This window comes from Carcharodon carcharias, chromosome 2 (genome assembly GCF_017639515.1).
Source record: "Carcharodon carcharias isolate sCarCar2 chromosome 2, sCarCar2.pri, whole genome shotgun sequence".
NCBI classification, from domain to species: domain Eukaryota; kingdom Metazoa; phylum Chordata; class Chondrichthyes; order Lamniformes; family Lamnidae; genus Carcharodon; species Carcharodon carcharias.
In genome coordinates, this window is record NC_054468.1 from 136,226,387 (window position 1) to 136,504,014 (window position 277,628).

Here is a 277,628-nt window from a genome sequence, read left to right on the forward strand (position 1 = left end):
GCGAATGTTACTTGCCACTTGTCAGTCCAAGCCTGGATATTGTCCAGTTCTTGCTGCATTTGGATATAGACTGCTTCAGTGTCTAAGGAATATTGAATAGTGCTGAACATTGTGCAATAATCAGTGAGTATCCCCACTTCTGACCTTATGATGGAAGGAAAGTCATTGATGAAGCAGCTGACAGTGGTTGGACCTAGTACACTAGGCTAGGTCTCCTCAATCTCTCCAAATAGGAGAGTCTGCTATCCCAGGAATCAGTCTGGTGAATCTTTGTTGCACTCGCTCTATGACAAGTATATCCTTCCTTAGGTAAGGAAACCAAAATTCTATATAGTATTCCAGGTGCAGTCTCACCAAGGCACTATACAATTGCAGCAAGACTTACTTACTCCTGTACTCAAATGCTTTTGCAATGAAGGTCATGTGCCTTCCTAATTGCTTGCTGCGCCTGTGTGCTAACTTTCAGTGATTCATGAACAAGGACACCCTTTGGAAATCAACACTTTGGAAATCAACACTTCCCAATCTCTCATTTAAAAAGTACTCTGCATTTCTGTTTTTCCTACCAAAGTGGATATCTTCACATTTATATATATTATATTCCATCTGTCATGTTGCATGTATTCCAGTGTGAGCATCTGAACAGGACAAGGTGAGTTTTGATCTAAATTTTTTTTTTTAATTTACCTTTGGAGTAATTAAGGCCCCAAAATTCCACAGATGTTCTTCCAGTCTCCAGCTGCAAATTCTGGGAGAGATTGGGTCCAGAGGATCTCAGTTTGGACCAAGGACAGTCATCCAGTGTATCAGTGATGGCCATACACCAAGGTAACTGAAGAAGGACAGACACCACAAAGGGCAATGCAGGCCTCATAACTGGGGCCCAGCCTGGCTTATGGGATAAAACCTCAGTGAGGACGATTTTTTAAAAAATTAGACCTCTCGTTCAGGGGTCAATCACAGTGAAGGCAATCTGGCCATGGCATGAGCAATACCCTCTGATGGCCACAGCTGCTCCCAAGCATATAGGTAGGCAGGCACTGAAGGAATGCCCTAAGTGGCATTTGTACCTTCCGACGTCATGCAAATGAGGTGCTCTCCCATTAACTGCAGTATTCAATAGCACTGGGGAGTAGATTTCCAACACAATCACCAGTGTCATAGTTCATTGTATTTTGGAGCCAAGATGTTAAGTTTTCAGACTTCTATAGATCTGTTTCCCCTCTCCCAAGGGTGACTTTTCATAGGATTAATCAGTTTGTTTCCTGCAGATATTCTGGCAAATTTATGGTGAACGAACAGGAAAGCCTCTTTGGAAATCCACCCCCCCCCCCCTTCAATTATTTCACAGGTTGTGGACTCCACCCATTGCCTTTGTGCAAAGCCTCAGATATCAGCTGCGGCTCAGTTAAAATAACACTCACCTCTTGAGTCAAGCAATTGTGGAAGCAAGTCTCACCCTAGGACCGGAGCACAAAAATCAAGGCTGACACCCCACTGCAGTACTGACACCTCACTGCTGCACTGTTGGAGGTGACACATCCTGGATTAAGTGTGAAATCAAGGCCTGATCTGCCTGCTCTGCTGGATGTAGAGGTCACAAGGCACAATTTTGAAGAAAAGCAGGGGAGTTACCCCCCATGTCTTGGTCAATATCTATCTCTATCAACATTCCTCAAAAACAGTTTATCTGCTTATTACCACAGTTGTTTGTGAGAGCTGGTTGTGCATAAACTGGCGGCTGCATTTCCTACATCTCAGTGGTGAATACACTTTAAAAGAAATTCATTGGCTGTAAAGTGCTTTAGGATGTCTGGTGGTGGTGAACAGTGCTGTGTAAAAGCAAGTTTTTCTTAAAAATTCTCACCCTTATGTTCAAATTCCAACCACGGCCTCTTCTCTCCTGATCTCTGTAACCACCTCCGACCCTAGAACCCTCTAAGATCTCTGCACTTCTCCAAGTCTAGCCTCTTGCACATCCCTGATTTTAATCACCCCACCATTTGTGGCTGTGCCTTCTGCTGCCCTGGCCCTAGGCTCTGGAACTCGCTCCCTAAACCTCTCTTGTCAGGAGAAAGCCTCTTCGAGTAATGGGGGCTATAGTTTGGGCTGCAGCATGACTTGGAGATGGAACACAGATGGCAGAGAGGGGAAGCTATGTGCAGATGGAGGAGGAGGAGGAGGAGGAGGGCTCTCAACAGAAGGCCCTACCCACCAAGCGTCTTTAGAAGGCACTTCTTTTACCTCCACCTCAGTCAGGAGCATTTTGTGAGGTATCTGCTTTTCATCTAGGAAGCGATTTAACTGTGCCACCTATGTAACCGGCCTGCAGCCACACAGCAGGGTCAGGATGGTGCTACCAGTGGCTGTCAGAATACCGTGGTCCGAAATTTCGACACCAGTCAATCATGCCAAGCAGAAGCAGGGGACGTTAGCAAAATTTCACAGTTCACCATTCATCGTGGCATCACAGAGGTATCAGAGGCCTGGTATAGAAGGAAAAGGGACTTCATCGCCTTCTCGTTGACCTGAGAGAATCAGGAGGACAGAGCATGTGGATTTTTCAGGCTGACAGGATTCCCAAAGTACAGGGTTTAATTCTCTGTATCCATGTGTCGGGAAGTACAGAATATAAAAGAAAGGGGGTAAAATGGAATTTTACAGGACCATAATTAGACTGTACTTGGTATTGCTATGTAGCTTTTGAGCACTCTCATATAGAAAGGATATAAAAGTAATAGAAAAGGTGCATTGTAGGCTCACCACTGAAGGACAAGGAGATAGAGTTAGGAAGAGAATCTTGAGAAGTCTGGGTTTTTTCACTAAAGCTGCAATAAATGAGGGTGTATGAGGGTGTGTGAGAGAGTGTGTGTGTGTGTGTGAGAGTGAGCATGTGTGTGAGTGAGCATGTGAGTGAGTGTATGAGTGAGTGATTGTAAGAGTGAGTGTGTGTGTGTGTGAGTGAATAAGTGTATATGAGAGTGAGTGTGTATGTCTATGTGAGAGGGTGGGAGTGAGTTAGTGTGTGTGTGTGCATGAGCAAGTGTGTGAGAGAGTGCGTGACTGTATGTGAGAATGAATGAGTGGCATATAAGTTGCCGTCTTCTGCTCAGATCCGCTGTTGGTGCGCAGACTGATCCACATCTGTGACCAGTTCGAACTGGCCTCATGAGCCAAAGTAAATCATGGGAAGAGCGAGGACATGTTCTTTGGGAACTGGGCTGACCGATCCTTTGTCCCCTTCACCGTCAGGGCTGACGGCTTGAAGGTGCTGGGGATATGGTTCAGAGGGACCGGGGCATGTGTTAGAAACTGGAAGGAGCGAGTGTCTATGGCGAAAAGAAAACTGGGCATTTGGGTGCGACGCTCCCTCTCCATTGTGGGTAAGAACCTGGTCACCAGGTGTGAGGCACTCTCGCTGTTGCTGTACATGGCGCAGGTCTGGCCCTTTCCAGACTCCTGCGCGATGGCGATCACCCGAGCCATCTTTCGCTTTATCTGGAGGTCAAAAATTGATGTACAAGCCTCTAGATAAAGAGGGAAAAAATGTGCCCATCGTCCTCATACTGATGGCCACCTTTGTGTGCAGCTGCATCGAGTTATGTGTAGACCCACAGTATGCAAACACCAAGTGTCACTACATGCTGAGGTTCTACCTGTCCCCGATGCTGCAAAGGATGGGTCTGGCCATGCTGCTGCGGAATGCTCCAAGTAGTTGGATCGTGCCATACCACCTGTCCCTCATGGAAAAATTCATGCAGAGAAACCGATTTGACCACAAGTCCATCAGGCAGTGGTCAGCACGTAACGTCTTAGAGACGCTGCGGGAAAAGGAGAGGGTGGATCCTGTGGGATGGTTCCCCAAGCAGACTGTCAAAGTTATTTGGCAGAACGCCTCATTGCCAGAATTTTCCAACAAGCACCAAGACGTAGCTTGGCTGGTGGTGAGAAAGGCCCTCCCCGTCAGATCCTTCCCACACGTCAGGAGTCTCAACCCCTCTACACATTGCCCTCGAGATGGCTGTGGTGGGGAAGAGACCGTTGTTCACCTCTTTGTAGATAGTGCCTTTGCAAAGAAGGTCTGGAGAGAGATGCAGTGGTTTCTGTCGAGGTTCATCCCGAGCAGTTCTGTGACACAGGACTCTGTGCTCTACGGGCTGTTCCCAGGGACACACACCAAGACAAACATCAACTGCAGCTGGAGGATCATCAACTCGGTGAAAGACGCTCTTTGGTCTGCCCGAAACTTGTTGGTCTTCCAGCGCAAAGAGTTGTCCCTAACCGAGTGTTGCAGACTGGCACATTCCAAAGTCCAGGTCCACGTGCTGAGGGACGCACTAAAGCTTGGGGCAGCCGCCACAAAGGCGCAATGGGGAAGGGTCGCTGCCTAAGACCTTTCTGCCACAGTGCACCAAGGGGCTGGGAACTGTTTAGAAGCCCTCAGGCTCAAAATTAATGTAAGCATTGAATACTAATTGTATTATAATTGTATTGAAACACCTCAGATTGCAACATGATGTATGTTGATAACTCCAATACCATTGTCTGATTGTCTGCATTGACCATATTGAAATGATTGTAATATTCATTGATTGTATTGATGCACCGGAATCTGATTGTACTTTTGTGATTGTGACTTTGAAATGGTTTGGAATGTTCTTCCAGATATTTTATGAATAAAGTATATTTTTCAAAAAAAAAGTGAAGATCACTGCCCTATCCTGAGACTGTGCCCCTGTGTTCTAGATTCCCCAGCCAGCAGAAACAATGTCTCAGTGTCTAAAACAAAAACAGAATTACCTGGAAAAACTCAGCAGGTCTGGCAGCATCAGCGGAGAAGAAAAGAGTTGACGTTTCGAGTCCTCATGACCCTTCAACAGAACATTTTTGTCTCAGTGTCTACTCTGTCAAGCCCCTTCCGAATCTTGTATGTTTCAATGAGATAACTTCTCATTTATCTTAAACTCCACAGAGCATAGACTCTATTACTCAGTATTTCATCACAGGGCAGCCCTCTTATTCCAGGAACCAATCTAGTGAACCTTTGCTGTTCTGCCTCCAATATGGAGACAAAACTGTGCTCAGTACTCCAGGTCTCACCAAAGCTCTATACAATTGTAGCAAGTCTTCCCCCTTCTTGTACTCCAAACCCCTTGCAGTAAAAGCCAACATGCTATTTACCTTCCTAATTGTTTGATGTATCTGCATGCTAATTTTCTGTCAAAGAAATGGGATCAGTAGCCTTACCACCTCATGGCTCCATTTGTGTGTGTCGGCCACGGGTCAGTTGGTAACACTCTTGCCCCTGAGTCTAAAGGTTGTGGATTTAGCTCCACCTCAGGACTTGAGCACAAAAATCTATCCTGAACACTCCAATGCACACTAAAAGATTGCTGCACTGTTGGAGGTGCTGTCTATTGGATGTGATGTTAAAGTGAGTCCTGGCAGTTTTTTTGTTTTTATTAAAGTGAGTCCTGTCTGCCTGCTCAGGTGGATGTAAAAGATTCCATGGCACTATTTTGAAAAAAGAGCAGGGGAATTATCCCTGGTGCCCTGACCAATATTTATCACTCAATCAACATCACAAAATGATTCTCTGATCACTACTATCACAATGCTGCTTGTGGGAGTTTACTGAGTGCAACTTGGCTGCCCTGTTTCCTGCATTACAACAGTGGCTGCACTTCAAAGCACTTCATTGATTGTAAAGCATCTCCACCAAAGCATCACGTGGATGTGAAAAACGCTGTACAGCTGAAAGTCTTTCTTTCTTTCTTCCGCTGGCTGTCTATTATGCCCACCTAACTCAGGTGATAGATCTCTTTCAAAATGAAAATCAGGGTGCTCTGTTGTAAACAGGACTCTGAGGGCCAATTTAGGCCAGAACTGGTCAGAGGCTGCACAGTTTACACTTGGACCGGTTCCAAAGAAGATGGAATTGAAGAGCCCAGGCAAAAGAGTTGAATTCTTTTTGTGGGCTGCTGCTACCTAGGGACAAACACATGCTGCAATTGCTACCTCCCCCCAACCCTCCAACAATTCACCTTACTTGCAGTTGGCCTGGACCAATCTTTGAGCTGCGGGAGGCAACCATTTGGCATCTCTGCAAAATCAAAATGAATCAGGGGCCTCAAAATAACAAGGGTTCTCGTCATGAACTGGATCAAATAGCCAGCCAGCGTAATTCCTGGTCTGTCACCAAAAAGTCAAAATAGCCCCATATTGTGCCACCTTTAGGGAAACACCTAGTAGGGAAAGTGTTGAAATTTAAAACAAAGCTTCAAAAACATTATTGCTGTTACTAGAATCACCACGATAGTACACAAAGAAAGTTTTCAGTTCCCTTGAAGCATCAACAATTTGCATTTATATAACATCCTTAAGGCAGAAAAACATTCCAAGGCGCTTCTCAGAAGTATTTTCGGACAAAAATTGACACCCAGACAAAGGAGGTGATATTAGGGCATGTGGCTAAATGCTTGGTCCAAGAAGTAGATTTGAAGCAGTGCTGTAGAGGAGGGGTGATAAGCGGAGAGGTTCAGGGAGCAAATTCTAGATCAAAGTGCCTGGAATGCATGGCTGCCAATGATGGAGTGAAGCCAGTCAGGGAAGGCGTAAGAGGTTTACATTAAAGGAACACAATTTTTTACTTTGGGGAACTGAAGTTCAGCAAGTTCAAATAGTAGCAATTGTGTCACACCCCAGTGTTTACTTCTCACTCAACAAAGGCGACTATTTATATAAAAGTATAATACTACAGAGGCTGAAGATCTGAAATAAAAACAAGTGCTGTGCTGGGGGTGGTGGTGAAGACTCAGCAGGTCAGGCAGCCACTGGAGAGAGAAACAGTTAACGTTTCGAGTCCAATATGACACTCCTTCAGCTCCGAACACTCAACTATTTGCCCAGCTCTCTCAACCGACTTGACTTTGTGGAGACAGGAGGAATGTCAGTCACATTTTCCTCCAGGTCAGAACCTGAAGCCGCCACATGTGGGCGGGCTCGGAATACTTGCAGTCCAAATATGGGAGCAGACGCCATTGACTTGCTGTCACCTTGTCCATGAAAAACAGAGTCATCACTTTACCCAAGAATAAACCGAACTTGGTGGGGTTCCTTTTGGGGGGGGGGGGGGGGCGGTCTGGTAGGCTTTTGATAATCAAATTCACCTGTGGCACTTATTAAAAGTGACTGATAGATGTATTTTTCTCTCTCTCTCTAGAACAGATTAAGAGGCGAGCCCGGGGATGATAAATGGGCGTGAGGAGTAGTCACTGGGGAGGGAGTTAAGCGGCTGAGAGTTCGAGTCCAGCCGCCATTCGGAGTGGGAGGAACAGAGCAGTGAGTCGTATTGAGAGCAGTCCAGGAGTGAGTGGCGAAGGGTTAGTGTCGGCTCAGCCATGGTAAGCAGCAGGACATAAATATATAATCTCTTCAATTTGACTGGTACCTCAGGATTTTTCCCTGTTGGGATAATTAGTCGTTCAACGAGCATCGTCTTTCTAAAAGACGTTGTTTCCCTCCCCTCCCCTCCCCTCCCTTTTTGTTTTGAAGCCGAAGCTTTTGTGTCCTTTCTAATGTTGAAGGGAAAGCTGCTTTATTGCGAATTTGTCAACAAGAGGGAGGGGGTGCTTAGCGTTTCTCGTGTTATGTTTTCGCTTAAGTCGGCAGCAACTTTCCTCATTAATTCAGCAAAGTTGTTCCAACCCAATTTAAATTCGGTTTTCTACCTTTTGCCTCTGGTCCTGATGAATTGGCTCTCCGCACCTCCTCTGGTGAATCTCCTGGACTCCTGTCTCAAACTGGGACGGCGCTTTCATTCATGGATGTCGTTTTTTTTTACCTGCGTTGAGATCCAACACCTTCACAACACTTGAACCACGTTGAAATGCATCTATTTGAAGTCTGGGAGGATGAGTTTTTATGTTTAAAAACAAAAATTACAGTTCCATTTCTAAATTGGATTAATCGACTCCCAAGCTGTTTTGACACTTGTCTTATGTGACTATCCTGGCCGACATTCCTTCCCCAAGCTAATAGGCCATTGGGCCTCATTTCATGGTTTGTTTGAATTTTTGCTTTGTTACAAAAGTAGCTTACTAACAGTGACTCCTTCAGTCTTCATTGTACTTTTGGTGCTTTTTTGCTTTTGTATGTGTGTGTTGCCGTTTTCCTCCCCTTCCCCTGGCTAGAGTTATGCGTTGGCAACAGAGTTGTTTTACCTGTCCAACCAGGTGTGGTAAGTGAGTCACTACTTGCCGCAGAATGGAGGCTCGAGATAGCCCTGTAGCTAACAGAAATCTCTATCTCCTTTTGTAGGATTATTAAATGTTGGAAACACACTCTTTTCTCTACCAGGCAGGGGCTGTTCAGGCAGTGCCTCTGCTGTGGGAAGATGAATAGTGCCAGCTATTGCATACATTACTCCCATGCCCCAAGTAAGCTGGTTGGCATTGCAGCATAACAGTTACTACTCTTCTTCCCCCGCCCCCCCCTCCATTTGATTTGCTCTGATCAATCTGAAAAGATCACACCCAGTGTAACACTTCTGAATTTATAGCTAACACTTGCAGTTTGTTTGACAGGGTGTGGACTAGCTGCAGGGCTTGTATGACATCTTGCATTTTATATAATGCCTTTTACATAGTAAAATATCCCAAAATGATCATCTTCTAGCTTCACATCTAGAGGGATATTCACAATGCCACATGTTTGTTTTCATACATTTCACTTGGCAAGTTTGTTATATGAAGATTGAATTTCATTTAGGGGGATTATAATGAATAATTTTGTTCATAATTTTGAATACATTTGACTGCTGTATTTATAAATCTTGCAGTGTTGGTTGACAAAAGTAAGAAAAGTACCCCAGCACCTATTTAACTGTGAGCACAAAATAGAATCATTGAGGAAGTTGAAAGCTGAAGTAATCTGATCTTCCCATTCATTCTGCTTAATTATTGATGTTTGCTATTAGACTGCTTTCCATTTTCAGCCTGCTTGAAGGAATCCAGCTGATCAAAATGGCAACGTCATCCTGAAGCTGATGACTTGTTATCCATAGGAATAGTATCAAAGCACTTCAGAGTGTCTTGGAGGAGGGGGGTGGTGTGGAGGAGGATGACACCGGGCAGCACTACACAAACTGGGTGAAATGGTTAAAGTTATGATTTCGGCAGGCTTTCAAATGCAGTAAATAAGTGGAAGAATTTGGGGGAAGGTTTCCAGAATGCCAGATCACACTAGCAGAACACTTGCCTGGTCTTATCTTGGAGTAGAAGATTGTCAACTGTAATAGTTCAGTGGGAATTCTTCCCCTTGTGTTAACTACCAATTTTAATTAATACTAGAGTGTCTGCTAAAGTATTTTTTTTAAGTTTCTGCCTTGACAATATAATTTAGTGATTCTGTTCAGTTTAGACTCTGAACAAGACAAAATCAATGGACAATTAATTATAGTGGATCAGGAAAGGCAAAATACAACCCGTGTCATGAATTTCCTGTTGAAGCACGTGATGATGGACTTGCAGTCTGGATTTTGTAATATGCACATCTTACCTGGAACAATAAGCAAACTGTTGGATGCCAGGAATGTGTTAATGATATAAGTAGTACCATTAGTGCTAATCTTTATTTTACTATATATATTAATACATTTATTAACTGGTTCCAGATTTTAAAAAAAGAAATTAATGGCTTATCCAGTCATATTTGCTATGATTGTTTCTTGTGTTGTACTGATTGACTAGATTATCACCAAATGCACTTTCAGCGACTTATTGAAATATTTTAATAAAGCACTTCACTTGCACCTCCTTCAATTTGGACTACTGCATTTGCTGCTCCCAGTGCAGTCTCCTCTACATCAGAGAGACCAAATGCAGACTGGATGACCACCTTGCGGAACACCTTCAGTGACAGACCTTCCTGTCGCTTACCATTTCAGCACCCCATCCTGCTCTCATGCCCACATGCCTGTCCTTGGTCTGCTGCAATATTCCAATGAAGCCCAACGCAAACTGGAGGAACAGCACTTCATCTTCTGATTCAGCACTTTACAGTCTTCCAGACTTTACATTGGAGTTCAACAACTTCAGTCCATGAACTATTTCCTCTATCTACACCCCATTTTGTTTTCAAAATTCATTTTTATTTTTTATTTACTTTTATTTTCTATTTTTATTTTCATTCATTTTATTCATTGTTTTATCCCCCTTATCCCATTTTCAATCCCTTTTTCCCCACCCCCACAAGGGCCATCTGTTACTTGTTCATGTTCTTTTCAGAGTGCTTACCCTGGTCTTGCTACTATCACATTCTGCTTTCTTACCTTAATGCCACTATCAGCACCTTATTTAGCCCTTGCAACTCCCTTTGTCCTTTTTGTTCATGACGTCTTTGTTAATGTCTCCTTTGCCCCCACCCTTTGCTGGCCTTCTATCCAGCTCCACCCTCCTTAAACAGTATAAATTTCATCACGTTTTTACTTCTCTGTAGCTCTGAAGAAGGGTCATGTGGACTCAAAACGTCAACTCTGTTGTTCTCTCCACAGATGCTGTTTGACCTTCTGAGTTTTTCCTGCAATTTTTGTTTTAATAAAGGGCTAGTTTTAAGGACAAAACCATGTTTTTAACAGTTCTGCTCCACAAGTAGCTAATTAAACATGTAATAACAAGTCCATGGTGGAATTGGAAAAACTGCTTTAAATGGAAGGGGAAGTTACTTGGATCCACTAGATTGCATGCTGTCCTGAAGCAACAGTTAACTGCTCTTGGAGCAGTTTGTTCACTTTATAGCAAGAGCATTTAATGCATCCTGGAGCATAGACATGAGACTTGGCCTGAAGTAAAATTCCACTGATTCTGAAGTGAAAACATAAATACTGAAAGTACTCAGCCGTTCAAATCCACTATAAGCCCACTGACTCCTGTAGCTTACTTAACTTGGAGTCCTTCATACTTCACTTCCTGTAAAATATTATTCTGTTTTCCCAGTTTTTCTACTGTTGTAATTGTTCTGATGATGCCACTTTCTATATCAGTGTTTCTAATATATCTTCCTTTTCTCTCCACTGATTTGACAAGGCCTGGCATCATTGATGTCCATTCCATTTCATCCACTTCCCTACTTCCTGTTTCCACCCCCCCCCCCCCCACCCCATCCATGATAGTTTCCTTTCTCCTTACCTTCCTCCATGCCTCCATTCAAATCTCCCACTTCCAGCATGAAGTCACCCCAAGCACATCACCTCCCTCTCCTTTCAGCATTTGAAAGAACTCGTCCCTCCATGAAACCCTGGTCCATTCCTTGGTCACCCCCTGACATGCCCTTCCTGTGCAAGCACAAGTGAGAATACCTGCACTCTTGTTCTCCACACACAACACCCCCCCCCCCCCCTCCACCCGCCGCCACCTAAATTTCCAGGGCCCCAAACCCCTCTCCTGGGTGAAATTGCAAATTTTTTGTGCTTTCAATTTACGTACTATGGTGTCCCCTACAGTGGAGAGACCAAATGCAGATTGGATGACTACTTTGCAGAATGTCCATCAGTCCACAAGTTTAACCCTTAGCTTCGTTCCTGTTATTTTAGTACCTTGCACCCAACATGCTTGACCGTGCTGTTCTCTGCCTCTGACACACTTTCCAGCCTTCCAGACTCGACACTAAGTTTAATACTTTATTCTTTCATGGGATGTGAGCGTTGCCGGCAAGGCCAGAATTTGTTACCCATCCCTAATTGCCCTTGGACTGAGTGGCTTGCTAGGCCATTTCAGTGGGCAGTTAAGAGTCAATGACATTGCTATGTGGACCTGGAGTCACGTGCAAGCCAGGCCAAGTAAGGATGGCAGATTTCCTTCAATTCATAACCTCTGCTCCTGTATTTTTGCTCATCAGTTATTGATAATGATTCTGCTATGATTTGTGTTTCTTGTCCCATTATCACCTAATTTTTACTTTTCACCAACATCCCTTTTGTTACTTAATCTCTCTAGGCTTGCACTATCACAGACCTGTCTCTACCTGTTTAAAATCTGTTGGGCCTCTTAATTTCTTTACAGTTCTGATGAAAGGTCATTGATCTGAAACATTAACTCGTCTGACCTACTGAATATCTCCAACATCTTGTTTTGAGACACAAAACAGACAATTCAACAGACCTTGGGTGTATCATGGCATTTGGTATAAATTTGAATTGCCTTAGTGCATTTCCACTGCCACTTTTCCATCTATATAAATGTTCAAAATCACCTTGTCACTTTGGATGTTGATGTAACTCCAACCTTGAAAAATCACATCTGCTTCCTTTTACATATGAAGCTGTGCTGTTGCCAGTCTATACTTGGGGAAAGTGTGCTAATCATTCCACTTGTATAGATTGAATGTAGCTATTGACATGAGTTAATACAGTGTTAATAAGTAACCAATTAAAGATTGATTTTTCATAGAGTAGTTTTGTCTGTGCTGATTACTATACCTATTGCATACTGGAGTTAGCTCTTAACATGAATATGAAAATTATTAGAACTGGCCAAAGAATTGACTCCTGCCCTGATCAACTCTTGAGTTTGCCTCAGTTCTGAATTAGCAGTGCAGAAACAGAACTCAAATCCCACCATGGCAAGGTGAAAATCTCAATTTGGATTAATTAAAAACCTGGTAATGGTGAAAGCGAATATGAAGCTTTTTGAGTTGTTTAAATACGTAAAAGAAGAATTGGTTCACCAGTATCCCTTGAAGGCAGCCTGTTCTCTTTACTCGGTCTGACTACAATCCCACACCAGTGTGGTTGATGCTTAAGACCCTCTTGAAGTGGCCTAGCAGGCCACTTGATTAGATCAAACTTTGGATGAGTATAAATGCAAGCCTTTCCAGTGACTTGTCTCTTGAGAATGAATTTTCATACAAATAGTACAGGCCCTACTGAGTTGCTTCATTACTGGCTTGTGCTAACATAGGCAACTTGGAAGGTAGAGCACTTCAAAAGCACAAATGAACTTGAAAGCTTCCCATAGTGTAAGTTGTGCAGAAATGGCTTCCACCTGAATTTCCTCACTCCAGTGTAGTTACAGGGTTGGATGGGAGAAGTTGAAAAATTCCCAGCTGGAGTGAACATAACCTACACGGCTACTCAGAAAAGCAGTAATTGGGACTCCTCACTGAGCTTTTACCAATATGCAATGACTTTAGGTCAATGGAGGTTTACTTGTTAAATTTACTATTACTTGATTTTTGGGTAAGCCACTAGCTAATAGGAAGTGAAGAGTTTTTTGTCTTTTTTAATAGCTTAGTAACTTCTCTTGCAGCAATCTGGTATCAAAATCCATGATTCAGTCATTGAAGCCTTCAATGAAATGAAGCTCCTGTCGCCAAAGTCAACTAAGAGAAGGAGAAAGTTTCTTCGCCTATGCATGAGTGATGATAATCAATATATTATTGTGGATGATAAATCTGACAGTGTGCAGGAAACAAATGAAGATGACTATCTGAACCTCTTAAACCACCTCCAGCCCAATGTTGCTTGTGTTTTAATTTATGATGTCTCTTATGAAACGAAGAATTCCCTCACCAAGGAAGATCTGGTGTTCATACAGTGGTATGTATCTTAAATGTGGTAAGTCTTTTGCATAGAATGCTAGTACTAACTGGAAACAAATGAAGCAACAGGATAATCTCTTACATAAATCAACTGTTTTAAGTCCCAAAATTGATCCAACCTGTTTGTGCCTCAAAACCTGCTTCCAATCTACAAAAGTAGTCCACTGCTTCTCAGCAAGGTTCCCCAATTCCCAAGTCATCTTGCTCCCCACACTCATCCTGCAAATAAAGGATGCTGGAATCAACTGTACATACAACAATAAACATCTCTCTTCACACCACTCCTTCATTAAGGCTGTGGTTTTGTTTCCATATTTTCTGTTGCTCAGTCCCTTTTGGTTCTCCCAATAGAAATTTCTGACTGACCATTTCTAATTTGCACAATGCAGGTAAATGTATTGAATGTGTTCAGTTACTTAATGAACATCTACCTCAATTCAGTAAGCAAAGAAGTTGTTATACACAGGAGAGGGGGGATTCATTTAAACAGCACTAATTTCTCCTCTTACCCATCTGTAAACGGGTTTTGATTTGTTTCCACCTTTTATAAGCAGTGGTGTGTTCCCCAGCCCCTCTATTTTGGTGCAATCCAATTTTCTATTAATAACCTCATAGCAAATTTGAAAGGATGAACTCAAAAGGGTTTGTTTATTTGTACGCCCTCAAAATGCAAAAGAGGGTTCGCAACAGCCCTTCATGTTTGGGTAGAAGAGATTTACAGTACAGAGACCACAGAGGAAAGAAATATTGTTTCACATGGGTTCCAGAATCCAATGAGGCATTCTTTCACGGAGGTCAGCAGGTTGAAAACTGATGCTGTATAATTCACTATCTCCTACCCAAAATCCACAAACAGAACTGACCTCACACAATGAGAGGCACGTGGAGATGAATCAGTCTTGTAGGTGATGGTACAGTTCCAGCAGAAGCAGTGTAGATGGGGCTAGGTGTTCAACCTGGGCAAAGCTCCTTTTCTGTGAGGCTGCCAGTCAGATGATAAACTGCAGACTGAGCTATGTAGTTCAGCAAGACAATATTTCTTGTCCCACAAGCCAGAGGCCCATGTCACAGACTTTACCCCTCCATGATGTCTTCAACAAATCATGTTTATCCAGTGTCTAGAAACTGGCTTTGTGTTCAAGGCTGAGAACAACATATCAGCCATTATGGGCTAAAAGGAATGTTTGAGAGGCTGAGCATCAACTCGCAGACACTTCCTCCTAACCTCTCCCTGGACCATGACCCCACCACTGAACATCAAGCCATTGTTTCCAGGACTGTCACTGACCTCATCTGCTCTGGGGATCTCCCTCCCACAGCTTCCAACCTGATAGTCGCCCAACCTCTGACGGCCCGCTTCTATCTCCTACCGAAAATCCACAAACAGAACTGCCCCGATAGACCGATCGTCTAAGCTTGCTCCTGCCCCACAGAACTCATTTCTCGTTATCTTGACTCCCTTCTCTCTCCCCTTGTCCAGTCCCTTCCCACCTACATTCGTGATTCCTCTGACACCTCACGTCACATCAACAATTTCCAGTTCCCTGGCCCCAACCGCTTCCTCTTCACCATGGACGTCCAATCCCTCTACACCTCCATCCCCCACCAGGATGGTCTGAGGGCCCTTAGCTTCTTCCTCGAACAGAGGCCCGAACAATCCCCATCCACCACTACTCTCCTCCGTCTGGCTGAACTTGTTCTCACGCTGATCAATTTCTCCTTCAACTCCTCTCACTTCCTCCAAATAAAAGGTGTGGCTATGGGTACCCACATGGGCCCCAGCTATGCCTGTCTCTTTATGGGGTATGTGGAACATTCCTTGTTCCAGTCCTACTCCGGCCCCCTTCCACAACTCTTTCTCCGGTACATCGATGATTACTTTGGTGCCGCTTCATGCTCTCGTCGGGACTTGGAAAAATTTATTAATTTTGCTTCCAATCTCCACCCCTCCATCATTTTCACGTGGTCCATCTCTGACACTTCCCTTCCCTTCCTTGACCTCTCTGTCTCAATCTCTGGTGATAGACTGTCCACCAATATCCATTACAAACCCACCGACTCCCACAGCTATCTCGACTACAGCTCCTCACACCCCGCTTCCTGTAAGGACTCCATCCCATTCTCTCAGTTCCTTCGCCTCCGTCGCATCTGTTCCGATGATGCTACCTTCAAAAACAGTTCCTCTGACATGTCCTCCTTCTTCCTTAACCGAGGTTTTCCACCCAGGGTCGTTGACAGGGCCCTCAACCGTGTCCGGCCCATCTCCCGCGCATCCGCCCTCACGCCTTCTCCTCCCTCCCAGAAACATGATAGGGTCCCCCTTGTCCTCACTTATCACCCCACCAGCCTCCGCATTCAAAGGATCATCCTCCGCCATTTCCGCCAACTCCAGCATGATGCCACCACCAAACACATCTTCCCTTCACCCCCCCCTATCGGCATTCCGTAGGGATCGCTCCCTCCGGGACACCCTGGTCCATTCCTCCATCACCCCCTGCAAGGCACCACCCCATGCCCACGCAAAAGATGCAACACCTGCCCCTTCACTTCCTCTCTCCTCACCGTCCAAGGATCCAAACACTCCTTTCAAGTGAAGCAGCATTTCACTTGCATTTCCCCCAACTTAGTCTACTGCATTCGTTGCTCCCAATGTGGTCTCCTCTACATTGGAGAGACCAAACGTAAACTGGGTGACCGCTTTGCAGAACACCTGCGGTCTGTCCGCAAGAATGACCCAAACCTCCCTGTCGCTTGCCATTTTAACACTCCGCCCTGCTCTCTTGCCCACATGTCTGTCCTTGGCTTGCTGCATTGTTCCAGTGAAGCACCACGCAAACTGGAGGAAAACACCTCATCTTCCGATTAGGCACTTTACAGCCTTCCGGACTGAATATTGAATTCAACAACTTTAGGTCGTGAACTCCCTCCCCCATCCCCACCCCCTTTCTGTTTCCCCCTTTTTTTTTTCCAATAAATTATAAAGATTTTCCTTTTCCCACCTATTTCCATTATTTAAAAAAAAAAACACCCCCACTAGAGCTATACCTTGAGTGCCCTACCATCCATTCTTAATTAGCACATTCGTTTAGATAATATCACCAACTTTAACTTTAACACCTATGTGTTCTTTTGTACTATTGTTGTTGACATCTTTTGATGATCTGCTTCTATCACTGCTTGTTTGTCCCTACAACCACACACCACCACCCCCCCACTCCATCTCTCTCTCTCTCTCTCTCTCCGCCCCCCACACACACACCTTAAACCAGCTTATATTTCAACTCTTTCTTGGACTCGAACTCAAATTCTGTCGAAGGGTCATGAGGACTCGAAACGTCAACTCTTTTCTTCTCCGCCAATGCTGCCAGACCTGCTGAGTTTTTCCAGGTAATTCTGTTTTTGTTTTTGTTTTGGATTTCCAGCATCCGTAGTTTTTTTGTTTTTATTTATATGTTCGAGAGGCCATTGTCCTAGTAGGTGTTCTGTCTCTGTTGCCCAGCCTGAGTTATCAGATACAAATGGGCCTTCACGTGACTCCCTTTGAAGTTGGATTGTGTGGTCTGCTGGTGATCGTCAGTAGCTACTCCGATAACAGTTGAGTTTCCCTGAAACTGCAACATGGCTTTTTTTGTTCAGGGGTCAAAGAGGGACACAGTTTCAGCCATTTTACAAGTCTTTCAGTTTTAAAAAAAATTTAGGAATAGCTGAGCATATCTATATATTTTATTAAAAAATATAGTGAAGTCTTTGTCCCCTCACACATTCAAAGATCAAAACTCTGCTTTTGGTCATGCTGACTCACCAAATACACTCATGGGTTAAAGGTCAGATGCAGACACTGAGTATTGAGATCATATGCCCAAGGATGGTATCCATTACTCTTTAATTTATTATTCTGAAATGCAATACTCCATGTCCTAATTCGCCAAATGTGGCTAATGCATTGGACAGTACTACATTTCAAGGAGAAAAACAATAAATTTGCAGTCTAGATCTCTGTCTCCCTCTTTCTCCCTCTACCCCTCACCGTGTAGAGTAGTTATATCGAGTAGAATATTAAGCTCTGGAAAATAAATTGTTCATTTTCAATTGTTTTGGAAAGCTGATGAATTACAGGTACATTGATTCCATTGCTGCTTAGCATGTCCTGGTCCAGCCTTTAGTGTTAATGTCTTTGATTTGAACAGACACCTTGAATTTAATGACCAGTAAAACTCTGCTTGGCATCAAGATCACTGGCCCACTCAGCAGTGGGCCCTTGAAGCCTCCTGTTCACATAAAATGCTTATAAGCTCCTGTGGCAGAGACCCAGTGCTACTGTTGTGCACAAAACTCATTATGGCACAATTAAGTATTCTCTGCATAATGCAGTGGGAGCACCTTAGCAAAACCTCGGGAGAGGCCTCCCTAAGTTTTAGATTGGCAGTATTGTGAGGAGTGGCTCACGGAGATGCAACATCCCTTTCATGGCTGTTGGAGACAGGATCTCCTGTCTCTATCACAACATCAGGTGTTTCTCATGGAATCATGAGAAACATTTACAAGGACCTTCATTGGCTGCTGATGCTCAATTTTCCTGGTTTCTGCCACATCACATGCCAAGTGACTGGAGAGCCGCACAAATATTAAATGGGGCTAAACTTGCATTATGTTGAGGAGCAACACTCCTGGGTGCATTGACATCATCTACCCCAGAATTCATGCTGTAAATCTTCCACATGAGAAGGAACAACAATATAAAAACAAATAGTGGTGCTGGACTAGAAAAAGCAAATTTAATAGAAATGAAGTGATCCGGCACAAATTCTCCTTGGGCATTCCCTTGGGATCAAGGATGACACTTCACTCTGGTTCATGGGGTTCTGAATTGGCAGATTATTGGCGATTGACAGATTCAGCCAATTGGTGAGCAGCTGGTGCTAGAAGGATTGATCGGAGGTTTGTGCACTCACTGCGACACCTCCGCACGTTCCTGACAAAGTCTGTTCAATGCCTTCCCGAATGAGCCTTCTCCATTTTGGTTGGTCACAAGCCAGGGTCTCCCATGAGTCAGTGGAAATGTTTGACCTCTTCATGGTTGCTTTTAGGGCATCCCTGAAGTGTTTCTGCTGACTTACTGGGGGTTGCCTGTCATGACCAAGTTCAGAGAACAGTTGCTTCAGGAGTCTGGAATGACTGATTTGTCCCTGCCAGCGGACCTTTTTTGAGTAATTAGATCCTCTAATGCTGGCTTGTTGCATAAAGCATGTTGTCTTGGGAGAGGACTCTGCTGTTAGACTGCCATTCCTGCCATAGGATTTGGAGGATCATGCTGGTGCCACTTTGAGGTTGTCCATGTCTCCCAAGCATATGAGTGAGGGGATCACTGCTGCTCAGTAAACTATGATCTTAGTCTCGGGTTTGAGTTCCTGGTCTTTAAATGCTCTTTTCCTCAGTCTTAGGGGGGGAAGGAAAAAGCTGAGTTTGCATACTGGAGGCAATGATGAATTTCATCATCTGTCTGCCTTCGTTAAGAGGTGGCTCCTGATGCATTTAACGCCCCATATTTTCCAGGATCTCTTAAATCGGTTGGGGGCAGGTGTTTTGCTTTGGGAGCTGGTTGGAAGAGGACCTTAATTTTCTGAATGCTAAAAGGCCCATTTTCACATGCTTCGGAGGAGTTGATAATGACCTGGAGCTTGATTTCTGAGTGAGTGTGCACACAAGCTTCATCTGCATACTCAAGCTCAATGACTCTGGTTGGAGTGATTTTGGTTTTGGGTTAAAGGTGCAGGTTGAACAGTTTCCCATCTGATTCTGTGGATTATCTCCATGCCTCTGGGTTATTTGCTGGAGATGAGGCGCAATATTGCGGTGAGGAAGATGGAGGAGAGTTGATGCAATGAAAAATCCATGTTTGACCCAGTTTTCACTGATATGGTCTGTGGCAGTTCTGTTGGTGAGGATCACCACTTGCATGTTACTGTGAAGTAGGTGGAGGATGGTGACAAATTTGAGGAGGATATTCTGTAAGCCTTTGCAGTTGACAGTCAGGCTTTCGTGAGGTTGAAGGCTGGTGATGTTCCTTGCACTTTTCCTGAATTTACTGTGCAGTGAAGATCATGTCTGTGGTGCCTGACTGTCAGGGCAGGAACCACATTGACTCTGGAAGGAGTTCTTCAACCACTTAGAGGAGGCAGTTGAGGAGGATCCTTGCAATCTTCCTTGTGGCAGAAAGCAGAGAGACTCCTCTGTGGTTACCACAATCTGACTTGCCTCCCTTCTTGAATATAGTCACGATCACAATATCCTTCAATACCCTGGTAATACCTTCTCATCCCGGAAGAGGTGGTACACTCCTGGCAATGGCTGCATCTCCACCATGTTTCAAAACTTTGGCAGGAATTCCAACTTCTTCAGAGGTGTTGTTTTTCAGTTGCTGAGGGGCTTTTTCAACTTCACTCCAGGGTGGGGTAGTGCTGAGACTGAGCAGGATGGGGTGTTAAGGAATGGAGTTGAGGGCGTTCGAGTCAAAGACAGTCTCTGAGGAGTTCTTGAAAGTATTCTTCAGTGACCACTGACGACTACCCTGTCTTTTTAATGAGCTTCTCTTCGTGCTTGGCTTTCAGCAGCTTGGGCCCATGAGTGCTTGGGCCATTGTCTTGACAGCGCTGAAGAAATTGTGCATGTTAGTGTCTGCAAGTTGTTGGATCTCCCATGCTCTTTCAACCCACCATTTTGTTCTTTGCAGCTTTTAAGCTCTTTAGACTCCTGTAGGATTGTTGCTTTTTTCTTGAGATGTTGTCAAAGCTTTGTTTGTGCTTGATTAGGCCCAGTATCTCTATTCGTCAAAGCAGTCACGATATTTTCTGGAAGAGAAAGACCAGGGACTTTTTCAGGTGCTTGCTATGATGAACTATAGGCTTGACCAGGCACTAAGGCACACTGTGGCTCCTGGTAGCTTGAGGTTGAAAGGTTAGCAGTGAGGCACTGCCTGAGAAGGGTAGGATCTTGAGGCTTTTGTTAATTTTCTTGTATTGCTTCTGTTGCTTTGGGGGCCAGGCTGATGGAGGTGGTAGGTCAGATAAGGCTGTGATCAGTCTAGCAGTTGTCAGCACCTGTCATGCCCAAATAAAACCAAACCCACTGTAATGGATATCAGATGAAGTTCCATCTAGTGGTTAAATGTACTGTTACAGGTGTGATGTCAGAATGGTTATCACTAAGGCTGCAATTGCAGCCAACACTGAACATGCATAAAACAGTTGTACTGTTTTACTCTGATGTCACTGGTGGAGATCAGAATTCATATCAATTATACCTGCAGTTCCTTAGATACACATGGGCCTAAGATTTTTATTTGTAATGAAAAATAAATGAATGTAAAAATAAATGAATGTAATGTGTTAAATTTAAACGATAGTGGTCATCTATCTGAAAGCAGCAAATCTCTAATCTCCTAATTTTTCTAAACATTAAAGCATCAATGTAATATGGAACCTGGGATTTTATATTCAATATGTGTTGGCTTAACTTCAACAGCCAGAGGTCGTGGTCCATATTGGTACCAATGACATGGGTAAAAAGAGGGATGAGGTCCTGAAAACAAAGTATGGAAGCTAGGAGATAAATTTAAAAACAAGACCTCCAAAGTAATAATCTTAGGATTACTCCCAGTGCCATGTGCTAGCGATCAGGAATAGGAGAATGGACTAAATGAATGCATGGCTGGAGAGATGGTTTAGGAGGGAGGATTTAGATTACTGAGGCATTGGGACCGATTCTGGGGAAGATGGAACCTGTACAAGTTGGATGGCTTGCACTGCAGCAGGACTGGAACTAGTCTTCTCACAGGTATTCGCTAGTACTGTGGGGGAGGGTTTAAACAAGTGGCAGGGGATGGAACCCGAGCTGGAAGACAGTGGAAATAAAGATAGGAATGGAAAAACAAAGGTGGCAAAAGTGGAAGGCAGAGGAAACCAAGGCTGGCAACAAATAGGGCCATAGTACAAAGGCACTGTATCTGAATGCACAGAGCATTCACAATAAGGTAGACAAATTAACAGTGCAAAGAGATGTAAATGGGTACGATATGATTGTGCGATTAGAGACATGGCTGTAGGGTGGCCAAGGCTGGGAACTGAATATCCAAGAGTATTCTATTAAGAAGGACAGGCAAAGAGAAAAGGAGGTAGGGTGATGTTGTTAAGGATGAAATCAGTGCAACAGTGAGAGGATACTGGATCAAAATCTAGATGTAGTCCATGATTTTACAGCCCCACCGCAGTGTCATTTAAATCTCCGTTCAGTTCAGTGGGATCATAAATCCTGTCGGACAGGAGAGGCTATACAATCTTGGCCATAGAATCAGTCTGGGTGGAGCACTAAGCAACAAAGGGCAGAAAGCATTAGTGGGAGTTGTCAATAGACCTCCAAACAGCAGTGGTAAGGTGGGGGATGACATTAAACAGGAAATTAGAGATGCATGTAGCAAGGGTGCTACAATAATTATGGGTGACTTTAATCTACAAAGACTGGGCAAACCAAATTAGCAATAATACTGTGGTGGATGAATTCCTGGAGTGTGTACGAGATGGTTCCTCAACGTACCGGTCTACAAAACCAGAACAGGCTATCCTAGAATTGGTATTGTGCAATGAGAAGGGATTAATTAATCTTGTTGTGCAGGGTTCTTTTAGGGAACAGTGACCATATTCTGATAGAATTCTCCATTAGGATGGAAAGTGAAGTCGTCCGATCCAAAACTAGGGTCCTCAATCCAAACAAAGGAAACTGCAAAGGCATGTGGCGTGAGTTGGCCAAGTTCAATTGAGGAACTTCATTAAAAGGTGAATGGATAATAGCTAATATTTCAGGAACAAATGTATGCATTTGCAACGGTTATACATTTCTTCTGGCACAAAAACATAACAGGAAAAGCAATCTAACCATGGCTAACAAAAGAAATTTAAGGAAAATAGATCTAGAGGGGAGTCATGTAAAGTTTGCTACTTTTTCTAGCAACAGAGTATTAGCAGTTTAGAATTCAGTAAAGGAGGACCAAGAGATCGATTTAAGAGGGGAAAAACAGAGTATGAGAGTATACTTGCAAGGAATGTAAAAGCTACTATAAATATGTAAAAAAGATTAATGAAGACAAATGTGGGTCCCTTACAAAATGAAACAGGAGAATTTATAATAGAAAACAAGGAAATGGCAGAGCATTTAAACAAGTACTTTAGTTATCTCTTCATGGAGGAAGAAATAAATAACTTCCAAGAACTGCTAGGGAAGCAAGGATCTAGTGAGAAGGAGGAATTGAAGGAAATTAGTATTTTTTTTTAAAGTGCTGGAGAAATTAATGAGACTAAAATCCCCAGGGCCTGAATCTACAATAGAGGGTACTAAAGTAGGTGGCCATGAGAATAGTGGATGCGTTGGTTGTCATCTTCTTCCCAAATTCTGGAACAGTCCCAGCAGATTGGAGGGTGGCAAATGTAACCCCCCACTATTTCTTAAAAAGGAGGGAGAAGATGGAATTAGATCAGTTAGCCTAACCTTAGTAATAGGGAAAATGCTAGAGTCTATTACAAATGATGTGATAACAAGACACTTGGAAACCATCAACGGGATTAGACAAAGTAAACATGGATTTATGAAAGGGAAATCATTTTGACAAACCGACTGGAGTTTTTGAGGTCATCACTAGCAGAGTAGATAAGGGAGACTGGAATGGGTGGACAAGGAGCAGATGGAATTCCATGCAGGAACTGTGAAGCCATTCATTTTGATGGGAAGAATTCAGAGACAAAATAAAAAGGGCACAACTCTAAAGGGGGTGCAGGAGCAGAGGGACCTGGGTTTATAATCTGTACAAGTAATTTTAAGGTGGCAGGACAGGTTGAGTGTGGTTAATAATGCATATAACTTCCTCTGTACTCTTATGACCCCAAGTCTAGGATGCTATGTTAAATCTGTATAGAATACTGGTTTGACCTTCTGGTATTGTGTCCAATTTTGTTTTTGATCATGGGATGTGGCGTTGCTGGCTAGGTTAGCATTAATTGCCCTTGAGAAGGTGGTGGTGAGCTGCCTTGAACTGCTGCAGTCCATGTGGTGTAGGTACACCCACAGTGCTGTTGGGAAAGGAGTTCCAGGATTTTGACCTAGTAACATGAAGGAACAGCGATATATTACCAAGTCCATATGGTGTATGGCTTGGAGGGGAACTTCCAGGTGGTGGACTTCCCATGTGTCTACTGCCCTTGTCCTTCTAAATGGTAGCAGTCATGGGTTTGGAAGGTGCTGTGTAAAGAGGCTTGGTGACTGCAGTACATCTTGTAGATGGCATACACTACCACCACTGAGTGTCAGTGGTGGAGGGAGTGAATGTTTGTGAGTGGTGAATGGAGTGCCAATCAAGCAGGCTGCTGGATAGTGTCAAGCTTTGAGTGTAGTTGGAGGTCTACTCATCAGGCAAGTGGAGAGTATTCCATCACACCCCTGACTTGTGCCTTGTAGATGGTGGATAGGTTTTGGGGAGTCAGGAGGTAAGTTACTCATCACAGGATTCCTAGCCTCTGACCTGCTTTTATAGCCACAGTATTTATATGGCTAGTCCAGTTCAGTTTCTGGTCAATGGTAACCCTCAGGATCTTGAGTTCTGGCTGCCACTCTTTACAAAAGATGTGAAGGCATTGGAGAGAGTGGTTCCAGGGATGAGGAACTTCAGTTACACAGACACATTGGAGAAGCTGGGACTCTTTTTTTTCTCTCTTGGAGAAGAGAAAGTTGGGAGGTTTAATAAAGGTATTCAAAATCACGAGGGATCTGGACAGGGTAGATAGTTGGGGGATGGGGAAAGCCCTTCCCATCAGTGGAAGGCTCAAGAACAAGAGGGCACAGATTAAGGTAATTGGTAAAAGAAGCAATGGTGATATGAGAAACCTTATCATGCAGCGTGTGATTTAAGATCTGGAGCGCTCTGCCTGAGTGGCAGAGGCAGGTTTCATCGAATCATTCAAGAGGGAATTGATGATGGTGAACTAAAACCAGCAAGCCTTCTGAGGCCATGCTTGTTGAGAAAGCATAGATGTTCCACAAAGCAGTCGCCTAGTCTGCGTTTGCTTTCCCCAATATAGAGGAGACTGCTTTGAGTGGTCAATGGAGTACTGCATTCAAAGACATGCAGGTAAATCACTGCTTCACCTGGAAGGAGTGTTTAGGGCTGTGGGTGATGAGGAAAGGGAAAGTAAAAGGGTGGGAGTTGCACCTCTTGCAGTTGCATGAAGGGGATGATGTTGGGGTGAATGAAGAGTGAACTAGGTGTTGCAGAGGAAACAGTCCCTTGGGTGTCTGCTTTGCAGTACCCCTCCTCAGTCTTGTCATGTGCTGGTCTGAATCTGGTTTCTGTTCATTATTCTGCCATACACATACACTCCCCAGTCAAATATATTATTTCTTTAATATAACCATTACCACACTCTTTATTTGTGTTCAATGACATCATTGCCATTTAATCTCTCCATCTGCCCTGTCCCAGACCACTTTTTTTTGTTGTTCCTTGCCCGCCAGCCCAGCCAGTTGATTTATCAACCATCACATTTCTATCCTTCCTAGCTGACTCGTTGTTAATTTGTTTCTCCACAGATGCTGCCAGACTTGTGGAGTATTTCCAGCACTCTGGTTTTTGAAACTAATAACTTTGTGATTTTAACAGTCTATAAAATACTTGGCTTTTTCCCCCACTGGAACCTGGTTAAACTTTGTAAAAGTCCCGTTTTCTCAAAGTCAATATTTTGACTTTTCTAGGTGTCCAGAAAAGGCACCACTGAAACAGAAGATGCAGTTTACAACAACAGTTAATTCACTGAAGAACAAACTCAAAGGTTAGTTAAATTATTATTTTGCGTAATATATTTCTGTAGAAACTGAACTAGGCACTCACTTGAATTCTGTAACTAGAAATCTCAATTGAATTGAAGTATTGCATTTCTATTCTGAGTATTTCAAGATGCCTTAAGCTTTTCCAAAACCTATTTCAGCTATGAAATGTGGTCACTGTTGTAATCTTGAACCATGCTGGCAAACTTTGAAAGCTACCAATGAGAAAATAGGTTGACTTTTTTTCTACTATGAAATTGAACACTGGGGTGAGGAGATTTTTTTTCGTCTCCTTGCATGACTTGGGGGTAGTCTATAGTTTATTTTTCCTCTAGATATCAGTGGATTATTTTTGGTCTTTGCAGAGGGAGTGCTGACTTAAGTATTGACTCCAGTCAGGGAGTGGTTTCTGGGTTGTGGGAGAATTCGGGAACTGCAAATCTGACCATGGAGGTCTGGGAAATAAAGCCACAAAATGGTTGACTCTACCTGCTTGCATTGCTCAGTGTCCCCTGAATCCTAGTGGCAGTCATTGAACCATGAAAATGTAGCTCAAATTATACCATTTAATTTATTTTTAGAAAAAAAGGTTGGTTTCAGCAGTATAAACTGGGATTCCGTGAATCCAGATTAGCTGAACACAAGAGTGAGAGAAGATCCTAGGCCTGTCTCTCCTAGACATGGCACATCTCCTTTTACATTGCTGATTCATTCCATAATCATGTGACCTCCTGGATGAGGCTTAGAACAGAAAAATAGGGGAGAATCTTTGGCTCAGCAAGCAGGGGTGTGGCCCACTCAGAGGCGTAAAATTGGGCGTGCATCCCCAAATTACTGCACGTCGTTTAGATTTTCAGTTCGGCCAAACTGTCAAAAGCTTATTAAGGCCATTTGACTAACAATTAAAATAATTAATAGAGCTGCCTGTTCAACCTTAAGGCTGACTTGGGGAACCCACTCCCTTCCTGCCCGCACAGGGAGTGCACAGCACTTCCGGGGAAATGGCGGCATGGACCCAATTAGGGGCACCAATTGGGTCCACCCCTGCACAATGGGGGGGAGGTGGAATTCTACCCATAGGGAAGAATACCCCCCCCCTTGTTGGGGCGGGGGGGAGCTCAGGGAAAGGCCGCCTCCGATTGGGGTCGTGCTGACATTTTGTGGGTGCGTGAAATAAGTGCTGAGGCTAAGTGCTGCCAAATTTTAAAATGGTGCAGGCGGAAAAATTATATTTCCTGACATCCTCATGTGACACTGTCTCATGAGTTGGGTCATGTCAATCACTTTAATCAAACCTTTATTAAATTTTTAAAATACCTCATCCCGCCCGTGGATGAGGTTTCATGCTTTTATTCCTGAAGCCCGCCAGGGCTCCCAGCCCAGGTCCATTAATTATTTCAATTAGTTTTTAAATGGCTCAACAGGCCATTGACAGTTCGGTGAGCGCATAGCTGATTCTGCTGAGCCTCCGCCAACCTGAAAATTGAAATGACATGGGGAGTTCTGCCCGACGTCATCCCGCATCATTTTACACATCGGGGAGTGGGCTCTGCCCCTGGCCATAAACTTTTTTTTATAAATTCAGGAGTAAAAACCCTCCATCTCCTCCTCTATCCATTGAAACTACAGGCCTTAAATCCTCCAGCTGCAACAGCCAGAAGCTTGCTCTTTAAAATTGGAAATGTCCTTTTCGGTCATTGCTGCACTCTCATTTTAAAGGATGATGGATTTACTATACTCACCAAAGTATATTCCAGAGGACAAAAACTTCTATGAAAATAAAGATTTCTTGGCATCTAGCTTGTTTGTCAGTGAATTTGGTATACATGATCTTGCTATCCATGGTTATCTCCTGTGTAGATTAAGTACAATCACTTCATCACTCTCTTGCCATGTATATCTGCTTTTCTTTCCAAATGCATAACAGGTGGGGTTGGGGGTTAATTCCCTGAATTTGCAGGGCACTTTTTTCCTACTGACTGAGCATTATGGTTCACTATGTAAAACCTTGCCTTTTTTCTCCCCCAACAGGTATCAAGGCCAACTTTCAGCTCAATTGCTTGGATGATATAAGCCGCAGTGAGCTTGCTGAAAAGCTGGGGGATGATGTCGTGAAAGTAGAAGGAGTAGCGGTGTGATGCTGTCGAGTGCCACCTATCTGAAAATGTCCTTGTTATAGTTGGACACTTTGTCCTGATTATGAACTTTAATGTAGTTAATGTATTCTAAGGCTGCTTCAATCTGTTTCCAGCTCTGTTCTCTTCCAGATGGTTCCCCCTGAAAGACCAATTGCTAATATTGAGTAAAAATGAAATTTCCTCCCTGGAAAGTGATCGTCCATTATGTATGTACCTTTTTTCAACTAGAATTTGTTTCTTTTAACATGCAACATTGCATGGTATTGGTGACTTCCTGTTTTTGGGATGTACCTGCCAACTTAGTGGCTTAATGCCTTGTTTGAGACTCTTGAGCCATTGCAAATTTAAGAACTGTTGAAACTTGAGCTTTTTTTTTTTGCTGAATGAGAACAGCTGAGCTGTATTAGAGTTCACTTGCAGTGCTTGTACAAGTGAGGGCTCATTTTTACTATTGACACTCTGTCCTCTGACTGTGTACAATCATAGTTCCACCTTTTATTAAAGGACACCTAATAGCTTTTAACACGTATATTTTACTGTTATTTCTATTGTTAATAAAGCTATAACTTAGAATAACAAGCCCTACTTTTATTTAGCTAAATTTAGCTTATTACATTGAGATTCCACTAGGCCATGACCCTGCTATCCTTTTGATAGGCGTGGAATCTGTTTAGCTTCCCAAGCCTGTGAACACATAGCAGTTAGCTTAAAAGCTTAAACATATTGAAAGATCTTTTAACATGCACATCAGTCAGACTTTGAAGTATCTCATCCTGGTCCTCTCCCATGACCCAGATGCTCTCCACTTTCCTTCATAAGAGTGTGAGCAGGCAATTCAGTCATTGGAAATATTAGCAAAGACTGGTTCTGGCCTTTCTTGGGGGTGGGGGCATAATAATTGATTAGAAATTAGGAGCAAAACTTTTAATTTTCTTTAATCCTTCTGGTAGAATTTTTAAAATGCAATCAATTGGTGTCCTAACTCTCCCCTCGGCAGAACTCCAGTCAAATCATACTACAAATCAAACTTTCTATCTTGTATAGTTAATTGAATACTGAATTTGCCAGTTGAACACTTGAGGGGAGCTTATTTATAATTGCATAAATGTACAGTCAATCCTTAAGATTTTTGATACATTGTTCTTTAATTTTATCATGACTTTCAAATATTGAGCTTTCAATAACAATTAACTGAGCTATTGTGTACTGTATACAACCATAATCTATAATCTCATTGAGCCAAGGGACTCACTGGAAAGGCAGGCCAGCACCAGGCATGCCTTGTTAGAAAGAGATGCCTTCTGCAACTGGTGGACACTGCAGGGACTGTGTATAGTGGATATTGGCAATAACATTATGATTTAAGGTTTTTTTTGGTCTTTATGATTTGGGTAATATTGTGTTCCGCTTAAAGGAGACCAGCTTGGGTCTTTTGTTTGATGCCCCAATTAAAAGAGGAGTGTGGTTAAGTTACTACATAGGGATATTTCTGTGGTTAAACACCAAAAACAGTAGGCCATAGATGGCACAAAACCATCTCAAACAACAAAAGTAAGCATTGCTCTAGCTCAATCACCATTAGCTGAAGATCCTTTATGAAGGATTCAAGATGGCTCCTTTGGGAGCTCCTAACTGTGTACCTCTATCTGCAACCTTCCTTGTCCAGCTATCTCATCCACTATTTCAAGGTTCCCTAGCTCTAATAATGGGTACATTTCACACGAAGTACAAGTTAACTGCTACCTGTTTGTTTTTTTTTAATTTTCCTTGGTGAAAACAGGATCTTTGGTCAAATTTCGACTTCCAAATTTCTGGACATGATTCTGCACTGAATTACACCATAAGACTTAGCTGCTGTGTCTCAGCTATGCTGCCCAGTTAAATTTTAAAATAACTTGTTCTGCTCACAGTCCCTACTGCCACCCAACACTCTTGTTTTTTTCCTGAGCCTCTGACTGGCCTAGTGCTTTTTCAACTTCAGCTACAGCATTGTTCCTGACCTAGATATTCATGTTCCTGGGGTGAAAGAACAATTCTCTGCTGCTTCTGGATCTTACTGTGACTTCCAACTTTGCCACCATTTTTTTTCTTCCCCGCAACATATTCTGCACAACTCCTCCTCCTCCTCCTGCTGGATCGTTTTTCCTACTGGAATACCTCCTGCACTGTCCTCTGATACTCCTACCCTTCGAAAAGCTTCTGGATGTCATTTGCCCACCACACCTCTCCAAACTTGTAAAACAGCTTATTGCTTTTTTACTCTGACTCTTATCCTACCTATGTTAACTTGATCGCACGGTGGGACCCCTGTCTTTAAACCCTGGGCTCTCTCCTATTGTCTCCTTTTTTCTATTCCCTGTTTAGTACCAAGATATTTTAATGCTTTTTCTTTTAAAAAGTCAGAAATTGCTGGAAACAGCAGGCCAAGCACCATTCTATGGGAGAGAGGAACACAGTTAATGTTTTGCATTGCTGGCTCTTTACCTAGGCCCATCATTTATCTTTCCATTTTCTTTTTACTCCTCTACCACTGCTCAATCCCTCTTCCCTTGTTGTTCTTCCCTTTATTTTCCTCCCTCTCAGCCTTCCAAATCCCCACCCCAATCCTTCAATAATCCCTGACCTGATTCAAATGAAGTCTCCTCACTTTTTGAGGTGACAGTGTGATTCTTGTCTTCAAGTCACACCTTGGACCACTGCTTGTCTGGTGCTTTCTCCTTTTGAGTATCTTGCCTTGTTCCACACTTCTCGTCTTTGCTTTAAAATCCTTCTTCTCTTCCACTCACTTAAGTACCATTCAAAAAATTGTCTGATTGCAATACCTTCACTATTTTCCTCCCTTAGCCTAGCAACTTTTCTATCTCAACTTGGCCCTCTTGTGCCCAATTATATGATGAAACCTCCAGGAATACATTTAATCACAGTTGGCAGCCCTAGTTCCAGTATAGCAATGACACAGACCTCTAGATTCTTCTTCTGTTCTCTGCCCAGAAGGAGGTCCAGCCCACAGCACCAGGAACTCCAACATAGGTAGAGCAAGGAGCAGGTCCCAAATCCATCCCAGTCAGAATGGGGATCAAACCCCATGCTTGTGACACAAATCTTATCCACGCCAGCCATCCAATCCCACCTCCAAGGAGTCCATATTGCTGTGGTAACATTCACTTTTACATGCATGTTGTAATCCAGAGTTATGCATTGTGATGGTAGAGGCTCCAATTTTCTTTCCATCACAGCTGACCAAGAATCTCTCCTGCTCTTACCACCTGCCATTGGCTTGTGTTGGAAGAGTTTAAAGGATGATGCTCGGCCTGTTTTGGCTGTGTTATGAACGCACCTTCTTTGGCCATTGAGTGGTGGAGTGAGATGTGAACCCAGAGCTTCTGCCTCAGAGGCAGGGACACTACCACTGGGCCACAAGGCCTCCACCTCTGGATTACCCAGCTATATTCCAGCCACAAAAAGGACAAAACCAGCCTGGCCAATTATTGCCCAAGTGTCAGTGAAGGTGGCAGGGGTGCAGAATGTACTGAGTGGGGCACTTCCATGTCCATCACCAAGAGTGGCTCAGTAGCAGCACTGCTGGCTGAGTTCTAAATGACACAGCTGCTAGACTGGGTCTGTGGCAGGTGATGAGGGAACCAATGAGGAGAAAAACATACCTGACCTCGTCCTCACCAACCTACATGTTGCAGATGCATCTGTCCATGATAGTATTGGTAGGAATGACCACCGTACAGTCATTGTGGAGACATAGTCCTGCCTTCACATTGAGGATACCCTTCTTCATGTGTGGCACCACCATTGTGCAAAATGGGATAGAATTGGAACAGATTTAGCAACTTAATACTGGGCATCTTTGAGGCGCTATGAGCCGGCAGCAGCAGAATTGTACTCAAACACAATCTGTAACCTCGTGGTCCAGCATATCCCCCAGTCTGCCCTTGCCAATAAGCCGGGGATCAACCCTGGTTTAATGATGAGTGCAGGAGGCCATGCCAGGAGCAGCACCAGGCATACCTAAAAATGAGGTCAACCTGGTGAAGCTATGAAAGAGGACTACTTGCGTGCCAAACAGCATAAGCAGCAGATGATAGAGCTAAGCGATCCCACAACCAACGGATCAGATCTAAGCTCTGCAGTCCTGCCACATCCAGTTGTGAATGGTGGTAGACAATTAACTTGCTGGAGGAGAAGACTCCACAAATAACTCCATCCTCAATAATGGGGTAGCCCAGCACATCAGTGCAAAAGATAAGACAGAAGTATTTGCTACAATCTTCAATCAGAAGTGCCAAGTGGATGATCCATCTCGGCCTCCTCCGGAGGTCCCCAGAATCAAAGGTCCCTCCACGTGATGTCAAGAAACGGCTGAAGGCATTGGATAGTGCAAAGTACATGAGCCCTGACAAAATTCCGTCAATATCACTGAAGACTTGTGCTCCAGGACTGGCCAAGCCCCTAGCCAAAACGTTCCAGTACAGCTACAACACTGGCATCTACCTGGCTATGTGGAAAATAACCCACGTATGTCTTGCACACAAAATGCAGGAGAAATCCAACCTGGTCATTTACTGCCCCATCAGTCTACTTTCAATCAACAGTAAAGTAATGGGAGGAGTCATCAACAGTGCTATCAAGCAGCCCTTGCTTAGCAATAATATGCTCACTGATGCTCAGTTTGGGTTCTGCCAAGGCCACTCATTACAGCCTTGATTCAAACATGAACAAAAGAGCTGAGCTTCCGAGGTGGGGTGAGAGTGACTGCCATTGACATCAAGGCAGTATTTGACCGAGTGTGGCATCAAGGAGCCCTAGCAAAACTGGGAGTCAATGGGAATCGGGGAAAACTCTCTGCTGGTTGGATTCAAAGGAAGATGGTTGTGGTTGGTTGGATGTCAGTCATCTCAGCTCCAGGACATCATTGCAAGAGTTCCTCACGGTACTGTCCCAGACCCAACCATCTTCTGCTTTTCAGCAACGATCTTCCTTCCACCATAAGGTCAGAAGTGGGGATATTCACTGATGATTACACAATGTTCCGCACCGTTCGCGACTCCTCAGACACAAGCAGTCCATGTCCAAATGCAGCAAGACCTGGACAATATCCAGACTTGGGCTGACAAGTGTCAAGTAATATTCGCACCACACAAGTGTCAGGCAATGACCATCTCCAACAAGAGAATCTAACCATCACCCTTTTATGTTTAATGGCATTACCATCACTGAATCCCCAACTATCAACATCCTAGGGGTTACCATTGACCAGAAACTGAACTGGACCAACCATACAAATACTGTGGCTACACTAGTAGGTCAGAGGCTGGGAATCCTGCGATGAGTAACCCACCTCCTGGCTCCCCAAAGCCTGTCCACTATCCAAAAGTCAGGAGTGTGATGGCATGCTGTCCACTTGCCTAGATGAGTGCAGCTCCCACAACACTCAAGAAGCTTGACACCATCCAGGACAAAGCAGCCCACTTGATTGGCACCACATCCACAAACATTCACTCCCTCCACCACCGACATACAGTAGCAGTAGTGTGTACCAACTACAAGATGCACTGCAAGTATTCACTAAGGGTCCTTAGATAGCATCTTCCCAACCCATGACCACTACTATCGAGAAGGGCAAGGGCAGCAGATAGATGGGAACACCACCACATGGAAGTTTCCCTTGAAGTCACACTCCATCCTCATTTGGAAATATATTGCCATTCCTTCACTGGCACTGGGTTAAAATCCTGGCCCCTGGAATTCCCTAACAGCATGGTGCACCAACACCACATGGACTGCAGCTCACCACCACCTTCTCAAGGGCAGTTAAGGATGGGCAATAAATGTTGGCCCAGCCAGCGAAGCCCATATCCTGTGAATGAATAGAAAAAGATAGTGGTTGCTAGGGTAACTGCTTCACTCTGAATGGTGTGGTGAAGGGGAGAAGTAACGCCCTCATAGATGTTGGTTTTGTAATTTTATTTCAGGTCTCCAACATCTGCCGTACTTTTGGTTTTAATATCGATCTGGGGAGCTCCTCTGCCCCGATTTAGGTCCTTGGTGGGCGGGGCACCCTTGTTCAAAGGCACTCAGTGCCTGATCGAGGGACCAGGCATAAGGAAAGAGGAGGCCACACCAAGAGCCACCCCCCCCCCCCCCCCCCCCCCACTGCCCCCGCCCCCCCCGGCCCTTGCTGCTGATCCCCTCCTCTGTCCCTCAAGACTCCAACCCCGCAACACCCCATCCCACCATCACTCACCTGTAGCCTGGGTTCCAGCGGTCTGATCCCAGGGAGAGGCTAGCCACTGGCTTGTCAAGTGCTTGAGTGGCATATGGTGCGGTGGGCCTTCCTGCAAAGAGGAGATGCGGGGCTTTGGCTGGTTTTCCAGCTGGCAGCCAAGGCCCCTGTCACCTCCATAAGATTCCAACCTGAGTCTAATTGCTGCCAACATAGGGAAGCAAACTCTAATTCCAGTAAAGAACGAAGGGGGAAACTACCCAGAGCGGTAAGAATAGAACTCACTACAACACGCAGTCATTGATGCAAATAGAATAGATGCATTTGAGGGGAAGCTGGATAAGCAGCTGGGGAGAAAGAAATGGAAGAGTAAGCCAATGGGGCTAGATGAAGAGGGGTGGAAGGAGGCTTGTGTGGCACATAAACACCAACATAAAGACCAGTCATGCTGAATGGCCACTTTCCATGCTGCAAATTTTCTGTAATCGTGCTATCAAGTGACACCACCTCACGAATAATCTGTCCATAGACTTTTAAGTTCAGTTTCTGCTAGAGACATTGCTCCAGATATCATAACTGACTCGCCTGTTGCCATAAGTAGAATACCAGAGAGAAATGAAAGAAGATGCCCTTGACATCAGAGTACTTTTTAATGGAGAATGGCACAAACTGAGATCAATGGAAGTCAAAGAGAAATCCCTTTGGTGGCGAGAGCACCTAGCACAAAGGAAAAGGATTGTGTTTGCCTGAGATTAGTCATCACAGTCCCAGGACCTCACTGCTTGAGTGCTTAAGGGAAATGTCTCCAGCCCAACCATCTTTAGGTGCTTCATCAATAACCTTCCCCACAAATGTTTAAGAATAAGGTTGTGCACTGATAGTCTCAGTGTTTAACTCCATTCACAGCTCCTTTGATAATGAAGCAACCATGCCAGCCTAGAGTAGGACCTGAATGACATCCAGACTTTTGATGATGAGCGGTGGGAAACATCTATGCTACACACCTAAGTGATGGGTAACAGCCATATTGAGCAAGAGATACCCCACTCATCTCAATTTGACATTCAATGTCATCATATCACTGCACCTCCCACGATCAACATAATGCGGGGGCGGGGCAGGGGGGGGGTGGTGGTGGTAGGGGGAAGAAATCATGATTAATGAGAAACTGAACTAGTTCAACTGTATCAAATGACTGACTATAAATTCAGTGCACAGGCTGTAATCAGTGGCTCATCTGCGCCCTCAAAGGCCTTCCACCAAGGCTTATTGGGTGTCAACTCAAGAACATTTCGCATAATCAGTGCCCTGTCCCTGGACGTGATATCCAACCCCTCATCAGCAGCATACTGTTGCAGTATAGAGGATCTACAGGATGCACTGTAGCAGCTGGTCAAGTTTAATTTGATGGTTCCCATTAGGAAGAGTAGGAGTAACAATGTTTTGCAAACACCATCACCTCTAAGTCACACATCATTAGATGTTTATCTCCATTCCTTCGTTGTTACTGGGTTAATATCCTGCAATTTCTTGCCATAAACTATCATGGGAGCACCACTATCACAGTGATTGCAGCACTTTAAGAAGGCCCACTGCCACTTCTCAGCCTGACCAAGGGCTAGGGAGCTGAAAATGATCAGATGGCTTCCCACTCCCAACTACTGTCCAGTGACCCTTGCTGTGAAATGTGTTATGTGCAGGCAGCAAGGTTCACAACTTTCCTGGAATAACAGGAGTTTCTCAGAATCAGGGACACCTCTTCTGGGCTGTGCCTCCAGCAGCACTGTTCCTCCTCCATGACATCACCTGACCACTGCTGCAGAGAGCACGACTGCCTGGAGCACAGTCAGCATAGGAGAATGGTGAACCCAGAGGCTTGGAAATCGTGGGTGATGCCATTCAGTGTCCCTGAACTCATAAGGTGTCCCACATCAGTGCGGGGGGTGGGGTCTGAAAAGTAGTGAGGTTCATGAAATTAAGGAGCTTGGGAGTATGGGGGGAATTCATTCTGTCTGCTCTGCCTGAAGGCAGATCCTTGACTCACAGTCTTCTCCATGTCTGTCTGTCCTGAGCCAGTCTTTTCATTTTCCAATAACTTCCTTCAATTTTCAGGCCATCTAGTATTGATGTCCTCTTCCTCTTTGTCTTGAAATCTTCTCTCCATAATGTCTGTTACTAGTCCATTTCCTCTTAAGATGTGCCCTGCTCCGTCTCTCTGCCTTTTCCTAATTACGTTCAGCAAATTTGTTCACTTTCCTCATGAAACCATGGGTTACGACTGCAATATTGTAAAAGATGGAAGAATGGAAAAAATGAAAGAATATCAATACGGAAGAAGGCAAGCAGAAAGATAGACACTTGAATAACAAGAGGAACAGAAAAGGCATGGGAACAATGGTTAAACAAGCAGTGTTTGGGGAATTAGTTCTACAAATCTCTGTAACCACTCTGTTTCCCCTCTTTATGCCCTCAGTATCCCCCCTTACCCACCTTCTGTTTCCCCTTTTCTCTCTCCTGCTCATGTGTAGTCTCCTGATTCTCAGAACTTGTCAAACCACAGCTGCTAAAATACTAAACTGCTGGGGACCCAAACTTTCTCGGATAAATGCAATGATATTTGCGGAAGCCATGTGTCAGACATCACATGGTTGGATGACATGATCAGAATATCACATGTTAAAACTTTCAGGAATGCCTCCAACCAGAGTTGGCATCCTTGCATTGCTGTGTCAGCCCTCATGGCCCTATAACCTGCTAAGTTGGTCCATCCACATACACATGAACGCTAAACAGCAAAATGGAAGAATTACTGATAACTAAAATGCTTGAAAGTATTGTGTGCCCTTTTTAATCCCACTGAACAGGCCATTGCTATAACAAGGGAGTCTTTAGAGACTCACCCAAAGCAAATTGGAGCCTCATTAATGTCCACTGAAGAAGTGGACATAGTTTACCATTGGCAATGATAGCTCAGCATCTTGCAGTTGCAACTCCATCTCCAGGTTCCAGCAATATCCAAAATTCCTCACTCTGATCAATATATTCATTTTATATATTCATTTTTACAGCTTTCAGCTGATGTTGGCTGCTCTGCTGAGCCTAGCCCCTAATACAAGCCAGAAATGTCATTGGAAAGCACCTTTTAAAGAGGCACTCACCTGTAAGTATTGAAGAGAATTGGAATCGATTTGCAATTCAACTGGAGAAAAAAAGACTTCAGGATGACCCAAGGTGTTTTGTTGCCAATAAAGTACTTCTGAAGTGTAGTCACTGTTGTTAATATAGGAAATGCAGCAGTCAATTTGGGCACAGTAAGCTCCCACAAACAGCACTATGATAAATGCCAGAGAATCGGTTTTTATGGTATTAAGTGAGGGGTAAATATTGACCAGGACATCAGGGATAATTCACTTGCTGTTCTTCAAAATAATACATAGGGGTCTTTTATATGCACCTAAGAATGCAGAACTCACTTTAACATCTCACCTGAAAGACTGCACCTCAGAAAGTGCAGCACTCCCTCAGTACTACACTGGAGTATCAGCCTAGATTTTTGAGCTCAAGTCTCAGAAGGAGGCCTTGAACCCACGCCTTCTGATTCAGAAGCAAGAGTGCTTTTGAGTCTCATGGACATACTGGATTTCTGACTGGGGAATTGTATCCTGCGTCAAAGCCTTCAAGATGTTCATGGATGAACTGCACAGTGTTTAATGTGAGGGTCATCATAGCCACAATATTGTGGTTGACGAGTTGATATAAGAGCAGCATCAAGTCCGGGAACCTCAGGGAATTGCAGCTGGGACTTTGAGGACACCAGAAAGGCGAAAATTCTCCTCACTCTGTCTATAGGGTCAAGAGAACGAGAGTCAGCTAACTCCACTTATCCAAGGAACAGTTCATCTGGAAGCTATGCTTCTCAATAGTGGCTGTCAGATTTTTCAGCCTTGCACAGCAAGATCTGTAACCAGCTGGTCATCTGCTGCCTGAGGCAATCAAAGTAACTGTGGACCACATATTTCTTCACCACATGGGCATTCCAGGCTGCAACAGAGATCTCAGTCACGTTAGTCAATGGTCATTCATTCCTGCTTCAAGCAGCTCACTGATGGCCTCTTTGGGAACATCATAAACTGTTTTTCGCAAACAATGCCAATAGTCAGCAGGAGGAGGACTTTAGGCGCTCCTGTCATAGTAAGGCTTCCCCCAGGTTTAGGCTATAATAGACCGAGCCCATATAGCCTTTAGGACATGTCCTTACCAGCCAGCACCCTTCATGAATAGAAAAGGCTTCCATTCCCTTAATGTTCAGCGGTTGGGTGCTCATTGCCAGCAAATCAGGTAGATCTCTGTGTAGTTTACTGGCAGCTGACATATTGCCAATATACTGTGCTAGCCCATCGTTCTCCCAACAGCCCCTTGCCATCAGAAGCCGAGCCCATAAGCTCTGCTATTGCCTCCCTAAACATCTCTTCCTCGTTACCACTTTCATCTCCTTTAAGACTCTGTTTAAAGCCTACCTCCTTATCAAGCTTGCATCCACCCTAATCTCCTTATGTGGCTCGGTGTCAAATCTTATTCAATAACAGCCCTGTGTTGTGCTGTAGGATGTTTAATTAAGTTAATGGCAACAATGCTGTTGTTGAGATAACTACCTCAGGCCAAACTGCATATCAAACCTGGGCTGTGCTAGTTTGTGTTACAGTATGCAGCCCCTTTGTTCTCTAAACTAGGACACACTGATAAAGGAATTTTTGAAAGAACAAGTTTATGGTCAAAGAATGGTTACAGCACACAAGGCCATTTGGCCCATCTTGTCCATGCCGACTCTGCAAGACCTCAGCTAGTCCCATGCCCTCAGCCTTTCCCCCTTGTCCTGAAATTATTTTAGATAATTATCCAATTCCCTTTTGAAAGCCACGATTGAATCTGCTTCCACCACACTCTCAGGCAGTTCATTCCAGATCCTAGCCACACGATGGATGAAAAAGCTTTTTCTTCATGTCACCTTTGATTCTTTTGCCAATCACCTTTAATCAGTGTCCTCCGGTTCCTGACCCTTCCCCTAATGGGAACACTATCCACTCTGTCCAGAGCCCTCATGATTTTGAACACCTCTATCAAATCCCATCTCAACCATCTCTTCTCCAAGGAGAATATCCTAACTTCTCCAATTTGTCCACATAACTGAAGCTCCTCATCCCTGGAACCATTCTCGTAAATCTTTTCTGCACCCTCTCTAAAGCCTTCAGATCCTTCCTAAAGCATGTTCCCAGAATTGGACACAATACTCCAGTTGAGGCTGAACCAGGATTTTGCAAATATTCACCATAGCCTCCTTGCTTTTATACTGTATGCTTCTATTTATAAAGTCAAGGATCCTGTACATCTCATTCACCACTTTCTAACATGCTCTGTCAGATTCAACTATTTGTGCACGTATACCCACTAAGTTACGTCCACTCCCAGGCATCCCTGGAGAAAGTGTATACTTGAGTCCTTGCGTGACCAGTGGGCAGGGGCTGGAGTCCATCAGTAGCCCCAGGAACAATTTTTTAATTTAAGTTTTCTTTGTAGTTTATGCTTTGTTACAGTACCCCTTTGGTGTGGGTGGGTGGGGGTTCATTAGTTAATTAGTTTATTTAATGCTCAAAAGAGCATATAGCTATGGAGTTTTGTGGTGCAGTGGGTAGCGTCCCTGTCTCTGAGCCAGAAGCTCCAGGTTCAAGTCCCACCCCAGGACCTAATGTCCAAGGAAGATGTGTTCATAATGCAGCCAAACAGCTCAACTCAGGTTGAGTATTAGCCTGCAACTCCTTCTAACATTTGCCAAGGGCAAGTGGTAAGAGCATAGAGAATCCTGGATCACATCCATGTGATGGAAAGAACTTTGGAGCCTCTGCCGTTGCAACATGCATGTAAAAGTGTATGTTGTCACAGCAGCTTGGACTCCGAGTGAACGGTAACACACCATGCTAATAAATTCCATTAACTATTCAGGAGGAACTTCTTCGAAAGATTAAAGAAGTGTCTACCCCCTAGGTGGCGCCTCAGTCCCACAATCCAGGCTGTCTCTTGGAACTCCTCGCTGTGTCATTCCACTCTGTGTGGAGGGGTTTCCTGTATAGGCTGCTGCTGCACACCTTCCATTTCCTTGCTCTCGTCAGCTGTCCAGACAAACTGTGGCATTCCACCCTGCCATCTGAAGGTGGTGGGGCTCCCACGGTTGAGGGCTTTCTATGCAGGAGTCCTCCATTTCCCCATGGGGATTTGGCATGGAGGGTGTTGCATGCAGCAATCCGATGTAATAGAAGGCTATATCGGTTCATGGGCTCCAGGCCGCCTGCAATTTTTGCAGCCTTGAGGAATCCATGTTCCATGTCTATATAGGTTTTTTCCAGGTTGCAGCCCTTTTTCGTTATTTGAAGGGGCTATTCTTCAACTTTGGGCTGCATTTCAGCTCCACATCCCTGATATTTGGCCACCTGGTACAGATGGAGGGGGGTGGGGTGGGGCAGGCAGATCAGAGGATCTCATTAACCTGCTTCTGAGCCTGGCCAAGATGGCCATTAACAGGTTCAGGCAGTGGCAGTCGAGGGGGTTGTTCGACCCGACTGCCTGCCCCTCTCTCTCGTGGTTACGTCCGTACCTGGGTGTCCTTGGAGAGGGAGCACGCAGTGTCCACCAGTATGCTCAAGGCCTTCCGCAACTGGTGGGCACCCCGGGCTGGAGTGCATCATCATTCCCCTAAAACATTTTAATTTGATAAGTTTCCGTTAAAGTTTTTGTTTTACAGTCAAATTATAGTACCTCTTCCAAGGGGTTGTTTATTAGTTGTTTGGTTTAATCTACTTCAAAACAGTATAACCCCTAGGTCCCTCAGCTCCTGCACCCCTTTTAAAATTGTATCCTTGATTTTATATTGCTTCTCTTTCTTCTTTCCACTAAAATGTATCACTTCACACCTCTCTGCATTAAATTTCAGCTGCCACATGTCCAACCATTCCCCAGCCTATGTCCTCTTGAAATCTATCAGTATCCTCACAGTTAATTTTACTTCCAAGTTTTGTGTCATCTGCAAATTTTGAAATTATGCCCTGGAAACCCAAATCTAAGTAATTAACATCAATCAAGAAAAGCAGTTATCCAAGTACCAACCCCTGGAAAACTCCACTATAAACCTTCCTTCACTCTGAAAAACAAGCATTTCACCATTATTCTGTTTCACGTTGTTCAATTTCGTATCTATGCTGCCACTGTCCCTTTTATTCCATGGGCTTTAATTTTGCTGACAAGCTTGTCATATGGCACATTACCAAACACATTTTGGAGGTCCATGTACACATCAATACCCTTTACCCTTTATTCTTCTTTTTACCCCATCAAAAATCACAATCAAGTTAGTTAAACATGATTTGCCCTTAACAAATCTGCTGGCTTGCTATAACTAATACAGATTTGTCCAAGTGACGTTTTCTTTGTCCAGGATTTTTGTTTTTAAAACTTTCCCACCACTGAGGTTAAACTGACTGGCTTCTAGTTGCTCAGTTGGGTATATCATTTGCAATTCTCCAGTTCTCTGGCGGCACCCCTGTATCTAAGGAGGATTGGATGACTATGGCCAGTGTCTCCGCAATTTCCACCTTACATCCCTCAGTATCTTTGGATGCATCTGATCCAGTCCTAGTGATTTAACAACTTTAAGAACAACCAGCCTTTCAAATACCTTCTTTTCGTTAGTTTTTAGCCTACCCAGTGTCTCAACTACCGCCTCTTCCACTATGACTTTGGCATCATCTTCTTTCTTGGTAAAGATAGATGCAAAGTATGCACTTAGGATCTCAGCTATTTGCCTGTGTGTGTTAATTCCCCTTTTTGGCCCCATCCTCTTACTATTTATGTCCCTATAAAAGACTTTCTATATATTAGTTGCCAGTCTCTTCTCATATACTCTCTTCACTTCGCTTATGTCTTTTTTCACTTTCCTTCTGAACCTTCTATATTCAGACTCAAGATCAGACTTTAACTGTGTAAAAGACTAACTCATATTGATTCAACTGCTGATTTTAATTCCTAAGTGTTCGACTTAGGGATCTTCCCTATTTACATCGATTGATAAATGCATTTTGTAACGCAGAACTGACTACAAGGGTCAGAAAGGTTGCAGGTTACATTCCTAATTTTCTAAATTAACCCAAGTGACAGTAATGTCATGACAATTGGTGTCATTAACAGTGGAATAATCCAGGGTTTCCAATTCTTCCCTATCTACTGACAGTGCACAAGTATAGATACCAGGTCATAGTTGAATTTAGATCACCCCTCTACCCCATAGCCAAATAGTCCTGACTGCATTCACACAAAGAGTTGACACTTGGGTAAGCCACTATCTCATGAGTTTGAACAGCTCACTGGTGTCCAATTCATCACTTGATATTCCCCCAGTGGAAAGATCACACAGCAAACAAGCAGTTACAACGTTTTATTTGTCATATGGACAACTTTAGAAAAACAACAGAAAATAAAGAATGTCATGAAAACTCATTCTGTTGACAACCCAATCATGTCACTGGCTAAGGTTTTCTTCACAGCTGGACAAAAATCATGGAAAGACCTAAAATTCACTTGCTCCTTTTCTCTTACTTGTTCATTTTTTCTTCGAAGAAAAAATAATAATAATTGCACAATTCAAAGTACATCCCCCACATAGTACATTTGCTTCCCTTTTCATGTAAACTGAGCTTTCAGGTCATTTTGTTTAATATACAAGGTGGACATCTGGACTTCAGCTCGCTGACACAGTCAGGGCTCGTCTGTTGGAATGTGTTGTAAAATGAGAAGGAAAATCATAAAAGCTTTTTAAAAAATTGATGACTGCAACTTTTCTCAAAATTTTGACTAGCTCACTCACAATTCATAATTAACTACGGTACAATACTGAGCGCACGGTTTAGGAATGGCATAAGAACTATTATATCTGTAAGGCATCTGGCAAGGTTGAGTAGTGTTCACTGCAACTGCAGGTTCTTCAGACGGATGTCCCCTCCTTCAAACCATCCTCTGTCACCGTCCCCTCCTCTTCCTATAAAAGAACAGAGCCCAGTAAACACACGAGCAAGAGGTAGGTCAGCTACAGCAATTCCAAGGCTGCTTGGCAACATACACATACATATATATAATGCACACAGGTATATGTGTGATGCCCTATTGCACTGATGTTGAATGGCCAGTTAGCACCCGAGTACTGACAAAATGCTCTCAAATTCTATCCTGGTGAGTCTTATTGGAGTATAGCACCAAGAGCACCAGGAGTCCATCTTAAAGGAGTACAGATTGATAGATGTTCACAGCCCAACTTGCGCTTGTTGCTTCTCAACAGTTTCCTTTTGCTTGTTAAGTTGCTCTTGGGTAGCCTTCAGCATCTGCTGTAGTTTTGTAGTCTATGGCTATTTTCTTTTCCTTGCTAAGTCTCATGGGCCCCAACTGTACAACATGTTAGGGTACAGCTCCAGGGATGATGGTAGCCAACCTTTTGGGGTACAGTTTCATGTTCCATTTATGTGGGAAGCTGACACCCAATGCGCATCATTTGCTACTAAAATGTGAGGCCCAGTCACCACCTCGTTTGGCTGTGTTACAATGTGCTCAAAAGACCCTATGCAACACAAAACCAGAACAACTCCCATGCACCTGAATCATTTATTTCCATCTGGAATACCTAAATTCTATAATGTGGTTAGGGCACCACAAGGGAGATCCAAATCAAACAAAAGCTTTTCAAGTCTGCAGGGCGGCCCTTCACATCTATATAACCTTAAAATTGGAGCTAGGTTATTTAGGAGTGATGTCGGGAAGCACCTATTTCACACAAAGGCCAATGAAAATCTGGGAATCTCTTCATCCAAAGAACTGTTGAGGACAGTTAAGTAAAATTTTCAAAACTGACATTGATAAGATTCTTTCAGCCAAAAATATTAAATGTTTGGGAATCAGGGTGGTGAGATGGAGCTAAGATACAGATTAGACATGATCTAATTGAATGATGGAGTTCCAGCTACCATCTTTGGCCTCCAACGGCCAAGCAACAAAAGGCATAATCGTGTCTCTGGCGGGATACTGACTCGTAAAGTCAGTTTAGGTTGCCCATGGACCAATGGGTCATACTTAAAATTGCAGCTGTTCTGTCTTAAAAACAAGTCAGTATCAATGATTTGTCTTAAAAAAAATGTTGAGGGTTTAGCTCAGTGGTTGTGATAATACAGTCTCGGAGTTATTCGTGGCTGCCACTCTTTCATTTCTGCATTTCTGAAAAAGAAAATGCATGCTTGAAAGAGAGAGAGAGAGAGAAAAAGAGATAATATACAGGAGTGTACATTAGAATAATGTGTTAATGGGATTGGAAGAGAGTTAGATGAAGTACGGTGGGAGGAGGCTTGTGTGGAGCACAAACACCACCATAGACCTGTTGGGTACAATGACCTTTTTAAGTGTTGCAAGTACTAATTGAGATACGTCTTACAGAAGAGACTGCATACACAGGAGAGAAACACACGGGGAGATAAATGTGAAAGAGAGAGATCCACAGTTTACAGGAGGCATGGCTTATAGAAAGAACATAGAAGAAAGGGAGGGGCAACACACAAGAGAGAATGATACACATATTGAGTGGGGGGGGGGGAGAGGGGAAACCTTTTGACAAAATGCTGTCAGTAACCAAAGTTAGATGACTGTTATCAACTTTTTGTGACTGTACCTTTTCTTTTCTCTGTGCTTGTAGCTTCTCAACAGTTTCCTTCTCCTTGTTAAGCTGCTCCTGGGTAGCTTTCAGCATCTGCTGTAGTTGTGCAGCAGCTTGGCCCAAGTCCTTGGTCATTTCCTTTTCCTTGTTGAGTCTTTCCTGTAAGTATAAACATGACAATGATGTTAATGTTATGTTACGATCCCCGTAGAGACCATTAACTTTTAAAAAGAAATTTGAACTTCCAGTTAACAACTGAAAGAATGACATGTCAATATTTCACATCTTAAAACTTCTATTGTAACAAATAACTAAAAAAAATTAGTGACTAAACGCTATTTTCTTTTTGTCGGCAACTTACACTTTATAGAAAGTGACATTCCCTTTTCGTACTTATCATGGAGCTACATGGAATTACAGTCCTTTTAGCACTCAGTCCACAGTTGCTCCCAGCTTCCAATGGGTTCCCCGAGTAATAACTTTGAGTGACTGTCTTCAGGCCCTTTCCTCAGTTTTCAGAGAGTTCCTTAAATCCACCACCCGCTGTAAAGCCTGCTCTGGTTCTTCTTCCTTAGAAAGCTGCAGGATGGGTCTCACTAACTAGAGACTCTCTCCTAAACAAAAACAGAATTACCTGGAAAAACTCAGCAGGTCTGGCAGCATCGGTGGAGAAGAAAAGAGTTGACGTTCCGAGTCCTCATGACCCTTCGACAGAACTTGAGTTCCAGTCCAAGAAAGAGTTGAAATATAAGCTGATATTTCAACTCCTTCTTGGACTCGAACTCAAGTTCTGTCGAAGGGTCATGAGGACTCGAAACGTCAACTCTTTTCTTCTCCGCCGATGCTGCCAGACCTGCTGAGTTTTTCCAGGTAATTCTGTTTTTGTTTTGGATTTCCAGCAACCGCAGTTTTTTTTTTGTTTTTATCTATTTATTATTAGAGACTCTCTCCTTCCTGCAAAGCCAAGTAACTTTTATATTGGCTGACCACACAGAAACTGCTGTCTGTCCATGATATTTGCTGGTTTGTCAGGAGGCTTGTAATCTGATCTCAAAAATTGCTTCCTCTACATGGCGGTGTAAAACACATCAGCCTTGTGTCTACGTAAAAATGCTAATTAGCCATCCTTGACTTCAACTCCCTTTCATTTTAGAAGTAGATGGGCAAGTTACAGCACAACTGTACCTTCAACACCTTTCTGGGACTTTGGGAGGCTCAGTCTACTCATTGTAAACTCGGACACTGCTGCCATCGTCTCCAAGAGTGAATATCTTGCACCTTCTTCTCAGTAAAACAATCTAAGCCTTGTTTTGATCTCTAACAATCAAACCATCTTCATTTACCCTAAATTTAAAAGTCCAGTCCCAAAATATAATAATCTTATAAACCTCATAATTGTAGCAGTTATCAGCAACAACCTACATTTTTATAGTGCCTTTAATACAGAAATAAAAATTGCCCAAAGTGCTTCAAAGGGACAGAACCAAAAAGCAGATATGGAGATGAAGGAGGGTAACAATGGCAGGTGTTAAGGAGGGTCTTAAAGGAGAGGCAGGATAGATTTATGAACAGAATTCAGAGCGTAGAGCTGAGAGAGCTGAAGGTATGACCATCAATGGTGGGATGAAGGCAGGAAGTGCATAAGAGATAAGAGAAATCAAGAATGGGTTTTAGAGTTGGAAAAGCTTACAGCGACGTGGAGAGGTGAGGAGCCATTGACAGGATTTGAAAACAAAGATGAGATTATGAACAGGTTAACATCTGTTAAATAGTGGACAAAGGAATGGACACAAATGTATTTGTTACCGATATCTAAACATGATTAAACCCTAAAGTGCTCTTTAATTATGAAGCCAATTTATAGAAACCCTTGATAGTCAGAATTTTAAACCCTGCGCCAATCTAATCCCAAGAGAAATCTATCATGTGCCATTTTCCAAATTTCCTTAAAGATAAACCATACCATTAGAAAATGCTGCAAACACATTTTTAAGTACTAATTTAAAGATAGAATATAAATCTGCACCAGTTGAAGTACTGACCAGGTCACCCATTATAAGAACCATATCAGCACATAAAAAGTGTACATATTTACGAAAATTATACCAGGATGGTCACCAAGGATGGATTAAGGAGGAAACCTAAATTAGAAAAGGTTTTGGGGGGATAAACAGTAAAAGGTACATCAGTAGCAAGGAGCTCATCAATTGAAAAAGAATCGGGGAGTTTGAAGAATTTTTTCACACAGAGAGTTATGAAAACATGGACAACCGCAATTGGTTACTGGGACAGACAACACAGTCCTGAGTTGACTTCAAAAAAGAAATGGTTCTTGCACAGTCAAGGTATATTCCGTCAAAAGGGAAAGGTAGGGCAAACAAATCCAGAGCACCCTGGATGAAAAAGGAGATAGAAATTAAGATAAAGAAGAAAAAGTGTGCCTGTGACACGTGAGAGGTAGAAAATACAACTGAGAAGCAAGCAGAATACAGGAAGTTCAGAGGAGAGGCGAAGAAGCACATAAGAGAAGCAAAGAGGGATTATAAGAAAAGACTGGCAGCCAACATAAAGGGGAATCCCAAAGTCTTCTATAGGCAAATAAATAGTAAAAGGATGGTAAAAGGAGGAGTAGGGCCAATTAGAGACCAAAAAGCGGATTTACGCATGGAGGCAGGGGCATGGCTGAGGTGTTAATTAATATTTTGGATCTGCCTTTACCAAGGAAACAGATGCTACCCAGGCCATGGTGACAGAGGAGGAAATTCTGTCACTAGAAGGGTTGAAAATTGATAAGGAGGAAGTGTTGGGTAAACTGTCGGTACTTAAAGTTGACAAGGACTGGATGAGATGTATCCACGGACATTGAAGGGAGAGTGGAAATTGCAGGGGCACTGGCCATAATCTTTCAGTCTTCCCTAGACTCAAGGGAGGTGCCAGAGGAGAATCTTTTCAATTTAGTGCTGTACTGTATATCACCTAGGCCAGGATTTTACAGCCCCTCCAGCCTAGAGAACTGAATGGAGATTTAAATGGCTCACCACATCTGTCGGGGGGAGACACATCACAGTGAGGCCATAAAATCCTGGCCCTAGTTTTCCAACAATGAAAGAGTGCAGAAATAACTAGTTATGCAGTCTCCTAGTATAGGAGTGCAAACAGGACAGATTGCCTGATGACTAACGTATGTCAGTAATGTAGTCTGACAAGTAATTCGGGCATTAGTTTTTATTTGTCAGCCCCATCAAAAGGCATGTAGTGTTTTTTCATCTATAAACCCGAAGATTTACTGATAAATGTCATGGTCTTTCAGGCTAAACCGGAAAATGAACCTTTCTCTGACATCAGCTGACACCCTCAACTAGTCACTGCACTGATAACTAGTTACTGTCAAACTTTTTATGTCTAACTAGGATCAATGCTCAATATCGTGTATGCAGTAGGAAGAGTAATTATGAAACCTTAACCTCAGAGAAACAAACAAATCTAAATTAAAAAGAATGCCTTTGTAGACTTCCTCGCAGCTGGCTCAGAGGATAACTTATTTCCTGTTGTGGTGAGCCACAGAAATCAGGAAGGTCCCATGGTTGATTAGTCTGTTCTGAATTAGCTCAAATCGTTGAGTCAGCACCTGTTCTGGGCAAGGTAGTTAGGATAGAAAAGTGAGCTAAAGTCAGGTTAAAAAAAAAATTGACCTCTGTCCAGTAACATTGGCACAAAGGTGAGTTGACATATAGATCGTGGTAGACTTCTCACTGTTCCAGAATGTCCAACTTGCAAATGATTTCATCAGCTTTTGTGGGTTCCCTCATGACTGAAGATGCAGGATCAGCACGGATGTCCACAGTTCATGTTGTCATTGCTGATGCTTGGAGGAACTTGTGCAGCTGTGACACCTCTTGCCTTCCTCTGGGCATGTCGGATGCTACGAATTTGGCGTAGACGGTCCTTGACATAAACTAATCCAATTTCGGTGCTCGCCTCCACGTGAGCCAGTCGACTGTGGTGTTTTCCCAAGAGAAGTGGTCTGCAATGCAGAAGTCTATAAGGCTCATAAGAACAAGACTCCTTTTTAGGGCATCCTTGCATTGTTTATATTTGGCCACCTTGATATTGTTTGCTCTGAGACAGTTCCCCAGAGACGATCTGCTTGGGGATTTTGTAATCATCCATGCAGGGGACATGACCTGCCCAGCTAAGTTGAATTTTCTGCAGGGCGATCTCTGTGCTGCTGCGCCCAACATAATGGAGGATCGCGCGTTGTTTGTGATTTTGACCTACCACCCAATTAGCATAATGCATCTCAGGTATCTTTAGTGGAAAATGTTAAAATCCTGCAACTATTGCATGATAGTGCGGTTGGACATGCTTGTGCCTGTGGTGAGGTGTCTGATGCCCTTGAAGTAACCAGGAGCGTAAAGCAAAAATGGCTCCCCAACTCTTCAATCTTTTCTTTGCTGCAATGCTGAGATACTGTTCGAACTAATTGAATGGTGAAAGAGGCTTGACGGGCTGAATGGCCTCCTCCTGTTTCTATGTTTCCAATGCCTGTAGATGTGTGGACATTATACAAGAACAAGAGTGAGCTTGACTATGAGCCCCCTTTAGCAGAACAGCTCTATCAACACTCACTGAAGAGTACCACTTGTCATGGGCATGACATGGGCATAAAGTGAAAGCCCCAATTCCCTATCCTGTCCGTAATCAGTGTTTTTTTTTGTACAGGTAGATACGTCTGTTTCTAAGCCCCCTTTAGTATGTGTCAATTTAAAGAATCAGCAGCAGACTTTGTAGATTTAAATAAAGATTATTTATTCAAGCATTCACCCTAAAAGTCTGATCGCTACATCACTCATGCACACTCAAGAAAGATACCATTAAAGAGAATAGTGCACTTTTATAATGGTAAATGAAAGAATAGTTCATAGTTCATATTTTTGGCTCTACTTGGAAGGTAGCAGGTGCTGCAGGCCTGGTAAAGAAAGGAGTCTTTTCCACTAAAGTTGTAGTTTAGCTGCTTTAATTTAGCTGTAATAAAATGTCAGGATTATTGCAGGATTCCTCAATGAGATGGGTTTTCTGCAAACCATGAAGTTGGTTCCTTGTGGCTGCCTTATCAGGAAGTCAAGTTCTGTACTGGTGGACTCTTGAGAGAAATAATTTGGCTGCATGGCTTTTTAGAGTTTACAGCCTCCTGTGCTTAAACGCAAAAATGGCACTGCCCTTTTCTGCAGCTGTTGTGTGTTGCTGTGCTTCCTGCAGACTGCCCAAGTCTTTTTGGGTCTTTAGATAAAAACTTATCTCAAGCCAGTTTTGGTCACATGACCAATACTGGTACTGTCCAACCAGAATGGTTTGGAAGTCCAATGCCACCATTACACAATAGGAGATAGATGGTGGTCTTTTACACTTAACTTATGGATAGCTGGTCTCATCAGCTCTCTTTTGTTACACACTGACTTGGGGACAAGGAGTCTGAAGGTCTATTGATTTTGAGTTTCGGGTGACTTGAACAATCAGCAGATGCAAACTTCACATTTAAGTGGAAATAGTCTGGGTGTGTCCAATCAAGGGGGAGGCCCTCACCAGTGGTTATTCGAGCAGGAACTTTCCAGAAGGTTTGAGGCAGAAATTGCAAAAAGTCCCCTGATCTTTAGCAGCCATTTTAGTCACAGCGTTATGGTCCATTTTCAAAAGAATAAAAAGAATAAGTTTCACAAGCTTCCCTACAAGCACAGTCCAGGTTTGAAGTTATGAATGTGACATGCCTTCCCTGGCATGATATACTGAACTAAGATACTGGAGGACTACAGGAATTCATGCAGCTGTTCCCTTGGCAGGGGCCAGTGGTGTCAGGGTAGCAGAGAAAACAATGGGAACAGAGAACACCCCGAAACGACGCTTTAATTTTAACTTCAAGGTCATGTTTTCAAATTGAGCTTCATGTCACACTGCAACTTCTGCAGTTGGTATGACCAGGTGACTGTAACTGTGGATGATGCTTCACAATCGTAGGATGGTACAGCACAGAAGAAAGCCATTTGGCCCATGGTACCTATGCTGACTCAATTGTACAGCTATACAATTAATCCCACTTCACTTGATCTTCCTCATAGCCCAATAAATGCTTCACATCAAGTACTTATCCAATTCTCTTTTGAAAATTCATTATTAAATCTGTTTTCACCACTCTAAGTCAGTGTATTCCAAATTACAACAAATCATTGTGTAAAAACTGTTTCTTCATGTCACATTTTGCCAATCAGCTTAAATTGGTGTCCTCTGGTTACTAACTCTTCTGCAGCTTTCCTTATTTATTCTATCAAGACCATTCATGATTTTAAACACCTCCTTCAAATCTCCTTTTAAGTTGCTCTGCTTTAAGAACAACCCCAGCTTCTTCAGTCTCTCTACATAACTAAAGTCCCTCAGCCCTAGTAAATTAACCATTCTAGTAAATATTTTCTGCACCATTATGAAGATATAAGGTCTTCATTTCCTCCCTTAAGTGTGACAATAAAAGGTTCAATTCAAATGGGTCTCTGTTCCATTAAGAAAACAACCTCAACCCCTCAACTCACACAGAGAGAAGAACAAACAAAACTCAAACAGCAAATAGCAATAGCTAGAATGTTTTCTTAAAATTCATTCACAGGATGTGGCGTACCACAGGGATCTGTGCTGGGTCCCCTATTATTCATCATTTATGTAAATGACATAGATGACTATGTGGGAGGTAGGATTAGTAAGCTTGCGGATGACACAAAGATTAGCTGGGTGGTTAACAGTGAGGTTGAGCATCTTGGGCTACAGGAAGATATGGACGAGATGGTCAAATGGACAGATAAGTGGCATATGGAATTTAACCCAAAAAGTGTGAGGTGATATACTTTGGAAGGAGTAATTTGACAAGGAAGTATTCAATGAACGGCATGACACTAGGAAGTTCTGAGGAACAAAGGGACCTTGGCGTGTGTGTCCATAGATCTCTGAAAGCGGAGGGGCATAGTAGTGGGGTGGTGAAAAAGGCATATGGGACATTTGCCTTTATCAATCGAGGCATAGATTACAAAAGTAGGAAAGTCATGTTGGAGTTGTATAGAACCTTGATGAGACCACAGCTGGAGTAGTGTGTGCAGTTCTGGTCGCCACATTATAGGAAGGATGTGATTGCACTGGACAAGGTGCAAAGGAGGTTCACCAGGATGTTGATTGGGATGAAACATTTAAGTTATGAAGAGAGGTTGGATAGACTTGGGTTGTTTTCGTTGGAGCAGAGAAGACTGAGAGGTGACCTGATCGAGGTGTACAAGATTATGAGGGGCATGGACAGGGTGGATAAGGAGCAGCTGTTCCCCTTAGTTGAAGGGTCAGTCACAAGGGGACACAAGTTCAAGGTGAGGGGCAGGAGGTTTGGGGGGATGGGAGGAAAAACTTTTTTTACCCACAGGGCAGTGACGATCTGGAATTCGCTGCCTGGGAGGGTGGTGGAGCTGGGTTGCCTCACATCCTTTAAAATGCACCTGGATGATCACTTGGCACGTCATAACATTCAAGGCTATGGGCCAAGTGCTGGTAAATGGGATTAGGTAGGTAGGTCAGGTGTTTCTCACGTGTCAGTGCACTCAATGGGCCGAATCTGTGTGATTCTGTGATTCTATGTGGGTGTGGCTAGGCCAGCAATTGTGGCCCATCCCTCACTGCCCTTGAGAAGGCGGTGCTGAGCCACCTTCTTCAACCATTGCAGTCTATGTGGTGTAGGTACACCCACAGTGCTGTCAGGAAGGGGGCCCAAGGATCTTCACCCAGTGACAATGAAGGAACAGCGATTTAGTTCCAAGTCAGGACGGTGTGTGACTTGGAGGGGAATATGCAGGTGGTGGTGTTCCCATGTGTTTCAGCTCTTGTCCTTCTAGGTCTTAGAGGTCAAGACTTAAAAGGTGCTGTTGAAGGACCACTGGTGAGTTAACGCAGTGCATCTTGAAGATGGTACACATTGCTGCTTTGGGAAGTCAGGAGGTGAGTTACTCACCTCACAATTCCCAGCCTCTGACCTGCTCATGTAACCACAGCATTTATATGGCTGGCCCAGTTCATTTTCTGGTCAAAGGTAACCCCCAGGATGTTGACAGTGGGGGATTCAGCAATGGTAATGTCAAGGGGAGATGGTTAGATTCTCTCTTGTTGAGTACCCAAACAATAACAGGAAAAACAGATTATTAGCCTCAAGACTAAACTGCAAGGTCATATATTTAGCAAAACCAAAGCAAAATACCACAGATGCTGAAAATCTGAAATAAAAATAATGAGCTTTCTAACTTTGTCATGACTTACAAATACACCACATTTACATGTCAGAGAGCTTTGATCAATATGTTGATAAAAAGACCCTGGCAATCTTTCACGAAGCACACTTCTACATGGTGGGTCACTGCAAAGCTATGACATAGTGGCTAATTATTTTGCTCAGTGTGCTGCTACCAGATGAGGCAGAAATTTGCAAACTTAACAAAGTTTTTATTGTATTATTCATTCTCAGAATATGGGCGACACTAACAAGGCCCACTGACTGCCCATCACTAGTTGCCCTGAGGTGGTGGTGTTGGACCTTCTGTTTGAACTGCTGCAAGTAACATTTCGAGGCATATTCAACAGGTGGCACTGGTAACTAACTCTTTTTGCAGGGATAATAAGATACATTAGAGGGTACACATGTAGAGCAGACACTAAAAGATGCATCAAGACTACCTTTAGTTGAACAATATCCTCTCCATCAAAGGTGACATTGTCCCCAGCTGCTCTCAACTTCTCCAACTCTTCCTGCAAGTTTAATGCAGATCTCTGGGCCTAAATAGAGAATGTACAGGCTCAGTTCAAAACCATTGATATAAGATCTGCAGCAAACAAATGAAGGCAACAATTTTTGAAGCAGGTTACTATTGTAGGGTGGCCAAGTTGTACTATTAATATTAGAGTTGATCTGCAGGCATTTCTTGGGGGGAAACTTTTAAGTTTATTTACAATATATTCAGCAGCAACTACATATGTGCTTTCAACTCCAACTCTATCTCTACACTGACTCCTGAGGTAGCCCGCGCTGTGTCCTATTGGTTACTACAGATCATGTGATCTTCCCTAACTAGTATTATTCTTGAAGGTACATTACGCACTAAATAAAACCATAAATTATGATAATCATCTGTCCCACATCGGGGGATTGTACAGCTCAGCAATTAGACAAATCCCTCAAAATATTAATACAAGGTTGACCCACACCTCTGTTCAGGATTAGCTGATCTCTTGACAGTGCAGCAGTTGTATGGTTACAATCGTCCTCAGTGCCCCTAGGCTAGAAGGAAGTACCTACTGACTCATGCTGCAAAGTGCTTGTGAGACATTGTTGCATAAGTACATTATTGAATTTGGCTATACTGGCCAAGTTTTTGGTCACTTTTTTTTAAATTCATTCACAGGATGTGGGCATCGCTGGCTAGGCCAGCATTTATTGCCCATCCCTAGTTGCCTTTGAGAAGGCGGTGGTGAGCCGCCTTCTTGAACCGCTGCAGTCCCTGTGGTGTAGGTACATCCACAGTGCTGTTGGGATAGGAAGTTCCAGGATTTTGACCCAACGACAGTGAATGAATGGCGATATATTTCCAACTCAGGATGGTGAGTGACTTGGAGGGGAACTAGCAGGTGGCAGTGTTCCCATGCATAGCCTACTCTTGTTCTGGGTGACAGAGGTCGTGGGATGGAAGATGCTGCTAAGAACCTTGGCAAGTTGTTGCAGGGCACCTTGTAGATGGTACTTACTGCTGCCACTGCACACCAGTGGTGGAGGGACTGAATGTTAAGGTGGTGCATGAGGTGCCAATCAAGTAAATTGCTTTTTCCTGGATGGCATTACACTTCTTGTTGGAGCCACACTAATCCAGGCAAGTGGGGATTATTCCATCACACTCCTAACTTGTGCCTTGTAGATGGTGGGCAGTGTTTGCAGAGTCAGGAGGTGAGATACTCATTACACGATTCCTAGCCTCTGTCCTGCTATTGTAGCCACAGTACTTACATGGCTGGTCCAGTTAAACTTCTGGTCAATGGTAACCCCCAGGATGTTGATAGTGGGGGATTCCAGCACGGTAATAGCATTGAACGTTAGGGGAGATGGTTTCTCTCTTGTAGGAGCTGGTCATTTCCTGTCACTTATCTGCCAAAGCTGATTTTCGCTGGGTCTTGCTGCATATGGACATGGACTGCTTCAGTATCTCTGCAGCATTGAATGACACTGATCACTGTGCAATCATCAGTGAACATCCCCATGATCTTATGATGGAGGGAAGGTCATTGAAGCAGCTAAAGATGGTTGGGCCTAGGACACTACCCTGAGGAGCTCTTGCAGAAATGATCTGGGGCTGTCCAGATTGTCTCCTAACAACTACAACCATTTTCCTTTATGCTAGGTATGACTCCAACCAATGGTGAGTTTTCCCTCCTCCCAATTCCCATTGACTTCACTTTTGCTAGGGCTCCTTGATGCAAGTCTTGGTCAAACGTTGTTGTGATATCAAATGCAGTTACTCTCACCTCACCTCTGGAATTCAGCTCTTTTGTCCATGTTTGGATCAAGGCTACACTAAGGTCTGGAGCTGTGGCCCTGGAGGAATCCAAATGGAGCCTCAGTGAGGTGATTGCTGAATAAATGCTGCTTGATAGCGCTACTGACGACACCTCCCATCACTTGGCTGATGATTGCGAGTAGGCTGATGGGGTGGTAATTGTCCAGATTGGATTTCTCCTGTTGTTTTGTGGACAGGAGGTACCAGAACAATATACCATTTTGGGTAGATGCCAGTGTTGTAGGTGCACTGGAGCAGCATGCCGGGCGCATGGCTAGTTCTGAAACACAAGTCTTCAGTACCTCAGCCAAGGTGTTGTCAAGGACTTGATATCAAGTAAGGGTTGAATGCTGTATCCAGTGCATTCAATACTTACTTAATTTCACTTTGGCTAGATGAAATTGGCTGAAGATTGGCATTTGTGATGCTGGGAACTTTAGGAGAAGGCCAAGATGGATCATCTGCTCGGCACTTTTGGCTGATGATGGTTGCCAATGCTTTAGCCTGGTATTTTGCACTGATGTGCTGGGCACCCCCATCTTTGAGGTTGGGGTTATTTGCCGAGCCTCCTCCTCTGGTTATCTGTTTAATTATCCACCACCATTCAAGACTGGAAGTTGCAAGACTGCAGAGTCTAGATCTGATCCATTGGTTATGCGATCACTTAATTCTGTCTTTAGCAAGCAAGTGGTCTTGTGATATAGCTTCACCAGGTTGACACCTCATTTTTAGGTGTGCTTGGTGCTGCTCCTGGCACATCTCTTGCAATCCTCATTAAACCAGAGCTCATCTTCCGGCTTGATGGTCGTAGTACAGTGGGTGATATGCTGAGCCATGAGGTTACAGATTGTGGTTGAATACAAGTCTGCTGTCTCTGGTGGCCCAGAGGGCCTTATGGATGACCAGACTTGGGCTACTAGATCTGTTCCGAATCTATCCCATTTAGCACAGTGGTAGTGCCACACAGCACAGCTCTCGGGTGGGGTGTGAAGATGGGATTTTGTCTCCACAAGGATGGTGCAGTGGTCATTCCTACCAAAACTGTTATCTGCGACAGGTAGATTTGAGGCTAATGTCAGGTTATTCCCTCATGCTGGCTCTCTCACACTTGAGGCAGGCCCAGTCTGATGTATCCTTCAGGGCCTGGCCAGATTGGTCAGTAGTGGTGCTACTGAGGTACTCTTGGTGATGGACATTGAACATCCCCCCGCACTGCAGTACATTCTGTGCCCTTGCTACCCCCAGTGTTTCTTCCAAGTGGTGTTCAACATGGAGGAGCACTGATTCATCAGCTGAGGGAGGGCACTAGGTTGTAATCAGCAGGAGTTTTCGTTGCCCATGTTTGATGGCATGAGACTTTATGGGGTCTGGAGTCATTGTGGAGGACTCCATGGGTCACTGCCTCTTGACTGCATAGCACTGTGCTGTCACCTCTGATGAATCTGTCCTGCCGGTGGGACAGGACATAGGACAGGAATGGTGATGAAAGTTTCTTGAGACATTGGCTGTAAGGTGTGAATCAGTAAGTATGACTGCCAGGCTGTTGCTTGACTAGTCTGTTGAGCAGCTCTCCCAATGTTGGCACAAGTTGCCAGGCATTAATGAGAAGGACTTTGCAGAGTTGACCAGGCAGGGTGTGCCTTTGTCGTATCCGGTGTTTAAGTGAATGCTGGGTGGTCCCTCTGATTTTATTCTAATTCATCATTTTTGTAGCAGTTTGGTACAACTGAGTGGTTTTCTAGGGCAGTTAAGAGTCAACTATATTACTGTAGCCCTGGATTCACATATAGGCCAGAACAAGGAAGGTTGACAGATTTTACGACAATCAGGTAGCTTTGTGATCGTAATTACGGAGACTAGCTTTTTATTCCAGATGCATTATTTAATTTAATTTAAATTCCTCCAGCTGCTGGAGCTTTAATCCGGGACTCTGGATTACTAGTCCAGTAACACTGCTGCTGTGCTACCTTTCTCCTTAATGTCCTCATGTCTCTTTCTTTGGCTCAATGTGAAATTTTGCCTGATTGAGCTCCTGTGAAGTACTTTGGAATGTTTTACTACGTTAGAGGCACAGTATAAATGCAAGCTGTTGTTGGCTTCCTCCAATGCCAACACACACAAACTAAACTCATGATTAATTGGGTAATACGTTGATACCCTCACAGACCAGCATTTTGCTGTGCCAAGGGAGGGCCTGGCTGATTCTTGAGAAACGGATTGCATTGAATAGATCTTCAAGATGATATGAGTACGACAGTACTAGCCCACAATGTGAGGGGTGAACATTAAGTTTGATCCCAGCTTTAGTGATCTCCAGTTCCAATTCTCGTCAAAAAATGACCATGGTCACCCCCCATCAATAAAGAAGGAAACAGGGGAGTCAAAAGGTCCCTAGAATCCTTCGCTGACCAGGCGGAGCAATGCTGTTGAAAGTCAGAGAGCAGGCAATCCCCCTTCACCCTGCAGCCCACCCCCCCACCCCTCCCCATCCCTGGCACAGAGATGTCTAGCCCAGGTAGGTCGCTGACAGGGAATAAGTTACCGCAGAGAAATAAACTCATAAAAAATAGCCAGCAATTTGTTAAAAAAATACTCTTCACCTTTTCAAATTCTTCAGCCAGCTTCTGTCTCTGTGCCTGCTCATTGATCACAGTTTCTTCCAACTGAGTTTTAAGCTATACAAAAATTACAGAAGAGAGTACAATTATGCACCGCACAAGTCACAGGCAGTCAACCAAGAGATGGAAAGTTGGAGGTGGAATACGTGGTTGACGTTTGGGTGGTGAAACTGGTTATTTTCAGTAAGGGAGGTGCTGTGCAAACTAACATTAGACACACAGACACAAATCAGATAAATTCATGTTTGCTGTTCACTCAACTGAGTTTTGATGGCTACAACAGAATATGGGTACACACAATACAATGAGGTTACAGAGGTGTAAGGTGTTAGTGATCATCTTTAGACACCAATGTGCTCTTTCCAGCCATGCAGGAGCAGCTCACTACCCTAACCTTGGCAGGTTCCTGCTCAACTTGATCAGTCAGTGACTCAATCAACTCTCCATCACGCATATGGGTCTCCATTTCACACAGACGCTGCCTCACCTAAAATAGGGAGATTAAAACTCACTTATAATGTACAGAAGTACACGCCTTGAATAAAGAGCACCCCACCTTCCCACCCTTAATAAAACACACCACAGAATAAGCTAAGCTTTTTTCAAGCAGGTGCAAACATAAGCAGAAGTCAAAAAAAAAAAAGGGTTGTTTTTAGGATGAAGAAAAGGCCATTAAGCCTAACCAGCCAGCCCATGGCAAAGTAATCCCAGCCACCTATCTTCTGACTATATCCCTTTGCTCTCCAGAAACACAAGGGGTGAAATCTGACTTGTGATAAAAATGCCCAGTAAGATGATGGAGCTTTTGCTCCAGCCTGAATCTGAGCCAAGTTCTGCTTTGAACAGAAGTTGGGAGCTACAGATGCCAAACAGGCATCATTAATGAACCTCACCATTCGGGACCTGACAGATTTGAAGTATGGAATAAGGCAGGCCTTGGGGATAAATGGGGCCCCGAGGTCCCCCGAAACTTTCAGATCCGGAATACACCATCTTCTGGGAGATCATCAGACTGCTGAGCAGAAGTCTCCCATTTCCCTGTTTAACTTGCGTTACTTCCCTATTACCAGGCTAAGCAAGTCAGCTCAAGTTAAGATTAGAAGTGAGAACGATTTTATTTTAGTAGAAGCATACTTTAGCTGAGTTTTGAGTGCATGTCGCTGAGTTTTAAGCGCATATTGTAAGATTGAAGATTTGAGTGAAAGAACACCAAGATCGATATTACAAAGTGAATTATCCTCACCTGTGAAAGCTCCTCACTATGTTTCTGTACCTCTTTATTGGCTGTTTCAAGCTGGCTTTGTGATTCTGTTAGGAGCTCACTCAGCTGCAAAGGAGAGAGAAAGCGCAAGTCACTACATTTAATTCATCACGATGTAATGTAATGGATCAGCTCCAGGCTTCATTTAGCACCAGAGTTATAGCACAGATTTAATGCTGATTTGTTGCCTTTTTATTACATATCACACCACTCTTTTTGCTGCAATGTGAGGTTTGGCAGGGTTAGCGGAACCATCTGATGCCAGCCACCCTCACTTGAGATAGCACCACCAGACAGCCAACAATAAAGTACACCAGAAACAATGCTTTACCAGAAAACTTACCAACTATAGTTTACTTGTTTTCCTCCTCAAAGCTTAATATTGAAAATATAAGTTCAAAATGGTCTCTTCACAAATCATAAATTTGTAAAGCTTTACAAATTTACTCTATAAATCCATCTCCAGCATCAGTGAGGCAATTTGTATTTTCTCTTTACAACACTGCAAGGCCAAATATTTGTAAAAGACAGAGGGAAAATTGGATTTGGGACACTTGGTATTATTTCCCCAAGATTTGCCCTAACACCTGGGTGGCCCTATTCACATCTTGTAGTTCAGTTATGCAATGGTGCAGAAGGGCTGGGAGAGTTTTGACATAACAGCAGTCGTACAACTTTGGAATCAGGTTCGCAATCTGACTGTCACTACACTCATGCCAAGTATGCTGTAGCTAGCCCTGCAACATGGGGGATTCACCCAAGTGCAGTTAACTCCCAACTGGTGCAAAGTCACATTTTAAAGCGCGCGTTTGGTCCGTCAAACATCCTGAGGTTTTATAACAGTATGGGGCAGTTTAGATATTAGCTCTGGCTCAATGAGTAGCACTCTCAACTTGCCCCAGGAAGTCCCATAGAAATGGAAATGTGTCAGGTAGCCATCCCAAAGCACATCCCCTCTATTTTCCTGGCCTCCTGCTTCCAACCCCATCCCCACAGCAGCAGGAAAATTCTATAATCGCAAAGTCTAGTTTGACACTCCAGTAGTCAGAAATGCCCTCTCTTGGACCAAACCAAAGCCTCAGCCGTCCTCTCAGGTGAACATGAAAGATCCCATGGCACTATCTTGAAGAAAAGCAAGGAGTTCTCCCCAGTGTCCTGCCCAATATTTATCCCTCAACCAACATCACAAAAACAGATTATCCAAGCATTAGCTCGTTGCTGTCTCTGAGAGCGTGCTGTGCACAAATTGCCAGCAGGGGTCCCCATATTAACAACAATGACTACACTTCAAAAGAGATACTTCATTGGCTGTAAAGCTCTTTGGGATGCCCTGAGGTTGTGAAAGGCACTATGTAAAGGTACGCCTTTCTTTTGACGCTAGTTTAATGTCCTCATGTCCCAGCGAACAACCCATTGCCCATTGGTGCCAACACACAATGGCTACAGCGGCAGCATATCCTGGACCTGCTGACTGAACACCACACATACATATATACATACCATATACAAACTAGTGATTAGACAGCATTTATGAACTAATCCACTCACAGCTGCCAGAATTCTGACTTCCGTACAGCTTAAAGGGACTGTACAACTCCATACTGCCTTTCCTCACCATCCCAGAAATTCTAATGGCATGACCAGGATCGCACCCCATCACTGACATCCAGGTCTGGATGATTTGTGTCCCAGACTGCTGAGGGAGGCAAGGGAGGAGATCGCAGGGGCTCTGACCCAAATTTTTAATTACTCTCTGGCCACAGGGGAGGTGCCGGAGGACTGGAGAACAGCTAATGCGGTTCTACAATTTAAGAATTGCGGTTGTAGAGATAAGCCAGAGAACTACAGGCCAGTGAGTCTCATGTCAGTGGTAGGGAAACTATTGGAGAAAATTCTGAAGGAGAGAATCTATCTCCACTTGGAGAGGCAAGGTTTGATCAGGCATAGTCAGCATGGCTTTGTCAGAGGGAGGTCATGCCTAACAAATTTGATTGCATTTTTTGAGGAAGTGACCAGGTGTGTAGATGAGGGTAGTGCAGTTGATGTAGTTTATATGGATTTCAGCAAAGCCTTTGACAAGGTCCTACATGGGAGACTTATAAAGAAGGCAAATGCACATGGGATACAGGTTAATTTGATAAGGTGGATTCAAAATTGGCTTAGTTGCAGGAGATAGAGGGTGATGACAGAAGGATGCTTTAGTGACTGGAAGCCAGTGTCTAATGGCGTACCACAGGGATCTGGGCTGGGTCCCCTATTATTTGTCATTTATATAAACAATATAGATGACTATGTGCGGGGTAGAATTAGTAAGTTTTCAGATAACACAAAGATTGGCCGGGTAGTTAACAGTGAGGTTGTGTCTTGGGCTACAGGAAGGTATAGACGGGATGGTCAAATGGGCAGATAACTGGCAGATGGCGTCTAACCCTGAAATGTGTGAGGTGATACACTTTGGATGGAGTAATTTGACAAGGAAGTATTCAATGAACGGCATGGCACTAGGAAGTTCTGAGGAACAAAGGGACCTTGGCGTGTGTGTCCATAGATCCTTGAAGGCAGAGGGGCATGTTAGTGGGGTGGTGAAAAAGGCATATAGGACACTTGCCTTTATCAATTGAGGCATAGATTTCAAAATTAGGGAGATCATGTTGGAGTTGTATAGAACCTTGGTGAGGCCACAGCTGGAGTACTGTGTGCAGTTCTGGTCACCACATTATAGGAAGGGTGTGATTGCAGTGGAGGGGGTGCAGTGGAGATTCACCAGGATGTTGCCTGGGATGAAACATTTAAGTTATGAAGAGAGGTTGGATGGACTTGGGTTGTTTTTGTTGGAGCAGAGAAGATTGAGGGGGCGACCTGATCGAGGTGTACAAGATTATGAGGGGCATGGACAGGGTGGATAGAGAGCAGCTGTTTCCCTTCTTTGAAGGGTCAGTCATGAGGGGACACAAGTTTAAGGTGAGGGGCAGGAGGTTTAGGGGGATGTGAGGAAAAACTTTTTTACTCAGAAGGCGGTGACGGTCTGGAATGCACTGTCTGGGAGGGTGGTGGAGGCGGGTTGCCTTACATCCTTTAAGAAGTACCTGGATGAGCACTTGGCACATCATAACATTCAAGGCTATAGGCCAAGTGCTGGTAAATGGGATTAGGTAGGTAGGTCAGGTGTTTCTCACATGTCTGTGCAGACTCGATGGGCCAAAGGGCCTCTTCTACACTGAGAGATTCTGTGATTAGCCAAGTCTATTAAATCTTTCAAAAATAACAAAGGCTGTGGAATTTATCAAACGCCATGTGGAATGTTCAAGGCGTTGAATTGACTTCACTGCCTGAGCTTCTCAGAACGGCCACACAAAATCTCCATCCTCAGCCATAATGGACAGTTACACATCCAATTCAAAATTAGATCAGTTTCAGTACAGGTGCACAAAGATCAAAAATGGGGTTGGGGGTATGGATAAAATTGGCCATTCATTATTGAAACCAGGAAGTACTATTTCAAACAGAGGTAGTAGGAATCTGGAAAATTCTCCTTCAAATAGATGCCAGGGTCAATTGTAGTTTTTAAGACCAGTATCATTTTTGTTGGGTTAAGGATACCAGGGGATATGGAGAAAAGGTGGGTATATGTATTTACATACAGATCATGAATGTTCTAATTAAATGGCAGAACGGGCTTGAGGGGCTGAATGCCATCCTTCTGCTCCTATATTCCTAGATTGCTAAAGTGCCTTCTCCCAATCCCACAGTTGACTAAATCAGCTGAGTGACAAACCCCAAGTCCTTCCATTCTGTGCTAAGTCAGCTGATCGCTACACGAAGACCCTCGCTAGAAATGCACATGTGTGGCAGTCAGGCCAGGAACAGGTCAAGCTTTGCTCCATTCCCCCTGGGGTGGAATCACCTGCCATTATCCACTATTCAGTTTTTTTATGAAGAGCAGCTACTTGGACAAAGTATTAACAGATGACAAGAATCTGCAAACATGTTCTCCAACAGGCCTTTCACCCTAGAGTAATAGTCAGCGTCTCAATGCCAAATATCTTCCGCTGGAGTGCTAACGCCTTCATTTTACCTTCACACTGGCTCCCTTCAACATGTGACTGTCACAAACACATTAATGGAGGGGCAATGGGCCAGGGAACAAATAACAACTTACATTTATATAGTGCCCTTAATGTAAAGCGTCTCAAGGTTATTCACAGGAATATAATCAGGCAAAAACTGATACTGAGCCAAGGAAGGAGATGTTAGGACAGGTGTCCAAATGTTTGGCTGAAGAGGTTGATTTTAAGGAGCATCTCAAAGGAGAGGGGTTGAGAGGTTTATGGAAGGAATTCTTGAGCTTAGGATCTGATCAGCTTAAGGTAGAGGTTCCAATGATGGAGTGATGAAAATTGGGCAATAAAGTTTGGGTTGAAGTATTTTTCTTTTACTAGATTTAAAATGAAAACTGCCCAGACGGTTACTTCAGGACGGAACTCGAGCCACTTACTGAAATGTGCATTTTAAACAAACAAAGATTCTTTGTGTAACACAAAAAACAAATGGTGAAATTTCGCCACAGGCCAGCAGCATCTGTGAAGAACATAAAACAAGTTGCGACTTTGAGGTGTGCAAACTGATGCCTATAGATGTTGATAAGTCTGCTGTGTGTTTCCAATAGTTCCCACTTTAGTTTGCAGATTACGGTAATTGTAGTCATTTTTTTCCCTTTCTGAAGATTATTGTAGCTGTGAGCTGTCATAAAAATCGGTGTTCTTTCCAGATTAGAGCACTGGAAGCAAGTGGCTATTGCTCCATACAATATGAGGGCCCCCAGGGTACATAAAAAGATAAGAAATAGCAGCAGGAGTAGACTATATATGGCTTCTTGAGACTTCTCTGCTATTCAATAAGATCATGGCTGATCTTCTGCCTCAGCTCCACTTTCTCACCCGCTCCCTGGAATCCTCAATTTCCCGAGATCAAAGATCTGTCTATTTCAAACTTGAATATACTCAACAATGGAGCATCCAGAACACTTTGGGGTGGACAATTCCAAAGAGTCACAAATCTGAGTGAAGAAATTTCTCCCCATCTCAGTCCAACATGATTTTATCCTTAAGGGGACAGGCTAAGGGCCTCAGGGGACAGGCTGAGTCTCCCCCAGGTACAGTTTGAGGAATCCCACACCAATAGTTTCCCCTGTGGGTTACTTCTATTGAATGTCAATGCACTGTATGTAAATAAGCTCACAAACTCATTACAATTAGAGGAAAATGTGGACATCCATGACCACACCTACCTCTTTTATTTCTACTGAGTATTTCTGACACTGTGTGTGTGCAGCTTCTAACTGGATTTGTAGCTGTGCCTCCAATTCAGCAACCAGCTCCTTCATCTGGGGAGAAAACAGAGATTCAAATAATTTCAGAATTATTCAAAGCAGTTTCTTACCCACCACTCTATTCCCAGTTGATGAACAGTGACCATGTCATGTGGACATCAGGAAAGGGTGGGGTCAGGCCATAAGGCCCTGCAATTCAATGGGTCCTTGGGTAAGGCATCTGGAGCCAACCTGTGCATATGGGACCTGTGCCTAGGCAAGGAGTCAAGGTCTTCAAGATTAGAGGAGTCATCAACTGAGTAGATATAGAGAACCTCTGATGAAGGAATCAAGTACAAAAGGAAATAAATCTTACAATATAGCTAGGCCATTCAAGAATGAGATCAGGGCCAGAATTTTACGTCCACCCGGCAAACCCGAACAGACATAAAATTGCACGAGATGACGTCAGGTGAGCATCCCAATGTCATCGTGCACTCGTGCAATATTTTGCCGACAATTAAGATGGCAATTAAACCCATTAATGGCCCATTGTCAGCGATTTTTTGTGGCCCGTCCAACTTTATGGTTGGTGGATGGGCCAATCGGCAGGCAGGCTTTACATTTTTGATGAATCCTCATCCAAGGGCGGGATGAAGTCTCCATTAGGATTTAAAATAAAAAGAAATATTTGAGGATTTTTATTTTTGAGGTATGCTTTCAGATGCTTGATGGTGCTGCATGGACATTTTTTGCAGCATTTTTGTGCTTTCTTTTATTATTTGGAGGTCTGCAGCTCCCTGAGGCAGCTGTCTGTCTTCAGGGAGCTCAGTGGACGCGCTTGCCAGCACCCATGGTGATATCAGCGCCCGTGAAATCGCAGCCGGGGGCTAATCGTGGTCGGAGGATGGTTATCCTGTCCACTTCCAGGCCCACCAATTGCGCATGCCCAACGAGCGCATAATTCAGGCCCAGGAAGCATTTTTCCAAACAAAGAGTAGTGGAAATTTGAAATTCTCTCCTCCAAAAGGCAGTGGGATAGTGGGGAACAATTGTGTGATCAAGACTGAGCTTGGTTGACTTTTGTTTGGAGAGGTTGTCAAGGGATGTGGAGCAGCGGTGGGTGGATGAGAGTTGAGGTACAGATCAGCCAAGATTCAATTGAGGCTAAGCAAGGCCGAGGGACTGAATAGCCTCTTGCTATCCTCGTGGAGTGAATGGGAAAAAAAGTACCTGTTCCGTGCTTTGGGATTCTAGCTTCATTTTCTCCAGCGTGTCCTCTAATGTTTTAACTTGTGTTTGTGCCTGTAAAAACAGAAGTGCCAATTAGCTGCCACCATGTAGTAGATCTACTCGTTCTCAAAAAGGCTGCAACCTACTATAGTCTCCACCGTTTTCAGATGGTGCATCCAAGCGAGCACAATTTGCCTACTGTACATGAGGACTAGTATAATGATGTAGCGCTATGACAGTGCTCTATTACATACTGTAAACCGTCAAAGAAATCAAACAAGACAGCAAGCAATTAGCTTCACTTAAACAAACTTCAGCCCTACACCACTTGTGGCAGATTAGAGCAGTTTAAGAAGTAAAGATGCTATTTACTTACATTTAAAAAAAAGAAAACGCTAGATGGCCTTTTGTCAAAAACATTCCAATGAAAGGCCATCAACCTGAAAGGTTAACTGTTTCCTTCTCCACTGATCCTGCCCGACCTGCAGTTCCCAACATTTTCTGCTTTTGCTGTTGATTTTCAGCATCCGCAGTATTTTGGAGTTGTTATGCAGGCAAAAGTGACAGCCAAGCAGCACATAGCAGGGTCCCACAGGTGAGACAAATGATTGATTAACTGGTTTTTGGATGTTCTGGCTGTGGGATAAACATTTGCCTGGACACTGAGACAGAGGAAAACTCAAGTTATGATATACCTACAGTTGCATAGACCAGAGACAAGCAGTCACTGTCTGGGATCCAAGAGATGACTATCTGGGTGATGCAATGTCTTTGCTGCTAACTACTGGAGTTGCTGCATTCAGGAGTGGAAGAAAACTGACCAGATATGGGGTGTTGAGAAAGGATTCTTGGGCAGCACCGAGCATATCATGAATAAGAAAATTGGAGAAATATTCTGACAGTTCAGGTCTAATAAACAGGTTTCTGGTATTCCAGACACTTTCGAGCACTCTGGATCATAGTGGGTTAGTCCATTCAAGCAGAGTGCTAGGATAAGGAAAAGCAAAGTGTTTCTTGTATTTCAAAAGACTTACACCTGTGCTTTGAATGCCCCTGCACCTCAACTCCCCTGTCCAACAGGTTTTTCCAGACATTCATCAATGTGAAGAAATTCCCTTGGGAATACTGTTCTAAGGATACTGTACTTTTCAGCATGCTCCATCAGAGTTTACAGCACAGAAAAAGGCTATTCATCCCAACTTGCCTGTGTCAGGTTTTTGCTCAACATAAGCCTCCTGCCATCTACTTCATCACATGCTAAGAACATATCCTTCTATTCCTTTCTCCCTTTAGTTTCCCCTTAAATACATCTATACTATTCACCTCAACCACCCTATGTTCCACATTCTCATCACTGAGTAAAAAGGGTTCTCTATTAGATTTATTATAACCTCTAAACTCCAGCACAAGACAAAGTATCATTTCTATGTTGACCCTATCAAATCCCATCATAATTTTGAAGGCCTCTATTAGGTCATCTCCTGGTTTTCTCTTTTCTAGAGAAAAGAGCTCTGGCCTGGTCAGTCTTTTCTAACAGTTGTAACCCCTGTTCTATAAACAATTTCATGTTTGGGATTTATACTTTTAAGCTTAGGATTCTCATCCTTATTTTCAAATCCCTCCAAGGCCTCACATCTTTCCATCTTTGTAACCTCCTTCACTCAACAATCCTCCGAGATCTTTGCGCTTTTCTAATTCTGGCCTCTTGCACAGCCCGGATTCCTGTGTTTCACCATTGGTTGCTGTGCCTTCAGCTAGGTTCTGGACTTCCATTCCTAAATCTCTTCACATCTCCACCCTGCTCCCCTCCTCTGTCAATCCTTAAAACGTAACTCTCTGATTAATATAAGAATTAAGAGCAGGAGCAGACCACATGACCTGCCAAACCTGCTCCACCAGTTAATATGATAATGGCTGATCTGCTGCCTCAATTTCACTTCCTGCCCTCTCTCCATATCCTTTGATTCCCTGAGAGATCAAAAATCTATCTATTTCAGTCTTAAATACACTCAATAATGGAGCATCCAAAACTCTCTGGGGTAGTAAATGCCAAAGATTCACAACTCTCTCAGTGAACAGATTATTCCTCATCTCCCTCTTAAGTGGTCAATCCATTATCCAGAGACTGAGTCCCCATGTTCTAGATTGCCAGCCAGGGAAACAACTTCTGTGCCTACCCTGTCAAACAAGATTCTGAAGGCATTGTTTGTCTCATTCTTCCAAACCTCAGAGTACTGGCCTAATTTACTCACCCTCATCCCAGGAACCAATCCATTGAACTTTCACTGTACCGCCTCCAATGCAAGTATAATTTTTAAAAATATTGAGACCAAAACTGCATACAGTATTCCACGTGTGGTCTCACCAAAGCTCTAAACAATTGTAGCAATACTTCCTTATTCTTGCACTCAATCCCTCTGCAATAAAGGACAGCATCCCATTTGCCTTCTTAATTGCTTGCTGTACCTGCGTACCAACTTTCAGAATTCCTTGTAAAAGTACACCCAAATCTCTCTTAACATTACTATTTGCAAGTTTCATGCTTTAAAAAAAAAAATTGCTTTTCTATTCTTTCTTAAAGCGAGTACCTTGTTGCCCACTCACTTAACCTGTCTATATCTCTGTATCCTCCTCAGCTTACATTCCCACTTAACTTTGTATAGTTAGCAAACTTGGATACATTACTCTTGGTCTCTTTATCAAAGTCATTAATATAGATTGTAATTAGTTGAGGCCCCAGAAGTCATCCTTGCAGCATCCCACTAGTCACAGCCTGCCAATGTAAATGCCCCACTAATCCCTACTCTGTTTCCTGCCTGTAAACCAATCCTCTATCCATGCTAATATACTACCCCAGCTTCATGAGCCCTATCTTATGCATACACCTTTCATGTGACACCTTATTGGATACTTTTGGGAGTCCAAGTATACTACATCTACTGGCTCCCCTTTAAATCCCTACTAGTCATATGCTCAAAAAACTCTAATAAATTTGTCAAACACAGTTTCCCATGTTGACTTTGTCTGAACATACTATGATTTTCTAAGTGCATTCTTAAACTTTCTTAATAAAATATTCCAGTGTTTTCCTGACAACTGAAACTGGCCTGCAGTTCTCTGCTATCTCTCTCCCTCCTTCCTTGAATAGTAGTATTACATTTGTTAACTTCCAATCCGCTGGGACTGTTCTAGAACCTAGGAAATTTTGGAAAATCATAACCAGTGTATCCACTGTCTTTGCAGCTACCTTTTTATGGAACCATAGGATGTAAGCCATCAGGTCCTAGGGATTTGTTGGTTTTTAGTCCAGAAAGTTGCTCCAATACTTTTTCTCTGCTCACATTAATTACCTTAAATTCATCAATCTTATTAGCCTTTTGGTTACCCTCCATTTCTGGGATGTAATTTCTGTCTTCTGTTGTAAAGATAGACAAAATATTTGTTCAACAACTCTAATTCAAGGGACTAACATTTACTTTGGCTACTCTCCCTTGTATGTACTTTCAGTCACAGTTGTAAAATCACTTTACATGGCTCAGTTGCAAATCCTGTTTGATAACTCTCCTGCAAGGTGCCTTGGGTCATTTTATAACGATAAAGGTACTATATAAAAGCAAACCATTGTTCTTGATGATACTAATTTTGAGCCTGCAATTTGCCACATAGCAAATGTCCCTCAGGTCAGCAGGGCCATCAGCAGGAATTGCAGAGACCAAAGCTGCTTAGTGTCAATGCACAACAAGGGAAGGCGTATAAATGTACATGGTGCACACAAGGAACTCCAGCTTCCTGTCCTCATTCCCGATTTGCTGGTTAAAAACGGAACACCAGCCCCGCCAGGTCACCAGCCTTCTTTCTAGGTTGAAGAATGGGTCCTGAGGCAAACATGGAGGAAAATAAAAGAAAATACTCTCCCGATGCCTTTCTCTGACCTACAAAGGTTCTAGGATAGGTCCCCATTCACTTGAAGTAAATCAATCTGTAATGTGCTAGATTTGTTCTAAAGAAAAAGACAGAAAAACTCACATTTACATGGCACCCTTCATAACCTCAAGATATTCCAAAACACTCTGCAGTCAATTAAGTGCTTTTGGAGTATAGTCACTGTTGTAATGATACTTGCATGTTGAGCTGTATCCCAACAAAGAACCAACATTTACAGGAGGGGGAAAGGGAGAACATTGCAAGGGAAAAACTGGTGAGAAAATGTAATCAGGTTAGCTGGAATGAATAGGAGTAATTTTGTCTTTTGCCTTAGTGTAAAACATAAAAGGGTGATATTGGATCAGCCACTTGTTTTTGGTTTTCCAAATTCTCATTTGGATTGGAGTCAATGGAAACAAAAAGTTGAAGAGGTTTATAACAGGCACTGAATTGATATATCACCCATTGCACACTATCACACAAAGTCCAAGCTACCCTTAATGAGCCCCCAGTTGCAAGAGAAAGGGGTAAAGAAAAAAGAGGGAGGGGGTGCGAGGTGGGGAGATAGAGGGGGGAGGGAGGGAGAGATAGAGACAGAAGGGAAGGAGGGAGGGAGAGAGGGTGGTGACTGGGGGAGAGGGAGGAAAGAGGGAGAGAGAGATGAAGCCATAAAATAAAGAGATAGCAAACTAGCTTGCAAGGTCAAGGTCTCCTTGGGCTGTTTACTGAGAATAATGTTCCAAAGGTATTTCATTTCAAACAAGCACAGAATGGGAAAACCTCACACTTCGGAAACATGGCCTCACCTTCTGAACTTGTGCCTCGGACTCTGCTAACTTTCCTTTCCATACATGCTCCTCCTCTTCCACACTTTTCTGAAGGTCTCTTAGCATTCCCTCCTGTGAAATTGAGTGGAGGGAAAAAACACAAACTGAAATATTCAGCTCCTGCACTGTGGCCAAATCTGAAATCTGTTGCTAACCTGTGAATGGAGGAAAGGAGAGTTTGAATGAACTCACTGTCTCGGCGAGAACCGTCCTGTACTGGTCACAATCTGCTTGTAAAGTGCTTTGGGCTTCTTCAGCTTCCTTTAACTTAAGTGCTAGGTCCTGAAAGAGTTTGAAGAGGAAGAAATAAACGACCATAAACACTTTTCTAGGCACCAGAAAGAATTTAACGATCTCGGAATACCCTAAGGTGTTTCACATCTAACAAAGTGCTTTTGAAAAGCAGACATGCTTGCGATTTAGGAAATTGACAGCCAATTTGCACACAGCAAGGTCCCACAAACAGCAATAAGGTAATGGCCAAATAATCATTTTTTAATGGCGCTGAATCAATATTGAACAGGACATCATGAGAAGCTCCTGAACTTCTACAAATATTGCCATGTGATCTTTTACGTCTGCCTGAGAGCAGATGGGGCTTCAGTATAATGTCTCATCCAAAAGACAGCACCTCAAACAGGGCATCCTAGGTCTTGTGCTCAGCCCCTGGCATAAGACTTTAATTCTCAATCTTCTGACATAGAGATGAGATTACAACCATTGAATCACAGCTAAGTAGCTTTTTTTTTCTATTCTTACACAGGGTTTGTGCGTCACCGGCTAGGCCAGCAATTGTTGCCCATCTCTAACTGCCACAGAGAAGGTGGTGGTGAACCGTCTTCTTGAGCCACTGCAGTCCTTGTGGTGTATATACGCCCACAGTGCTGTTAGGGAGGAAATTCCAGCATTCCAACCCAGTGACAGTGAAGGATTAGTGATATAGTTCCAAGACAGGATGGTATGGATAGTTTATCCTTTGGGCTTATCAGAAGATAAGGGAGAAGTCACTGTGGTAACTGTCATCAATAGACTGTGGTATGAGATGGAGAAGGACATTGAAGGATGGCATGTGTTCAAACATAAATAAGTTGCAGTTTACATAGATACAAGAGTTGGAACGTTAATGCATCTAGGTATTAGAAACAAACACATAGACTATCATAAGAAAAGTAGAACACAGAAGAGGTTATCTCTGAGATGGTAGATTAATTTAGTTCCTGAAAAAAATCTGAACTGTGAAATGATTCACACTGTAACTAAGCAGTGATCACAAATTCTTGTCAGTAAGCACAGGTCAATATATGGACGTACAAACATACAAATTAGGAGCAGGAGGAGCCCATTTGGCCCCTCAAGCCTGCTCTGCCATTCAATAAGATCATGGTGGATCTGATTGTGGCCTCAACGCCATCATCCTGCCTATCCCCAGTAACCTTTGACTCCCTTGTTAGTCAAGAATCTATATACCTCTGCCTTAAAAATATTCAATGACCCTGCCTCTGCCGCTCTCTGGGGAAGAGAGCTCCACAGACTCACGACCCTCAGAAAAAAATTCTCATCTTATTTTTCATAGCTATTAATAGATGTCAGTTGTCATTGACCACATAATCCAGGCTGACACTCCATTACAGTACTGAAGGAGTACTGCACGAAATAGATACTGCCTTTCAGATAAGATTTCAAACCGAGGCCCCACCTGCCCTCTCAGGTGAATTAAAGGATCACTGGCAATATTTGAAAATTAGCAAGGAAAATCTCCCCAGTGCTCTGGCCAATATTTATCCCTCAACCCAAAGCATGAGCAAGTTACCTGGTCATTTCTCTTTGGGGGACCCTGGTATGCGCAAACTAGCTGTCATGTTTCCAACATTACAGTGAGTACACTTCAAAATGTACTTCATTTGCTGTAAAGTATTTTGGGATGTTGTGAAAGTGCACTATAGAAATGCAAGTTACTTTCTTTTCAATAGGTAGTTATTAGCAAAGATGAATATAATACATGGTATACAATGATTGCAGTGCCTTTCCCTTTATATCCACAGGCCTCTTTAATGTAGGGGATCAGGTTGACTTAAATACTTGCTTTATGGTATGGAAACCCTGCACTGAGTGACACATTGGAGTATGATAAATTTTTGCTACACTTATGTAGTACAAAAATTATAGTCAACTGAAAAATCACAGAATCTCTCAGTGCAGAAGAGGCCCTTTGGCCCATCCAGTCTGCACCGACACGTGAGAAACACCTGACCTACCTACCTAATCCCATTTACCAGCATTCGGCCCATAGCCTTGAATGTTATGACATGCCATGTTTTCATCCAGGTACTTTTAAAGGATGTGAGGCAACCCGCCTCCACCACCCTCCCAGGCGGTGCATTCCAGACCGTTACCACCCTCTGGGTACAAAAGGTTTTCCTCACATCCCCCCTAAACCTCCTGCCCCTCACCTTGAACTTGTGTCCCCTGGTCGCTGACCCTTCAACTAAGGGGAACAGCTGCTCCCTATCCACCCTGTCCATGCTCCTCATAATCTTATACACCTCAATCAGGTCACCCCTCAGTCTTCTCTGCTCCAACAAAAACAACCCAAGTCTATCCAACCTCTCTTCATAATTTAAATGTTTCATCCCAGGCAACATCCTGGTGAATCTCCTCTGCATACCCTCCAGTGCAATCACATCCTTCCTATAATGTGGCAACCAAAACTGCACACAGTACTCCAGCTGTGGCCTCACCAAGCTTCTATACAACTCCAACATGACCTCCCTACTTTTGTAATCTATGCCTCGACTGATGAAGGCAAGTGTCCCATATGCCTTTTTCACCACCCCACGAACATGCCCCTCTGCCTTCAAGGATCTATGGACACACACGCCAAAGTCCGTTTGTTCCTCAGAGCTTCCTAGTGTCATGCCGTTCATTGGATACTTCCTTGTCAAATTACTCCTTCCGAAGTGTATCACCTCACACTAAATTCCATCTGCCACTTATCTGCCCATTTGACCATCCCATCTAAATGTTTTCTTTTTAACTATACAAACCAAACAATTTAAATCTGTACAAAAAGTCTATATATGATAGGTCAGGAGTGATAGAGCATAAAACATATTCTCATTCTTCTTTATGCTTCCATACTATCCTTCCTGGGGCTGGTTGGCTGTAGACTGCTTCACCTGCAGGAGCTCAAATTTGCAACCACCATTAAAAGAATTGCTGTTTCTAGGACACAGCCAGGACTGCTCTGTCAGTGACCTTCTTCACACAGTGAGCTGTGTTCCAATTGTTAATGCTCATATTTTCCTCAGGACGTTTAAACAGACAACAAGTATTTTTATAAAGAAATGATTTCCACAATTCTCAGATTCAAGTGAACAGCAAGTGATTGTAACATTGCATTGCACTTGTCTGGATGGAATTCGTCCATTTGCCAGGATTTAAAATGATCGTGGTATGAACACTGCTACCTGGTGTGTTTGAGGGAAACAGCATGGGCATCCTTAAAGGGAAGTTAAATAAAACACCCTACTTCTACTTTCTTCTTGTATGCTGATAGAGATAAATGAAGAGAAGTGCAAGGAGGCTCATATGGAGCATAAAGGCTGCATGGACCTGTTGGGCCGAAGGGCCAGTTTCTGTGCTGTGGATTATATTGTTAAGGTATATATACTGCATTCTTTCCACATAGGGCTCCTGCTTCAATCATTAACCTGGCTGGAAATGACCTGCTCCTGATCATTATCCAGCAATTCCATCTAGAAATCATCTGCTCCTGATCAATGTTCCCAAGGTGTGAAGATACATTCCAGATTGCTGCACAGTTGTGTATCACGCACTAAACTAAAACAGGTTACTCTCTACAAATAACCCGAGTGAGGGACAGGGCTGAGCATCAAACCTCACTGGCAAGAGGTCAGAGAGAGAGAGAAAAAGCGCAACTCTGATTAGAGGAGCAGCGAGCCCAGGGGGAGAGGAAAACTATGATTGGAAAATCAGCAGCCTTGAGTGAGGGGTACTGAAGGTGTGTCTGAGTGAACAGCGCACACCAAGGAGGACTGAAGGTGAAGGCCCAGACCAGGTGCCAGAGCTATGGGAAAGATGGAGCTTAAAATGGTGGGTGCCCTCGGGATGCATTGATCAAGGGTCATGGGAGCAGGGAAATGTTCCATTAGCTGGTCAGAAGGGGAGGGGTAGTGGTGCTCAGCCAGATGAAAGTCTCACCCACCCCCCCATCCACACACGCACACACCACCCCCCCACACACACCCCCGCCCCCACACCCACACACACACACCGCCCGCCCCCAGACCCACACACACACACCCCCCGCCCCCACACACCCACACACACACACACACCCCCGCCCCCACACCCACACACACACACCCCCTCGCCCCCACACACACACACACACACACACCCCCGCCTCCACACACACAGCCCCCCGCCCCCACACCCACACCCCTCCATCCCCACACCCACACACCCCGCCCCCACACACCCACACACCCCCGCCCCCACACCCACACCCCCCGCCCCCACACCCACACGCCCCCGTCCCCACACCCACACCCACACCCCCGCCCCACACCCACCCCCCGCCCCCACACACCCTCCCCACCCCCACACACACACCCTCCCCACCCCCACACACACACCCTCCCCACCCCCACACACACACCCCCCCCCCACCCCCACACACACACACCCCCCCACCCCCACACACACACACCCCCCCACCCCCACACACACACCCCCCCCACCCCCACACACACACCCCCCCCCACCCCCACACACACACCCCCCCACACCCCCCCCACCCCCACACACACACCCCCCCCACCCCCACACACACACCCCCCCCACCCACACACACACACCCCCCCCACCCCCACACACACACCCCCCCCACCCCCACACACACACCCCCCCCACCCCCACACACACACCCCCCCCACCCCCACACACACACCCCCCCCACCCCCACACACACACCCCCCCCACCCCCACACACACACCCCCCCCACCCCCACACACACACCCCCCCCACCCCCACACACACACCCCCCCCACCCCCACACACACACCCCCCCCACCCCCACACACACACCCCCCCCCACCCCCACACACACACCCCCCCCACCCCCACACACACACCCCCCCCACCCCCACACACACACCCCCCCCACCCCCACACACACACCCCCCCCACCCCCACACACACACCCCCCCCACCCCCACACACACACCCCCCCCCACCCCCACACACACCCCCCCCCACCCCCACACACACACCCCCCCCACCCCCACACACACACCCCCCCCACCCCCACACACACACCCCCCCCACCCCCACACACACAACCCCTCCCACGCACACACAACCCCTCCCACGCACACACCCCCCCAACACGCACACACCCCCCCCACACGCACATATCCCCCCCCCACACACACACGCACCCCCCCACTCACACACGCACCCCCCCCTCACACACGCACCCCCCCACTCACACATGCACCCCCCCACTCACACACGCACCCCTCCACACACACACGCACCCCCAACACACACACGCACCCCCCAACACACACACGCATCCCCCAACACACACACGCATCCCCCAACACACACACGCATCCCCCAACACACACACGCATCCCCCCACACACACACGCACCCCCCCACACACACACGCACCCCCCCACACACACACGCACCCCCCCACACACACACGCACCCCCCCACACACACACGCACACGCACACACACCCCCACACACACACACACGCACACACACACCCCCCCAAACACCAATAGATTTAATCTCAATGAGCCACTAATGATTTCTGACACACCTGTCTTTTGCATTGGCTGAATGACATATATTAGCCTGGAAATTACAGGTTAATTGAAGCTGCCTAGTTTAAAGGATAATGCATGAGCGACCAGATTATATGAGTTTTATTTCACTGTTTGGTGAGATGAAAGTGTCTTTAAGGTTGTTTATAATTGAAGCACAGTATAAAGCTGTGTGCGTTCTCACTACTCCTTTTGTATTTCATCTACTTTTGTGAACATTCATCCTCTTATGGTGGGAAAGGAGAAACTAACAGTCCTGATGTGGAATGTACAAGCCCAGGAAGAATGGAACACATGTGAGACCAGGGAAATCACCTGTTTCTGATCATTATCCAGTGATGTCTGATATGGTTGAATAGCCTGGCAGCGCTAACTGCCCATGAAGAACAACCACTCATGTGAAGGAGTGAGTTATTGCTTCTATGCCTGTAACCAGAGCGATAAGGACCAGAGAGGATAAATTTTAAATAAAAAGGCCTGCACAAAGCCATTTGTTTCTTTTTGTACTAGTACTCACCGAGGGATCTTTGCTTTGTTGGTTCAGGAATTCAAAAGCGTTCTGCTTGAATTCTTGCAACCAGTCGCTATAGAGCTGAAACATAAGATATGGTCATTAGTACAGAATTGAGTTACGCTAAACAGCAACTGCCTTACTTTAGAATCATATAATCATACAACACAGAAGGAGGCCATTCAGTCCATCTTGCCTATACCAGGCCTCTGAAAGGCCTATCCAATTAGTCCTGCTCTCCCTGCTTTTTCCTCACAGGCTTGCAAATGCTTCCTTTTCAATTATATATCCAATTCTCTTTTGAAACGACTGAAATTGTCTGCACCACTGTTTTGGGCTGTGCATTCCAGATCATAACAATTTACTAAGTAAAATTTGAAGTTTTGTCTTCGTTTTTTTTAAAAGCTTTTCCATTTTCACTGCATTCATTTAGCTGCATACATGTCACTCAACTGCGAAGGACATAAGGTAACAGTATGCGCTTCTATTTGTTACTTAAGTGAGAAAACTACAAAACTGAAATCACCACTAAGTACACTCATTTTTATATTAAAAAAAGCTTGGCTCAAATTCAACCTCTTCGTATTCACAAGAGGGAACAATCAAGGATTGAATGTTCCCTGCATTCCTGGCAATTCTCATTCCACCTATCCTTGAGGCCCTAACTGTTGCTGAGGCACGATTGCATGACCCTCACTAGGATTTCAACTGATGCACTGCTGCATGGCTACCAGCAGGCCTCTCGTTCAGCCCCTGTTCCATAATAGCTGGCAGATCTCTGACACCTCACCCACGTGGACATTCTTCTTACCGAATTTATACAGTCTGACAGCTGAGCCTGAGCTGGGCTCACTGGATGACATACACGTATGTTCCAGCAGGGGTCGCCAGACAGCAATCAGGGACCAGCGATTAGGTACGGGGAAAGAAACAAAAAACAAAAAACTGCGGATGCTGGAAATCCAAAACAAAAACAGAATTACCTGGAAAAACTCAGCAGGTCTGGCGGAGAAGAAAAGAGTTGACGTTTCGAGTCCTCATGACCCTTCGACAGAACTAGGCGAATCCCAGGAAAGGATGAAATATAAGCTGGTTTAAGATGGTGGGGTTGGGTTGGGGCAGAGAAGTGGAGGGGGGTGGTGTGGTTGTAGGCAAAAGCAGTGATAGAAGCAGATCATCAAAAGATGTCACAGACAACAGAACAAAAGAACACATAGGTGTCGAAGTTGGTGATATTATCTAAACGAATGTGCTAATTAAGAATGGATGGTAGGGCACTCAAGGTATAGCTCTAGTGGGGGTGGGGGGAGCATAAAAGATTTAAAAATATTTTAAAATAATGGAAATAGGTGGGAAAAAGAAAAATCTATATAATTTATTGGAAAAAACAAAAGGAAGGGGGAAAAACAGAAAGGGGGTGGGGATGGAGGAGGGAACTCAAGACCTAAAGTTGTTGAATTCAATATTCAGTCCGGAAGGCTGTAAAGTGCCTAGTCGGAAGATGAGGTGTTGTTCCTCCAGTTTGCGTTGGGCTTCACTGGAACAATGCAGCAAGCCAAGGACAGACATGTGGGCAAGACAGCAGGGTGGAGTGTTAAAATGGCAAGCGACAGGGAGGTTTAGGTCATTTTTGCGGACAGACTGCAGGAGAGACCAAACGTAAACTGGGTGACCGCTTTGCAGAACACCTGCGGTCTGTCCGCAAGAATGACCCAAACCTCCCTGTCACTTGCCATTTTAACACTCCACCCTGCTCTCTTGCCCACATGTCTGTCCTTGACTTGCTGCACTGTTCCAGTGAAGCCCAATGCAAACTGGAGGAACAGCACCTCATCTTCCGACTAGGCACTTTACAGCCTTCCGGACTGAATATTGAATTCAACAACTTTAGGTCTTGACCTCCCCCCTCCATCCCCACCCCCTTTATGTTTCTTCTCCCTTCCTTTTGTTTTTTTCCAATAAATTATATAGATTTTTCTTTTTCCCACCTATTTCCATTATTTTAAAATATTTTTAAATCTTTTATGCTCCCCCCACCCCCACTAGAGCTATACCTTGAGTGCCCTACCATCCATTCTTAATTAGCACATTCGTTTAGATAGTATCACCAACTTCAACACCTATGTGTTCTTTTGTTCTGCTGTCTGTGACATCTTTTGATGATCTGCTCCTATCACTGCTTTTGCCTACAACCACACCACCCCCCTCCACTTCTCTCCCCCCACCCAACCCCACCCCCACCCCCCCACACCTTAAACCAGCTTATATTTCACCCCTTCCTGGGATTCGCCTAGTTCTGTTGAAGGGTCATGAGGACTCGAAACGTCAACTCTTTTCTTCTCCGCCGATGCTGCCAGACCTGCTGAGTTTTTCCAGGTAATTCTGCTTTTGTATTAGGTACAGAGGCTTGTTTCCCCTCTTCAGCAGCCCTGATCAGCCAACTGAGCACAGACTGGATCTGCAGCCCTCAATCTGCACAGCTTGCCTTCGTGCAAGGTGATATAACGTGAGCTCACATAAATATACAGCAACATTGCTAACAATACAATCTAGAATGGCAAATTCCATCTTTTCTGTTAAAAATGCAGCATTTGCTCATCACGCTGTTTAGCTCAAATTACATATTCACTCAGGTGGCAAGTGATCATCTCCTACCTGTTGTGAGGATACGGACACCTCTGGGAAGAGACCCTGCAGCATTTCTTTGGTTTGTGTGTGGACCAATGTCAGCTGGTGCTCTGCCTCTTCCTAAAGAAAATACACAAATAGATTCACTTAAAAGGTGAGGATAAAGATCTCTGGCCTGGAAGAGGAGGTCAGGGGGCATATGACCATTTTTGTATGAATTGTAACCAAACCCAGTCCAATCAATCTATTCCTAACATGACAGCAATCTCACCAGGGAGAAGCCATTGATAAAAATTAGATTGTTGGCAGGAGTTATCAGTAAGTGATTAGTGATTATCATGGACCCATTCCTCCTTCTGTTCCATCAATTTGCTGAAGACTTTTGAACAATGAACACCCATACCATCATTAAATCAGGATTGCTGACATCAAAAAGTTATCAAGCCTGTCTCTGGGATCAAGCTAAAGGTCAAACTTGCATTAATGGCTCTCTCTGTGATGGGAGTCCATGTCCAACACAAACATAAGCATAATTAGTTTGTTTTGCATGTAGGTGGGCGACACCAAGTTCCACCTCACCAGCACCTCTCTCCACAGCTCCATTCTTGCTAAATTATCCAAAATTCAGGACTGAATGAACAGAAATTTCCAATTAAATATTGGAAAGACTGAAGCCATTGTCTTCAGTTCCCCCCTCCAAATTCCATTCCCTAGTTACTAACTCCGTCCTTCTCCCTCGCAACAGTCTTGAGAATTGACCTCAAGGTAAGTTTCTGACCTCATATTTGACATCACTATTTCACCTATTTCCACCTTCATAGCATAGCCCAACTTCACCCCTGCCTCAGCTCATTTGCTGCTCAAACCCTCTTTCATGCCTTTGTTACCTCTAAGTTAGACTCTTCCAGTGCTCACCTGGCAGGTCTCCCACATTCTACTCTCTGAGGTCATCGAAAACTCTGCTGTCCATCTTAACTCTCACCAAATCCCATTCCTATATCACCCCTGTGCTCATTGGCTCCCAGTCAAGCAACATCTTGATTTTAAAATTCTCATTCTTATTTTCAAAACCCTCCATGGCCTTGTCTCTCCCTTTCTCTGTAATCTCCTCCAGTCCCACAACCCTCACAGATATCTGCACTCCTCAAATTCTAGCCTGACGTGCACCCCCAATTTTAATCACTCAGCATTGGTGGCTGTGCCTTCAGTTGCCTAGGGCCCAAGATCTGGAATACCTTCCCTAAGCCTCTCCACCTCACTGTCCTCCTTTAAGACACTCATCAAAACCAACCCCTATGAACAAGCTTTGTTCATCTGATCTAACAGCTCCTTATGTGGTTTAGCATCATACTTTGTTTTATAAAGCTCCTGTGAAGTGTCTTGAGATGTTTCATATTGTTAAAGACACTACGTAAAAGTTGTTGCTGTGTTTATCTGGTTAAGCATGCTGAGACAGAAACAATAACTTCCACTTATATTATGTTTTAATAGTGAAAAACAACCCTAAGCTCTTCACAAATGCATAACCAAAAATGAACCTGAAACCAAAACAGGAGAATTTAGGATAAATGACCAAACATGTTTTTAATTCATTCATGGGGTGTGGTATCACTGACAAGGCCAGCATTATTTCCCATCCTTAATTATCCTTGGGGAAATGGGGGCAAGCTTCCTTCTTGAACCACTGCAGTCCTTGTGGTGCAGGTATACCTACAGTTCATTAGGGAAGGAATTCCAGGATTTTGACCCAGCAACAATGAAAGAATGGCTCTATGTCTCCAAGTCAGGGTGGTGTGTGACTTGGTGGGGAAATTGCAACTGGTGATGTTCCTGTGTGTCTGCTTCCCTTGCTCTTCTTGGTGGTAGAAGTCATTGGTTTGAAAAGTGCTGTTGAAGAGCCTCAGCGAATTGCTGCAGTGCATCTTGTAGATGGTACAAACTGGTGTCACTGTGCACCAATGGAGGAAGGAGTCAATGTCGAAGGTGGTAGATGAGGTGCTGATCAAGGGGGCTGCTTTGTCCTGGATGCTAGTGAGCTTCTAGAGTGTTAGAGCTTCCCTCGTCCAGGTGAGGAGGGAGTATTCTGCTGCACTCCTGACTTTTGCCTTGTAAATGGAGACAAGCTTTGGGGAGTCAGGAGCAGCACCAGACGTACCTAAAAATAAGATGCCAACTTGGTGAAATTACAGTAAAAGGACAACATGCATGCTGGACAGTGAAGCAGCATGCTATAGCCGAAGTTGTGCAATCCCATAACCAAAAAGTCAGACTCAAGCTCTACAGTTCTGGCACATCCAGTTGTGAATGGTGGCGGACAATTAAATTAACCAGAGGAGGAGGCTCCACAAACATTCCCATCCTCAATGATAGGGGAGCCCAACATGTCAAAGCAAAAGAAAAGGCTGAAGCAGTTGCAACCATTTTCAGCCGGAATTATCAAGTGGATGATCCTCAGCATCACAGAGGCCAGTCTTTGGCCAATTTGATTCACTTCATGTAATATTAAGAAATAGCTTAAGGCAGTGGGTTTGGCAAAAGTAATGGGCCCTGACAACATCCTAGTTGTAGTACTTGTCACTTATGCTCCAGAACTAGCTGCAGCTAGCCAAGTTGCTCCAGTACAGCTACAACAACATACACCTGATAATGTGGAAAATAACCAGTTATGTCCTGTCCACAGGAATCAGGACAAATCCAATGTGGCCAATTACCACCCACTTTACTCTCAATTATCAGAAAGTGACAGACTGTCATTGAATTCCTAGTCTCTGATCTGCTCTTGTAGGCTAAATATTTATATGCTGATCCACTTAATCTTCTGGTCAAAGGTAACCACCAGGATGCTGATAGTGGAGGATATTCAGTGATGGTAATTCCATTGAATGAAAATTGGGGAGGTGGTTAGATTTTCTCTTGTTGGAGATGGTCATTGCCTAGCACTTGTGTGGCATGTATGTAACTTGCCACTTATCAGCCCAAGCTGGAGTATTGTCCAGGTCTTGCTGCATGCAGGCATAAACTGCTTCAGTATCTGAGGTGTTTGTGAATGGTGCTGAAATACTGTGCATTTATTAGCAAACAACCCATCTTCTGACCTTATGATGGAGGGAAGGTCATTGATGAGGCTGCTGAAGATGGTTGGGCCTGGGACACTATCTTGAAGGACTCTGCAGTGATGTCCCAGAACCGAGACTACAACCACAATCATCTTCCACTGTGCTAGGTATGACTCCAACCAGTGGAGAGTTTTTCCCGATTCCCATTGATTTCAATTTTGCAAAGACTCCTTGATGCCACATTTAGTCAAATGCTGACTTGATGTTAAAGGCAGTCACTCTTACCTCACCTATTGAGTTCAACTCTTTTGTCATGTTTGGACAAAGGCTGTAGTGAAGTTTCAATCGAGTGGCTCTGGCAAAACCCAAACTGGGCATTGATGAGCAAGTTATTGCTGAGTGCCACTTGATATCACTGTTGACAACTCCTTCCATCACTTTGCTGATAGTTGGCAGGGTTGAATTTGTTCCGCTTCTCGAGGACAAGACATACCTGGACAATTTTCCCCATTGTCTGGAAGATGCCAATGTTGTAGCTGTACTGGAATTGCTTGGCTAGGGGCACAAGTGGTTGTGGAGCACAGGTCTTCAGTACTACAGCCAGGATGTTGTCAGGGCCCATAGCCTTTGCTGGATCCAATGCCTTCGGCCATTGCTTGATAGCACCTCAAATTGGCTGAAGATTGGCATCTGTGATGGTGCAGGCCTCAGTAGGAGGCCAAGATGGATCATCCACTCTGAACTTCTTGAAGATGATTGAAAATGCTTCAGCCTTGTTTTTGCACTGACGTGCTGGACTTTCCCGTCACTGAAGGTTGTTTGTAGAACCCTTTCCTCTTCACCACTAATCAGGACCAGATATGGCAGGATTGCAGAGCTTTGATCTGATCTGTTGGTTCTGGGATTGTTTAGCTGTGTCTATCGCATGCTGCTTACACTGTCTGGCATGCATGGATACCTATGTTTTAGCTTCACCAGCTTGGCATCTCATTTTTAGGTATGCTTGGTTCTGCTCCTGGCATGCCCTCCTGCACTCATCATTGAAGCAGGGTTAGTCCCCTGGTTTGATGATAATAGTAGGGTGAGGGATAAACCTGGCTACAAGGATCTAGATTATGGTGGAACACAATTCTGCCATTCCTGATAGCCCAAAGTATCTCACAGAAGCCCAGTTTTGAGCTGCTGGATCCAAGAGGTTTTAAGAAGGGACTTAATGGAGAAGAGACCAGTGGAGGGTTCCACGGGGAATTTCACAACATGGGGCCTAGATGCACAAAAGGCCAGAGGCAGAGGAATGGAGAGTTTGGTAGAGTGCAAAATGTTATAACCTTGTTTAAAAAAAGCCCAGGAATTACAGGTCAGTCAGTTTTACCTAGATGTTGGGAAAGCTTCTAGAAACTATCAGAACAAAATGAATAGTCACTTGGGCAAATGCAGGTTACATAAGGAAAGCCAGCACTGATTTAAGGGCAAATCATGTTTAACTAATGGAGATTTTTTTTGATGAGGTTAATGCTAGTGATGTGGTGTATATGGACTTCCAAAGGGCATTTGATAAAGTGCTGCAATGGCAATGTACTTGTGGGCAAAATCAGAGCTCATGGAATTAAAGGGGACAGTAGCAACATGGATACGAAATTGGCTGAATCACAAGAATCAGACAGCACTGGTTAATGGATGTTTTTCAGACTGGAAGAAGGTTTATAGTCAGGAACTGAGGGACTTGGGTGTGTATGTGCAGGATAGGCTGAGGGAGCAGTTAATGAAGCATTCAGCATCCTAGGCTTTATTATCAGGGGCACAGAACACAAAAGCAAGGAAGTTATGTTAAACTTGTTCAGCCTCAACTGGAATATTGTGTCCAGTTCTGAGCATCACACTTTAGGAAAAATGTGAAGGCATTAGAGAGAGTGCAGAAAAGATTGATGAGAATGAAATTCCTCATCCCTGGAACCAGTTATGTAGATAGACTGGAGAAGTTCAGACTGTTTTCCTTGGAGAAGAGAAGGTTGAATGGAGATTGGATAGAGGTGTTCAAAATCATGAGGGGTCTGGACAGTAGATAGGGAAGAACTGTTCCCTATGATGAAAGGACTGAGAACCAGAAGCTATTAGATTTAAGGTAAATGACAAAAGAAGCAATGGCAGCCTGAGGAAAAACTTATTCACACAGCAGATGGTTAGGATCTGGAATGCACTACCCAAGTGTGGTGGCCGCAGATTCAGTTGAGGCATTCTAGTGGGAGATGGATTATCTGAAAAGAAAGAGTGTGCAAGCCGACAGAAAGAAGATGGGGTAATGACGCTAGGTGCACTGCTCCTTCCAAGAGCCAGCACAGGCATGGTGGGCCAAATGGCCTCCTCCTGTGCTGTAACCATTCTGTGACTCTGAGATGCTGTGATGTGGGGGAGCTTCAGAGATCAGCAGCAGCAGGGAAATGGGGGCTTCAAACAGAAGGATGAGATTTTACATTTGTAACAGTGCCGGTCAGTGATCATATGGATGGTGGGCTAACAGGGCATGGTGAGAGGTAGGTCATGGGCAACATAAGATTTTTGGATGAGATGAAGAGCACAGAGGGCGGGGGATGGAAAGGCAACCAAGATAGCACTGGAATAGTAAGGTCTGAGCTGACAAATGCTTAAATGAAGGTTTCAGCAACAGATGGACTGAGCCGAGGGCAGGGACGGGCGATGTTATGGAGGTGGGTGTAGGCAGTCTTTGTGACTGAGTGGGCATAGGACAAGAAACTCACCTCAGTGTCACATAGGACAATGAGGTTGCAAATATTCTGATTCAACCCGAGACAGTTGTTGAGGAGGGGGGTGGCATTGGTGGCGAGGGTACAAACCTACAGTTCTCTCAATTTTTAGATGGAGGAAATTTCTGCTCATCCCAAACTGTAGAAGTGTCAAGACCACAATGACAGTGAAAAGGTCATGAGGGGTTGTGGTAACAGAGCTAAGCATCAACTTAATTCTGGAAGCTGAACCTGTGTCTGCAGATGATGGTGCAGGTGTGGAAAGTGAAGCCATTGCTGGGGATGCTTTGGATATGGACAGAACTGTCAATATCCAATGAACAAGAACAACTCGGTAATGACAGCACCCACAGTAAGACTCTAACACATTGAAACAACAAGGTCAAGGAAGCCCACAGCGAAAGGGCAGTTGACTAGTTCGACAAGCGAGACCATTTTGATGTGTGTGTCAATCAGCAAGCATCAGAGAAGTTTATTGGGGAGCAATCATTTTTCCTCATTATTTATCTCACACTCTTATGAAAAAGTAGCCGGTATAAGATCAAGAGCAAGGTGGCAAACCGCATGCATCATATCCCTCTTTATATCATGTAGTAGAGGTAACACTCCTTACTGAACATTCCTTTTGGCCTACCACTGCTGCTCCCCTGCCCCCAATCTACCACAAAGTCAAGGATGACAACCCACCATCTGTTGAGAGGACTAGCGGGTGAAGCCCAAATCCTAAAGATCTCCTCTAAAGAATACACAAGCGCCAGATACATGCCATTACATCACGGAGAGTACAACCTTTATTTGATTAGCAGCACTGAATTTCTCCCCGCACATTTTCTCGGCTGATGCCAAAGCCTCCATGGCCTTCCAGTTTTTCTCACGGAGGTCCTATTTGGAAACAGTTTTTAATAACATACCATGCACAGATTCACAGGCAAAGCAAAAATATAACTCTCATTTATGTAGTGTCTTTCCTGGCCTCAGGATGTCTCAAGCGCTTTACAGCCAATGTTCTACTTTGAGAAGCGTGGTCACTATTGTAATGTAAGAAATGCAGAAGTCAATTTGTACACAGCAAGGTTCCACAAACAGCAATGTGATAACAACCAGAGCAGTTTTTTTTTATGTTGGTTGGGGGATAAATATTGACCAAGACACTGGGGATAACTTCGCTTCTTCTTCAGTTCTCTGCCCAAAGGCAGGTCCAAACCACAGAGGTGCAACCTCCACAGGTAGGGCAAGGAGGCAGGTCCCAACTCAATCCCAGCTGAAACAAGGATCAAACCCTGTGCTGTTGATACCAATCTGATCCATACTGGCCGTCCAATTGAGCAAACTACTGCTACACCCCACCAGGAGTCCGCATTGCTGTGGAACATATGCTCTCACATGCAGGTTGTAGTCTGGAGCTATGGATAGTGACAGTAGATGGGAGCCATCAAGTCCTGGACTGGGACTTGAGCCTAGAGTTTCTGGTTCCAAGGCCATCACAAGACCTCATAACTTCCCTATTCTTCTTCAAATAGCGGCGGCCTGAGAGGGCAGGCAGTGCCTTGGTTTAGTATGCTATGGCACCTCTGTCATTGCGGCACTCCTTCTGTACTACAATGAACTGTCAGCCTAGATTATGTGCTCAAGTCTCTGAATTGGGACTTGGGCCCATGACCCACTCTAGAGGCAAGAGTGTTGCTACTGAGCTGCTTTCTGCACAACAACCCAACCAAGGAAGCCAAGTGACTGAAGTTAAAGGTTTGGCTGGAATTTAGCTAATTAATGTAAGTGAGTCAAGACCTCATCTCCATTTGAGCTACACAGTGATGATCGGTGATTGTGATGGCCACACAAAGCTTAGTTTTTACATCCAATTGAATATAAGCAGCTGGTGACAGAAACAATGTGCAACTCGCACTGGTTTTAGAATCATACAGCACAGATGACCACCATTTGGTCCATCATGCCAGTGCCAGCTCCATGAAAGATCTGCCCCTGCTCTTTCATCATAGCACTGCCAATCTTTTCAATTATATTTCAACTCCCTGAAAGTTTTGATTGAATCTCCTTCCACCAGCCTTTTAGGGAGTGCATTCCAAATCACAAAAACCTGTGACGTAAAAAATTCCTTCGCATCTCTCCTTTGTTTCTTTTGCTAATTATCCCAGATCTGTATCCTCTCATTACCAGCCCTTCAGTCACTAAATAGTTTCTCCATATTTACTCCATCAAAACTGCTAATCTTTTGGAACACCTCAACCAGATCTCCCCTTAACCCTCTCCTTTCTAACAACAATAACTTACATTTATTTGAAGCCTTTAACAAAATAAAACATCTCAAGGTGCTTAACAGGAATGATTTCAAATAAAATTTGACACTGAATCACACAAAGAAATATATTAGGGCAGGCTACTATAAGATGGGCTGAAGAGGTTAAGTTTTAAAGAGCGTTTTAAAGGAGGAAAGAAAGGTAGAGGAGTGAGGTTCGGGAGGGAATTCCTCTACTCAGGGTCTTGGCAGCTTAAAATACGGCCTCCAATGGTAGCGCAATTAAAATCAGGGACGAGCGAGAGGCCAGAATTGGAGCGGTGCTGTGATTCTGTAGGTAGCACACTCCCTTTGGAATCACAAAGTTCCTCGTTCATGTTCCACTCCAGTACTTGAGTACACAAAAAAATCAAGCCTGATACTCCTGTGTGGTACTGAGAGAGCAATGCACTGTCGGAGGCAATGTCTTTCAGATGAGACAATAAACCATATTGATAGCCATATAAATACTGTGGCTACAAGAGCAGGTCAGAGGCTGGGAATTTTGCAGCCAATAACTCACCTCCTGACCCCCCAATGCCTGTCCACCATCTACAAGGCACAAGTCAGGAGTGTGAAGGAATACTCTCCATTTGCCTGGATGAGTGCAGCTCCAACAACACTCAAGAAGCTTGAAACCATCCAAGACAAAGCAGCCTGTTTGATTGGCACCCATCTACCACCCTAAACATTCACTCCCTCTACCACTGACGCACAGTGGCAGCAGTGTGTGCCATCTGCAAGATGCACTGCAGCAACTCATCAAGGCTGCTTCGACAGCATCCGCCAAGCCTGCAACCTCTACCACCAAGAAGGACAAGGGCAGCAGATACATGGGAACACCAACACCTGCAAATGCCCCTTCAAGCCACTCACCATCCTGACCTGGAACTATATCGGTGCTCTTTCACTGTCAGAATTCTGGAACTCCTTCCCTAACAGCACTGTGTGTGTGTTTCTACACCACATGGACCTCAGTGGTTCACTGCCACCTTCTCAAGAGCAATTAGGGATGGGCAAGATGTGCAGCCTTGCCAGTGACATCCACATCCCGTGAAAGAATTTTTTTAAAAAATGAGGTCCCATCTGCCTGCTTGGGTGAATGCAAAGGATCTCATAGCACTATTTTGAAGAAGAGCCGGGGAGTTATCCTGGCCAATACTTATCCCTCGGTCAACATCAGAAGAAACAGATCGTCTGCTCATTACCACCTTGCTGTTTCTGCAGGTTTACTGAGCGCCAATCAGCTACTGAGTTTCCTACATTACAACAGTGCCTTAGTTTCACATTGACTGTAAAGCACCCTGAGGCGTCCCATAGTCATGAAAAATGCTATATAAATACAAGGCTTTCTTTTTACATTTCCAAATAGTGTATGTTTGTTTTGCCCACCCCTCCCACCCACTCAAAAAGATTGAACATTTGCCAATACGAGTTCCAGATCTGTCCCTATGGTAATCATTCTCTTCTGTGAGTCAAAGAGTGAGGATTGGCAGACTGTACAAACATAGTCATCTTCGTCCAATGAGCATTTTCCAGCAGGGACTAGCTGGACAGCGATGAGGGGTAGGAACAGAGCTGGTTTTAGCCCCTCCCTAGCACAGGCCAACAGTTGCAACTGCAGCTCCCCGACTGAGACTAACCAACAGACGAAGGATCAAATCTGAGCTCAACATCACACCACACCTCAGCTTGATTCACTGAGTCACAAAGAGCCTAGGCACAAAGACTGGCTGGGATGGAGGGGGAATGAGGTGGATGGGATTCTCCGCCCACCATCACCCCATCATGTTTACAAAGCCTCATCCAGGGCCTCTGTCCATGTCAAAATGGAGACGTGCAGGATTTAAAGATGGCCTGATTCAGGTATTCCTGCCCCCTGCATGAGGGATTTTGAGGGTATGGGTAAGGGTGCAGGTACCAAGCCTGCATGCAGCAATCCCACCCTTGCCTACTTCATTGCGAGAGTTGGCATTTTAGACCTCCTACTTTCATGGAGTCAGACCCATTTTGGTAGGCGACATGGTTCACAGCACTTGAGGGTAGTCACAAACCATGGGGGACCCTAGTCTGGAGTTGGGAACCTTTTGACAGCTAAGTTTAAAAGTTGTTGACAACTTCAAATTATAATTAGTTGCTGTATAAGTTAAATAAGTTTTAATGCAGTGATTGGTGATATCTTTTTCTCAGAAAAGTTATGTGACCAGAAATTTGACCAGCATTATGAAAGTGGAAAAGCCTTAAGATGCATTAGAGTACTTCATCCAGTGGATAAAGTGCTCTTCTGCATTCAACAGTATTGAGATTGAGATACTCTGTCAATTGGACTGTGTGCTTGATTTTTACATTGATTGACAGCCCAGCCAGCTGTTGAGCCCATGAAATCACCGAGCAAATGGCTGACCTATTTGATTGACAGCCTAGCCAACTACTCAGCATTTGAAGCAGCGGAACAGATGAAATGGGGGTGGGTGACAGGTGAGGGGGGGAAGTAGTGGTGAGGGAGGGTTGAGGGGTGGGTGAGGGCTAGGGTGTGGGCTAGGGTGTCTAATAGTCAGGGCTGTTGTTCCAGTGAATGGAGGTGGTCCTTTTAATCTGCCCACTGTGACATCCGCTTGACTCCATTCCTGCATCGGGCCTGCTTCCAAAGTTGGTGGCCCCAACTCCAGCCTGTCCCTGCCACCCTGCTATGAAAATAGCATGAGCAAGCCACTGCCAGTCAGGAAGTGGGATCACAACGTTGGGAATTGGCTCAACTCAAGATTCCCACCTTGAAGATGAAAGTCCGAGCTCAATCTCAAAACTGTCCACAGATCTACCTGACCTACTGAGTATAGCCAGCATTTTGTTCCTTATTTCTAATCTTGGTCTTTTCCAGAGAAAACATTACCAGCCTGTTCAATATTTTCTGGTTGCTATATTTCTCCGTTTCTTTAAAGAAAAATTTAAGGCTATCTTCTATTTTAATAGTAACTTCTAGTGAATGAGGAGCTGACACAGACAACCTAATACTACTTCACTATCCTTGTGTCATATAATTAAACATGTGGAGGTCAGATCTCACTCACTTCTATTCTAGAGATAACTTATTATCATGCCTGGTAATAATGCTTTGAACTGCATTAACAGCATTTAAGTTTAACAGTTCAATAGCAAATAAGTTAAGCTTTCAAGATATGAAGGGAAGCAGATAGGGTAGATAGAAAGAAGCTATTTCTGTTGGTTGGGAAGTCTAGTACAAGGGAGCTGTGTTGAAAAATTAAAGCCAGACCTCTCAGCTTTTGATGATAATGAAATTAGGTAAAGCTCTATACACACAGGGTGACAAAAGTTTGGAACACTCTTCTGCAAATCGCAATTGATGCTAAATCAATCATTAATTTTAAACTGGAGGTTGACAGATTTTTGTTAACCAGGGTCAAAGTTGGGTCTATGGAATTCGATCACAGATCAGCCATGATCTAATTAGCCTACTCCTGTTCTTAGGTTCCTATGTTCTTAAGTTTTCATGAACTTAAAAGTACCTTTCCTGATATTGGTTGTCAGATCCCTGATAAGGCTGGGTAATGTTTCGCTGATACCTTAGCTCTGATGGAACAGTAGTCAGAGGAATGCCACACAATAATGTGATAACATTAAGCCACTAATATTGCATATTTCTAGGCTGTACATTCTTTCTGTACTTAATCAATGCAGAAAAGAGTGAGATGATAAATTTTGGTAGGGAGTATAAGGATAGACAATGCAGGCTAAATGGTATTGTTTTAAAGTGGGTGCACAAAGAGAGAGACCTCAGGGGGTGTTTGTGCACAAATCTTTGAAGGTGGCAGGACAGGTTAACAAGGCAGTTAAAGCATACAGGATCCTGGGTTTAATAAATAGATACATATATCACAAAAGTCAGGAAGTTATACTAAACTTATATAAAATACTAGTTCCATCCCAGCAGTATTGTCATGGGAATTTGCCTTGATACTTTCATATTCTTATTTCAATAATATCGGCCTCAAAAGCTCCAACTGAACCAGCATCCACTGCCGTTTCGATTACAGGTTTCCAAAACATATTGTGTGAAGAGGAGCTGATTTCCCTGCTCAAAGGCCAGGCCCTAATTTTAAAATGATGTCCCCCCTTGCCCTTGATTTCCTCACCAGAGGAAATAGGGTAGATATAGAGAAACGCTCTCATGTCACTACCCTCCTCGGCCCTATAGTACTGCTGACTGATGGAGCAAAAAGGAAAACCTGTTTCAGGGGAAAAAAACTTGCGGGTAAACCCCTCCCTAGCTGCCTATGGTAAGCAAGCATGATCTGGGAGACCACAATGTGTCAATAGTTGAGCTTCATGAACCAAACTGCCTCCAACCACCACCACCCCCCCAGCCCGATAGGTTCTTCAGAATAGAGTTATGTACAGGATCTGAAAGGACCATTCCCTTGTATTGAGCCAAGGACATGGTTTTATCCTCAAGTACATGCTCCCCATAGGGAGCTAAACTCAAAGGATGCATGTGTCAAAAGTACCCAACAGTAGAGCTTAGCTTTCTGGGCCAAAGCTGACACATAGCTGCCTATGTCTTTTAAGTAAGGGCTGTAGTTGGTAAAGCCAGATATGCTGGCCAGAATGGAGGTGATTTGGGTAATTCTCCTGTCAATCACGCCTGGAGACTGCACTGCAGTAAATGACTGGGATTGATTTTATGCATACAATTTCTCTTCCGTAACTATCCTTCACTCACTGTATTTTTCTGGACAAATAATCCCGCTTTTATTGGGAACCTGCTGTAGTTTCAGTGATGAGTTCTGTTTGCAGCAACTCTGCTTAAATAGACCCAGTCCCGCCCCCACCTCCAACACTTTGGCTGACACAGTGATATCAAGTCTCACTTCATTAAGTAAATCATGTACAAGCAACTAACGCAAGAAGAACTGCATTTTATGGATCTGCACTCCCAGTGTGGAGTCTTGCTCAGTGGAAGTTCATATCAGGACTCTGAGCACAGACATCAGCGGATTGCATGGGATCTCCTTCTCTGAGGCTCCACGACTTCTGCGCCAGAATTCCCAATACTTGTTCCTTTGCACAAAGTTCTGCATTGAGGGAGCTGTTTCATTGAAGCTTACTTCAGGTCTGGGCCACTGCTGGCAGTAAAGGGGTAAGCTGAACACTGCTGCTGCATGGAAACAGTGCCTCTGACCTGAACCAGAGAGCTCTCTACATTGCTTGAGCAGCTGCAGTTAAAAACTTTTCACAAGAATCACGACCGAAACATGAGCCGTCAAACACTCACATTGTTTTTGTTCTTTTGCTGTTCAACTGTTTCTTTAAGCTGAAGTACCTCCTGTTCCAAAGTGGTAATCTGAACATCTTTATCCTTCAGCCTAAAGACAGAAGAATGAGTATAAGGCGACTGGTAATCACAGAACCAGCCAGTTACACAAACATTCACACATACACACACGCGTACACACTCGCACTCACATGTACACACACGTGTACACACACTCACATGTACACACACGTACACACTCGCACTCACATGTACACACACGCGTACACACACGTATACACACTCACACGTGCAAACTGGGTACTAAATTGGAGTGAAAGTGAGTGCAGGGATTGCAATGCACAATTAACTCGTACCTGTCCAATGTAATACAGGCAGCGTGTCAAATTCATTTGAAGGATTCCTACTTTCAGCCAGCACTATATGACACTGCTGTTCATTTGCTGCAGGCAGGGGGCCCAAAATCATATTTTGCTAGCACCAGTTAAAGCTAGCCTGCATCCCTTAAAGGGAAGCCTCTGTGGCTGGAATAGGTGCTGGCAGTTGTGCAGGAAATGAACATGACCTGGGAAACAGTGATGCCAAACACAACTATGGGAAAGAATGTGCTCCAAATTTTTCAGACGCTGGATTGCAGACGCTGGATTGGAGGCCTTAGTGGAGGAAGTGAGAAGTAGGAAAGAGATCCTGTATCCCCTCCCCTAGACACACACTAAAAGGGCAGTGGGAGCAGACAGTCAATTCCAGGAATCAAGCCCCAAAGACCTGGATGCTGTGCCGCAAGAAGTACAATGACCCCACACGAATGGTCAAGGTCAGTGAACATATTTTCAAAAATCTTATTATACCAACTGTACCACTAGCCTCAGACACTGTTCAAATCACCACACCCCTATCACACATCTATTAACAATTTTGATCAATCAGGATTCATACCCAACATTCACATGCTTCATCTCACCCTCACACACTCAGCACTGCTGCAAACCTCACACCTGCAAACCTCACACCCACTTCTCTCAACCTACACACACAGTCAGCTCTTCAACATTGGCAGCTACATCACCCAGGAAGCACCACTTTCACTGACACACTTCCTTCTCTCTTTCAGGACACAGTGGCACACTGCTAGAGGCAACATGAACTAAATCGGGGTTGTGGGTGGGAGAGGGAGGTGGGGGGACAGCCACATCTAATCCCCCTGAAGGGATGGTGCTGGCCAGTATTAGGATGCCCACTGCTATGGCCTTGGCCAGTGGCAGGGTGGAAACCAAAGATGACGGTATCCTCATACCTAATGCTCCTTCTCACATGCCAACTCCCCTCCTCTCACACACCCTTATGATTTGCAAGCTGAAGATAGTGTAAGCTTGCACATCTTACTTTTCCCATCCCTTCACCACAACCTTAACCTCTTGCCTTTTTCTTTTCAGATACCTAAGAAATGCAACCAGGCCAGGCAGTGGAGGAACACCAAGAGAGTGATGATGAAGACACTACGCCATCAATCGATTTCACACTCACAATCACCAGTTCAGAGGCTGACACTCTGTGTATCTAAGAGGAAAGCATAGAGGCAGAATCTGTGCCTGGTGAGGCGGTGGACATGAACGGACCGCAGCCAGGGCAGGGGTCAAGGACAGCAGAGGTGCCAGCTCACTGGAGGGTTAGGTTACATATGGATTCCATTGAAGAGGACTCTGATCAGGACTTCGATGGAGCAGCCTGCAGAAGAACAATGATGGATATACAAAAAAAAAGGTTGGTGCTTTGGCAAATCTACCAGAAAGCCTGCTGTCAATGTTAAGGAGAAAGGAGGAGTCCAGCACCAACTTTGCACACAAGTTTACACAGAGCTTGGAGCCAATCTTTTCCAGCATGAACATAATGGCCAAATCTGTTCATACACGAGTGGACCCAACCATGGTGCTAATGTCGCAGCTCCCATTACAGCTGGGGAGTCAGATTTTCCCCATGTGGGATTAGACTGCTGCCATCATGGCTCGAAGGAAAAGTATTGAAAAGAGCTTGCAAGGTGTAACAAGAGTCCAGCAGTCTGTCCTCCAGCAGGTTACTGGGATTGCTGAGGCGCCACCCCAGGGGTGTGCCAATTTCTCCATGGATCATGGCGACAGCATTCGTCCTCCCAAAACTGTCACTCCACAAGTGCCCATGCTGTTGCCTATCCACCAGCCAGTCCAGACTGTTTCCTCCATGCAGAGATGGTGCAGCCTGAAGCTGGGCCAGAGGTAGCTGAGGTCATTCTGAAAGGACATCTACAGGAAACTCCACTGATAGGCAGCAGCCTTCCACCAGCCATGCTGCCCTCAGACAGGCAAGAGCACACAAACTTGGGCACCAAGGGAGTGCATAAGGGCAATTAGTTGATATTTGTATACAATAGGAAATAATTTGATTGATAAATTTGGTTTGGAAATTTATAATTCGATGGCTTTTATTTTTGCATCTCGGCCATGCAGACAGTTACAATGGAAGGTAAGGTGTGACACTGTTGGTGAACAGGGAATTGGGGTTTCAGTTAGTGGTATTGCACTCAGACGAATTGCTCATGGAGACCCCAGATAGAAAGTAGCTGTTTAGGTTCCCTCCTCCCTTCCTCCTCTTCATGTTCCTGCTCTTCAGCTTCTGGATGTGTTGCTGGTGGCAAGGGTTGGCCCCTCATGATGCTGAGATAGTGCAGCATGAAGCAGACCACCACGACTCTTTACACTCTCTTTGCTGAATACTGCAGGGCTTCTGTGGGTGTATCTAGGCAGTGGAAGCTTTGTTTCAGCACGCCTGCTCACCCAGCTGCTTGTTTCTGACGAGTGAGAATGAAATGTAGTTAACTCTCTTTGAATAGAGAGCCTCAGTGATGTCTCTTATGCAACTGTGGATGGCAAACTAAGGCTTTGCAAATATATCCCGCTCCTGACTGCAAGGATCCAGACGTAAAAAAAAGTTCATCACCAGAGTCACCTTCACAGCCACTGGTTATGTGGTCCTTGCCTCTTGAATGGCAGTTGTGGTTGCAACAGTTGGCAGACAGCTGGGGACATCCTTATTAAAGCACTATTGTCTCATGCATTGTTCCTTGTTGATGTTCATGTAGGAGGTAAAAACAAAAAACTGCGGATACTGGAAATCCAAAACAAAAACAGAATTACCTGGAAAAATTCAGCAGGTCTGGCAGCAGTTTATATTTCACCCCTTCCTTGGATTCACCTAGTTCTGTTGAAGGGTCATGAGGACTCGAAACGTCAACTCTTTTCTTCTCCGCCGATGCTGCCAGACCTGCTGAGTTTTTCCAGGTAATTCTGTTTTTGTTTTTTCATGTAGGAGAGTTGGTCCTGAACATACTGGTTGGATTTGGACTCCTGTCGACAGCCCTTCTTTCCCCTCTCCTCTCATAGCTTGCCTGCTCTGCTTGGCACCTCATCTTCTCCAAATCATCCTGCGTTCCATGGGGAATGCCTACTACAGCACCGATGTCTGGGGGCAACTGTCTTGTGTAGAATCCTTGAAGTCAACCAGAAGTCTTTCAGCACCTCGCACATCACTCCCTGTAAACTTTTCCAACTTGAAACAATGATAAAAAGCACCAAACACTTGTACAGAATCATAGCCACAGCCAGAAGAAATCAAACAGTGCGAATATGTAAATAGTTCTTTAAATAGCCCTTTTGGGAGGGTTCTGCTGCTAAACATGTGTTCAGTTGTATGAAATTAAGACAGGGTGTTGGCTGAATTGCTGAGCTCCAAAATGGCTTCGCTGGTGTCAAATCAGCTGATTGGATCTACCTGCTCAACAGATTTCCAGCATGTGGTAATACTATCACCAAAGAGGCTTCCGGCACGACTTGCCCCATAAGTGTGGACACCATTTTGGAGCTCTAACGGCATTCATAGTCCCCGAAAACCAGGCGTTAATGGGCCAATTTCTTGTACACATTCTCAGACACAGGCATATACGCACGGACACACCGACACACACGCAGCCCCCGACACACACGCAGCCCCCGACACACACGCAGCCCCCGACACACACGCAGCCCCCGACACACACGCAGCCCCCGACACACACGCAGCCCCCGACACACACGCAGCCCCCGACACACACGCAGCCCCCGACACACACGCAGCCCCCGACACACACGCAGCCCCCGACACACACGCAGCCCCCGACACACACGCAGCCCCCGACACACACGCAGCCCCCGACACACACGCAGCCCCCGACACACACGCAGCCCCCGACACACACGCAGCCCCCGACACACACGCAGCCCCCGACACACACGCAGCCCCCGACACACACGCAGCCCCCGACACACACGCAGCCCCCGACACACACGCAGCCCCCGACACACACGCAGCCCCCGACACACACGCAGCCCCCGACACACACGCAGCCCCCGACACACACGCAGCCCCCAACACACACGCAGCCCCCGACACACACGCAGCCCCCGACACACACGCAGCCCCCGACACACACGCAGCCCCCGACACACACATGCTTTTGAAACAGTACCTTACCTGTTCTCCAGCTGTTCTAGTTCTACCTGTGTGACCTGAAATGTTAAAATAAATTAAAACAGGTTTAAGTACAATAACTTTTGCAGAACAGATCCTTTCACAAACCTCCATATCAGCCAAGAGATGCCCCAAATATTAACGTGTAAACTGATAGGGTATTGAAGTGATTTTTCAGAACAGATTGAGTTTTGTTCCCAGTCCAAACAATTCTCATTATTTTAATACAACCCCCAACCTCTCCTCTCACACCTCCATTCCATCCCTTCTGCATTTTTGACATGAATGATGTCTGCACTTTGGCTTAATCTGGGCCAACAGGCATGATAAGAAAATAAATTGCCCACAAAATGGACTTTAATGTTTTTTGTAAAAATGAACAATTAAGATCAAAAAGAAGCCATATTGGGTGGATTAAAAAACAAGAGAGAGTCGACTATTGAACAAGTTAGCTGGAGTACTTTGTGCCGTTCTGGTCACCACACTATAGGAAGGATGTGATTGCACTGGAGAGAGTGCAGAGGAGATTCACCAGGATGTTGCCTGGGCTGGAGCATTTCAGCTATGAAGAGACTGGATAGGCTAGGGTTGTTTTCCCTAGGGCAGAGAAGGCTGAGGGGGGCTTGATTGAGGTATACAAAATTATGAGGGGCATAGGTAGGGTAGATAGGAAGAAACTTTTCCCCTTAGTGGAGCTGTCAATAACCAGGCGACATAGATTTAAGGTAAGGGGCAGGAGACTTAGAGGGGATTTGAAGAAAGATTTTTTCACTCAGAGGGTGGTTGGAATCTTGAACACACTGCATGTGAGGGTGGTAGAGGCAGGACTCCTCACATTTATGAAGTATCTAGATGAGCACTTGAAACTCCATATCATACAGGGCTATGGGCCAAGTGCTGGAAAATGGGATTAGGGTAGATAGGTGCTTGATAGCTGGCATGGACACGACGGGCCGAAGGGCCTGTTTCTGTGCTGTATAACTCTATGCCCCTAAGTGGAGCGACCAACGTTGGGAGTACCGAGATGAGGTGATTAGAGGAGCTATGAAAGCTCCAGGAATATATCCAACCTGACTGACAACTCTTTGGGAAAGGCCTAGCTCCCAAAGGGAAATTCAAACTGTTCTGTAGCTGCATATGGATAGGGCTTAACTCATTCTTAGTTGTGTGTGTCAGAGCGGTGATGTCTCAATATGCTTTATTTCCGCGAAGTCTTTTGTCAGTGGGATATCAGTAGCCCTGTCCACTAGGGCAGCAAGAGCACACAGAACCACCAAAATGGCTTTGCTTGTCTCTAACCAAAGGGATATGGTTAACTTTTTAAATCTCATTGTTAAATAAACACCACTGACTTTGCACCGAAGCAAGCACCCAATTGACTCCATCATGGCATCCCAAAAACCAAACTCTGGCCGGGAATTTTCATGCCCGCTGGCGTCGGGTGTGAGCGGACATTATGGCGCAATCAGTTTCATAACGGCATGAAACCAGTTTGCAATCGTCCGCTTGGCTCGCCTTCCCACCATCGGACATCAGGAACCTCATTGTAATACATCAGAATATCATTATAAGGCCAGCCCGTCAGAATTGTCCCCCCCTCCCCCTCCAACCCCTGCTGGATCATCCGCCCACTTCAGCAGGAAAACATGACGGCATGTTTCACAAGATCACATAAGCTACACTGTGGGCTGCACTTCACTCAGGACTTCAAGGTTTGTTTGCCCACCTTGCTTCGGGCAGCACTCGCAATTCATCAGTGCCAGGCTTCACAGGCAGCACCACATCACTTTTAGGGGGACTCACCGGTAGATCTCTACCCACCAGATCAGTCATATGTGTGGGGCTTTACAATGGCTGCAGGGCCAGGGCTTGCTTGGGGAAGGGGAAGAAGGGGCACCAGGCAAGGGGAGAGGCTGCAGGACGAGAGCTCTACTGGGGAAGGAGGGTATCCCAGAGTGTGTGTGGGGTCACATGTTAATCTGTGCAAGTGGCCTCAAGATAGTGAGGGCTGAGGAGGCAGTCTCCAGAGGAGATGAGGCCAGATGGAGATGTGAGGGTGTGTGTGTGAGAATGGGTGGTGATGTCCCTTGAGCTGGCAGTGAGTGAGATGCCAGTGAATGCGTGATGGGCTTGAGTGTGTGAGTTTAAAGTGATGAGATGGCTGCCTTACTCTGGCTGTATGGATGGGATCATTCATCCTCTATCTGCGTTGAATGGCCAATCTCTTCTGTGGAGCACTGGCACTGACCCCCGCTGCCACCACCTGCCATGCTGGATTGGTGATGCCGCTGCCCATCCTGCAGCCAGAACAGGGGAAGAGAATATCGCAGCAGGCCCCCACAGTGCACAAATGGCATTCCAGTGATGCGTCATTAAACCTGGGAGTTGCAGTCTCTTTCCCCTTTGTGGGTCCTGCAGCAGTCATGGGCTGAGAGCACTGAGATGTTTGCACACTGCTGGACTTTAAATATGGTGGCTGGCATGATGCAGCAGCAAGGTGATGGCATGGTGGGTGAATGAGAGCCTGCCCACTATGGAAATAGCGTGTTTCCCGGGGATGCATAACTAATGTAGTGGGTTTGGGATGATACTGTGTGAAAACCCGCCATTGTGGCCAGCAGGTTAAACGTTGTTTTACCCGCCCACTACCACACTTTGTGCAAATCTGGGACGATTCCCCCCTCTATGTCATTACAAAGTACAGCTTGCACATCAATAGTGTAATCCTAAACCTGTCTAACTGCAGCTACTTTTAAGTTGTGCCTGCTAGAAAACTGAGGAGAGTCAAGGAGAAATAAAATGGAAGTATGTCCATAATAAGGTGATTAAATGGACTGCAGTGTCACCGATTGGCTGAGGGTCATGGAATTTGAGCTTTATGATTTATCTTAAGGGGGAGGGGCAGAAGTGGAGCAAAGAACAAAGGAACACAACAGTTTCACCATGAGATGACCTGTTCGCCAAGGGATTGGGGTAAAATCTATCTTTTGTACTTTACTTGTACTTAATTGTTTTGAAATCATTGATGCCAGTACATAGGTTGTCTTGTTGAGCCGCAAGCTGCAAATTCAGACCACTTTACATCAAAAGGAATTGAGTAGCACTTCATCAGAAAACTAACTCAGGGATCTGGTACATAAAGCAGAACTAACCTCATTAAATCATCCAAACCTGGCGATTTGCCAGCGATGTCAGGCATTTACAGTCTCTTCAGTTTGAAGATATTTGAAGGGAAAATGTTTGCAGGACTATAGAGAAGAGCAAGGGGATGGAACTAACTGAATAACTCTTTCAATGAGTCAGCAGAGGTGGATAGACCCTTGATAAGCAAGGGGGTGATATGTTATCGGCAGTAGGAGGGATGCAGATTCCAGGTTACTATCAGATCAGCCATGATCTTATTAAATGGTGGAGCAGGCTCGAAGGGCTGAATGACCTACTCCTTGATGTTGTATGAGTCTATAAAAACCACAATGAATGCAACCAGAATAATCTAATTGGAACTAACCTCTATGTACGCTCCCTTTAACGTAAAGGATGTATACCTCAACCTCTTAGCCCTACTGCTATCTGCCTCATTTGTCTCAAACAGATATTATCGCTACTCCTCTTCAACTTTCCTTTCTGCTCACCTTAAGCACTAAAAACCACTATCTTCTTCCTCATGGCATTGAAATCAAAAGTCACTGCATTCTCCCTTGCTCTTAACATTTTCTTTCCCACAGGCTTCCAATCTGCACCAGTTTCCCCTTTCTTGCAACTTACAGGTAGCAGCCATGGCTCAGTGGGTAGCACCCTGGCGCCGGAGTTGAAAATCGAGAGTTAATGTCCCACTAGAGAGATCTGAGTACAAAGTCTAGGCTGACACTCCCACTGCACTATTGAGGAAGTGCTGCACAAAGATGCCATTTTTCAAATGAGACTTTGAACCAAGACCCTGTCTGCCCTCTCAGGTAGATTCCAAGAAGAGCAGCAGGGGAGTGTTCTCCCTGGTGTCCAACATTTTCCCTCGCCTACCATCACCAAAACAGATTATCAGGTCAATATCTCACTGCTGTTTGTGGGAGCCTGCCGTGTGGAAATTGGCTGCCACATTTCCAAGATTGCAACACTTAAAAAAAAAAAGCACTTCATTAAAAGAAGAAAAAAGACAGACTTGGGGCAAAATTTTACGCTGATCAGGCAGGCGCGTGCCCGACCTGATTGGACGTGGGATCATGCGGGATGATGTTATCCTGCACTTGTGCGATATTTCGGTCAGCAGGCATGCGCAAAAGTCAGAAGCATGCCCGCCAACAATTATGAAGGCAATTAAACCCATTAACGGAGCAACTGACTCCAATTTTTTGTGGTCCATCCAATCTTATGGTTGGTTGACAGGCAAATCGGCCAGGTGGCCTTTACATTTTTCATGTAACCTCACCCAAGGGCAGGATGAGGTTTCTGTTACGAAATAAAATAAAAATAAAAATCTGTGGGCTGCATTTTTACCATCTCTCTTTTCAGGTGCCTGATTCTGATGCTCGGACATCTTTTTTCCAGCTTTTTGAAACTTTATTTGACGGGTTTCGGGCCTGCAGCTCCCTGCCTTCAGGGAACTTTCTTCTCAGCGCTCACCTGCGCCTTCATAGACATCATCTCCCACCCTCTTCCCACCCCCACACAGGCAGCGCTGAGCTGTTCAGTGCCTGTTTCACAGTGGCTGGCTGTTAATTGGTCAGCCATCGTGAAATCGCGGCCAGGTGCCGATCGCAGTCGGCGGTCCGTTTTCCGGGCGATCCTGGGCCCACCGAACTGAAAATTCAGGCCCTGCATTTATATCATGCTTTTTATAACCATCGAAAGTTTCAAAGTACTTTACAGTCAATAAAGTACTTTTGAAGTGTAGTCACTGTTGTAATGCAGGAAAAGTGGCATTGGTTGTAAAGCACTTTGCAGTGTCCTGACATTGTGAAAGGCACCGTATTTTTCTTTCATTTTCAAAATAATTCGTTCCAACACGAGATCATCCTTGGCAGGACGCCTAACCTGAACTGGATGTTCTTTCTCCAGCTCTTTATTCTGACCAGCCTCGAGCAGAGCCTCGATCGACTTGATTCTCTCCTCCAGGCGTTCTTTCTCTGAGCTTGCCTCCATCAGTTGAGTGCGTTGCTTCTCCAAGTCCTCTGCTTTGCTCTTCAGGTCAGCCTCTGTGGACATCAATTTAGCCTGAAGATCTGCAGCCAAGAGCAGCAGAAAAAAACATGCTGTTAACGTTGAAGGAGGTCAGGGCCTAGGTAAAGAAAGCACTGCCAGCCTCTGCCTGGAAAATCCTGTGCCGTGCATCCCCAGCTTTTGACTGGTGCCCAAAGGACAAAGGGCAAGTCAGGATATTATCCCCACACAAACTTAAAACTCTCACAGAATACCTCACCCCTTTCCACGCTTGTGATTCATTTTGTTAAATTGTTGTGCTTGTGACCAGCCATAGCTGCAGAGTGTTGGAAAAGTGCTAAGAATTTCCCAGCTAACGGAGAGATGGGTGAGATAGGAGAATAGGAGATGGAGCAGTCATCTGTGAATTCCATTAACTGCGAAAATTCATTTTCACATGGGATGAATCAGTTTTCAATGAGATGTCTGATTATACAGCTCCACCCTATTTCCTACAAAACCATTACCCCTGGATTTAAGCCTCTCGCTCAGCTGGCCTAAAGACTCACCGGTGAAGCTATTGAGAGTAGTACGCTGTTCCCCTCTCATTTTCTCGGTATCTGTGAGCAGGCTGGAATAGCTGCTCTGGGATTTGCGAAGTTCCTCGCTGACATCGTCAAGTCGCTTCTGTAATGTCCTCTCTGTTTCCTGCTGACTCGACTGCAAATGAGAGAGTGTGTAGGTAAATCAAGGGCCATAGTTTCAGTAAAGTGTGAGATGGACCAATGTTGCTTTTGACTCTGATGATGGTACAGGCAAGACCAAAGGCATCATTCAGCCTGTTTCACCATTCAATCGAATCATGGCTGATCTGTACCTCAGCTCCTTATACCCACCTTGACTTCATATTCCTTAATATCCCCTCACCCAACAAAAACCTGTCAATCTCAGTTTTTAAATGTTCAATTGACCCTATCGTTTACAATTTTTTGGGCAGAGAGATCCAGATTTCTCCCTCCAGTTTGTGTTTCCCTTACCCTCTGTCCCCCCCAGTTTGTGTTTCTCTCTGTCCCTCCCCACAGTTTGTGTTTCTCTCTGTCCCTCCCCCCAGTTTGTGTTTCTTTCTGTCCCTTGCCCCAATTTGTGTTTCTCTCTGTCCCTCCCCCCCAGTTTGTGTTTCCCTTGCCCTCTGTCCCTCCCCCCCAGTTTGTGTTTATCTCTGTCTCTCCGCCCCAGTTTGTTTCTCTCTCTCTCCCTCCCCCCAGTTTGTGTTTCTCTCTCTCTCTCCCTCCCCCCAGTTTGTGTTTCTCTCTCTCTCTCCCTCCCCCCAGTTTGTGTTTCTCTCTCTCTCCCTCCCCCCCCAGTTTGTGTTTCTCTCTCTCTCTCCCTCCCCCCAGTTTGTGTTTCTCTCTCTCTCCCTCCCCCCAAGTTTGTGTTTCTCTCTCTCTCCCTCCCCCCAGTTTGTGTTTCTCTCTCTCTCGCTCCCCCTCCCCCCCAGTTTGTGTTTCTCTCTCTCTCTCTCTCTCTCTACCTCCCTCCCCCCAGTTTGTGTTTTTCTCTCTCTCTCCCCCTCACCCCCAGTTTGTGTTTCTCTCTCTCTCTCTCCCTCCCCCCAGTTTGTGTTTCTCTCTCTCTCTCTCCCTCCCAGTTTGTGTTTCTCTCTTCTCTCCCCCCCAGTTTGTGTTTCTCTCTCTCTCCCTCCCCCCCCAGTTTGTTTCTCTCTCTCTCCCTCCCCCCCAGTTTGTGTTTCTCTCTCTCTCTCTCTCTCCCTCCCCCCAGTTTGTGTTTCTCTCTCTCTCCCTCCCCCCAGTTTGTGTTTCTCTCTCTCTCTCTCTCTCCCTCCCCCCAGTTCGTGTTTCTCTCTCTCTCCCTCCCCCCAGTTTATGTTTTACTCTCTCCTCCCCCAAGTTTTATGGTGATCAGACATTCCAGTTTTGCCAGGAGAGTCCCGGTGAAACATCCCAGTGTCCCAAGAATTTGTTCAAAGTAGCTGTAAATTGGCGGTTGGCAGCTTTTCCCTCTTACATGAGCCAAAACAGAGATTTCCAGCATCACTTCACCTTTTTGCACAGCATCAGCATCTCTTCACTTCACTTCCTCTCCCCTCCCCTTCACCTTACGCTTTGTTCACTGTCAACAAGCCCAAAAATGCCCTCTTGTGCTGCACTGCACCATGGAAATCGGAATGCTGCCCACTTGCCATCATCAAGTGGCTGCATTGGGACATAGCCACAAGTGAGAGAAATCTTTCTCACCAGCATCCAGAGCTGTAAGGAGATTTTTTTCCCCCAAATGTTCCCCAATAGGGCAGCTCTAATTGTGAAACTTTTTGTCTCCTTCTGTCTGTTTTCCTGCACTATATTCAGTTGCATCAACTTTATTTACACCCCCACCTCTCACGAGAGAAAAACAATTTCTCAAATTGCTTTTTCTCCCCCAAAAACTACACCCAACAAACATCATCCAGCCCACAAGGTGAATACCCAGTTCTGATTGGGCAGTCGGAGTTCTCCGGCATGTTCTGTGTGGCCCTGCAACCCGACAATCACTTGACAGGAGTAATGGGCACAGTTGAACTTGTTAATTAAAGGTCAAGTTTGGTCTCTGGACAATTCAAGTCCTCCAAGTACTTCCATCGCCAACCAATTTGAAAGGCAGTACTGATAGAACCGGCTTGCTCTTAAGATAAATATCCTTTTCAATGCTTTAATTATTAGATGCTACATTGTCTCTCCAGGGAGGTGGGTGGATGTGATGGTGATTGACAGTGGTAAGGGCCAATCACAAAGGTCCAAGTGCAGCGCAGCGCTATGACAGATGGTTAGGCAACCAATGTGATCCAAGAATCAAGAGGCACATTCAACCTACATCTTAATAGGGCTGACAATTCTGGCTGGACATATTCCAGGGGACGCCATCACATGACCTCCTACCTTCAACTGCCCCTCCCCCAAACTCCTGTCATTGGTCAACCAACATGTCAATCATCATAGAACCCCCACCTTCTCAAACCTTTTCAACATATCCCGGTTTTGGCTTTAGAAAATGTGGTCACCCAACCCAGCTTGTGTTTCTCTCTCTCCCTCCACCAGTTTGTTTCTCTCTCTCTCTCGATCCCTCCCCCAGTTCGTGTTTCTCTCTCTCTCTCATTAGTTTGAGCGCTTCTCTCTCTCTTTTACTCCTTCCCCCTCCTCAGTTTCTGATGTTCTCTCTCCACACAAGATGGAAGCATGGGTCAGATGCACAGCTGTAACACTGAAACACCAGTTTCACCACCCGCAGCAAGATTCTGCATTATTTCCTTTAGAAGTTACAAAGCATGGCCCAAAATGAGCTCAGATGGTAATCTCATGGATTTCAGCTCCATATATCAGGATTGTCTCAGCTTTGATTCCTGGGTGTTAGACCACGTCAAGGTGGTTCCGGAGACTGTAATACGAAGGGTGGCCTCGTAGGTCCTGAGCTCGGGTGGGCAATAAAATGGAGGCGGGGTGATACATACAAATGAACATATGAATTAGGAGCAGGAGTAAGGACATTCAGCCCCTCGAGCCTGCTCTGCCAGTCAATTAGATCATGGCTGATCTGATTGTAACCTCAACCAAACATTCCTGCCTACCCCTGATAACCTTTCACCCCCTTGTTAATCAAGAATCTATCTATCTCTGCCTTAAAAATATTCGAAGACTCTGCTTCCACTGTCTTTTGAGTTCAAAGATTCATGACCCTTTGAGAGAAAAAAATTTCTCCTCATCTCTGTCTTAAATGGGTGACCCCATATTTTTAAACTGTGATCCTAGTTCTTGATTCTCCCACAAGAGGAAACATCCTGTCCACATCCACCCTGTCAAGACTCCTCAGGGCCTAATATGTTTCAATCAAGTTGCCTCTTACTCTTCTAAAATTGAGTGGATACAAGCCTAGCCGATCCAACCTTTCCTCAAAAGACAACCTGCCCATTCCAGGAATTAGTCTAGTAAACCTTCTCGAACTGCTTCTAATGCACTTACATCCTTCCTTAAATAAGGAGACCAATATTGTACACGGTACTCCAGTTGTGGTCTCACCAATGCCCTGTGTAACTGAAACATAACCTCCCTACTTTTGTAATCAATTCCCCTCACAATGAGTGATAACATTCTATTTGCTTTCCTAATTACTTGTTGCACCTGCACACTAACCTTTTGCGATTCATGCACTAGAACACCCAGATCCCACTGCATCTCAGAGCTCTGCAACCTCTCATTATTTCTATAATGTGCTTAGTTTTTATTCTTCCTTCCAAAATGGACAATTTCACATTTTCCCATATTATCATCCATTTGCCAGATTTTTGCCAACTCAATTAACCTATCTATATCCTTTTATAGCCTCCTTACGTCCACTTCACAACTTACTTTCCTGGGAAGTAGGAAAAGAAGAAAGACACTGTTTTTGGTGCCTTTCATAACTTCAGCACATCCTAACGTTCTTTACAGCCAATGAAGTATTTTGAAGAATCGTCACTGTTGCAGTGTAGGAATTATGACAGGCAATCTGTGCAAAACAAGCTCTCACAAGGATAAATATTGGTAAAGACAATGGGGATAAGTGCCCAGCTCTTCTTCAAAATAATGCCTTGGGATATTTTATGTCCCCCTGAGGGGGCAGATGAGGCCTCAGTTTAATGCCTCAACCTAAAGACAGTACCTCCAAGAGTGCAGCACTCCCTCAGTACTGGAAAGAGACTTTCACCCACAACCTTCTGACTCTGAAGCAAGAGTACAATCGCTGATCAACAGCTGACAGCTAGGTTGGCAACCCACAAAAAAAATCAAAGAGAGAGAGAAGCCTGGAGGAGAAAAATCACAAGATGCTCAACAAAGAGTACAAATGGCATAGCACCAACAGAAATTGTTGGACAATCTGCTCTCATTCACCTGAAGCTCAGTAAGCTGCTGCTCGTACTTGCTGACTTTACCCTCCAGCACCTTCCGCTGCTGCTCATCCTGCTGGAGGGTCTCCGACTTCTCGCTCAGCTCCTTGGTCAGTTTGGCACAGTCCTGCCGCAGTTTAGCCAGCTCAGCATTCTGCCTATGGCAAATGTTGATTACAGTCAATCTCAAAGAAAGAGAAAGTTACCCCAGAAAAAAACTAGCTACAACGTACATTAGACAAGGGTCTGCAGGCTGAGATCATCAGTGGTCTGGACTGTTCCACAATCGACTGTCTGTCGTATGTTATCAACCTCCTTTTTGAAAATTTCTATCGTATTTATCTTTGATGATAATTATAAATTGCACAGAATTTCTGCCCCTCCCAAAACCCTATATTTGGACTTAATCCTCTGACACAGAGATAATCCAGGAGACTGAGGCCTGAACACTTGCACCGTCAGCTACTTCTGCTGCAGTACAGGATTCTTTACTATGTACTGTCTGCGACAGTCAGTCATTCCCCTCAGTTTCACACACTGTGAGTATTGATCAATAAAACCTAGTCATGCCACTTCAACACACTGTTAGCTGCTGAAACTGTGGGCACATCGCACACTAAGGGCAGAATTTAATGTCCTCCACCAAGGCAGATTTGGTGACGAGGGTGGAGTTAAATCGAGCAGGAAAGTGGAAGGTGGGGACTCCCCTATCCCCCTTTCCCCTCACCCCGCAACCCCCCTTTCTGTCTTCACTCACCTGCAGCCTGGATCTCTTGGTGACCAGGCCCCGGGTGGATACATCACTGGCAGCAGCTACCGCCACCCCAGTGGCACTGCCGAGCAACACACAGCTGCCAGCCTCTGAATGACTGGCAGTCCTTGGTGGTGGGAAGGGGGGTGGTATGTCAGTGCCCCCACCCAGGGCCCTTGTTGCTGGGGAAGGTCCACTGCCCCCTAGTAAACTGCCTGATCGGCACTTAATTCAGCGCGCCTTCCTGAAAGTAGGCAGCGTATGCTCTTGCTGGCTCTCCAGGCAATGGGCAAGACCCCATCACCTACATTAAATTCTGTCCTAAGATATGAAGACACACAAACACACACTGGGATTCATGCTTCAGCAGCATACAGGCATGCTGACACACGGGTATGTAGCCAGGCCACACAGACACATGCATAATCCAACATCGACTCAGGCACACAAAGAAAACCAACTTACATTACAAGCACTACACAGTATAAATGCAACTTAATATCCCTATGCACTTCACATGAGTATAAAGCAAAATTGGGCAACAAGCCAAATAAGACCATATTAGGGCAAATAGTCAAAAGCTTGGTCAAAGTAGTAAGTTTTAAGGGGCATTTTAGAGGAAAGAGAGGCAGAAAGGTTTCTGGAGGAAATTCCAGAGCTTAGGGCCCGGGCAGCTGACGGGAGGCTTCAAGAGGCCAGAATTAGATGAGCACCGACATCTTAAAGGGGGAGGGGGTGGTTTATGATACTGGAGGAGGTTACAGTCCTCCAGATAGGGGTGATGACATGGAAGGACTTATACAATTATGGAGAATTCTACAATCGTGACATTCCTTGACTGAAAGCCAATGTAGGTCAGCAAGCACAGGGGTGATGGGTGAATAGGACTTAGTGTGAGTGAGGATACAGGCAGCAGATTGTTGGATGAGCTTGAGTTTACATAGGTGTTACTGACAGAATGTGTGTGGTCCCTTCCAGCCCATAATCAGGGTGTTTTATGCGAGGCATGTGTATTTCCTTACCCTCAGAGTGATTTTTCCCAACTTAAAATAAATTCCAGCAGCAGACTTTTTGGCAAATTTAAAAATAAAGGTTATTTATTATCATACGCTTGCCCCAGATGTTTAAAATGCAATGTCTCAATCATTCATCTCGCTCACACTGTCACACATACAAAGATTAGATACATGAAGTTAAAGCTGTAATTATAAAAATGGAATTTATAACTCAGTCTCTATATCAATGCAGGCCTGATGTCTTCTTGAGTTGATACTTTATTTGCAGTGAAGAAACAAAGTATTCTCATGAAGCTGTGAAGCCTTTTGTAGATGAATAACCAAGAGATTAGTTCTCAGGCGGACTTGGAAGCTGGGACAAGTACAATACTTTGGCTGCATTAGAAGACTTTCAGCTTTGATGTTTCAGACATTCCTTCCCTATTGGACTTGCTTTGTTCAGGATATTTGAAACTGCAGCCCCTGAAGGTTAATTTGTCACATGACTGCAGGGTCAACACTTCTGGGGTCCGGAGTATCATGATACAATAGCAGTTGAAAAAGGTCATTCACTCTTATCTCTGCCCCAAATTGAGCTCAAACATTGCCTTTTGTTCAATGCGGCACTCGAAGACCAACAGTCTAGTGATCCCATATTCCTCAAATACTGGTTCATCCTTAAACAATGCAATGTGTAAACTTCACAGGTGGCCATGAAGTATCCTTATTGGAGGTCCCTGTTTAACTAAATATTGAAAACACAATCAAATACTGTCCACCTGTCCACAGTTTAAATGCTCGTAGCCACATGTTAAGCTGCAGCCATCTTAACAGGTTTTGTGACCACTTCCATAAAGTATGATATTACAGTGTGTAATAGCCAATATCCTAATCCTTGTACTGAGTATGACAGAGTAGAATGTGGGAGGCGAAGTAGGAGTGCATTACAATAGTCAAGTTTAGGAGTGACAAAGGTGTGTATGAGGGTTTCAGCAGCAGATGAGCTGAGGCTGGGGTGGCATTGGGCGATGTGATGGAGGGGAAAACAGCCAGTCCTAGTGACGGTGCAGATATGTGGTTTGGTGCTCACCCTGGCGACAAGTATGACACAAAGGTTGCAAACAGTCTGGTTCAGTCTCAGACAGTTGCCAGGGAGGGCGAAGGGGTCTGCAGCTAGGGAGTGGAGTTTGTAGCAGGGACCAATGCAATGTTTAATTACCAACAGATATGTTCACATGCACACACAGACATGCCCATGCACACACCAGTACAGATGCTGCTAAGAGCCCTGGTTGTACCCCAAAGATTTGAAGCCAACAGAGAGTAAAGTGAGGCAGCATTTAAATTGGGATGTCAGAGCCAAGCTGGCCCTTTCTTAGGGCTTTGCACCTGTGCTTATACACTCAAAAATATCAAAATATCACATAGTTAAGACTGAAAGCTGGGGGAAATTTGGTCATTTTTCCAATGTTATCATCCACATTACTGCCAAGCTATTTTTTAAAAATGTATTCATTCTCAGGACATGGGCACCAGTTGCCCTGAGAAATGGTTGGTATGATTCAGCAGCTTGCCGGGCCACTTCAGAGGGCAGTTAAGAACCAACCAGGTTGGCATCGGATTGAAGTCATGGGTAAGAAGGGCAGATTTTCTTTCCTAAAAGACATGAGTGAACCAGTTGGGATTTTACAACAATCTAACAGCTCCATGGTCACTCGTACAGGTGGCAGCTTTTCCTTTACGGTTTTTGTTTAAAAACAAATTCAAAATTTTCATACCGGCATCATTCAGTATGGTTTCCCCCCTACCCCCTCCACCATCATTCCTCCCACTGGCATCATTCAGCCTGATCCACCCCCTCCACCACCATTCCTCCCACCAGCATCTTTCACTCTACTCTGGCCCCTCCAAAAATCCCACTTCCATCCTCTCACTTCCCAGCATTTGTGGATCTGAACTTCATCCAATCCAATCAATAACCAGTACCCGACCCTTCTGAGAGTTCAGCAGATAGATAGCTCCGTGACTGTGGGTCTTCTTTGTATTAAAAGCATTGGAGCTATTATTGACACTGTAAATGTTCTTACTTGCTTTCAGTCTGGCTTGTGGCCTGGTTGAGGGCATCCCTTAAAATGGAGTTCTCCTGTTGCAGACGGGCTATCTGGGCAGTGGGTCCGTTCTCCAGCTGCTCCTGGAGCCCTCGAATCTGGAATAGGAATATTTTTTCTGATATTGGAAAAATGCTTTACACAAACAATATCAACACTTACCAGGGATGGTTTAAATCAGTGTTTTTTTTATATACACACATGCACACTGCCAAAGGTGTTTGCTCAGCTTTTGAATATCTCATACTGGTGTGAAAAAAGACCATCCTTGTGGCAAACTTGTCTAGAAACAGCTTCTACTTCCTGAAAAGGCAGAAGTAAAAAAACCTATAGATACACACGACTCACTGCCCTAGCTGCTGTCATATGGAGCAGGGCCTCCATTGGCAACAGGACTGGCAATGCCTCAAATTTAAAATTCTTATTCTTTTCAAATGGCTTCTCCTCTCTGTAGCCTCCTCCAATAACTGCAACTCTTTGAGACCTCTACTCTCCTATAATGTGGCCTCTTACACATCATCCGATTTTCATCATTCTACCATTAGTGGCCATGCCTTCAGCTGCCTGGGCCTAAGCTTTGGAATTTCCCCCCTAAATCCCTACCTCTTTACTCCCTCTCTCTCCTCCTGAATGACAATTCTTAAAACCCACCTTCTTGATCAAGCATTTAGCCACTTGTACTTATATCATGTTATGTGGCTCAGTGTCAAATTTTGTTTGATAATAAGAAAATAAGAAACAGGAGCAAGAGTAGGGCATTCGGCCCTTTCAAAGCTGCTCTGTCATTCAATAAGATCATGGCTGATCTGATTGTGGCCTTAACTCCATTTTCCCACCTGCCCCCATAAACATAAAAACATAAGATATAGGAACAGGAGTAGACCATTCTGCCCCTTGAGCCTGTTCCGCTATTCAATAAATCATGGCTGATCATCTTGTTTCGATTTCCACATTCCCATCTAACCTTGATAACATTTGATTCCCTTACCTTACAAGAATCTTATCTAAAACAGAAACAGTATTACCTGGAAAAACTCAGCAGATCTGGCAGCATCAGAGGAGAAGAAAAGAGTTGACGTTTCGAGTCCTCATGACCCTTCAACAGAATTCTGTTTTTGTTTTGGATTTCTAGCATCCGCAGTTTTTTGTTTTTATCTCTATTTTTAAGAATCTTATCTACCTGTCTTAAAAATATTCAATGACCCCGCCTCCACCACCTTCTGAGGCAGAGAATTCCAAAGTCACACAACCCTCAGAGAAAAAACTTCTCATCTGTCCTAAAAGGGTGACCCCTAATTTTAAAAACAGTGCCCCCTAGTTCCGGACTCACCCACAAGAGAGAACATCCTTTCAACATCCACCTTATCAAGGCCATTCAGGATCTTGTATACTTCAATCAAATCACCCCTCACTCTTCTAAACTCCAGTGGAAACAAGCCCTCTGTCCAATCTTTCCTCATCAGACAGCCCACTCATTCCAGGCATCAACCTAGTAAACCTCCTTTGAACCACCTCCAATGCATTTACATCCTTCCATAAATAAGGAGATCAAAACTGCACACAGTATTTGAGGTGCAGTCTCATCAATGCCCTGTATAACTGAAGCATAACATCCTTGCTTTTATGTTCAACCCTCTTGTAACAAAGGATAGCATTCCAGTAGCCTTCTTAATTACTTGCTGTACCTGCATACTAACTTTTTGTCACTCATATACTAGAACACCTAGATCCCTCTGCACCTCAGAATTATGCAGCCATTCTGCATTTAAGTATCGCTCTGCTTTTTTGTTCTTCTTGCCAAGGTGAACAACTTCACATTTTCCCACATCAAACTCCATATGCCAGATCTTTGCCGACTCACTCAACCTATCTATATCCGTCTGGAACCTCATGTCCTCTTCGCAACATACTTTCCTGCCTATCTTTCTGTCATCTGCAAATTTAGCTCCAATGTCTTCACTCCCCTCATCTAAGTCATTGATGTAAATCGTAAAACGTTGAGGCCTCAGTACAGACCCTGTGGAATGCAACTCACTACATCCTGTCAATCAGAAAAAGACCCATTTATGCATACTCTTCTGCCAGCCAACCAATCTTCTATCCATGCTAATATGTTACCCACTACACCATGCCCTTTTATTTTCCATAATAATCTTTGATGTGGCATCTTATCAAACGCCTTCTAGAAATCCAAGTAGTACATCTACAGGCTCCCCTTTATCCACTGCACATGTTACTCCTTCAAAAAACTCCAGTAAATTGGTTAAACATGATTTTCCTTTCACAAAACCGTGCTGACTCTTCTCAATTGCCTTGAGCTCTTCTAAGTGCCCAGCTATAACCTCCTTAATGATCAATTCTAATAACTTCCCCGCGACAGACGTCAAGCTAACTGGCCTATAGCTTCCCGTTTTCTGCCTCCCTCCCTTTTTGAATATAGGGGTTATATTTGCTACTTTCCAATTTGATGGAACCTTTCCAGAATCTAACGAATTTTGGAAAATTAATACCAGTGCATCAACTACCTCATTAGCCATCTCTTTTAAGACCCTAGGATGTAGCCCATCAGGACCCAGAGACTTGCCAGCCCGCAGCTCCATCAATTTGCTCAGTGCCACTTCCCTAGTGATTTCAATTTCACCAAGTTTCTTTCTCTCGTTCACCTTCTGATTTGCAGCTATTACTGGAATGTTTTTGTATCCTCTATAGTGAACACTGAAGCAAAATATTTGTTCATTTCTTCCGCCATTTCCTTATTATCTACTATTAACTCCCCACTGTCACTCTCTAGAGGACCAACACTCACTTTAGTCACTCTTTTCCTTTTTAAATACCTGTAGAAACATTTACATTTCTAGCTAGCTTTCTCTCATACTCTAATTTCTTTCTCCTGATTAACCTTTAAGTCATTCTCTGCCATTCTTTATATTCTGTCCAATCATCTGTCCTGCCATCATCTTTGCGGAGTTGTATGCTTTTTCCTTAAGTTTGATGCTTTCCTTAACATCTCTTGTTAACCACAGATGGTGGGTCCTCCCCTTAGAATTTTTCTTTACAGTAGGAATGTACTTATTCTGAATACTCTGAAATATCCCCTTTAATATCTGCTACTGCTTCTCTATTGATCTATCCTCCATCTTAGTTTCCCAGTTCATTTCAGATAACTCAGCTTTCATCCCCACACAGTTGCCCTATTTAAGGGTCTTACACCCACTCTTCTCCCTTTCAAACTGGATGCAAAATTCAATCATATTATGGTTGCTGCTTCCTAGGGGTGCCTTTACTCTGAGGTCATGAATTAATCCTGTCACGTTACACAATACCAAATCTAATATAACCTGCTCTCTGGTTGGTTCCAGAACATGCTGCTCTAATGGACTATCTTGAAAGCATTCTAAGAACTCCTCATCCAGGCTACCTTGACTTCCTTGTAAATCAAAAATTTGTCTTACTCAGCCTTGAAGGTATTTAATGATCCACCCTCCACTGCTCTCTGGATAGAGAATTCCAAAGATTAACCACCCTGAGGGAAGAGAAGTTCTTCCTCATCTCCGTTTTAAATGGGAGACTCCTTATTCTGAAACCGTGATCGTTCTTTTCAGATTCAGTGGGGAAATATCCTCTCAGCATCTACTTTGTCAAGCCTCAGCATTTTATGTTCAAATAAATCACCTTTCATTCTTCTAAACCCCAGTAGGTATAGGCCCAATCAGCTCAACCTTTCCTCATAAGACAACCCTTTCATCACAGGAATCAACCTAGCAAACCTTCCCTGAACTGCCTCCAACGCAAGTGAATCCCTCCTTGCATAAGGAGTACAAAACTGCATAGCAAGATTTCCTTACCTTTATACCCTTGTAATAAAGGCTAACATTCCATTTGCCTTCCTAATTACTTGCTATACCTGCATGCTAAATTGTTGTGATTCATGTGCAAGGACACCCAGATTCTTCTATAGTGCAACATAGTGTCCATCCATTTAATTGATATTCTGCTTTTCTATTCTTGCTACCAAAGTGAGCCAACTCACATTTTCCCACTGTATACTCCATATGCAAAACTTTCACCCACTCGCTTAGCCTATCTATATCCCTTTGCAGACTGCTTGCATCGATCTCACTTGCTTTCCCACCAATCTTTGTATCTTGGGCAAAGTTGGCTACAATACACTAGATCCCTTCATTCAAGTCATCAATATAGATTTTAAATAGATGAGGCCCAGCACTGATCCCTGTGGATGATGCTCTCTTGAAATGCTTTGAGATGTTTTATTATATTAAGGTCACTATATAAATGTAAATTCTTGTTAAAGATGTTGCCTTCACATTCCCCACTGGTTACATGGACAAGTACAAGCTGTCCTTTGCTCTTTATTGCTATCGTTCCCGACCAGTTCACTGAGCGGGCTGATTTATGGTCGCATCTTACCCTTTGGAATAAAAAGCCCGGCCATAGGTTTGTCTCGCCTCCTAAGAGTTGTCCCTCAAGGTCGACTGAGCACAGAGTACCAGTGGTAGTCACGAATGAGGAGGTGGTAGCTTTACCTGTGGCCCAGCTGAAAGGGATTGTGAGGGAGGCAAAAACCCATGGTGTGGGAGGAGAGAAGTGGGAGAATAAAGGGATCAACAAATAGGGTCAACAATGGAAGGAGAAAGGGGAAGAAATTAATGAGACTATTAGTTTGAAGGGGTGGGGCTTAATAAGACATTGATTATTTTCTCACCAGCTCCTCTATTTGTTTCCCTATGCCACACACAACCCCCAGACCAAGAGATGGAACAGACATCCCCTGCCCATTCCCTTCTATTGCTGCCCTCCAGAAACATGACCAGAGTTTCCCTTTACAATAACAGTTATACAAAGTTCTAGTTATACACCATTTGGGAGCATGGTGTTCCAATTTTGACACTGCACCTCAGGAGGGTCTTGGGGTATATGCAACGCAGATCCATCAGAGGGTTAAATTAAAAGGACAGGTTGCACAATTTAGCTTTGTGTTTCCTTGAGTACAGAAGATTAAGGTATTATTAACTGAAATGTTTAAAATGATTAAAGAATTTGATAGAGTAGAGAGAAACTAATTCCTCTGGTGTGGAGTTCAGAACAAAGGGCCTTAAAGTTAAAACCATGCCGTTTGGGGTGATATCAGGAAGCACTTCTTCACACAATGCATAGTAGAAATCTGGAACTCTCTCCCCAAAAAGCTATTAAGACTAGGTCAATTAACAATTCAAAACTGAGACTGATAAATTTTTGTTAGGCAAGAATATTAAGGGGCTTTTTTATTTTTTATATATGAGATGTCAGCATCGCTGGCAAGGGCAGCATTTATCGCCAGTCCCTCACTGCCTTTGAGAAGGTGGTGGTTGTGCCACTTTCTTGAACTGCTGCAGTTCATGTGGTGCAGGCACACTCACAGTGCTATTAAAGGAGGGAGTTCCAGGATTTTGACCCAGCAACAATGAAGGAACAGCGATATAATTCCAAGTCAAGATGGTGTGTGGCTTGGAGGGGAATTTGCAGATGGTGGGGTTCCCATGTATCTTCCACCCTTGTCCTTCTAGATGGTAGAAGCTGAGAATTTGGAAGGTGCTGTTGAAGGAGCCTTGGCAAGTAGGTAAATGTATTAACGACAGAGATCGTCCATAATCTAATTGAATGGAGGAACATGCTGAAGGGGCAGAATATCCTATGTTCCTACTCACTGTCCCAAAACAAGCCTGCTCTCCACATGCCTCACATTCCTTCAGCAAGTCATGACACTCTGCGGCCAAGAGTGAAACAACTCAGAGACACTGCAACATACAGTATCTCCCTTTCAAAATCCTGAGAACATGTAAAAGCGTGACGGCAATCGCCGAGTTGTAACAGTGCGACAGTATGTCTGTGGACTGTGAACCACACTCAGTCCTGAGGGAGGACAGGTAGACAATTACCAGATCTTCACAGTGCCTGGAGGTAGGCACAAAAACAGCAACATCGGGCTGGATTTTATGGCCTCCGCTCCCCTACCGACCACCGCCCGGATAAAAAGCGGGGGATTGGGGCAGTTCCACTCATGATCCCTAGAAGTAGCTTTAATGTGAGACTTACTCTCTCAGGAGGAAGTGCAGCCTTAGAGAGCTACCAGTCAAGCGGATGGCAGTCAACTCTGTAGTCTCAGCAGTGCCAGCCCCACTATGCCAAGGAGCCCAAGGGTAAGTCTGATGTTGGTGGTCTCAGCAAGGAGAGCGAGGGGCTGCAGTCAGGAGGTCAGGGAAGGGTTCAAGGGAGGGCTGAGCTGGTGGGCATGGGAGGGGAGGGGAGGGTGGCAGGGGGGCAGCAAGGGGTGTTGTGCAGTGCCTCCAGTGGGCCAATGGGATTCGCAAAGGAGGATTCCACCTCCCCCCCCCCAAACTCCAGGCCCAACACCAATCCACTCAGCTAAGTCTGCCAGGCCTCCTGCATGGCATGGGGCTGCGCCCCCCCCACCCCAGGTAAAATACCGGTGGGGATTGGGATAAGGCCCTTCAAGGGCCTCTAATAGGCTCAAAGGTTAGCAGGTCACCTGATGCCTCCCCGCCATTCCCCATAAAATTTCAGACAAGTTGGGGGTATACAGGTAGGCAGCAGGAAGGCCACCATGCCTGCCCCATCTTCAAACCCACTGGCAGGGGAATGTAAACCCAGCCCAACAGTTCACCCACTGATATCTGCCAAGGGGCCTCAACATCCTCACTTTGACAGATTAGACCAAATAATATGCTCAAGCATTGAAGCTCCTCCCATACATGCCCAACTTACCCTTGCACGAAAATTTAAACGAGAAGTTCCCACTCCCAGCAGGTCGGACAGTTCAGTGTGGGCCTGCACTAAATCCATCTCCAGGATTTAAATGTTCCTCTTTGTATTTCACAAATGCTTCCATATTTCCTATGCCTCCCCCCACATAGTCTTGACAGTGGAGTCTCAATGGTGATTCCAATGGAAGCCCATGGCTCTGAGGGATCAGCTGCCAATACGAGGAGAATTTTATGGCGGCCATTTGAAAAGGACATTGGTCACTTTCAGCCCTAGCACTGGGGGTCTTCCCCAATGCCAAACCAACAACAAGAGAAAACAAAATGGCAGCCAGTGCCAGTGGCCATTGGCACTCTTTGCCTTGCTGGCACTGCTTCCTCTAGAGAAATCCGGCAAAATGGTCTCCTGGAATGTCTCCTCCAACAGCACAATGTTCAAACTCTCAGTCAAGAAATTGTGATGGAATATGTGGGAGATGGGGGCCAACCTTGCCTTAACCTGGGGCGTACTGACACAGGATGGTGATTGGTACCTGCGATATGTTAGAGCATTAACTGGTTTAGGGGGTAGTAGTGGTTTAGAAGGAACTAGTGACCTTGGCCTGCAGCTGCTGTGTCTCAGCCATGTGGTCCTGGTAACTGGCCTGCATGCGGGTCTGCATCGCGTTTAGCTCCTCCTCCCGCATCGTCAGCTGCTCCTTTAGTTTATTTTCATTGGCAGAGGCTTTGGCTTTTTCAGCTACAAGTTCCTGAAAGATACAAGAACTATTTAAAAATATATGTATTAAAGCTAAGTAAAATAAACAGTTCTACCCTCAGTCCTTGTCTGCCCAAGATTGAAGTAAAGTTTAAAAGCTTTCATTGTGTTGAATATAACAACCACTGACCAAAAGAATGATTTTATGCCAATTTGATGGTGCGAGTGACAGGACACTGTCAATCATGATATAATAGTGAACAATGCCTAACACTCCTCTAAGGAAATTGTTGTTGATCTGTCTCGGAATAGGGTCAGGATTCAGGCAGTGATAGGAGAAACTGAGAGGAATTAACAGAGAAATAAAGGTGCAAGAGAGAGAAGTAGGGAGAGAGAAAGAGGAAAAGAGAAGGCAGTGGGGAGAGGGGGAGAGACAGACAGAGAGAGAGAATGGGAGGAAAAACTGAGTTAAACTGGGGGCAAGAAAATGTTGTAAAGGAAGGAGCAAGGTGGCAAAGAAATGGAGAAGAACAGAATTATGAAGGCAAGGAAGATAAATGGAAGTGAATGTGGGAAAGAAACGAAAGCGAAAGAGTGAATGAGATAGGAAGGTAATAGAATGACAGAATTAACAGGGCAGAAACAAATGTGAAAGGAAAGAAGTTATAGATGTGTGAAGTTCTGAGAATGCTTGTTTACTTGAGCTCAGCAAATAGTTTTCTTTATACCTTTATGATGGAAAATGTTTAAAATTAAAAACAAAGTTTAAAATAAAATCAATCAGTCTGACTGATTTAGAATAAACAGTACTATGTAGAAGTAAATAGTCTTTTGAGAGATTTAAGGAGAGGATTGGTCTGACTCTCCAAATATAGGAATGGATTAAACGCATCTCTAACAACCATGCAACAGACTGTACCTTATTGACTTCCCGAAGTTTGCTTTTGACTGCGCTGGAGTCCTCTTGTTCCGCCACAAGCTGCTTTTCTTTCTCATCTAGTTGGCGCTTCAGGGCTGCTACTGGGTCTCCTTTCTGAGTAGCCTATAAATCACAAAAAAAAGAATCAAAATGAAGTGGTGAAATAAATAATACAAACAGATAGTACATTAAACTCTGGCATGTTGATATTTATTGCAAGGGGAATGGAATATAAAAGTAGGGAAATTTTACTGCAAGGGCCTTGGTGAGACCACATCTGGAGTCCTGATCCTATTGGGGATTAGAAGAATGAGAGGTGACCTTATTGAAACATACAAGATCCTGAGGGGACTTGATAGGATGGATTTCAGGAGGACGATTCCTCTTGTTGGGGAGACTAAAACTAGGGGACGTAGTTTAAAAATAAGAGGTATCCCCTTTTAAGCAGATGAGAATTTTTTTCTCCCAAAGGGTCATTGGTGTGTGGAATTCTCTTCCCCAGAAACAGGCCGTCTTTAAGTTAATTCAAGGCAGAGTTAGACAGATTTCTCTTAGGCAAGAGAGTCAAGGGTTATGGTGGGGGGGGGAGGTGGGGGTGCAGACAGGAACGTGGAGCTGAGACCACAACCAGATCAGCCATGATCTAATTAAATGGTGGAGCAGGCATGAAGGGCCAAATGGCCTATTCCTGCTCCTATGTTCCAATCTTGCCCTAGTTATCTTGACCAAATCCAGAGGAAGAAATAAAACAAATCAGAGTCAACAGTAAAAAGAAAGAAAATTGTATTTATATAGAGTCTTTCACAACTCCAGGACATTCCCAAAGCACTTTACAATTTTTTGGAATGAATTAATTTTGAAGAGTAGTCACTGCTTTAATGTCAGACATGAGGCAGCCAATTTGCACACAGCAAGGTCCCACAAACAGAAATGCAATAATAACCAGATAATCTGGTTTGGTGACGTTGGTTGAGGGATAAATATTGACCAGGATACCAGGGAGAACGCCTCTGCTCTTTGAAATAGTTCTATCCAAAAGGTCAGAAGGGGCCCTGGTTTAATGTTTCATGCGAAAGACAGCACTCCAACAATGCAGCTCTCCTTTAGTACAGACTAACAAATCTAATGAGGTCTCCTTCCGGGCACTGGGATGTCTTTCACAGTGCCAATTTCTCATTAGTATCAGCTAAAACAAACAGGATGGAAGTTCCACGGTCTGACACTTAGGTCACTGGGAAAAGTTGGTGCAAAACTCAAGGGAACCTCCTCAGTGCTGGGTTATACAGTCAGCAGAGCGTTGGCGCAGCTTGATCTACATTGCAATTTGAGGAACTGTGTTTATACAATGTTGCCAGGGCAACCGATTCTCAAAACAATACAATTTTCACCCACAGGAATTAAAAGATATTAATACTGGCTGCAGCAAACTCCCCCTCCCTCCAAACCCGTCGCTCAGATAGTAAACTGAGGATCGAGAGGAGTCACCTATTATCCCTCTATAAGTAATGAGATGTGAGGTTGGGCGGTAATCCCGCGGTGCAATTTTAGGAACAGCCTTGGTAACAGATTCCATCCGAGATCCTCAGCTCTGAAATCATTAAATACATGTCAATTAAACAAAGGAATTTAGTACCACCCTCAGATCCAGACTGTTACCTTAACATAGCATTGATATCCCTGGCGGGTAATAGTGGGTGGGAGGGCGGAAGGGAGAGGAGAGAGAGAGAAAGAGAGAGAGAGAGAGCAGGGGGGAGAGAGAGAGAGAGAGCGGGGGGGGAGAGAGAGAGAGAGAGCAGGGGGGAGAGAGAGAGAGAGAGCAGGGGGGGAGAGAGAGAGAGAGAGCAGGGGGGAGAGAGAGAGAGAGAGCAGGGGGGAGAGAGAGAGAGAGAGCAGGGGGGAGAGAGAGAGAGAGAGCAGGGGGGAGAGAGAGAGAGAGAGCAGGGGGGAGAGAGAGAGAGAGAGCAGGGGGGAGAGAGAGAGAGAGAGCAGGGGGGAGAGAGAGAGAGAGAGCAGGGGGGAGAGAGAGAGAGAGAGCAGGGGGGAGAGAGAGAGAGAGAGCAGGGGGGAGAGAGAGAGAGAGAGCAGGGGGGAGAGAGAGAGAGAGAGCAGGGGGGAGAGAGAGAGAGAGAGCAGGGGGGAGAGAGAGAGAGAGAGCAGGGGGGAGAGAGAGAGAGAGAGCAGGGGGGGAGAGAGAGAGAGAGAGCAGGGGGGAGAGAGAGAGAGAGAGCAGGGGGGAGAGAGAGAGAGAGAGCAGGGGGGAGAGAGAGAGAGAGAGCAGGGGGGAGAGAGAGAGAGAGAGCAGGGGGGAGAGAGAGAGAGAGAGCAGGGGGGAGAGAGAGAGAGAGAGCAGGGGGGAGAGAGAGAGAGAGAGCAGGGGGGAGAGAGAGAGAGAGAGCAGGGGGGAGAGAGAGAGAGAGAGCAGGGGGGAGAGAGAGAGAGAGAGCAGGGGGGAGAGAGAGAGAGAGAGCAGGGGGGAGAGAGAGAGAGAGAGCAGGGGGGAGAGAGAGAGAGAGCAGGGGGGAGAGAGAGAGAGAGCAGGGGGGAGAGAGAGAGAGAGCAGGGGGGAGAGAGAGAGAGAGCAGGGGGGAGAGAGAGAGAGAGCAGGGGGGAGAGAGAGAGAGAGCAGGGGGGAGAGAGAGAGAGAGCAGGGGGGAGAGAGAGAGAGAGCAGGGGGGAGAGAGAGAGAGAGCAGGGGGGAGAGAGAGAGAGAGCAGGGGGGAGAGAGAGAGAGAGCAGGGGGGAGAGAGAGAGAGAGCAGGGGGGAGAGAGAGAGAGAGCAGGGGGGAGAGAGAGAGAGAGAGCAGGGGGGAGAGAGAGAGAGAGAGCAAGTGTACAGAGAGAGAGAGAGAGAGCAGCGGGACAGAGAGAGAGAGCGCAGGGGGACAAGAGAGAGAGAGAGAGAGCAGGGGGAGAGAGAGACAGAGCAGGGGGGAGAGAGAGAGAGAGCAGGGGGGAGAGAGAGAGAGCAGGGGGGAGAGAGAGAGAGAGCAGGGGGGAGAGAGAGACAGAGCAGGGGAGAGAGAGAGACAGAGCAGGGGAGAGAGAGAGACAGAGCAGGGGAGAGAGAGAGACAGAGCAGGGGAGAGAGAGAGACAGAGCAGGGAGAGAGAGAGACAGAGCAGGGGAGAGAGAGAGACAGAGCAGGGGAGAGAGAGAGACAGAGCAGGGGAGAGAGAGAGACAGAGCAGGGGAGAGAGAGAGACAGAGCAGGGGAGAGAGAGAGACAGAGCAGGGGAGAGAGAGAGACAGAGCAGGGGAGAGAGAGAGACAGAGCAGGGGAGAGAGAGAGACAGAGCAGGGGAGAGAGAGAGACAGAGCAGGGGAGAGAGAGAGACAGAGCAGGGGAGAGAGAGAGACAGAGCAGGGGAGAGAGAGAGACAGAGCAGGGGAGAGAGAGAGACAGAGCAGGGGAGAGAGAGAGACAGAGCAGGGGAGAGAGAGAGACAGAGCAGGGGAGAGAGAGAGACAGAGCAGGGGAGAGAGAGAGACAGAGCAGGGGAGAGAGAGAGACAGAGCAGGGGAGAGAGAGAGACAGAGCAGGGGAGAGAGAGAGACAGAGCAGGGGAGAGAGAGAGACAGAGCAGGGGAGAGAGAGAGACAGAGCAGGGGAGAGAGAGAGACAGAGCAGGGGAGAGAGAGAGACAGAGCAGGGGAGAGAGAGAGACAGAGCAGGGGAGAGAGAGAGACAGAGCAGGGGAGAGAGAGAGACAGAGCAGGGGAGAGAGAGAGACAGAGCAGGGGAGAGAGAGAGACAGAGCAGGGGAGAGAGAGAGACAGAGCAGGGGAGAGAGAGAGACAGAGCAGGGGAGAGAGAGAGACAGAGCAGGGGAGAGAGAGAGACAGAGCAGGGGAGAGAGAGAGACAGAGCAGGGGAGAGAGAGAGACAGAGCAGGGGAGAGAGAGAGACAGAGCAGGGGAGAGAGAGAGACAGAGCAGGGGAGAGAGAGAGACAGAGCAGGGGAGAGAGAGAGACAGAGCAGGGGAGAGAGAGAGACAGAGCAGGGGAGAGAGAGAGACAGAGCAGGGGAGAGAGAGAGACAGAGCAGGGGAGAGAGAGAGACAGAGCAGGGGAGAGAGAGAGACAGAGCAGGGGAGAGAGAGAGACAGAGCAGGGGAGAGAGAGAGACAGAGCAGGGGAGAGAGAGAGACAGAGCAGGGGAGAGAGAGAGACAGAGCAGGGGAGAGAGAGAGACAGAGCAGGGGAGAGAGAGAGACAGAGCAGGGGAGAGAGAGAGACAGAGCAGGGGAGAGAGAGAGACAGAGCAGGGGAGAGAGAGAGACAGAGCAGGGGAGAGAGAGAGACAGAGCAGGGGAGAGAGAGAGACAGAGCAGGGGAGAGAGAGAGACAGAGCAGGGGAGAGAGAGAGACAGAGCAGGGGAGAGAGAGAGACAGAGCAGGGGAGAGAGAGAGACAGAGCAGGGGAGAGAGAGAGACAGAGCAGGGGAGAGAGAGAGACAGAGCAGGGGAGAGAGAGAGACAGAGCAGGGGAGAGAGAGAGACAGAGCAGGGGAGAGAGAGAGACAGAGCAGGGGAGAGAGAGAGACAGAGCAGGGGAGAGAGAGAGACAGAGCAGGGGAGAGAGAGAGACAGAGCAGGGGAGAGAGAGAGACAGAGCAGGGGAGAGAGAGAGACAGAGCAGGGGAGAGAGAGAGACAGAGCAGGGGAGAGAGAGAGACAGAGCAGGGGAGAGAGAGAGACAGAGCAGGGGAGAGAGAGAGACAGAGCAGGGGAGAGAGAGAGACAGAGCAGGGGAGAGAGAGAGACAGAGCAGGGGAGAGAGAGAGACAGAGCAGGGGAGAGAGAGAGACAGAGCAGGGGAGAGAGAGAGACAGAGCAGGGGAGAGAGAGAGACAGAGCAGGGGAGAGAGAGAGACAGAGCAGGGGAGAGAGAGAGACAGAGCAGGGGAGAGAGAGAGACAGAGCAGGGGAGAGAGAGAGACAGAGCAGGGGAGAGAGAGAGACAGAGCAGGGGAGAGAGAGAGACAGAGCAGGGGAGAGAGAGAGACAGAGCAGGGGAGAGAGAGAGACAGAGCAGGGGAGAGAGAGAGACAGAGCAGGGGAGAGAGAGAGACAGAGCAGGGGAGAGAGAGAGACAGAGCAGGGGAGAGAGAGAGACAGAGCAGGGGAGAGAGAGAGACAGAGCAGGGGAGAGAGAGAGACAGAGCAGGGGAGAGAGAGAGACAGAGCAGGGGAGAGAGAGAGACAGAGCAGGGGAGAGAGAGAGACAGAGCAGGGGAGAGAGAGAGACAGAGCAGGGGAGAGAGAGAGACAGAGCAGGGGAGAGAGAGAGACAGAGCAGGGGAGAGAGAGAGACAGAGCAGGGGAGAGAGAGAGACAGAGCAGGGGAGAGAGAGAGACAGAGCAGGGGAGAGAGAGAGACAGAGCAGGGGAGAGAGAGAGACAGAGCAGGGGAGAGAGAGAGACAGAGCAGGGGAGAGAGAGAGACAGAGCAGGGGAGAGAGAGAGACAGAGCAGGGGAGAGAGAGAGACAGAGCAGGGGAGAGAGAGAGACAGAGCAGGGGAGAGAGAGAGACAGAGCAGGGGAGAGAGAGAGACAGAGCAGGGGAGAGAGAGAGACAGAGCAGGGGAGAGAGAGAGACAGAGCAGGGGAGAGAGAGAGACAGAGCAGGGGAGAGAGAGAGACAGAGCAGGGGAGAGAGAGAGACAGAGCAGGGGAGAGAGAGAGACAGAGCAGGGGAGAGAGAGAGACAGAGCAGGGGAGAGAGAGAGACAGAGCAGGGGAGAGAGAGAGACAGAGCAGGGGAGAGAGAGAGACAGAGCAGGGGAGAGAGAGAGACAGAGCAGGGGAGAGAGAGAGACAGAGCAGGGGAGAGAGAGAGACAGAGCAGGGGAGAGAGAGAGACAGAGCAGGGGAGAGAGAGAGACAGAGCAGGGGAGAGAGAGAGACAGAGCAGGGGAGAGAGAGAGACAGAGCAGGGGAGAGAGAGAGACAGAGCAGGGGAGAGAGAGAGACAGAGCAGGGGAGAGAGAGAGACAGAGCAGGGGAGAGAGAGAGACAGAGCAGGGGAGAGAGAGAGACAGAGCAGGGGAGAGAGAGAGACAGAGCAGGGGAGAGAGAGAGACAGAGCAGGGGAGAGAGAGAGACAGAGCAGGGGAGAGAGAGAGACAGAGCAGGGGAGAGAGAGAGACAGAGCAGGGGAGAGAGAGAGACAGAGCAGGGGAGAGAGAGAGACAGAGCAGGGGAGAGAGAGAGACAGAGCAGGGGAGAGAGAGAGACAGAGCAGGGGAGAGAGAGAGACAGAGCAGGGGAGAGAGAGAGACAGAGCAGGGGAGAGAGAGAGACAGAGCAGGGGAGAGAGAGAGACAGAGCAGGGGAGAGAGAGAGACAGAGCAGGGGAGAGAGAGAGACAGAGCAGGGGAGAGAGAGAGACAGAGCAGGGGAGAGAGAGAGACAGAGCAGGGGAGAGAGAGAGACAGAGCAGGGGAGAGAGAGAGCGCGCAGGGGAGAGAGAGAGCGCGCAGGGGAGAGAGAGAGCGCGCAGGGGAGAGAGAGAGCGCGCAGGGGAGAGAGAGAGCGCGCAGGGGAGAGAGAGCGCGCAGGGGAGAGAGAGCGCGCAGGGGAGAGAGAGCGCGCAGGGGAGAGAGAGAGCGCGCAGGGGAGAGAGAGCGCGCAGGGGAGAGAGAGCGCGCAGGGGAGAGAGAGCGCGCAGGGGAGAGAGAGCGCGCAGGGGAGAGAGAGCGCGCAGGGGAGAGAGAGCGCGCAGGGGAGAGAGAGCGCGCAGGGGAGAGAGAGCGCGCAGGGGAGAGAGAGCGCGCAGGGGAGAGAGAGCGCGCAGGGGAGAGAGAGCGCGCAGGGGAGAGAGAGCGCGCAGGGGAGAGAGAGCGCGCAGGGGAGAGAGAGCGCGCAGGGGAGAGAGAGCGCGCAGGGGAGAGAGAGCGCGCAGGGGAGAGAGAGCGCGCAGGGGAGAGAGAGCGCGCAGGGGAGAGAGAGCGCGCAGGGGAGAGAGAGCGCGCAGGGGAGAGAGAGCGCGCAGGGAGAGAGAGCGCGCAGGGGAGAGAGAGCGCGCAGGGGAGAGAGAGCGCGCAGGGGAGAGAGAGCGCGCAGGGGAGAGAGAGCGCGCAGGGGAGAGAGAGCGCTCAGGGGAGAGAGAGAGCTCAGGGGAGAGAGAGAGCGCAGGGGAGAGAGAGAGCGCAGGGGAGAGAGAGAGCGCAGGGGAGAGAGAGAGAGAGAGCAGGGGAGAGAGAGAGAGAGCAGGGGAGAGAGAGAGAGAGAGCAGGGGAGAGAGAGAGAGAGCAGGGGAGAGAGAGAGAGAGAGAGAGACAGAGCAGGGGAGAGAGAGAGAGACAGAGCAGGGGAGAGAGAGAGAGACAGAGCAGGGGAGAGAGAGAGAGACAGAGCAGGGGAGAGAGAGAGAGAGAGAGCAGGGGAGAGAGAGAGAGAGAGCAGGGGAGAGAGAGAGAGAGAGCAGGGGAGAGAGAGAGAGAGAGCAGGGGAGAGAGAGAGAGAGAGAGCAGGGGAGAGAGAGAGAGAGAGAGCGCAGGGGAGAGAGAGAGAGAGAGAGCGCAGGGGAGAGAGAGAGAGAGAGAGCGCAGGGGAGAGAGAGAGCGCAGGGGAGAGAGAGAGCGCAGGGGAGAGAGAGAGCGCAGGGGAGAGAGAGAGCGCAGGGGAGAGAGAGCGCGCAGGGGAGAGAGAGCGCGCAGGGGAGAGAGAGCGCGCAGGGGAGAGAGAGCGCGCAGGGGAGAGAGAGCGCGCAGGGAGAGAGAGCGCGCAGGGGAGAGAGAGAGCGCAGGGGAGAGAGAGAGCGCAGGGGAGAGAGAGAGCGCAGGGGAGAGAGAGAGCGCAGGGGAGAGAGAGAGCGCAGGGGAGAGAGAGAGCGCAGGGGAGAGAGAGAGCGCAGGGGAGAGAGAGAGCGCAGGGGAGAGAGAGAGCGCAGGGGAGAGAGAGCGCGCAGGGGAGAGAGAGCGCGCAGGGGAGAGAGAGCGCGCAGGGGAGAGAGAGCGCGCAGGGGAGAGAGAGCGCGCAGGGGAGAGAGAGCGCGCAGGGGAGAGAGAGCGCGCAGGGGAGAGAGAGAGCGCAGGGGAGAGAGAGAGCGCAGGGGAGAGAGAGCGCGCAGGGGAGAGAGAGCGCGCAGGGGAGAGAGAGCGCGCAGGGGAGAGAGAGCGCGCAGGGGAGAGAGAGCGCGCAGGGGAGAGAGAGCGCGCAGGGGAGAGAGAGAGCGCGCAGGGGAGAGAGAGCGCGCAGGGGAGAGAGAGCGCGCAGGGGAGAGAGAGCGCGCAGGGGAGAGAGAGCGCGCAGGGGAGAGAGAGCGCGCAGGGGAGAGAGAGCGCGCAGGGGAGAGAGAGCGCGCAGGGGAGAGAGAGCGCGCAGGGGAGAGAGAGCGCGCAGGGGAGAGAGAGCGCGCAGGGGAGAGAGAGCGCGCAGGGGAGAGAGAGCGCGCAGGGGAGAGAGAGCGCGCAGGGGAGAGAGAGCGCGCAGGGGAGAGAGAGCGCGCAGGGGAGAGAGAGCGCGCAGGGGAGAGAGAGCGCGCAGGGGAGAGAGAGCGCGCAGGGGAGAGAGAGCGCGCAGGGGAGAGAGAGCGCGCAGGGGAGAGAGAGCGCGCAGGGGAGAGAGAGCGCGCAGGGGAGAGAGAGCGCGCAGGGGAGAGAGAGCGCGCAGGGGAGAGAGAGCGCGCAGGGGAGAGAGAGCGCGCAGGGGAGAGAGAGCGCGCAGGGGAGAGAGAGCGCGCAGGGGAGAGAGAGCGCGCAGGGGAGAGAGAGCGCGCAGGGGAGAGAGAGCGCGCAGGGGAGAGAGAGCGCGCAGGGGAGAGAGAGCGCGCAGGGGAGAGAGAGCGCGCAGGGGAGAGAGAGCGCGCAGGGGAGAGAGAGCGCGCAGGGGAGAGAGAGCGCGCAGGGGAGAGAGAGCGCGCAGGGGAGAGAGAGCGCGCAGGGGAGAGAGAGCGCGCAGGGGAGAGAGAGCGCGCAGGGGAGAGAGAGCGCGCAGGGGAGAGAGAGCGCGCAGGGGAGAGAGAGCGCGCAGGGGAGAGAGAGCGCGCAGGGGAGAGAGAGCGCGCAGGGGAGAGAGAGCGCGCAGGGGAGAGAGAGCGCGCAGGGGAGAGAGAGCGCGCAGGGGAGAGAGAGCGCGCAGGGGAGAGAGAGCGCGCAGGGGAGAGAGAGCGCGCAGGGGAGAGAGAGCGCGCAGGGGAGAGAGAGCGCGCAGGGGAGAGAGAGCGCGCAGGGGAGAGAGAGCGCGCAGGGGAGAGAGAGCGCGCAGGGGAGAGAGAGCGCGCAGGGGAGAGAGAGCGCGCAGGGGAGAGAGAGCGCGCAGGGGAGAGAGAGCGCGCAGGGGAGAGAGAGCGCGCAGGGGAGAGAGAGCGCGCAGGGGAGAGAGAGCGCGCAGGGGAGAGAGAGCGCGCAGGGGAGAGAGAGCGCGCAGGGGAGAGAGAGCGCGCAGGGGAGAGAGAGCGCGCAGGGGAGAGAGAGCGCGCAGGGGAGAGAGAGCGCGCAGGGGAGAGAGAGCGCGCAGGGGAGAGAGAGCGCGCAGGGGAGAGAGAGCGCGCAGGGGAGAGAGAGCGCGCAGGGGAGAGAGAGCGCGCAGGGGAGAGAGAGCGCGCAGGGGAGAGAGAGCGCGCAGGGGAGAGAGAGCGCGCAGGGGAGAGAGAGAGCGCAGGGGAGAGAGAGAGCGCAGGGGAGAGAGAGAGCGCAGGGGAGAGAGAGAGCGCAGGGGAGAGAGAGAGCGCAGGGGAGAGAGAGAGCGCAGGGGAGAGAGAGAGCGCAGGGGAGAGAGAGAGCGCAGGGGAGAGAGAGAGCGCAGGGGAGAGAGAGAGCGCAGGGGAGAGAGAGAGCGCAGGGGAGAGAGAGAGCGCAGGGGAGAGAGAGAGCGCAGGGGAGAGAGAGAGCGCAGGGGAGAGAGAGAGCGCAGGGGAGAGAGAGAGCGCAGGGGAGAGAGAGAGCGCAGGGGAGAGAGAGAGCGCAGGGGAGAGAGAGAGCGCAGGGGAGAGAGAGAGCGCAGGGGAGAGAGAGAGCGCAGGGGAGAGAGAGAGCGCAGGGGAGAGAGAGAGCGCAGGGGAGAGAGAGAGCGCAGGGGAGAGAGAGAGCGCAGGGGAGAGAGAGAGCGCAGGGGAGAGAGAGAGCGCAGGGGAGAGAGAGAGCGCAGGGGAGAGAGAGAGCGCAGGGGAGAGAGAGAGCGCAGGGGAGAGAGAGAGCGCAGGGGAGAGAGAGAGCGCAGGGGAGAGAGAGAGCGCAGGGGAGAGAGAGAGCGCAGGGGAGAGAGAGAGCGCAGGGGAGAGAGAGAGCGCAGGGGAGAGAGAGAGCGCAGGGGAGAGAGAGAGCGCAGGGGAGAGAGAGAGCGCAGGGGAGAGAGAGAGCGCAGGGGAGAGAGAGAGCGCAGGGGAGAGAGAGAGCGCAGGGGAGAGAGAGAGCGCAGGGGAGAGAGAGAGCGCAGGGGAGAGAGAGAGCGCAGGGGAGAGAGAGAGCGCAGGGGAGAGAGAGAGCGCAGGGGAGAGAGAGAGCGCAGGGGAGAGAGAGAGCGCAGGGGAGAGAGAGAGCGCAGGGGAGAGAGAGAGCGCAGGGGAGAGAGAGAGCGCAGGGGAGAGAGAGAGCGCAGGGGAGAGAGAGAGCGCAGGGGAGAGAGAGAGCGCAGGGGAGAGAGAGAGCGCAGGGGAGAGAGAGAGCGCAGGGGAGAGAGAGAGCGCAGGGGAGAGAGAGAGCGCAGGGGAGAGAGAGAGCGCAGGGGAGAGAGAGAGCGCAGGGGAGAGAGAGAGCGCAGGGGAGAGAGAGAGCGCAGGGGAGAGAGAGAGCGCAGGGGAGAGAGAGAGCGCAGGGGAGAGAGAGAGCGCAGGGGAGAGAGAGAGCGCAGGGGAGAGAGAGAGCGCAGGGGAGAGAGAGAGCGCAGGGGAGAGAGAGAGCGCAGGGGAGAGAGAGAGCGCAGGGGAGAGAGAGAGCGCAGGGGAGAGAGAGAGCGCAGGGGAGAGAGAGAGCGCAGGGGAGAGAGAGAGCGCAGGGGAGAGAGAGAGCGCAGGGGAGAGAGAGAGCGCAGGGGAGAGAGAGAGCGCAGGGGAGAGAGAGAGCGCAGGGGAGAGAGAGAGCGCAGGGGAGAGAGAGAGCGCAGGGGAGAGAGAGAGCGCAGGGGAGAGAGAGAGCGCAGGGGAGAGAGAGAGCGCAGGGGAGAGAGAGAGCGCAGGGGAGAGAGAGAGCGCAGGGGAGAGAGAGAGCGCAGGGGAGAGAGAGAGCGCAGGGGAGAGAGAGAGCGCAGGGGAGAGAGAGAGCGCAGGGGAGAGAGAGAGCGCAGGGGAGAGAGAGAGCGCAGGGGAGAGAGAGAGCGCAGGGGAGAGAGAGAGCGCAGGGGAGAGAGAGAGCGCAGGGGAGAGAGAGAGCGCAGGGGAGAGAGAGAGCGCAGGGGAGAGAGAGAGCGCAGGGGAGAGAGAGAGCGCAGGGGAGAGAGAGAGCGCAGGGGAGAGAGAGAGCGCAGGGGAGAGAGAGAGCGCAGGGGAGAGAGAGAGCGCAGGGGAGAGAGAGAGCGCAGGGGAGAGAGAGAGCGCAGGGGAGAGAGAGAGCGCAGGGGAGAGAGAGAGCGCAGGGGAGAGAGAGAGCGCAGGGGAGAGAGAGAGCGCAGGGGAGAGAGAGAGCGCAGGGGAGAGAGAGAGCGCAGGGGAGAGAGAGAGCGCAGGGGAGAGAGAGAGCGCAGGGGAGAGAGAGAGCGCAGGGGAGAGAGAGAGCGCAGGGGAGAGAGAGAGCGCAGGGGAGAGAGAGAGCGCAGGGGAGAGAGAGAGCGCAGGGGAGAGAGAGAGCGCAGGGGAGAGAGAGAGCGCAGGGGAGAGAGAGAGCGCAGGGGAGAGAGAGAGCGCAGGGGAGAGAGAGAGCGCAGGGGAGAGAGAGAGCGCAGGGGAGAGAGAGAGCGCAGGGGAGAGAGAGAGCGCAGGGGAGAGAGAGAGCGCAGGGGAGAGAGAGAGCGCAGGGGAGAGAGAGAGCGCAGGGGAGAGAGAGAGCGCAGGGGAGAGAGAGAGCGCAGGGGAGAGAGAGAGCGCAGGGGAGAGAGAGAGCGCAGGGGAGAGAGAGAGCGCAGGGGAGAGAGAGAGCGCAGGGGAGAGAGAGAGCGCAGGGGAGAGAGAGCGCGCAGGGGAGAGAGAGAGCGCAGGGGAGAGAGAGAGCGCAGGGGAGAGAGAGAGCGCAGGGGAGAGAGAGAGCGCAGGGGAGAGATAGAGCGCAGGGGAGAGATAGAGCGCAGGGGAGAGATAGAGCGCAGGGGAGAGATAGAGCGCAGGGGAGAGATAGAGCGCAGGGGAGAGATAGAGCGCAGGGGAGAGATAGAGCGCAGGGGAGAGATAGAGCGCAGGGGAGAGATAGAGCGCAGGGGAGAGATAGAGCGCAGGGGAGAGAGCAGGGGAGAGAGAGAGAGAGAGAGAGAGCAGGGGAGAGAGAGAGAGAGAGAGAGAGCAGGGGAGAGAGAGAGAGAGCAGGGGAGAGAGAGAGAGAGCAGGGGAGAGAGAGAGAGCAGGGGAGAGAGAGAGAGCAGGGGAGAGAGAGAGAGAGAGCAGGGGAGAGAGAGAGAGAGAAGGGGAGAGAGGGAGAGAGAAGGGGAGAGAGGGAGAGAGAAGGGGAGAGAGGGAGAGAGGGGAGGGGAGAGAGAGAAGAGGGGAGAGAGAGAGGAGGGGAAAGAGAGGAGGGGAGAGAGAGAGAGAGAGAGAGGAGGGGAGAGAGAGAGAGAGAGAGGAGGAGAGAGAGAGAGAGAGAGGAGGGGAGAGAGAGAGAGAGAAGAGGGGAGAGAGAGAGAGAGAGAGAGAGGAGGGGAGAGAGAGAGAGAGGAGGGGAGAGAGAGAGAGAGCAGGGGAGAGAGAGAGAGAGAGAGAGCAGGGGAGAGAGAGAGAGAGAGAGCAGGGGAGAGAGAGAGAGCAGGGGAGAGAGAGAGAGAGCAGGGGAGAGAGAGAGAGAGCAGGGGAGAGAGAGAGAGAGAGAGAGCAGGGGAGAGAGAGAGAGAGAGAGCAGGGGAGAGAGAGAGAGCAGGGGAGAGAGAGAGAGAGAGAGGAGGGGAGAGAGAGAGAGAGAGAGGAGGGGAGAGAGAGAGAGAGAGCAGGGGAGAGAGAGAGAGAGAGAAGAGGGGAGAGAGAGAGAGAGAGAGAGAGGAGGGGGAGAGAGAGAGAGAGGAGGGGAGAGAGAGAGAGAGCAGGGGAGAGAGAGAGAGAGAGAGAGCAGGGGAGAGAGAGAGAGAGAGAGAGCAGGGGAGAGAGAGAGAGAGAGAGCAGGGGAGAGAGAGAGAGAGAGAGCAGGGGAGAGAGAGAGAGCAGGGGAGAGAGAGAGAGCAGGGGAGAGAGAGAGAGAGAGCAGGGGAGAGAGAGAGAGAGAGAGAGAGGGCAGGGGAGAGAGAGAGAGAGAGAGCAGGGGAGAGAGAGAGAGCAGGGGAGAGAGAGAGAGAGAGAGCAGGGGAGAGAGAGAGAGCAGGGGAGAGAGAGAGAGAGCAGGGGAGAGAGAGAGAGAGCAGGGGAGAGAGAGAGAGAGCAGGGGAGAGAGAGAGAGAGAGCAGGGGAGAGAGAGAGAGAGCAGGGGAGAGAGAGAGCGCGCAGGGGAGAGAGAGCGCGCAGGGGAGAGAGAGCGCGCAGGGGAGAGAGAGCGCGCAGGGGAGAGAGAGCGCGCAGGGCAGAGAGAGCGCGCAGGGGAGAGAGCGCGCGCAGGGGAGAGAGCGCGCGCAGGGGAGAGAGAGCGCGCAGGGGAGAGAGAGCGCGCAGGGGAGAGAGAGCGCGCAGGGGAGAGAGAGCGCGCAGGGGAGAGAGAGCGCGCAGGGGAGAGAGAGCGCGCAGGGGAGAGAGAGCGCGCAGGGGAGAGAGAGCGCGCAGGGGAGAGAGAGCGCGCAGGGGAGAGAGAGCGCGCAGGGGAGAGAGAGCGCGCAGGGGAGAGAGAGCGCGCAGGGGAGAGAGAGCGCGCAGGGGGAGAGAGAGCGCGCAGGGGAGAGAGAGCGCGCAGGGGAGAGAGAGCGCGCAGGGGAGAGAGAGCGCGCAGGGGAGAGAGAGCGCGCAGGGGAGAGAGAGCGCGCAGGGGAGAGAGAGCGCGCAGGGGAGAGAGAGCGCGCAGGGGAGAGAGAGCGCGCAGGGGAGAGAGAGCGCGCAGGGGAGAGAGAGCGCGCAGGGGAGAGAGAGCGCGCAGGGGAGAGAGAGCGCGCAGGGGGAGAGAGAGCGCGCAGGGGAGAGAGAGCGCGCAGGGGAGAGAGAGCGCGCAGGGGAGAGAGAGCGCGCAGGGGAGAGAGAGCGCGCAGGGGAGAGAGAGCGCGCAGGGGAGAGAGAGCGCGCAGGGGAGAGAGAGCGCGCAGGGGAGAGAGAGCGCGCAGGGGAGAGAGAGAGCTCAGGGGAGAGAGAGAGCTCAGGGGAGAGAGAGAGCTCAGGGGAGAGAGAGAGCTCAGGGGAGAGAGAGAGCCCAGGGGAGAGAGAGAGCGCAGGGGAGAGAGAGAGAGAGAGCAGGGGAGAGAGAGAGAGAGCAGGGGAGAGAGAGAGAGAGAGCAGGGGAGAGAGAGAGAGAGCAGGGGAGAGAGAGAGAGAGAGAGAGACAGAGCAGGGGAGAGAGAGAGAGACAGAGCAGGGGAGAGAGAGAGAGACAGAGCAGGGGAGAGAGAGAGAGAGAGAGCAGGGGAGAGAGAGAGAGAGAGCAGGGGAGAGAGAGAGAGAGAGCAGGGGAGAGAGAGAGAGAGAGAGCAGGGGAGAGAGAGAGAGAGAGAGCAGGGGAGAGAGAGAGAGAGAGAGAGCAGGGGAGAGAGAGAGAGAGAGAGAGCGCAGGGGAGAGAGAGAGAGAGAGAGCGCAGGGGAGAGAGAGAGCGCAGGGGAGAGAGAGAGCGCAGGGGAGAGAGAGAGCGCAGGGGAGAGAGAGAGCGCAGGGGAGAGAGAGAGCGCAGGGGAGAGAGAGAGCGCAGGGGAGAGAGAGAGCGCAGGGGAGAGAGAGAGCGCAGGGGAGAGAGAGAGCGCAGGGGAGAGAGAGAGCGCAGGGGAGAGAGAGAGCGCAGGGGAGAGAGAGAGCGCAGGGGAGAGAGAGAGCGCAGGGGAGAGAGAGAGCGCAGGGGAGAGAGAGAGCGCAGGGGAGAGAGAGCGCGCAGGGGAGAGAGAGCGCGCAGGGGAGAGAGAGAGCGCAGGGGAGAGAGAGAGCGCAGGGGAGAGAGAGAGCGCAGGGGAGAGAGAGAGCGCAGGGGAGAGAGAGAGCGCAGGGGAGAGAGAGAGCTCAGGGGAGAGAGAGAGCTCAGGGGAGAGAGAGAGCGCAGGGGAGAGAGAGAGAGAGAGCAGGGGAGAGAGAGAGAGAGAGCAGGGGAGAGAGAGAGAGAGAGCAGGGGAGAGAGAGAGAGAGCAGGGGAGAGAGAGAGAGAGCAGGGGAGAGAGAGCGCGCAGGGGAGAGAGAGCGCGCAGGGGAGAGAGAGCGCGCAGGGGAGAGAGAGCGCGCAGGGGAGAGAGAGCGCGCAGGGGAGAGAGAGCGCGCGGGGGAGAGAGAGCGCGCAGGGGAGAGAGAGCGCGCAGGGGAGAGAGAGCGCGCAGGGGAGAGAGAGCGCGCAGGGGAGAGAGAGCGCGCAGGGGGAGAGAGAGCGCGCAGGGGAGAGAGAGCGCGCAGGGGAGAGAGAGCGCGCAGGGGAGAGAGAGCGCGCAGGGGAGAGAGAGCGCGCAGGGGAGAGAGAGCGCGCAGGGGAGAGAGAGCGCGCAGGGGAGAGAGAGCGCGCAGGGGAGAGAGAGCGCGCAGGGGAGAGAGAGCGCGCAGGGGAGAGAGAGCGCGCAGGGGAGAGAGAGCGCGCAGGGGAGAGAGAGCGCGCAGGGGAGAGAGAGCGCGCAGGGGAGAGAGAGCGCGCAGGGGAGAGAGAGCGCGCAGGGGAGAGAGAGCGCGCAGGGGAGAGAGAGCGCGCAGGGGAGAGAGAGCGCGCAGGGGAGAGAGAGCGCGCAGGGGAGAGAGAGCGCGCAGGGGGAGAGAGAGCGCGCAGGGGAGAGAGAGCGCGCAGGGGAGAGAGAGCGCGCAGGGGAGAGAGAGCGCGCAGGGGAGAGAGAGCGCGCAGGGGAGAGAGAGCGCGCAGGGGAGAGAGAGCGCGCAGGGGAGAGAGAGCGCGCAGGGGAGAGAGAGCGCGCAGGGGAGAGAGAGCGCGCAGGGGAGAGAGAGCGCGCAGGGGAGAGAGAGCGCGCAGGGGAGAGAGAGCGCGCAGGGGAGAGAGAGCGCGCAGGGGAGAGAGAGCGCGCAGGGGAGAGAGAGCGCGCAGGGGAGAGAGAGCGCGCAGGGGAGAGAGAGCGCGCAGGGGAGAGAGAGCGCGCAGGGGAGAGAGAGCGCGCAGGGGAGAGAGAGCGCGCAGGGGAGAGAGAGCGCGCAGGGGAGAGAGAGCGCGCAGGGGAGAGAGAGAGCGCGCAGGGGAGAGAGAGCGCGCAGGGGAGAGAGAGCGCGCAGGGGAGAGAGAGCGCGCAGGGGAGAGAGAGCGCGCAGGGGAGAGAGAGCGCGCAGGGGGAGAGAGAGCGCGCAGGGGAGAGAGAGCGCGCAGGGGAGAGAGAGCGCGCAGGGGAGAGAGAGCGCGCAGGGGAGAGAGAGCGCGCAGGGGAGAGAGAGCGCGCAGGGGGAGAGAGAGCGCGCAGGGGAGAGAGAGCGCGCAGGGGAGAGAGAGCGCGCAGGGGAGAGAGAGCGCGCAGGGGAGAGAGAGCGCGCAGGGGAGAGAGAGCGCGCAGGGGAGAGAGAGCGCGCAGGGGAGAGAGAGCGCGCAGGGGAGAGAGAGCGCGCAGGGGAGAGAGAGCGCGCAGGGGAGAGAGAGCGCGCAGGGGAGAGAGAGCGCGCAGGGGAGAGAGAGCGCGCAGGGGGAGAGAGAGCGCGCAGGGGAGAGAGAGCGCGCAGGGGAGAGAGAGCGCGCAGGGGAGAGAGAGCGCGCAGGGGAGAGAGAGCGCGCAGGGGAGAGAGAGCGCGCAGGGGAGAGAGAGCGCGCAGGGAGAGAGAGCGCGCAGGGGGAGAGAGAGCGCGCAGGGGAGAGAGAGCGCGCAGGGGAGAGAGAGCGCGCAGGGGAGAGAGAGCGCGCAGGGGAGAGAGAGCGCGCAGGGGAGAGAGAGCGCGCAGGGGAGAGAGAGCGCGCAGGGGAGAGAGAGCGCGCAGGGGAGAGAGAGCGCGCAGGGGAGAGAGAGCGCGCAGGGGAGAGAGAGCGCGCAGGGGAGAGAGAGCGCGCAGGGGAGAGAGAGCGCGCAGGGGAGAGAGAGCGCGCAGGGGAGAGAGAGCGCGCAGGGGAGAGAGAGCGCGCAGGGGAGAGAGAGCGCGCAGGGGAGAGAGAGCGCGCAGGGGAGAGAGAGCGCGCAGGGGAGAGAGAGCGCGCAGGGGAGAGAGAGCGCGCAGGGGAGAGAGAGAGCGCAGGGGAGAGAGAGAGCGCAGGGGAGAGAGAGAGCGCAGGGGAGAGAGAGAGCGCAGGGGAGAGAGAGAGCGCAGGGGAGAGAGAGAGCGCAGGGGAGAGAGAGAGCGCAGGGGAGAGAGAGAGCGCAGGGGAGAGAGAGAGCGCAGGGGAGAGAGAGAGCGCAGGGGAGAGAGAGAGCGCAGGGGAGAGAGAGAGCGCAGGGGAGAGAGAGAGCGCAGGGGAGAGAGAGAGCGCAGGGGAGAGAGAGAGCGCAGGGGAGAGAGAGAGCGCAGGGGAGAGAGAGAGCGCAGGGGAGAGAGAGAGCGCAGGGGAGAGAGAGAGCGCAGGGGAGAGAGAGAGCGCAGGGGAGAGAGAGAGCGCAGGGGAGAGAGAGAGCGCAGGGGAGAGAGAGAGCGCAGGGGAGAGAGAGAGCGCAGGGGAGAGAGAGAGCGCAGGGGAGAGAGAGAGCGCAGGGGAGAGAGAGAGCGCAGGGGAGAGAGAGAGCGCAGGGGAGAGAGAGAGCGCAGGGGAGAGAGAGAGCGCAGGGGAGAGAGAGAGCGCAGGGGAGAGAGAGAGCGCAGGGGAGAGAGAGAGCGCAGGGGAGAGAGAGAGCGCAGGGGAGAGAGAGAGCGCAGGGGAGAGAGAGAGCGCAGGGGAGAGAGAGAGCGCAGGGGAGAGAGAGAGCGCAGGGGAGAGAGAGAGCGCAGGGGAGAGAGAGAGCGCAGGGGAGAGAGAGAGCGCAGGGGAGAGAGAGAGCGCAGGGGAGAGAGAGAGCGCAGGGGAGAGAGAGAGCGCAGGGGAGAGAGAGAGCGCAGGGGAGAGAGAGAGCGCAGGGGAGAGAGAGAGCGCAGGGGAGAGAGAGAGCGCAGGGGAGAGAGAGAGCGCAGGGGAGAGAGAGAGCGCAGGGGAGAGAGAGAGCGCAGGGGAGAGAGAGAGCGCAGGGGAGAGAGAGAGCGCAGGGGAGAGAGAGAGCGCAGGGGAGAGAGAGAGCGCAGGGGAGAGAGAGAGCGCAGGGGAGAGAGAGAGCGCAGGGGAGAGAGAGAGCGCAGGGGAGAGAGAGAGCGCAGGGGAGAGAGAGAGCGCAGGGGAGAGAGAGAGCGCAGGGGAGAGAGAGAGCGCAGGGGAGAGAGAGAGCGCAGGGGAGAGAGAGAGCGCAGGGGAGAGAGAGAGCGCAGGGGAGAGAGAGAGCGCAGGGGAGAGAGAGAGCGCAGGGGAGAGAGAGAGCGCAGGGGAGAGAGAGAGCGCAGGGGAGAGAGAGAGCGCAGGGGAGAGAGAGAGCGCAGGGGAGAGAGAGAGCGCAGGGGAGAGAGAGAGCGCAGGGGAGAGAGAGAGCGCAGGGGAGAGAGAGAGCGCAGGGGAGAGAGAGAGCGCAGGGGAGAGAGAGAGCGCAGGGGAGAGAGAGAGCGCAGGGGAGAGAGAGAGCGCAGGGGAGAGAGAGAGCGCAGGGGAGAGAGAGAGCGCAGGGGAGAGAGAGAGCGCAGGGGAGAGAGAGAGCGCAGGGGAGAGAGAGAGCGCAGGGGAGAGAGAGAGCGCAGGGGAGAGAGAGAGCGCAGGGGAGAGAGAGAGCGCAGGGGAGAGAGAGAGCGCAGGGGAGAGAGAGAGCGCAGGGGAGAGAGAGAGCGCAGGGGAGAGAGAGAGCGCAGGGGAGAGAGAGAGCGCAGGGGAGAGAGAGAGCGCAGGGGAGAGAGAGAGCGCAGGGGAGAGAGAGAGCGCAGGGGAGAGAGAGAGCGCAGGGGAGAGAGAGAGCGCAGGGGAGAGAGAGAGCGCAGGGGAGAGAGAGAGCGCAGGGGAGAGAGAGAGCGCAGGGGAGAGAGAGAGCGCAGGGGAGAGAGAGAGCGCAGGGGAGAGAGAGAGCGCAGGGGAGAGAGAGAGCGCAGGGGAGAGAGAGAGCGCAGGGGAGAGAGAGAGCGCAGGGGAGAGAGAGAGCGCAGGGGAGAGAGAGAGCGCAGGGGAGAGAGAGAGCGCAGGGGAGAGAGAGAGCGCAGGGGAGAGAGAGAGCGCAGGGGAGAGAGAGAGCGCAGGGGAGAGAGAGAGCGCAGGGGAGAGAGAGAGCGCAGGGGAGAGAGAGAGCGCAGGGGAGAGAGAGAGCGCAGGGGAGAGAGAGAGCGCAGGGGAGAGAGAGAGCGCAGGGGAGAGAGAGAGCGCAGGGGAGAGAGAGAGCGCAGGGGAGAGAGAGAGCGCAGGGGAGAGAGAGAGCGCAGGGGAGAGAGAGAGCGCAGGGGAGAGAGAGAGCGCAGGGGAGAGAGAGAGCGCAGGGGAGAGAGAGAGCGCAGGGGAGAGAGAGAGCGCAGGGGAGAGAGAGAGCGCAGGGGAGAGAGAGAGCGCAGGGGAGAGAGAGAGCGCAGGGGAGAGAGAGAGCGCAGGGGAGAGAGAGAGCGCAGGGGAGAGAGAGAGCGCAGGGGAGAGAGAGAGCGCAGGGGAGAGAGAGAGCGCAGGGGAGAGAGAGAGCGCAGGGGAGAGAGAGAGCGCAGGGGAGAGAGAGAGCGCAGGGGAGAGAGAGAGCGCAGGGGAGAGAGAGAGCGCAGGGGAGAGAGAGAGCGCAGGGGAGAGAGAGAGCGCAGGGGAGAGAGAGAGCGCAGGGGAGAGAGAGAGCGCAGGGGAGAGAGAGAGCGCAGGGGAGAGAGAGAGCGCAGGGGAGAGAGAGAGCGCAGGGGAGAGAGAGAGCGCAGGGGAGAGAGAGAGCGCAGGGGAGAGAGAGAGCGCAGGGGAGAGAGAGAGCGCAGGGGAGAGAGAGAGCGCAGGGGAGAGAGAGAGCGCAGGGGAGAGAGAGAGCGCAGGGGAGAGAGAGAGCGCAGGGGAGAGAGAGAGCGCAGGGGAGAGAGAGAGCGCAGGGGAGAGAGAGAGCGCAGGGGAGAGAGAGAGCGCAGGGGAGAGAGAGAGCGCAGGGGAGAGAGAGAGCGCAGGGGAGAGAGAGAGCGCAGGGGAGAGAGAGAGCGCAGGGGAGAGAGAGAGCGCAGGGGAGAGAGAGAGCGCAGGGGAGAGAGAGAGCGCAGGGGAGAGATAGAGCGCAGGGGAGAGATAGAGCGCAGGGGAGAGATAGAGCGCAGGGGAGAGAGAGAGCGCAGGGGAGAGAGAGAGCGCAGGGGAGAGATAGAGCGCAGGGGAGAGATAGAGCGCAGGGGAGAGATAGAGCGCAGGGGAGAGATAGAGCGCAGGGGAGAGATAGAGCGCAGGGGAGAGATAGAGCGCAGGGGAGAGATAGAGCGCAGGGGAGAGATAGAGCGCAGGGGAGAGATAGAGCGCAGGGGAGAGATAGAGCGCAGGGGAGAGATAGAGCGCAGGGGAGAGATAGAGCGCAGGGGAGAGATAGAGCGCAGGGGAGAGATAGAGCGCAGGGGAGAGATAGAGCGCAGGGGAGAGATAGAGCGCAGGGAGAGAGAGAGAGAGAGCAGGGAGACAGAGAGAGAGAGAGCAGTGGTTCAGAGAGAGAGAGAGCAGGGAGACAGAGAGAGAGCAGGGAGACAGAGAGAGAGCTGGGGGTCAGAGAGAGAGCAGGGGGAGTGAGAGAGAGAGAGCAGGGGGGAGAGAGAGAGGAGGGGAGATGGAGAGAGGAGGGGAGATGGAGAGTGGAGGGGAGATGGAGAGTGGAGGGGAGATGGTGAGTGGAGGGGAGAGAGAGAGAGGAGCGAGAGTGAGAGAGGAGGGGAGAGAGAGAGAGAGAGGAGGGGAGAGAGAGAGGAAGGGAGAGAGAGGAGGGGAGAGAGAGAGGAGGGGAGAGAGAGAGGAGGGGAGTGTGAGAGAGGAGGGGAGAGAGAGGAGGGGAGAGAGAGGATGGGAGAGAGAGGAGATGGGAGAGAGAGGATGGGAGAGAGAGGAGATGGGAGAGAGAGGATGGGAGAGAGAGGATGGGAGAGAGAGGAGATGGGAGAGAGAGGAGATGGGAGAGAGAGAGAGAGAGAGAGGGGAGGGAGAGAGAGAGAGGGGAGGGAGAGAGAGGGGAGGGAAGGGAGAGAGAGGGGAGGGGAGAGAGAGAGAGGTGCGGAGAGAGAGAGAGAGAGAGAGAGAGGAGGGGAGAGAGCGAGAGAGTGAGAGAAGGGGGGAGAGAGAGAGAGAGGAGGGGAGAGAGAGAGAGAGGAGGGGAGAGAGAGAGAGAGGGGAGGGGAGAGAGAGAGAGAGAGAGGAGGGGAGAGAGAGAGAGAGGAGGGGAGAGAGAGAGGAGGGGAGAGAGAGAGAGAGGAGGGGAGAGAGAGAGGAGGGGAGAGAGAGAGAGAGGAGGGGAGAGAGAGAGAGGAGGGGAGAGAGAGAGAGAGAGCGGAGGGGAGAGAGAGAGAGGGAGAGGAGGGGAGAGAGAGAGGGAGAGGAGGGGCAGACCTGGGCTGGGATTTTCCGGCCCAGTCGCTGGTGGGACCTGCCACGGGCGAGGCAGTGTCCCAGCTAGAAGTCCCTTGACTAGCGGCGGGACCGGAAAATCGCTGAGTTGGGTGGGTGCGGAAAATCCCGCCCCAGGTGTGGGCATTTCTTATTGTAAGGGCATCTCCAAGTCACTGTCACACGACTTCTAGTAGTTGGTTAAGGAGAGTGGCTTATACTTCAAAATTAAATAATTTTAAAAGGTCTGCAAAGAACTTTGGGACATCCTGAGTCTGTGAAAGGCAACTTTATTTTACAGAGTTCCTGTCAACACAGGAGAAAGAAGCCACATCAGCAAGTCAATGCAATGCTTGGCACTAACTGAACAGGTAGCTTACCGTATGCCAGGTGTCCTGCACGATGCCAGCCTTATCCATCAGGATCTCTATGAGTCGCTGGGCCTCACCCTCGCTGAAATCCATGCTGCCCACTGTGGAAAGCAGGGTCTTGTATGGAATGTAGAGAGGGCCATCCAAGGAGTCAGCAGGAACATTTACTGGGAAAGTGGGACAATAATCCACTGTTAGAGCACTGAGACGGTGAGTCAACTTCTTACCAATCGTTACATATTTCAGTGTCATCATTCTAAGCAACAGATGTTCTACAGTTCTTACTTGCAAATGAGTTACAAAATGATGAACATTATAACTGCATGCAGTCAGAGGCACCTAAAGCAAAAATATATGCTGCTCTGTTAGCTTGAACAGTTTGTGATAGGGGCTCTGAAGGATCAGTGAGTTCACACTGAGAAATCAAACAGATAGGTTCCAGGATGTCCCAGGTCCTGAGCTGATCAGAATTGGGATCAGGTGGGGTAGAATCAGGAAACACTGATTCAGTGACTCTTCTGGAGAAAAGCATTGCGTGGGCATCCTTTGAAGACAGCATCATTCAACTATGTTGGAAAATAGCCACTCACTACCATGAATGATGGTAACTTGAGTTTGGTGGTGGTGGTGGAGCAGAAACGGGAGAAAAATCCATCTGGCTGGCTCATGGTGTCGCCTCCATGGGATTCTGCAGGAGGCAGGGTGACAACAGGTCTGATTGGCCAACTGGCAAAAGCGGCTAACCAATTAAGGGTCCTTAAGAGCTTCATTAAGGGCACTCTCTCAACGCCAGCTGGATTTTCAAGCTGGCTTGCCAGTCACATCAGGAGGTCAGCGGTGAAATAGTGGCTGACTCCCAGCAGCAAACCAAGTAGTTATAAGGAACTCTAAGTTCCATTAAATGGAGAAAGTGCCAAGCACACAAATGGTCAGAACTGCTGCAGTTGCCCATTAGTGAGGGGTACTTTTCCCCTCCTGACAGCCCCTAACCATTTTGGCCCTTCTTATATCATCCATATGTGTCCAGCAACTGGAAATGAAGGCACCTTCATGCCTCCCTGCACTCTTCAGCAGAGCCCACCTCGGGTGATGGGGCTGACAATCTTTCAGTGCTGGAAGGCTTCCAATTGGCCATCTAGACTTGGGGCCTGCCGTCCTTAATTGGACGGAGTTAATTGTCCTTGGGGCGGGGAGGGTGGGTCGTCACTGGAATTTCTGGGTTCCTGACCCGGGACAAAAACGCTGCCCTATATTTCACTTGGGCACTAGAAACATTTCCTTGCCAAACTGGTCTAAATCTAGGGCAACAGCCAACAATTAGTAGCTCAACCTGTACCACACCACGTACAAGACTTGGCAAAGCAACCAGGGCAAAACCCTAGGCAGGACATGAATGGTTAAAAAAAGAATTGGCACTGCAAACAACCTTATTACCCAAAGGTACAACAACAACATGCATTTATATCACACTTTTAACCTAGTAAAATATTCCAAGGTGCTTCACAGGATCATAATCAGAAAATAATTTGACATTGAGCCAAAAAACAGATATTAGGGCAGATGACCAAAAGCTTAGGCAAAGAGGTAGGATTTAAGGAGTTTAACTGACAGCATGGGGCATGCTTTTATACACAGCAACATGTGGTAAACATTAATCACATGATGGCATTGAGACCAAACACAACTCTTTCGCATACAAACATACAGTGCACAATAGTGCCCTGACACAGGCTATGTATCAGTCCCAGACCCAAGTACCTACAATATAAAACACACAGGAACTTTGATATTTTATGTACTTTATTTGTTAGCTGTGCTTCTCAGTTGGTAACAGGTTAGCTGGTCATTTGTGGGACCTTGCTGTGCACAAATGGGCTGCCACATTTCTCCCATCAGAAGTGATTACACTTCAAAAAATACTTAGTTGGCTATAAAGCATCCTGGGATGTCCTGAGGTCTTTTCTCGTTTTAATCATTCCCTATCACGTAGGTATACCACTGCCTATAGAGTGGTGAAAGCAGATTCAATCAACACTAATTTTCCAAAGGGGATTAGATATAAACTTGAAAAGGTAAATAAAAACAGCAGGGCTCTGGGATTCATTGAATAGCACTTCCAAAGAATCTGCACAGGCACAGTGAGTCAAATAGTCTCTTTCCATGCTGTAACATCTATGATAAGCAGAGTTCCCAGATTGCACACTTGTGATCTGACTGGTATAAACAGGATCAGAACAATTAGGATCTCTTTTGGTTGTTATATCCCCAGAAGATCTCCACTGCCTTTCCTGTCCTGATTAAGCAGCTGTTTTGTTTATTTGGTACCCCTGTGCTACACAACTGTCAGCCAGATGTTCTGCCTTATAAACCAGTTCCTTTATTAGCATAAGAGAGCCACATACCAGAAGCAGAAAGAACCAAAACTTGTGGCAGACGGTGAATTTTATTGATGTGCCAACACTCGCAGGGTTTAACACCAACCATTATGTACAAGGGAGCCAGGCCAAAACCAAATTAAAACACAAAATCAGTCCATCCCACAGAATGGATGGTGGAAGTTCTGCCCCAACTCTTATTACATGTTGGAGAACAGATTAAAATTCAGCAAAGTAAATCAGCTCAGGTGAGGGAATTTCATCGAATAAATTAAACAGGGAATATCTCAATACATTCCCAAGATATTGTTCAACCCGTTTTCCATGTCACAGTTAAATGAAATCTGCGACTGTTTTTAACCCATCAATAATGAATTCTGGATTGGGAATTGGTGGCCTGGTTGATCTGTTGAAAATCCAAATTAAAAATCTATCAATTTAGAGCTTTAATAGTGGTTGAAAAGGAACAAAATGCCAGAGGGAGATTCCCTTAACCACACACCGCCCCACGCCCTCATTCCGTCTTCTAGAAATGTGCCACCTGTTCTAGGCCTACAAAATTTGGATTTCCTTTATGCCTCTCATGTACTTCCATGTTCTTCCTCCAGTAGAAGGGAAGGAATGTTAAATATTCCTAATCCTTATTTCATGTCAACTCCATAGTGTAAAGGTTAATGTGACTGTGTAAATGAGGCAGTTCACATCATCTTGGCCACATGATTATCATGATCGGGTTCTCTCTGGCAGCTTCGTGGAGAGGATGAAGTCTCATTCTAGATGTAGTTATCCTTGGTTATTTCTGAATAAAATTGATGTTAAACCCTACCTCAGAAAACTCCAACAATAGTCATTAACGCCTCAAACACAAGAACATTAGATGGCGGCAGCAGGTAAACGGACAGCAGGAAAACGAACAGCCAGTGACCGAAAAGCACATGGGGAAGCAGCAGTAGATTAAACAGGAGGGACAAAAAAGAACGGAACGCAGAAGTCATTACCATTACCAGTACCAGATTGCTCTGCGCAAGCTGCAAGTCCAAAGCAAGCTGAAGTGTGACTGAACTGGCACTGGAGATTTGCAAGGTGCTGCTCCATATTGGGACTCGCTACAAAGCCAAACAGCGGGCTGGTCAGTACACTTCTGCAGACAATGGGTGGTTATGCAGACAATATCCTGGTCAGACATGGGATCAATGAGGAAACCGCCGCACATGACAAAGTAATGAAAGTGCGCCCAGTGACCAGGGGAAAGTGTCGATGCGTTTATTAATGATCTATACTCACTGGCAGAAATGTGCAAGTATGGCAACTTAAAAAGAAGAATTAATGTGAGGTAGAATCACTGTTGAAGTCTTAGACGAAAACTTGCTGGACTTCTTGCAGTCAAGGGCTGACTTAACCCTAAACAAGGCTGTTCAGTCGACCAGGCAAGCTGAGGTTAGAAAACAGAATCGTTCAGTACTTTGAGGTGACAGGAAGGCTCATTTGCGAAGAAGCACCGACTCAGTGCAGTTCATCAAGTTTCAGCATAAAAACGTGGCTGTACAGAAACAGGGGAGGTGTGAAGAGGACGTGGAAAATGCCACAATCAAGTTATCGGTGTGGTGGGAAAAAGCAGCATCGGCACGGATACTGTCCCACCAAAACTGCAGGGTGCCATTTTTGTAAGAAGATGGATCATTTTAAAGCAGTGTATCAGAGGAAGGAGTTTACATTGCAGAAACAAAAAGAAAAACCCTCAAAGGTTTGCAAAATCCAACAAATTGTAGATGTTAATGATTCACAGTGAAATTGAAGGGTCAATGGAAAGTTGGAGTGCTGAAACTTTAGTCAACAGACATAAATGTGTTTTAAACTGGACACTGGAACTGCAGTTTCAGTTCCTTCCAATGCTGAACTGTGGTTACAGCGAGATCGTCTTCAGCCATCAACTGTACAACTCCATGGACCAGGAGGCAGGCAATTAAAGTCATGGGACAGATGGCTGCAACACAACAACATAAAGAGAGGAGAGAGTCACCAAAACTTTATACGTAATCCAGAACCAGGATTGCTCAATTTTAAGTAGAAGAGCTTGCACAGATTTACAACTGATCTACAGAGTGGAGAAATTGAAAAACCAAGAGTAGACTAAAGATTTTAGAGCTGAATTTCCACAATTGTTCAAAGGGCTTGGGAAGCTACACACAGCTTATCATATCACCTAAATGTCCAATGTGTTTGTTTCCACCGTGGAAAGTTCCTCAACCATTCCTGCAGCAGGTAAAGCAGGAAGGTGACACAATGTTACAGCAAGGAGTAATCTCACCTGCAACAAAACCTACAAGTTGGCGTTCAGATATGGTTCCAGTACCGAAATCAAAAGGATCACTTAGAATCTGCATAGATCTCACACAGTTGAATAAAGCCATTGAAAGGGAAACTCATCCAATGTTGTCTGTGGATGAGAGTCTGGGATTCTCACTAAGCAAGACACAAATTGTGACTTTTGGTAATTACCCTTAGATAAGGAATCCAAATTACTTACAACCTTTATTACACCATTTGGGAGATATTGCTTTACCAGATTATCTTTTTGATATCATATCTGCACCTGAGGTTTTTCAGCAGATGGTGACATGTATCCTGGAAGGATTGGAGGGAGTAATTTGCCACATGAATGACATCATAATCCATGGCTGCACTACAACCGAGCATAACGCCAGAGTGACAACTGCTCTACGACATCTACAAGAAGCTGGACTTACCCTTAATAGCATATGAGAGTTCTCGCAACCAACTATTAAATACCTAGAGCATATTGTGCAGACCCTTAGAAAACTAGAGCGATCAAAGAATTTCCAACTCCTCGAAATGTCATAGAGATGGAGCGATTTATGAGGATGGTGAATGAAGTGGGAAAGTTCTTACCCAACTTAGCAAACATGAAAGAACCATTGTAACAGCTGCTAGGGCAGGACTAGGCTTGGTGCTGGGAAGAAGGCCAACAGACGTCATTTGAAAGGATCAAGGGAAAGTCAGTGGCACCGAACATATTGATTCATTATGATCCAGAACTGTATATGATTGTTGCCACAGATGCATCATCGGCTGGATTGGGGCTGTAATTTTCCAGATTCAGAGTGATGGTAAATGTAAACTGGTGTACTACGCATCTCGCTCTTTGACCAAAACAGAACAAAAGTATGCAGTTATTGAAAAAGAGGCCTTAGTTGCTACCTGGGCTTACGAGAAGTTTGCAGATTATATCCTGAGTCTTCAATTCACAATTGAGGCTGACCACAAACCTTTGGTTACTCTGTTGTATGCGAAAGAATTAGCAAAAGTGCTGCCAACAGCGCAAAAGTTTCATCTGAGGTTGATGAGATTTGATGCTACAGCTGAGTATGTGCAAGGGAAGAAAGAGACTACAGCTGGCATGTTGTCATGGATCCCTGTAGCAAGGCCTGAACAAGGGATATAAATTTTGTTGAAGACTTTTACTTCATAAGAACAGGGCACTATGTAATTAATATATGTACCTTCCAGTACACGCAAATGTACCATACTGAGAGACCGACTGACAATCTTAAACTGGTTGTCAGCATAATTCTTAGCACACCGAAGATTATTTAGCAAATGTTGGCCAATCCAATCTTTGCAGACAGAAAGAACATGTACACACATTGCACCTGTTTCAGCTAAACAAAATAAGTGACAGCTATTCGCTGACTCATTCCTCAGGTCAAGCTGCCTGGTTTAAATCTCAAAAAATGCTTGGCAATTAACTTTCAGTCATCATCAATTGGTACACTCTCTATGGCAACACCCCTATCAATGAGAATTTACTTGACAACCAATCAGCACTCTCATCTCAAAGTATAAATTGTTGTTTTCCTTTATATTGCTATTCTTGTGAAGTGTCCTGATGAGTGAAAGACGAAAAGCTTCGACATGTCTCTTTTTTCAGCAATACTCAAATTCTGTACTACCAAACAACTAATTCTCATTCTGCCCAAGGTTTGACAGAATGCATGGAGAGCTTGAATTCTCAATCTCCTCCAAGAGAGCTGACAACACGGTCCAGTAGACTGGTGAAACCGCCACAGCAGTTGTCTCTTTGGGTCAGAGATGAAGTCAGAGATTGGGGACGTGCTGGGGGAGCTGTTGCATAAAGGGTTAATGTGAATATATAAAGGAGACAGTTCGCATCACCTTGAAGTTATGTAAGTTCACATGACTATCAAAATCGGGTTCTCTTCAGCAGCCTCATGACAAGAATCAAGTCTCATTCTAGTTGTCGGTTTCTTTGTTATATTTTGAATAAAATTGTTGTTAAACCTAACCTCACGACTCCAACAATAGTCATTAACAACACCTCAAACAGAAGAACATTAGAAACTCAGCATTTCACATCATCAGTGGCTCACAGACACAGTCTGTTTTTTAGTAACACTGACACAAATCAGGAACAATTGGTCCTTCACCCCTCAGCACTGCCCTTACTTCAGTCACCCCTCAGTGCTGCCCCAACCACAGTTACCCTTTGCCCCTCCTGAGTTCTGTAATACCAACTAATGCCTTATGAGGGCAGGAATTCTCATGAAGAATTCCCACCTACGGTGCAGTGCACAGAATCACTCCCATTATCAATGGGACTCAATTACAAGAAAGCGGGAGTGAGAACAAAAGGTCACGGAGGGGAGAGGGAAAGAAGGCACTGGATATCCATGAAGGGGAGAGGGAAGGGAGGCAGAAGCTGGGAGTAATATTGTGGTGAGGGAGGGTAGAACAGAAACAGAATTACCTGGAAAAACTCAGCAGGTCTGGCAGCATCGGCGGAGAAGAAAAGAGTTGACGTTTCGAGTCCTCATGACCCTTCGACAGAACTTCGGTAGAACAGAGCCTGAAGATTTGGGCCACACTTGAGTTGAGTTGTCAGCTCTTTGGAAACAGCTCAACATCTTTTGCTAGTTTTCCAAGTCAGACAGGTCACATTTCAAACCCACATTTTATAAGGGAAACACTTCTATTCAGCAGAATGAGAAAAATGATCAAATAATCTGTCATCGTGTCAGCCGTGACTCAATTGGTAGCAGTTTTGCCTCTGAGTCACAAGGCTCCTGGGGTTGAAGTCCCACTATAGGGACAAAAATCAAGGCTGACATACCAGTGCAGTACCGAGGGAATGCTGCACTTTCAGAGGTGTTATCTTTGAGATGAGATATTAAACCAAGGCCCTATCTGCCTGCCTGGGTGATGTAAAAGATCCCATGACACTATTTCTAAGAAGAGCAGGGGAGTTATTCCCAGTGTCCTGGCCCAACATTTATCCCTTAATCAACATCACAAAAACAGATTATCTGGGCATTATCACATTGCTGTTTCTGGGAATTTGCAGTGTGCATAATGGCTGCTGCATTTCCTACATTACAACAGTGACTACACTTCAAAATGTACCTCATTGGCTGTAAAGTGCTCTGAGGCATCCAGTGATCATAAAGAGCACTGTATAAATGCAAGTCTTTTTTTTACATGACATTGACTGAAGGATAAATGTTGGCCAGGTCACTAAGGAGGACTTCCCTGCTCTTCTTCAAACATGCCATGAGATCCTTTACATCAAGTTGTGAGGGAAGGCAAAGCCTTAGTTTAAAGTCTCATTTAAAGAGTGAAACCTCCAACAGTGTAGTACTCCTTCAGCATTACACTGGATTGCCAGTCTGGTTCAGGTGATCAAATCTCTGAAGTAGGACTTGAACCATTAACCTTCTGACTCAGAGGCAAGAATGCTATCATTGAGCCATAGCTACTGAAGCAAAGATAACCCATCCTCTTTACAGGATGCCTAGCAAATTATAAAAAAAACATGATTCAAAAGACAGTTGTATGGTACATACATAGGGGACATTTCCAAGTGGAATTTGATAATACCACACTGTGCTGTGTTTTCCAGGATGTATCCCGGTCCTAATGCAAAAAGCTAAATCAGCATTACACATGGGCCTTTCCAATGCTACACACAATCTTCTTTTGCACCAATGAAAACTGTGGAGGTGGCCTGAACAGTCTCAGCCCCTCCTAGGGCTTGTGTAGACAAGGAGGGGTCGAATAGAAAAGTGATGAAAGAACAAACATCCTTTAGGGAAGGAAATCTGCCGTCCTTACCTGCCCTGGCCTATATGTAACTCCAGAGCCACAGCAAAACGGTTGACTCTTAACTGGCCTAGCAAGCCACTCAGATTGGGAGCAATTAGGGATGGGCAACAAATGCTGGCTTTGTCATCAACACCCACATCCCATGAAAGAAAAAAAATACTTCACACAGCAATAGGAGGGTAGGGCATTCAAAAGGCTTCGATTTTAGCAGAACCCCAAGCCCTGCCTCAACCCACGGTGAAAGGCAGGAAAGAAAAAGGGACAAATCCCACTGCATTCCTAACAATATTTTTATATTTAATATTTTGGTGATTCAGATCATTGACAGGACTCTCGCTAAAAGCGGGGTGGGAAGGTTGGGGAGAGGCGGTAACTACTTACCTGTGGGAGGAGCCAACTGGCCAGAAGAGAAATTTCCTTCTGTTTGAACTCCTTGTGAGTGAGGAGGAGCAGGAGTGCACCCATATGGTCCTACAAAGAATCCTTGAGCCACCCTAGGCTTGGACTCCACCAACCAACCCCAGCCGATCACAGGGGACTCCTCAGGTACCCCTGATCATGCACAGCGATTGCCTTGGACCCTTTCCTCCCACTAAACACTAGAGACTGTTCCCATGGATCCACACTGTGACCTCCTGTGGCCAAATTCCCGCACCATCCCAACCACGTAGCTGGACGGATATCAAGACTGGACTGAACTGGGCTGGACGGATATCAAGCAGGATTCCAGGAAATTTAAATGAGCTCCTGCCGGGGAGATCAGCCAGGCCTCCAAAAACCAACCTGTCCAGATGTATCATCCACTTTGAGGACCCTTCCCAACTACCATCACCCACCTACCACCACAAAGATCAATGCCAAAGTGCCACAGGTGCCCACACAGGAGCTTTATCTCCTACCAAGATGAAGGACTTCAACGATAAAGAGAGATTGTAAAAATTAGGACTGCTCTGCTCAATTCACAATTTCCTCCTACTTTTAATCATTATTTGTTTACTCAGTTTACCATGTGAAAGATGATGCTTGGAATGTTATTAAGATCATGTGCCTTTAGAGGAAGGTCATCTTTCTTTGGATTCTAGGTTCGTAACCGGACTGAATAAACAAAAATCATCCAATTATTAATTGAATTGATGGTTGTGTTAACAAAATACATGTCCCAACTTGGGATTGATGCCCAGACCACCCACATATATACACACACAAGTGTTGCAAAAAAGATATAAAAGGGGTTCAAATGGATATTGACAGCAAGTTCTCTGTTCACAGAGGATCATGGAGAGAATGCATGATCAATACACAGTTTTCCATACTGTGTATTTGGAAAAACAAAGTCCCTGGCAATACCCACTTGGTATCACATCATTGTGCTGTCAGGTATAGCAAACTGGTCAGACAATCTCATGACTACAGCATGCAGTCAGCTGTTTACTCACTGCCAGTTTCCCCCCCACTCCAGTCACTAAGTCACCATAGCCCCAACTCATTAATCTCTGTTTCTAAACCACTTCTTACGCCATCTGATCCCTTCCTTTGAAAGCCTCAAAATCAAATCTTACAGAACAGTTGACTATTCAGCCCATCACGCCTGTGCCAGCTCTGCAAATAGAGCTATCCAATTAGTCCCACTCACCCCCACTCTTTACCCAAAGTGCTGGTCCTTATTTTCAAGTAAATATCCAATTTCCTGTTGAAATTTACCAATGAATTTGCTTTCACTAGATAGCGGATACTTGATCATAATAACCTACTACATAAAGCAAATTCTCCTCATCTCCCCCCACCCCCCAGCATCATCTACCGATCATCTTAAATCCCTGTTCTCTGGTTACCACCTATCTCTATCACTTTGATGCTGCTTTTGGTCCCCTTTACTCTTCAACTTTCTGTATCCTGGTCATCATCCTTTTCTGCCTTTACAAAGACACTCTCCTACACAGGAGTGCACATCAGTTGCTTCCAACTTACTTGGTAAAGAGAGTAAAGAGATCTGGAGGCTCATAGGAGGAAGGCAAGGAGCGTAAAAGGTTGTATTCAGGGCTCCAGTCCTCCAACACTAAGCAACAGATCTCTGTAGAAATTTCAATTCTTCTTCATCATCACAGTTAACTTTACAGCACGTTGACATACAGAAACATCCCAAGGCACTTCACAGCAATGTAATCAGACAACGGAGGAGATGACATTGGGTGAGACCACTAAAAGCTGGTCAAAGAGTTGTGATTTAAGGAGAGTCTTAAAAAGGAGGGGAAATTGGACATGTGGAGAGGTTGGCACCCAAATAGTTTGTACACCTGTACTATGTTCCTATACATTGCATTACATATGCATCACCCTTTTAATTAGGACAACCATGTCTGCCTTTGGCTTGATATCACAGTATCTTTACAGTGCAGGAGGCCATTCAGCCCATCTAGTCCAGACTGGATTGCAAAGAGCATTCCACCTGGCCCCACACCCCTGCCTTATCTCCATAACCTTGCACATTCTCTCTTTTCAAGTAGCAATCCAATTCCCTTTTGAATACCTTGATCAAACCTGCCTCCACCACCCTTTCAGGAAGTTTGTTCCAGACTCCAACCACCCTCTGGGTGAAAAAAATTTTCCTCACATGACCTCTACTCCTTTTACCAATTATTTTTGAGTCTGTGCCCTCTAGTTCTTGATGTTTTCTTGAATGGGAACAGTTTCTCAGTATACACCCTGTCCACACCCCTCAGGACCGTGAATACCTCTATCAAGTCTCCTTTCAGCTTTATTTTCTCCAAGGAAAAGAGCCCCACCTTCTCCAATCTATCCTCACAGCCACAGTTCTTCATCCCAGGAATCATTCTTGTGAATCTCCTCTGTACTCTCTCCAATGCCTTCATATCCTTCCTCAAGTATGGCGCCCAGAACTGGACACAGTCCTCCAAAAGAGGCCTAACTACTTTCTTATACAAGTTCAACATGACCTCCTTACTCTTGTACTTAATGCCTCTATTAATAAAGTCCAAGGTACCACATGCTTTATTAACTGTTCTCTCACCATGCCCTGCCACTTTCAATGACCTATGTACGTATACACCAAGGTCTCTGTTCTGCACCTCCTTTAGAGTCTCTCTCTATTTTATACTGTCTCACCATATCTTTCATGTCAAAATGAATTATCTCACACTTCTCTGCATTGAACTTCATCTGCCACTTGTCTGCCCAATCCACCAACATGTTTACATCCTCTTGAAGTTCAAGACTATCCCCATCACAGTTGACAACATTGCCAATCTTCATATCATCTGTAAATTTTGAAATCATGTCCTGCACACCACAGTCTAGGTTACTAATATGTATCAGGAAGAGCAAGGGTCCCAAACACTGATCCCTGGGGAACTCCACTACAAAGCTTCCTCCAATCTGAAAAATAGCCATTTATCACTATTCTGTTTCTTGTCACTCAGCCAATTTCTTACCCATATGCCGACTTTCCCTTTTATTCCATGACCTAAAATTTTGCTCAAGTCTGTTGTGTAGCACTGTATCAAATACCTTTTGAAAACCCATTTACACCGCATCTACAACGTTTCCCTCGTCAACCTTCTGTTACCTCCCCAAAACACTCCAACGAGTTAGTTAAACATGATTTTCCCCTTAATGAATCCATGCTGGCTTTCCTTAATTATCCTGCACTTGCCTAAGTGACTACTGATTTTATCCCAGTCAAATTCATCTCTGCTCACCTTCCTCTGAAAAGTCTTGGGAGCCTTAAAAAGTTTTATAATGGTGCTGCATCCTCTCATCTCACAGCTGTTTGGACTCCAGCTTCCCGGAAGTCATTGGGCAGAAACATGGTGCGTAGCCAGAGGGACAAAATCAAATAAACTAAGATGGAAACTCGGTTGTGTAGGAAATGGTCCACAGGAGCAGGGAGGCTAACTATTGGCCACTACAAATCATAGAGCTACTACTGCCAGTGGCAAATGATGCTGGTGGGTGTTCTCAATGAGTGCAAGCAGCAAAACAATATTGGTTTGATTTCTACTTCAGAACGGAGACCAAAGTTCAGAGGTGATTTTTCTTTTCGGCTCACAATGGCCCCTCATCTCCTTGCAGGACACCATAGAGATATAAACTAGTACTGTATCATATTCATTTCTTTTAACACCTCCCACTGATTTTCTGTCATTTTACCCATTAACAGCTTTGCCCAGTTTACTGTAGACAGCTTCTGCCTCAACTCATTGAAATCAGCCTTACCTAAAGCTAGAATCTTAGTAGAGCATTACAATCTAGAAGGACAAGGGCAGCAGGTAGATGGGAACACCATCACCTGGAAGTTCTCCCCCAAGTCACTCACCATCCTGAGTTGGAAATATATTGCCATTCCTTCACTGTCGCTGGGTCAAAATTCTGGAACTCACTCCCTAACAGCACTGTGTGTACCTACACCACATGGACTGCAGCAGTTCAAGAAGGCAGGTCACCATCACCTTCTCAAGGGCAACTAGGGATGGACAATAAACGCTGGCTCAGCCTGCAAAGTCCACATCCTGTGAATGAATTTTAAAAAAGCTGTTTTGCGGTTCTCCCTTCCAAATGCTATGCTGAACTTGACCATGTTATGATCACAATTCGATAAATTTTCACACAGCATCACGGCATTAACTAAATCTGTTCACTACTCATTATTAAATCTAATACGGCATTCCTCATGTTGGTTCCAAGGACCTATTGTTATAGAAGACTATCCCAAATATACTCAGGAAATTTATTACTTTTCTGTTTCACTACTCTTATGTTCCTATGTATGTTCATATGACATGTGCTAGTCCGTTAACATGAGAGTTAAAATCCCCCATTAAAACTACTCTGCTTTTCCTACATGCTTGACTAATCCCTGCATTTATACAATTTACCACTTCACAACTGTAACCCAACTATACACAATTCCTACTACATTCTTAAATCCCTTTCTATTTCTTAATTCTACCCATGAAGTCTCCACTGCTTAATTACCTCTTGTCATACCCTATCTTATCACTGATGTAATTTCACTCTTAACCTTTAAGACTATTCCTCCCCCTCTACCATTTTCCCTACCTTTCCTCTAGACCTTATAACCTGGTATATTTAGTTCCCAGTCCTGACTATCTTGCAGCTGTATCTCTGTAACGGTTACTATGTCACGTCCTTCAAGTTGAATTTGCACCTACAATTCATTCAATTTGTTCCTTACATCATCATGTACATTTGTATAAAGAGCACTTATATATATATATATCCTAACCTGTCCATCTGCTCTAATGTTTTACTCGCACATTTATTTCCCTCTCTAATTCCTTTACATCATTTATTATTCCCTTTACCTGTGATGTTTAAAGCACAATTTCTGTTATTCTATTCTCAACTCTGGTTGTTTTCAAACTATGCTCTAGTACCTTCCCTCTGCACCCCAACCCAACCCCCTCCCCCCGCCGGCACCCCCGCTCCCCCCAACACCTCCCCCACTCCAGGCCACCAACTTCTCACCCCTACGTTTGTCACTGCACCCTACAAACTTCCCAGGATGGGCCGGCAATGTCTGGGTGTCTCTGGGATGGGTGAAGGTGAGGGGCTCTAACAGTTAATGACAAGCCTTGTCACCCCAAAATGGTGCAATCGCTGTTTTAAGCTATTTCTTTTCCAAACTCCCTTCAGAAAATAAAAGCCACCAGTTTCTAGTTGACATGCACTGATGTGAAGGAAAACTGATAGCTGTCTGTATCCAAAATCACATTCTTTATTTTCTGAACAAAACAGCAACAGCTGGCACATCTATTTCTTTTAAACAGTTAACATTTAGGCAATAAAGCACCACAATAAATGATCTCACAAATATCCCAGCAATAGTCCAATTCATTACTTGGAAAAAAAAGTGTCAAACTGAACTTTTAATCTCTCTTAGAAATAAGTCTCCCAAACTCCCTTCCAAAAAAAGAGGCAATTTTCTCTTATGGGCACAGTTTCAGAAAGGACAGCTGGCCAAATTCATCAAAGATATCCAAATACAGCTATAATAACCAGCACCTGCATTTATAAAGTGCTTGTGACATAGAAAAACAACCATGGTTCTAGAGTAAAAATATGTCAGGTTAAAAAAGCTCGTGGGTGAATTTGTGGGGCTGGGGGTAGTGACAGAGATAGGGGAGGGGGCGAGGCTATGGAAGGATTTAAACACAAATATGAGAGCTTTAAACTAGAATCATTGGGGGAACCAGAATTCAATGTCCTTCAGCAAGCACAGGGGTGATGGCTGAGGAGTTGGAATACAGGCAGCAGTTTTAAACGGGCTCAGGTTTACAGAGGGTGTAAGGTAGAAGGCACCTCATCAGGGCACTAGAATAGTTGAGTATGGGGTTTCAATGCTAGATGGGCTGAGGTAGTGGTGGAGATGGATGATATTAGAGGTGGAGTAGGTGGTCTTTGACTATGCCCAGTTAAAGGAAATTATAGCTCATCTAATACAGGATGTTGATCAATCAGCCCGACAGCACAGAGGCAGTGGAGGGGAGAAGAGGTAGAGCTGGGAGTAATCAGCGTCCATGTGGAAGCTGGGCCCGTGCCCGAGGCTGACTAAAGTTATTGTACCAGAAGCTTGTACTGTACTGCAGCTCATTCTCCGCCACTGTTTGGCAGGCAAAGCAGGTCGATCAGCTGTCATGACAATGGAAATTGGGAGGTCCTCCAGCAGCCTGCGATTGCTCCAAGTGATACCGAAATAGCTCCAACATGTGTCAGGAAGCAAACAAAACTCTGTATTATAGAAACTCAGGGTGGCTTCCAATAGCAAGTTCTCCCAGCTGACTTTCAACATCATTTTGTTTTTTATCAATCTTGTCTTCCTATTCACCTCAATCTCATTTTCTCATTATGTATTAGCCCTTTCTCTTCCTTTCCTCATCTCAATTTTTGTCTTGTGGGGAGCATAAAGTTGGCTGTTCCACTTGTGGAAGAAAATCTGGGAAACATTTTGAGTGTGAGCACGTGGGTGATGCAGTGAATTGTAGTAAAGTATATCCCACCATGAATTACATTTATCATCTGGGCAGAAGTCACACAGGGTGCCTATGTAAGCAATCCAGCCAATTGTATGTACACATCACAGATAGAGGTTTGTCTCAGGCAGTGGTACATTACAGGCGATATCGACTTGGCTGCCTGTTCTATCCATTGCCTGATAGTCAGTTCCATTACAGTCAACGGCCAATCGGATATCCCCTGTATTGCACTCAGACTCAGACATTTACAGCATAGGAGGCCATTTAGCCCATCATGTCCACACCAGTCAACAAAGATCTGACCACTCTAAGCCCATTTTCCGAGAGTTAAGAGAGTTTCCAACTTAACCACCCTTTTAGGCAGTGAATACCAGCCTCTGGGCGAAAAAATTTCTCCTCAACTCCCCTCTTAACCTTTTACCTCTTACCTTAAATCTATGCCACCTGATTATTGACCCCTCCACGAATGGAAAAAGTTTCTTCCTATCCACCTTATTTATGCCCCTCAATCTTATACACCTCTCAACCTTCGTTGCTCCAAGCAAAACAACCCAGCCGATCCAATCTTTCCTCATAGCTCAGACCCTCCAGACCAGGCAGCATCCTGGTAAATCTCCTCTGCACCCTCTCCAGTGCAATCACATCCTTCCTATAATGTAGTGACTAGAACTGCACGCAGTAGTCCAGTTGTGGCCTAACCAGCGTTTTATACAGTTCCAGCATAACCTCCCTGCTCTTTTTTTTTTTAATTCATTCACGGGATGTGGGCTTTGCTGGCTAGGCCATCATTTATTGCCCATTCCTAGTCACCCGTTAGAAGGTGGCTGCCTTCTTGAACCGCTGCAGTCCATGTGGTGTTGGTACACCCACAGTGCTGTTAGAAAGGGAGTCCCAGGATTTTGATCCAGCAACAGTGAAGGAACGGTGATATATTTCCAATTCAGGATGGTGACTGACTTGGAGGGGAAGTTCAAGGTGGTGGTGTTCCCATCTACCTGCTGCCCTGGTCCTTCTAGATGGTAGTAGTCATGGGTTTGGAAGATGCTGTCGAAGGAGCCTTTGTGAATTCCTGCAGTGCATCTTGTAGACGGTACACACTGCTGCCATAGTGCGACAGTGGTGGAGGGAGTGAATGTTTGTGGATGTGGTGCCAATCAAGCAGGCTGCTCTGTCCTGGATGTGTCAAGTTTCTTGAGTGTTGTGGGAGCTGCACTTATCCAGGCAAGTAGGCAGTATTTCATCACACTCCCGACATGTGCCTTGTGGATGATAGACAGGCTTTGCGGAGTCAGGAGGTGAGTTACTTGTCACACGTTTTCTAACCTCTGACTTGCTCTTGTAGCCACAGTATTTATATGGCTGGTCCAGTTCAGTTTCTTGCACTCTATGCCTTGGCTTATAAAGGCAAGTATCCCATATGCCTTCTTAACCACCTTACCTACCTGTCCTGCTACCTTCAGGGATCTGTGGATATGCACACCAAGGTCCCTCTGATCTTCAGTACTTTCCAGGGTCCTACCATTCATAGTGTAATCCCTTGCCTGGTTAGCCCTCCCCAAGTGCATTACCTCACACTTTTCTAGGTTGAATTCTAGTTGCACCACTGGTCAAGATGAGTTTCTCTCATATCTTCCGGGTGAGCCTCGGCACATAAAAAGCAAACACCACCAAATGAATTTAACTGACATCTGATCGTCTTCTTAAAGTCAAGCTCACCGAAAAAAATGTCCACAATTTCCAAAACACTTAGGAATGGGTTAGGCTGGAATAGAGAGGAATGAGGAAGGACAGGGATGGAAGCAGGAATGAGAGACAGTGGGAAGAAGAAAAAGTGAATGCTGGAGAAAGGTAGAACAGGAGAGGAAGAGGGGTGGAGAGGAAGGAGGGTGGATAGAGAGAGAGGGAAAGAAAGATGGAGGAGAGAGAGAGAAGTAAGGAGGAGAGAAAGAGAAGGAAAGAGGAAAAAGGGAGAAAGAATGGAGAGAGATGGAGAGACAAAACAGGGAGAGGAAGGAGGAACAAAAGTGTATAGGAAAAGGAGGAGGGAAAAATGAGATGGAGACAGGGTGAGGAGGAAAGGGACGGACAGAAAGCAGTACAATTACTTGTCTTTAGTTATACACGATCTTGAACAATTTCCATATGGAGGTGCACCCACACATACTCCTGAATGAATTCTCAGCTAAACAGAAGCAAAAAAATATTTTTCTTTGCTGGTTCACGGTACCTCTGCAGCACTACCAGGTGTTAGCTACCATCTACAGCTCAGACAGGAGTAACAGCTCATCGACATATTACTTAAATAAACAGAGAAAATACTGGAAACAGGCAGCAGATCCATCGGTATCTGATCCATGGTAAAATGCCAAACACATCTTTTCTCCGACAGACAATCTCACTGTTTCAGCATTTCTACGGATTTTCCCCTTTTTAATCTCACGTGTTATGTGATGTGTGGTACAGACCTTGGTCAAACTTAGGGGAAAGAAGTTTAGCAGAACAACAGAGCTGCAACTGGTGCAGGTATACTAAGGGCATCTTGACATTCAGCCGACTATGTTAGATAAGTCCAGTGGAGCATTTCCAAAGACTGAATGACCATCGCCTTGTCTGTTGGTTTAACATTGAACAGTGAACTAACACAGCATTGCATTTTTAAGATAACAGGTTCAGCACAAACAAAAACTTCCCGTAACGTGGTTTTAGTGAAAACCCACATCTTGCTGACAGAAGCAACTACATCATGGGCTACAAATAGACACAGTCTGTGGTAATATCACTCTGAATCGATCGCAGTTACTTTGCCTTCACTATAGTACCAGACATAAGTTGCAATGATTTCAGGAACCAGATATTAAAACAGCAAAGTTATACTTTAAAGAAAACAGTCAGCCATGACTCAGTCAGTGGCACTCTCACCTCTGGTTCAGAAGGTTGTGGGCTCGAGCCCCACTCAAGTCTTGAGAAAAAAGCCTAGGCTGTGCAATAGCCCTAGAGGGAGTGCTGCACTCTCAGACACGTCATCTTGCCAGATAAAGAATTTAAAAAAGGCCCCTTCTTCCCTCTCAGGTGGGCAAGAACCCATGGCATATTATTGAAGAACCGTGAACTTATCCAGTGTCCTGGCCAATATTTACCCCTCAACTGAGACCACTAAGAATAGATTATCTGGTCACTGAACTCATTTCATTGGTGAGGCCTTGCAGATTTACTCCTGTGTTTCCTACATTACACAGTGACTACAGTTCAAAGTACTCAAGAGGCTGTGAATCGAACACCAAGATAAAAGCAAAATACTGCAAATGTTGGAAACCTGAAATAAAAACAGAAAATGCTGGAAAAACTCAGCAGGTCTGGCAGCATCTGTGGAGAGAGAAACAAAGCTAATGTTTCGAGTCTTCTTCTTGGAACGGCAAATCCCAGCCAACATTTCAGGTCAAGTGACCTTTCATCAGAATCTCTCCACAGATGCCGCTAGACTGCTGAGATTCCCCAATTTTTTTTTTATTTCATATTTCCTGCATCTGCAGCATTTTGTTTTTGTATTAGGCTCTTTGGTTCATCCTCGGAGTTGATGAGTGAAAATTCATCAAACAACTTCAGCTTTTACTACTGCTAAACAATCCTTGGGGTCAACTGGCCAAGACATTGTCCAGTGTGAACTGGGACCTCGCCACCCCCCCAACTCCTCCACCCCCCCACCCAAGACCACCAGGACCAACCGAGGCTCAATTTCTGATCTCTGCTGAGTTACCCAACCAATCAAGATTGCTGGTAGAGAGCTGCAGTCAGCAATGATATCCTTTGGCAAGGAAGGAAAAATTAAAGCTCTCCAAGAGCTGTTGTTTAATTATCACCTGTTGGAATGCACTAGTGTCTGAGAGTTGGGTCAGCGGAGTGCCTGGCTGGACTGTGATGCTCTTTGCAGTTGAATAGTATGCCTTTAACCGTCTCGGAAGTGAAGAACTGCCACTTGGGGATGAGGTACCCCAAAAATGGCTTAGCATCGGCAGGAAAGGTGGTCAAATTACAGGGGGTGGATTGAAGTGGCTCCAAATTGTGTTATTAATGCCATTTTCTTCTGACATCAGATACTGCGCATTGTTTATACCTAATGAAACACATATTATTGTATTTCTATCACTAATTGGTGTTATGTAAAATCTTTTGAAAAAAACGTTTTTGAATCTAACAGGGGACTTGCATTTATATAGCGTCTTGCATGACATCCAGACATGCTTTACAGCCAATGAAATACCTTTTGGCATGTAGCCACTGTAGTAATGCAGGAAATCTAGCGGTCAATTCTAATCATTTTAAAAGCCAAATAAATGCAGCATAAGGACAGCAGCAGGTGCTTACTATGCAGCTCTAATCCATACCCTTGTTCAATCCAGTACTTAGTACGTACAGGAGTCATGCTTAAATAATAATAAATGTTGTGGATTTAAAGTTTAGCAGTTAGCTGCATCTGCCACTTTCCACGTGTTACACTTTAAGTAATTTTTGTTGCCATTGTAATAAAGAGCAGGTATTTTGTCCTGGGCTTCTGAAGGTGGTTGTGTGTCACTTTCTTGAACCGCTGCAGTCCAAGTGGTATAGGTACACCCACACGGCTGTTACATATGGAGTTCCAGAATTTTGACCAAGCGCTGATGAAGGTACTGCGATATATGCCCAGGTTGGGACGGTGTGTGATTTGCTTCGGAACTTGGGAATTGGTGGCATTCCCTTGTGCCTGCTGCCTACTAGGTAGAGGTCACAAGATTGTGTGGTGCTGTCAAAGAAGCCTCGAACATATTGCAACCACGGTACACCAGTGGTCAGGGGAAGTGAATGTTTAAGGCGGTGGATGGACTACCGATTCAGTAGGCCTGGACTTACCAGCAGTTGACCGGTAGGAGATTACAATCAGTGCTGAAAAGGTTAAATCTACAGCAGAGATTATTTTCCGCTACGAACAGGGAGTCTGGATGAAGCGCAACCAGGCATTTTAGAAACATCAGCAAACCGAGACAGACATCTGGCCCGACGAAGAGCTTTGATGGTGATTCCAAATGTGCATGCACAGGAATAGGCATTTATTGTGAAAAGATGCAATTTATATTTATACAGGGCGTTCATAGAATCCTTGTGCAACTTTAAATTTTAATAACTCTGGATGCACACGATAAGGGCAAACTGTAAACAGCATATGAAAGCATCATTCATAACGTTTTTAATTTCAATATTCTTAATGCTGTATTAATGTTTTCTCGTTTTATTTCAGATGCTGAAACTGATTGAAAATGCGAGAACAGAAAATAAGATGAACTCTAAGCTATGCCTAACAGAATTGAAGTGCTTAACATTAATATCAAAAAATATGAGTTATGCTTTTATATTGTTTACAGTTTGTTTCTATCATGTGTACACCCAAAGTTAAAGCTTAAAGTTGGACAAGAACTTTATAAACACTCTATATGTGTATTTAGATAGCCCCTTTCACAACCTCAAGAAATCCCAAGGTATTTTATAACTAATGAAGTACTTTTGAAGTGCAGTCGCTTTTATAATGTAGGAACGTGACATACTGCTTCAGATACAGCACAACAAACCATTAGCAGGATTAATGACCATTTCCCTTCCCATTGCATCAGACTTGTGAGAACCTAGCAGCAGGTCTTAGGATACACACTGCCACATCAAGAGACTCGAAAGCCAACTTTACTTGTCTTGGGCTTGGCAACAGGAGGAGGCCTGCAATAACAGGCCAGTCATCAAATCACAGCCATGCCTGGGTGAAACTCACTTCTCCAGTTACTTTATCAGTTCTAAACTAAAGTTTAAAATTTCCTCAATTATTGAATGAGAGAGCAAGCACACCATTATGATAAATTAAACTTTTTAAAAAAAATTCAAATACTATGAAGTACTTGAATAAAGATACATCTTTCTTTCACACTATAGTGAGCCAGTTAATGATCTATATCAGTTGTGGCTCAGTGGTAGCTCTCTCACCCAAGTCAGAAGTCCCACTCCAGAGACATGAGAACATAATCTAAGCCTACACACCCACTCAGTTAATGAGGGAGCCCTTCCGATGAGGTGTTAAAATAAAAAGGGCCCATCTGGCCTTTTCAAGCAGGAATAAAGATCCCCTCGCACTATTTTGAAGATGAGCAGAGGACTTCTTCCTGGTGCCCTGGCCAACATTTATCCCTCAACCAACATCACTGAAATGGAGCAATCAGGTTGGTTCATCCCAATGCTGTTTATGGGGCCTTGCTATGCACAAGCTGGCGGCTGTGTAACCAATGTTACAGTGATAACTACACTGCAGAAGTGCTTCATTAGTTGTACCACTTTGGGACACAATGAGATCATGAAAGGGCCACGTAAATATAAGTTACTTTTTCTTTTTGGTAGGCATTCCCTCACACCATCTACATTTTAACACTCACAGATAGCAAATGGCCTAATCCACAGGACTGCTGCCGAACATTACCATTTTAACCACTTGATCTCAGCTGCATTTAAATACCAGTCATGTGAAAAATCTCAGTGCTAAAATGTCTGTAAAAACATCCCTGGCATTAGAAATCTAAACTGCCAGTCACATCGTACCATTTTGTGATGATTTGGCGGTCCCAAAATTATACTGAGATGCCGGTTTGAAATTCTTCTGGTTATTATTTTAGGAACAAGAGGAGGGGGCTATTCAGCCCATCAAGTTTTCAAGATTAACTAGATCATGGATGATCAGTAGCTCAGTTCCATTTATCCACTTTTGCTCCATATCCCTCAATATCTTATCCAACAAAAAAAAATCAAGCTCAGTCTTGAAAGCTCCAAAAGACCTTCAGTGTCCTTTTGGTGCAGAGTTTTCCAGATTTCCCATTATCTTTTGTGTGCGCTTTCTGATCTTTCCCAGCTCTCACTTAAGGTCATCCGCCCCCTTGTTCTGATTCTCCCACCAGACAAAATTATTTTTCTGCATTTCCCCTATCAGCTCTTGTGAGAGTAACCAACTAAACACTTATTTTTCTCCTTAACATTGAATAAGGGCGCACAGCAATCAGGCAGGCTCAGCGTTTCTAACCAGAGGCTACAGAGAAGAATTCAATTAAAATGTAAAAGGCAAGTTTGGAAGGTTGCAGCTTCAATGGGTGATTGCCGCCAAGTTATCTGATATCAACAAGGGCATGCTAAATTAGTTTGATTGTTCCTAGGGTAATAGGGAGGATGGAAACAAACATGAGCCAAGTTTTAGAATTCATTCAAGAAAGAAAGGGAGACACCATATGAGAGAGAGGAAAGGGAGATACAAGAGAGACAGAGTGCACTTGAGGTTGAATGCGATAGTCTCCCTTTTGTGCACTTGCCCTGAAAGCATGAGAGCAAGCGAGAGAGAAAGGGAGCACGAAAGAGAGAGAGAGAGAGAGAGAGAGAAAGAAAGAAAGAAAGGAAGAGGGAGTGTGTCATCCTGGTCTAGGCATCATACCAGACTTTTACAAACTGAGTTACTTGGGGAGTGGGAAGAAGCCCTCAACACCCCCCATTCCTCAAGTCCAGTGGTTCCGCACAATGTGTCATGATTCAGTTGGCAGCACTCACTTCCCAGTCAGGAGGTTCCAAGTTCAAGTTCCACTCCAGAAACATGAACACAAAATCAAGGCTGAAACTTCTGTGCGGCACTGAGGGAATGCTGTACTGTCCAAGGTGCCATCTATCAGGAGAGATGTCTTCTCAGGTGGCGTTAAAGATTCCAGTGCACAATTTCAAAGAATGACAAACAAGTTCTCCTGTCCGGCCAATATTTATCCTTCAAACATTAAAAAAAAACAGACGATCCAATTATTTAAAAACAAAAAAACTGCGGATGCTGGAAATCCAAAACAAAAACAGAATTACCTGGAAAAACTCAGCAGGTCTGACAGCATCGGCGGAGAAGAAAAGAGTTGCCGTTTCGAGTCCTCATGACCCTTCGACAGAACTTGAGTTCAAGTCCAAGAAAGAGTTGAAATATAAGCTGGTTTAAGGTGTGTGGGGGGGGCGGAGAGAGAGAGAGAGAGAGAGAGAGAAGTGGAGGGGGGAGTGTAGTTGTAGGGACAAACAAGCAGTGATAGAAGCAGATCATCAAAAGATGTCAACAACAATAGAACAAAAGAACACATAGGTGTTAAAGTTGGTGATATTATCTAAACGAATGTGCTAATTAAGAATGGATGGTAGGGCACTCAAGGTATAGCTCTAGTGGGGGTGGGGAGAGCATAAAAGATTTTAAGGTATTTAAAAATAATGGAAATAGGTGGGAAAAGAAAAATCTATATAAGTTATTGGAAAAAAAAGGAAGGGGGAAACAGAAAGGGGGTGGGGATGGGGGAGGGAGCTCACGACCTAAAGTTGTTGAATTCAATATTCAGTCCGGAAGGCTGTAAAGTGCCTAGTCGGAAGATGAGGTGTTGTTCCTCCAGTTTGCGTTGGGCTTCACTGGAACAATGCAGCAAGCCAAGGACAGACATGTGGGCAAGAGAGCAGGGTGGAGTGTTAAAATGGCAAGCCACAGGGAGGTTTGGGTCATTCTTGTGGACAGACTGCAGGTGTTCTGCAAAGCGGTCGCCCAGTTTACGTTTGGTCTCTCCAATGTAGAGGAGACCACATGGGGAGCAACGAATGCAGTAGACTAAGTTGGGGGAAATGCAAGTGAAATGCTGCTTCACTTGAAAGGAGTGTTTGGACCCTTGGACGGTGAGGAGAGAGGAAGTGAAGGGGCAGGTGTTGCATCTTTTGCGTGGGCATGGGGTGGTGCCATAGGAGGGGGTTGAGGAGTAGGGGGATGATGGAGGAGTGGACCAGGGTGTCCCGGAGGGAGCGATCCCTACGGAATGCCGATAGGGGGGGGGGAAGGGAAGATGTGTTTGGTGGTGGCATCATGCTGGAGTTGGCAGAAATGGCGGAGGATGATCCTTTGAATGCGGAGGCTGGTGGGGTGATAATTGAGGACAAGGGGGACCCTATCATGTTTCTGGGAGGGAGGAGGCGTGAGGGCGGATGCGCGGGAGATGAGCCGGACACGGTTGAGGGCCCTGTCAACGACCGTGGGTGGAAATCCAATTGTTTAACTCGCTGCTGTATTTAGAACCTTGATTTGCAAAAATGGACTAAGTTTCCTGCATCGTAACGGTGACTATGCTTCAAAGGCAAAGCATTTAATTGGCTATAAAGTGCTTCGGTAAATCCTGAGATTATGAAAGGTGCTGAGTTAATGCAAATTCTTTCCACATTTCTTTAAAAAGCAATCTGAGCATTTTCACAGGTCCTCTAGTTTGTAAATACGGGTGGTCATAGGGTTAATGAACTTTCATCACTGCTCAGCCTCCAATCTGTTGACCAGATGTCGCCAAAGTCAAAACTTGCAGCTTTCCTCTCCAAAGACAGGGTAGCACAGTCATCAGCAAACACAAAGGGCAGCCAACATAGATGACATCAACCCACCCAACCTACACCTCCATCCACTGCTTAATGTGTGTGAGAGAGAGAGAGAGAAAAAAAGTTTGTGCTGTGCCTAGTGCCAAACCAACAAACAAAACCTGGAAGGCCTCTCGAAGTTGTGCTGTGTAAACCCAAATACATATACAGCAGCCCAAAGTCCCTGCAACCGCCTACCTCCCACCACCCCAACATATCAGTGACATCAAGAGGAACATTCTTTGAACTGCACGAGCACGATCACACTTTGTTCAAAACTTTCAAGTGGTCTTGAAAGGTTCATCCGTGACCTTTCAGCTTTCAAAAAACTTAATGCCATAAGAGAAAGAAAATCGAGCAACAGTCCTCACTCCTCTCCATAAAGCTTTAATTCTGTAGGTCTTGTCCGAGTTGCTTCTCTGGAGGTGAATAAGTGTGGCTCATTACGAGGTAGCTATAGTTCTGGCACTGCATCGAACAAGGAAATCCGAACCCCAAGGCTACAGTCTGTACTATGGAGCCTTACACTCTCAGACCGAAACAATAAGCACCATGTTGGTCTAAGTGAGAATCAGGTCTTCCTTTAAACTTTGCTTTGTTCCCACTAGGCTCAATATTAAACCTGCAACCACGGGAAAGTTGCTGGAGACAAGGTGGCAATTAAATTCCCCCTTTAAAAGGTAAGTTACTTTCTCCTATAATTTGTGACTTGCCAACAGGATTCCTTGCTCAGGTGCTACATATTTCATAGCCAAACACCCTCATCAGTTAATTAATAGATTGTCTATTAACCAGAAAACAGCACTGTTCTGTTTTCTCACTGAGACAAATATTGCCACAAATTGAATCCCTCCCAATCTGTCCCAAACATATCAGGTGGCAGTGCAGGTGAAATTGGTCTTGGCAAAACAAATGACGGTGAATCGACAATCCATGTTACACTGTGGAAAGTCAAAGAGTGCGATATAAAACAGGCTGCTAACTCATCATCACCCAAGACCAATTTCACCCCCATCTCCTTTGCCCCACATTACCTTTCACAAACCAACTTTCACTGGATCATTGCTCTTACCGATCTACGTCAATCGTGTACAACATTATAACAGGAAACAATTGACATTGGGTGATAGTGTAAAAACAAGGACTTCTATTTATATAGTGCCTTTAACATAGTAAAATGCCCCAAGGTGCATCACAGGACCATCATCAATCAAAACCTGTTACTGAACCACATAAGGAGATTTTTATGCTAGCTTTCAGTTAAAGTTGGGAGCCCGGGAGCCTGGGCTCGCCAGTCTGCCACTTGCCCAACAGAAACTGGTTAACAGATATCGGAGTACTAAATGAATTAAGGAACGTGGGGATAGTGCAGGAAGGTGGAGTTGAGGCAGATCAGGCATGGGCCCCAGCTATGCCTGTCTCTTTATGGGGTATGTGGAACATTCCTTGTTCCAGTCCTACTCCGGCTCCCTTCCACAACTCTTTCTCCGGTACATCGATGATTACTTCGGTGCCGCTTCATGCTCTCTTCGGGACTTGGAAAAACTTATTAATTTTGCTTCCAATCTCCACCCCTCCATCATTTTCACATGGTCCATCTCTGACACTTCCCTTCCCTTCCTTGACCTCTCTGTCTCAATCTCTGGTGATAGACTGTCCACCAATATCCATTACAAACCCACCGACTCCCACAGCTATCTCGACTACAGCTCCTCACACCCCGCTTCCTGTAAGGACTCCATCCCATTCTCTCAGTTCCTTCGCCTCCGTCGCATCTGTTCCGATGATGCTACCTTCAAAAACAGTTCCTCTGACATGTCCTCCTTCTTCCTTAACCGAGGTTTTTCACCCACGGTCGTTGACAGGGCCCTCAACCGTGTCCGGCCCATCTCCCGCGCATCCGCCCTCACACCTTCTCCTCCCTCCCAGAAACATGATAGGGTCCCCCTTGTCCTCACTTATCACCACACCAGCCTCCGCATTCAAAGGATCATCCTCCGCCATTTCCGCCAACTCCAGCATGATGCCACCACCAAACACATCTTCCCTTGCAACACCTGCCCCTTCACTTCCTCTCTCCTCACCGTCCAAGAACCCAAACACTCCTTTCAAGTGAAGCAGCATTTCACTTGCATTTCCCCCAACTTAGTCTACTGCATTTGTTGCTCCCAATGTGGTCTCCTCTACATTGGAGAGACCAAACGTAAACTGGGCGACCGCTTTGCAGAACACCTGCGGTCTGTCCGCAAGAATGACCCAAACCTCCCTGTGGCTTGCCATTTTAACACTCCACCCTGCTCTCTTGCCCACATGTCTGTCCTTAGCTTGCTGCATTGTTCCAGTGAAGTCCAAAGCAAACTGGAGGAACAACACCTCATCTTCCGACTAGGCACTTTACAGCCTTCCGGACTGAATATTGAATTCAACAAGTTTAGGTCGTGAGCTCACCACCCCCCCACCGCCCCCCCCCCCCCCCCCCCCACCCCCCCCCCCCACCCCCCCCCCAAACCCCCTTTCTGTTTCCCCCTTCCTTTTTTTTCCAATAAATTATATAGATTTTTATTTTCCCACCTATTTCCATTATTTTTTTTTTAAAAAAAATTTTTAAATCTTTTATGCTCTCCCCACCCCCACTAGAGCTATACCTTGAGTGCCCTACCATCCATTCTTAATTAGCACATTCGTTTAGATATTATCACCAACTTTAACTTTAACACCTGTGTTCTTTTGTTCTATTGTTGTTGACATCTTTTGATGATCTGCTTCTATCACTGCTTGTTTGTCCCTACAACCACACCCCCCACTCCACTTCTCTCTCTCTCTCTCTCTCTCTCTCTCTCTCTCTCTCCACCCCCCACACACACACCTTAAACCAGCTTATATTTCAACTTTTTCTTGGACTCGAACTCAAGTTCTGTCGAAGGGTCATGAGGACTCGAAACGTCAACTCTTTTCTTCTCCACCGATGCTGCCAGACCTGCTGAGTTTTTCCAGGTAATTCTGTTTTTGTTTTTGTTTTGGATTTCCAGCATCCGCAGTTTTTTTGTTTTTATCTCAGGCATGATCTTGTTGAATGGCAGAGCAAGCTCGAAGGGCCAAATGGCCTACTCCAGCTCTTAATTATGTTTTAAATTATGAGACACAACTCATTGGACATGGGACTCCTTCAAACAGACTTAAAAGGTCAATATGTATAAAGAAATAATTTACATTTACGTGGCCGAGAATGTCAATGTGGTTTTGTAGAAAATAGAGGGGAGCAAGAGAAGCTATCTTTATGGTACCATGCTATCAGAAAGGGCCACAGAGATGAGTAAAGTTCTGTATTTTACTATGGTAAGGTATTTGATAAGGTGAAACATGAAGAACAGACGTCAGAGTCTCCTGACTTTGATGGTAAAGGCCTTAGAGTGATAAGAAATCTTTATTGGGAACAAACATTGGGAACAAACTGCAGCCGTAAAAGTTGTGAACAATCAAAGCGATTTTGTGAAGATTAAAAGAGGGGTCAGACAGCGGTATGTTTTCTCCCCGGATTTATTCCATTTGTATAATTAAAAAATATTCCGAGAGAGATTAAAGAAAGACCTTCTCGGATTATTAGTTGGAAGTTACAACTTTAATAATAAGATACCTCAATGACACCATTCTTATTGCTGAATATACTCTGAAACTGCAAAAGATTTTGGATAGAGCACTGAGTGAAAGAAGAAAGGGCTAATCATAAATTGTAAGAAAACAAAATGTCTAGTAGTACCCAAAAAAATCATACCAGAGTGTAAGATGACAGTGAAAAATGAACAGTTCAAACAGGTGGGCAAATGTTGTCACCTAGGAAGTATGTTAACGTCGGATGGAAAGTGTGACCGAGAAATAAGATGAAAGATTGTAAAGGTAAAAGATGCATTTCAAAAAATGAAAAAGATTATGATCAACTCAAAATTAGCCATGAAAACAAATCTGAGAAATTTGGAATGCTACATCACACCAGTTTTGCTGGATCCGGAAGGGGGTATTGAATGATCAATGAAGCAATGCAGAGAATAATTGAGGCTATAAAGTTGTGGTTTTTGAGGAGAATAATGAAGATATCTTGGAAAAGTCACAGTAGAATGAAAAGGTGCGAGTAAAATCTGATACCAAAGAACTATGCTGACCAAGAAGAAACAGTTGGAATTTCTTGGGCATGTAATAAGAAATCATCACTTCGAAAGTTTGGTGCTGAATGGGCAAGGTCGATGGTAAAAGGGATCAAGGTAAACAAAGCTCAATCTTTTTAAACAGCCTCACAAACTGGATGAATATTCCACCAACAAAGATGATCCATGCCTCTAGAGCAAGGTTAACATGGAGGTCCATGGTCTCCAATGCCCTCTTAAGGCATGGTACCTGAAGAGAGGCAGCACCTTACATGACCTCAGAATGTCCCAAACATTTTGCAGTCAATGAAATACTTTTTGTTACAATTTAGGAAACCTGACAAACCCACTTGCACACAACAAGCTGTCACAAATGACCGCAGGTAATGTGTACTAGTTATGCTGGTTGAGAAATAAAGATTGGCCAGGACACCAAGAAAAACTCCACTGCTCTTCTTCAAACTGTTTTTTCATTCATTCATAGGATGTGGGCTTCGCTGGCTGGGCCAACATTTATTGCCCACCCCTAGTTGCACTTGAGAAGGTGACAGTGAGCTGCCTTTTTGAACCGCTGCAGTCCCTGTGGTGTAGGTACACCTGCAGTGCTGTTAGGGAGGGAGTTTCAGGATTTTGACCCAGTGACAGTGAACAAATGGCGATGTGGTTCCAAGTCAGTATGATGTGCGACTTGGAGAGGAACGTGCAAGTGGTGGTGTTCACATGCATCTGCTGCCCTTGTCCTTCTAGATGATAAAGGTTGCATGTTTAGAAGGTGCTGTCAAAGGAAGCTTGGTGAGTTGCTGCAGTGCATCTTGTAGATAGTACATACTGCTGCCACTGTTCGTCAGTAGTGGAGGAAATGAATGTTTATGATGGTGGATTGGGTACCAATCAAGTGGCTGCATTGTCCTGGATGGTGTTGAACTTGAGTGTTGTTGGAGCTGGACTCATCCAGGCAGGTGAAGAGTATTCCTGCGTCTTGCAGATGGTGGACAGGCTTTGGGGAGTCAGGAGGTGAGTTACTGTCTACAGAATTCCCAGTCTCTGGCCTGCTCTTGTAGCCACGGTATTTATATGGCTAATCCAGTTCAGTTTCTGATCAATGGTAACCCCCAGGATGTTGATAAAGGGGACTCAGCAAAGTTAATGCCATTGAATGTCAAGGGGCGATGGTTAGGTTCTCTCTTGTTGGGGATGATCATTGCCTGGCACTTGTTTGGTGCAAATGTTAACTCTTCGGTATATTGTCATGGGATCTTTTACACTGTCCCGTGAGGGCATCTTCTCATCCAAAAGACAGATATAAAAGCAGCTTGACACCATATGTAGATGCACAAGAGTTACAAGATGGAAGCAGGAAATTTAGCCCAGTCTGTGTCAGCCTTTCCCCTCCAGCCAGCAAATAGTCCTAAACACCCCCCTCTCTATTTGTAACCTGAAACAATTGGACAATTGGAGTGTGTGCATGCGCATGCATGAGCCCGCGGACATGGGAAAGTGAGGAAGGGTGCAGTTAATTACACAGGAAAATTCCATTATTAGGAAAAGAAACATTTTTGTTCCATCAGATGCCTCCTTCTTGTTTAATTTTCTGGTTAGACTGTGTTTTGTTTGCCTTCAGTTTAAATCCTTCTTTAGCAGCACCCAGGCAGTGGTACCCACCTCGCGATAACAACACAGCAGGTAGGGAACACACAGACAGGCTCGAGGCACAAATCAATAACTTCAAAAAACAAAGTGGTCTCAGTGTCAAGTTTCACCCTCTTCCCCCATCTTTTCGTTTACTCTGTGACCCAGTGTCTCCCCAGAGCTGACAGCTATCCAGCTATCTAACAGCAGGACATCAGCTTAGTTTGACTACAGGGCTCTCTTTTAATCTAGAAAAGAATCTAGGAAAGACAAAGTATGCAGCATGCCAGCTGATTTCATGTGCATGTGTGTGCATGCATGTTATTATGGACATAAGTGATTTTGATGCTCAACTATTACCACATTGTGGAAATGGTTAAAGTGAACACAGTTGAACATTACACAGATAGGTGACAGGGGAGTTGCACAAGCAATTCACATGTTTTAACCATGAAACTGAACATTCATCAGGGCATCAACATAATTAGCATTAGCTGCTCTTCTGTTTAGCGGAAGATAGCATCACTCAGGAGGATTTAAAGAATTCTTTTGCATAACCTACTTCAGTCATATAGACGTCAACCATTTCCATCTGCGTCAGTAATGAGTGTCCAGGATAATGTGAACTGAACAACTCTAAAATGAGACTTCAAGCCACAACCTTCTGACTTAGAGACAAAATGCTAATCACAGAGCCACGGCTGACAATTCCAGACCGAGTAAATGCTTAATGACTCCATGGCAACCTGGCTGGGATGTGGAATTGCGGGTAGGACTCCACTGAACGTAGGCAACATGCTGAAAAAGTAAAGTAAATTGAATCTTGCTCTTTAATGTTTGCAATGGACTTACTATAAATGAGGGGAAAGATTCCCAACATTTCTGCAGAAAACAGAAAAAAACTTGCATTGATATTGATTCCTTATGCTTTCTGGAAACTGATAGCTGATCTACTGTTTGGAATTCCTGCTAGTTTGTCCTGAGCTAAGTTCTTCCCCCAGGCTTTTTCTCAGTTCTGTAATATTTTCACAAATTTTAAATGTTAATTTTGAAGGAGGCACTTTAGTTAGCTTGATTGCCAATGCCATGCCTCACTATTTTTCAGTTTAAAATATATCAAAATAAGCTTATTATAGCAGATTCTCACAAGAGGCCCCAAAGCATTCAAAAGTTAAAATCACACGGGCCAAGTTTTCGCAATAGACTGGGCTTTGGATATGATTTCCAGTGAGGTAATGTTAGTCATAACATTTTTTAAAAATTAAACCAACAGTAATTTATAAAAATGCTGAGGTTTATTGAAGAAAATCAAGTTCAATCAATGCAAACCACATTTAAACTGTACAGTATACCCTCCTCTCAATATATTAAACATTATAAAGAAAACTGGGAGAAAACTGTTCCTAATAGGTGGTGCAATTACGTTTGGCTTTGCATATTTTTTAATGTTCTGCTGTAAAAGAAGAATATATACCATTCAGCTTTGACTCAGTGGGTAGCATCTTGCCAGGGTCAGAAAGTCATGTGGTCAAGGCCAGAGACTTAAACCAGAATCCAAGCCAACACTCCAGTGCAATACTGAGGGAGTGCATTAAACTGAGGCCCTGAGTTCTCAGGTGGTTGCTAATGACTTCATAGTGCTATTTTGAAGAGAGAAGGTGAGTTCTCCTCAGTCTCCTGGCCATTATTTATCCCTCAACCAACATTCACAAAAACAGATTATCTGGTCATTATCACATTGCTGTTTTTTGAGACCTTGCTGGGCAAAGATTAGCTGGCACTTTTTTTTCTACATTACAACAATGACTAGACTTCCAAAGTACTTCATTGTGCTTTGGAACATCTTGAGGTTGTGAAAGGTGCTATATAAATGCAAATCATTTTCTTTATCAGACAGCAGGAAAAAACTCAAGATATTTCCATACATTTTGCAAAGATGACAGAGATGCATGGGAGATAATGCCAACCATTTTGACCACTTGGAAATGGTGAAAGCTGGACACCAGTGAACAAAAAAAAGTTCAAGTATTCAAAAGTACTTACTAGGCTCAGACTTTTTCTTAGGTGCAACCTTCTTCTTGGCTGGGGCATCTTGCTTTGGTTCATCATGGTTGGCAGTTACATCAATCCTTTTGGCACCCACAGTGGAAGGAGTAGTAGTGACGGGGGCACCCTGCTGGGCACCGACTGGGGGGACTGCCATCACGGGCACTTCCCTAGCAACCATCTCCACCATGGGTGCAGTGGCTTGTTTAGAGGAAGCGCTGACTGGGGCATGGGCTGAAACAGGGCTCGGGGCAGGCTCGACTTTGGCAACCTTTTTTTCCTTCTTCCTCTTTTCTTTGGATGCTGGGGGAGAAGATTCGGGAGGAGGAGGAGAAGAGACCGCCACAATAGGAGGCTCAACAGTTGGCACAACAGCGGGTTCAACTTCGACCTCTGCCTCCGAGACATCCTGCACTGGCTCAGATTCCGGAATTCTCCCATTGGGCTTTTCGTCTCTTTTCTTTGGTTTTCCTTTCTTCTCCACAGATTTCTCTTTCTTTTTCTTCTCTGATTTAACCTGTTGAGCCTTTTCCTGCTCTTTCTTCTGTTTCGCCAAGGCTTCTTCGTAAGACGTTTCCTTCATGGAGAAGGTGGAGACCAAGAAGATTCCAATGGCAGAGATGACCATGAAGCCTCCAAACACCATAAAGCCCAAGGTTTGAGGGTCGTAGATGTCCATGATTGGTTAAAGGCTCTTTCTGTATCAAACCTGCAAAATAAAATAGAAGATTAGCATGAGTCTAGACATAGACTCTTCATTTTAGCAATGACAATAGCCCTATGTGGAGAAATATTAAATGAGAGGAAGGGGGGAAAAAATTTAGTAAGAAACAATTGCAATTATAAAGCACATTTCATGGCCTGAGGATGTTCCATAGTGCTTTACAGCCAATGAAGCGTTTGTAAAGGGCTTGAACTCATGGCCTCCTGATTAGAGACCAGAATGTTACCCGTTGAGCCAGGCTGGCACCTGATCATTACCTATTTATTTCCCCCTGCTCCACCCCATGCCCAACCCATGGTAGTTCATCATCATTCTCAACTCTAACTTTCTCCACACCTCCACCAGATTAGGTCCATGTACTTGGCATTTGTCTTATACTCTGGATGATTTTCTATCCCTGAAGGACATAGCAGGAGGCCTGCTCAAGTAGTGTGTCATTCCTCTCTTTGTAACGAAGAAGCCTGAGGCTGCAGGAGGTTAAGCTGGATATCATGTTGACTGAGATCTTCTGATGTGTCTACCTTGGCTCAGTTCACTCTCGCCTTGGAATCAGAAGGTTCCAGGTTTAACCTTCAACCAACAGCTAAAACACATGACCTCATCACTCACCACAGTGCTGCTTGTGAGAACTTGCCATGCACATATTAGCTGCCATGGTTCCTAAGTTACAGTGGCTACATTTCAAAAAGTACTTCATTGTCTGTAAAATGCTTTGGGATGGCCTGTGATGGTTAAAGATGCTATATCAATGCAAGTTCTTTGTTTTTAATGAAATGATTCTTGAAGAACAGATTGCAGAATCTGCTCAATTCTCGGTTAGAACTATATCTAAATCAGTGCAGATACTCCACAACAGTCCTGAGCCAGTACCAGTTGTGGAATCTGGAGTGGAAATTAGGCTGGAGTGCGCCAAGCACTCCCAGCAAAGCAGAGGTGAGTATCCCCTTCTTCTCCAGTGTTTCTCATTCCACTGAATTCTAGAGTCAAGTCAGGCCCAGATTCAGGTCCCGTCTACACAATGACCTGTCAACAAGTAAAACCGCTTTACGATCGGGAGTATAAAGATACTACAAGGATTGCTACAATAAGGCATATCTTGCACGTTGGAACATTTCTCCAACAATCAGAGGCTTTGTTTGATGGGTGTTTGGTTGACATGAGGCAATGCTGATTTTATAATTAGAGAATCTAATTCTCCGTGGGCCAGGCTAATAAATTCTAGAAGCTCACTACCCATAGTCTCCAAAAACTAAATAAAGAAAATGTTCACGTGTTGACTGCATTTGCCAGCTTTTTCAACCCTCATGGCAGAAAAGTAAATATTTATTCTGGCCAGTGTTGTGCTGAGCCAAGCCTCCCAGATCAGAGTCCGAGAGCTCGGAATTTTAAGCTCTTGGTGCTTTCAATAAAGAAATACCAGAAGGCCCCCTCCAAAAACTCTGCTGATTTGAAACTGCAACAACAAAAAAAAAAATACGCTTCAGAGAATCAGAGAAAAAAAAGTCAAAGCTATTTATATACGGGTCAACTCTTACAAAAGGGAACAAAGCAAACTAGCAACTTAAGCACATATATAGAGGTCAGGATTTCTGCAAGGGATTTTTGGTCTAGGCCTCCTGAGAATTAGGGTCAACAGTTTGCACTTTGACATCTACAATTTTTCGACGACCAGTTGATTTTTGTTTCTCCGTCTCAAGTTTGAAAATTGAGAAAAAACATTTTTAAAAAAAGAGCGTTACTTTAAACAAAAATTTGGATCTTGGAGAAGGAACAATCATGAACGTGGGCAAAGGGCTGCAATGGGTCAGACATGGTGTGTAAATATGAATTCCTCAATACTTCCAATGAACATTGCCGACGCAGTGTTAAAACTTCAGGATACTGTTAATCTTACGGTCTTGCACTGCCTCAAGATTTCATGCCCACCATTGGTTAAAAGCTGGCTGGGACTTTAATAACCTCTTATCTCCATACCGTCAAACCAGCCACGACCTAGTGCCCCACTCGTCAAAGTAAAATCAGTGGCTGATGGAATGCTACAGGAAGACTATTGCATTAATTAGATTATTTTAAACATAAAAATAGACATCTCCGCCAATGCTGCCAGACCTGCTGAGTTTTTCCAGGTAATTCTGTTTTTGTTTTATATTCTGCTAAATGTTACAGTTTTAAAAGGGGAATGGTTTAACCTAGGGCGGAATTTTCCATGCCTGCTGGCATCGGGCATGTTTGTGATCATCCACTCTGCTCGTCAATGGCGGGTCACGTTTCCCACCATCAGACATCAGGAACCTCGTTGTAATGCATCTGCAAATCATTGAGCCCAGCTCGCCAGAATCATTCCCCCACGGTGGATCATCTAAGCGTCATTGCACGCTGCCATGTTTCACAACAGCATAAAGTGTGCACTTGGTAGGTTGCACTTCGAGGGGAGCTCAGAGGCGAGAGCACAGTTACGTTGCGCATCGCTCGCCAGGGTCGCCTGTTGGACCTCAAGGTTGATGCACCATGCAATCAGGCGAAGGCACAGGCAAGTTCCTTTTCCCGGCTGGTTGACAGTGCAGCCAGGGCAAGGGCTGCCCCGCAGTTGAGGCAACTTTTGGGGGTGGGTGGGGCAAGGGCAGCCCTGTGGTTGAAGCGAGTTGCAGGGGGCAAGGGCTGCACTGCTGTTGATGGTAGTGCACAAGCATGTGCAGGATGGGAGAGGGAAGTAGCATCATGTTAGGAACATCTTGTAAACACAGTGACCATTCCCCTGCAGATGAGACAGTTCAGACGCAGCCACATTGACATGACTGGAGTCCAGCCTCTAGCTTATCTGCCCAATCAAGCAATGCAGAGGCATGAAAGTGCCACCAAATGCTGCAAAGCTTTTCACCCCTTGGGTACAGACTGCAAACTAATGAGTGTTTTAGTGGACTGCAGAACAGTTGGATGACTGGGCACATTGTACAATCTCCTTGCTAAAGCTGACCGTGAAGCAGTCACTGGTGGAGGCGCTCACAGACCCTTGCAATGTCATCATCCTGGTTTGGACTAGTCTCCCCTAGAGTTCAAGCTAACAGTGCAGCCATGCAGTTCGGGTTAGGGAAATGCCTGCGCCTGAGCTGAGAGCACAGCATGCAGTCCAATAGGCAAAGCTGCCGCCAATCGGTTGGGTGGAGTGGGGTGGAGGTGGGTCTTGGGCAGCTATGCAGTGCACTAAACTCTGGCCATCCAAGCAGTGGCCAGCACTCTCCGGGATGCATTAAGGGGCCTTCAGACTTAACCAAGACAGGTTCTTAGCACACCCAAGCTAACCCACGTGTCTCTCTCTTTCATCCTGCAGCTGGAGTACATCAGGAGCATGGAGCCTGGTGACCTAGCTGTCTGCCTCACGGCCTACAGAGCGTGGAGATGAAGGAGAAGAGAGTGATGGAGACACCTGGCTGGTCAGAGGGAGCAGCAGCACCCTCAGGAAGAAGGGGCGGCTGAGGCTCCCACACACGACGCTGAAGAGTCACCACGAGCCATCGCTGTTCAGAGCCTAGCTAAACCCAGGGGCTATAGATGCTGCCTTTCATTCCTGCAGATGACCGAGAACTAGTGTCACCAAAGACTGCACATGTCTAGGCAACTGGTTGGTCACATCTGCCACCTGCTGCAGGATTTGGTGCCAGAGGGACATGGAGGGCATCCACTGCCAGTGGCCATGAAATTGACCGCGGCGCTCAACTTTTACACAAGTGGCTCCTTTCAGGGCTCCACAGGTGATCTCTATGGGAAATCACAAGCCTCCACCCACAAATGCATCCATGAGGTCACGGGCCCCATCTCTGCGAGGGCACACAACTTTGTGCATTTCGCCTGGGACCAGGAGCTAGGATGCAAGAGCGATGAGATTTGCCAAGGTACAGGTGCAGGGTGCCATAGAGTACACTCAGTGGGCATGCAGATCTCCGTTGCAACAAGTGGTCAACTATATCAGCTGCATGGGCTTCCATTCATTGAATGTTCAGCTGGTGTGTAACCACCACAAACACATCCTGCAGGTCTGCGCATGGTTCTGAGAGAGTGTCCACGACTCCTACATCCTTAGGTCTCAGGTCCTGGTCGCCTTCCAGGATCCACAAAGGCTGCAGGGTTGGCTCCTTGGGGACAAGGACTACCTGCAGAGGCCATGGCTGATGACACCCATGTGGCAGCCTCAGACTGCAGGAGAGTGAAGATACAACAAGGCTCATGCTGCAACTCACACCTTGATGGAGCAAACCATTGGGATGCTGAAAATGAGGTCCCGGTGCCTGGGCCAGTCTGGCGGAGCCCTGCAATATATTCCACAGAGGTCGTCACACATCATCATTGCCTACTGCGCCCTGTACAACCTGGCGCTGCAATGGGGAGAGCAGCTGGCTGAGGAGGAGTTGGAGATCTCCTCCGATGAGGAATACATCGACGGGGATCAGGGTGAAGAGGTCTTCGAAGGCAACGATGATGGTGACGGGGCATCACACTGGCCAGATGAGGCAGGCACACTCAGGAAGCCCTCATAGCCGCTAGAATTGTGGGAGATGATGACAACATGCAGTGAGGAGACACCACAGATACTCATCTTGCATCAATGAATGTTTGGCTGATGGCAGAGCAAATACCCTCTGTGATAATGCTCCTGTCATTGAGACGCAGCAGAGGCCTCAATAGTCACTCGACTGCAGGAGGATGATGACGACGACATGCAGTGAGGGCACTCCATAGAGCTTCACATAGCCTCTGAATGTCTGACTCCTGTCTGGCTGAAGGCTGCTCGCTTGTGCTCTGTGATCAGGGTCATATCATGGAGTCACAGCCGTAAAACTTTATAAGTATCTGATCCTTTGTCTGCCTTCAGCACCTGAGCCCTTCAGGTACACAGGGCCACCAGTCACAGATGCTGAAGAGATAGGGGCCAGCCCCACCTTAAAGATGCCGAGAGCACACAGAGAGAATGCTGGAACTCTGACTCTTGCCCATGACATTCTGGCAGCAATGACAAGCACCATTGAGGTGCAGGCATCAGTAATGTGTCCAGTGAGTGAGAGGCTGGACCATCACTTTGCTCTGAAGGTTACACACTGCACAGGGGAGAGGATCTGGACTGAGACACCTGCCTTTATCTTGTGCAGGAACCAAGGTTTCACATCGGAGTGACACGAACACTGCTCATCATATCAAGAAGCCATAGGCAGAGAGACATTCTTGGTGGTTTATTTACAATGGTGAACATTTTACGTACAAGTGATTAACACCCGTGCCCAGGCTGTGCAACTACATCTTCTTATGTCTGCCGGCACTCTCGAGGCCTTCCATGCTCGGTGGGCACCGCAGGGAAAGGGGTGTTTTATTGACCCCTTTAATCACATTTTGGTTTGGTGTTTGTGGGTTTCCTTTGAACTTTGTCCTTGGTTTTACAGCTGACCTGACTTAGAGGCTGTGCTTGATTTATCCCTTATTTTGTTATTTTAGTTTAATTGTTTTAACTCCAAAAGAGTTACATCTTCTTAACTTTCCTAATCCTGCTGTCTTGATGCTCCGACAGCCACTGCGAAGGTGGAGCGGCCTGCTGGCTGCTACGCCCTGTCTGTGATGACCTTAGCGGGCGTCCTCTGAAGGGCTGAATCCTGGAGGGTCCCAGCCTGCTTTTGGGGTCCTGCTGTGAGACAGTGGCACCCTCCTTTTCCTGTAGAGCTGGAGCTGCTGGGGTCATAGAAAAGTATTCAGATTGGCCGGACACTCCTGGAGTCACCTGGGTGGATGATCCCGGGCGAGGGGGGAAACATCTGCTGATCCTCATCCCTATGGGTGCCTGAGGACCCCTGGCTGACTCCTTGAGGAAAAGGGGTAGCTGGAGGGAGATCGAGCTGCCCCACACCCCTCTCAAGCACACACTGTTGGAGGCCAACTATGGTGTTAGCAATGGAGTTCAGCCCGTGCCGCACCGATGTCCTGGACCAAGGTCTCCATGGCGGCCACCATTCTACCTTGGTCTGTTGACCTGCCGGGGCTATCACCTCAACCTGAAAGCGGACGGACTCCTCCATCATGCCATGTAATCTGAGGAGTGCAGTGGACATCCCTTCCTGATGTTCCTGAGCTTGCCTTTGCAGCTCCAGAAACTGAGACATGACCGAGTCCCAGAGGCTCATCATCTGACACGGACTCAGCAACATTTTGGCCTCTAGCAGTCCTCCAAGTGTTGGCCACCTGGGAAGTTCCTGCCTCCACCTGCTGTGGATCAGACAGTGCAATGTGACCACCAGATTGTGATTCTGAGGCTACTCTAAAGCTAGGTCCCACCGAGGTGTACGTCGTGCACTGGTGGAGGGTGTGGGTGAGCGCTGTGACATGTCTGCAATGAAGATGCTTCCAAATTCCTCTTCAGAAGTTTCTTTGGAGTTTGATTGGGGTCCCTGGATCGTGGACCCCGTCAGCTGTTTCCCAGATGTGCCTGAGAAAGCAAGGAGAGATAATTAGTGCATGGCATGAGACTGTGGAACAGGACACATCACTCACAGCATGGTTATCTGATGGATGTTGCACTGCTGGATCGTCACTTGGTAGAGCAGCACCAACCTCACCCTCAGCACAGGAACGGTCCAGATCCTTGCCAGTCAGCTGGATGGCTCTGTTTTCAAAGTCCATGAGGGCCTTGATTTCAGGTATTCCTCCACCGGCCTGTGACCTCTCTCTCTTATTGTGTGCCAGCTTGTCCTGCATGAATAGAGATGGAAAGAGTGGAAACAGGACGCCTGCCAGGCCAGATGATAATTATGCCTGGCATGTATGGGTGGAGAGTGGTCTGGTCCCATGGATGGGATGAAGACAATGACAGTGTGTGTGAGACAGTAAATGATGATGTCCCTTGAACTGGCAGTGAGTGAGATCCCTGTGGATGTGTGATGGATTTGAGAGTGAGAGTTGAGAGTGATGAGAAGAGTGACTTACCCTGGTGGAAAGAGGAGAATCATTCATCCTCTTGCAGCACTGGGTGGCTGTCCTCTTTTGCACGGTGTTGACACTGACCATCACTGCCACCGCCTCCCATGCTGGATTAGTGATCTTGCTGCCCAGCCTGTGGCCAGAGGACATCACAGTGATCCTCCATTGCGTCCAAAAGGCATTCGAGGGACACATCATTAGACCAGGGGGCTTTTTGGGGCCATGTCTTCTTTGCAGCAGTCCTGGGCTGGAAGCACAGTGCGGCTGCACTTTAAATATAGCGCCTGGCATGATGAAATGGCGAGATGATGGCGTGGTGGGTGAATAAGAGCCCACCCAGTGAAACGGCATGTTTCCCGGGAATGCGTTATTAATGAAGCGGGTCTGGAACGATACGGCGTGAAAAATTGCCATTGCGGCCGGTGGGTAAAACATCCTTCCTCCCGCCTGCTACCACAATTCTGGTACGATTCCACCCCGAGTATCAAATTTACAACTTTCATTTCAGGTATCAGGATCTTTGCACATCAAAAGGATAGGATCGACACCTGGGTGTGTCAGTTCACACAATATGAAATGTCTCCAAGTGCTTTGCGTCACCATGAGGCTGTAATAAGGTGTTACATAAAAATCACACATTCTAACGGCACAGAACTGCCTAGCCCAGTTCTTTGAAAGAGCTATCTAATCAGTCCCAATCTTCACCCTTAGCCTTGTAAATATTTCCTTTGAAAGTATTTATCCAATTCCTTTCTAAAAGTTGCTACTGAGCTTGCATCCACCAACCTTTCAGCTCTACATTCCAGATTACAACAATTTACAGCAAGAACAAATTTTCCTCATATCCCCTTAGTTTCTGTTTCACTAATTACCCTCGATCTGTGTACTCTGGTTACTGACCCGCGTGCCAGAAGGCAGTTTCTCCCAATCAACTTTATCAAAACCCCACAGAATTTTGAACACATCTATTAAATCACCCCTTCACCTTCTGTGCTGAGGGCGGCAATCTCAACTTCTCCAGTATCTTTGCATAATTGAAGATCCTCATCCCTGGTGCCATATTTGCGAGTTTTTTTTTGCAAATGGAAGGTGAGTGGGACTGACAATTGTTAATAGTTGTGTAAGATTTAAGGGCAGTTTTCTGCCATGCACAGGAACAGTGGTGAGGATTTCTAAACTCACATCGCACAAGATTTACAGCCAGCAAATTGAGGAGAGCATTTATCTCCTATCATTTGAGGATGGACCCAAATCCATGACCCATAGGTGAAGGGATACTATGCCAGCTCACTGCGATGCTTCGCTCCAGACAATTTAGTCTTATATTAAGCCAATTGGAGTCAATAGCAAAATGCAATCGCCAATTAAGATACACTGCTCCTTTAAATGGGTTGTTGTCAAAGCAGGTTTGACTTCAGCGAGAGTCTGGTTTTCAAAAGTCCGTTTTTTTCCCCTTTACTTTCTCTGGCTGATGCTGGGGAGAGAGTTGAATTTCCAGCTTTTTTTTTAATGAGGTGAACACAATGTCAAGTCCCAGTCATCCACTGAAGAGATCAGGGCTGTTTACTGCTGTTCTTGTACCCTGTGTTGGCATAGAAACCAGCTCAGCTGGAACAGGAGACATTCTCTGAAGCAGTTTCTGACCAGTGATCATGGCTGCAATAGTGTTGTTCCAGCACTTTCTGCTTTTAACTCACTTTGATAAGATCAGGCCCACCTGTCCAAGGAATCGGAGCACTCTCAACTGTTCCTTTAAATATGTTTTTTCTTTTAAGCAGCTATTGCCCACTAAAGATCTTTGGCCAAGCATGCTCTAGACATATTACAAAATCCCTCATTAATAACTCACCGGACATAGGCTAGACGGCTCCATTAATCTGATTAAATCCCTAATTATACCGTCCAGATCACTCCCCCTTGCACACATGCACATTCCCCGCAGAACAGCACCTCATGCTATGTCAGTGCGAGGCTTCTGATTAACAGTTCCATCCCGTCGCTATCTAGGAGTGGTTAACAGTGCTACATTTTGACATTGCTGATGCCAGCTCGTGTTCAAACAAAAACAACTTGCGTTTATTTATACAGTGCCTTTACAGTAATAAAACATCCCAATTTACATCACCAGAATGTAGTCAGACAAAACCAACATGGTGCCAACAAAAGTGACATTAGCACAGTTAACCTAATGCTTAATCAACAGGGTAGGTTTTACACAGCATCTTAAAGGAGGAGAGTGAGTGGTGAGGCGAACGAGTTTGGGGAGAAAACTCCAGAATGTAGAGGCCTCACAGCTGAAAGCACAGCCAGCAATGGTAGGGAAAAGGAGATGAGGGTGGGGGGCAGAGGTGACACTGGATTGTCCTTCGCCCCCCTCCACAACCCAAATAGGTCAGAGCTGTACAAAGACTGCCATCACCTACACAATTCCAAATGGCTCTGTGGCAACTGTCTGTCTAAAAATAGATCAACTTGATTTTAAAAAAATGATTTTACAGAAGGGAGATAGGAGAGTTCACCGTCTCTCGATGGCTGTGGGGGCCTCCACTTTAATTCTACGCCTATCAGCAGAAAACGTGATTTGTAGATCCAAGAACGATTGCAAGCAACTGAGTGAATAAACCAGCGCCCCAACCCAGTGCTGAGGGAGTGCTGCACCGTCAGAGGTGCCGTATTTCCAATGAGATATGAAACTGAAGCTCCTTCTGCTTTCTCAGGTGGATGTAAAAGATTTCATGGCACTAATTTCAAGAAGAGCCAGGAGTTCTTCCTGATGTCCTGACCAATATTTACATGTCAACCAGTATCACTGAAAAAACAGATGATTTGGTCATTTATCTCACTATTGCTAATGGGAGGTTACTGTGTTACAAATTGCGATGCTAGTTAGAAGCTGACATCGGACAGTTTGTATTTGCCAGCATTTGATCTTCCTGGCCATTAAAACAGGGGTGGGGGAAGGGGTCAAAATCACCAGCTAGTGAAAGCCCCGACCAATGAAAACACAACCACCTGCCATGATCTATCCCATCAAGACACCAAACATAGAACAGCAGATTGTCACAGACAGACATGCATTATTCCTAGCCCACACTTGTCAGAGGGGAATTTCTTTCTGTTTCTCAAGGGCCCCGACATCTAGCAGGACGGAGAAAGGGTGAAGAAACCCAAAAACGCCAGGGACGCAGGGATCCTGTGGAATTTAATCCACGCCTGGCAGCCGACCAGGTTGAAAGGCTGCCCAGTGGGAAAGTCTGCTGCACCTGGCAGCAGCATGGGATCACTGGGCTCTAGCAGTAAAGAAAGGGGTCATTTGTGGGGGGGATGCAGGGGAGTCGCAGGGAGGGAGACTTCTCAGCACTCCACCTCTGGAAGTATGCAGCACAGATTCATCACAATAATACGGGGGCTAAAAGGGTTAAATTATGAGAATAGGTTACACATGCTTGGCTTGTAGTCCCCAGGGTACAGAAGATTATGAGGTGATCTAATTGAGGTGTTTCAGATTAAAAGGGGCATAAAACTAAAATCAGAGTTAAGCCAATCCGGAGTGATGCCAGGGAGCACTTCTTCACAAAATGAAATTCGGGACACACACCCCCAAAAATCTGTTGAGGCTGAGGGTTAATTAAATGAAAAACTCCACAGAAAAACTGAAAAAAATTTGATAGACTTTTTTTAGGCAAGGGTATTAAAGGTTGTGGGACCAGGGTGGATTGATGGACTTCAGATAAAGAGCCACCATAATTTATTTGAATGGTGGAACAGGTTTGAGGGGCTGTTTTACCTACTCCTCTCCCTATAAACAGGATTTTGGAATAGAATGGGATGGTTTAGATAGAATGTGAAAACATAACTTTTCGTTAGAATTTAATTGTAATAAGTAAATTGTTGGCTTAACTGGTCAATAAAGGATGGAAGTAAAATCAAAATGTTATGCCTTCAAATAGCTGCTCCTGCCATCATTGCCATCCCCCCAGGTCAGAAATCAGGTGCTGATGTGGGTAGCCCATTGCCTCTATCTCTACATAACATGCCACCAGGAAAATCAGGTTAGGCAAATAGTGGAGGAGGGAGGAGGAGAGAAGAGGGGAGGAATAAAAAGAAGAATCACTGAAGAAAAGGAAGGGCTTACTTTTCCTCAAATTTCTTCCCCTCGTGAGCAGAAGGCAGTAATTTCTTCCAGGTTATGGTTACACTGATTCATACAGTGTACTTATCCAAGTATTTATCCAATTCCCATTTCAAAGTTACTACTGATTCTGTCTCAGCTATCCTTTTGGGCAGTACTTTCCAGATCATGACAACTCACTATGTAAAGAAATTCTCATCACCTCTGGGTATTTTGCTAATTATCTGAAATCTGTGCCCTCTTACAACTATCCCTCCTGCCAGTGGGAACAGTTGTGCCTTTATTTTCTCTGTCAAAACCCTTCATTTTAAATACTTCTATTAAATTGCCCCTTAGGCTTCTCTGCTTTGGATTCCCAAATTCCCCCTTTGATAACCTGTCTGTGCCTACTCCTGACAAAGGCCAGAAATTCCAGCCTGGATCTGACCCATCTGCTTGTCCCTCCCAGTAAGTGACACAGTAAGAAGGACTGCCCCCTCACTAGCTCTCAGGCCCTAAAGCAATAGGTTCTCCCACTCAACTACAGTCAGCTGACCAAGATTGCACCACGCCTCAAACCTAGCACCCCATCAGCCTGCAATCTGCCGCACATTAGCAAGACCAACTAATCCGCCAGCAGCACCTGAAAAAGGTTAGAACTGCAAGATTTTTTTCTCCTCTTTATTCTTCCATGGAATGTGGGCATCGCTGGCAAGGCCAGCATCTGTTGCCCATCCATAATTGCCCTTAAACTGAGTGTCTTGCTAGGTCATCAAGGAGGACATTTAAGAGTCAACCACATGCTATGGATCTGGAGTGACATGCTAGGCCAGATCCTCAAAGACAGTAGGGAACCAGGTGGGTGTTGAGAAAGGGGGAAGGGTCAGGTCAGGGATAGATTAGAAGGCAGGGAACATCAAATCAAAATTATTAAAATCTTGTGGAGGACACATATTTCCTGTCTGCAAACTTTCTTTCCTGTTGCACAGACTTTGGTCATAACCATGTGCAAACGTTTATCATTGTAAACTGCTATGTCAACATTTCCTACTTAATTTGTTATGTCAACTGTCACGACGTCAAGTCCCCTCAGGGCCTTATACATTTCAAAAAGGGCACCAAAGTGCAGGACTCTCTCAGAACGGCATTAGAGTCCCAGCCTAGATTTTGTGCTCAAGTCTCTCAAGTGGGACATGAACTCATGACATTTTGACTCAGATATGTGTGTGTGTGACCACTGAGCTATGGTTAATATCTACTGTACTTCTATTAATGTCTGTATTACTACACCACAATGGGAGTATTAGCCAGTAAGGAATGGAATGAGGATCCCATTCCACATTGTATTCCAGTGACCCTCGCTGGCAAGTGTTAATCTGGAGACCTCAAGTTCAGGGACCAACACAGGTATGATGGCTCCCCACCATCACTGCCTCCCATCCCCGCCCTGCACCCCTTCAATCATCAAATCTGCACCTTGTTTCTTAGGCTCACACATGAAGGATAGTTAGTTTGATGGGGGTGGCCAGCACCCATACCATCATACCCACCCAAGCATAGACCAGTGCCTTCAGGAGAGGAGAGAGGAAACGAGTCAGTCATTCCAGTAGCTACAATGCAAGATACTGGATAGTTAACAAACATGCACAATGGGCAATCATTAAACAGGCTCTGGTTTCTTTGCACTAAAGTTACTCTTGAACTTTGTTTTTCTTGGAGATTAGGTTTGCAGGTCTTAGGTTGGTCAGCTGAGGGACCAGAAAATCAATGGGTGCTTGGGAAGGAGTCTCAAATCCTAGCAAACTGATTGGAAATCAAAATTGACAACTTTCCTGGAATTGCCTATGTGTTAGACCATCCCACCAAGAGGAACAGGAAAGCAGGACCTTAACAGAAATGGAAAAAAACAATCACAGATTAACAAAGTTTTAATAAATTATGGAATATTCGGAACTGATTTGTTAATGCAGTAAAACCTCAACTGGAAGGGTTTATCCTCTGCATTAATCAACAAAAAACATGGACAGCTCATTTAATATACATTACAAACTTATTAAATAAAAACAGAAAGCGCTAGAAAAACTCAGCAGGTCTGGCAGCATCTGTGAAGAGGAGTTAGCATTTCAGGTCCAATCTGACTTCTTCAGAACTGAAGAGAGGTAGAAATGTGATGGGTTTTATGTGTTGAAAGGGGTGGGAGAAGGGTCAGGTCAGGGATAGATTAGAAGGTGGGGAACATCAAATCAAACTTATTAAAGTCTTGTAGAGGACACATATTTCCTGTCTGCAACCCTTCTTTCCTGTTGCCCCAGTCTTTGGTCAGAGCTGTGAGCAAACATTTGTCATTGTAAACTGTTATGTCAACATTTCCTATTTAATTTGTTATGTCAACTGTCACAATGCAGTTGCAGGCTCTGGCCACTGGCTGACTCTGTGCAGCAAGTTTCTGAAGTCTCCCAAATCTGCCACATTTCATACATTAACAGAAGTTATGTTCATTGGCAAATAATGGGAAATGCCACAAGCAATTTACTAGGGGTTAAAGAACATCCACGAGACAAGCAGCAAAAGCATTTATTAAACAAATTTTCATCTATCATCCTACCATTTTGCTAGATTGTCTTCCTTTGATGCTCATTAATTTATGGCAGTGGGTCTCCCTTGGCATTGCTCTCTGAGCAATGTTTCAGAATGTGGACAGATAAACCTCTCCGGCTGCACTGCACCAGAGAAATCCCAGCTAGTCCTTCCAGGTAGGATCTGGTTTCTTCACATTTTCAACAGGCTTATTCTCACTGCTCTCACAAAAGGCTATCTCTTGCTCTCTCTCGCTCTCAAACACTCCTTTCTCTCTTTTCTTTCACATTTACCCAAATTCTTGGCCAGAGATTTTCAGCCCCTCAAGCTGGTGGGATTTTCCAGTCCCACTGATGTGAGCAGAGGTTTCAATGGCAGGCCGGCTCCACTGCGGGGGAACTGCAAAATTCCAGCCAAGGTCTTTTTACATTTATCTCCCTTTCACTCTGACATGCTGTCAACTGTCACTTTCTCCTTCCACTGAAAAACTTAACGAATTTTATTGTAAACATTTTTAGGGTGATTTTTCACATCAGAATCAAGCGTTCCAGGTATGACAGAAACAACCATATCCACAATACTGCAGGAATAATGGTTCTCCTGATTTCTATAGCCTCCTCCAGCCCTACAACCATCCGAGAATTCTGCATTCCACCAATTTTGGCCTGGTGTGCCCCTTGATTTCTTTTAGCTGCCAAGGCTCTAAACTGGAACTCTGTGCCTAAACCTCTCACCACCTTTTAAGACTGCCTAAAAAACTACGCCCTTGGCCAAGTTGTCAAGTGCTGTATTATCACCTTCTTTGGTTCAGGATCAACATTTGTCTGACTACTCTTTTGTGAAGCATCTTGGGATGTTTTACTACATTAAAAGGTGCTATATAAATACAAGTTGCTGTTATTGTGGTGTGTGTCTATATTATACTAGAATTATATACTATAATTTGCGTGCTTAATTTGTCCTACGTTAAAGCAACATGAATAAGGCAACTTAAAAAAAAATCTGCCAACGGTCTGGAGTGAAGTGCAGGATGGTTTGCAAAACTACTTAATGCTTTTGTTAGCAGAGATATCAGGAATGCAGACACCAATTTCTTATCAGTAACACATACAAAGATAACCTGAACATAATCACAACAGTTGCAACACAACAGTAAAAAGGCCAAAGCTCCTTTCAGTGTTATAGTCTTACAGCCTTACCTTGGTTTACTTTAACATCATGGGCAAGACAAACTGGTAAAACTGCTTCAACAATGATGAATTTAGTATTGTGACAGCCTCTGCCTGATCTATGCATGCATTCAGGCCACTGCTAATTTTTTTATTGAAGGACCCTGCTTCAGGATACGTTTGCTCAGTTTGTTACAGCTATTGGGAGTTTGGGTTGGTATGCTCCAAATTAGTTTGAGCTTCTACAACAGCCCTTAAAGGGGCTACTGAAGGTTGCCAAAGAAACCAGCAGTAAGTTTTTTTATGCACTTCCCTCAATGTGGAACCAGAAGGTCCAAAATTACCTCAGTCTGAAATTAGTCTGGCTCTGACTAGAACTACGTTGAGGCACTGTAATCTCTGAAGACAATGAGGCCCAAAGACCAATTTAGGATGATTCTCAGGCATGCCTCTCTTGATTCATGATCCAGCCTGCCACCCAGAAGCAGTTGCTGACAAATTTAGCTTGCATGTCTCAACAGGGCAGTGGGAATCTGGAATTCGCACCCCAAAAGGCTACTGCGGCTAGGTCAGTTGAAAATTTCAAAACCAGTGATTGATAGGTCTTTGTTACGCAAGGCTAGTAAGGTATACGGAACAAAGGTGGGTAGGCTAAGTGGAATTAATATATTGATCAGGCATGATCTAATTTAATGACAGAACAGGTTTGAGGGCCTGAATGCTCCACTCTTGTTCCTGTGTAGCTCGCCATTTGTTTTGAGAATACATTCGAGGCAGTCTTGTCAGTTTGATTTTCCAACCATGTCTTTTGAGGACAGTAGAAACAATATGATCAGTTTGCTCTACAAGTAGTCACCAATCAGCCTTCTCTACAATGAGCTCTTTTTGTCTCTCTACTGTCATGAAATCCATTATCTGTGCATCCCTGGGTGATAAATTAGCAGTCTGTGGAGATTGTAACATTTAAGGTACAGGTTGTTCCAATGTTTGTTACATTGGTTCTGCCTAGAAACAAGGATGGGACCCTCTGGGAATGTTTTGATAGGTCATCAGATCAGTTCAAGGTTCAGTGAACAGCTCTTCTTGAGGCAGTCAGTTTGAGGCACTCTGCCAGCAAACAAGTATCACAAAGACAAAAAGGGAAAAAATAGGTCCCAGTTAAGTTAAAGGAGGAGCTGTGGGGAGTAAAGAAGGCCACTGGGCCCCTTTGGAGCAGTGGTGTTCTATTTGGCATGGCCATACATCTGAAAACGTGCTGGTGAGCAAGTGTTTGAGTGCACCCGGAAATCCAGGGAGAAGGAATCTTGGAAGGCGAGATTGAAACCCTGTGAGGTGGGCCATTGTTAAAGCCGTCTGAGTGGGAGCGACCTTTGGAGAGAATTCCAAGGAGAGATTTTCAAAGGTGGAGATTGGAAACCCTTGTGAGAAAGACCAAGTTTCAGTGAGATTGATTGACTCAAGTGGAGCTAATGTCTGGGTGATATGTTGAGAAATCCTGTCTTGGTTGCATCTGTCATTTACTCTGTAGTGTGATGTGTTCGACCACAGTTTGTCTGTTAATTCACATGTCCTTGCACTTACCTCGAATATTAGAGTATAAGATACATATTGTAATTTGTTTTATCTTTCTGAATTTGTAAAGTTTATTTTTGTTTGTTTAAAGCCCATGGAATCTGGTGGTTTTATTCCAAAAGCAGGTGTTGCAACCTTTATCTACTTTAAACAAAACTTTATTGGTCCTTAGCTGGATCACCAGGTCTGGCCAGGGATCTTAACACTGCGATGTACTCGTTGCATCCCCTTCTATAACATATTGACTGTGACATCAAATGCCTTTCAAATAGTTCATTCATAGCTTATCAGGCACCTGCGGTATCCCCTCAAACTGCTTCATCATTTCTTATATTTTGAGAGCTTTCGTTAATAAGATAATATAGTAGAACTGCTAAGCTCCTCTGTGAACCTGAATTAAGCTCCTTAATTTCTTGAAGTAAACTGCTATCTGCTCCACTTGGCTGTGAGTGATCCAATCAAACATTTCCTCCTAAGTTCAAGTAAATCTGCCTTGCCTCTACCTCCCAAAACACTCAAGGCTGATTGGATCAATATAGATAAACTATTTCCTCTGGTAGAGGGAATCCAGAAAAGAGGGCATCATTTTAAAATTAGAGCCAGACCCATTCAGGAGTGAAATCAGGAAGTTCTTTCTCCACACAGAGGCTAGTGGAAATCTGGAATTTTTTTTATTCTTTCACAGGATGTGAGCGTCGCTGGCTAGACCTTTCTCCCCCCAATAGGCTTTGGTGGTCGGGGGTTGATTGAAAATTTGAAGACGGGGACCAATAGATTTTTGTGGGGTAAGGGTGCCAAGGGATATAGTGCGTCAAGGGATATAGTGCAAAGGTTAGCAAATGAGGTTTGAGCTACATATCGGTCATGATCTATCTGAATAAATAAAAAAGAGGGGCTGACTGACCTTCTGCTGTTCCTATGCTACTAGAACCGCCAAGCATATAAAAATTAATTTTTAAAGATCTGTGGTTAGATGGAGTTTGGCTTGGGAAATGGAAAAGTTGAGCTGGAAGGTTCTGACGGCAAGTGAAAGAGCAAGTGAGAGAGAGAGAGAGAGAGAGAGAGAGAGAGAGAGAGAGAAAAGACTACTTTTTACACTGGAAGATTACTTTTTGCAGATTCAAATTGTAAATTCTCATTTTTTATAAGTTTGATAAAAGAGATGGAAGTTTCTCCCATTTAGGAAAAGGACAAAAACTGGTGTAAATAAAACCTCATTTGGATTATGCATTAAACATATAGCCTTTGCAGGTGGCTACTTTGAAAAGCTTCTGTTGGTTAAGTCATTGTAACATTCAGGTGCCGAGTGTACTCACAATTAATTAATCTGATATAAGCAAGGATGTATAAGGGGGAATGACAGATCATAGGGAAGATCATAAGAAAGAGGAGAAGATGGCCATTTGGCCCATTAAGCCTGCTCCGCCATTCATTAAGATCACAGTTAATCTTAACTGTGGACTTAACTCCACTTTCCTGCCTGTCCCCCCCCCAACCCTTGACTCCCTGTCAATCAAAATTCTGTCCAGCTCAGCCTTGAAAATATTCAGTGACCCAGCCTCTACTGCTTCTGTGGAAGAGGATTCCAAAGACTAACAAACCTCTGAGAGGAGAAATTCCTCCTCATCGCCATCTTAAAACGGGAGACCCCTGCATCAATGGGAGGCCACTGCAGTCAATTGTAGCTTGTTTTTGATCTTATTTATTTGGATTTGAAATTTCAAACATTATGGAGTATGGTTGATGCCTCTGCAATACAGCTGGATCTGAGACTAGCTTAATTTTCTATATTATTTACACCTACATAGAACATACCACACAGAAACAGACCATTCAGCCCAACAAATCCAAGTCTGTTTATTTTCCACACGAGCCTCCTCCCTCTTCCTCTAACTCCACCAACATACCTTTCTTCTTGAGTTCACCTTTCTTCTTGAGTTCGAGTCCAAGAAAGAGTTGAAATATAAGCTGGTTTAAGGTGTGTGCGTGGGGGGCGGAGAGATAGAGAGACAGAGAGGTGGGGGGGGGGGGTGTGGTTGTAGGGACAAACAAGCAGTGATAGAAGCTGATCATCAAAAGATGTCAACGACAATAGTACAATAGAACACATAGGTGTTAAAGGTAAAGTTGGTGATATTATCTAAACGAATGTGCTAATTAAGAATGGATGGTAGGGCACTCAAGGTATAGCTCTAGTGGGGTTTTTTTTATATAATGGAAATAGGTGGGAAAAGGAAAATCTTTATAATTTATTGGAAAAAAAAGGGAAGGGGGAAACAGAAAGGGGGTGGGGGTGGGGGAGGGAGCTCACGACCTAAAGTTGTTGAATTCAATATTCAGTCCAGAAGGCTGTAAAGTCCCTAGTCGGAAGATGAGGTGTTGTTCCTCCAGTTTGCGTTGGGCTTCACTGGAACAATGCAGCAAGCCAAAGACAGACATGTGGGCAAGAGAGCAGGGTGGAGTGTTAAAATGGCAAGCGACAGGGAGGTTTGGGTCATTCTTGCGGACAGACCGCAGGTGTTCTGCAAAGCGGTCGCCCAGTTTACGTTTGGTCTCTCCAATGTAGAGGAGACCACATTGGGAGCAACGAATGCAGTAGACTAAGTTGGGGGAAATGCAAGTGAAATGCTGCTTCACTTGAAAGGAGTGTTTGGGTCCTTGGACGGTGAGGAGAGAGGAAGTGAAGGGGCAGGTGTTGCATCTTTTGCGTGGGCATGGGGTGGTGCCATAGGAGGGGGTTGAGGAGTAGGGGGTGATGGAGGAGTGGACCAGGGTGTCCCGGAGGGAGCGATCCCTACGGAATGCCGATAAGGGGTGTGAAGGGAAGATGTGTTTGGTGGTGGCATCATGCTGGAGTTGGCGGAAATGGCGGAGGATGATCCTTTGAATGCGGAGGCTGGTGGGGTATAAGTGAGGACAAGGGGGACCCTATCATGTTTCTGGGAGGGAGGAGAAGGCGTGAGGGCGGATGCGCGGGAGATGGGCCGGACACGGTTGAGGGCCCTGTCAACGACCGTGGGTGGAAAACCTTGGTCAAGGAAGAAGGAGGACATGTCAGAGGAACTGTTTTTGAATGTAGCATCATCGGAACAGATGCGACGGAGGCGAAGGAACTGAGAGAATGGGATGGAGTCCTTACAGGAAGCGGGGTGTGAGGAGCTGTAGTCGAGATAGCTGTGGGAGTCGGTGGGTTTGTAATGGATATTGGTGGACAGTCTATCACCAGAGATTGAGACAGAGAGGTCAAGGAATGGAAGGGAAGTGTCAGAGATGGACCACGTGAAAATGATGGAGGGGTGGAGATTGGAAGCAAAATTAATAAATTTTTCCAAGTCCCGACGAGAGCATGAAGCGGCACCGAAGTAATCATCGATGTACCGGAGAAAGAGTTGTGGAAGGGAGCCGGAGTAGGACTGCAACAAGGAATGTTCCACATACCCCATAAAGAGACAGGCATAGCTGGGGCCCCGGGACATAAAACGTTTCTCGGACTGCTGTTCCCGTCACATTCTGAAATCCACACTCAGTGCCATGCGCCGCCATATGAACACACTCGACCTCTCCCTCCAGCAGCACCGCCGTACCCTTTTTCAAAGCTGCGCGTGCCCCCAGTTTCATTTTATCCTTTGGCTCACCCGACGCCTCAACAAGAAACTTTTTCTCTTTCTCTCAAGTGCTAAGGAACGCAAGCTCCAACAACTCATCGACACCAACACCCATCTAGGACCCTCCACCCCTGCCTATCCCTCCGTCCCCACCCTTTCTTCCAATCCCAACCCCAGCCGTGTATTCACTATACCCCCTGACCTTCCCCTCTCCGATGCTGAACGTTCAATGCTCAGCAAAGTACTTAGTTTCATACCCTTACGCCCTCACCTCAATGAATTTCGGGCTTGGCATGATACTGAACTCTTCTTCCGCCGTCTTCGTCTCCGGGCTCACTTCTTTGGGCAGGAGTCCTCTCCCAGTTCAACAGATCCTTTTACCCATCTCCAATATTCTCCCTCCACCTGGACCCCTCCCTCTGGATTCTTACCTTCTCTCGATCTTTTCATTGAGAACTGTCGGCGCGACATTAGTCGTCTCAATTTCTCTGCTCCTCTCACCCATTCTAACCTGTCTCTCTCTGAACTTACTGCACTCCATTCTCTCAGGTCCAACCCTAACATTGTCATCAAACCCGCTGACAAGGGTGGTGCTGTTGTTGTCTGGCGCACTGACCTCTAACTCGCGGAGGCTGAGCGTCAACTCGCAGACACTTCCTCCTAACTCTCCCTGGACCATGACCCCACCACTGAACATCAAGCCATTGTTTCCAGGACTGTCACTGACCTCATCTCCTCTGGGGATCTCCCTCCCACAGCTTCCAACCTGATAGTCGCCCAACCTCGGACGGCCCGCTTCTATCTCCTACCCAAAATCCACAAACCGAACTGCCCCGGAAGACCGATCGTCTCAGCTTGCTCCTGCCCCACAGAACTCATTTCTCGTTATCTTGACTCCCTTCTCTCTCCCCTTGTCCAGTCCCTTCCCACCTACATCCGTGATTCCTCTGACACCTTACGTCACATCAACAATTTCCAGTTCCCTGGCCCCAACCGCTTCCTCTTCACCATGGACGTCCAATCCCTCTACACCTCCATCCTCCACCAGGATGGTCTGAGGGCCCTTAGCTTCTTCCTCGAACAGAGGCCCGAACAATCCCCATCCACCACTACTCTCCTCCGTCTGGCTGAACTTGTTCTCACGCTGAACAATTTCTCCTTCAACTCCTCTCACTTCCTCCAAATAAAAGGTGTGGCTATGGGTATCCGCATGGGCCCCAGCTATGCCTGTCTCTTTATGGGGTATGTGGAACATTCCTTGTTGCAGTCCTACTCCGGCTCCCTTCCACAACTCTTTCTCCGGTACATCGATGATTACTTCGGTGCCGCTTCATGCTCTCGTCGGGACTTGGAAAAATTTATTAATTTTGCTTCCAATCTCCACCCCTCCATCATTTTCACGTGGTCCATCTCTGACACTTCCCTTCCATTCCTTGACCTCTCTGTCTCAATCTCTGGTGATAGACTGTCCACCAATATCCATTACAAACCCACCGACTCCCACAGCTATCTCGACTACAGCTCCTCACACCCCGCTTCCTGTAAGGACTCCATCCCATTCTCTCAGTTCCTTCGCCTCCGTCACATCTGTTCCGATGATGCTACATTCAAAAACAGTTCCTCTGACATGTCCTCCTTCTTCCTTGACCGAGGTTTTCCACCCACGGTCGTTGACAGGGCCCTCAACCGTGTCCGGCCCATCTCCCGCGCATCCACCCTCACGCCTTCTCCTCCCTCCCAGAAACATGATAGGGTCCCCCTTGTCCTCAATTATACCCCACCAGCCTCCGCATTCAAAGGATCATCCTCCGCCATTTCCGCCAACTCCAGCATGATGCCACCACCAAACACATCTTCCCTTCATACCCCTTATCGGCATTCCGTAGGGATCGCTCCCTCCGGGACACCCTGGTCCACTCCTCCATCACCCCGTACTCCTCAACCCCCTCCTATGGCACCACCCCATGCCCACGCAAAAGATGCAACACCTGCCCCTTCACTTCCTCTCTCCTCACCGTCCAAGGACCCAAACACTCCTTTCAAGTGAAGCAGCATTTCACTTGCATTTCCCCCAACTTAGTCTACTGCATTCGTTGCTCCCCATGTGGTCTCCTCTACATTGGAGAGACCAAACGTAAACTGGGCGACCGCTTTGCAGAACACCTACGGTCTGTCCGTAAGAATGACCCAAACCTCCCTGTGGCTTGCCATTTTAACACTCCACCCTGCTCTCTTGCCCACATGTCTGTCCTTGGCTTGCTGCATTGTTCCAGTGAAGCCCAACGCAAACTGGAGGAACAACACCTCATCTTCCGACTAGGGACTTTACAGCCTTCCGGACTGAATATTGAATTCAACAACTTTAGGTCGTGAGCTCCCTCCCCCACCCCCACCCCCTTTCTGTTTCCCCCTTCCCTTTTTTTTTCCAATAAATTATAAAGATTTTCCTTTTCCCACCTATTTCCATTTTAAAAAAAAACCCCCACTAGAGCTATACCTTGAGTGCCCTACCATCCATTCTTAATTAGCACATTCGTTTAGATAATATCACCAACTTTAACACCTATGTGTTCTATTGTACTATTGTCGTTGACATCTTTTGATGATCTGCTTCTATCACTGCTTGTTTGTCCCTACAACCACACCCCCCGCCCCTCCACCTCTCTCTCTCTCTCTATCTCTCCGCCCCCCACACACACACCTTAAACCAGCTTATATTTCAACTCTTTCTTGGACTCGAACTCAAGTTCTGTCGAAGGGTCATGAGGACTCGAAACGTCAACTCTTTTCTTCTCCGCCGATGCTGCCAGACCTGCTGAGTTTTTCCAGGTAATTCTGTTTTTGTTTTGGATTTCCAGCATCCGCAGTTTTTTTGTTTTTACCTTTCTTCTTCATGTTCTTATATAGTTCCCCCATATATGCATTTATGTTACTAACCTCAACTACTTCTTGCAGAGGCAATTCCTGCATTCTGACCACTCCCTGGGTTAAAAATGATGTCCCCGAATCACTTGTTGGATCGCCCATCTCTAAACCTGTCTCAGCTCATTTGTGCTAAAACTTTCATCCACGCGTTTATTAACTCTAGGCGTTGTAATCCCAGTGCTCTCCTAGCCAGCCTGCCATTTTCCAGCCTCCATAAACTTAAGTGAATGAAGTTCACTCTTTTAAAGATCCTTTCTTCATCACTAATTTTTCTCTAAACTTTATGACTAACGATAGCAAAACGCAGATGGAAATGGTAGCATGAGGTAGCCAAGTGGCGGTGTGTCACACAGCTCCTAATCCAAGTGCTCCTTCTCATCACATCAGCTTAGACTGCGATGCAGTCAGTGTCTAACCCAGTCTTCCCCACACCAGACATCCATACATTTCCAGCAAGGGGTTGGAAATCAAAATCAAACATGAAGCTGTCAGATTGTCGTAAAAACCCAACTGGTTCAGTGATGTCTTTTAGGAAAGGAAACCTGCCATTATCCAGTCTGCTCTTCATGTGACTCCAGTCTCACACCAAGGCAACTGATTTTTCAATTTCCCCCTGAAGTGTGGCTTAGCGAGTCACTCAGTTGTATCATTCAGAAGATGGCTGATCACCAACACCTTCTCAAGACAATGACATCCACATAATTTTTTTTAAATCCTCAGGAGGGTACACTGTATTGAAAAATAATTGCCAACTTCTCAATTTTTTCAAGATCTACTTTTAGGCAGGTTTGTGAAAAGAACAGGAAACCATGAAAACTCAGTGGGTACTGCACAATATCACTCCACAAAGGGATTTCTACATTCTAAAAATTGAGCCAAGTTACCTGCAATTTCCAAACCTTCTAGTTTTAGTTGTTAAAGGAGTCCTTGTAATGCAGCGACCCTTCTGAAGTTACCCACCAAAGGTCTTGTACAATAACCGGTTACCTCATCGTTTGAAATGCAAAACTGCCATTTCCTTGCCTGAAGGCTTCCAAATTGGGTGGAGTTGTCCTTTTAACCTATAAAGCTGCCTTTTAGCAGGACACATAAGGTCTCCTGTGACGTTGCAGGCCAGGTGTTCCTCCACAAAGAGAAAGGGAGATGAGGAAAAGGAGAGCAGCCTGCTGCAGATTAATATTAGCAAAGGTCAAGGAGGTGTTTACACACATACCATTGTGGGCTAGGGAAAATGAGAGGGCACAGAAAGGTTTCTGATGATGCGCTCCAATATACTGTTTATATTCTTAACTGCTCTCTTCCTTCGCCGCTGCCAAGGATTATTCCCAAACATCTACCTCTCCCATTCTGTATCCCACCAGTGGGGATGAATTTATATGATCTGGTGTCAACTCTCCACCAATTGCCCCTCCCAGTGGGAGGATCCTGGTCTTCAATGATATTTAATTCTTTAATAAGACATTATGCTGAGGCCCCATTTGCCCTTTCAGGCAAACACCGAATCCTAGAATGGTTGCAGTACTGAAGGCGACCATTCAGCCCATTGAGTCTGTGCCACCTCTCTCTCTGTAAGAGCTATCCAGCTCGTCTCACACCATGCCCTTTCCCTCTAGCCCTGCAATTCTTTTCTTTCCCTTAGAGCACTTCAAGCCTCACCCACTAGCTTGAAGAAGAAGAATAGTAGAGTTCTCCCTGGTGTCTTGACCAATGCTTATTCCTCCATCGCTAAAATGAAAATAGATTATCTGGTCGCCATCACATTGCTGTTGGTGGGAGTTCGCTGTGAGCAAATTGACTGCTGAGATTCCCACATTACAACAGTGACTCCACTGAAGTATTTCATTGGCTGCAAAGTACTTTGGGACATCCTGAAATCACGAAAGGCACTTTTTAATTGCAAATCATTCTTTCTTCATATCTGCAGTAATTTTGCCAAGATCAGGTGTCTGTGATGATAAATTATCTGATCGACCGCTTGACACAATACATTAGTACAGAGAAACAGTGACATAAATAAAGCAAGGAGCTTAAGGGACAACTGCATGATTTAGTCATGGGATCAGAGCAAGAATTGGCATAGCTCATTAACATTTTGGGGTGGGGTAGGATAAGTATATTCGTCCTAGTTTCCCCCCATTGGTTACACTTATACATTACTGCACCCGTCTCCTTTGTCAATTATTGTTATGCTCAAATCTCCATCACCTTGGAAAAGAAACAAGTAAATTTAAGTCGGGTCATTGAAAGTGTAAGTCAGCACATGTGAGTATGCCCCTGGAACGCTGTTCTACTCAGCAAAACAATGATTTTCCTACATTATTGTCTGTAAAGCATTTCAGACATCCTGAGGTCATGAAAGGCACTATATAAATCCAAGTCTTTATTTTCCCCTTTTGACTAACAAGTGAGTTTTAGACTCAGAAAAAGAAGGAAATGACTATCAACTCTGTAAAATATCCAGTGAGGTCCAACTGAATCCCTCAGCAATAAAGGACAATAGTCAGTCTCCACATGAACACCTCATAAAGCTTTTTAGATATTTTAAATTGTGTTGTGTTGCTGGCTGTATCTGCATGGAAATCAGTGAAAGTCCAACTAACCAGTTTCCTAAACATAACCAAAATGAATATGTGCCAGCTGTGGCTTAGTGGGTAGTACTCTCACCTTAGTCGGAAGGTATTAGACTTAAGTTCCACTTTAGAGACTTGACCACAAATTTAATTATGGTGTTTAAGCTAATTAAAGAATTTGATAGGGTACATGGAGAGAAACTCAGGATCGTCAGTCTTTGAAGCTCTCTTCCTGAAAAGGCGGTGGAAGCAAAATCTTTGAATATGTTTACGGCAGAGGATAGATCCTTGATAAGCAAGGGGGTGATAGGTTATCGGGATAGTCGGGTTGCAGATTTGAGGTTACTGTCAGATCAGCCATGATCTTATTAAATGGCGGAGCAGGCTCGAGGGGCCGAATGGCCTACTCCTGCTCCTTGTTCGAATGTAAATTATTTCCTCTAGTGGAGGGGAGTCCAGAATTAAGCAACAATTTTGAAATTAGAGGTGGGTGTTCATGGGTGATGTCAGAAAGCACTTTTCACAAAGGGTAGTGGAAATCTGGAACTGTCATTTCCAAAAAGCTCTTGAGGTTGGAGATCAATTGAAAACTTCAATACCGAGAGTAATGCATTTCTGTTAGGCAAGGGCTATATTAGAACTAAAGTGGGTAATGAGAATTAAGATCCAGATCAGCAATGAACTAACAGAATGGTAAAACAGGCTGAAGGGGAGCACGAGCTCAATAAAGCTCTTTTGAGAGACTGTCAACCAAACATTTCTCTGCTGTTAAAAAAATCTCGACACTAAACGATCTCATAACTAGGTTCTTCATTTAAAATTGGCTATATTAAACTATGTTGGAAGCATCCGTGGCTGTAGTTCATTCAGAGGATATATAGCAACGTTTAAATGCACTTAGTCAGAAACGCCAGCAGATGAATTGCACAGGTGGGTTTACAGCCAATCGCAATCACTTCTATACTGACTGTTTTTCTAAGAAGGCCACTGGTGTTTGTCCAGGCAGGTTTACTCACAATGTGCGGGGCTTCATTTGTGCATTTGGCAGGATAGACAACTAATGCTGGAATACACAGGTCTGCTGTAACTGAAAGGAGCTCGTGTACATGAGCAGGATGAGAAGAGATGAGGTCAAACAGAGATGAGGAGAAACTTCTTTAGCCGGAGAGTGGTGAATCTATGGAATTCATTGCCACAGAAGGCCGTGGAGGTCAGGTCATTGAGTGTATTTAAGACCGAGATAGTTTGGTTCTTGATTGGTAAGCAGATCAAAGGTTATGGGGAGAAGGCGGAAGAATGGGGTTGATAAACTTATCAGCCATGATTGAATGGCAGAACAGACTCGATGGGCTGAATGGCCTAATGTCTGCGCCTATGTCTTATGGTCACACAGTGGCAGATGGGGAAGCGACAGGAAGGGTGGGGAAAGAGAGAGAGAGGGGGCGCGGGGGAGGAGAGAGAGAGAGAGAGAGAGAGGGGGCGCGGGGGAGGAGAGAGAGAGAGAGAGAGGGGGCGCGGGGGAGGAGAGAGAGAGAGAGAGAGAGAGAGGGGGTGCGGGGGAGGAGAGAGAGAAAGAGAAAGGGGGTGCGGGGGAGGAGAGAGAGAGAGAGAGGGGGCGCGGGGGAGGAGAGAGAGAGAGAGAGAGAGGGGGCGCGGGGGAGGAGAGAGAGAGAGAGAGAGGGGGCGCGGGGGAGGAGAGAGAGAGAGAGGGGGTGCGGGGGAGGAGAGAGAGAGAGAGGGGGCGCGGGGGAGGAGAGAGAGAGAGAGAGAGGGGGCGCGGGGGAGGAGAGAGAGAGAGAGAGAGGGGGCGCGGGGGAGGAGAGAGAGAGAGAGAGGGGGCACGGGGGAGGAGAGAGAGAGAGGGCGCGGGGGAGGAGAGAGAGAGAGAGGGCGCGGGAGAGGAGAGAGAGAGAGAGGGCGCGGGAGAGGAGAGGGAGAGAGAGGGCGCGGGGGAGGAGAGAGAGAGAGAGGGCGCGGGGGAGGAGAGAGAGAGAGAGGGCGCGGGGGAGGAGAGAGAGAGAGGGGGCGCGGGGGAGGAGAGAGAGAGAGGGAGAGAGGGGGTGCGGGGGAGGAGAGAGAGAGGGGGCGCGGGGGAGGAGAGAGAGAGGGCGCGGGGGAGGAGAGAGAGAGGGCGCGGGGGAGGAGAGAGAGAGGGCGCGGGGGAGGAGAGAGAGAGAGAGAGGGAGCGGGGGAGGAGAGAGAGAGAGAGAGGGCGCGGGGGAGGAGATAGAGAGAGAGAGAGAGGGCGCGGGGGAGGAGAGAGAGAGAGAGGGCGCGGGGGAGGAGAGAGAGAGAGAGGGCGCGGGGGAGGAGAGAGAGAGAGAGGGCGCGGGGGAGGAGAGAGAGAGAGAGGGCGCGGGGGAGGAGAGAGAGAGAGAGGGCGCGGGGGAGGAGAGAGAGAGAGAGGGCGCGGGGGAGGAGAGAGAGAGAGAGGGCGCGAGGGAGTGAGAGAGAGAGAGAGAGAGAGGGCGCGGGGGAGGGAGAGAGAGAGAGAGGGCACGGGGGAGGAGAGAGAGAGAGAGGGCGCGGGGGAGGAGAGAGAGAGAGAGGGCGCGGGGGAGGAGAGAGAGAGAGAGGGCGCGGGGGAGGAGAGAGAGAGAGAGGGCGCGGGGGAGGAGAGAGAGAGAGAGGGCGCGGGGGAGGAGAGAGAGAGAGAGGGCGCGGGGGAGGAGAGAGAGAGAGAGGGCGCGGGGGAGGAGAGAGAGAGAGAGGGCGCGGGGGAGGAGAGAGAGAGAGAGGGCGCGGGGGAGGAGAGAGAGAGAGAGGGCGCGGGGGAGGAGAGAGAGAGAGAGGGCGCGGGGGAGGAGAGAGAGAGAGAGGGCGCGGGGGAGGAGAGAGAGAGAGAGGGCGCGGGGGAGGAGAGAGAGAGAGAGGGCGCGGGGGAGGAGAGAGAGAGAGAGGGCGCGGGGGAGGAGAGAGAGAGAGAGGGCGCGGGGGAGGAGAGAGAGAGAGAGGGCGCGGGGGAGGAGAGAGAGAGAGAGGGCGCGGGGGAGGAGAGAGAGAGAGAGGGCGCGGGGGAGGAGAGAGAGAGAGAGGGCGCGGGGGAGGAGAGAGAGAGAGAGGGCGCGGGGGAGGAGAGAGAGAGAGAGGGCGCGGGGGAGGAGAGAGAGAGAGAGGGCGCGGGGGAGGAGAGAGAGAGAGAGGGCGCGGGGGAGGAGAGAGAGAGAGAGAGGGCGCGGGGGAGGAGAGAGAGAGAGAGGGCGCGGGGGAGGAGAGAGAGAGAGAGGGCGCGAGGGAGGAGAGAGAGAGAGAGGGCGCGGGGGAGGAGAGAGAGAGAGAGGGCGCGGGGGAGGAGAGAGAGAGAGAGGGCGCGGGGGAGGAGAGAGAGAGAGAGGGCGCGGGGGAGGAGAGAGAGAGAGGGCGCGGGGGAGGAGAGAGAGAGAGAGGGCGCGGGGGAGGAGAGAGAGAGAGAGGGCGCGGGGGAGGAGAGAGAGAGAGAGGGCGCGGGGAGGTGAGAGAGAGAGTGTGGGCGCGGGGGAGGAGAGAGAGAGAGAGGGCGCGGGGGAGGAGAGAGAGAGAGAGGGCGCGGGGGAGGAGAGAGAGAGAGGGCGCGGGGGAGGAGAGAGAGAGAGGGCGCGGGGGAGGAGAGAGAGAGAGGGCGCGGGGGAGGAGAGAGAGAGAGAGGGCGCGGGGGAGGAGAGAGAGAGAGAGGGCGCGGGGGAGGAGAGAGAGAGAGGGCGCGGGGGAGGAGAGAGAGAGAGAGGGCGCGGGGGAGGAGAGAGAGAGAGAGGGCGCGGGGGAGGAGAGAGAGAGAGAGGGCGCGGGGGAGGAGAGAGAGAGAGAGGGCGCGGGGGAGGAGAGCGAGAGAGAGGGCGCGGGGGAGGAGCGAGAGAGAGAGGGCGCGGGGGAGGAGAGAGAGAGAGAGGGCGCGGGGAAGGAGAGAAAGAGAGAGGGTGCGGGGAGGAGAGAGAGAGGGCGCGGGGGAGGAGTGAAAGAGAGAGGGCGCAGGGGAGGAGTGAAAGAGAGAGGGCGCGGGGGAGGGGTGAAAGAGAGGGCGCGGGGGAGGAGTGAAAGAGAGGGCGCGGGGGAGGAGAGAAAGAGAGAGGGCGCGGGGGAGGAGAGAAAGAGAGAGGGCGCGGGGGAGGAGAGAGAGAGAGAGGGCGCGGGGGAGGAGAGAGAGAGAGAGGGCGCGGGGGAGGAGAGAGAGAGAGAGAGGGCGCGGGGGAGGAGAGAAAGAGAGAGGGCGTGGGGGAGGAAAGAGAGAGGGTGCGGGGGAGGAGAGAGAGAGAGAGGGCGCGGGGAAGGAGAGAAAGAGAGAGGGCGCGGGGGAGGAGCGAGAGAGAGAGGGCGCGGGGGAGGAGAGAGAGAGAGAGGGCGCGGGGGAGGAGAGAGAGAGAGAGGGTGCGGGGAGGAGAGAGAGAGGGCGCGGGGGAGGAGTGAAAGAGAGAGGGCGCAGGGGAGGAGTGAAAGAGAGAGGGCGCGGGGGAGGGGTGAAAGAGAGGGCGCGGGGGAGGAGTGAAAGAGAGGGCGCGGGGGAGGAGTGAAAGAGAGGGCGCGGGGGAGGAGAGAAAGAGAGAGGGCGCGGGGGAGGAGAGAAAGAGAGAGGGCGCGGGGGAGGAGAGAAAGAGAGAGGGCGCGGGGGAGGAGAGAAGAGAGAGGGCGCGGGGGAGGAGAGAGAGAGAGAGGGCGCGGGGGAGGAGAGAGAGAGAGAGGGCGCGGGGGAGGAGAGAGAGAGAGAGAGAGGGCGCGGGGGAGGAGAGAAAGAGAGAGGGCGTGGGGGAGGAAAGAGAGAGGGTGCGGGGGAGGCAGTTGGAGGAAGTGAGGGACGGTGTCAGGAAGGCGAAGGACGAGGAACAGGACGGGTGAAGAACAGACGATCACCATCAACCTCTAAGGACAAATGGAGATCAGCAGGAAATGGGACATTTCTCTCCTCACCCACAGCCACTGCATTATTTGTGGGGCGGGGGAAGGGGCTCGAGAATAAACACGTTAAACACACCAAGAGACGCAGAGCAAAAGACAGTATTGGATCCCATTGCTTTGCACTTCCAGTGATTACTAAAATAGTGTTCAGCCAGCTCATAACAAATATCACCTCAAACCTGTCATGAATTAATGGCAAATGAGACCCCAGGACTCCATTCATGGTCAAGAAACAGTAGATCAAATAAATGTATGGCACCAAAGGAAATAATTACACAAGGTGATGAAATAAAAATCTGTTTCTCTTCCTCAACCTAAACCAGTTGTTGGGACCTGGGACCAGTCACAAGAGACTGGGAAAATATGAAAACAGCAGGCTTTAGGACCACGCGGATCGATCTCTCTCTGCGCCGGATCCCAGTGGCACCCTATTAAGATGAGGCAGTTTCTGAGTGGTCAGATTTCATTGCCGGATCTTCAGCAGTTCAGAGAGCCAACGTGTACACACATTCCTCAGTCTGCCCCCTCAAAAACCGTTAGCTGCTGAAAATAAGCTCTCGACAGCTTCTTTGCACAGGCTGTGCCTTTACAGGAAGAATGTCTTACAAAATCTAGACTAGGGAGGGGATCCTTGTGATTGCAATCAGACTAAGCGAAACGGAGGGGAATTAAAAGAAATTATTTTATTTTAGAAATAGGGGAAAGGAAGATTTCTGAACACGGTTAATTGGAGGAATGTCTGATAGACTCTCTCTGTCTCAACCGAACTTCAGCCCTAATTCCCAGTGCTCTTAATCTTCTCAACCTACATTCTCCCAGACACCCGAACCATTTTAATTGCATTAAAAAAAATAGCAGCCACTGCAATCTCTTCTATCGCCAGTTTTTTTTTTCTTTTTGCACGATACTTAAAGAACCGTTTCTCTTTAATAAAAATTGTTTCGGTTTTCCCTCGACTCTCGTTTGGATTCACTGCTGTGAATTATAATTCAGGAGCAGAGACAGAAATTAAAACTGTAATTTCAACATCGTGGCCAAGTGTTTTCAAGCAAAAATCCATCAGTCACATTTGGCAAATGACTTCTTGCATAACTGTTGCACCAACGGCTCAAAGGTCCAAGAGAAAAAAAAGCCCTTTTTTAAAATTACTTCAAAGCATGCTAACTTTTTAAGCAAAGCAAAATATTGCCGATGCTGGAAATCAGAAATAAAAAACAAAATGCTGGAAATATTCAGCAGGTCAGGTCAGCATCTGTGGAGAGAGAAACAATTATCGTTTCAGGTCTGTGACCTTTCGTCAGATCGGCTATATTTTTACCTGCTTTAAATCATCGTGCTTTAAATTCTTAACCTTTTGATTGTAACATTACATGTCACGGGTACTTTAACCTCACTGGATCTGATTATAGCAATAGCATTAAAAAGATATTGTTGCACAAGGTGTGAATTCCCAAAAGAAATACAAAACCCAAATATTAGCATAACTTAAAATAGTAAATAACCATTACAACACCCCCCCCCGGCCCCCAATATCTAATGTTCCTCAAAAGTTGCTCCTAAAAAAATGTTTCAATCAGTGGATCCAGACATTTGACAGGACGTGTACTTAGCCCATGCACTTCAATACACCACTGCATTTATTAAACCAAAACCCCACAGTCAGAAGACTTTTTTTAAAAAATCAATCTCCCTCCCTCCCATTCTCTTCCCATCTTCCCCAGATGAACACGTATGCACTGTGTTTAACAGAATGAAAAGGCTCATTATCAGGGAGACAGTCAGTAACAGGGCAATGTGTAGGGGCAGGGGCTGGTGGAGACAGGGAGGGGAGGGGGTAACAGTGCCCACATCAGCTAATGTCCCCCTCCTCCCCAGTGCAGAGGGCACAATGCCCTGCATTATATTCAATGGAGCCTCCTTACCTCAAACGTGAGACAAGCCTGGGGTGGGGGGGTTTGCCTCTGTCTCCTGGGCTCTTGAATCTAACTGTGGTGCGGTGCTGATCGTGCTTCCCTATCCTTCAACCCCCCCACCACCTTTTTCTTTTTTTCCTGGTTGCTCCCCCTCCCCGCGGATCCACAGGACGAAGTAAGCCCGAGCGCCTTGGAGTCGTGGCACTTCTCTCCCTTGCGCTGGCAGCCGGCCGACTCTAACTCCGCCCACCCACCGCCAGCTTCCATTCGTCGCTCAACCCCAAACTCAGCCAATAGCCGAGCGGGGGAAGGACAAGGCGACCGCCGAGCATAGTGGGGGAAGTCGTTGCTCTCCCCTGCTCCGGGAATGGAACTTGGCCCGGATCCGCTGTTCCGGGAATGGAACGTGGCCCGGATCTCCCTGCTCCGGGAATGGAACGTGGCCTGGATCGACTCGTGCGCTGCAGCTGCACGCCCGTTGTCCAGCCTCGTCACCTCAAGCTTCCCGAGCAGGAGGGACAAGCAGTAACTGAATTGCAAGGATTTTCTTTTAGAGCGACATTTTCAGGGTGCTCTACATCGTGGTGTTGGTACATTCCGCCTGAAATATACAGGCACAGAGCTGGCAAATGTCACTCAGAAAGAGTGACAGGAGCTCACTGTGGTTTAAAAATCTTGAATTGTGCTGGGGTGCATTTCTCTCTGGCGCAGCTTCAGCTTTTTAAATGGATGTACAGTCAGCACCAATCCTGCTCTTGACAGCTCGATAGATTATTAAAGGGTCCCTATAAATCGTGCATATTTCCGCTACACAATAGCGTGCTTCTTTCAAAATCCAGGGAGTTTCTTTTCCTTATGATTTCACCATCTTGTAGTTATGCAAACATGCCAACAGCAAAGCACCAAGCCATGTTACGTCTTAATGACAATCCTTCATAGCTAGAGATTGACAATGATACACAATTGATGACAATTTTTTTTGGACAGCTATAGTGTAACTAGAATGAGGGCATTTGCTAGCTACAGGGTGTATGTGATCATTGTATTTAGGAGCGTGGGCACATATTTTCGGTGTATTTGAAATCTGATGTGTGCTGTTACAAAATCAGGTCTGCTTGAGGTATTCTCGGATTTCACGGTGTCAATTGCACAGGAATAGGAACGGGCCATTCAGCCCCTCCAGTCGTTTCTGTTCTTCAATAAGATCAAGGCTGACCTGTGTCTTAATTCCACTTAGCCGTTCTCACTCCATATTCTTTGATACGCTTACCTAACAAAAATCTATCAATCCCTGTCGTGAAAATTCAATTGACCCAGTATACGTTGGGGGTGGGGGAGGAATTCCAGATGTCCACCATATCTGAAAAGTGCTTCCTGATTTCACCCCTGAACGGCCGAGCGCTAATTTCAAGATTATCTCCCACCGGAGGAAATATTGTTTCTGGATCTGCTCGACTGAACCCTTTCCTCATTTTAACACCTCAACCGGGTCACCTCTCAAACTTTATAAACTCGAGAGTAAGTGCCAAGTTTATGCGATTTGCCCGCATAATTTAACCCTTCAAGCCCCAGTATCATTCTGGTGAAATTGCACTGTACCTTTTCCAAGGCCAATATGTCTCCTAAGGAGCAGTGCCAAAAGCTGTTGAGTTTTGGAATGGACCATTTTCACTTCAATATGGCCCCAACCATATTCCCTAATCAGGGATGAGTGCATATCTTCTATGAATATGATCTATCATATAAAAATGCAATTTTACAGTACAGAAGGAGGGCAAAAGTGCATCACTATTTACCCTTTGAAAGAATCTGTGTACACACCCATGCATTCTATTTGCCTTGGCAATAACCAGTCTACAATGCTGCAGAATTATTCTCATTTAGCCAGAAGGCACACCCTAATCTTTTTCCTGCTACACCTTATTCAACAATATATTCTGATTGTTCAATTACATGTACTTTTCTTAGCGGCCAAACACTTTAGTTTTGCAGTTCTCAATATAAATCCTTAGCTGGCTTTCATCTGCCTGTGGCAAAATGTCTTTTTAATAATAGCCTCCTTTCTCACACAAATCAGTGTTACCAATGGCTTTCGTCATTCTGCTTACAATAAAACACAATTAGTATTACAAACAACAAGGATCCCAGTGCTCATCCCTGGGAGATAGCAGAAGTCAGAGCAGCAATTAAACTTGCATTACTGATACCTTTGTACCTGCTTCAATTATTCTTAGCTTCATCCTGGATTCTATGAACTTCTGTGTAAAAGGATCTTTTCTAATATTTTATGGAAATAAGGGTAAAATGGAATCCTAATAACTCAAAGTTATCGGGACAGATTACCCGGTCAATACCTCGTTACATGTGGGAACTTGCTGAGTGCAATTTGGGTGCCACATTTCTGACATTACAACAGTGTCTGCACTTCAAAAGGTATTGGCTATAAACTACTTTGGGACACTCTGAGTTTGTGAAGGGTGTGGTATAAATTATTTCTTTACATCAAACTATTGGGCTATTGGAAAAGCTTTGTGATATCAGGATTTCAATCTACTTAGGGTCTTGATCGGTCTAAATTGAAGGGTAGACTTTGTTCAGGTTCCTGTTTCTGGCACAATCCCACTTGTGTGTCCTGCACCCTCCAGAGTCTATTTCCTTCACTCCATAACCTGGTCAGTGCACAGAATGGTCAGTAGGGGTGCCAGTAGTGGAGTGGTCTCTGGTCTGTTATGAAGTACTGTAGCATAGTGGTAATGTTGTTGGGCTAGGCTAATTCTTCTGGTATGGGTTCAAATCTTGCTATGGTAGCTGGTGGAATTTAAATTTCATTAAATTAATCTGAAATGTAAAGCTAGCATTAGTGATGGTTACCATGAATCCATCATCAATTGTCATTAAAAAAAAATCATGCTTCTAATACCTTTTAGGGAAGGAAATCTTCTGTTCTTACCTCGTCTAGCCTACATGTGACTCCAGACCCACAGCAATGTGGTTGATGCCTTGCAAGCCACTCAGTTCAAGGGCAATTAGGGATGGGCAACCAATGCTGGCCTTACCAGTGACACCCATATCCCATGAAAGGATGTTCTTTATACGCTAGTGAAAATTTAGCTGTTTGGGTTTGGTTGCTCATGATTTAACTTTGTTGGGCTAGTGGGATGAAAAGGTATATCCTCAATGCTGCTCTTTTATTCTGTCATTATTGGATAAGTCCTTGATTCACCACTGGGTCCAGTGTTTCCAAAGTTAAATTATCAAATTCCTTGTAGCTCTGGGATACAGCACTGAATATAGATGCTGGCAATTTAATCGAGATGTATAAAAGAATGGATTGTATCCATAGTGGCAAATTATTTTGATTAAAAAGGCTAGAAGTGATGTTTATAAGTTATGTAAGGGTGAATAATGTATCCAAATTTGCTGATAGTAGAAAGCTAGGTGGGGAGGTAAGCTGTGAGGAGGACACAAAGAGGCTTCAAAGAGATATAGACAGGTTGAGTGTGTGGGCAACAAAGTGACAGATGGTATATAATGTAGGGCAGTGTGAGGTTATTCACTTTGGTAAAAATAGAAAAGCAGAATTTTTCTTAAAAGGCATGAAACTTCTAAATGTCAATGTTCAGGGACACTAGGGTGTGCTCATAACAGGAACACTGAAATTAGTATACAGGTATGGCAAGCAACTAGGGAGACAGATGAAATGTTGGTCTTTATTGCCAAGGAATTGGAGTGCATGAATAAGGACACTTGTACAGGGCTTTAGTGAGACCACACCTAGAGTACTGTGCACAATTTTGATCTCCATATTTAAGGAAGAATATACTTGCACTGGAAGCAGTACAGCAAAGGTTCACTAGATTGGTCCCTGGGATGAGAGGGTTGTCCTATGACGAGAGACGGAGTAAATTGGGCTTATACTTTCTGGAGTGTAGAGGAATGAGAGGTGATCTCATTGAAACATACAAGATTCTGAAAGGGCTTGAGAGGGTAGATGTTGAAAGATTGTTTTCTCCTGGCTGGGGAATCCAGAAAATGGGGGCACAGTCTCAGGATAAGAGGCTGTTCATTTGGGACTGAGATGAGCAGAAATTACTTCACTGAAAGGGTTGTGAAATGTTAGAATTGGCTACCCCAAAGGTTTAAGGATGCTTCAACACTGAATACGTTTAAGACTAATATGGGGAGCAAGTGGGAAGGTGGAGTTGAGGCAGAAGATCAGCCATGATTGAATTGAATGATGGAGCAGGCTCGAGGGGCAATACAGTCTATTCCTGCTCCTATTTTTTATGTGCTTGTATTCTAGGTAGAACCAAGTCAATTGTTGAGTGGTTCTTATTTTCCAAGTGAATGGCAGACTTATGGAGAAAGCTGTCTGCTCATATGGTGAGTGCCGATTCACCATTTAACTGCAAAAGACAGCTGGATTGTTTCTTGATTGGGACAGAGATCCCCTCATACATAAGGGAGGTACCGAGAAGCAGAACTTACCATCAATATGGTCTCCTGGATTAGTTTCAATAGCCTTGGGAAGTCGAAGAAAAACTTTTTGGATTTTCTTCCCTAATTTGCATTAGGATTTTATCTTGTTTTTTTCCCTTTCTCCCAGGGTGGGCAGGAAAGGTTTCAATCATCATAAGCTGTGGATGGTCCAGTCTTTATCTGTTTGATTTTTTTTGTAATTTCATGGATGAGATAACTTTTTTTTAAATCACTCACTCCCACATTGATTAAGTGTCTGCAGCTTAAGGAACTTCGACTCAGAGTTGATGAACTGGAGTTTGAGCTTCGGACACTATGATGCATCAGGAAGGGGGATGGAGAAAGTTACCTGGACACTTTGTTCCAGGAGACAGTCATGTCCCTTAGACGAAGCACTTCAAATTTGGTTCTTGGCCAGATACAGGAAGGTGTGACTATGAATTGAGACAGGTATGGGGATCCAGAAGGTAGCACTGGAGGAGCCTCAGCCCTTGCAATTGTCCAACAGGTTTGAGATTCTTGCAGCCAGTGTGGACAAGAAAAGAGACTGCAGTGAGGGTGAGAAAACTGACTGCACCACCATTCAACTTGGTGGGGGGGGGCGGTGCAGTGGAGTAAACAGGAATGTATTAGTTGTATGGAACAGAATAGTTAGGGGGATAGATACTGTTCTCTGTAGCTAACAGCATGAGTCCTGAAGATTGTTATGCCTTCCAAGGTTAAGGACATCTCCTCAGGGCTGAAGAGGAACTTGAAGTAGGAGGGGAAAGATCCAGTTGTCGTGGTCCACATAGGTACCAATGACATAGGTAGGCCTAAGAAAGAGGTTCTGCTGTGGGTGTATGAGCAGCCAGGAGCTGCACAAAGGTAATAGAACCACAAAGGTAATAATCTCTGGATTAGTATCTGAGCCACAAGCAAATTGACATAAGGTAAATAAGATAGAGAGTTGAATACGTGCCTCAAAGATTGGTGTGGGAGTATTGAGTTTTGATTCATGGGGCACTTGCACAAGAACTCCGGAAAGAAGGAACTGAATCTTTGGGATGGCCTTCACTTGAACCACCCTGGGACTCCCAGTGAATCATATATCTAGGGCAGTACAGAGGGCTTTAAACTAAATAGTGCCGGGGGGGGGGGGGGGGTGATAGTTCATGTGAAGGGAGATTTAGAAAGTTAATGAGAAAGGGCAAGGTGATAGTGCATGGTAACAATACGGGTAATGATAACCAGAGTGTGACAGGAAGGGACAAAGCATGCAAACATAACAGTGCATCGGCAATTAAGGTCAGAGTAGGGAAGAATGGTAAAAAGACAGAATTAATGACACTTTATCTGAATGCACACAGTATCCATAGCTTGATGGACAAATTGATAGCACAAATAGAAATAAATGAGTATGATTTGATTGCCTTTATGGTTGCAAGGAGAGTAAGGCTGGAATCTGAATGTTCAAGGATATTTGTTATTTCAGAAAGATAGGCAGAAGGAAAAGAAGGTAACACTGTTAGTAAAGGAAGAGATCAATACAGTAGTGAGAAATGATCTTGGCTCAGAAGATTAAAATGTAGAGTCAGTTTTGGTGGAAGTAAGAAATAGCAAGGAAAAAAAGCCATTGACGGGAGCAATTTATAGGCCAGCTCTATAAGACACTATAAGACAGAGTATAAATCAAGAAATAATGAGGGCTTCTGAGCAAGGTACTGCAATAATCAAGGGTGATTTTAATCTTAAAATAGATTGGACAAATCAAATTGGCAAAGGTAGCTTTGATGTTGAGCTCATAGATTGCATTTGGGACAGTTTCTTAGAACAAGGTGCTCTGGTACCAACCAGGGAACAGGTGATTTTAGACTAGGTAATTTGTAATGAAACAGGATTAATTAATGATTTCATAATAAAGGACCCTCAAGGCAATAGCATGATAGAATTTCACATTCATTGAGAATGAGAAACCTGGGTCTGAAACTAGTATCTTAAACTTAAATAAATGCAATTACAAAGATATAAAGGCATAACTACAGTGAACTGGGAAAATAGAAGGTAAGATGTTAGAGAAGTAATGGCGGTTATTTAAGGAGATATTTCATAACTTCAACAAAGGCATATTCCATTAAGAAAGATAAACTTATTGAGAAGGATGCACTATCCGTGGCTAACTAAATGGAATCAAATTGAAAGAAAAAACATAAATTGCTGTGAAGGTTAGTGGTAGGGCTGAAGATTAAGAAAAGGTTAGAAACCGGCAACAGATGATTAAAAATATAAGGAAGAAATTAGAATATGAAATTTTTTAATTCTTTCATCAGATGTGGACTAGGCCAGCATTTATTGCCCATCCCTAGTTGCCCTTGAGAAGGTGGTACAGAGCTGCCTTCTTGAACTGCTGAAGCCCTTGTGGCGTAGGCACAGCAATAGTGCTGTTAGGAAGGGAATTCCAGGATTTTGATTCCTCGACAGTGATATAGTTCCAAGTCAAGATGGCTTGGTGGGGAACTTGCAGATGTGATTTGATGAAACCTCCTGAAATACGTCCAATCAGATGGCAACCTTTCAATTCTTAGGACCCCTCAACCTCATTATAAGAGATTGCTGGAGCTTTTTACATCAGCTTTGAATACATTGTTGATGTGTCTAACAACAAAAAGTGAGGCAGACTGCTGGGGTTGGGGTCCTACATTCCTGCCTGCTTTCATCTGTCCTCTTCTCTTTGTTATCTAATGAGCACGAAACACAGAAATGGAGAACTAAAGTCAGTAATAAGAAGGGAGTAGTTAGATGAGAGAACTGTATGAACACCCTGCATAATTGACTGAATGGACAATGGAATGTGGCAAGTCAGGGATCCTCCCTTGCTCACCTTCTACCCCACAGCTTCTGTTGGTTTGCAGGCACATTAAAGCAACAGAAGGAGCGTGGGCTCACAGATCCCATTCTACCACACCGGTTTAAACCTGCAGAGTGCTTGCTCAGTATCCTCAATCATATTGTATCTTCGTGCTCCTCCACCAGCATGACATGATCCTGGTTGCCAACTCTCCTGGATTGCCCAGGAGTCTCCAAGGATTAAAGGATGTAAACAACACCAGGAGTAAAATCATAAGGGCAATAAAAAAAAATGATGTCTTTTGTTTTCCATTTTCTTTAACTGTTTTGTTTATTAGTTATAAAATTATTGGAATTAAGAGGCGGGCAGAGAAAACGCTATTTGACTCATTGGCCGGGATTATCCGGCCCCGTTGCGGGCGAGGCAGTGCCCCAGTCAGAAGTACATTGACTTGCGGCAGGACTGGAAGATCCCGGCGACGGGCAGTGGCGGGAGATCCCACCCATCATCATTAATCATCCAATCAGGAACTTAGAAACTGTTCCCTGTCTAATGGAATGGGAAGACACCATGAGGGTGAACATGCCATGCAGCCAATGACAGGACTGTGGGAAGAGGGAGATCTTACATAACAGTTAGGAGCAGGAGTAGGCCACTCAGCTCTCGTGCTTGCTGCAGCATTCAATGAGATCATAGCCGATCCGATGTGGCCTTAGCTCCACTTCCCTGCCTGTCCCCCATTATCCTTGACTACCTAGTCACCCAAAAATCTATCTAACTCAGCCTTGAATATATTGAATGATACAGCCTGTGCTGCTCACTGGGGGAGACAATTCCAAAAACTAATGACCCCCTGAGAGAAGAAATTCCTCCCCATCTCTGTCTTAAAGGGGAGACCTCTTATTTTGAAACTAGCCCCTAATTCTAGATTCCTGAATGAGGGGAAACATCCTGTCAGCATCTACCCTGTCAAGCCCCCTCAGAACCATATGTTTCAATAAGATCACCTCTCAGTCTTCTAAACTCCAATGAGTATAGGCCCAACCTGCTCAAACCTCATAAGTCATTTCATCCCATGATTCAGCCTAGTCAACCTTCTCTGAACTGCCTCTAATGCAAATATATCCTTCCTTTGTGACTGAGTATCCTGAAATACATCCAACCAGAATCTAGTTACAATGCTGGCACCTTCTAACCACATCCGTAATCTAAAACAGTAGCAAAATAAATATCATGCCATAAACACACACACATTCTGGCATTATTTTAACATCTCTTTTTAACACCAGAAGTCACACCTTAGGAGATTTAATTTCTCTTGGCAGTGGACTGCTTACTGTGTTGACATTAAAAATTATTTGTGTGCCTCTCAATGCAGTCTTAAGCTACTTATTTTAACTGTGCCCTTGTCGTATTATATGTTCACACTTCTCCCCTCCACAGGGTTACACACACGGCTTGGCTTTATCATTGCATTAACAAAACCTGTAGTTTTGCAGGACTCATTACCACTACTGGTATGGCAGCAATCAAGGCGTTGTCAGATGGGTCACGTTTTGGAGGGTTAATTTTAGATGGGTTAATGACTATGTTAATTGGCGTGCAAGGAGATTTTAGCTGCTGAGCTCACACGGGAACCCCAGCAGCTTGTTCAAAAGTGATATTTCTGCTGCCAAAGTGCAATTAGAGGTTGTATCAGTCTGCCTTTTCAGAATAAACCAAGCACTCCCATCAACATTACTTAAAGCTTAGCAAAGTGCATGACAATGTCGTTTTGGTTATTCGCTACAGATTCCTGCGACGCCTGCTGGTCGCAGAAGGCCTCAAACATTCTGATGGGCAGATACCCTGTATTCATGGTGTTAGATGATAAATATTGGGGAGGGCACCCGGAGAACTCCTCTGCAAAACTGCACTTTGGGATCCTTTACATCTACCTGAGAGGGCAAGCAGCCTCACTTTAACATCACAGCTGCAAGCACCTCTCTCACTCCCTCAATACTGAACCAGGAGTATTGGCCCAGATTTTGTGCTCAGGTCTCTGGAGTGGGTCATGGACCTATGACCTTCTGATTCAGAAGCAAGAGTGCCACCCAGAGAGCCACAACTAACCACAAAATGGAGTGTGCGCTCTGCCTGTTGGTACTGGTTAGGGAAGAGCCTAACCTGCATCCCTTAAAGAGTCTGCTGGAGTTCACTCCGCAAACAGCACAGGGAAGTTTGCTGGAAGGTTCCTACGGGGCCTGGAGGAGCCCTTCCCCCCAGGCTTTCCTCTACCCACCCCTTTTGTGTGCATATCTCCAACCCAACCTGGCGGAACAGCTAACAGCTTTTCCCACTGCTCTCCTCCAAGTTTTCTTCGAGTTTGCCGATCAGGCAATTCCCTGATATTTTCCAGGTGAGGCCTATTCCTGACCTCAGTCCAGGCTTCTCTCTGATGCCATCGGATGGGATTAGTGGGCACCAATTGGCAGGCAGCCCAAAATCCTTCACAATTGTCTGGTATTAGATTTTCACCATTGTTTTTGCTTTCTCTCCCCTGCACCCCTCTGGAGCCACCTTCAACAGTTCTTGTTAAAAATTTTCTGAAAGGCTAAAACCTAACAGGGGGAAGACATTTTGCACATGTCCAGTGGGAGTCTCATCCCTGAGAAGTGCACATTGAAAGATCAGCCATGCACTGCAGAAAGGAAGAAAATCACCCAGTTTATTGGAATTCCAGCAAATTTATAAAGTGTGACTTGCTTTTCATCTCCCTCAGATTTCTTTGGATTTATTGCTTATGCTTTCTCTTGGAGTGCATACTTTATTACTAAGCCCAATATTTCTTTATTTCCCCATTTTAGGTGCATTCTATTAAACCTAGAATTTCCAGGAGCATAATTCTGGACTGATAGTAAAGACTGGAATAATAGCAGCTGTTTCTCAGCTTTTGTAAGAACTATTCTCATCTCGTGATTTTCTACAATGACTTTACAATGTCCCTGCCTGAGACACCATCACTCAGCATTGAAGGTCAGTTGTTCTCTGCTTGTTGCTGACACACCTATTGTATTCTGCATGTGAGAGTGGCCCAGGATAATTATCCCTGTCATTTTTCTCCTCTCCCTGTCGAATAGCATCCAGTGGACCCCTCAACGGCATGCCCAAGACTGGGAACGCGCTCTCTCTGTAGCCGAGTCTGTATCTCGCAGCAAGGTTACCACAGCCTGTCCAGAGCCAGTGATTTCCCAGTATGACAGTAGTGAATCCTCAGGTGAGTTTGAGGAACCTGGCACTATCCATAGGCCGAATACAAGTTTAAGCTCCTTTAACTGCAGGCTACTGGTCAGTTAAATGTGGGGTGGGGGGTAGCAGTGCCAGGGGAGAGTGGCTCTTGTTGGGCTCCCATTGCCAAATAGAGGCCCCTCCCCATAGGCTTGCCTCCCCATGTCCATCCTCCCCTGCCCTGTCCAACATGCCTCTGAATTTCCCCCCTGCTGGGACCTATCTGCCTGGTCCTAGAGGAATATCGGAATGTCTGGGTCCATCGCTCTATGCCACCTCCCTGGCAATGACCACTGCAATGCTGGCACTGCCAGTGCGCAGAGCTGCTGGCCTCCAGTTGGTCAACAGCTCAATGAAGTGGGACTGCCTCCTGAGAGGGACAGAAGTCCCGCCTCATACTATTTAAAGAACCATCACTTGAAAAATTAAAGTGGGGCGAGCTGGCTAAGCGAAGGTGGGCTCGCCCCGACATTTATGGGTGCGGGGAGCCTGCCACCAGTGTATAATCCAGCCCTACAATTCTAAGTTGTTGACAGAAGGGTGTTAGGTAGGAAGTTCCAGGATATTTACCCTGTAACAATGAAGAAACAACAATGGATTTCCAAGTCAGGATGATGTGTGACTTGGAGGCACTGTTCACTATAAACTTTTGTTGATATGCGGAGCCAATATTTTCAATGCATAGCACCTTTAATGCATAGCCACATATGGAACAAGTGTCGCACAGTGTCTTCCAGGCTGCTGAGTGGTGCACACATAGGAATATTACTTGGTGGGGAGTTTAGAAACAAGGGTGCTCCTAATACATTGAGGCTCTTGTCCTGCTTGGTGGTCAAGGTCAAAGGGGAGCTGCACGTGATGTAATTTGCACAAAAGGTTAACAATTATGACACCATCAAATTAGTGGGATGCTGTTAATTATCAACAAATACTATATGTAACATAAAAATAACCAGATTAAAAGAAAGGTAGAAAAACAGACCTGTATTTACAATAAAAAAAACTCAAATTGCTGGAAATACTCAACAAATCAGATAACATCTGGAGAGAGAAACAGAATTAACATTTCAGGCCAATGGCCTTTCCTCATATATGGGGCTTTTGATAATTGTGATGGTAGCCTCATTGGCTTAAAGGGGTATTTCCAGTTGCGAATTACAGCTAGCTGGAAAAAAGGGTCTTAATTGAATTGTCCCATCCCTCATCCTTTTAGTGTGGAAAAAGGTACAGTTGCCTTCTGCCAAGATGTTTTCTCCATAGGCTGTGTAACCAGTTGACTGTCAAAACTGAGGAAAGCTTTGTGAAGATGAAGTGTCAGCCAAGTACCAAGGTGTAGAACTGCAGGCACATTTTAGTCTAGAATTCAGACCCACAGAAACTTTGGATTTCACAAACTGCTTTTCTTCACCTGTCCACTAAAGGTAAACTAAGTTATTCAGGAGTTTCCCAAGCTTCTTGCCCTAATGATCCATTCACATCATGCTAGAGAGACTGTATGTGTGAAATAAGCCCTCAAAGCAGGAGAAGACTATTCCGCCACTCTAAACTGTTCCACCAGTCAATACGACCATGGCTGATCTGTACTTTAATTTCACCCACCTGCCTTGGTTCCATAGCGTTAATATTCTTGCCTAAAAGCAGTCTACCATGCTCAGTTTTAGAATGAGCTTTTCCTATGATAGCCTAACTCTATTTTTAAAGATGAGCCCCTTTGTTCTGGTCTTGCCTACCAGAGCAAGTAGCTTCTCTATATCTCCCTATCAAATCCTTTAATTATCTTGAACGGCTTAATAAAATCACTGCTTAGTCTTCTCTCCTCCAAGGAAGACAAGTCTTGTCTTTGCAACCTGCCTACAATTTAACGTGAAGTTTAAATCCTTGCTCCTGGTAATGTTGTTACTGACCCATAGCAACACTTGCAAATCTGATGAGAGACAGGACATGAAGAGGAAGAGAAGCACAGTGAGAAAAGCCTGAGATGGAAAAAGACTAAAAGATGGAATGAAGAAAAAGAAGAAACAAAGAGGATAGATAAGAGAATTTTAAAAATTGATTTCAGGATGAGGTCAGCATTGACATGGTCAGCATTTATTGCCCATCTCTAGTTCTCCTTGAGAAAGTGATGGTGAGACATCTACCTGAACTGCTGCAGTTGTGGGGTAAAGGTGCTCTCACAATGCTGTTCAGTTGGGAGTTCCAGGACTTGAACCCAGTGACAATGAAGGAACAGCAACATTTGTTCAAGTCTGGATGGAGCGTTACTTGGAGGTGAAGGTAAATTAGACTTAAGAGTGATAGAACTGGGCTGTCCCCTGCTGCCATTGTAGGCGACAGGTCCTGTTATACCTTTGGTGTGAATGGATATCCAGCGCTCACCAATGAAGACCTTAGTGCACACAACTGGTCCAGCTGCACACATGACATTCATTTTATTCATTCTTAAGATATGACTGTCGCTGGAATTTATTGCCCACACTTAGTTGCCCTGTGAAAGTGGTGGCAGGCCTTGTTCTTGAACTCTTGATAACGGGTTTGATAAAATGCCCCAACGTCTATGGAGAGGCTTTCTTAGGTGCCAGGGGAAGGAGTACTGAAAGAGCCATTTACCCTGTGGAGCTGGCAGCTTGTATGCCTCTTGCATTGCAAGCTTTCCTGACCCCTGGGAAACCCATGCAGCAACAGCTCATTTTAAATTGTCTCCACATTCCACTGTGGAAGCCTGATTTAAATATGTTCATGGAACCCACCAGTGTAAAATTGGCAACGGGTGCCTGTGTGGTGTGTTCAGGTTACGTTTCGTTAATTTGCCATGATGTGATCTTTGGACTCGGTTAGGTCGCCTAAAGGGGTTGGAAGTTGTACATTTGCCTGTCATAAATAATAATCCACCCAGCAGACATCTTAAACATTACAGACCGGAAAACACACCCACACATAGGTGGTCAGCCCCACCTCTACCACATGATACAAGCGCTCCACTGATTGGTCAACACAGTCAGGTCCAACTGAAATGTTTCGCTAAAACAGAAACCTATCTAATTCTTTGCTGAGCCATTGTGCTCAACCCTGGCAGCTCAAAGTTTCACATCCACAGCTGCTCAGCAACCATGTTACCATAGCAACACAATTTAAACCACCATTAACAGAAAGAACTGTCTTCTTTTAAATTTAGCTCCTGAAAATACCAAGTTCCATCATAGATTTCCATGTAAAGGAGAGCCTAACATGCACTGACAAGCATCATAAAACAGAATAAGGACTAACAGTAAGGAGGCTCTTTGTAACAGGTAGAGATTTTTAAAAATGCTACCCACAGGTCAAGATGCCTGTTCAGGTTGGGGGAGTTGCAAGTTTGCATTGATAAGCCTTTCCACCAGTGTCAGAGAAGTCGTATCAGTATCCAGTACGCTGGCATGTACCGAATCTAGATGTCTTTCATACCAAGTAGAATTGAGGCTCTGAATACTAGAAACGGAGTGACCGTATGTCCATTTTTGAGGCAGAGGACCGGTGTCAGAGCATCCAATATGGCATGCAGGCTGACATTCCACACCGGAAGTGCACCCCCACCATCACACTGGTAAAGGCAGCGAAAGATACAGCCAGGATCCCCCCATGAAACAGGTGTTCCTTCCAACAATAAAATATTGGTTTGATTAAAAAAATACTAACCTGAATGTGGAGTTGATAGGACCAGGAGCAGGATTGCACCTTCCAGCTCCACTGTAGAGCCACAGGCTCTACAACTCTCACTCTGCCCACTCCTACACCCCCTCCCCCACCAGCTCTTCCTGAATGTCTCCTCCCCACTCCCATCCAATGTCTCCTCCACACGTCACCGGCCCCTCCCAGTCACTCCTCCCCTTCTGAGCAGATAGGGAGTCACATCTGGACAGAGCAGCCTGGATCAGCTGTGCGGGTGCCTCACATATCAGAATGATGGTGAACAGAGGGTGGTTTGACTTACAGGCAAGTGAAAGAAATCCAACTTGATTGGTTGTATTTACTTAAAATGCAGCAAAAAAAGGTAAGGAGGTCTTGTGGTGCAGTCGGTAGTGTCCCTGCTGCTGTGCCAGAAGCTCCAGGTTCAAGCCCCACTCTGGGACTTGGTAGTCCCTGAAGGTGTGTTCAAAAATGGCCAAACAGCTTGATTATTAGCCTGCAAGTCCTTCCAATACACACCAATGATGGGTATATGAGTAGTGCCCCTCAAGTTATAACTTCAGGCTAGTAACCTGCCAGGACAAACAGGCTATGGAAAACATACCTCATGTCCTTTGAGACATGGGAGGCCTTCTAAGTCTTAAAGGTAATGTAGTCTGATGCAAACCATACAATTGAATTGGATGTGGTAGGGCTTAATACAGCTTTCAACTGACCTGCAAACAAGTAGCTTTATTTTCATGTATATAAACCTGATCTTTTGCTCTTTTAAGCAGACTACAGGAGTTTCTTCAATGCAATAGCTATCTGTGGTCAGAACTTATGCAAATCAGTTCAATGAAGATGCTAGATTCAAAGTAGTGGTTCTAAGAGAGTAGGAAATGGTATCACACAAATGGCAGCTTCTCATCTTGAAGAAGAGTCATATTGGACTCAAAATGTTAACCCTGTTTCTCTCTCCACAGATGCTGCCTGGCCTGCTGAGGCTTTTCCAGAACTTTCTTGTTTTTATTTCAGATCTCCAGCATCAGCAGTATGTTGCTTTTATCTCATTTCAGTAAATTGGCAGTCAAGTCACCCTGGAGAACTACCAATAGTTGACCAAGTGTCTCACTCCAAACAAACGACCAACTTGATGCCAATGATGTAAAAAAAAAGTTGGCACTTTACAGCTGTCCAACCTGAGCATTGGGCAAGATTTTCCCTGCAGATTTCTGAACCCCACTGTCAAATTTAAATGTGGATCAGAAGCCCGCAGACTGTAGGGAAACAGTCACTCTTTGTGGTTTTCCCTGGAGTAGCCAATTAATGGCCAGAGGGTAGGTTCACCATTCACTTAAGTACAAAGGGCGGGCTCTTGAAGCTGGAGGGCTGATCCAAAGCCTTCCAGCTTAGAAGGTGCAGCGGGCTGCAGTGGAAGGTAAGTAACTGAGAGGGTGCTTCAAAACGAAGTAGCCAGGCAGGCAAGGAAGGCTCCAGGGCCTCATTGACAGATGAAAATACATTTTATGATTTACTTTATTGGAATCCCTCATACTTTTGAATATTTCTCTCAGATATCTTTTGAATCATCTTTGTTCTAATGTTCCAGCTTTTCTAGTCTCCCCCCAAAATAAAAGCTTCTCATCCCTTGAATCTTCAGTTGATCTCAGTCACACCATCTCCATGGCAATGTTATTCTTCCTAGAGTAAGGTATCCAGTACAGACCACAATATTCCACCTTCACCCAATTGACAAATGTACAGATTTTCTTCAGTGCTCTATAATACCTAGGATCCTGCATAATTTCCTTTAAGCTTGATCCACTTGTCTTCTTGAAGGAGTTGCACATTCAAATTCCTAAGTCTGCCTGCTCCTCTATTCCTTGGGAAGGTTTACATGTTCTCTCCTTAGTCTTCCTCCCAAACTGTACGCTGAAGAGCTGGTTTAAGCTACTGTGCAAAGTCAACCTCTTACCTCCAAGGTGAGGCCAGCAAAATTTTCATGAGCATGTTGATGATTTTGCCACATACATAAGGCTTAAATGTGATAACTGCACTGGGACTTCATTATTAGTCCCAGAGCATCACAAAATCATTAACGTGATAATAAAGATTTTTTAATTCACAGTGCACAAAGGAAAACTTCCTTAAACCATATTTAATTACTTAATATAAAACAGCTTCAGGAAATACCACTATATATTGCATAATACATATTCCAATAATGTACATCCAAAGCACACACACACACACACACACACAAACGCACACACATGTTATATATATAATGTGTGTGCGTTTGTATGTAACCAAGGCAGGTAGATGGAGTTAAGATACAGTTAAGAATGGAAGGCAATGTCTGTTAGACTGACAGTAGTGACAGTACACAAGAGAGAGCATTGGTGAAGTTCTGTCCACATGGTCATCAACCTCAGACTTCAGGATAATACATCAAAGAAGGCAGGATCATTGGTAATAACCCATGTAATATTGCATAAGGGGATAGGATCTGACATGCTACTGTGAGAAATGGGTCCACAAAACCTAAGACTCAAGCACTTTCAGACTTCATGTTTGGTAGCAGCAGTTTTGGATGACCATCAAACCTAGCTGACTGATGTGTGATGAGCTGCATCATATTGAGATTATACAAGGATAGTAATTAAGTCTAATTTTCAAAGCAGTCATTACAGCTGTTGATGCATAGCATTTAACAAGGTCATAGTTCAGAGACTGGAATCCATGTACCACATCTGTACTTGTTGTATGGTGTCCTAGGCAAGGAAGTGCTTTCATCAGCTCTGTAAAAGGTCATTATGTCTTCACCAGTTTAGACTTGCCAGTCCTATAACTGCAGCACAGTTATCTCCTCACCTTCAAACCCTCTGCACAGGATGAGCAATCTATCTAAAAACTCTACTTGAAATCCAAAACAAGGAGACCTTCATCTATGAGTTCACAGCTGGCAACAATTTACCAAATATAATAAGGAAGTTCCAGATGTGAGAAGGCTGCAAATATGCAACAAAAAAAAATCACCTAAATCTAAGGCACTTGAAAGTCAAGATTCTCAGTCAGCACGGAATAATTACCTACTAAGAGCCAGAAACTACTTCTTAAATATCAATGTCAACACTGCAGTAGAATTTAGTCATGGCTTTAACAGAGAATATGGATATTACCCATTTACTGTAGGCAGGAAGGGGAGTTAGCACACTTTGTACCACGGCACAGCAAGTCAAGGGCCATTGCCCTTATTCAAGTCAGTGCATAAAACTTGCATTTATACACCGTAACCTCTTCAATCTGGAATGCTTGGGACCAAGTCATTTCCCGATTTTGGAATTTTCTGGTTATAGAATGATGTTAGAATATCTCACTGCAAGTGTGAGAACCGAAAAACATTGTTAATATAAATATTTACCTGAAGCATAAAACAGTGATAAAACAATAAAAAGCAGTAACAAAAATTGTTTTACTTACCCAAATACACTATCATCCATATTTCCACTCCCAAAGCACTGTACTAAATGATGTTGTATGTTGCTGGGGTCTGTTCAAAGATATGCTGGACAACTGGTGTTTTGGACAATAGATTTCCAGACAACAGAGAGGTTACAGTGCATTTCACCTTCCACAGCCTCAGCAGCACTTTACAGTCAATGAAGCACTTTTGAAGCGTAGTCACTGTTGTTTTTTAGGAAATACAGTCGCCCATTTGCACACAACAAGATCCCATGAAACAGCCATGCAATAATGACCAGCTTATCTGTTTTTTAGGTGTTGATTGGAGAGTAAACATCAGCCGGGACACATTGGAGAATTGCCATGCTCTTCTTCCAAAAATTGCCGCGGTATTTTTGACCACCTGAGAAGACAGGCCGGCTGCACAGCACTTATATGCTCAAGTCTCCAGAGTGAGACTTGAAATCGCAATCTTCTGACTCTGAGGTGAGAGCGCTACCAACTGAGACATGGCTGACACCTGAATCGTGTAGTTGCTATTTCTTGGATTGATGCATAACTGAAAAATGTGTAATTTCTAATGAGTGATGTTAAGTGCAATCCATTACATATGTCAGTATCAAACAGCCGGATTAAAATACAATAAATACAAAATCTCATTGCTTCAGTTAGTTTGCAATAATGGAATAAGAGATTTGCTCCTACTCTTGTGCTCAGAGATTCACTGACTCCTATTTCTCTTGCTCAGCTATTGACCCTCCATTAGCTCCTTGAATACATTCTATTATTTCAGCAGAATTGAAATGCCAGGTCACATGCTGCATCTAAAATTAAAATGACCAGGCTTGTTTTTTAAGCATGCAAAGTAATATTGCAGTTAAGATTCAGCAAGGAATACACGGGGTGTGGGTTTGTCACAGGACATAGAGGTAAATGTTGGTGGGTTTCTGAAAAAGGCTCTGATTGGTGAGGTGAATTAACTGAACATAGGAACAGGAGGAGCCACTCAGCCCCTCGAGCCTACTCCATCATTTAATTAGATTACAGCAGATGTGTACCTCAACTCCATTCACACACCTCTGATCTATATCCTGAGATAAACTCACCTGAACAATAATTCATCAGTTTAATTTTAGAAATTTCCAACTGAACCAGCATCCACAAGATTTTGTGGGAAAGAATTCCGGATATCTATCACCTATACTGTGAAAAAGTGCTTCCTGATTTTCCTCGTAAATGGCTGAACTCTAATTATAAATACATTCCCTGTTCTTTTAAACGACTCAATCAGATTACTCAATTGTCTAAATTCAAGGGAATGCAAGCCACTTCTACCGTAATCTTTCTATGTTTATAAGTTTATGCAATTTTTCCTCTTAACACTAAGTATCATTCTGTGAAAGGCCTGAGAGGCCTTTCCTTCATTCACCTCATGGCAGTCATCAACTACTCGCTATGAAGAGATCCAAGCTCATTAATTTTGCTTTCCTACACATCCTGAAGCAGATCGGAATCTACAAGGTTAGCTCACAAATACCTTTGAGATAACAAGCATTTATGCAGCTAGCTACAGCTACATCTGTAGGAACCTCTTGAATAGTCTCTGCCTATACCATGGCCGGAATCTTCCATTCTGGAGTCTAAGTTTGGTGGTGGGAGCAGAAGTGAGAGTGATTTCTGCTGGGAGTGGGGAACATCATGATCTTGTGCTGTTCAGCTCATTACATATGCATCCATGAGGAGCACAGCCAATCTGCTGTGGTGGGGTGGACAGGAAGTCGCCGTCCCTGCCATTACCTCATGGGGTCAAAGGTCTGGGCGCCATATTTAAAGTGCACCTGGATAGCCATTCACTCATTGCAAGCCAGATGCTCTGGATTCTCCACATCACAGGCAGTATGTCACAGAGAAGACAACGTGTGGCCCCACGGTTCAGCGGAGCCTCCCTGCAGATTCTCCTCCAGGCTATCCAGGAAACGTAGGAGGAGCTGTTTCCCAGGGATGCCAGCAGGAGGCCCTCCCGTCTGACCATGGCTGGCTGGGAGGAGGTCGCAGCGGAGGTTAGCACCCGCGGGGGTCACAGGAGAGCCATCCAGCGGTGCAGGATGAGGATGAATGATCTGCTGCGCTCCGCCTGGGTAAGTGGCACTGTCCATCCTCTGCAAACTGACACTCATAAGGGCATCAGGCAGTGTAAGCGTGTGAGTACAAAGGGATGTCAGACGGGAGTTTGGGTTGCAGGATTCAGCAGCAGATGGGACACGAGCACTGAAAGTGTGGCAGCCACTTCATGCTCTCAATATTCTATCAGTTGCAGGACATCCTGCTTGTTAAGCATTTACTGGAGAGGGCTTGAGTTGCCATAGGCATGTATGCTCCTAACCTGCTCATGCACCCCTGAGGATGACAAACAATCTTTCTCTCCGTCTGCAGGACAAGAACTCGCAGGACAGGAGTGAGTGGGCCATATTGGTGGTAACTTTCCCAACATCCTCACCCCATTTGAGGAGGGGGCCACAGAACTAGCCAGGGCAGGACAGTGCCAGCACTGAAGGTAAGGCAGGACTCCCCCAGCAAGCCAGTGAGGATGCCTTCAGTCTGCAGTTGTTGGACGCACCCACAGACGTTGCTTTAATAAGGGAGCTGCTTAATCTTTCTTTTCTCCATTGCAGGTATCACAAAGAAAAAGGGAATGCCCTCCAAAGGAGACCAGCCACCGAACCAGCCCCAACTCCACCTCTGAGGATGATGCCTCAGAAGCCTCAGAAGATGCATTGTCACAGCATTCACCTGCACCCTCCACCAGCACGGATACCTCACCTTGGTGGGTGCACTTGGGCTCAGGGTCGTTATCTCGTGAGCATATCACTGACACGGGTCCACAGCCGGCTGAGGAACTGACAGCTGAGGTCTCTGACACTTGGAGGACTGTCGGAGACCAGGACCCACTCAGCCCCAGGAAGATGGTGCACCTCTGGACACAGCCATGACAGACCTGTTGGAGATTCAGAGACCGGCAGGGGAACATCAGGCAGAGATGCCAGAAGGTGTGTACAGATTGGACTGAAGGCTGGACGGGTCTGTCCACATCCTGTCTGCTGGTGTGAGTTTGGCATGGGAGCACTTGGCTGCCTCCATGGAAAGGGTGATGGCCACCTAGAAGACACAGGTCCAGCAGAACACTGAATGGCTGCCGGATACGTGCTCAAACCTTCACACCACCGCTCTAGTCATGGATGAAGTGCAGCAGTGGCTAGGCAAGAGAGGGATGAGGCCCCTAGACCTCCCTCCAGGTGCCCCTTCTCCTCAACAAGTCAGGGAGGTGCCATCGGGCACCCACAGCGAGGAAGAGGGCCAAACAGGCACCCTGGGGGATTCATCCCAGAGAACTTCTAGGATTCCCTGTTGCTCCACTTGCTCTCTGTTAGTGATCCCTTCGCCTCCAGCAGGTCAGGCTGAGGATGGTGCACCTGAACCTGAGCAGGAGGCCTTTAGCAGGCTGGCCTTTGGCCCAACAGAGGATGCCTTCCAAAGTCATCACAGTCAATGGGGCATAGCAGTCAGCAGGCAGCCTCCACCTCAACCTCAGCTGTGGATGTTGAGGCTGCACTTAGACATAGAAATGGAAAAAGAAAGATTAAGAAATGTTGAAGGCACACAGGTGGCATGAGTGTATATAGTTTGTATACAGTTTTGGCATTTGTAAATATGTGTTCACTTGTACAGTTTGGAAGTGTCCTGGATTCCATCTTGCAGCTAGTTGCTTCAATGATCACTTAAGGGTGTGGAATTTGGGCCCTCATCAGATTCCAATCATGAACTCCTATAGATTCGGTTCTCTCACATTATCAACACAGTGACTACCTCAATGTGCATGATTAAGCACCAGCCATCATTTATGATTGTGCAGCCTGGGCACACATCATGCAAACCAATGCTTGCAGATGTTCTGACCTCAGTGAGGTCATTGCAGCTCCTGCTGCCATTACCCAGAAGTCAGATGTGGGTGGATTCAAAGAGAGCTAAATCTGCTATGTGAGTGGCAAGGAACGCTGTAGATACAGTTTCGGGGCTGAGAGAGTGAAGCTCTACATTTCTTATTAACAGCAGAAAACCAGAGGCTTCCCTACATGTCTGGAGAAAGCCGTGTTTCACAACAGCATATATAAAGCGTGCACTTGGTGGGCTGCACTTTGAGGGGAACTAGGAGGTGAATGCACAGTAACATTGCACAGAGCTCGCCAGGGTAGCCTGTTGGACTTGAACACTGAGGTGTGTTGGATGCATGGGGGAAAGGTCTGCCCTGTTTTTGAGGTGACTTGTGGGTGGGGGCAAGTGCTGTCCTGCGATTGATAGCAGTGCAAAAGCACATGCAGGGTGGCAGGGAGGAGGGAAGCGGCCGCGCATTAGGGAAACCTTGTATAAAGTGACCATTCTTCTGCAGATGAGATGGTTCAGTCATAGCCACACTGACATGTGTGGAATTGGGTCTCTAGCTTATCTGCCCAATCAAGCAATGCAGAGGCATGAAAGTGCCACTAAGTGCTCCAGAGCTTTTCACCCCTTGGGTACAGACTGCAAACTAATGAGTGTTTTAGTGGACTGCGGAACAGTTGGACGACTGGGCACGTTGTACAATCTCCTTGCTAAAGCTGGCCATGGAGCAGTCACTGGTGGAGACCTCACAGCCCCTTGTAATGTCATCACCTCGGTTCAGATCAGTCTCCCCATGGTTCAGGCTAACAGTGCAGCCTTGCAGCGCAGGTTAGGAGAATGCCTGTACCTGAGCTGAGAGCACAGCATGCAGTCCAATGGGCAAAGCTGCCACCAATTGGTCAGGTGGAGTGGGGCGGAGGTGTTTGGGGTTTCAGGCGGCCATGAAGCTCACTAACCTCTGGTGATCCAAGTGGTGACCAGCACTCTCCGGGATGCATTAAGGGGCCTTCAGACTTAACCAAGAGTGGGTCTTAGTAGACCCATGCTAACCCACGTGTCTCTCTCTTTCATCCTGCAAGAGGGGTACATCAGGACCATGGAGCCTGGTGAACTAGCTGGATTCTTCAAGACATACAGAGAGCAGAGACAATGGAGAAGAGAACGACAGAGGTGCCTGGCTACGCAGAGGGAAGAGCAGCACCCTCAGGAAGAAGGGGTGGCTGGGGCTCCTGCACAAGCTGCTGAAGAGCCAGAGAGCCATCGTTGGTCGGTGCCTAGCTAGACCCAAGCTGTCTTACCTTCCTGTAGATGACCGAGAGCCAGTGTTGCCGAAGACTGTGCATGTCTAGGTAACTGGTCAGTCGCATCTGCCACCTGCTGCAGGATTTGGCGCCATGGAGACATAGAGGGCATCCACTGCCAGTGGCTGTGAAAGTGATCACGGTACTTAATATTTACACAAGTGTCTCCTTTCAGGGCTCCACCTCTCTGGGGTCTCACAAGCCTCCACCCACAAATGCATCCATGAGGTCACAGATGCCATCCTTGCAAGGGCACACCACTTCGTGCATTTTGTGCAGGACCAAAAGAGCTAAGATGCAAGAGTGATTGGATTCGCCCAGATCTCAGGTTTCCCACAGGTACAGGGCGCCATTGACTGCACTCACGTAGTGCTCAGATCTCCATCGCAACAAGGGGCAACTATGTCAGCCACAAGGGCCTTTATTCGCTGAATGTGCAGCTGGTGCGTGGCCACCACAAACACATCCTGCAGGTCTGTGTGTGGTTTCCAGGGAGTGTCCATGACTTCTACATTCTCAGTCGGTCACAGATCCCTGGGGTCTTCCAGGGTCCACAGAAGCTGCAGGGATGGCTCCTCGGGGACAAGGGCTACTTGCAGAGGCCGTGGCTGATGACACCCGTGCAGCAACCCGCAACTTGGTGGAACAAACCATTGGGATGCTGAAGATGAGGTTCCAATGCCTGGACCAGTCTGGTGGAACCCTGCAATATAGTCCACAGAGGTTGTCACGCATCATCGTTGCCTGTTGTGCCCTTTACAACCTGGCGCTGCAATAGGGAGAGGAGCTGGCTGAGGAGGAGATGCAGGAACTGGAGGTCTCCTCCAATAAGGAAGGTGTCAACAATGTTGAGGGTGAAGAGGTCCTCGAAGATGACGATGACGGGCATGAGGCTTTCGCACTGGCCAGATGAGGCAGGCGTGCTTGGGAGGCCCACATAGCTGCTCGATTTGTGGAGGATGAGGACGACATGCGGTGAGGAGACACCATAGATCCTCACATTGCATCTATGAACATTTGACTCCTGTCTGGCTGATGGTAGCACACATACCCTCTGTGATAGGGCTCCTGTCATGGAGATGCAGTGGAGACCCTAATAGTCACTCGATTGCAGGAGGATGATGATGACATGTAGTGAGGACACTCCAAAGTTCTTCACATAGCCTCTGAGAATGTCTGACCCCTGTCTGGCTGAGGGCAACTCGCTTGCATTCTGTGAGATCAGGGTCATATCATAGAGATGCAGCCATGAAACTTTAAAAGCATCTGATCCTTTGCTGTCTTCAGCACCTGAGCCCTTCAGGAGTCTAAGCACAGCACCAGTGGTCACAGGTGCTGAAGAGATGGGGGCCACCTCCACCCCAAAGGTGCTGGGAGCACAGAAAAAATGATGGAGCTCTCTGGTGCCTGCCTACTACATTCTGGCAGCAATGACAAGCACTGTCGAGGTGCAGGCATCAGTAATATGTCCATGGAGTGTGAGGCCGGATCAACACTTTGGTTTGAAGGCTGCTCAGAGCACAGGGAAGAGGCCCTGGACCGAGACACCTGCCTTTATCTTGTGCAGAAAACTGACACAAACACTATTCATCAGAACAAGGAGCCATGGACAAGGATACATTTTTGCGAGTTTATTTACAATAGTGAACAGTATGTACAAGTGATTAATAGCCATGCACAGGCTGTGCAACTAAATCTTCCTAATCTTCCTAACCCTGCCACTACGTCTTGGTGCTCCCAGGACATCCACAGCGGAGCTGGAGGCAGCCTGTTGACTGCTACGCCTTGTTGTCTGTGATGACCTTGGCGGATGTCCTCTGGAGAGCCGAGACCTGGAGGTCTCCGGCCTGCTGTCGGGGTCCTGCTGTGTGGCAGTGGCACCCTCCTCAGCTTGTGGAGCTGGAGCTGCTGGGATCACAGGAAGAGGGGATTCAGATGGGCCGGACACTCCCAGAGTCACCTGTGTGGATGGCCCTGGGTGGTACACCTGCTGATCCTCCTCCCTATGGGTGCCTGAGGGCCCCTGGCTGACTCCTTGAGGAGAAGGGGTAGCTGGAGTGAGATCGGGATGTCTCGCATCCCTCTCGTGTTGACACTGTTGGAGGCCAACTATGGGATCAGTGATGGAGTTCAGCCTGCCCAGCAGTGCAGGAGCGACATCCTGGACCAAGGTCTCCATGGCGGCCGCCATCCTACCAGTGTTGACCTCGGTGCGTTGCAATGCCGGCGCTATCACCTCAGCCTGAAGCTGGATGACTTTGTTTTCAAAGTCCATGAGGACCTTGATTTCAGACATTCCTCCTGTCTGCGACCTCTCTCTCTTGTTCTTGCCAGCTTGCCACATTGAGGAGTGCAGTGGGCATCCCTTCCTGATGTTCCCGAGCTTGCCTTTGCAGCTCCAGCAACTGAGACATGACTGAGTCCAGAGACTCGTAATCTGACTTGGAATCAGCAAATTTCTGGCCTCCAGCAGTCCTCCGAGTGCCGGCGACTTGAAGTCCCTAATGTCATTTACTGTAGATCAGACAGTGCAAAGTGTTCACCAGGTTATGATCCCGAGGCTACTGTAAAGCCAGGTCCCACCGAAGTGTGTGTCTCTGCACTGGTGGAGGGTGTGGGTGAGCACTGTGGTAGGTCTTCAGGGAGAGTGCCTCCAGACTCTTCTTCTGAGCTTCCTTTGATTGGGGGCCCTGGGTCATGGACCCTGTAGGCTGCTTCCCAGATATAGCTGTGGAAGCAAGGGGAGATAATTAGTGCATGGCAGTGGCCTGTGAAACATCACTCACAGCCTGGTTGTCTGATGAATGTTGCACTGCTGGATCCACACTTGGCAGAGCAGCGCCTATCTCACCATCAGCGCTGGAATGATCCAGATCCTCGCCGGCCAGCTGGATGGCTTTGTTTTCAAAGACTGTGAGGACCTTGATTTCAGACATTCCTCCTGTCTGTGGCCTCTCCCTCTCGTTCTTGCCAGCTTGTCCTGCGTGAATAGAGATGGAGTGTGTAAGCAGGATGCCTGCCAAGCCAGCTGATAAGTATGCCTGGCATGCGTGGGTGTTGAGTGGTCCCATGGATGAGATGAGGACAATGAAAGTGTGTGTGAGAGAGTGAATGGTGATGTCCCTTGGACTGGCAGTGAGTGAGGGCCCTGTGGATGTCTGATGGGTTTGTAAGTGTGATGGGTTGAGAGTGATGAGAAGAGTGACTTATCCTGATGGAATGGAGGAGATCGTTTTGTAGCAATGGGTGGCTGTCCTCTTTTGCAGGGCATTGGTGCTGACACCCGCTGCCACCAACTCCCAAGCCAGATTGGTGATGTAGCTGCCCATCCTACGGCCAGATCAAGAGTAGAGGACATCACAGCGGGTCTCCGCTGTGTCCAAAAGGCATTTGAAGGACATGTCATTGAACCTGGGGGCTGCAGCCTTCTTGTCTTTCGGGGCCATGTCTTCCATGCAACAGTCTTGGGCTGGAAGCACTGAGAGGTGTGTCTGTGGCTGCACTTTAAATATGGTGCCAGGCATGGTGAAGTGGCGCGGTAAGGTGTGGTGGGTGAATAAGAGCCCGCCTGCCATGGAAATGGCACGTTTCCCAGCAATGAGTAATTAATACAGCAGGTTTGAGATGATATGACATGAGAAGCTGCCATTGCAGCCAGCTAGTAAAAGATTGTTTTATCCACCCGCTACTGCACTTAATGCAAATCTGGAATGATTCCAGCCATTGTTTCCAAATTGCCATGCACACAAACATTGTGAGGGCATAGGAAAAATCTCAATTCTCCTTACAGGTGCCCATGGGAGCACGGAGGGTTTGTGGGTTCTAATGTGTGCATTTAGCGCCAGGGCTCTGAACATAAGCACTGTTTGGCACATGCAAAAGATCAAACCACCAGCAGGGCAGATGTTAAGTAGTGCATTTTAATTCAGGTATCATAAATGAAGGTACATACATTCAGGAAAAGCATGATGTCTATGACCAAAAAGGAGTTGCGGCCTACCAGCCAGCAGGGGAGAAAAAAAAATCAAATACTAAAGGAAATGTCTCAGCAGCTTACACTGCCTGGAATTTGTTAGCTTTCAGATTGTCACCGGCCTCTCTGCCACATCGTCCCTTTGCAATGGCCTCTGCATGTGCCTCCGCGACATCCTGGCCTTCGTCATCGTCATCCCCTTCACCATCCTCATCATCAGAGGAGATATCTCAGTCCTCCGTTTCTCCCTCAGCCAAGACATTACCCCCTTTGTAGCAAGAGGTTGTGCGGGATGCAGCAGACAACAATAATGAGGGACACTTTGTGGTGAGTACTGAAGAGCCCGTCTGAGTGGTTCAAACATCTGAACCTCATCTTTAGGAGGCCTATTGTCTGCTCATCATGGACCTGGTGGAGGTATGTGAAGTATTTTAGCTCTTCCCAGCAGCACTCTGCGGGTATTAGGTTTTCTAGGGGTATCCCTTATCCCCAAGGACTCAGCCCTGCAATCACCAAGCTCCTTCAGAAACTTGTGGCACCTGGGAGTGGGTCCGAATATAGGCACTGTGAGAACTCCCTGGGAACCGAGCACAAACATGCAGGGTTTGCCTTCCGTGATTACACATCAGCTGCACTTTCAAAGAGTGGAAACTTTTCCTGTTGATGAACGTGGCTGGCTGTTGCCATGGAGCTCTCAAGGCTACAGGTGTGCAGTCAATATAGCCCCTTGCACTAGTGGGAAACCTGAGATTGCTGCAAAACCCAACGCTTTTGCAGCCTGACTTTCAGGATCGAGTCGGAATTGGACAAATTGGGAAGCTCTCCTGAACAGGGTATCTGTCACCTCCCAGATGCAATTGTGTGTCACTGACTGGGAGATGCTGCACAGGTCCTCAGTGAAGCCCTGGAAGGAGCCACTAGCAAAGAAGTTGAGGATGGCAGTGACCTTCAATTCCACCAACATAGATTGCCTCTAAGTCCTTGAGGCCGCAGGTCCTTGTGGACAAGCAGATGTGAGCAACTACATTCTGAGACATTCTAAGACACCTCCGGCATTGCCTTTTACTCATCTGTAGATAGGTGTACCACCTGCAATAAAGCTGTGGTCAGGCCAATGCTTGCCATTGCACTGGCCCCTGGTTGCCAGCATCCTGACATTATTAAAGCCCCACTGCCTCTTGTTGCTCAGGCTGTTGCTCTTCCTGGATCTGTGCCAACCTGTTGCTGGTCTTTCCTCCGACTCATCTGGATGAGAACGGCAGGTTGTCTGGAGACTACATCATCTAGATCGTAGTGGATCTGTGAACAAATTGAGGTAATCAATCCAATTAGCATTTTCTTTACAGACTTGTCTCCTTCACAGAGCCACTAAGCCAGTGCCAAGCCCTGTGCCTGGCTTCTGTCTAGTCATGGCATCCACACCCATCCCTTCCGGGTGAAGGACATCCTGGAGGACTAGAGATGGACGTTCCTCCCATTTATGCATGACTGTGCATGGAGACATTGCTCTTTGACTGGGGTAATGACAGCCATGTGTGAGGATCATCCCCCCCTCAGACACTATCCTGCTTGCCTCCACTACTCTTGAGACTCTATAGAGAGACCATTGCCTTGGCAGCACAAAAAGACTAACCACATGAGCCCTCGCCAGCCATGACCATTCACCCAGGAAGATGGAGGTTTGGATTTTGGAGTTTGCTGCCATCTACCAGTTCTTGGAGGCATCCACTGCCCTCCCTCCCTCCCTCCCTTCACCCCTGCCCCTGACAGCAGCAGGTGGCACATTACACAGGATGAACGGTAGCTCCAGACCTGGCTGGGATCTCAATGGAATGTGACCCATTTGCCATGGAGCATTGCTGGTTTATAGGGCTATGGAATTTCAAGAGCATAACTCAGCTGAGCCTGGTTTGCTTCACTCAGCCCGAAAAATGAGTCATTAACTCCTCCCACCCGTCCCACACATCTCGAATGCTTGAGAGGTTTTGCAATCTGTGCAACAGCTTTGAGAACTTCAGCATGTGAGGTTTACCAGCTTGTCAAACACCTTTTACTTCCCCCTGTTACCCACCAAGGTCCCCCATCTTCTATATTAACACTTCTTTGTCATTCCTCTCCGCCCTGTAACCGTTCAGCCTCTCCCTGTTACCCTGGACCCAATTGTTATTGACGCTGACATTCCTGCTGCCCCACACTCAAATTCGAGGTGCCCATGCCCCTTCTGACCCTGACCCCTCCTGTTCTCGAGGCCAGCTGTACCTTGAGTTTCTGAGAACCCTCCCTATGGGACCATCCACTACCTTGCCCTTGAGCCTAGCACTTCCACCCTACCTGATCCAACTCCCTCCTCTGTCTGTGCCCTCTGAGCCCCAGTACCCTACTTCAAACCCCTAGGACTAAATTCTTGAACTCACAGACCACACCCTTAGACACATCTCTCTATGACGCTCACTGCCCAGAGAGGCCTTCCACTGCCCTACAATGGGACCAAGACATGTGTTATGCTTACCCTTCTAACTTGCTCAGGACAGTCTGGCTTCATCCTCTGGATACTCTTCTAAAGATATCCAGAACAGTCTGGCTTCTTTCCCTGGACAGCATCCCACCCTTCTCCACTGGCCCTCCTTCCCATGTAAGCTTCTCCCACTTTGCCTGCCTCCCAGGTCCAGCCTTTGCGTAGCTTGGTCTACCAGCACCCAATCTCAGTCAAGAGGCTGACATTTGTGTGCGGTCCCCAAGAAGGCCAAAGCAGCAGCTACACTTCAAAGTTATGGAAGAAGTCAACCTCGCCAGGTACATGCCACTTATATACAGCTGTAAATGTGAATGTTCTAATTTCTGACTGGAGGAGGACTTAATTTGGAGGGGAACTTAACTCTAGTGAGCTTTTTTTTGAAAAATATGTTTTATTCATAAAATACCTGAAAGAACATCACAAAACATTTCTAAATGGCTGTCACAAAAAGAGCAATCATATTCAACTTTTACAAAGGTGCTTCAATACAATTAATGAATATTACAGAAATGTCAATATGGTCATTACAGACAGTAATAGTTATAGACATACATCATGTTGCACTCTGAGATGCTTCAATACAATTATGACACATTTAGTTTTCACTACATACAATTTATTGCGAGGGGGTCTATACAGTTCCCAGCCCCTCGGTGCACTGTGGTAGAAAAGTCTTAGACAGCGACCCTTCCCCATTGCACCTTTGCGGTGGCTGCCCCAAGCTTTAGTGCGTCCCTCAGCACGTAGTCTTGGACCTTGGAATATGCCAGTCTGCAACACTTGGTCGGGGACAACTCTTTGCGCTGGAAGACCAACAAATTTCGGGATCAAAGAGCGTCTTTCACCAAGTTGATGATCCTCCAGCTGCAGTTGATACTTGTCTCGATGTGTGTCCCTGGGAACAGCCCATAGAGCACAGAGTCCTGTGTCACAGAACTGCTCGGGATGAACCTCAACAGAAAACACTGCATCTCTCTCCATGTGCAAAGGCACATCACTTAATTCTGGTGAGCTGGCCTTTTGATGAGCACACATGACATGCTAATACATGCAAAAGGACTTCCTGACATTGCTCGTCAGGAAACTCCAACCACCTTTAAAGTCCTGAGAACATAATTGTGGAAGTTCATCCCACCATTGGGAAATTGATTTTTGGCCTTCCACCAAATTAAGTCCCCCACCACCTGCCAGGCTTCCCACTGCTGTCAGGCCCGTAAGATTCCATCCCACGCTGTTTTGCATATATTATTTCAGGTGAAATTTAGAAAGCTGCAGTTTCCTTCTTTCATACTATGTGATTCCTACACATAAATTGTGCACATTGGATTAAATTAGTAATTTTTTTTCACAAAATGAATGCCACATATGTAGACATGCAAAGATTAACTTCTGGGCAGGTTTGACTCAATTGGGAGCCACATTAATATATTCAAAATGGTCCTAAAGATACCTGAATCACTAACTGGGCAGGGCCTGCTCAAGCGCCCAGCAAAATCTATTGGGGCACTGAGGTGTAGGGGTCGGCCTTAGAGGATGCGGTGGAAATGGAAGGTAAATTTTAAATCAATCTTCATGAGGGGCCATGAAGAGCAGGATCCACAGAGGGAAAATCTCAGGCTCTGTTGCCCCTTGGCACCACGACTATGCCCACAAGTGCTACCCCGCTGGACTTTTCTTGCCAGATTCCCCAGCCCACTTCCCCTCCCACTTGATTTACCTGCATACTGGCACTTAGCTTCCAGGTGCCTGATCTTTCTGATCTTTACCTGACAGTGGCTGGCCAGCTTCCTTACACCTGTATTTGAATGGATGGTTGACTCTTGAATGTCAGTGAGGCCCGGTTGTTTAAATAGCCTGGGCCCCAACTGATATGGCAGGGGTGGGGGGAGGGTCGGGGGAGGGATTGGTTGTTATCCATCCTGCCTCCCGCCTTCAGTTAAAATCCCCTCCCCCCACCCCCCCCAACTCTCCACCAATTCAATGCGTCTGTCATTCTTGTAGGGAAAAATAACTCCATAAGGAAATAAGTAAACATGGAGCCAATGGGACTTGAGTGAGCTGGATACTCTGATTCTTTAACAAGAATGGCTAGCTTGCAAGGTAAAAATTCCTAGTCTGTGGCTTTATAGTAATACCTTTCCAATAATGATATTTATCCCCTCAGGGCATGATGACAGTGTGTGCAACTTGGAATGAAGTGAAGGGATCAAAGTACAAAAAGTGTCTGAGTTAAAACTGCACAATTTCTACCACAAGCCCTTTACCTTGCTTTATCAGACGGCCTGTGTGTTGACCGAACAAAATCACATTAGGACTTCAAAGATTGTTTACTTTACTTCAGAAAATAAGTACAAGATGTTTGAAACATTCTCGGGCACTATCAAAGCCTTTTGCTCGGTTGGAATGATTTCCCTGCTGTCTGACAGCTGTTTGACCTGGCATTCATTTTATCCGTGACTGGAATCTGTTGACTTCCTGCTCTCCACTGCCACAGTTCATTGAAGAATGCTCATGCTGTTCCTCAGCGAGTGCCTTTTAGGGCCAAGTCTGTGATGTCATTTCCTACCCGGGTCTCAATTCACCACTTGGCTCAGTTTATCGTCATGATGACTGCACACATCTATTAATTGGGATTGCAGAATATGTTGTGGTTCTTGCAAGAGGAACTTATACCTTTTCTATCCGTGCAAGTACTTCCACAGATTCTCCCGTGTACTGAGGGAGTGCTGCACTGTAGGAGCAGCCGTCTTTCGGGTGAGACCTTAAATTGAGGCCCCATCTGCCTCTCAGGTGGGTATAAAGGATCCCACAACACTATTTGAAGAAGAGCAGAGGAGTTCTTCCTACTGGCCTGCCCAACATTTATACCTCAACCAACCTCATTAAAAGTTAGATTATCTGGTCTTTATCTTGATGCTTGGCGTGAGGCATTGCTGTACGCAAATTGGCTGGCACGTTTTCCACTTCGTTGGTTGTAAAGCACTTTAGGATGTCCTGAGGTCATGAAAGGTGCTACGTAAATGCATGCTTTTCTTCTTGTGGCTTGAGCAGTTTACTTTAGCTGTTTTTCCATAGTCCTTATCTGGGTGTGAGGGTTGCCTTACATGTGATTCCCAAGGAAGGTTCAGTGTGGGATAATTACATTCTAATGGGCAACAATACTACTGGCTTAATCTGATGTCAAATCTGCACGTATAACAAAACGATCAGTGATCAACCATCACCAATGTCTGGTTCCTTTCACTAGCGCCATTTGAAGCCCCTAACTGAATCTGGATCTGCAGTCTCCCAGGAATTAAAGATTAATCTCCTGGGAACTACCTACGAGCATATTGAGAGAAAAGTCATTTGGGCATTTTAAAAAAGGTCAGTTATTTTTCCGCATTTTGTCTGAACAGCTTTGTTTATTAATTGCAAAAATATTGGAGGTGAGCGGGAAAAAGGATTGGGTAGGGTGTTTGGAGAAGGGAGGTCAAGTGGCGAAACCTCCAGGAATAGGTCCAATCTGATTTGACCACTCTTTTGAGGATCCTTACAATTGGATCGGTTGCATGATCCTAACTCCATCCCAGGATTCGGCCTTAAGTGGGCTTTTCCAATTCTCATTGTGGGGGGGCTGGGGGATTTCCAAGTTGGGCAGAGTCAAGGATGGCGACTTCTTATGCTGCGATTTCTTCCTTCTTTTGTCTTACTGAGACCTACCGTCTGTCTGATGGCTGGCATGCTGAGGGAGATTAGATGCGCCGGAGGGCTGCAGTGGGCCTCGCTGTGATGGGAGGATGGCACCCAGCTTGAGAAGCAGATCCTCTGTTGACCCCAAGCAAACAAGGTGACCTCCGGCTGACCCCAAGTATTCCAGTAGGGTCAATGCTAGAGGAAGTCAACAGGAGTGACTCTGGATTGGCAGCCAAGATTGCGGCAATGCCAATGTGGGTGGAATATCTTTCACATGCCAACTTATAGGCACCTGGGCCTAAGTTTCTTTTGACCTGCACCATTGACATTTGAAATCCCTGTGAAAGGCGGAGTCTTTTTAAAAAGGACAACGTGAACCTGTTCTCACTGACCAATCCAGAGGAAAGTCTCAGGATTGACCCAAGGTCTGAGTTGAATTAGTTTATCTCAGATGAGGTGAAAGTTGGGACTGTTGTAGGTGCCTCAGCACCCTGAGGAAAGAAATCAGCCAGGATTCCTGGACTGATGACAAGTCATTTCTGTTAACTCTGTGTCTCTGTCCACAGGTGCTGCCTGACATGCCAAGTGTTTCCAGCATTCTCTCCCTTTAATTCTGATTTCCAGCATCTACATAGTTTCACTTTAGTGTTTAATTTGTTGCCACTTCTCTTCCGGGGATCTCCACCATGAAGATGTTCTGCTTTACTCTCTGAGGAGATTTCTTTTTGTCTCTTTTACCTTGTTCAAAAAGGACAAAAGGTCATGAACCTGAAACGTTAGCTCTGGCTGAAGTTTTCTGGAACCTGTTGGCATAGGACATCATAGCGGGCAAGGGGACTGGGAACAATATGGCAAGAAGGCCAAAAATCGGCTTTACGCCATCATGAAACCCAGTTTGAGATCATCGGCTCCGCCCGTCAATGCTGGGCCCCTTTTCCTATCGCTGCAGGAAAGTCATTTTAATACATTTGCATCTCATTATAAGCCCTGCTCACTGGAATCATCTCCCCACGTCAAATTTACCGCCCATGTCTGTGTGATTTCAGAATGGCGTGCTTCACGAGTACCTTTAAAAGGCGTGCACCTGCCAGCCTGAACTTCGAGGGGAACTCAAAGGTCAGTGCACACAACCTTGCGCAGCACTCACGAGCATCACTTGTAGGGCATCAGGGAAGAGGCACTGCACATTCATGGGGGGCTCAAGCAATTCATATTTTACTGGCTGACTTTCAGTGCATTGCCAGGGCAAGGGCTCCAGTGCAGGTCAGGCCAGTGTGGGAGGGGTGGGTTGGGAGGCAAGGCAGCACAGTATGAAGGAAATATTCAAGCACATGTCAGGTGGATGGGGGGAGCGGGGACTGAGGGCAGTAGCCACGCACTTCACAGAATCACACAGTGCAAAAGAGGCCCTTTGGCCCATCGAGTCTGCACTGACACGTGAGAAAAACCTGACCTACCTACCTAATCCTATTTACCAGCACTTGGCCCATAGCCACTTGGAAAAGTTTGTCAAAAGTGAGCATTCTTCCACAGCTGAGGCCCTTCAGCTGCTGTTCCATTGAGATGCCTGGAGTTGGGCCTCTGAAGCTTTTCTGCGCACTCAAGCAACACAAAAGCATGAAAGTGCCACCGGATGCTCCAGGACCTTTCACCCTTTGATTGGAGACTGCAAATTAATGTGCGTTTTAAAGGGCATCAAAGCAATTGGCAAACTGGGCAAGTTTTACAATCCCCTTGCGAAAGGCGGCCATGGCACAGTCACTGGTGGAGGCATCCAGACACCTCGCAATGTCTTTATTAGGGTTTGGATCAGTATCCATCATGGTTCAGGCTAACAGGGCAGCCTTGCAGTGCAGTTCAGGAGAATGCCTGTGCCTGAACTGAGAGCACAGCATGCAGTCCAATGGCAAAGCTGCTGCCAATTGGTCAAATGGAGTGGGGCGGAGGTGGTTGGGGTTTTGGACAGCCAACAAGTGCACTACACACTGGCCATCCAAGTGGTGGCCAGTACTCTCCTGCATGTGTGAAGGGGCCTTCAGATTTAACCAAGAGAGGTCTTTAGCACACCTGTGCTAACCCATGCATCTCTCTCTTTGATCCTGCAGGAGGAGAACATTAGAATCATGGAGCCTGGTGATTTAGCGGTATGCCTCATGGCTTACAGGGAGCAGAGAAAAAGAAGGAGAGAGCAGTGAAGGCACCTGGCTCAGGAGGAGTACGTCCCTCGAGATGAAGGGGAAGCAGGACCTGCTGTGCACGCAGCTGAAGACCCACAGAGAGCCATCACTCGTAGGCACCTCGCTAGACCCAAGGCCTATAAACAGAGCCTGTCATTCCTGCAGGTAACTGAGAACCAGTGTCACTGAAGACTGTGCAAGCCTAGGGAACTGGTCGGTCACATCTGCCAGCCACTGCAGGCTTTGGCGCCACAGGGACATGGAGGGCATCCACTGCCAGTGGCGTGAAAGTGTCCACGGTGCTCAATTTTTACGCCAGTGGCTCCTTCCAGGATTCCACAGGCGATGTGTGCGGTATCTCACAAACCTTCACCCACAAGGTGATCATGGACCCCACATTCGTGGAGGCACAGAACTTTGTGCATTTCGTCTGGAATTAGGAAAGCCAGGAAGCAAGAGCGCTGGGATTTTCCCAGACCTCCAGTTTTCCACAGGTGCAGAATGCTATCGGCTGCACTCATGTGGCACTTTGGTCTCCGTGGCAACAAGCAGTCAACTACGGCAACCACAAGGGCTTCCACTTGCTGAATGTGGAGCTGGTGTGCGACCACCACAAACACATCCTACAGGTCTGCGTACGATTCCCAGGGAGCGTCCACGACTCTTACATCCTTAGCAGGTCTCAGACCCCTGACATCTTCCAGGATCCACAGAAGCTGCAGGGTTGGCTCCTAGGGGACAAGGGCTACCCACAGAGGGTGTGGCTGATGACACCCGTGTGGTGGCCTCAAGCTGCAGCAGAGCGACGGTATAACGAGGCTTATGCTGCAACCTGGACTTTGGTGGAGCAAACAATAGGCATGTTGAAAATGAGGTTCCAGTGCCTCGACAGGTCTGGTGGAGCATTGCAATACAGTCCCCAGAGGGTGTTGCACATCATCGTAGATTGCTGTGTGCTTGACAACCTGGCGCTGCAATAGGGTGGGCCCTGGCAAAGGAGGAGATCAAGAAGTTGCATGTATCCCCCGATGATAAGGACTTTGAAGAGGATGACAATGATTAGGCCCTCAAAGGCAAGGATGCCGGCAATGAGGCTATCGCACAGGCCAGACGAAGTAGATGCACTCGGGGGGCCCTCATAGCCAAAGGATTGGTGGAGAATGATGACAAAATCCAATGTGGACAGTCCTGACATCCTTGCCTTGCATCTGTGAACATTTGACTCCAATATGGCTGATGGCAGCACACATACACTCAGTGCTCAGACTCATGTCATGGAAATGCAGTGGAGGCCCTAATAGTCACTAGATTGCAGGAGGATGATGATGACATGCAGTGAGGACACTTCATAGATCTTCACACAGCCTCTGAGAATGTCAGCTGCAGGCAGCTCACTTGTGCTCTGTGATCAGGGTCATATCATGGAGACACAGCCATGAAATTTTAAAAGCACCTAATCCTTTGTCCACCTTCAGCACCTGGTCACAGGTACTGAAGAGATGGGAGCCAGTCCCAGCTCAAAGGTGCTGAAAGCACACAGAGAGTGTGACAGAACTCTGTGAAGCCTGCCCACAACATTCTGGCAGCAATGACAAGCACCGTCGAGGTGCAGGCATCAGTAATATCCAGTGAATGTGAAGCCAGACCATCACTTCGGTCTGAAGGTTACAAACTGCACAGGAAAGAAGTCCTGGACTGAACCACCTGCCTTTATCTTGTGCAGGGACTGAGGTTTCACATCTGACTGACATGAACACTGCTAACCAGAACAAGGAGCCATTGGCACAAAGACAGTCTTGTAAGTTTATTTACAGTAGTGAGCAGTTTGTACAAATGATTGACACCTGTGCCCAGGCTGCACAACAACATCCTCTTAACCTTCCTAACCCTGCCACTACGTCTTGGTGCTCCCCGGGCATCCACAGTGGAGGTGGAGGCAGTCTGCTGACTGCCACGCCCTGTTGAGTGTGATGACCTTGATGGGCGTCCTCTGGAGGGTCAAGACCTGGAGGGCCCCAGCCTGCTCTCGGGGTCCTGCTGTGTGGCAGTGCCACCCTCCTCGGCCTGTGGAGCTGCTAGAGTCACAGGAAGAGGAGATCCAGATGGGCCAGACACTCCCACAGTCACCTGGGTGGATGGCCCCGGCGTGGTACCTGCTGGTCCTCCTCTCTATGTGTGCTTCAGGGCCCCTGGCTGACTCCTTGAGGAGAAGGGGAAGCTGGAGTGAGATTGAGCTGCCCTGCAACACTCTCGCATTGACACTGTTGGAGGCCAACTGTGGCATCAGCGATAGAGTTCAGCCCATTCAGCAGTGCAGGACCAATATCCTGGACCAAGGTCTCCATGCTGGGTGCCTTGCTACCAGTGTTGACCTCGGTGCATTGGCATGCCAGCACTATCACCTCAGTCTGAAGGCGGACGGACTCCTCCATTGTGACTTGCAATCTGAGGAGTGCAGCAGACATCCCTTGCTGATGTTCCCAAGCTTGCCTTTGCAGCTCCAGCAACTGTGACATGGCCGAGTCCAGAGGCTTGTCATCTGACTCGGGCTCAGCAGATTTCTGGTCTCCAGCAGTTCTCCAAGTGTCGGAAACCTGGGAAGTCCCTGCATCCGCCTGCTGTGGATTCTACAGTGCGATGTGCTCACCAGATTTTGATCCCAAGGCTACTCTAAAGCTAGGTCCCACCGAGGTGTGTGTCTCTGCACTGGTGGAGGGTGTGGGTGAGCACTGTGACCGATCTTTAATTAGGTTGTCATCAGGTTCTTCTCCAAGGTGTCCCCTGGTTGAGTCGAGAACCTAGTTGCTTCCCAGATGTGCCTCTGAACGCAGGGAGAGATAATTAGTGCATGGCAGGGGACTGGGGAAGAGGGGAGCTGACTCACAGCATGGTTGTCTAATGGATGTTGCACTACTTGATCTCACTTGGTCAAGCACCGTCGACCTGAACATCAGCACAGGAATGGTCCAGATTGTCACCGGCCAGCTAGATGGCTCTATTTTCAAATTCTTTGAGGACCTTGCTGTCAGGCATTCTTCCACCAGTCTGTGACCTCTCTCTTCTGTTGTGTGCCAGCTTGTCCTGCTTGAAGACAGATGGAGAGGGTGTAAGCAGGATGCCTTCCAGGCCAATGATAAGGATGCCTGGCATGTGTGGGTGGTGAATTGTGCTATGGATGGGATGAGGACATGATCCACAGGACAGATGAAAGTGTGTGTGAGTGAATGAATGATGATGATGTCCCTTGTACTGGCAGTGCGTGATGGCCCTGTGGATGTGTGATGTGTTTGTGAGTGTATGAGTTGAGAGTGATGAAAGAGTGACTTACCCTGGCAGAACAGAATAGATCATTCATCGTCTTCCTGCACTGGGTGGCTGTCCTCTTTTGCAGGGCCTTGATGCTGACCATTGCAGCCAATGCCTCCCATGCTGGATTGGTGACCTTGCTTGCCCATCTTCATCCAGAGCTGGGGTAGCGGACTTTATGGCAGGCCTCCACTGCATCCAGTACACGTCTGAGGGAGGTGTCACTAAATTTGGGACCATGTTTCCTCTCTTTGGCAGCCATAACTTTGCAGCAGCTTCCGATCCCTCAGAGAATGCTAGCTCTGTGCAGGGGCACCTTTTAAATTTGGCACCCGGATTACTGAAGGCCTGAGGTGATGGCAGGGCAGGTGAATCATTGGCAGCCCCACCAGTGATCCGATGTGTTTCCCGGGGATGCATTATTGATAAGGCGAATGGGACGATAGGGCGCGAAAAGTCGCCGTTGCGGCTGGTGGGTAAAACATTCTTTTTCTCACCCCCTCCTGTACTTTGTGCAAATCTAGGATGATTCCGCCCTCTGTTTCTCTCTCCAGATTTTGCCTGACCTGCTGAGTATTTCCAGCATTTTCTGTTTTTAAGCAAGTGTTCCCACTCTTAATTACTTTCCCGGTGACTTTTGTTGGGCATGTCTAGTTATCGGTTTAAAAGAAAAAGGAAATTGCATTAATATAGCACCTTACATGACCTCAGGATATACAACGCACTTTATAACCAATGAAGTACCTTTTTGAAGTGTAGTCACTGATGCAATGCAGAAAAAGAGACAGCTTATTTTCACACAGCAAGTTTCCATAAACAGCACTGTGATAATGAGCAGATAACTTGTTTTCGTGATGTTGGTTGAGGGATTAAGATTGGCCAATACACTGAGGATAATTTCCCTGCTCTTCTTCAACAATATGTCATATTCCACATCCCAATGGTATCAGAATAAGATTGGGGTGATTGTGATGGCCTGCATGCTTGAATACGCTGCCAACACTCACTCTCTGGGTTCACATGAGAATAACCACATTGCTGAGGTACTGAGGTCAGCATCTGCCGATCATTAGCTGTGAATGAGAACACCTACAGGAAAGGGCAAGGCTTTGGGGAGTCTAGGTGCACGGAGAAGCCTAAATATACTTCATTCAATGATACTTTTTTAAATGCAACATCCTAATCAAACCAAACAAAAATGGATGCTGTGGTGATATATAGTTACAAGTTTCCATGCTCTGGAAATCCATCCAACTGTACTTTGTGTATATAGTTAGTGTTCACAGAGTATCCAGTCAGTGCCTGTCTCTGTTTTGATTCTCTGAACTACATTTTGGCAATACAAAGACTGCCTGTGTCTGACAGGCCAGCCAACTGCTGGCTGAGTGATCTCAGATTGTTTCCACAGAGCTCAGGCCTTTCCAAGTGTTCCACCATAAGTAGGAACTGGAAGAGAGATTCCTAGAAACTGGTCTCTTGAGGAGGCCCCAGGTGCCCTAAAAGTGTTGAATTCCATATGTGAACAGAATGCTGGCTATTGCCGTCCTTGGCACCATTCCACCACTTGTAGCAGACAAATGCTCCCATCAGTATTTGGATAGCTCATGTCAACTTGATAAGCAAAGCTTAATGTAGGACGAGATTAACTCAAGAGTTTAATGGACAAGGTTTTATCAGACTGCCATGTTCTTGCACTTTCATTCACTTACTGGATGTTATTCACTCTCAGGATATGAGCATTACCGGTAAGGCCAGTATTTATTGGACATCCCTAATTGCTTTGGGAAAGTTGCAGTGGGCCTTCTTCGTGAAGCACTGTTTCTTTCAAGCAGTTTGATAACTGAGTGACATGCTAAGGCACTAAGCTAATGACCTTGGTGAGGGACTGGAATCACATAGAGGTCAGAATGGGTAAGGACAGCAGATTTTCTTCCCTAAAGGACTTCAGTGAACCAGTTGCATTTTCAGAACAATCCAACAGCTTCATGGTCACTTTAACAGATACCAACTTTTGTTTTAATAAACTGAATTCAAATTGTCAAACTGCCAAAAGAGATGGAATTTGATCTCATGTTGTACTGGATCGTTAGTTCAGGCCTCTGGTTTACCGATTCAGTAACATAACCAGTGCGCTATCTTATCCATCTTCAGTTAGAGGATAGAATCGTTTGGGTCAATGCCTTCACAGACCAAAGGCTTGCCTCCCCTGCCCCTCAACCTATTTTCCTCTCTATTCCCTACATTGTCTGTCAGAGGTCTTTGGCTTATACCGGGGTACAGTTCCATGGATGCTAGTAGCCCCATACCCTATGGTAGCCATTCTTCATGTGTGAACCCAATGTATGTGTTCACAATGAGTACCACAGCTAAACCGAATTCTCTTCTCAGCCAATGTCCAAGCGAACACTCTTCAGTTACTGACGAATGGGAATCTTGACTTATTTTTCCCGTGCCTAATCTTGGACATGCATTATGATTACAGATTCACACTGGCTAAGATCACAATTCCATTTATTCATGACTTTATTGTAGTAAAACATTCCAAGGCGCTTCATAGGAGTGATTATCAGACAAAGTTTAACTTTTAAGGTGATATTAGGCCATGCTCAGTCAAGGAGAAAGGTTTTAACAAGTATCTTAAAAGAAGAAAGAGAACTAGGGAGGCAAAGAGATTTAAGGAGGCAATCCCAGAGCTTAGGGCCTAGACTTCCATAAATTATTTATAATCATTCCCATCACACAGGGATTAAGAAGGCCATTTGGCCCATTTCAATTCATTTGTCCAAAGACATCCTAACATCCTGCCCTTGACACATCCAATTTATCCTCAAATTATTTCATGGCTTTTTCTTCCATTGCCCTACATGGAAGTTCATTCCATTAGCTAACTCATCCCAGAACAGGGATTCAACCTGGCATTTCTAAAGCTGAGTAGCTCAGTACCACCCTGAATAGGACATGTAAACCTTCACACACAAAGAGATATTAGGACATGCTTGGAAAAAGAGTTAAAATAAATGCACAAAACTGCAGATGCTGGAAATCTGAAATAGAAACCGAAAATGCTGGAAGAACTCAGCTGGTCTGACAGCATCTGTGGAGAGAGAAACAGAGTTAACATTTCAAGTCAACTATGACTTCTTCAGGTCTGAAGAAGAGTCACATTCGACTCAAAACATTAACTCTGTTTCTCTCTCCACAGATGCTGCCAGACCTGCTGAATATTTCCAGCATTTACTGTTTTTATATCTGAAATTCTATGTCTTGCAACATCAAGAGTTTAGTCTATCTGGTGTAATAAATGGAAACTTAGTTTCCAACTGTTAAAAGGAAATTCTAGTCAATTATAACTTTTAAGCTGTGAATGTCTAGCTCCGTGAATTTATGCACACTCGCTCACTATATTCACTCTTTCTGCGAGGGGCCAAGATGGTGATTTTTGGCAGTCCGCTTGACAGTGTGGGGGAGGAGATGCATACATCATTCTTGGAAAGACTTGAAAGAACTTTACGCTACTTCAAGCCCCAATACCGCTAAGTCCTTGTGCTTGATGGGGAAGAAAGACTTGCATTTATTTAGCAACTTACGCAACTTCAGGATGTCCCAAAATGCTTTACAGCCAATGAGAAACTTTTGAAGTGTAGTCACTGCTGCAATGCAGGAAATATGAAATATCTCCACTAATGAACGCCACCTCTGACAGTGCAGCACTCCCTCAGTATGGTGGGAGGTTCTCGATGCTCTTGGTGCCCTAGCTGGGGCCCCGGGAATTCTTAATCTACCTTTGGTCACAGAGAGGAGCAAACAGTGAACCTGTGACTGCATCAGTGACCCTCCAAGGATTGAGAGATCCTTTTGCTATTATAGCCATAAGAGAATTCTTGGCTCTCCACAACTTATCTATCCCTTTAGCTGGCTCTGCAGTAAATCACAGATCCCATGACACACTTCCTAAAAACTCCTTTTATGCCTATTTAGAAAGTAATATAACTTTTAGAACCTGGATATACACACAATTAAAAGGCTGAAGTAAATTTGGAACGTGTACAAGAGATTTGTCATACTGTACCAGCAATAGAAGCACAGTGTGTTAGTGTTAACTCACACAAACAGTCTCCTTTAGTTTGGACAATACTTTATAACCCATCAGGTCACAATCTTGCTGCATTCTAAAGATTGCCAATGTCCTGGAGTTTGCGGTTATTACCCATTAATCTGCTGGACACTGCAGCAAGCAACTGGTGAGAAAAAAAATCATAGGGCCATTAGAAAATATAAAAGGTGTTCTTCTCATTTGTCTTTGATCATTTAACTCATTAAATATAAAATACCTTAGATGGGAAAATCAGCCATTTGCTTGGGATTGGTCATGTGATGAAGCCTCCAGGAATGCGTCAATCCAGAGCTGGCAACCTTTGTGATCTGCAATGTGTCACTATCACATTCTCATCGATCCCAGGGCCAATGCTGGAGGCAGCTGTAACAAAGAGGCTGTTCACCGTGAATTGGAGGATGGAAGCAGGGGCTTCACTGTTGACCAGTGCACACTTGCATTTTGTTCTGAATAGGAAAAGGACAAATTCAGATGAAGCAAGGGTTCTGGGGAGTCCAACTGACTTAAATTGACACCAGTAAAAGAAGGTCTGGCAGTATATCTTCAGAGTTGAGGAAGAATCATACAGACTCGAAACGTTAACTCTGTTTCTCTCTCCACAGATGCTGCCAGACCTGCTGGGTTTTACCAGCATTTTCTGTTTTATTTCAGATTTCCAGCATCCGCAGTATTTTGCTTCTATATTATGGTTGTAAAAGCGTGTTGGAACATCCTGGAGTTGTGAAAGGTGCTATATAAATGCAAGTCTTTCTTTCAAAAAGAATGAGAGAATAACAGACAGGGATTAGTTTTAGATAGGATGAACTCTCTGTAAGAGGGTACACCTTATTTAAAACTAATATCTGTATAGTAATTCCTGCAGTCTCAAGTAAATGGTGCTTCCTGTTACCAAGAGAGCTTCTCTTTGTCTTCACTAATTTAGTTTTGTTGAACTTAAGCTCCTTATTGGGGCAATTAATCACCACTGTGTGTACTTTGCAATGTAACTGTGCTGATCCAAAAAAAAATCTGCCACCAACCGGAACATTCACTTTATATTATAACAAATGTGTTTCCATGGTTACACAAGTGAAGGGGATATGAGCTGACCTTATTTCATATCATTGCTGATCTGTGTTTTGCATCAATTTACTACAACCAACTCCCCTGTCACAAACACACACACACCAACATATCTCCTCTAACCTCTGTGTATATATTCACTATCCTAAAATCCCGGTTGCTTGGAAACGATAGTCCTGTTTACATTGCAGCATATGTGCCAGAGTAAACTTTGTAGCTTCACACAATTGTGTACGAAGTGCAGAACCTCACCCGTTCTTTCTTAAGGGTGCAATACTTGGATGCGTTCGAGAATGGCATCAAGAGGGGAATGATTTCCTTCTTGCTGTTTGTAGCGAAATTATAAACAACTTATTTACAAATGTGCAGAGGAAACCTTCCCTTCAGGTAAATTCCTTCTGGATCGAGGTTGCAGCTAACCTCAGGCCCATCACCAAGACAACAGGGGATTCAAGGGTTGTGATTTAAATTGGAATTTGTTTTTCTCCTTCTGCAATCATGATGGAGGCTTCAATAGTTTGGGGAACAGGCAAATGCCTCTGTTTCTGCGACCACAGGTGTAATCCCAGGATAGTTCTGTTCTTTCGTGCTAGAATCCAGGGGCAGAATTTTCCCCCTGTCGGGCGGGTGAAGTGGGAGCAGGCACAGGCGGGCACAGACCCGATCGGGGCCACGCCGCCATTTTGCGTGAGCGGGCCAATTAAGGCCCACCTGGTGTGATGCGCACCTGGAAGCGCTGAGCAGTCCCTGTGCAGGCGGGTTGGGTATTGCCTGAGTCGGGAGTGAGCTCTTTCATGCATGCGCGCGAAAAAGCGCAGAAATCTCTGAGGCACAGGTGCCTCAGGGAAATTAGTTTTAAATCCAAAAAGTTTGATAAAGTGGCGAGAAAACTTTTATGACGTGTCCCCTCTTGTTAAACTGTCACATGAGTTGGGACATGTGCATTAATTTCAATAAAAATTTTTGTCAAAATTTTAAATTGTTCATGAATCCTCATCCCACCCATGGTTGAGGTTCCATGAAAAATGCAAAGGCCGCCTGGGCTCTTCGCCTGCCCCCCAACCTTAAGGTTGGATGGGCAGCTCCGTTAATTATTTTACTTGAGCGTTAAATGGCCTTAATAGGCCTTTGACAGTTTGGCAGGTGCTCAACCAAGTCAGCTGCACGCCCACAGAACTAAAAGTCTGAATGACGCGCTGTGACATCGGGACACACGCCCGGCATCACCACATGTTGTTTTACACCTTGGCGAACGGGCCCCACCCCCACCTGCTGAGCTGAAGATTTAGCCCCAGCTGTCACTGATCGGTGCAGAACACTCTGGGGGGAAGGGTGAACAGCCAGAAGTCATGATCCATGTCAGTACCAATGACTTAGGTAGAAAGAGGGATGAGGTCCTGCAAGCAGAGTTTAAGATAGTAGGAAGGAGACCTGCAAGTAACACCTCAAAGTTAGTAATTTCTGGATTACGTTCAGTGCCACATGCTAGTGAGTATAGAAATAGGCGGATAGAGCAGATAAATGCATGGCTGGAGAGATTGGGCAGCAGGGAGGGCTTTACATTCCTGGGACATTGGGACCGGTTCTGAGGGAGGTAGTGCCTGAACAGGGGCAGTTTGCTAGCACTGACGGAGAGGGTTTAAACTAATTTAGCAGGGGGATGGGAGCCAGGATGTAGCATTTGAAATGAGAAACAAGGTGTACAAAGAATTGGGAGAGGCAGATGGAACTAGAGTTAGCAATTGTAAGGCATTAGGTGAGGTTAGATTAAGAGGAAATACTAAGGGTCTATATTAGGTTTACAACGGATATACATAAGTACACAGAGTGTGGTAAATAAGGTTGGCAAGCTGTAGACACAGGCAACCACATGCGAATATGATGTTGTGGTGATAACAGAGATCTGACTCAAAAAAGGGTACTAGATATTCCTGGACCATACAAAAGGCTGGCTGTGCTTAAATTAGATAAGTCACCAGGGCTAGATGGGATGCATTGAGGATACTGATGGAAATAAGAGTGGAAATTGCAGAGGTACTGACCATGACCTTCAATGCCCCTTAGACACAGGGATGTTGGCAGAGGATTGGAGAATTGAAAATGTTACACACTTGTTGAAAGAAAAGGTGGCAGGATAAACCAAGCAACTACATGCCAGTCAGTTTAGCATTGGTGGTAGAAACGATCTGTGCCAAAAATAATATCACTTATATAATCCTAGAATCATTGCAGAACAGAAGGAGGCCATTTTACTTTTTTTTATTCTTTCACAGGATGTGGGTGTCACTACACAGCCAGCATTTGTTGCTCATCACTAATTGCCCTTGAAATGAGTGGCTTGCTAGGCCGTTTCAGAGGGCATTTAAGAGTCAACCACGTTGTTGTGGGTCAGGAGTTACATGTAGCTGCACTGGGTAAAGATGGCAGATTTTCTTCCCTAAAGGGAATTAGTGAACCAGATGGGTTTTTACAACAAAAACCAATGATAGTTTCTTGGTAGCCATTACTGAGACTAACTCTATATCCCAAATTTTATTAACTGAACTTAAACCCCGCTAGCTGCTGTGGCAAGATTTAAACCCACACCCCTAGGGGATTAGACTGAGCCTCTGGATGACTAGTTTAGTAACATTACCACTACATTACTGCTACAACAGCAACTCTGCTAGTCACAGTCCCTCATCTTTTCTTTGTAACTGTGAAGTTTTCTCATCAGCTAATTCTCCAATTCCCTTTTGAAAGCCATGATTGACTTTGCCTTCACCAAACTCTCGATGCATTCCAAATCCTAACCACACAAAAGCTTTTTCTTATCTTACCTTTGGCTCTTTTACAAATCACCTTAAATCTGTCCCCTCTGATTGTCGACACTTCCATATATAGGAACAGTTCCTTCCTATCTGTCCAGCACCCTCGTGACTTTGAACAACTTTATCAAATCTCCATTCAACCTTCCCTTAACTAAGGAGTCCAGCCCCAGCTTCTCCAATCTATCCACATCCACAAGGAAGTTCCTCATCCCTGGAACCATTCTCATGAATCTTTTCTGCACTCTCGCTAATGCTTTCTCAAGTATGGTGCCCAGAACTGGACACAGTACCCTAGCTTAGGCCAAACCAGTATTTTATAATAGTTCACCATAACCTGCTTGCTTTTGTACTCTATGCCTCTATTTATAAAGTCCAGGATCCCGAATGCCTTTATTAACCACTTTCTCAACCTGCCCTTCCACCTTTAGCAATTTCTGCATGCATACCACCAGGCCCCTCCGCTCTTGCATTTCCTTTAGAATTGTACCCTTTATTTTATATTGCTTCTCCTCATTCTTCCTACAAAAATATCTCATTTCTCCCTTCTTCGAAATAAATTCCATCTGCCCCATCCATTAGCCTGTATGCCTCTTGAAGTCTATCATTATCCTTCTCACAGTTCACAATACTTCCAAGTTTTGTGTCATCTGCAAATTTTGAAATTGTGTCTGGCACACCCCAAGTCCAGGTCATTAATATAGATCAAGAAAACCAATGGTCCTAGTGCTGACCTTTGGGGAACACTATTGTATACCTTCCTTCAGATGAAAAACAACCATTCACCATTACTCTCTGCCTCCTGTCACTCAGCCAACTTTGTGTCCAGGCTGCTACTGTCTCTTTAACTCCATGGGTCTTAGCTTTGCTGACAGGCCTATTATGTGGCACTTCATCAGATGCTTTTTGGAAGTCCTTGTATGCCAAATAAACCATATTGTCCTTGTGGATACTCTCTGTCACCTCATCAAAAAACTCAAGCTAGTTAAAAATTATTTACCTTTAACAATTCTGCTGAATTTGTGCCCCATTCTGGGAACCACACTTTAAGAAGGACTTCAGGCCTTAAATAGAACGCAAAAGAGACTTACGAAAATGTATTATTTTTATCATTCTTCCAAGGGGAATAGGTGTCACTGCCTAGGCCAGTATTTAATGCCCATCCCTCATTGCCTTGATAAGGTGGTGGTGAGCAGCCTTCTTGAACCGCTGCAGTATATACACCCACAGTGCTGTTAGGGATGGAGTTCCAGGATTTTGACCGAATGACAGGGAAGGAACGGTGATATATTTTTAAGTCAGGATGGTGTTTGGCTTGGAGGGGAATTTGCATGTGGTGGCGTGCCCATGTATCTGCTGCCCTTGTACTTCTGGGTGGTAGAGGTCACAAGTTTGGAAGGTGCTGTGAAAGGTGCCTTGGTGAGTTGTTGCTGTGAAACATGTTGAGGCTACACACTGCTGCCACTGCGCATCGGTGAATGTTTAAGGTAGTGGATGGGGTGCCAATCAAATGGGCTGCTTTGTCCTGAGTGCTGTTAAGATTCTTGAGTGTTGTTGGAGCTGCACTCATCCAGGCAAGTGGGGAGTATTCCATCACACTCCTGACTTGTGCCTTCTGGATGGTGGACAGGCTTTCGGGAGTCAGGAGATGAATAACTCGCCACAGAATTCCTAGCCTCCGACCTGCTCTTGTAGCCACAGTATTTATATAGCTAGTCCAGTTCAGTTTCTGGTCAATGGTAACCCCTCAGGACGTTGATAGTGGGGGATTCATCAAGGGGCGATGGTTGGATTCTCTCTTGTTGGAGATGGTCTTGCCTGGCACTTGTGTGGCGTGAATGTTACTTGCCAGTTGTCAGCCCAAGCCTGGATATTGTCCCGCTCTTGCTGCATTTGGACATGGACTGCTTCAGCATCTGAGGAGTTGTGAATGGTGCTGAACATTGCGCAATTGTGAGCAAAGATCCCCACTTCTGACCTTATGATGGAGGAAATGTCATTAATGAAGCAGTTGAAGGAAGTTAGGCCTAGGACACTACCCTGAGGAGCTCCCGTAGCGATGAACCAGGACTGAGATGATTGAACTCCAACAACCACAACCATCTTCCTTCGTGCTAGGTATGTCTCCAACTAGTGGAGTGTTTTCCCTCTGATTCCCATTGACGCCAGTTTTACTAGGGCTCCTTGATGCCACACTCAATCAAATTCTACCTTGATGTCAAGGGCAGTCACTTTCATCTCATCTCTTGAGTTAAGCTCTTTTGTCCATGTTTGAACCAAGGCTGTAATGAGGTCAGGAGCTGAGTGACTCTGGCAGAACCCAAACTAAGCGTCAGTAAGCAAGTCATTGTTGAGTAAGTGCCGCTTGTTAGCACTGTCAATGACATTTTCCATTACTTTGCTGATGATTGAAAATAGACTGATGGGGCAGCAATTAGCTGGGTTGTATTTGTCCACCACCATTCACAACTGGATGTGGCAGAACTGCAGAACTTAGATCCGACCTGTTGGTTGTGGGATCACTTAGCCCTGTTTATCGTATACTGCTTCTGCACGTAAGTAGTCCTGTGTTGTAGCTTCACTAGGTTGACACCTCATTTTTAGGTATGCCTGGTGCTGCCCCTGGCATGGCCTCCTGCAACTCTTCATTCAACCAGGGTTGATCCCTTGGCTTGATTGTGTTTCTATACAATTCTGCTGCTGCTGATGGCTCACAGAGTCTCATGGATGCCCAGTCCTGAGTTGCTAAATCTGTTCGAAATCCACTTAACACGGTGGTAGTGCCACACAACACAATGGAGGATATTCTCAATGTGAATACAGGGCTTTGTCTCCACAAGGACTGTGCGGTGGTCACTCCTACCGATGCTGTCATGGACAGATGCATCTGCGGCAGGCAGGTTGGTGAGGACGAAGTCAAGTAGGATTTTTTCTTTTGTAGGTTCCCTCACAACCTGCCACAGACCCAGTCTAGCAGTTATGTACTTTAGGACTTGGCCAGCTCAGTCTATGGTGGTGCTACCAAGCTACTCTTGGTGATGTACTTTGAAGTCCCCCACCCAGAGTACATTCTGTGTCCTTGCCTCCCTCAACTGGTGTTCAATATGGAGGAGCACTGATTCATCAGCTGAAGGGGTGGGGTGGGGGGGGGCGGTGGGTGGTACGTGGGGGGTGGCCAGGAGCAGTGGTTGGCAATTAGCAGGTACTCTTGTCCATGTTTGACCTGATGGCATGAGATGTCATGGTGGCCGGAGTCAATGTTGAGGACTCCCAGGGCAACTCCCTCCCTGCTGTATACTACTGTTTCACCACCTCTGGTGGGTCTGTCCAGTTGGTGGGCCAGGACACACCCAGGGATGGTGATGGTGGTGTCTGGCACATCAGGTATGATTCGTGAGTATGACTATAGTTCTCCTACTTTTTGCACAAGCTCCCAGGTGTTGGTAAGGAGGACCTTGCAAGCTTGATAAGGCTGGGAGTGCCATTGCCATTTCCAGTGCCCAGGTGGACATTGGCTGCTTCATCTGGTTTCATTCCTTAGCAACTTTTTTTGTAGAACTGTACCAGAGATGAGAGATGTCAGGTATGTGGAAAGACTGAGGAAACTGGTGATTCTCCTTAGAGTTGAGATAGAACCAAAAATCCATAGAAAAGTTGCAGCACAAGAGGCCATTCAGTAAATCTTGTCTGTACTAGCTGAAAAAAAGCTAGCCGCCCAATCTAATCCCAGCACCCAGTCCATTGCCTTGCAGGTTACAGCACTTCTGGTGCAGATCCAGGTACCTTTTAAATGATAAAATCAAAATACAGCGGTTGCTGGAAATCTGAAACAAAAACAAAAAATGCTGGAAAAACTCAGTAGGCCTGACAGCATCTGTCGAGAGAAAAAAAGAATTAACTTTTCGAGTCCATATGACTCTTCCACCCCACCCCCACTAGGGCTATCTGTACCTTGCTCATCCTGCTTTCTACCCTTAATGTCACCTATTAGCATATTTCTTAGCTAATATCACCACCATCAACACCTCTTTGTCCTTTTGTCTATGACATCTTTCGGCAATCTCCACTTATCACTGGCCCTCTATCCAGCTCTAACTGTCCCACCCCACCCCCCTTAAACCAACTTATGTTTCACCTCTCTTCTATTTTTCCTTAGTTCCGTTGAAGAGTCATACGGACTCAAAACGTTAACTGTGTTCCTCTCTGCAGATGCTGTCAGACCTGCTGAGTTTTTCCAGGTATTTTTATTTTTGTTTTTGATCTGCTGTTTCCTCCCTGGCTCCTTCAATGGTCTGGGATACAATCCATCTGGCCCTGGTGATATACCCACCTTCAAGGATGTCAGTCCCTCCAGTACTTCCTCTCTCTCAGTGCTTATTGTATCTAATATTCCACATCCCTCCTCTAACTAGAATGTCAGCATCACCCCTCTCCTTAGCGAAGATGGAGACAAAGTACTCATTAAGAACCCTGCCCACATCTTCAGCATCAATGCATTTTACCATGTGCATCGCTGATAGGCCCTACCCTTTCCTTAGTTATCCTCTTGCTCTTAATGTACTGATAAACCATCCTTGGGTTTTCCTTGATTTTACCTGTCAATACCTTTTCATATCCTCTCTTTGCTTTCCTGGCTCACCCACCCTGTATTTTCTATTTTCCTCTAGGCTTTCTAAAGCTTTATTTGTGACTGTTATAAGTTTTCTTTTTCTGCTTTATCTTACCCGGTGTGCTTCTAAATAATGAAGGGCTCTAGATTTAGCAGTACCACCCTTGTTCTTTGTGGGGACATGTTTGCACTGTGCCTGTAGAATCTTGCCTTTGAATGTCTCCCACTGCTCTGTCACTGATTTCCCTTCAAATAGCTGTAACCAGTCCACTTTCGTCAGATCACCTCTCAGCTTCATAAAATTTGTTTTTCCCCAATTTAGAACGTTTGGTCCTGTTCTATCTTTATCCCTTTCCATAATTATATTAAATCTAACCATATTATGGTCACTATCTCCAAAACAGTCCCCCACTGCTACTTCATCCATTTGCCCAGTTTCATTTCCTAATACTAAATCTAGAATTGCACCCCCTCTCATTGGGCTTGTTACATGCTGGCTAAAAAAGTTCTCTTGAATGCAGTTCAAGAATTTTGCGCTCTCTGTGCCCTTACACTGTTCGTATCCCAATTGATATCAGAGTAGTTAAAGTCCCCAGCTATTACTACCCTATTGTTTTTGCACTCAGAAATTTGCCTACGTATTTGCTCTTCTATCGCCTTCTCACTATTTGGGAGTCTATAGAACACTCCTAGTAGTCACTGCCCCTTTTTTATTTCTGAGCTCAACCCATGTGGCCTCATTTGATGATTCATTTAGTGTATTATCCCTCCTCACAGCTGTAATTGATTCTTTAACTAATAATGCTACACCCTACCTTTTTTAACCTCCTCTCTATCCTGTCTGAACACCCTATATCTAGGGATGTTCAGCTGCCAATTTTGTCCCTCTTTAAGCCAAGTTTCTGTTATAGCAATGATATCATGCTGTCAAGTGCCTATCTGTGTCCTCAGCTCATTGACTTTGATTCTGTACTCCTTGAATTTAAATAAATATCTTTTAACATTGCCAAATTCCTGTGCTGTAAACTTTTTAATCATTGCTTCTTCTGTCTTTCAGAGTCACCTGCTAATTTTCGGTTTCCTGCTCCCTGTTCTGAATTTGTCATATCTGAATCTGCCCTCAGGTTCCTGCCAATCTAGTTTAAACCCTCCCCAACAACACTAGCAAATCTCCCTGCCAGGACATTTGTCCTAGTCCTATTCAGATGTAGACCGTCCAGCTTGTACAGATCCCATCTTCCCCAGAACTGGTCCCAATGCCCCAGAAATCCAAAGCCCTCCCTCCTGCACCATCTCTCCATCCATGCATTCATCTGGTTGATTCTCCTGTTTCCATACTCACCAGCATGTGGCCCTGGGAGTAATCCAGAGATTAGTACTTTTGAGGTCCTGCTCGTTAATCTCTTTCCTAACTCCCTGAACTCAGCCTGCAGGACCTCTTCCCTTTTTCTACCTACAGTTCAAGAATTTTGCGCTCTCTGTGCCCTTTACACTGTTCGTATCCCAGTTTTTGCACTCAGAAATTTGCCTACATATTTGCTCTTCTATCTCCTTCTCACTATTTGGGGGTCTATAGAACACTCCTAGTAGTCACAACCCATGTGGCCTCAGTTGATGATTCATTTAGTATATTATCCCTCCTCACAGCTGTAATTGATCCTTTAACTAATAACGCTACACCCTACCTTTTTTAACCTCCTCTCTATCCTGTCTGAACACTCTATATCCAGGGATGTTCAGCTGCCAATACCTGTAAAAATTCAGCAGGTCTGACAGCATCGGTCTGTTGAAGAGTCATACAGACTCGAAACGTTAACTGTATTCCTCTCCGCAGATGCTGTCAGACCTGCTGAGTTTTTCCAGGTATTTTTATTTTTGTTTTTGTTTTGGCTTCCTTTCTGTTGTTTCATTGTATGATTCTATGACATAGTTCTACCTCTCCAAGCTCCATCAATGAACCTCCTAGCTTAATGGAACTTTTCTGTTTCTGACACTAGTCACCCTATCAAGTTCCTGTGGGACCACAACCGACTATCAATTTAGGAGCCAATTTTATCTGTGGGCCCACAGACATGATACAGTGAATTGAGACTGCTCAACTCATTTCACATGCAACCCTGACAGCCAACAGTCAGAGGAGGCTGACATCCTATCAGCCAGGGCTGGATACAACCCAAGGCCCCCAAAGGCAAAGACCCCTATATAATTTACTGAGTCATCCTGTCCCAAATATATTGTTGCATTTTAATTAATCCAGCTCAGGAACGGAAACACTGATGATGAAAAGTTATGCCTTAGCCTGGAAAATGTAAAATTGAGCTTAAATATGACTTAGATTGGGGTGAGCAAATTTTGAATGAATCTATTGGAGTATTTTTCCCCAAATCTGTGAAAGCCCATTGCTCTGGGAAATCGGCTCCACAGTCAGGCTTTAATGCAGTGCTTCCCAACTACATGGCTAAATGACAACACTGAATAGCTTCAGGCCACCATAAAGAATAACAAAAGCAGGCAGAGTGGTGCTGTAACAAAATTCAACTGAGGCATATGGGGTTGTTCCCCTTAGATCTGAGAAGGTAAAGGGGAGATTTAGCAGATAAATCGCAAGGGCATTCGATAGAGTAGATAGGGATAAACTGGTTGGGGGGGGGGTGCATTGGTAACGAGAGGACACAGATTTAAGATAATAGGGCAAGAAACAAAGGATTTGAAAATGTATTGTGCAGCAAGTACTTATGATCCAAAAGATGCTGCTTAGGAGGTAGAGGAAACAAATTCAAACAAAGCTTTCTAAAGGGATTTGGATTCAAACTTTAAAAAACGTAGGGCTTTGGGAAAAAGCAGGGAATTGGGATTAACCAGATAGCTATCTCTCCAATCAGCTCTTATCTAAATCAAAATAGTATCTTATGTGACTCCAAGAATATTTAGTACTGCCAAGGGTAAGAATTTTGGTTGTGAAGCATTCTGTCCCAGGAGCCAGCATACAGTTTTGAGTAGGACTTGGTGTGGGATCGGATATGTACAGCTGATTTTAGATGAGCTCAATTTTATGGAGGGCCAAGGACCGGAGGCCATTCAGAAAGGCAACAAAATAGTCCAGTCTGGAAGTGACCAGCGTGGCTGAGGGTTTCAGCTGAATGAATTTTTCTCATTCCTCCCACCTCCTATCCCTTTGGTGGATCAACTGCACTGAATCAGGCTTAAACCTCAGAAAAATGTGATCATAATAACTCTCTTTGACATGAAGCGAAGTTGCCTTTTGGAGCCTGGGATTACACAGTGAGTGCTACAAGTGAATTTTGTCAACCCAGGATCAAAACATGAACTTTACTGTTGCTAATCAGCCACTGGAATGGCAATTATTTTGTTAATACCAAATATGGATGTTGTTACAACATTTTAATCAACGAGAGTTGTTTATGTATTTCTCCGACGGGTTATTAGCATTGTACGGGATATGAGTCACAGTTGGCTATATAAACTAAAGGAAATTGTTCTTCCCTTGCATTTAAGTGAACATGCTTTTAAGATACTTTAAAAATAACACTGAAAACAGAGAGGATATTGTACCAACCTTACATCATTAAACTGTGCTGTCACTGAGTGCACGGAACATTCAAAGCCCAAAACATTGCCAGCTTTGTGACAATTGTCAGGATTAAATAAAAGCCTATATTGGGACCTGACACAGTCGTAGCCACTGAGATGAGGTTCAGACCAGACTATATCACCAATGAGCAGCTTAAGTTGGAGATAAGAAATACTTTGGTACCGTGGATACATGTCCACTGGGAACTTGATAAAACTGGCTTTGGTCCCAGGTCAATTAGAGCTCTCGATCCAGCCAACCAACAGTCAGCAGGAATCAGTAGCGGCCACTGACAGATCTCTGTCAATAGAGTTTTACAGAAATGTCTGTGTGGCAGTCTCCAAAGCATAAATTTAACTAAATGTCACATTCTCTAGGCTTCTAAGTTTCATTAGAAATATGCTGCTTCCTAAAATGCCCAAAATGAATGAGGACCCAAAGTTTCTTTAAATTCTTCCTTTAAAACATTGGGTTGTGAGACTGTGCTATTTTTAATGTTTTTAACTCCTCACTTTTACTGTCCTGATTCCATTATTGAGGCCCTAGGGCAGAACAGGGTAGCTCCATCTCAGTCCTCGGCTGCATGTGTATCATGCTTTCATTCCTTGCCTCTGTCGGGCTAGACAACTCTGGTCAATGTTTCTCATCCTCCAGGGATATGAAACATTCCATATTATAGACAGCCGGACTTGGACTTCATCCAAGCAGATGAGCTTCACCAACATTTCAGACTGGGACTCAATATTACAAATGCTGCATTCTACTATTCAGGTGTCAGCCGTGACTCAGTTAGTCAGTCATCTCTTAGTCAAGAGGACATGGCTTCAAGCTCCACTTCAGTGGCATGAGCACATCATCCAGGATGGCATTTCAGTGCAGTATAGAGGGGTGTCTTGACCTCAGGATGTCCCAAAATACTTTACAACCAATGAAGTACTTCTGAATTGTGGTTACCACTGTAAACGTATGAAGCATCACAGCCAATTTGCACTCAGCAAACATCCACTAAGGGAAGTGAGATAAATGACCAGATCATCTGTTTTTAGTGACGTTGGGTGAGGGCTAAATATTGGTCGGGACACGAGGAAGATGTCCCCTGCTTTTATTCAAAATGGTGCCATGGTATCTGGGAGGGAAGTGTCCTTTCTGAATGATGATAGTTCTCTCAGTGACACATTGGGAGTGTCAGCCTTGTTTATGTGCTCCTGTCCCTGCAGTGGAGTTCGAATCCACATCACTCTGATTCAGAGACAAGTATGTTACAATGAGCTAAGGCTGACACCTCACTAAAGACAGACTATTAAGAAGGAAGATAATTGAAAAGAACAAACGGGGTAGTCAGTAGCAGAATGGTATTTGATCTCTGGGGTTTGAATCCAGCCCAGACTGCTGGGACTAGTTTGTTCCCTTTCTGCCTCTCATCTTCAAGACACTCCTTAAAACCCACCTCTTTGACCAAGCATTCAACCATCTGTCCTAATATCTCCTTATGTGGCTCTGTCAAATTTTGTTTGATAACGCTCCTGTGAAGTGCCTCAGTGTGTTTTGCTACATAAAAGACACTACATAAATGCAAATTTCTTTGATGTTGGCTGCCAGGGTCCAAATGTATTTAATTGGGGCATGGCTGACCAAATTCCTACTGAACATTAACCCACAGTAATGTCTGCCCATCAGTACAAATTGGCAAGCTTGCTTTGACAGGACATGAGGAAATGGAAAATGAAACTCCATAGTGTAAGAGGCGCTTAACTGAGTTCAGAACACAAAAACAATAACTGCTGGAAAAACACAGCAAGTCTGACAGCATCTGTTGAGAGGAAGACAGAGTTAATGTTTCGAGTCCGTATGACTCTTCATCAGAACTAAATAGAAATAGACATGTGATGAAATATAAGCAGTTTAAGGGGGGTTGGATAGATGAAGCTGGATAGAGGTGTTCTAAAGAGGGAGTTTCTACCTCTCCAGTGCTGGTCCTAACCCAGAGATGCTCAATGCTGACACTGGATGTAAAAAATCAACATAACCCCTGCACCAATAGACCTCACCTCTCTGTGAGTTTAACAGTTTATTAATATAAACTGACACTAATCAGACAGAAATATAGAACAAGAGGCCAGAGTTAATCTGACATGTACTTAGGCATTACAGCAGAGAAACAAAACTTCAGTTTAGTGTTATTTAAGGTCAGAAATTTAGCAAGGCACTCCCAGTCTGTCTGGGAGAAAGATTTCCTGTAATTCAGGTCTGTGCATCCACAATGAAAACACTTATGCATGTGAATAATTGTACTGATATTTCCATCTGACACATACACACACAAATGAAAAAGAACATTCACTGTGGGAACTATGCTACTCAGAGTCAAATATACAGCTCATTAACAGTTGTGGCAGAATATATCCATTGGCTTCTCCTACAGGAGACAGCAATCTGCTCCCTTGACTATTTAAGCAGCTTTTCAAAATGAGCAAGGTTACAATTGTCAAAAACCCTCAGTTAAAAGTTTTTTAAAAAATCACAATCTGATGATCTGCAGAAATTTATGTGACAGTGGACAAATGACAGGGTGTTCAGTAAAATAGTGTGAACAGGCACAGAAAATAACCTGTAAGACTAAGGGAATGCTGGCCTTCCTATCTAGAGGAAGAGGATGAGTGGTGAAGGATTCAAGAGGGCTGGAGATTGCATACAATTCTCCGTAATTATATTTAAGGCTACGTTTGGTGTGAAAGCCATGCTATATGGCAGACTTCAAATGATATATTAACAGCAATGGCCTGTTAACTTGAAAGGTGTTCGAAACACAGTTTTTGAAGAGGGCTTTCGGTGCTTTGATTTAATCCATACAGATCTGAGATTATTTTTTACTTGAAACTTCATTTTTCTGCCCTTTCCCATGACCCACCACCTCTAACCTTAAGGTTGGTGGGCAGGCGAGGAGGCCAGGCGGCCTTTAGAAAAAACATGAAACCTCATCCACGGACGGGATGAGGTTTCATGAGGGCTTTAAAATGTTTATGAAATGTTGAAATAAAAGAAATTGACATGTCCCAGTTCATGTTACAGTGTCACATGAGGGGGCATGTCAGGAATTTTTTTTCCACGCTTCCACAAATTTTTAAAACTTCCAGTGATCTCCCTGAGGCGGCACTTTGCCTCCCGGCTCAGGAAATCCACCCCCCCCCAACCCCCACCCAGCCCACACAGGTTCCTGGCGGACGTCACGCTGGGCAGGCCTTAATTGACTCACCCACATAAAATGGTGGCACGCCCCTAGCCGGGGGTGCCGATTGGGAACCCAACTGCCCGCATCTGCTCCCGCACATCACCCCTAACGGGGGAGGGGGGGGATTTTTCCCATTGAAATTATTGCTGTCCCTGGCGCAAGGGTTTGCCAAGAGGAAACAAGACGACATCAGCAAATTTAGCATAGATTGAACTCAAGAAATTAGAGGATCCACATAGCTCATTTACTCATTGGATAAATATTAACTTCAGCCATTAACTCACTGAAATGGGATATTGTATCCGAGTAGAAGTGGTACTTTCATCATCAAAGAGATGGTAACATGTGGCAGTTGACACAATTAGCCACGGTCTCTATGGAAACCGTGCACTGGGCAGGGGATTACTTCATGACTGTGAGGATCCAATTTTTATTTTGATCGGCATCTTATAAATAACCTGGGGCATCAAAAGAGCAGGCAACATGTGAACACGTTCAACACGTCACATCAAGCAGGGTCAAAGCAAGTCCCTCAATCAAAATGCAAGCAGCAACAAATCACATTCACGATTTTGTGAAGAACTTGTTCTGGTGAGAAAATGAAATGGCTTGCACTGCTGGACTCTGCCAACACAGCCTGACACAGAAGAATAAAGAACACAGATCAGTGTCAAGTAATTTTAGGTTACTAATGTCAGGCATTTGTTTGAATAGAAACTGCACCAAGATCATGATAGACCATTCATTAACCTATCTAACTTGTGATATCTAACGTGTGGTCGAGAAGGTCAAGAGAATCCCATTAAAATAGGCTACCAAAATGCAGTGCTCGAAAATGAGCCAATATTGCTGCCAAACAACAAATTCACTTATAAATGGGCATCAGTTAACAGTGAGTGTGATATTCCCTGGTAATAGCTAGTAAAAGAATCCTCAATAGTGTTTGTAACCTAATCTAAACATTACCAAGACCTCCTACTTCCTCCTCCAAAAATCACCTATTTTCACCTTTGCCTCAGCTCACCTGCTGCTGAAACCCTCTTTCATGCTTTTGTTTTCTTCAGGCTTGTCTTTTCTAATACTCTTCTAGCTGACTTCCCATCCTGCACCCTACATAAGCTTAAACTTTACTACCTTTAGCAGGGAGAAAATTTCAGATTTCTACTACTTTTTGATTTGCACTCATCAGGACGGATTTGCAAGAATACCAAATCTCAAAGGGAACAACAATTTATACTATATGAGAAGAGGGTGCTGATTGGTTGGCAAGTGGATTCTGATTGGTAGAGATGTTGCCATGGAGACTGCACCAGGGAATAGTTAACTGACAAGATTTTGTTTAAATTCAAACCAGGAAGGTCAACTCTGATTGGCCCATGCGTTGCCTTGGGAATGGTCCAGGGAATAGCTGTCCCCCAAGCTTTTGTTCAGTTGAAAAAAGAATCATGTGCAATCTTAGTGATGGATCCAAATTCGTATCCATGGGACCTGCCACTAAACGTGACTGAGCAGCGGGTGAAGCTAGCTGTTTCATGCTGGTGTTTTCCACTAATAGGATGCTTCTGTCTAGTCGAAAAGACATTCTGCCTACCAAACAAATGAATAATGTGCTTTATGAATTTCAGTGCCAGTGTGATGCCAGGTTTGTAGGCCATACATCCCAAAAACTGGTGGGTCATATCAGACAGCACATACCTTCGGCTGTTCACAACAGGTAAAGTACTCAACCAGCCTGTGCTTGCAAAATTCAGAACATAGTGTCCAACATAGATATGGTTCTGCAATTAGACAGCACTTACTAAACAATCCTGATTGGGTGTGTGTAATTTTTAGCACAATGTAAGATTATCAGTCAAGTGCACAGTGTGGTTCATTTGTACGTGCTAGAAGTTATATACATTCACACACAGAGGCTTGTCCTATGCAAACAAAGAGAACATGTCCATGCATTGCACCTTTTTCAACTAAACTAAAGCTTGGGAGACAGCCATTCTCTGGTTCATTCTCCTTGGCAATGCCTTGACCAGAGTCGATTTGCCTGGTTTGAATTTAAACAAAAGCTTGATAGTTAACTGTTCTCTGGTGCGTTCTGCATGGCAATGGCTCTACCAATCAGAGTCCACTTTAACCAACCCTGTTTTCATACAGTATAAATTGTTGTCCCCTTTGAAATTTGGGGGAGAATTTTCTCCCCGGTGGGGTTGGATGGGAGCGGGCGTGGACGGGCACGCAGCCAATCACCACCCACGATCGGCTGCGCTGCCATCTTACATGGGTGGGCCAATTAAGGCACTGTGCGGGCAGGGGGAGGAGGCCGAGTCGGAGCCTGTGCTCTGATCTGCCTCAGGGAGATTAGTTTGATTTTTGGAAATTTTAATAAAAAAAAAATTTTTAAGACATGGCCCTTCATGTGACAGTGTTACATGAGCTGGGACATGTCAATGAATTTTATTTAAAAATTTTATTAAGCTTTAAAAACCTTCATGAAACCTCATCCCGCCTGTGGATGAGGTTTCATGATAAATGCGAAGGCTGCCTGTGCTCTTCGCCTGCCTGCCAACCTCAACGTTGGACAGGCAGCTCAGTTAATTAGTTTAATTGCTGTTTAAATGGCCTTAGTAGGCTTTTGACAGTTCGCAACTGAATCTGGTGCGTGCCCACCGAACTGAAGACCTGAATGACATGCAGTGATGTCGGGATGCATGCCCAACGCTACCGCATGGCATTTTACGTATCAGCGAGCAGACCCAAAGATTCTGGTCTTAGTATTCTTGCAAATCTGTCCTTTTTTTAAACAACAGTCAATGGTAGTTGTCATGGTCACCAGCTTATTTTTATTGATTGAATTGGTGGCATTAACCTGGGCCCCTGGATTACTAGTCCAGTGACATTACCACTCCGCCGCCATCTCCCTCTTCTGTCCTGCCGAGGGCAAGATGAAAAGCTTCAACAGCCTGTCTCTTTTTTCAACGCTACGCTTTGTGTGGAAAGGATGCTTCTAAATGGCCAAGTTCTAATTTTAATAGTTATGCCCCCTCCTTCTCCATTCCCCAACAAAGGAAATAGCTTTTCTGTAGCTACCCTGTCAAATCCATTTAAAATTCACCTCAGTTAGACCAACTCTCAAACTTCTAAACTCAAGGATGTACAAACCAAGTTTAAGCAATCTTTTCTCATAATTTAGCCCTTTATAAAGTCTCTATTGTTTGGATGAATCAATGCTGCTCTTCCTTCAAGGTTAATATATCCTTTCTCAGATGCAGAGTTCAAAAATGAAGGCAGTCCTCCAGATGGGGTCGCTCCAAGGCTTTAACCGAAAGGTCACTTCCTTCCTTTAGTTTTCCAGTCTCCTGGAGACAAAGGCCCCGATTCCATTTGTTTTTTTTAAATTGATTTTTTGAACCTGTCAATTAGCTTTTAGTAGTTTGTGTAGTAGTAGTTTAACTCCCAAATTCCTTTGCTCCTCTACAATTCCTAGTTTCGCTATTTAAAAAATACTCTCATTTATCATTTTTAGGTCCAAAGTGAATGATCCCTCACTCACCCACATTGCCCTCCATCTACCACAGTTTCATCCAGTCACTTAATCTGCCTATGTCGCTTTGTAACTTCCTTCTCCCATCTGCACAACTTAACAAGCCTCTCAATTACTTGAATATACAATTTTCTATTCCTTCATCTAAGTCATTAATATATACGGTGAAGAGTTAAAGGCAAGCCATGTCCGAGTATTCTGTGTGCTCTCATTTTTGTCAATAATCTTTTGTGTAGAACCATATTTAATCCTTCTGGAAGTCCATATAGACAACATCCATAGACAGTGATTTGTCTATTTTATTAATAACCTCAAAATATTCAACAAGATTAGACAGACACCACCACCAACTCATCTTTACCAAAGCCATGTTGACTTTTTCTCATCAGCCCATATTTGTTCAAGTAATGGGGTTGAGGTATGAATAAGCCATGATCAGATTGAATGGCGGAACAAGCTCAAGAGGCTGAGTGGGCTTCTCCTGTTCCTTGTACACAACTTAGATGGTAACAAAGATTGTGACCCATCTTGAACTTCCCTCCTCCTCAGGCATTCCTTTGGCAGCCTAGGATCCAGATTGTATGCTCTCCCTCTTCAGTAGCCACTTTCTTCTATCTTTTGAGCTTCCCACCTCATCATTCTCTAGGGTCAAGGATGGAAGAACTTAAGGAAGCCAGTTACCCACCCACTGTTCTGTATCTTGCAGTGAAGGAATGCAATGGAGTTAAAAAAGAGCTTGGCAAGGCATCAAGAGTAAGGACTTGAAGCAACAGTCTCTGAATGCAGTCCACTTGTTTGAAACTTAAAAATTTAAATGTGATTCTTCTGAATTATCCTTTTCAAAGGCATTAACCTCAGAAGCTCTACTGCACTTGCCACCATGTTTGGGAATGGTCTTATTTGGGACAAAAAAAAACCTGTAGGGAAATTTGGGCCTTAACTTAAGCTGATCCAAAAACCAATTCACCCAGCACTGCTGTGCTCACTGAACCACATTGGTTCCCAGTCCAGGAATATCTTGATTTTAAAATTCTCATTCGTGTTTAAATCTCTCCATGGCCTCACCCCACCCTAACTCTGTAATCTCTTCCAGCCCCACAAACTTCTGAGGTATCTGCACTTATCTAATTCTGACCTTTTGAGTATCCTTGATTTTAATCACTCCACCATTGGTGTCCACGCCTTCAATTGCCCTGGCTCCAAACTGTGGAATTCCCTCCCTGCTCCTCTCTGCCGTGTCTCCTCCTTTGACACTCTTTAAAACCTATCCTTTTGACCAAGTGTTTGGGCATTTGGGCTAATATCTCCTAATGTGGCTCAGATGCAGCCTTCCTGTAAAGGGCCTTGGGACATCTTAATGCATTAAAAGAGCTACATAAATGCAAGTTGTTAAGACAAACAAAAGAATTCTGTCTTTATTGAGCACAGAGGTTCATTCCCCACCATTCTTTCTCTCAGACACAAAAACCAAAAGGTAACAGTTAACACAATGACTTCAGTTAGAGGTTAGATTTCAGCAGATACCTTTAGAACCACAGACAACAAAAGGTGTGCCCTTGTCTAGGGTTGGACTAACTCCCACCCACTCCTACAGGTTTCTTAAGGAACAAGGGGAGCAATACAGAACCATCCATGATGGCACCCAGAAGCTCTTCCGACCTTCCCTTATGTTCTGTCCACCCCCTGCCTCTGCCAAGCCTGAAGAGTTTCCATTGTAAACTAACCACTGTTTCTACATAGAATTCCATAGAATTATAACACAGGAACAGGCCATTCAGCCCAACATGTCTATGTTGGTATTTATGCTCCACATGAACCTCTCATTTTCCTTCATCTCACCCTATCGTGATATCCTTCTATTCCTTTCCCCCTCATCCGGCTTCCCATCAAATACATCTATGCTATTCACCACACCACTCCATGTAGTATCGATTTCCACATTCACATCACTTAGGTGGAGTTTAAAAAGTAATTACAAAATCTAAAACAAAGAGAGTTGTTTTTGTAAATCCAAAAACAAATATAGCATATAAAGACAGTACACAATTAAGTACCAGTGCTTCAGTACTTATCACTCTATGTGGTAACTTTGATACTTAGAAGCCGGATCTCAATTTTTTTCCCCCACAGTGAAAGTACATAACACTCCTTCACAAAGGACTGAGTCAAATGATCAGATCTTGCCAGCAGTGTGAGTGGAACAACCATGTCCTGTTGAACCAGGATGTAAACACCAATTTCTTTCAGGATATGGAGGTGCAGCTTTCCGTAGTGTGAGACGTAGGACAAAGTTAAATCTGTTCAGGTGCATAAACTTCAGAAATATTGTAGGTCATTTATTTGTTCAGATAGTTAAACCACTGTGAACCGAAAAGGGATAGGTGAAAGATTTATTAAAGAGGGAAGCAGGGGATGGAGCTAAGTTGATGTTCAGCAAGGTTTTGTGTTAAGATAAATTCTCAGGTACAAAATAATTTTCTATTGAATGCGATTTTCCTAATATTTTACATTTTATGAAAATAAAACTTAAGGCTATAATTCTGCTCCACTGTAGCTGGTCACAACACATGTCCAACCATTTGAAGCATCAATACCTTTGTTGTGGGAAAGGGGAGAGGAGGAGACACAACATGTGAAACGCCCCTTCACTATCCGTGTAGAGATCTGAACCCTGCCTTTTGAAAATCTGATGAGGGCAGCTAAATACTGACAAAATGTATATATTTTTTTAAAACCTGCTAGCACCATCTAGGAGAAGGAAGAATTTCAGGACAATTCCCCCAATTCCAGAATGGTGTTCCAACCAGTAACACGATATTTTTTTCCCCTATAACATGAAGTTTCACTTTCCTTCCCAAGTTCCAACATCTAGGGTGCCAGACACACTGGAACACTATCATCTCCATGTTCACCTCCAATCCTGATTTGGAAATACATTGCCATTCCTTCATCGTTGCTGAGTCTAAACCCTGGAACTCAATACCTTACAGCACTGTGGGAGCACCTTCAGCCCAGAGATTGCAGTGATTGAAGAATGCAACCTGCCTTATCAAGGACAAATCAGGATGGAGGATAAATGTTAGCCTTGCCAGCGACACCCACATCCTGATAAAGTATTAAAAGAATGGTTCAGACGTCATCATTATCTTGACCCAACTCCAGCATGTCTATCTACTGAGAGAAGGGAACTCCTGTTTAATTTTAGCAAAATACTACAGCATTGTGGCTTCAATTAAAATCACTTCTCCTCTGACAAACTTTTGGGCAGAGGTTCAAAGCTTGGGGTAGGGGGTGGTTACACAATGAGTTTCTATGGGTTGGGGGTGTGGGGAAGGGGTGAGAAGGCATACAGAGTGGTCTAAGCTAATGAGCGTCTCAAAGCCAGAAGGGGCGTCCAATAGGGCGAATCGCAGCTCTGTGCAGGATTCTCTCTTTTCCATCCATTGAGTTTTATTGCCCATCTCTAGTCACCCTTGAGGCAGTGGTGGGTGGCTTTCCTACATGAAGCATTGCAGTCCGTGTGCTGATAGTACTCTCACAGCACTGTTAAGTAGAGAGTTTAAGGGTTGATTGAGAACCATCTATGATAGATTCATGATCCTTCCACAAATGCATGGGCCTTGGCTCTCTCATACTTGCCCTCTGGCCAAGACCAGCTCCCAATCTGGTGGCACCCGATACTTCCAGAATTCAATGCCCCATTACAGATCCCAGCTTCCTGGTACAAACATTGAAATGGAGAAAATGGCACACCGATGCCTGAAAACGGATGGTGTTCACGTGCAAACACTAACATGATGTGAACGGAATGTGAACCAGCTACAGCTGAGCAAAACTCTCAGCAAAGCAACAATGGATCTCCTGTAAATAAAATATTCAAATATTGAACCCAATAAAAACTTACTATTAAAATAGTCATACTATGTAATGATTACATTCAGGCTGAAGTTTCAATGCCATCAGTTGTCCCCCAGTCTCTCAGGGGGCAGAGTCTCAGAATAAGGGGCAGGCCAATTAGGACTGAGGAGGGGAGGAATTTCTTCACTCAGAGTGGTGAATCTTTGGAATTCTCTGCCCCAGAGGGCTGTGGAGGCTGTCATTCAATATTGAGACTGATAGATTTCTACATATTAAAAACATCAAGCGATACGGGATAATGCAGGAAAATGATCTCACTGAATGGCAGAGCAAGGTCAAAGGGCTGAATGGCCTATTCCTGCTCCTATTTCTTGTGTTGACTAACTGAGACACAAAATTGAACATGCCAAAGCTGATTTAAATCACCTGCAGTTGACTGGTTAGTTTTTATTGCAGAGGTGGTTGTCAGGGTGAAGAATTCCACGCACCAATAAACACTGGTGCGAGGCACTAGTGGAAGAGTGCCAGTGCTCCACAATCCACGTGAAAATCAACTTGTGAAATGTGCCAGAAGTGTTTCCGACCATAGAGTAGATGTTCCTTGATTATAAAATTGACAATGTACACAAAAGAAAAATCAGTATAAACCTGTTCCACAAATGCTTGGTAAGCATGCAAACTTTGATTAACTGCATTTAATGAAACAGTTGTATGCAAACATACAAAAATAACGGGCAGGAAAGGATCAGCCAGTCACCCCCACCAACTTAGCCATGCCAACTCTTGAGAGGGGTAAAATACAGAAAAACCCAGGAGCATAAGGGAAAAACTGCTCAGTAAACTTCCTGACTGACCGCCTTCTCAAGCGATCAAAACCAATCCAAGACACCACATGGACCAAATGTTACCCATAAAGCTACTTATCTCCAAATGATACCCCAGTCAGGAACTGGTCAACTTCCCTCTAGAAGAGTTGGTAGACTCAACACCAGTTGGCAATGTATTCAGTTGGAAAAGAACTGCCTAATATAATTTATTCCTACTCTCAGTTTAAACTCATGTCCCGATCCTCCTCAATCTGTTAAATTGGATTAATTGGTCATTGGGGATGCTATCCAGCCCTTCCATTATTATGCAGCTCTGAAGTATATGGAGCCAACTCCTTAAGACTATCTGAGGTCCTTTAGCTAGGAATCATTCTCACAGCTCTGTTCTAGGAATTTTCCAAGGCTATTATATCATCTACGCATGTGGGATCACTGAAACAGGATACAGTACTCTCAATGTGGTTTAGTCAGTGACCTGTGTAATGACAGAATGGCTTTGGTTTGCATTCAATGGCTCCATTAATACAACCCTTTCACTACAGCTTTCCTCCATTGGTCATGGGCCTTCAGCAATTTGTACACAATAACTCAGATTTTCTTCTCTTTCAACCTTATTTGGTATTGCTCCCTGCAAGGGATATGTGCATTCTGTGTTACCATACCTACGAGAATGACACTACACTTATCCAAGTTATATCCCATTTGCCACTGTCCTATCACATCTACATTTTTTTTTTGCATTAGATTGCAGTCCTTTAAGTGAGTCAATCCTTGCACAGATTTTGCTGTTGCCTGCAAACTTACTGACCATACCCCTAACACCATTGTCCAGGCCATTAATAAAGACACTGATTAGTTGTGGGTCGAAGGCTGATTCCAGGGGACACCACCAGTAATGAGCCTCCAGGCTGAACCACATCTGTGGGATAGAAGCCAATTTCTTGGCTGTGGGATTGGAGCCAATTCCTAAGTCAGTGAATCAAATTCCAACTGATACAAGATTCTGCTTTGTGAAATAATGTAACATGAGGTAGGGGGAATGGTAGAATAGGGGCAATGTTAATGGCCTAGTAATCTAGAATCTTGGACCTAATACCCCAAAGACACGAGTTCAAATTCTACCATTTTCACAGAGGAAATTTAAATTTATTCCATCAATTAATAAACCTGGATTTAAAAAAATGCTAGTCTCATTGACAATGATCATAAAAACTATTGGATTGTCATTAAAACCCATCTGGTTTACTGATGCCCTTTAGGGAAGCAAACCTGCCATCCTTACCTGGTCTGGACTACAGCAAACCATTCATTTGTATCAAGCTGCTACAAGAAATAAAGGACAGTGGCTGTACCTACACCTCACGGACTGCAGCAGAAAGGAAGGTAGCTCACCGCCACCTTCTCAAGGGTAAGTAGAGATGGGTAATAAATACTGGCCTGACCAGTCATATTCACAGCCCAAGAATGAATAAACAAAATTGGCATTTTAGCAAAGGTTTCCTGTACCTCCTGGTAGACAATATCTCTTAGATTTCTGACATCTACTAAACTAGTGACTTCCCTGGAGAACTCAAATTTATACGGTACGACTGTTTTCCGGAAATATGTATTTCTAAAGGGCCCTTCCCTTTTCCTGTGATCAAAGGCCATTTCTTATTATCCCTTCCAATATTTTCCCAATAATGGATGTCAGGCTGATAAGCCATAGTTCCCTGGCTCTGATTTGACCCCTTTCTTTGAAAATAGGGACATCATGAGCTAGCTTTCAGCCCAAGGAAATTAGCCCAGGCTCTCGGACCATTGGGCAGATATTACCCACATCAGGAAGCCCATCCACTTTGAGCTTTCCTAATCTTAGACGGCATTACTATTGGTTTTAATGTTGATGATGCTATTCAAATGCAAATCCCCCCCCTAAGTATTATCTAGTGGCGCATAAACTGACTTAAAATCTTTATTTAGCAGCTGCTCGTTCATGAACTGAGAATCAGTTTGAATCTGCCCTACAATATCCTTGAATGGCCCTATACTGCCCCTTAATGGAACTTCTAACCCCTGACATAGTCGAAACAATTTAGATGTGACTACTGCAATTATGCACCATCTTCTTTTCCAGCAATCTCTTGGTTACTCTTACAGCTCTTTTTATCTCCCTTAATTGTGTGTGATACTAGTCCATGTCCTGCAAGTAAAATTCCTTAAGTACAAACCCTTCACTAACCACTTATACAGTGGTTAAGATGGCAGCTCTAGCCAGGATATAACAAGAGTGGGTAGATGTGCCTGGTTGTATTATGCCAGGCAGAGAACCAACCAGTTGGGCACTTGCCAGCTGCATATTATCCAGTCCCTGAAACCAGCTTGCAAAAAAAAAAGTCAGCCTACACAAAGTGCAAACGAAAAGGATCCAGTCCATCAGCCCCCAAGTGCTTACATCAGTATCTGACGTTACAGTAGCAACATATTGAAATGAAGGAAAGAAAAATAATTTGAATTTAGGTAGCACTTTTCACAAATATTTTACAGTCAATGTTGCGCTTGTGAAGCATAGCCACTGTTATAACATAGGAAACTTAGTTAACTGGTCCCACAAACAGCAACAAGATAATTACCAGATAACTTTAAGGTGTTGGTTGAAGGATAATTGTTGGCACAGGGCACCAGGGAGAACACCCCGTTCTTTAAATATTGTCACAGGATGTGTTACATCCACACAAGAGGGCGAAAAGGGCCTCGGTTTAATGTCTCATCTGAATGGTGTCACCTCCAGCTGTGCAGAATTCAGTTAATTCCTGTCAATTTGCACTATTAAATCAGAGGAAGCGCGCAGGTTCCTCTTCTAATAAATAAGGGTTTTATTTTGGCCAAGGATTCACTTCTTTTACCCCTGACATTTTCCTGAGTGAGTGGGGTTTCCCTGACCTTTGCCCTGATTTTCACAAGGCCAGCTCAAATTTGAACCTTCACTTGGATTTTCACTGTGCGCGCAGAAGTAACAGGCCTATACCTTAGGACCTTCACCTGGACAGTGAACTTCATCCTGCACTCGTATTGAAGCCATTTCTCATCGCCTGCTCCCAGTAAGTGGGCATGGGCTCAGATTCAGATGGCTCAAGGTTTAAACCATCAGACAATCCCAGCAAGCGAAGACCAGACGAGCTCTAGCCCTGCATTCTGGGTTGAAATCCAACAGGATACTCATACCCAGTAGGAATGAGTAGTTCCCCCTCGTCATAAGGGTTGAGAGAACCTGTAAAGCCCTTCCATTGTACAGGACTAACCTATTGGTTGGTATAAAGGTGGTCATGCCATGGAAGGGACGTTCACCTGTCAAGATGGTTAATCAGATTAAATCCTTCCACTGCTTCACACTATTCTCCAAGTGGAAAAGCATGAAGTTACAAAACGATGACAATGAGGACCCTGTCTCAAACAACTGCTAGGCAGAGGCATGTGAGGGGCAAATGGGAGTCCAACTGCCTTGCCTGCTGATGAAGATTTCTCCAGCAGCAGCAGTGCTTGGCCTCAGAGCTGGCTGTGTGACTGAAAGATGCTGACTTCCTGGGTGCAGTCAGCAAGCAATCCAGAATACATGCCCTACAAATTAGGAAGCTATCACAGAGAAATCACTGCAGGCAAACACGTCACTTTATGCCTGAGAGTCAGTATCTCAGACCTCACCTTCAGCAATTTTCTGCAGTTCTAGCAGCACCAGTACCTGTCAATTAAAGGCAGTTGTTAAATCTGCATTTCAAGGTGGCATTGAAACAGTTTGTGCTCCATTATTGCTGTTTGAGATCCATTCAACTGCTACGATTGTATAGGGCTTTGGCGAGATCACACCTAGAATACTGTGTAGTATGGTCTCCTTACCAAGAAAGGGTATGCTTGCCTTAGAGAGGGTGCAATGAAAGTTCACAAGATTGGTTCCCAGGAAGAGAAAGCTGGCCTATGCAGAGACCAAGTAGAATGGGCCTATATTCTCTGGACTTTAGAAGAATGAGAGATCATCTTATTGAAATATATAAAGTTCTTAGAGTGTTTGCCAAGGTAGATGTACAGCTGCCATTTGCCCTGGCTGGAGAATGCAGAACTAGGTGTCGTAGTCTCATAAGGGGTTGGTCTTTAAGGGCTGAGATGAGTGC

At 46.4% G+C, this 277,628-nt stretch overlaps 2 protein-coding genes across 6 annotated transcripts; one reads left to right on the forward strand and one right to left on the reverse strand.

The window, feature by feature from the left end:
* Positions 1–7,235: 7,235 nt before the first annotated feature.
* LOC121289359 (cofilin-2-like) lies at positions 7,236–28,119 on the forward strand. The gene is made up of 4 exons (XM_041208730.1): positions 7,236–7,403; positions 13,305–13,594; positions 25,387–25,463; positions 27,490–28,119. The coding sequence occupies exons 1-4, from the start codon at positions 7,401–7,403 to the stop codon at positions 27,594–27,596; spliced, it is 477 nt and encodes a 158-aa protein (XP_041064664.1). The 5' UTR covers positions 7,236–7,400; the 3' UTR covers positions 27,597–28,119.
* Positions 28,120–42,295: 14,176 nt separating this feature from the next.
* Positions 42,296–207,508, reverse strand: LOC121275310 (ribosome-binding protein 1-like). Of its 5 annotated transcripts, XM_041182776.1 has the most exons (24): positions 207,294–207,508; positions 174,296–175,007; positions 141,518–141,675; positions 119,587–119,709; positions 118,567–118,719; positions 111,171–111,289; positions 107,342–107,495; positions 102,992–103,142; positions 102,318–102,505; positions 97,293–97,327; positions 92,754–92,844; positions 85,960–86,052; positions 79,380–79,472; positions 76,731–76,805; positions 70,543–70,632; positions 70,330–70,422; positions 65,600–65,671; positions 64,346–64,441; positions 59,041–59,124; positions 58,192–58,284; positions 57,780–57,854; positions 53,312–53,410; positions 44,582–44,725; positions 42,296–42,910 (listed from the first exon to the last, which is right to left on the reverse strand). In XM_041182776.1, exons 2-24 carry the CDS (start codon positions 174,975–174,977, stop codon positions 42,857–42,859), a joined length of 3,015 nt encoding a protein of 1,004 aa, XP_041038710.1. In that variant the 5' UTR covers positions 174,978–175,007; positions 207,294–207,508; the 3' UTR covers positions 42,296–42,856. The 5 variants fall into 5 exon arrangements, with proteins under 5 accessions (XP_041038710.1, XP_041038712.1, XP_041038711.1 ...); XM_041182778.1 differs by lacking the exon at positions 85,960–86,052; XM_041182777.1 differs by lacking the exon at positions 58,192–58,284.
* Positions 207,509–277,628: the final 70,120 nt, after the last annotated feature.

What these genes read in the sequence shown, in the direction of transcription:
- LOC121289359 (XM_041208730.1), top strand. An exon ending in GATCTGGTGTTCATACAGTG is followed by an intron (nt 13,595 to 25,386) that starts GTATGTATCTTA and finishes TGACTTTTCTAG; the next exon opens with GTGTCCAGAAAAGGCACCAC. An exon ending in ACTGAAGAACAAACTCAAAG is followed by an intron (nt 25,464 to 27,489) that starts GTTAGTTAAATT and finishes CTCCCCCAACAG; the next exon opens with GTATCAAGGCCAACTTTCAG.
- LOC121275310 (XM_041182776.1), bottom strand. Translation starts at nt 174,977, where the DNA reads ATGGACATCTACGACCCTCAAACCTTGGGCTTTATGGTGTTTGGAGGC. An exon ending in TAAGAAAAAGTCTGAGCCTA is followed by an intron (nt 141,676 to 174,295) that starts GTAAGTACTTTT and finishes CCACTTTCCCAG; the next exon opens with TAAATGTTCCTGCTGACTCC. An exon ending in AGAAAGAACATCCAGTTCAG is followed by an intron (nt 97,328 to 102,317) that starts GTTAGGCGTCCT and finishes TTAACATTTCAG; the next exon opens with GTCACACAGGTAGAACTAGA.